Raw genomic sequence first — 287,719 nt, 5'->3', positions numbered from 1 at the left:
GGCAGCGAGGCGCACCGCGGCGTGGAGAGGAGAGGAGAAGAGGAGGAGAGAGGGAGGGAAGGAAGGAGAGAGGGAGTGAAGGAGAGGCAAGGCTTCATGTCTCACTGCCTTACAACCTCATGAGCTGGCAGTGTCAGAGTCACACACACATTACGTTATAGTTGTTTAACAAATGCTCTTAAACCAAGAAGTGCGTATAGGGAAGACTGTGTGTGTGCACCAATATAGAATTGTAAAAGGATGTTACATTAAATGACGTGCCCTTTAATGTAGACCACATGGAGAATTCAATAAATCTGAATCAAGACACAAATTTAAAATGTTGACATGCCCTTCCGTGCACCTTCTGTGACTTCTAGGAAGAATGATACCCACTTAACCCAAACATTTTCCCAAGTTTCCACCGTCATTGTAAAGCCTTAGTTATTTTGTTGCTCTAACAAAGTAATTCTGAAGATTATTATTTATTTCATATGATTAGTGGTTCATTTACGTCTGTCCCTCATTTTAAGGTCAACACTGTTACGTGAACTGAACTTTTAATATGGTGAAATTATTCATTTAAAAAATATATATTTTGATCAAAGGAAACATTGAACAAATCATAGTTTAAAAGTCAAATAGTCAATAGTCAAATCATAGTTTAAAAGTCAAATAGTCAATAGTCAAATCATAGTTTAAAAGCATGTGAGCTGGTTCCACTCCTTTTTGCCATGTTCTGGTGTTTTGTGCTGGAAAACTGAGCGGGTCGGGTAGAACACGTCAACCCTGTTACCCATAGACAGGCTACAAATGTTTTAACAATAATAAAATAAATCAAAATGAAGTTTGCATTCATTTGCCCCTCCCTGTTGCACGCAACAAGCTTCCATTCCCTCTGTCACAAGGGGATTTCTGGCTGATAGAACATGAATTGTTCAACCCTGTTACTTTATTTGACACTTAATAGGCACTTACTATAGTCTTTTTTTTATTTTTTATTTAACCTCTTCAGATGGGAAAATGTTTTTTTTTTAAATTAAGTTGAACATGTGCTCTTTAAGACAAGATTTTCAAATAAAAAAATCGACCAAGTTACACTTCTCAAAAGGCACCGAAGGACCCAGCTACTAACTAGGGTCCTAACCAGGCGCACACCTTGACTTTGGTCATTGTCGGTTTAAGCCATTGCAGCTTTGCGTGTGTGTGAGAGGGTGTGTGTCTGTGTCTCTCTGTGTTTGTGCCTGGATACATGCACCCTCGTGTTACTGCGCTTGACGGGGTCAGGGATGATCCCAGGCGGTGTGTGTGGGTAGGCTTTGTGACACCCCCCCCCAGACTGAGCTGTTCCTCCACAGACACCACCATGGTTGACAGACTTCTGCCTTCCACACTGTGAGTGTGTATGTGTGTGTGTGATCCACAGACACCATGGTTGACTGCCTGACACACTATCGCCCAGGACCGGTAAGAATCCACAGTAAGACCCACCAGAGATTAGGGCAGAGGAGAGAGACTGGAGGACTTGGTGAATAAGAGAATCACTTTGAATCTGAGATAAGTTTTTTGTCTTTCCCTACTTTGGTACAACTCTATTAATCATCCTGTTCCAGTCCAATTTTTGTAATTTAGACAGAGAAAATTGTTGTTCAAATGTACAGTGTAAGAAGTACTGCAAGGAACTTGTGGGTAAAGTGCTGTGGTCTCTCTCTCTTCTCTCTCTCTCTCTCTCTCTCTCTCTCTCTCAACCATTTGTGTCTTTCATAGGTATGTTCTTTGTGTGAGCCTGCATTCCATAGCACTATACATCCTAAATTCAGTGCTCAACACCCCAGTAAAGTGGATATCTGATTAACCTCTTTGGATCCCACCATAACTGAGAGACTCTAGTTTACCCCCACGTAAATGTCAATCAATCAATGCTATTGGACGTAATGTTTCCTACAGTATCATTAAATTGGTCATAAGCTAACTGAGCAGAGAGCAGAGAGCAGTCACACTGACCTGGGGTGATGACCGGTGACCAATGTCCTATTTCAAATTCCCTACATACTGTACTACAGTAGTACACTACTTTTGACCAGGGCCCATAGCACTTTGTAGTGAATCGGGTTCTATTTGGGACGCAGCCATAGAAAACCTCCCCTGCCTCTGCTCACATGAACCCAAACCTCAAAAACACAAAGGTTTGCTTCTAATTAGGCTCTCATACTATGGAATAATGAACATTATGCTAATACAGAGACTTCTTCATTTCCATATTTTTGAATATTCAAATTAATTATGCAGGCGAATAGAGAGAGGGAGATGGGGATACATTAACTTTTAAGAAAGCCTCATAAAGTCCTTATTAAGAGAGGATGGGAGTAATGATGTTAAATACGAGGGCAATCAAACATTTAATGCAAAGGGCCTCCTGCAGGCAAACAGCATTTAAATGAGTCAATTAGACAGCCATTATCCACTGGTCTAGGTGCACTAGAAGCATGCACACACACACACACGCAGACACACACATACACATGCATGCATGCACACGCACACACACGCACGCACACACACACACACACGCAGACACACACATACACATTCACGCACGCACAAAAACACACACACACGCACGCACGCACACACACACGGTCAGATCTGCATAAATGTCTGGAAAAATGGTACTAATGAAATACTAAACTAGTTAACAACTTAGACATGGAAAATGTGCAAATATTGATTGCTAGAGGGCTGGTTAGTTGTTGTCCTCAAATCGGGACGGAAATGTGTAATATCTGCCAGAGATTGTGTCATAAATCTAAATTATTGAGTTAACGGGAACTCTCCTCCCAATTAGCGATGTGCGTATTAAAACGGGAATGAGTGAGGAGGCCAAAAGGGGCCAGATGTACACTCAAAATCATGCCATACCTGTGACATTCTACATGTAGTAAATTATATCTAAATAATAAATCATAACGAAATGAAGCCTTGTCGACCATTATTGCATTATAAACATGTTCTCCCATAATGCATTGAAATACGTCTTCAAATCCAAGAGACAGATGGTTTAATGTACCTATGTGGATATGGTGTCATACCTCTCCCTCTTCTCACCCCCCTTTTCTCTCTCTCTTTCTTTCTCTCTCTCTCTCTCTCTCTCTCTCTCTCTCGCTCTCATTTTCTCTCTCTCCTTTTCTCTCTTTCTCCCTCCTTCCTTCTCTTTCGCTCTGTTGTCTGAGTCCCACTCTGTCAGGCCCTGCACACAATTACAGAGTGTGATTGCTATCAGGCGGGACGGGGAGCCACCTAAATGAGGGCCTAAATAGGATTTCCTACATGGCGAAGCCCACGGTCACCCGGCCCCGGACATGGTAATGAAACACTATACATCACAATCAGGCCCCCGATCCTATTCATACTGAGACACATTACTCTCACCTCTCATAATTACAGAGGAGTGACAGACATGAGGAGGAGGAGGAAGAGGAGGAGAAGGGGGAAGTGGAGGAGGAGTGGGAGTGGGAGGAGGCGTTCGATGTCTGGAAGATGCAGAAGAAGAGAGGGAGGAGGTGAGAGGGAGGAGTGGAAGAGGAGGGGGAGGACAACATTGCTGTCTGGGAGGAGGTGCAGACGAGGAGGAAGAGGTGACGAGGTGTGGGGGAAGCGAGGGCTGTGTCACAATGATTTCAAGTGGCTTCTTTTCCTTGCCTTTTTCCAATCGTTCATATTGGGGTCCACACACACACATACACACACAAACCAATGTGACGAGGACCGGGACGGACTTGCGATCAATAGCTTGGGCAGGAATCAGCGATGGGGAGAATAAGACAAAGGCCTATCAGATTGAGGTTGACTTCTCCATGTGTCCATGGCTGGTCTGCAACAATAGATTGGCAGAGAAATCCGGTGGCGTGCTCCAACAAAAAAGACGGATGAGAAGAGAGATTACTAATGCTCTCCAACCAGACATTTTAGGATGCAACCCAAGTGACACCATATTCCCCATATAGTGCACTCTTTTTGACCTGAGCCCTATCGACCCTGGTTAAAAGTAGTGCACTATATAGGATACAATTTGGGACGCAACCTGACAGAGCAGGGATTTGGTGAAAACCATTATCACACAGGTAGCCCCCGTCCCCGTCCCCTCTTGATAAGAGTACCTTATCTGACTATTGCTGGGGTTATTGAACGAATGCATTGGGTGCAGTTTGTGTGTGTGTGTGTGTGTGTGTGTGCGTGCGTGCGTGTGTGCGTGCGTGTGTGTGTGTGTGTGTGTGCGTGTGTGTGTTCAAGTTTGACTAATAATTGTAAGTACCAGAAGTCCTCACAAGAACAGTAAACCAACTAAAAATCTGACAAGTGAAGACATTCTACCAGTCCTCACTTGTAAAAAGGCTATTTTGGGCTGTGTTTGTGAGTGTGCGTGAGTGCGTGTGTACATGTGTACACGCGTGTGTGTGGGATTGGAGGTTGCGAATGAGATTGTTGAGTATTTCAGATAATCCAGCGTCTGGAAGAGGACCACTTGAACAATATAGTAAGTGATGATAATCAGGAGATAGTGAAACATAACAGGAAGGCAACACAAAAAAAAAGCCAACATGCAAAAAATAGACATTCCACAGTGGATGTCCATAGGAATCATCCACCTTCCCTAACCCTAACCTATCTCTGTGCTCTTAGCTCCAGGCATGGATATATATCCAATTTCATCATCACATATAACCATCCTGATATAGATAAAGACGATTATGTCTGCTGCTACAGGTCGCATATCCATGTCCATTTTAGAGCTGTGTTTATGGACTGACAGGAGAGGGGTTCAGGTGTATGTATGGGCTGGTATAATACACTAGGGGTGGGTGCTCTGCGTGTTTGTTCAAACCATGTGATCTTTTGTAATGGATTGGATTAAAATGAAGGCAAAGTGTGTGTGTGACGTGAGGGGTGTGTCTGTCTGCTCGTAGTGTCCACCGTGGTGTCCCTCTAGTGATCGGGCCAATCCATCAGGCCCTCTCGCTCATGAATCATTACGCACACGGGCGTGTGCACGCGCATTCACTCACGTGCGCACACACACACACACACACACACACACACACACACACACACACACACACACACACACACACACACACACACACACACACACACACACACACACACACACAGTTTCAAGTGGTAAGTTGTCTTATCCTCTAGATCCCCGTGCTGTGGGATCAGGGGAGGTGATGATGAACAGTAAGGTTAGTTTAGTGGAGTGCTCGCTCACACCTGCAGCTCAGACTCGGAGAGAATGATGGGTAGGATGATGTCATAGCCCCTCCTCTTCCTCTTCGACAATCCACTATAACTGAACTGGGCAGCGGGGCTTGGAACCACTGCAGAGGTCCCTTAGAGCCACAGAATGTGCAGGCTTTTGTCCCAGCCCAGCTCTAACCCGCCTCATTCAAATTATGTAATTGCCTAAACTGAAGGCCATGTTTAATTGGTTAATTGAGTCAGTTAGTGCCAGGCTGGGATGAGATATGGACACTGTAGCCCATGTCCTATAGTTGGAACACTGTATGGACACTGTAGCCCATGTTCTATAGTTGGAACACTGTATGGACACTGTAGCCCGTGTCCTATAGTTGGAACAGTGTGTGGACACTGTAGCCCATGTCCTATAGTTGGAACAGTGTATGGACACTGTAGCCCATGTCCTATAGTTGGAACACTGTATGGACACTGTAACCCATGTCCTATAGTTGGAACACTGTATGGACACTGTAGCCCATGTCCTATAGTTGGAACACTGTATGGACACTGTAGCCCATGTCCTATAGTTGGAACACTGTATGGACACTGTAACCCATGTCTATAGTTGGACACACTGTAGTTGGACACTGTGGACACTGTAACCCATGTCCTATAGTTGGAACACTGTATGGACACTGTAACCCATGTCCTATAGTTGGAACACTGTATGGACACTGTAACCCATGTCCTATAGTTGGAACACTGTATGGACACTGTTAACACTGTATGGACATGTCCTATAGTTGGAACACTGTATGGACACTGTAGCCCATGTCCTATAGTTGGAACACTGTATGGACACTGTAGCCCATGTCCTATAGTTGGAACACTGTATGGACACTGTAACCCATGTCCTATAGTTATGGACAACATGTCCTATAGTTGGAACACTGTATGGACACTGTAGCCCATGTCCTATAGTTGGAACACTGTATGGACACTGTAACCCATGTCCTATAGTTGGAACACTGTATGGACACTGTAGCCCATGTCCTATAGTTGGAACACTGTATGGACACTGTAGCCCATGTTCCATAAACCAGTTAAGTAACATATCAATAACGCAGCAGTGGAACAACTCACAGATGCCCAGAGGTCCTTGCTGTTGTCGTTATGCCACTCTGGTGTCTCCTGTAGCAGCGTGAGCCAGAAGGGAGCAGGGATCAGCAGGCCCCGCCACCGACCCCACCACAGAGCCAGTCTACTGGCTAATTCACTATTGATCTCAATGCTGGGCCAGTCTTCTCTTCTGCTTGGTTTGGAACTGAGTATCTGTCACAGTTGGTCTAGCTCCCACAGGGGGCATGGAAAAGAGAGAAACCATATGGTTGTGCCCCAAATGGTACCCTATTCCCTATGGGGGTCATAGGGCTCTGGTCAAAAGGAATGAACTAAATAGGGAATGTGGTGCCATTTGGGATGCAGGCAATGACTGCCTTATAAGTATCAAGGTACACACACACTGTCAACACAGCAAAGAATGTGTGAGAATTAGTTGAGGGATTGAATGAGATGAAGGCGGTTTCTGTTGGACGATGTCGCTAGTGACTCATGATGGATTCCATTTGGAAAAAGAGTAGGAGGGTTCACTTCAGGTAGTGACACAGGTGGCTGTACTTATAGCTCTGAGCTGCACATGTAGCGAAGTCTTATTTATTATATATGAATATTATATGTACCTCACACGTGACCCGTGATAAGACTATGCAATTAATAGGAACTATTCAATTGGATTAAAACGAAATATCTGACCCCATAAAAATGATTTAGCTATGTGCAAGCAGGATTATTGTTGAGTTGAAGGAATAAACTACCAAGAAAGAATTGTCTATCAAAAGCAAAAATGTTTAATATCATTGTAAACTGTATTATTACATTATACAAGGCATAGACATACAGTTGAAGTCGGAAGTTTGCATACACTTAGGTTGGAGTCATTAAAACTCGTTTTTCAACCACTCCACAAATTTCTTGTTAACAAACTACAGTTTTGGCAAGTCGGTTAGGACATCTACTTTGTGCATGACACAAGTCATTTTTCAGACAAATTATTTCACTTATAATTCACTGTATCACAATTCCAGTGAGTTAAAAGTTTACATACACTAAATTGACTGTGCCTTTAAACAGCTTGGAAAATTCCCTAAAATGATGTCATGGCTTTAGAAGCTTCTGATAGGCTAATTGACATCATTTGAATCAATTCGAGGGGTACCTGTGGATGTATTTCAAGGCCTACCATCAAACTCAGTGCCTCTTTGCTTGACATCATGGGAAAATCAAAAGAAATCCGCCAAGACCTCAGAAATAAATTGTAGACCTCCACAAGTCTGGTACATCCTTGGGAGCAATTTCCAAATACCTGAAGGTACCACGTTCATCTGTACAAACAATAGTACGCAAGTATAAACACCATGGGACCACGCAGCCGTCATACCGCTCAGGAAGGAGACACGTTCTGTCTCCTAGAGATGAACGTACTGAGGTGCGAAAAGTGCAAAACAATCCGAGAACAACAGCAAAGGACCTTGTGAAGATGCTGGAGGAAACAGGTATGAAAGTATCTATATCCACAGTAAAACGAGTCCTATATCGACATAACCTGAAAGGCCGCTCAGCAAGGAAGAAGCCACTGCCCCAAAACCACCATATAAAAAGCCAGACTATGGTATGCAACTGCACATGGGGACAAAGATCGTACTTTTTGGAGAAATGTCCTCTGGTCTGATGAAACAAAAATAGAACTGTTTGGCCATAATGACCATCATTATGTTTGGAGGAAAAAGGGGGAGGTTTACAAGCCGAAGAACACCTTCCCAACCGTGAAGCGCGGGCTAACAGCATCATGTTGTGGGGTTGCATTGCTGCAGGAGGAACTGGTGCACTTCACAAAATAGATGGCATCATGAGGGAGGAAAATTATGTAGATATATTGAAGCAACATCTCGAGACATCAGTCAGGAAGTTAAAGCTTGGTCACAAATGGGTCTTCCAAATGGACAATGAACCCAAGCATACTTCCAAAGTTGTGGCATAATGGCTTAAGGACAACAAAGTCAACGTATTGGAGTGGCCATCACAAAGCCCTGACCTCAATCCTATAGAAAATGTGTGGGCAGAACTGAAAAAGCATGTGCGAGCAAGGAGGCCTACAAACCTGACTCAGTTACACCACCTCTGTCAGGAGGAATAGGCAAATATTCACCCAACTTAATGTGGGAAGCTTGTTCCACAAGCTCCAATACGCTATTCGAAACGTTTGACCCAAGTTATATGATTTAATTGCATTGCTACCAAATACTAATTGAGTGTTTGTAAACTTCTGACTCACTGGGAATGTGATGAAAGAAATAAAAGCTGAAATAAATTATTCTCTCTACTATTATTCTGACATTTCACATTCTTAAAATAAAGTGGTGATCCTAACTGACCTAAGACAGGAATATTTACTATGATTAAATGTCAGGAATTGTGAAAAACTGAGTTGAAATGTATTTGGCTAAGGTGTATGTAAACTTCCGACTTCAACTGTAAATTGCAAGGCATTACTGATGTTAAAGTGAAATTTCAAAATGTCTCAATTTCATATTCATAATCTCCAGCACCAACCCAAAATCAACATGCAGTATGTGAAAACGTTGCATTTCTATGTTTTGTAGTAATAAATATAGAGGAAGATAAGGGCTTCCAATGACATCCTCGGTGTGCATCATGTAATTTTAACCAATTATGAGTAGGCATTGCCTACTAAATTCCTACTAATTGTCTACTAATTGGACGATGTTGTCATTGGAAGCACTTATCTTCCTCTGTCTTTTTTACTACAAAATATAGAAATGCAATATTTTTTTACATCTTTTGATGTTGATGTTGAGGTGGTGCTGGAGATGATGAATATGAAGTTGACTTTTTTCTTTTTTTTCTTTTTCATATTATTCACAATCTTGGGATGATCAGAGTGGGCGAGAGAGAAGTCAAGGCCATGCCCCAACAGTCCATGGGAAGGAAAGAGAGGGAGACTGGCCGTGTCCGAAATCTGGCTTGCCTACTACACTGAACAAAAATATAAATGCAATGTAAAGTGTTGGTCCCATGTTTCATGAGCTGAAATAAAAGATCCCAGAAATGTTCCATTCGCACAAAAAGCTTATTTCGCTCAAATTTTGTGCACACATTAGTTTACATCCCTGTTAGTGAACGTTTCTCCTTTGCCAAGATAATCCAACCACCTGACAGGTGTGACATATCAAGAAGCAGATTAAAAGGCATGATTATTACACTGGTGCACCTTGTGATGGGGACAATAAAAGCCCACTCTAAAATGTACAGTTTTGTCACACACCACAATTCCACAGATGTTTCAAGTTGAGTGTTCAAGTGGCATGCTGACTGCAGGAATGTCCACCAGAGCTGTTGCCAGAGCATATAATGTTAATTTCTCGACCATAACGTACAGTAGTTTTAGAGAATTTTGCAGTACCTCCTACCTGCCTCACAACCTCAGATCACGTGTAGCCACTCCAGCCCAGGACTTCTTCATGTGCGGGATTGTCTGAGACCAGCCACCCGGACAGCTGAGCGAGCTCTGGGTTTGCACAACTGAAAAAATTATCTCAGGGAAGCTCATCTGCGTGCTCGTTGTCCTCACCAGAGTCTTGACCTGACTGCAGTTCTGCGTCGTAACCGATTTCAGTGGACAAATACTCACATTCGATGGCCACTGGCACGCTGGAGAAGTGTGCTCTTCACGGATGAATCCCGGTTTTTAACAGTACCGGGCAGATAGCAGACAGCGTGTATGGCATTGTGTGGGCGAGCGGTTTGCTGATGTCAACGTTGTGTATAGAGTGCCACATGGTAGCAATGGAGTTATGGTATGGGCAGGCATAAGCTACGGACAACGAGCACAATTTAATTTTACCGATGGCAATTTGAATGCACCGAGATACCATGGCAAGATCCTGAGGCCCATTGTCATGCCATTCATCCGCCGCCATCACCTCATGTTTCAGCATGATAATGCACGGCCCCATGTTGCAAGGATCTGTACACAGTTCCTGGAAGCTGAAAATGTCCCAGTTCTTCTATGGCCTGCATACTCAAATCAAATCAAATCAAATCAAATTTTATTTGTCACATACACATGGTTAGCAGATGTTAATGCGAGTGTAGCGAAATGCTTGTGCTTCTAGTTCCGACAATGCAGTAATAACCAACGAGTAATCTAGCTAACAATTCCAAAACTACTACCTTATACACACAAGTGTAAAGGGATAAAGAATATGTACATAAAGATATATGAATGAGTGATGGTACAGAGCGGCATAGGCAAGATGCAGTAGATGGTATCGAGTACAGTATATACATATGAGATGAGTATGTAAACAAAGTGGCATAGTTTAAAGTGGCTAGTGATACATGTATTACATAAAGATGCAGTAGATGATATAGAGTACAGTATATACGTATACATATGAGATGAATAATGTAGGGTATGTAAAGATTATATTAAGTAGCATTGTTTAAAGTGGCTAGTGATATATTTTACATCAATTCCCATCAATTCCCATTATTAAAGTGGCTGGAGTTGAGTCAGTGTGTTGGCAGCAGCCACTCAATATTAGTGGTGGCTGTTTAACAGTCTGATAGCCTTGAGATAGAAGTTGTTTTTCAGTCTCTCGGTCCCAGCTTTGATGCACCTGTACTGACCTCGCCTTCTGGATGATAGCGGGGTGAACAGGTAGTGGCTCGGGTGGTTGTTGTCCTTGATGATCTTTATGGCCTTCCTGTGACATTGGGTGGTGTAGGTGTCCTGGAGGGCAGGTAGTTTGCCCCCGGTGATGCATTGTGCAGACCTCACTACCCTCTGGAGAGCCTTACGGTTGTGGGCGGAGCAGTTGCCGTACCAGGCGGTGATACAGCCCGACAGGATGCTCTCGATTGTGCATCTGTAGAAGTTTGTGAGTGCCTTTGGTGACAAGCCAAATTTCTTCAGCCTCCTGAGGTTGAAGAGGCGCTGCTGCGCCTTCTTCACGATGCTGTCTGTGTGGGTGGACCAATTCAGTTTGTCTGTGATGTGTACGCCGAGGAACTTAAAACTTACTACCCTCTTCACTACTGTTCCATCGATGTGGATAGGGTGGTGTTCCCTCTGCTGTTTCCTGTAGTCCACAATCATCTCCTTAGTTTTGTTGACGTTGAGTGTGAGGTTATTTTCCTGACACCACACTCCGAGGGCCCTCACCTCCTCCCTGTAGGCTGTCTCGTCGTTGTTGGTAATCAAGCCTACCACTGTTGTGTTGTCCGCAAACTTGATGATTGAGTTGGAGGCGTGCGTGGCCACGCAGTCGTGGGTGAACAGGGAGTACAGGAGAGGGCTCAGAACGCACCCTTGTGGGGCCCCAGTGTTGTGGATCAGTGGGGTGGAGATGTTGTTACCCACCCTCACCACCTGGGGGTGGCATACTCACCAGACATATCACCCATTGAGCATGTTTGGGATGCTCTAGACCGATGTGTACGACAGCGTGTTCTAGTTCCCGCCAATATCCAGAAACTTCACATAGCCATTGAAGAGGAGTGGGACAACATTCCACAGGCGACAATCAAAAGCCTGATCTCTATGCAAAGCAGATGTGTCGTGCTGTATTAGACAAATGGTGGTCACACCAGATAGTGACTGGTTTTCTGATCCACGTCCCTACTTAAAAAAAACAGTTATCTGCGACTAATGAATGTATTCCCATTGACTCATTTCCTTGTATGAACTGTAACAGTAAAATCTTTGAAATTGTTGCATGTTGCGTTCATATTTGTGTTCAGTGTACTTACTAAAACTGCATACTGTGTACTAATCATATTACATACAAATTAGAACATGCTGTTTAGTAAAAAATGAAAGCAATAAGCAGCAAATATCAGCATACTTGGCTCATCGTACTGAGACTGCGTAATCTAATGCGCAATTGCTTTGATTCCCGCCATTCGTTCGTTTTGGAACAGCGTGTCCCCTCACCTGAATATCAGCTGTTGTCAGTCACACGTGGATCTCGAAAGATGATTCTCTTCCTCAATAGTGTGCAGCAAATTCTACTAGATGAAAAGCCGAAATGACATCCTGGCCTTGAAAGCGTTCTCAATTTTCAAAATTTCACATACTATAAAACGTTCCTTTTCCGCATACCCAAAATGCCTACTACTTAGTGTGTATCTCACCAGAACAGGTCAGGAACAAAAAGAGAAAGAGCAATGCATCTGAGACCCCTCTATAACCACTCAACCATGTTTAGATTCAAAATCTGAGTTGTAACCAATAGCATTTCTGTTGAGTTAACTTCCAATCAGATGTCAAACCTACAGGATCTAAAGACAACAGCACCACTTGCTTCATAGAGACGTGACACGAGGGGGTTGGTGAGGTAATGCAGCATTCCTAAGATGACACAAAGGAACTCTTGCATACAGTATTAATAAAGGAGAGGTCGGGAGTTGGGCCGGCCTACACACAGGACTGTTGATTCTATGGATGAAAAACGTTGTTCAACGCCAATGTGTTATATTATATTTGCTGTTATTGGCTGATTTGAAATGGTATGGAAATAGCTAGCTACCTGGAGTTGTCCATGGTCCTGAAAACCACTGTCCTGAAAAGCTCTCTATCTCCTATCCTCTCCTCCTCCCATCCTCTCACTCTATCTCCACCCTCTCCCTCACTCCATCCCTCCCCCTCTCTCACTCCCCCTCTCTCTCCCTCCCTATCTCCAGTAACAACATTCCCTGGACTAATTGGAATGCTGTCAGCAGGTAAATGCTTTGTGACCAGGCTAGTGACAGTCACGCCATCCTACTCTGACTTTCCCGGGGACCATCAGTGTGACGAGGACAGCTTTGTGCCAGTGTCAGCTCAGGGATGTGGGATGTGGCCTTTGAACAGGAGCAGGGATGGCTGGTTGGTACTGACCTGACACACACACACATCACACAGAGCAGCAAAGGATAGGACAGCCACACAAAGAGAGTGGAATGATGCACTGCTGTGGAGTCTGACAGACCCCACACACCAAGGTTATTATAGTTTTGTGTTTTTGTATTCGTTTTTATTTCTATTAGTTTTAAGATTTAAAAAGAATAACAAGTTCAGTTTTCAGATTTGATTTACTCGTTTTTATTTGGTTTAAGTTTCGTAATAAAAATCGATGTCACTTTTATATTATTTAGTTTAAGTGTTAGGGACAGAATGTAGCCTGTGAGCCATTTTTGTGTTATGTCTTTTTTTTGTGTTTTTGGGGATGTCACTTCTTGCCACTGTGGGGTAGTAATGCATAAGGTGATGGGTCAGGCCATAGGTTAGGTTAGGTTTAAAGGTAGACTCAGCGAGATGATGTAGATGTACACAGTGGACAGTAGTACCGGGTCAATTTCTGAAAGAAAATGTACAATTTAATGTCTAAACATATTATTTTGCAGGCGCTACCGAAGGCTATATCGGTCCCCTATTACAGTATTAGTAAATCATTATTCTTATTTTTTTAGGATTATTCTTTTTTTATTCATATTATTCATGCTGCAGCACCCTCAGCATCCCTACTTCCCGCGGCTATGCAGACGATGGTAGATGATGGTGATGGAGTCTGCTGATGATCTTCTAGAGGGCAAGTCTGGGAACCAGCCTGACTCTTATAGCCACTGGAGTTCTCCTCTTCCACTCGGTGTAGCACCCACTTGGGTGATGCCTCAGCAGCTCTTGGCGCAAAAAAAGCTCCCACACAAAGTTCAGAATAGTAGCCAGTTGTCCTCACTACGAGCTCTCCGTCTCAGCATTGCAGCATTCCTCTATCTCACCTTGCTCTCACACGGCAGGCCACTTCTCAAAGGATGTTCTCAAAAGGTCAGGAATTGGCTGCCAGGTGAAACAAAAAAGCTGGTACTGTGTCCAGATGCATTTTTCAAACGAGGACATTGGCAAGCTAGCTAGCCAAGCCAAAACATATTAACTTGTCAGTCAATCTGCAAATCTGTGTCTCAAAAACACCAGATATATGCAATGGTAGTCAATGTTATCAAAAACAAGAGCTGATTAAAAATCCCGTCGCAAGGATCTGTACACAATTCCTGGAAGCTGAAAATGTCCCAGTTCTTATATGGCCTGCATAATTACCAAACATGTCAACCATTGAGCATGTATGGGGTGCTCTGGATCGACATGTACGACACTTTGTTCCAGTTCCCCACAAAATATCCAGCAACTTCGCACAGCCTTTGAAGATGAGTGGGACAACATTCCACAGGCCACAATCAACAGCCTGATCAACTGTATGCGAAGGAGATGTGTCATGCTGCATGAGGCAAATGGTGATACTGACATTTTTTTAAGGAATCTGTGACCAACTGTATTCTCAGAGTCGTGTGAAATCCATAGATTAGGGACTAATTCCTTCATTTCAATTTACTGATTTCCTTATATGAACTGTAACTCAGTAAAATCTTTGAAAATGTTGCATATTGCATTTATATTTGTTCAGTGTACTTACTTAAACTGCATACTGTGTACTAATCGTATTACATACTATTTAGAACATACTGTTTAGTAAAAACGAAGTGTAATTACGAGTGTAATATCAGTGTAGTTTTTGATTTTCAAACAGGTTTGTTCATTTCTTTTTCAGTTTGCATTTTTTTTTCAGGAATAGTTTTCCTTTTCATTTCATTTGGCTCCTCTCCCTGTTCGGGCGGTGCTCGGCGGTCGTCGTCGCCGGCCCACTAGCTGCCACCGATCCATTTTTCCTTTTCGTTTGTGTCTGTCTCTTTTGTTTACACCTGTGTCCTATTAGTTCATTGCGGTTGGTTTATTAACCTCCACTGCCTGCTAATTCTTTGTGTGGGATTATTTGCTGTTTGTTGCTCTGTTAGTGGTGAGTGTTTGCGCCACAGGTTTTTTTCCCTCACGGTCGTTGTACTGTTTGGATTGTAATTAGGAGTAGAGGTTTCTCCTTCAAGTGTGACGTTATTTCCCTGTGTGTGGGCACTTCGGTGGGTGTGTTTCCCCACCTGTTGTTGTTGTTGGGACTTTCTATAAACGATTGTGCTACTGGGACTTCCTTGCTCTCCTGCTCCTGACTCCTGCACCTTCCTCTTCTTAGGAGGCACCGAACACATGGATACGTTTAGGCTACTTCATGATAATCACATTTGCCTATACCCATCATGAAGTCGGTGCACTGGTGCACAGGTCAGGTTGAGAGATATTTGAGTAATCAAGGTGACAGACATTAACACTTTCAATACCGGCTTGCACAATCTTGCCTGCATCTAGCTGATCTAGGGTGTAATCATTAGTCCAACAGTTGCAAATGAGAGTTTGTATTCGACAAATTCAGGTATGCTTTCGTTTAAGAAACGTTTTTCAACAGAATCGGCGGAATGAATACATCCCTGATCACATGCAAAAGCAGTTCACTTTCTTAGCAGCCAGATCATTGTTTAATTCCTTCTTGCATCTACGCGCTCTCCTCCTCTCACCTTTTCCCTTCACTTGTGGACTTCAGTGCACAACACATCAGCTGTCTGTGACCAGGCAAAAAAAAACTTTCCAAGCCAAACCTTCATATCCTAAACGTTAACCACTACACACAACCTACATCGTTGTCAACCTATTAGCTAATGTCAAGTCAACAACATAGCTACTAGAACTAACATGTTAGTAAACCCACTACAATTATGCAATAAAGTGTACAGTTAGCAAGCAGTTTAGCAGTTACACTGGTGGGCCCGGTGGCTACAAATGTTTTATTTTTAAAACGTTTATTTAACTAGGCAAGTCAGTTAAGGACATATTCTTATTTACAGCCAACACCTGCCAAACCCAGACGACGCTGGGTCGATTGTGAGTCGCCCTATGGGACTGCCTCAAGCACTGAGATGCAGTGTCTTAGACCGCTGCGCCACTCAGAAGCCCAAATTAAGTAAACCAAAAGCTTACCTTGACTTGAAAGAGTTCTAGTGTTGGATAGCCATAGCCAGCTAGGTAACATAGCATTCCTCTCTGTTTGAGCTGGGTGTTTGAGTACACTAAACTAGCTAGCAGGCTGCATTTGCTAGCTAAGTAAGTGAAAGTGAAACAAATATTAAATATAGCTAGCTCTCTATCTATCTCCCCCTCTCTCTCTTTCTCTGTCTCTCTTGCGTCTCCTTCCTTTTTGAATTAATGAATTTGTTCAAAACTGTTCAACTATTGTCTTTCTCTCTTTGAGTTAACTACTCACCACATTTTATGCACTCCAGTGCTAACTAGCTGTAGCTTATGATTTCAGTACTAGATTAATTATCTGATCATTTGATTGGGTGGACAACATGTTAGTTCATGCTGCAAGAGCTCTGATAGGTTGGAGGACATCCTCCGGGTGTTATCATAATTACTGTGTAAGTCAATGGAAGAAGGTGAGAACCACAAGTCTCCTAGGTTTTGCATTGAAGTCAATGTATCCAGAGGACAGAAACTAGCTGTCATCCGCCTACACCGTGGTGCTACCCTACAGAGTGCTGTTGAGGCTATTGTAGACCTTCATTGCAAAACAGTGTGTTTTTATAAATTATTTGGTGACGTGAATATGTTTAGTATAGTTTAATCTAAAAATGATCAGTTTTTTTAACATTTCACTCATTTTTTTTATTCACTGAGGAGGATGGTCCTCCCCTTCTTCCTATGATAAGCCTCCACTGATTCACACACACACGTCCATTATACACTGACATCTCTCAGATTTTGCCCATACACACCTCCATACACACAACATCACACACACACGCACACATGCACCACACACACGCAAACACACACGCACACACGTGCGAGCACACACACACATGTACCACCACACACACCTCCACTTAAAACACATTTCCCCAAGTGTGTACTTGGACAGATGTTCTTTTATCAAACACACTGTGTAAACCGTATACACATTCATCGCCATAACGGCTCTGAATGAACTCCTGCCCATACGTTATGGGGTGGCTAATTAAACCAGGCTGTTGACAGTTGTCATCGTGACCCCTCTGCATTAGCCGTACCATGCTAACGCTAAGTGACGTGTTGACAAGACACAGGCCAGGGTTGTCCTGTCACGCCCTTTGGCATTGGCCACAGGATGTAGTAATGTCAGGTCAGTGCAGAGAGGGGCTGTATGTGCGTGTGTCTTTCTGTGTGTGTGTGTGTGTGTGTGTGTGTGTGTGTGTGTGTGTGTGTGTGTGTGTGTGTGTGTGTGTGTGTGTGTGTGTGTGTGTGTGTGTGTGTGTGTGTGTGTGTGTGTGTGTGTGTGTGTGGAAAAGCAGATTGGCTGTGCTAAAATGCAGATGTCCCTGTCTGTGCCATCACTAAGCAGAAGGAGAGGCAGCTCAAGGGGACGGCTGCTCCCAATGAAGGATCTGGGGATCTCTACAACAGGCTTTAAAAGAGCAGCGGTCTTAAAAAACCTATTTTAGAGGCGTTGAAATAGCAGTGTGTTTCACAAACGCTTAAAAAATGTAGTGGATTTCATGCAGTGAGCAACTTGTTCAATACACTTAAATGTAAAGTAGCCTAGAATAACCTTTTGGGGTTCAAAAGAGTGCCACTGTGGGGGAACCTTCTCAGGTTAAAAAGATACCCACTGGTCACACACTGGTTGAATCAACGTTCTTTCCACGTCATTTCAATGCAATGACGTGAAAAACCAATGTGGAATAGACATTTTATTGACGTCTGTGCCCAGGGGGTTGGTTCAAACAGTAACCTTTTTGTGATGGGAGGGGTTTAATCTTAACCTTTTTAACGAGATATTGTAGCGGCGGCAGCCTATCAGAAGATTGGAGGCGAGGCTTTTTGGAATGCGCGTCTTTCAGATAGTTATTTTTGGCCACCCATGAGAATAAATGTATTTCCGATTCATCATGTTAAGTTTGTACTCTACACGGCAAAAAAATATCCTTAAATATGAATGCATATTACACATTGTAATATAATATTAATAATATTAACATTGTTGATTACATAAGGTAATAAAGTGTTAACTATTCCAACATTGGGATTTGCATAGGCTCTTGAGGAACTCATACTCCTCTATAAGCCTTAATGAAGCTACAAAACTGTGAGTGATCAACCTTAAAATAGTACTCATAAAGGAATGGATAATTATTTACAAATTGCTAGCCATCCCCTAAAGCCATCACCGAAAACCACATATTTTTTACCTTCTTCTGAGTTTGGCACAATAATCAAACTGCGAAATAAATTCAAAGTGCTCCGCATACGCCAGCAAAAAGGTTCCTCCAGGAACCCTTTGTTATATTGACATTACAGGTTCCTCCGAGAACCCCTCAACTAGACAAATGTGCAAATATGAAACCATTGACTGCAATGGTTCCTTGAGGAACTCCAGGGTTCCTCGAGATTCTCCAGGGTTCTTTAAGTTACCCCTAACTCTAAGTGTACACACAACGCTTTCCAGATGTAACAATTATGGTTGTTAGCTACATTTAAAGATTTAGCGAATGAAGGAGTAAAAATGACCTAGATGGAAGAGAAAAAATATTACCTGTCACACTCTCTCTCTCTCTCTCTGGTCTCCAAGGGAAGGTCAAGGACACATGCATATTCATGGATGGGACTGGCACAGAATCGATGGCTTCTAATTGTTTTCTCCTGGTTGGCGGAGGGACGTGCCAGTGTCATATTGATCTGTTTGAACTGAGGGCCCCTCACATATCACCACTGGGAGACCTTTACCTGACTGTGTGTGTGTGTGTGTGTGTGTGTGTGTGTGTGTGTGTGTGTGTGTGTGTGTGTGTGTGTGTGTGTGTGTGTGTGTGTGTGTGTGTGTGTGTGTGTGTGTGTGTGTGTGTGTGTGTGTGTGTGTGTGTGTGTGTGTGTGTGTGCATCTGAAGAATGAGAACCACACCAGAGCCTCATTCCACCATTCATTGAGTGGCCCCCTTTATCCCTTAACATCAAATATGAATGTTAAGCATGTATTAGTGACAGTGCCATATTCCAAGGCTTGAGCTTATCCATTTAAACTCTCTCACCTGCCCTGACTTTAATTCAGCTTTATCGCTTTGGAACTTGATTGGAGTCTTTAAACAATACAAGGTCCCCTCGCTCTCGTTTAAGTCCTTTGTGGCTGGTTGAACTTTCCAATTTGAACAAGCATAGCTTCAAGATTGTGAGAGAAAGGCAGAGTGAAAAGATGGGGAGAGGGGAAATGAGGGTGGGTGATTGAAAGAGAGAGAGAGAGAGAGAGAGAGAGACATTAGAGAGAGAGAGGAGGTCTTGTTGCACAGTGGGAGCAGTCTGGCTTGTCAAATCTCTGCGATGAGAGTGAATAGGCATATCTATTCTGAGCGTGGAGGGGTGTCATGCACTGTGGTTTCATGGTTCAGGATAAGACTGAATAAAGCCACAGCGTAGCTCTTTCTCGCTCTCCCTCTGCTGGCCTGAGCCCAATTAGTACAGTTACCAGTGGTCTATGACAACCTGTGGTAATACTGCTCCGGTTTCAGGTACTCTAACTATAAATTAAGGGATGGGTTCTCCATATGTGCCTGTGACATGGTCCTGAGCCTACCAAGCTATCTTTGGTAAGGCTGAGGCTGCCGAGTCTGAGGATGTCCTAATATTGCCATCTTACATTAATGCTTATCGAATGGGGTATTTGTGGTAGGCCGACTAGATCATGTGTTATTGTGGCCATGTCCGTGTGTGAAGAATAGGTGTCAAATAATGCAACCCCCTTTCTCGTGACTAAAGAGTTGTGTTCACCAGTTTGACAGAAATAGATTCTCGCTCAGATTAAACTTTTGCATTATGTGGTTATTGAGCAGTGAAAACTTTAATATTGTCTGCATCCCAAATTGGTACCCTATTCTGTATGTTGTACACGGGTCCTGGCCAAAGTAGTGCACTACATAGGGAATAGGGTGCCATTTGCGAAGCGGCCTGTTTTTTAGATGGCAGTCAGAGGTTAAGGTACCAATCAGACTATACAGGCCGCAATAAAAGATCTGGGACCAGGCTAGGGGTGTGTTAGGGATTGAATAATGGTATTGAAGAAAGGCTGTCTAAGGTCAGGTGTGCCTGTGTTAGATATTGTAAGAAGAGACCACCAGAGGGGGACAATGATAACAAAAGGCACACCTGACATGTCCGTCTCTAGGAGTGATGATTTTGGATCAGTTCTGCCTTCTATATCACAATGAAAAAAATTACATTTACCTGATTGTAGATCGGCACTTGTAACCTGAAACACTTTATAAATACGGGCCTAGATCCAAACTGCAGGGTTACCCCTTAGAGAAAAGGCGAGAGAGAGAAACAGAGGCAGAGAGAAAAAGAGACAAAACCTACAGCTCCGTGCATATTCTGCTATATCTTCAAGATCTGTTGCTTCCCTTCCGCTCCCTCCTCGGTAATAAGGGTAGGGTCATTTGCCACCTCCCCCCTTCCCCCTACCCTTCATCTCGTGGGCCTGTCCCCTCTGTGGGTCCAGACTAATGACTAGTGACAGTCCACTGAGGGGCGCGAGCTGTTTGCAGTCAGCAGTGCGTTTGTTGCTAATTATTTGAAGGGTGTCACATTAGCGTCAGCCTCTTGGCTGCGAGGGGGAAAAGGGTTTGGCGGATGGGGTGTGGTGGAGGTGGGGTGGGTGTGGAGAGTGTGATGGGTAGGAGGGGGGAGGTGAGGACACAGCCTGTCACCGCTCCACACTGTTAGCCACTTGACTGCCCAACACTGAAAGCAAAAGACTGGTGGATACAGAATGAATGGACAGCATTATCTCTCCGAGATCCTATTTCTTCTCCTATCCGTTGAATGTGACAATTTACCTGCAGAAACAATGTCTTGTTTTCGATACCTTTTAGATACAGATTCAGATTTAGTATTTTCCATTTACACCCTACCTTAAATATATACTCAACACGATATGTTCACGTTCCCCAGCACCGAAGCAAGTTTTACTATCAGATGTGCAACTCAACTGCCAGATGACCGGAGTTAGAGAGTGAGAGTGCTTTGAAAACAGAGGATGCTGGGGCGTGTCAGGGGTTAACCCTTCATATGTTTGGGGGGGTCTGACATCAGCCCCCTGGGAGGAAGCGATCAATGATTGGGACCATAATGCACCTCTCTGTATTCCTCCTCACATTCGCGCTCGCCGGCTGCTTTGGGAGCTGTCACACACACGTACGGACACAGTCGCCGTGAAGACAGCTCATCTCTCTCTCTCTCTCTGCTCACTCTTTGGCAGACTGCTCCAGCTCTGTCTCTCTCTATGTTAATATAGTGGCTAACCTCTCTCTCCATGGCAGTACTAGCTGACTGTCTCTATGTTAATATACTGAGCACCGTAGGACTCAGTCGTACAACTACCCACTACCCAGCTGTCTCTAACATACTGAGCTCTGGCTAGTGTGCGTTTTGGAGTCCCTGTACTACACTGCCAGCCTCTGGTTCTCTCTGTCCAAATGCAACCACTACTTCTCCATCTGTTTCGATATTAAGGTTAGCCTTTTTTACTGTCAGGACTGCTCTGCTAAAACATAGAGGCAACGCTAAATATGGTCACCTTCAAGGTTAGAGGTGTTGTGCTAAATACTTGTATTGCTATAGACCTCCTGGACTCCTGGAGAACTCAAAATCAGCCTTAAATCTTAACTACCTCTAATGAGTATGTGGAGATGACTGCTGTAACTAGGTTTACTATTGGCCCTGAACAAGTAGGAGGAATAGGCTAAGTCCCAAATGGCACCCTATGCCTTATATAGTGAACTACCTTTGACCAGGGCCCAAACAGTAGTGCACTATATAGGGAATAGGGTGTCATTTGGGATGCAGAATTAGTGATTAACTCTCAGTATTTACTCTCTGTTGTACTCCAGCTATCCAATTAGGAAGTAAGAAAGTTAAAAGACTTACTTAATTAAGTTATAGGGTTAATCATCTTCTCTGGCATCATAATAAGGAAGTAGAAATCTCATATCAAACGTTAATTTAATTTACCTCAGTTATCCTATGATTGCTTTTATGAGAAAGATGAATGTATAAATCTGGTTAAAGAAAACGTTTGAAATTAGAATGAACCAAATGAGAGGAAGACAAAAAAAATGAATACATGGATTTAAAAATAACTTAAGGACAGAACATTCAGCATCTCCCTCTCCAATGTTCACCACAGGAATGTGCTTTTGTTTCACAGACATTTTCCCGCCAAAACTAACACGTTCTAAAGCGAATACTTGGAACAATATTTCTAACATAGAACGGGGGTCAGATACGACCTAAAATAACACTGATGTTGGTTTGATTGTTATTTGGTGATGCCATTAAACATGTTATATAGGAAATACTGTAACTTGAAAAGTATTCACACTACATGTATGAAGTTTCCATCCTCTACGTTGTGCATGAAATATAAAAAATTATGAAAGTGTTTTTGTTAAGAGATGGGATGTGATTTTAGAAACTATAAGAGGAAATAGTTTTTATAACTTTGTACAAGTAAGTAGTCACCACGCCCTTAAGTGAGGTCAGACAGGGTATCAGCCTGACGGAACCACCCCTTTTGAACAAACTGTATAAAATGATGGGTTAAGAATAAAAAATATCAGACCAGAGAGACGTGGAGCTGCAGCTCACGTCCAAAGTGGTCCGAACTCTGAATATCAACACGAGGTTGAGACGATAAAGTCACCTCCCGGACAATCACTGGTACGGCTGAATAGCCGTCCTAAGTAAAGTCTCTAGAGAAGTAAACTTAAGTGGGACCATTCTATTACTCTTCTCAAACCACCATAGTACGCTACTCTCATCACCCCACTGGGAACCATCGACACGGCTGGCTATCCTATCTTCAAAGAAGCATCTTCCAGAGTGAATGGAAGTAGAATAAACTCTAGTTCTGTTCAGGACTAAAAAGGTCACTGGATACAGGACAATTGCAGAGGAGAACAACAGTAGAAGAAGGGTGGGGACCCCTTTTGTATAATCAGAGCCTTACAAGCGTGCAGCAAAAAGGCCCAATTCCCTTTCCAAGGCGGCCTGGTTCTGACAGAAATACACAAAGAAACAAGACATTTCACGTAAATACATTCATGATTTCTTACTCAAAGGGCGGTGGTTTGTGTGCAAAGTATATGATTACGGTGAGAGTACTATCTAAATGTACCAAAGTATTATGTCTGTCCCTCTCTCTCTATCTCTCTCACCCTCTCCATGTATTTTGTAACAAGCAGCCATATTGTGTCAGTCCAGGAGGTTTGCAGGTGCAGGAGGTTTCGATTGTTCAGAACAACAATATGATACAAGGTTATGTTAAATAAGTTGACTGTTTATGGATGTGATAGACCTTTAGAGTTTAATTCAGGAGATGGTAACTCTTTAAAGCACCGCTCTCGTGGTGCCCCAAATCCTAATGAGTTAATTGTTACATGATTCATTTAAACGGGTAACAATTGAACATAGTTAGTTGACTGGATAATTAACAGTCTTCAGATTAATGAAAGTAAAGTCATGACAATGCTGTTACTCTATGAGCTGAGTTTAGCGTACAAGCTCATTTTAATTCATATAAATATCAGTTAATACTACAGCAGTTGCTAGGAATATTTACATCATGCAAACTATAAGAGCCATTCAAAATGTAGGCTTATCTAAATTGACGATGCACGTATTGTAAACAAGTATGTGGTCAAACGGATTAAAATGAATGCCTCCAGAAGGGGTGAACATGAGCCAGCCAAATGACTCACAACCTGCCACAAATGAAGACATCCAATCAACATCACATCACATCATTCTCTGCTGCCCGGGCAGCCCTTTAATTGGCTGCTGCTGACTGACCAGTGAGATTCTGTGGCTGGGGGTGACAATTTATTCTTGGCGCCAGTCAGTGCAGTACACCCCCGGCCAATACAGGACAGGCCCTAGCGCCACTGTGCCATAACCTGGCAAAGGCAGGGACATCATTACACTTGAGTGGGCCTGCAGGACACACAAGGCAAGGATCACCACCACCCAGAGCCACAAGTGGTCTGTGAAGGACGGAAGGGCAGAAACAGACTGGCCATAGGGCAGTTCAGGCAAATGCCAGATGGGCTGGTCCATATTTAGCCCAGTGGGTCCTGTCGAGATTGTCGTTGCTTTCTCAGAATAATCATTATTTGTCTAATAATGGGGGCCTCGAGGAAAACAAATTGGCCGGTGCGGGCGCCTGGAGGAAAAATAGGGGCCGGGTGTTACAAATACCCAGGACGATTTCGGGTCCCAGTCCGTCCCTGTGGAAGGGGATAATAGGACGGAGGGGTATAAGCCAGCTGTTAACAGGATGGTGTGTGTCTGTTTGGACGTTCACTAACCAGTCATTTCCAGCCAAGGACAAAATTGGAATTTGGCAGTGCCTTGTAAATTAAATGGTTCATTCAATCACGTAGAACTGTGAGTCTAATGTTAAATTGTCTCTATGTTTTCCAGACTTCCAAAGGTGGTTAGTGCTGGAATGGCCATTTATATATCGGTAAACCCTATTTATCCAGTGGAGTATGGTCGGTGAGTCTAACCCTTAAAAAAATGTCACAGACCAATTCCCTTACTGAAGTAACGACCATCCCAAGTCAGACCCCACATCAAGGCATGTCACATACTGTAGGTCTGGAGGTGAGACAGAGGAGCAGCCAGTCAGACTGATGTCCCCTCTTTATATTCCCGTAAAAGTCCGTCTGCTGTCTACCTCCCTATTTCCCCCCAGAAACTGGGGTGGGCAGCGAAGGGTTTGTGGACTGGAAGAGGTGAGTGAAGAGTTCAACTTTATGATAGTAGACAGCATAGGGTACAGTGGGGATTGAATTTCTGTATAAAATTATAATGGAAAAGCTACCAGTTACGGGGACAGTTTTTAAAGCCAGCATGTGGCAAGGCAATGCATTCTTAGATTTTCTGTCACATGCCAAGTAATGCCACATTGGACCTACCATTCCAAATTTCCGCCAAAAGTAACTTAACCCCCATCTTCTCCTTGATTGTGACATTCCAAAATATTCCCAACCCTCCCATTCCCAGTCTCAGAGGTCTCTCCACAGGGGCTCGCTGGCGCTCAAATGGCTGTTCATTACAGACTGAGACCTGAGGGGAAGCAATAGTCGGACCGTCAGAGACACAAAATTGCATGTCACATTAGATTAGCCCAACGGAACCTCTGGATTGGCTCAGGGGAAGACGGAATTATTTCAATTACATTATTCCCAAAAAGTCTTTAAGCGATACCAATACTGATAAAAACACATTAAGAGTGATTTGTGATTTTCTCGAGTTATGCCATCCAACAGTGTTAAATCAGATGTGTGAATAAAGAGGATACTGGGTTTCTTCTATAATGGCACGCTCAAGTATATCTATTCGGTGTCCCTTCCATGGGACGGTTGAGCTAATGTAGGCTAATGCAACTAGCATGAGGTTGTAAGTGAGGTTGTAAGAAAATTTCCCAGGACATGGATATATCTGATATTGGCAGGAAACTGAAATTCTTGTTCATCTAACTGCACTGACCAATTTACAGTAGCTATTACAGTGATATAATACCATGCTATTGTTCGAGGAGAGAGCACAATTTGGAACATGAAAAGTTATTAATAAACAAATTAGCCATTTTTGGGCAGTCATACAACATACAACATTTTTAACAGAAATGCAATGGTTCATTGGATCAGTCTAAAACTTTGCGCATACACTGATTCCATCTAGTGGACAAAATCTAAATTGCACCTGGGCTGGAATAATACATTATGGCCTTTCTGTACAAAAAAAATACAAAAGAAAGGTTGTTTATTTCTTCGTATTATCTTTTGCCAGATCTATTGTGTTAAATTCTACTACATTCCTTTCACATTTCCATAAAATCAATCAAACACCCAATAAATACAGTATTACATTTTTTTTTTTCATTATAATCCCCTTAAGGATGTTTTGCCAAATCAAAAACACAGGACATGGCAATCAAACTAAGCAGGCCTGTACTGAATAAAGGAAAGGAGACAACTCTATCCTCTCCCCTTCACAGTTTTGTAGAAATGTCCAAATGTTTTCCTTAACATATGAGACAGATCTTTTATACATCTTAGTAAGCCTGGACCTACGACTGTCCAGTGTTGGTCATTTTTAAGGTTAATACCTTTCCTCAGTCCCCAGCCTATACTGTCACGGTTACACTTAAGTAGCCTAGTAGTTCATTATACTGAAATTGACCAAATGTGTCATTTGGGTGCATGGAAAAAAAAGACAAATGTAAAATCTCAAAGGTTATGCATGGTCCTATCCTGCAACTAACTATTCATACAGTGAGACAATATCTGTACCTGAACATGTATGTGTGTTTTGGATCTAAAATATACCGCACAATTAAAATCAGGACTAAAGCATCTTGTTCTAAGGATTTGAATGGTCTTGCATGTGACTTATTTGTTAGCTCTGCCAGAAAGCGGAATTATTTTAAAGACAGTTTGATAACGGTTTAATCACATTTCAGAACATTTTCCAATTGCATGTGGAGGATAGAGGCTAGTAACCTACTGAGGGTAACATTGCACATTCTGAAGGCAGGTCGCAGACCCTCTCGGGAGAGTGATTCGGAGGAGAGAGATAGGCTAGGGTGGGAGAGGAAGAGGGAATCGTCATTCGAAGCGCGGAAAGCCTCTGAGCAGCAGCAGCCGCAGCCGGGTGAGCTTCGCCTCGTCCTCACGTTGTGCCACTTCTTATCTTACAATTCTTACTGGTCTGTCAATGTGAAAAAAAATACTGTAGCCAAGTTTACATTTCACTGCAGATATACTTGGAAATAATCTCGACCTTTTACAAGCGCGTGTTTCTCTTCTGCTCGGACGGAATAAAGTCTCGACCGTCGCTGACATTCTAACTAGGGAAAGTGTTCGTTGTGTGGCTGAAACAACTCCAAGACAGCGTTTAACTAGGTAAGTAGGCTATATGCAACTTTTCCTGTAAAGGTGTTATGGTAGGGCTATTGGGTTAGATTACATTTTGTTGGCTTCTTGTAAGACCTTCATGCAATATCCTATTAATTAGTATAATTTATCATTAGGGCCTATCTGGCTAAGTGTTTGACAAGATCAGAGATTTGCCCTTGAAGACTGCAGTCGTGTTTCACGCAAATTGGGGTTTGCATTTCATTTGAATAGCCTACTTGTCAAGATGTTTGTTGGGCATTCAGTTGTCCAACGTCGTGCGCGGTTCTCAAATCTCTTCCTCGGGGACAGCGGGCCGTTTCACAACTTTGTTGTAGCCCTGAACAGGCTCGGATTCGCCTCAGGGGCTTGCTGCTTAGTTGACAAGTTTAATCAGGTGAGCTAGCTCTGAACAGATCAAATACATGGAACTGCTGTTTGTCCCTGAGGAGGTTCTTTTGCTTGAAATATTTCCAATTTACCCTGGCGTGTTTAAGTCGAAATATATAATACATCAAATAAACGAAAAATGAAATAATTTCTTGAAAGGGGTCTGAGGGATGTTATAACACGCACATGTTGGCATGAGTATGCTAGGAGTTCAAAATTCACCGGGAGCACAAGTCACGAATGCAGTTGACACGCGGGGTACTTCATGTGATTGGAATTGCTTTTCGTTTAACAAAAGTTTAGAATTTTGCACATCCATACAGTGAAAACGTGCCTATCATAAACGAAGTAAACTTGGAGTCACGCGATGTCGTCGTGAAAGCGTGCCGTTTATTAGGCTACAGATTCAACAAAGGATGATGAACTTCGCAGGGTGGTGAAAGTGCCTAGATGATGAGCTTGATGCTCTTTTCCAAATATGGAGGGTCTTAATGCTGGTGACATGATCATCGATGCTTACTGCTCTTTTGTCCGTAAAAAATCTAATCATGTAAGGCCAGGGGTGTTTCAACTCTTACCCTAGGAGGTCCGGGGTCTGCTGGTTTTCTGTTCTGTCTGATAATGAATTGCACTCAGGTCTAAAACAGTCCCTGATAGAAAGGGTACAATGAAAAAACACAGTTGCACTGGCTTCGAGGTCCAGAGTTGAGTTTGAGGGATGTACGTGCGCTCTAGCCAAAAGCGGTATCTGCGCGCTGTTGGCTAGAGCGCACATGCCAGTACAAGATCTGGCACACTCGCTATATAACACACATTTTTGGGGGGGTGAGAAAACCATCAGTATAATACATCATTAGAAGGAAACTAATTACACTTGTATTTTTGATTCTGCATATGGGAGTTTAACCGCAAAAGTTTTTTTATGTGCACTATGTGATCACACACAGTCCTTTATCTGCAACAAGTCAATTAGATAGAAACACATCTCTGGTGGGAAAATGCGCATCTTGTTTTGATGCGGATTTTAGAATATTCGCATGAAAATCTGTCGCCAATTGGATAGAAACCCAGCCACTGTTCAATAAAATGGGAGATTATCACTAACAAAACTATCTCTTTCATAACTAAAGATCGTTTTCAATTAAATAAAACTGCTGTTCAGATATTATTCTTTAGCCTTACAAATGAGTTAATTTCAGAAACTGTAACATCGAACAACATGAATTATTCGTTTCACAATCCTCTTGGACATCTGTACAATTAGATTTTAGAATGATCTTTTGTTAGACACCAATATTGGGATTATTTTATAACGTTTTATGCGGGCCACACCGAAAGCAAATTTAATCCCAAAATCAATCGATAAATTGTAGTGTCAATCACATGGAAATGTAAGAGTATTAAAATGTTTTCTATTGGATTCTTATTTCATTAACTTGTCATAGAATATTAATTTATACAATAAATGCTGTTTCACATATAAATATCATAGAACAAAAGGAAAATAAGTATTCAATTGAGAGCCACATTTTCCTATTTACTGTGATGATCATCATAATCTTTTTTTGATATTTGGCAGATTGCAGACATATATGGACTGATAGGTTATTAATGAGTCATAAACAAATACCCCGTAAACTACACCATCATTTCAAGATTTTATTTACATTATATTAATTATTACAATATGTTCTGCTAAATGTTCTGCTATATTTCATGCTTTTTTTTTAGCTTAACTCTTCATTTAATTAAATATATTCTCAGTTACAAATAAATATATTCTCAGTTACAAATGTTTTTCCAGTGCTATCAAAGTATTTCTTAACAGAATTGTCCAGATTTAAAAAAAAAAAAATCATTTTGCACATGTTTTATTTTAACGTTATTATTCAGCATTTGCATTAGTTCATTGTGAGAGTCATCGTTCTCTATGTGTCTTCCATATCTCTTTCTTAAATACCCCTCGTTGTTGACAATTGTATTTGGATAATCAATGCTCTTCTCTCCTTACATAGCCCTATGAGAATGGACTCACAGTGAAGTTATTCTACATCATCTTCAAATCACACCAACACTCAGCCCCTCCCCCTGACCAGTCCCTCCCTCTATAGGACTAAGGGAGGCGTGGATTGGATGGACCTCCACCGTCCCTCTTTTAAGATGGACAGCTCCTCCTACCTGCCCAGTCCCCTGGCCTCCCCAGCCCTGATGGTGCTGGCCTCCACAGCTGAGGCTGGCCACGATTCCTCCATCCCCTGCCAGGCCCCACGGCCTTTCGGTGTCCCCATCTCTGAGAAGGACCTCCACCTCCCCTTCCCCTCCGGCTCCTACACATTTGCCTCCATGTACCACCGCCAGGGGCCCGTCTCCAGCCATGGCAACTTCCCCGCCAGAGACTTCCCTGCCTCCCTGCTCCACCTCCACCCCCAGTTCCACCCCCCCAATCTGGACTGCTCATCTCTAGAGATGCTCAACCACAGCGGGGTGGGCGCCTTCAGACCCTTCTCCTCCCTGCCCGAGGAGAGGGAGGTCAGGGGTTATCAGTCAGCCTTCACCCCTGCTAAGAGGCTCAAGGGCTGCTATACCGATTCGGAAAGGAAGCAGTATGAGTTTGGAGGAGGGCGTATTCTGTCTGGTTCGCCGTGGTCGCTCAAAGCCGCTGAGGATTCTGGGAGGAAGTTGTTTGCGGTGTCTGGCCTGCTGTCAGACAGTGAGGCCTTGTCTAGTCCTGAGGACCGTAAGGATGGCTGTGAGTATCACCCTATTGTCATGAGTGCTGCTCATCATAGCACATTTATATGTTGTCATATAAGAATTGTGCGCATTGCACTCTTTTAAAAATCCATGGTTTCAATACAGTCGAGCGAATGACAGTTATGGCCTGCATCTTGTCAGTGTATGTGTGTCTTTTTGGAGTGTGCCCTTTTCACTCTTTGACAATCTTAACCAAAGTTTTTTCCTGGTTGTGCAAAGTATGTGACACTTGGCGGAAAACAGCCACCAGTCCATGTTTCTGGTCATTGGTCACAAAATGAACATTAGTACCTACACTGAATATAGTTTTTGTCATTCTGGTTGAACACAGACACAAGTATGTAGAGATGACAAAGGAGGGGAAGTTTGAGCAAGCGACACCCTGTCAGAGATAACGAGGTGACAGAGAGCGAGAGAAGGGGAGCGAGAGACGATGCGATGCTCAGCTCCACAAACGACACCCTTAGCTCAATATGGCCACCCACGCCATTATGAGCCATCTGATTTGTTGACAAATAAGGAGGAGAGGTGTCAATCAGAGCGGCAGGGCGAGAGCCACTCCTTATTATGCTAGAGGATAATTGCCCGACGGTGCGGGGGCACCACAGCGTTCGCCTCCCCTCGCCTCCACCTCCAAAGAGCGGGAAGGAAGGTAGACACGCCACCACAAAGCATGATGGGAAATCAAACCCCCTCACGGCCGTCAAGGTGGCGCCTGACATTGAAATCCCCCGTAGAGAGAGCACCCACAATCCTTAGTAGATCAGAGGAGGGCCATGTTGAAAATAATGACAATGAGTGAGGAGAGAGAGAGAGAGAGAGAGAGAGAGAGAGAGAGAGAGAGAGAGGGAGAGGGAGAGATGGGGGAAGGATGGAGGGATGATGGAGCGGGGAAGAGGGGCAATATCCCCCCGTATCACCTTAAAGAAACGTTTCATCCCACACATCAAGGCCTGGTGCTTGGATGAGTTGTCTTGAGAAAAGTTTGTGTGTGTGTGTGTGTGTGACTGAGAAAACTTATTGGTTTTGACAACATGCTGCTGGTTGAATAACAGGGACAGGGTGGATGCTGCCTGGGAGACAGAGTGGCAGGAATCCCAATAATGAAGCCCCAAATAAGGACAGGATAGGAAAGATGCCAAACAGGGGTGTGTGCGCACACGCGTGGCTGTGTGTGTGTGTGCGTGTGTGTACGCTTGCACTCGTGTGTGTGTGTTCTTAAATTAGTGTTGTAACAATTGTGTGCTATAGCTTGCAAAATAAACAAACGTGACTCTCGGTGACAACCAATGTTCCCTCTAATTCTTTTAGGCACTGAGCAAATTCCAGGTCTGCCGAGCGCAAACTTGAATGTTGTGAAATTTCTGTGCAACATCTGGCGAGAGTGTACTGTGAACACTGAGGCTGTACCTGCTTTCATTTACAGTTATAACAATGGCCAAGTAGGCTACTGTGGCTATTTGATCATAACGTAGGCCTAGCAGAGTGGGCCACTGTAGAAAAACTATGGAGAAAATGCATCCCGTAATGTTTTAACATGGGAATAAGTCTTCTATCATTCAGCCTATAGTAGCAGCCAATGTGTGGTGTTCAATGTAGGCCTGCGTTCCATGAGACTTTTGAAAAAAAAACATGCAGGGGTTGACATTAACCAGTTTATCCACTTGTCCTTCAGACAAGGAGGTGACTGAAAATATTGTGTTGTTTGACGCAAGAAACCACTTTACAAAAAACTATTTATTATTATTCCCACACCATTATTACAGAGAGTCAGACAAATGATGCTACCCTCTGCCTATTGGCTACTTATCTTATTCAAGCCTGTCTCAAAATACAACATTGCCCCTTTAATACAGAAAAAAATATCTTTCCCTGAATTGTTTTTCAAAGATGGCTAGAAATGCACATGTTTTGTGTTCTTGTAGGAAGCAACAACTCCCTCATTGCGGACTAGAAATTAGCTATACCTGGGCTCACTAACTAGCAAAGAACATGAACAAGTGTACACACCTGGCTACGTGCAGCTCTCGCTTTGATCTCAAAACAAGCGCATCAACTCATGACTGCTCATGCTGTAAACACAGTCCAGTTCAAAGTGAATGGCACAGATCCATGTATGGCAATGGTCTATTTGCACACTGCAGCTCTAAGTGGTTATGGTGCACAGGTCTGTGTAGAGTATGGGTCGTGCCTGTTAATGCAATAGAATCCTACTCCAATGTGTTCTGCCTACAAGAAAATGTATGGTATAGTTTGTTTTGTTTAGGTATGTTGCATTGAAAGTGGCTAGTATTACGTTGATTCATTCACAATTTGCACAGTAAAGGGAGACGTTGATACTGTTAACTATAGGGGAAACTAGAAAGTTGAGTGAAGTTCAATTTCATGCTTCTTTGTGCGGGCTGATATTTCTTCTGTGCGGCAGTCCCGGGGCAACTGCACGCCCATGCACAGCTTATAGGGAACATTGGCGACAACATAAAGCAGATTTTTCCAACATTAGGACCGTTTTCCTAAAGATAGTAAGTCTACTTCATGTTTTGTTTCCCTTCCTTCCTTACTTCCTAGAATCGCGATACTGGTATCATGACAAACCTAGTTTATATTACCTCCACACATAGAGGATAATTTGATTAAAGTACAGAGATGGACAGGGGCAGAATAGGGTTTCCCAACCCATAGTGGGTACTATGCAGCTCAAATCAGTTTGGGGGAAATGAATTCTGAGTGATGGAAGCAGCTTTTCCTGCTTTATCCAATTTTATCGAAGCTCAGGCAAACTAAGGGCTTTAATGCAATTGAACTCCCGGGACTTTTCGAAAGGCTGATGTTTCGTTCCTCTTCACTGACTAACAGGCAGCCACTTCAGGACCAAAGTCTTCAGTGTTAAGCTTCAAATCTTCAGGAATGGAACTCTTTGGTTGCTATGTAGACAACCTGGCCCATACATGACAATACATGACACAATACAGTACATGTACATAACATAGCCTACATATGTAAATGCGTGACCCATGCATCACAATGAACACAGAAAACACACAAAGAAAGCAGCACATTTGTTCACAGGCATTCTTTATATACAGGTATCTCTCTCTGTTCTATCATCTTCTATGCGCTTAAGAGAGTCATCCATTCACGTACCCTCTCCAGTGGATGTCTACCTACAGTATCTCACCGTGAATGGGGATATTTTGTGTGAGTGTATCAGTTTAAAACGGTTCTACCTGCTTTGGCCAGACAGGCTTGATGTGGTAATCCTTGCTGGGTTTGCCTGCTGTCTTCTGTATCATTGTGTTGCTTGTTGACGTCTCCTCTAGTATCCAAACCACAACATTACCCTAGGGGCCAAATGTATCAACCGTCTCAGAGTATAATTTAGGATCACTTTTTAGATAACAACGGATGACTGCATGGACGGGGAGGGGGGGACCCGATCCAAGATCAGAAGCAGAGATACATACGGCCCCAGACGTTCTCTGTTTCATCTGAAGATGTTCAGACGAGCAGTGGGATGTGACAGCTGTTCAAACAGCCTCTCTCTTTCAAAGGGCAGATGTCTCCAGCGAGGCGAATCATGCTTATTTTCCTCAGGGAGATGTTTCAAACTTGAGCTGTAACTAAAGGGGTACAAGAACAGAAGTGGGAACAGAGGAAGAGAATGACAAAACACCACGTCCTACCACAGCGTTCAAGTCCCAGACAGACAGTGTTGATCTTCCCGTGATTCCCTGCGTCGTTATCGCACAGTGTGGTGGCGAGCTTCAGTTACTGTAAGGGAGAGTTCGGATAGCTAGACGCAGCTGGAGCGTCTAGCTATATGAATAGTCAACGTAAGCATGTGAGAAAACAGGTTGGTAGAATAATTATGCCATCAGAGAAAGGAGCAGGTGTGTGTGTGTGTGTCTGTCTGTGTCTGAGTGTGTTTGTGTGTGCGTCTATGCGTGTGTATGGGTGCGTGTGTGAGAGGCTACATCTTGGGAATAGAGAGCAGAGCAGATAGATGTGTATGCATGAGCATCGAGCGGTTCCTGTTGATCTCCTCCCCTGGGTTGTCAGCTAGGTGTAAACTGTGTCTTATCTGAGGCTTCACTCAATACACCCTCAGCTGGACAGCTGCACTGGATAACATGCTTCCCAGTTATTGAATGAGGACACACAGCTTTGATAAGAGGCAGTCTACCTTGCACCCGCACCACACACACTGTATGAACACACTCAGCGCGCACACACGCACGCACGCACACACACACACACACACACACACATGCACACGCGCACACACACACACACACACACACACACACACACAGACAGACACACACACACACACACACACACACACACACACGACATATGGAAACTGTGTCTGGAACCAACTAAACCCATAAAGCATCACATGAGAAGTAATCCCTGTGCCAAGTCGAAATCTGTGCCCCCAAAAGCCTTATTCCCTACAAAGTGCATTACTCTGGGAGGCCTATGAGAATAGGGTGTCATTTAGGAAGTTGTCTACGATTAACCTATGTGATATTGATTCTGTACAGGCAGGTTGGTGTTACCTTGAGTCCCGTCACAGGCTTGTATAACATACCGTAAAGGACTCTTGAACACTGAACACATCTGGTGAACCCAGCCCTGGAGTGCAACGCTCAAATGTTTTGCCCACTCCCATTCCGTTAACTTCCTTGGGCCTCGCTTCCCCATCAGTGGAGGATTTAGCAGCTCTCTATCCAGTTATTCCAGTTATCCCATAAAATAATAACTCATTCCCTCAACAGCAGATTCCACCACCCATCCTGATAAGGAAGGCTTCCCACCATATCTGTGTCAAATTCAAGAAACTGGGAGCAGGGCGAATTAATCCGAGATTCCGTCAAGCTGCTGAGTTCCCGAGTCACGGTTTGAGTTTGTGGTCGTACTGTACATCTGCTACAGTGATCTTCCCTCTCCTTGCCACACACAGCGAGGGGGGTCATTAAGATAAGGCAGAGAGAGAATAACCCATCCAAAAATCCCCAAATCTAAAGGTTCTAATGGTACGATCCATTTGACAGCTGTGTTACCATAGATGAAGAGAATGTCTGAGCCCGGTGCTTCACTGCTGCTCTGTGTTGACCGTGTGGGCTGATTTCAGACACATAAGAGAATAAATATTTTAATGTAATGACGACTGTGTTTGATGTTCGAGGGCCGTGGTTGACTATGTTTGACTGTTGCCCTCCTGTTGTGGCAGTAGTTGGTTCCTCTAATGTACTCTTAAGTTGAGGAGCTTTCATCTTAGCAGGGGATGGGGACCTCTGCTATTCTATTTTTATTTACCTTGATCTTTTCTGGACAGGAGAGGCAGTTTGTGGAAGTTATCCATCCACAGCACCCACACACAGTACATTGATACAGTGCCTTCGGAAACTACTCAGACCCTTGGACTTTTTCCAAATTTTGTTACGTTACAGCCTTATTCTAAAATGACAAAGCAAAAACAGATTTTTAGAAAGGTTTGCCAATATATTAAAAATAAAAAACATAAATACCTTATTTACATAAGTATTCAGACCCTTTGCTATGAGACTCGTAATTGAGCTCAGGTGCATCCTGTCTCCATTGATCATCCTTGAGATGTTTCTACAACTTGATTGGTGTCCACCTGCGGTAAATTCAAATGAATGGACATGATTTGGAAAGGCACACACCTGTCTATATAAGGTCCCACAGTTGACAGTGCATGTCAGAGCAAAAAACCAACCCATGAGGTCGAAGGAATTGTCCGTAGAGCTCCGAGACAGGATTGTGTCGAGGCACAGATCTGGAGAAGGGTACCAAAACATGTCAGCAGCATTGAAGATCCCAAAGAATACAGTGACCTCCATCATTCTTAAAATGGAAGAAGTTCGGAACCACGAAGACTCTTCTTAGAGCTGGCTGCCAGCCTTCCTAGAGCTGGCCGCCAGACTGAGCAATCGGGGGTGAGGGCCTTGGTCAGGGAGGTGACCAATAGTCACTTTGACAGAGCTCTAGAGTTCCTCTGTGGAGATGGAAGAAGGATAACCATCTCTGCAGCGCTCTACTAATCGTGCCTTTACGGTAGAGTGGCCCGACGGAAGCCACTCCTCAGTAAAAGGCACATGATAGCTTGCTTGGAGTTTGCCAAAAGGCACCTAAAGACTCTCAGACCATGAGAAACAAGATACATTGGTCTGCTGAAACCAAGATTGAACAGTTTTTCCTGAATGCCAAGCGTCACGTCTGGAGGAAACCTGGCACCATCCCTACGGTGAAGCATGGTGGTGGCAGCATCATGCTGTGGGGATGTTTTTCAGCTGCAGGGACTGGGAGACTAGTCAGGATCGAGGCAAAGTACAGAGAGATCCTTGATGAAAACCTGCTCCAGAGCGCTCAGGACCTCAGACTGGGGCGAAGGTTCACCTTTCAACTGGACAACGACCCTAAGCACATAGTTAAGACCACGCAGGAGTGGCTTCGGGACAAGTCTCTGAATGTCCTTGAGTGGTCCAGCCAGAGCCCATACTTGAACCTGATTGAACATCTTTGGAGAGACCTGAAAACAGCTGTGCAGCAACGCTCCCCATCCAACCTGACAGAGCATGAGAGGATCTGCAGAGAAGAATGGGAGAAACCTCCCAAATACAGGTGTGACAAGTGTCATGTTTGGAGAAGACTCAAGGCTGTAATGTCTGCCAAAGGTGCTTCAACAAAGTACTGAGTCTGAATACTTATGTAAATGTGATATTTCCATTCTTTATTTTTTTCATAAATTAGCAGAAATTTGAAACAACCTGCTTTTTCTTTGTCATTTATGGGGTATTGTGTGTAAATTGATTTTAGAAAAAGGCTGTAACTTAACAAAATGTGGAAAAAGTCAAGGGGCCTGAATACTGTCCGAATGCACTGTATATCACAAGAGGATAAACCCCCATCCCAAACGATCCTTAAAGGGGCAGTGCAGTCAAAAAAGTTACACAGATAATGTGAACATTTTGACATGCATTTTGACAATGCTCTATTGTGTTAGAGCTGTTTTTTTTTAAAATACCTGGAATTTAAACCTGTTCAGGTGGGATGGAGTTTTGTGATGTCATGGCCCAGATCACGACATCACAATCTGATCTGATTATTGTGAACAATAACCAGTCATCTTTTATTTGCATATGTATCCTGCAAATTTAAAAGGGGTAGGCTCTAGAGCAGGGGTCGCAGCCAACCTTCATAGCTCGCCAAACAATTCTGAAAGTACATTCAATTTTCACGTGTTCAACTGCAAACTGTCATAAACAAATCTCAAAAGTATTAGACACCGCAAACTCCTAGCTACTATCTAATCAATGCAACATTGATATTATCCCACCACTATTGGCTTAAAAAGCCAAACCTAAAACAATATATGCCAATTAATTTCCAGCAATATTTCCCCTGCGTGTTTGTCTATCACAACGTGTGTAACCAATTGGTGTGAAATACTTTCCCCCAAACCTTCTCAAATAAATATTAACTGCAAAGTAGGCTTACCTGACAGAATTACAGTACCAGTCAAAAGTTTGGACACACCTACTCATTCAATGGGTTTTCTTTATTTTTACTATTTTCTACATAGTAGAATAATAGTGAAGACATCAAACATATGAAATAAGACATATGGAATTAACCAAAAAAGTGTTAAACAAATTCAAATGTATTTATACTTCAAATTCTTCAAAGTAGCCACCCTTTGCCTTGATGACAGCTTTGCACACTCTTGGCATTCTCTCAACCAGCTTCACCTGGAATTCTTTCCCAACCGTCATATGCTGAGCACTTGTTCAGTGCTTTTCCTTCACTCTGCACTCCAACTGATCCCAAACCATCTCAAATGGGTTGAGGTCAGGTGATTGTGGAGGCCAGGTCATATGATGCAGCACTCCATCACTCTCCTTGTTCAAATAGCCCTTACTGTCACGCCCTGACCTTAGTATTCTTTGTTTTCTTTATTATTTTGGTTAGGTAAGGGTGTGACATGGGTGATTATATGTTTTTGGCCTGTCTAGGGCTTTTGTATGTTTATGGCGTTGTCACCAGTCTAGGGGTTTGTATGTCTATGGTTGCCTAGATTGGTTCTCAATAAGAGGCAGCTGTTTATTGTTGTCTCTGATTGGGAACCATATTTAGGCAGCCATATTCCTTGAGTATTTCGTGGGTGATTATCTATGTCTATGGATGTTGCATGTTTGCACTCTGTGGTGATAGTGGTCACGTTTGTTCAGTGTACTTTGTGTTATTTCGTCTTACATTAAAATAATGAATTCACATCACGCTGCGCTTTGGTCCTCCGATCCTTACTACTCCTCCTCGTAAGAGGAGGAGGACGAAGAGCGTGACACTTACACAGCCTTGAGGTGTGTTTTGGGTCATTGTCCTGTTGAAAAACAAGTGATAGTCCCACTAAGCACAAACCAGATGGGATGGTGTATCGCTGCAGAATGCTTTGGTGGCCATGCTGGTTAAGTGTGCCTTGAATTCTAAATAAATCACTGACAGTGTCACCAGCAAAGCACCCCCATAACATCAAATCAAATCAAAGTTTATTTGTCCCGTGCGCAGAATACAACAGTGAAATGCTTACTTACAGGCTCTAACCAATGTGTGTGTGTGTGTGTGGGTAAAGAAATAAAATAACAGTAAAAAGACATTTGAAAAAAGAGTAGCAAGGCTATATACAGACCCCTGTCAGTCAGGCTTATTGAGGTAGTATGTACATGTAGGTATCGTTAAAGTGACTATGCATATATGATGAACACAGAATAGCAGAAGCGTAAAAAGAGGGGTTGGCGGGTGGTGGGACACAATGCAGATAGCCCGGTTAGCCAATGTGCGGGAGCACTGGTTGGTCGGGCCAATTTAGGTAGTATGTACATGAATGTATAGTTAAAGTGACTATGCATATAAGATAAACAGAAAGTAGCAGCAGCGTAAAAGAGTGGTTGGGGGGGCACACAATGCAAATAGTCCGGGTAACCATTTGGTTACCTGTTCAGGAGTCTTATGGCTTGGGGGTAAAAACTGTTGAGAAGCCTTTTTGTCCTAGACTTGGCACTCCGGTACCGCTTGCCATGCAGTAGTAGAGAGAATTGTCTATGACTGGGGTGGCTGGGGTCTTTGACAATTTTTAGGGCCTTCCTCTGACACTGCCTGGTGTAGAGGTCCTGGATGGCAGGCAGCTTTGCACCAGTGATGTACTGTGCCGTACGCACTACCCTCTGAAGTTCCTTGCGGTCGGAGGCCGAGCAATTGCTGTACCAGGCAGTGATGCTCTCGATGTTGCAGCTGTAGAACCTTCTGAGGATCTCAGGACCCATGCCAAATCTTTTTAGTTTCCTAAGGGGAATAGGCTTTGTCGTGCCCTCTTCACGACTGTCTTGGTGTGTTTGAACCAATCTAGTTTGTTGTTGATGTTGACACCAAGGAATTTGAATCTCTCAACCTGCTCCACTACAGCCCCAATTGATGAGAATGGGGACGTGCTCGGTGCTCCTTTTCCTGTAGTCCACAATCATCTCCTTAGTCTTGGTTACGTTGATGGATAGGTTGTTATTCTGGCACCACCCGGCCAGGTCTCTGACCTCTTCCCTATAGGCTGTCTCGTCATTTTCGGTGATCAGGCCTACCACTGTTGTGTCGTCAGCAAACTTAATGATGGTGTTGGAGTCGTGCCTGGCCATGCAGTCGTGGGTGAACAGGGAGTACAGGAGGGGACTGAGCACACACCCCTGAGGAGCTCCAGTGTTGAGGATCAGCGTGGCAGATGTGTTGCTACCTACCCTCACCACCTGGGGGCGGACTGTCAGGAAGTCCAGGATCCAGTTGCAGAGGGAGGTGTTTAGTCCCAGGATCCCTCGCTTGGTGATAAGCTTTCATGGTGTTGAACGCTGAGCTGTAGTCAATGAACAGCATCACACCTCCTCCATGCTTCACGGTGGGAACCACACTTGCGGAGATCATTCGTTCACCTACTCTGTGTCTCACAAACACACAGCGGTTGGAACAAAAAATCTCAAATTTGGACTCATCAGACCAAAGGCCAGATTTCCACCGGTATAATGTCCATTGCTCTTGTTTCTTGGCCCAAGCAAGTCTCTTCTTCTTATTGGTGGTTTCTTTGCAGCAATTTGACCATGAAGGCCTGATTCACACAGTCTCCTCTGAACAGTTGATATTGAGATGTGTCTGTTACTTGAACTCTCTGACTCATTTATTTGGGCTGCAATCTGAGATGCAGTTAACTCTAATGAACTTACCCTCTGCAGTAGAGGTAACTCTGGGTCTTCCTTTTCTGTGGCGGTCCTCATGAGAGCCAGTTTCATCATAGCGCTTGATGGTTTTTGCGACTGCACTTGAAGAAACTTTCAAAGTTCTTGAAATTTTCAGAAATTACTGACCTTCATGTCTTAAAGTGATGATGGACTGTCATTTCTCTTTGCTTATTTGAGCTGTTCTTGCCATTATATGGACTTGGTATTTTACCAAATAGGGCTTTCTTCTGTGTAGGGCCTTGTCACAACACAACTGATTGAAGGTTTGAATTTGACATTAAGAAGGTTTGTTACTACATGATTCCAATGTAGAAAATAGTAAAAAATAAAGAAAAACAATTGAATGAGTAAGTGTGTCCAAAATGTTGACTGGCACTGTACATGTGGGCCTGCGTACATGCGCACGCGCGCGCGCATTCACGCAAATGCACGCATTTGACCGCATTAAAAAGGTTGGTTACTATGTGATTCCATATGTGTTATTTCATAGTTTTGATGTCTTCACTATTATTCTACAATGTAGAAAATAGTAAAAGATAAAGTAAAATTCTTGAATGAGTAGGTTTGTCCAAACTTTTGACTGGTACAGTATTTCACAAGTAAAGCATATCATTTGTATCTATCATTTGCAAACTTTGCCATGAAATGAACAGCAGCAGTACAGAGCCATCACTAGACTGGCACATTAGATGGCACATTCCTCACTCGCTAGAAGTGAAATTAAAGTGTTCGTTTTCTTCCAGACCTAGATAAAAATGGTTGTGTGATGTGATTTAAGCATTAAAATGGACTCAGAACATCCAACTTCATTGTTTTTCTACGGAAAATTGTAACTTTGAGAGTGAAAAACCCCCCAAAAAATCTAAAGCCAGGAATAATTTAACTGAGAACATCATTTTGGAAAATAGAAAGGGGGGGGGCCCTTTAGAGTTGTTTATTAAACATTATTTTACCAGTTATATTGGCAGAACATAGTGCCCTACTTTCTCTTGCACACTAACATTAAGGAACTTGAAAAGAGTTGTGGGGAAGAGTTTCATGGGAGAAGAGAAGAATGGGCCGATTTAATGTCAGAGAAAAACTTTTGTAGCTCTCGACATTTCATTTTTTAAATAAAATATCTCTCATGCTAGAAAAGGTTGGAGACCCCTGCTCTAGAGTCGATACCAGATCCTGTCCGCCAATCAGGGCTGTGTTGGTAAATATCTTTACATTTGTATCAACACGCCCACACGATCAGACTTTCTATATCAATGGCAAAAGGAGGCTCGGGGAAATAAATGATAAAACATATATATTTAAATGTATTTCTATGAAATGAATACACACAGTGATTTATTAGACATATAGTGATGATATAGACTTATTCCAACCCAATGTATGCCCTAAACTGCCTCATAGTTCTGGACACCCACTCCAGTCCAACCAATCTCTATAGTCCCAGTCCCCTTCACTGTACTGTCATCTATACTGAGTGTACAAAACATTAGGAACACCTTCCTAATGTTAAGTTGCACCCTTTTGCCATCAGAACAGACTCAATTCATCGGGACATGGACTCATTCCACAGGGATGCTGGCCCTTTTTTTGGGGGACTCCGATGCTTCCCACAATTGTGTCAAGTTGGCTGAATGTCCTTTGGGTGACGTGCCATTCTTGATCCACACGGAAACTGTTGAGCGTGAAAAACAGATCGGTGCGCCTGGCACCTACTATCATACCCCGTTCAAAGGCACTTAAAGCTTTTGTCTTGCCCATTCACCCTCTGAATGGGACACATACACAATCCATGTCTCCATTGTCTCAAGGCTTAAAGATCCTTCTTTATCCTGTCTTCTCCCCTTCATCTTACACTGATTGAAGTGGATTTAACAGGTGACATCAATAAGGGACCGTAGCTTTCCGTTGGATTCACCTGGTCAGTCTATGTCATCGAAAGAGTAGGTGTTCTTAATGTTTTGTACATTCAGTGTATAGTGCACTTATTTTCATCCACTCACCGTACACACCCGTTGGTGAGTGTATAGCGACAAGGGGGGGTTGTCTGCCAGTGACATGGAATCCATATGTTCTCATTCTCCAGGTCTAAAAGGAGCCCAGTTACAATGTGTCAGTCGGCCCAGCGCCCCCACAGCCCCATGGCATGGGGCAAGACTGGAGTTATAGGCCTGGCAGCGGATTTCTACAGTAGCAATGGGGAGAGAGAGTGGGTAAACCTGTGTCCCAAATGGCACCACATTCCCAATATAGTGCACTATGTAGGGAAGAGGGCGCCTTTTGGGACTCGTCCAGGGTAACACTGTATGATGCTGGAGGGCGTCCCTATCACAGTGGTCATTGGTGATGACTGGCGACACCTGTTTGGCTGCTCAGTGAACCATCTTTTTTACAGCTGTATTAACTACCATTTGTCTGGAAATGTTTGTCTTCCTTTATCTTTCTGCATTCCCCTCACATTGTCACAAACAGTAATTCGGCAGTCGAACAGGATGCGGGAGGAGAGAGAGAGCGAGAGAGAGAGAGCGAAAGAGAGACAGCTAAATAAATAAATAAAAGAGAGCTAGAACGAGAGAGAGAGCGAAAGTGAGAATGATAACAAGAACGATAGAGAGAGAGAGAGAGAGTGAGAGAGAGAGAGAGAGAGAGAGAGGAGAGAAAGCGGGTCTCATTATGAGAGCGGACCAGGGGTCGTTAAATCAACAGTCTGCTTTAACAGAGCTTCCGTCTCCCTGCACCTGATCGACTTGCTGCATCATGTGATTCCGAACGCTTCTCTCTCTGATCTCACTTCAAAGACCCGTGGAGGAAGAGGTAGTGGGAGAGGGGGAAACCCAGTGGGGAGGAGGAGATGAAGGGTGGAGGGGGCTTTGGGTGGGTGGCTATAGAGAAGGCTACACTCTTAGAAAAAAAAGGTGCTAAGTAGAACCATATAGGGTTCTTCGGTTGGTCCCCACAGGGGAACCCGTTTTTGGGGCTAGGTAGAACCCTTTGCAGATGGTTCTTCATAGAACCCCCTGTTAACGGTTCTACCTAGAGCCCTTTATAAATTCTTCTACAAATAACTCTTTTATCGTCTAATGGTTCTTCCTAGAAACCCTCTATGAATGGTTACACTAGCCTAATTAGCCTTTAAAATGCAACTATTTTTAACAATACGTGTGTGTATTCACAAGGCCTTTCTTTGAGGGCTTTCAAAGTGATGTGTAATTCCTATTGGAATCCAGCCAGAGTGAGGATATCCTTCAATTGTAACTTTTAATCACATACATCGTCTAAACTGGAACAACCATCTCAGTAACCGGCGCAATAAGTATGACTACTATATACTATATGCTATGTACAACTATAATAACTACTGACAGATTGTATTAGTTTTGAAAAATGTATGTTATTTATCTTGTGGATAGCATAAGGTCGATCAACCAATCAATGTACATGCAAAAAATACAGATATTGAAACAAACAATTCTCATAAATCAACCTGCAGTAGAGCATGCTGGGATATATCATAACGATGGGCGTGGTTTTGAGTGTTTTACTCTACACAGAGAAGAAAGTACACAATCGCACTAACCTCAGGTTACTCTGGTTAACGCCAAAACTGGATTTATTTTTACACCACTGAGTGTTGAGTTAATTTAACTTCTGAATCTACAGTAGGTAAAATTGGCCAATTTACTGTATAGCATATAATACACTTTATTTTACCAGGTAAGTTGACTGAGAACATGTTCTCATTTGCAGCAACAATCTAGGGAATAGTTACAGGGGAGAGGAGGGGGACAAATGAGCCAGTTGTAAACTGGGGATTATTAGGTGACCATGATGGTCCAAGGGCCAGATTGGGAATTTAGCCAGGACACTCTTACGATAAGTGCCATGGGAATTTTAAAGACCTCAGAGAGTCAGGACACCTGTTTAACGTCCCATCCGAAAGACAGCACCCTACACAGGGCAGTGTCTCCAATCACTGCCATGCGGCATTGGGACATTTTTTTTTTAGACCAGAGGAAAGAGTGCCTCCTACTGGCCCTCCAACACCACTTCCAGCAGCATCTGGTCCCCCATCCAGGAACTGACCAGGACCAACCCTACTTAGCTTCAGAAGCAAGCCAGCAGTGGTATGCAGGGTGGTATGCTGCTGGCGAGTAAACTGCTGGTTCACTCATGTTCCCTTCGATTTCTCCTACTCTCTGCTCAATAAAATCACAGAAAATACTAATTTGAAAGACAGAAATCTTAGCAAAGATATCAACTAGGTCAGCAATGAATAATTTGAGATAATATGTAAAATGATTAAGGGAATAGCATGCACACATATTCCCATACAGGTACAGTTTGAAACATTCTCACGTTCTCTTTTTAAATGTAGCAGTATCAGATTACTCAAACTCCTGATGTTAAAGTGTAAACACTGAGGTAAACACTAATGCTCAGGCACTATTTAAAAGAAGAAAACGAAACTCACAATAAAAAAGCGTATTCAGATCCAGAAGGATTCTACTGTATGTCCAATCCCTTTTGCCTTCCAAGGAATCCGTCTTGCCTCCCAAAGAAAAAACATTCTTAGGATGTTAAAGGTTCTAGGTAGAACCCTTTGCCTGACAAAGAACCCTCATCTTCCATAAAAGGGATTTTTGAACTCTTGTTTTCCAAAATGGTTTCTTCAGATGAAAATGGTTCTTGGTAAAATAATATCCCTTGGCAAAGAACCCTTTTTTTCCTAAGCGTGTATGGCCGCGTCCCAAATGAAAGGGTGTGTGATGTGGGGGTAAGCAACTAGATTCAGGCGGGGGCCGATTTCTTTCCGAGCGGACGGTCGGGTGACTGAAACATAATTATAATTGTACATTACAAATTGACCTCAACTAAGCCCAAAGAGAGTTCATTTCATACCTTGATTACATTGAGACACAATCACGTCTTTTTATTATCATTTCTTTTTAACTTTGAGGGGCCCCCCAAAAAATTGCGGCTGTTGCCAACCTCTGCCCTATGGGCTCTGGTCAAAAGTAGTGCACTGTATAGGGAATAGGTTGCCATTTTGGACGGAGCCTAGGGCGAAGGGGAATGGGGCCGCGGTTGTCGATCACTGGCTCGGTCAGAAAAGACCACATCCCCTGTTCTGTCCCCGGAGTCTAACAAATCACTCAGGCAGATAGAAAGGGCAGGAAGGGCAAACACACAGGTTAAACAGACACTTACTGAAGATCAGCACACACAAGATGACAGTCTAACTGTGTGTGTGTGTGTGTGTGTGTGTGTGTGTGTGTGTGTGTGTGTGTGTGTGCGTGTGTGTGTGTGTGTGTGTGTGAGTGTATGTGTTTGCTTGTGTGTGTGTGGGCAGGTGGAAGCGAGGGAGGGAGGGAGGGTGTTCGTGTGTGTGTTTGCGTACCTACCTGCGTGCTTGTGTGCGTACCAGCGTGCATGTGTGTGTACGCTGTGCGCTTGTGTTTGTGTGTGCGCGCGTGCGTAGATCCATGCATGTGTGTGTTGCCACAGACCTCAATATACAGCATTAGACTCAGACCTCCTGCTGCGTACCTCTCGCCCAGCTGTGAAGCAGATCTATGAAAGCAGAGGGACCCACAGACCCAGAAAGTGCTGACTCATATGACCTGTGACCTCTGAACCACAGCAACAACACCCATGTTTTCTCACAAAACTCTATGCATCCCAAATGATACCCTACTCCCTATACAGGTGTGCTATCTTAATTTGACCCGATTTTTCGCAGCAATAAAATAATCCTGCACCGACAGGAAATGTTAATTATTATCCTGATCATTTTTTTAGGGGTGGATCCATTTTTCATTGGGGCAAATAAAGTCTTACATTTTTAAAGTGTAAATTATCAACTTTAGAAGCCTTTTTTTAACCCTTGAATACTGGGGTCTGGTCAAAAGTAGAACACTATATGGAGAATAGAGTACAATTTGGGACGGGGTTCTGTTCCCTCAATACAGTTGAAGTAACGATGAACGTCCAGGTAAAAGTGTACAGAGAGTGACCCCTCACCCCCTCCTTACACCCCCAGCTCTGTATGAGGGGTGTAAACTAAACACCTCTCTGTGCACCACTGAGAATACCAGTCCCCTGTGACCTTAAATCACTGATCTGGTAATTGGTAGGAAAACAGAGGTCCAGCAGTATATAACCTTTTATGTGTTGTCTCAGCTATTTATTATGGTGGTAAAGAGTCTGTGTGTGTGTGTCTGTGTGTGTCTGTGTCAGGGGTGATTTGGCAGAGTGCTTGAGGAGGGCTGATGGTGAATGATGCTAATTGTGCTCGTAGACCACACAAGCAGTGCTGGACAGTATAAACCTGGTTAAAGGCAGGCAAATGAAGAGGTCAGTCCATAATTGAATGAGTACCCAATTTCATCAAATAATCCAAATAATTGTAGGAATTTGCGACGGTGTGAAATGTCCCATATCCCGCTTGCCGTAGTGTAAGCTTACTCCTCGGTTAAGCTGTGCGTCTGTCTTGCTAAGATTTTTTTTCTAAAACTCTCAAATAGGGGGGGGGTCGCACATTGTACGCACATTGTAATGCAGAGAATGTTATACAGAATTATACAGTATTGAGTATACAAAATCCCAGGACAGTCAGTGTTATAGCAGTATCATACCACTGGGTCTGGGTGGGCTAGAACCGAGGCCAGATTCTAACTGGCGAAGGTCCAGGCTCATTAGCTCAAGCCACTCTTTTGAAGCTCTGTTCAGTGGAGGAGAGAGGAGATTGAACTTTCAGCTGAAAGTGGCCTGGCTACAGCACCGCGGCATGACTTGGATTGAACAAGAACAGAGAAGCGTGGATCTATATAACTGGGCCGGCGTTGCCAATGGTCTTTGTTCTTCTGTGTTAGCAGACTGGGAGGGAGTATCGCTGGGGGCGTATTGATGAGCGAGGAGCGAGCTCACCAGGGCTACAGACACGTATGCGGTCAAATGCGTGCATTTGCGTGAATGCGCGCGCGCGCGTGCGCATGTACGCAGGCCCACATGTACAGTGCCAGTCAACATTTTGGACACACTTACTCATTCAATTGTTTTTCTTTATTTTTTACTATTTTCTACATTGGAATCATGTAGTAACAAACCTTCTTCATGTGTTTGAGCCAATCAGTTGTGTCATGACAAGGTTGGGGTGGTACAGAGAAGATAACCCTATTTGGTAAAATACCAAGTCCATATAATGGTAAGAACAGTTAAAATAAGCAAAGAGAAATGACAGTCCATCATTATGTGTCCACATCTGCGATTTTTTGTTGTCTTTGTGAGACGCAGAATAGGTGAACGGATGATCTCTGCATGTGTGGTTCCCACCGTGAAGCATGGAGGAGGAGGAGTGATGGTGTGTGGGTGCTTTGCTGGTTACACAGTTTTTCAACAAGAAAATCACCCAAAACACACCTCCAGGCTGTATAAGGGGCTATTTGACCAAGAAGGAGAGTGATGGATGGAGTGCTACATTAGATGACCTGGCCTCCACAATCACCTGACCTCAACCCAATTGAGATGGTTTGGGATGAGTTGGACCACAGAGTGAAGGAAAAGCACTCAACAAGTGCTCAGCATATGTGGGAACTCCTTCAAGGCTGTTGGAAAAGCATTCCAGGTGAAGCTGGATGAGAGAACGCCAAGAGTGTTTCAAAGCTGCCATCAAGGCAAAGGGTGGCTACTTTGAAGAACATCAAATATCAAATATATTTTGATTTATATAACACTTTTTTTGGTTGCGACATGATTCCATATGTGTTATTTCACAGTGTTAATGTCTTCACTCTTATTCTACAATGTAGAAAATAGTCAAAAATAAAGAAAAACCCTTGAATGAGTAGGTGTGTCCAAACCTTTTGACTGGAACTGTACGTGCACACAAACACACAGGCAAATGCACATTCACACACACACACATGCACACACACTGGCACAAAACATCGGCCACTGTGTTTCTCCACTGTGGTGTGAAGGCTCCCTTTATTTGGCTGCCCTTATCCCAGTGATAGTGCTGGGTCGGTGTCTGTGTGTCTTGTCTGACTGACTGTCTTTCCCTGAATAAGTCAACCGCTGCCCTGTTCAACCACACTGGCACACTAAATGAGAACCAACTACTCTGGGGGAGGGGGGTCAGACGTCCAGGCCTACCAGCGATTTTTGCATGTCTCTGTGTGTGTTTAGGCATGTGTCTTCCCACTGGGCACACACACTGGTTGAATCAACGTTGTTTCCACGTCATTTCAATTAAATGACGTTGAAACATTGATTTGACGTTTGTGCCCAGTGGGTTGTATGTATTCCGTAATGAAAGGATCCGTCTCTCAGATACAGAAGCTGACGTTTAGTCGGACAGACAGGCAGACAGACAGATAGACAGACAGACAGACACACAGACACACAGACAGACAGTTGATGTGCCAGGCTGTGTGGGGAAACACAAACACTGGTTGATCAGTGCACCAGGGCCCGTATTCACAAAGCACCTCAGAGTAAGAGTGCTGATCTAGGACCTGTCCATGTGATCCTGGTCATTATGATCCAACAGTTCAAGCTGATCGGCACTTTAGGAATGCTAGCTTTCTCTGCTATGTCTCTCATCCCAGCAGCAGTGGTATGTGACTGTGAGACAGCATCTGATATTATCTGTATGTGGAGAGACAGAAGCCGGATCACTTTGAGGGCTATGTGTGATGTGGTGCTGGTCGCTATTAGTACTGTTTTCCTGTTTCCAACCTCTCACACCTTTGCTGTATGGGGGACAGGTGTGAGTGTGTATGTGTGTGTGTGTCTCTGTGTCTTGGTGTGAGTGTGTGCGAACATACAGTATGTGTGCGTGCTTGCGTGTGTTTGTGTGTCTGCGTGCGTTCATGCATTCGTGCATCCGTGACTCGAGGTCCCCTGCTATCTAGAAGTCCCATTGACTGTGAGTGTTCAGGGTCAAAGTGCTTGATGCAATCAGCTTCGGAGAATGAGCCTTTCATTTTCCCGCATTAAGCACTAATTGACAGGCTGTTGACAGAGGGAGGGAGAGGGAGAGAGGGAGAACGAAAAAGAGAGCGAGATGGGGAGAGAGGGAGAACAAAAAAAGAGAGCAAGAGAGGGGGAACGGGAGAGAACGGAACGGGAGAGAAGGAAATGGAGAGCGGGAGAGAGGGAGCGAGCACGAAAAAAAGAGAGTGAGAGACAGAGGATAAAGGGAGAGAGGGAGAGAGGGAGCGAGCATGAAAAAAAGAGAGCGCGAGACAGAGAGAGGGAGAAAGAGGGAGAGACAGAGAGGGAGAGAGAGCATGATAAAAAGAGAGACAGAGACAGAGAGAGGGAGAGAGAGAGAAAGAAAAGCCCAGGCCAGCAGTGTGTGTTAATCAGTGGGTCGACTAATAGCAATCTGTATTTTAAGGGCCAATCTAATTAGACCTTTAACGAGGGGCTATGATTACTCTATTAGCCCCTTAATGCCTCATTCAGACCCACTCAGGCCACACACACACACACATACACACACACACACACGCTTTATTGACAAGAGAGAAATGTCTCTCTTTCAGGTGGATGGACTGGTGTACTCAGAGTCCAGACAATTCAGATAAGAGAACTAGAGCAGTCCACCAAATGTATAGCCGGATGATAGTGTCATCATGACAGCGGGATCCAACTGTCATTGTAGGGCCCATGCTCAGCCGCTAAAAGTAAATGTTATCTCCCACTTGATTACCAGTGTTCAGCTGATGTCACCTAACCATCACTTAGCCTGTGACAGCTTAGCCTGTGACAGCTGTGACCTCTCAGACGAATAAACTTTGACCGGATTTGATTTTGATTTGTGAACCCAGCTTTATATCATCCCGTCACGAACGCTCCACTTAAAACCTGCAGGCATAAAGCTTTGTAATGTAAGTATGTGTGAGCCTTCATAATGTGTTATAGTAACGTCAAAGCCAGAGGCATTCATATGACACAATGGGAAACTGAAGCGGAGGGGCACTGTTCCTCTACAGGTGTTGGACAGAGAAATCTTACCCCATACATATTGTGTTTGTAGTTCTTGAGGTTTAGATATAGTCCTATCTGTATAATGACCAGCCCCAAGGGCAACCTTAACTTCACCGCAACTCACCACACTCCTTTCACTTTTTTCTTCTTCTTCCAGACCTGTAGATCAGTAGCAAAGATCATTGAGCCATGCATTTCAAAGAGGCGGGATTGATTACAGTCTGAAAAGACTAGAGGCAGAGTTTGCCTTCGGGGTGAACATGGTCTAAGAGGAGAACCTGGTAGTTGAGACATGGCTGCCGAGTCCACTCTCTTTCTTATTTGCGGATAGAAAGAGATGATTGGCCGAGGACATGCACGGCCATGGCCACAGCTGTCGGAACTATGGTGACCTGTAATGGAGGATTGGAGAGGAGAGGAGAGGAGAGGAGAGGAGAGGAGAGGAGGAGAGGAGAGGAGAGGAGAGAAGAGGAGAGAGGAGAGGAGAGGAGAGGAGAGAGAGAGAGAGAGAGAGAGAGAGAGAGAGATAGAGAGAGAGAGAGGGAGACAGAAAGAGACAGAAAGAGACACAGAGAGAAAAAAAGGGAGGTTTGCAATATTGGTTGGAGGTCTTTGTTCTGATTGACCTGTGGTCAAAGGGCCTTGTCATTGATCGGTGGGTCATCAGAGAAGGGCTGTGGGGCTGAGGTGGTTCACAATGAGTCAATTTGAGGTTGAATTCCACTAGGAGTTGAAAGATGGAGCACAGCTGCTCAACTCAATATTTGCCTCCTTTTCTGCATCAATTGGGAGATTTACTCTGATATACTGTTTTAAAAAAAAGTAATAAATATTTTCCTAAGCCTAGAAAAATATACAAGATCAGAGTGAATCTCCCAATAGGTGTTGAAAAGGAGACGAATATACCTATGAGTGTGTTTACATCGCTTTCTTTCATCAATCCATAATATTCTGAACTGTTCTCTCCATATATTCTACTGAGTCTGTCGAGAAAATTATAATTAAAGGTGCACCAATTTTAAAGGGTTGGCTTTAGATAAATGTAGAGAAAACCCTGTTGACAAAGGGAGCTGATCGTGGACTACAGGAAACGGAAGGCCGTGCACACCCCCATTCACATCAACGCGGCTGTAGTGGAGCGGGTCTAGAGCTTCAAGTTTTTTTTGGTGGCACGACAACGCCTCTTCCCCCTCAGGAGGCTGAAAAGAGTTATCAGGGGCCCTCAGATCCTCAAAAAGGTTCTACAGCTGCATTGTTGATAGTTCTTGACTGGCTGCATCACCGTTTGTTATGGCAACGGCCTGGCATCCGACCACAAGGCGCTTCAGAGGGTAGTGCGTACGGCCCAGTACATCACTGGGGCTGAGCTCCCGCGCATACAGAATCTCTATACCAGGCGATGTCAGAGGGAGGCACACACACACACACACACACACACCCTTCTTTGACTCTGTCCCTGTGCTTTGTCCACAGTCCCGCTCACTATCTCTGCACATGACTTTCACACTCTTCACATGAGCTGCTGCTATTCTATTTATTGTGTATCCTGATTGCCTCGTCACTTTAACCCCTACCTACATGTGCATATTACCTCAACTACCTCAACTACCTCGCACCCCTGCACATTGACTCGGTTCCGGTACTTGTTATTGTTGTTTTGTTGTGTTACCATTTTTTTTCTCGTACTTTTTAAACTCTGTGCTCTTGATTTAAGGCTCGTAAGCGTTTCACAGTAAAGTCCACACCTGTTGTATTCGGCGCATGTGACAAATAAAACTTGATAAGGTAGCAAGAGTATTGGAAAGATTGGAAGATTAGAACGCTGTCACGGTCATCCCCCTCTTCAAAGGGGGTGACACTCTAGGCCCAAACTGTTACAGACCTATATCCATCCTGCCTGCCTTTCTAAAGTCTTCCAAAGCCAAGTTAACAAACAGATCACTGACCATTTCGAATCCCACCGTACCTTCTCCGCTGTGCAATCTGGTTTCCGAGCTGGTCACTGGTGCACCTCAGCCACGCTCAAGGTACTAAACGATATCATAACCGCCATCGATAAAAGACAGTACTGTGCAGCCGTCTTCTTCGACCTGGCCAAGGGTTCAGTGTCAGTTCAGTGTGTCAAATCGGAGGGCTTGTTGTCTGGAACAGTCTCTATGGGGATACCACAGGGTTTAATTCTCGGGCCGACTCTTTTCTCTGTATATATCAATGATGTCGCTCTTGCTGCGGGTGAATCCTTGATCTACTTCTACGCAGACGACACCATTCTTTATACATCTGGCCCTTCTTTGGACACTGTGTTAACAAACCTCCAAACGAGCTTCAATGCCATACAACACTCCTTCCGTGGGGTCTCCAACTGCTCTTAAATGCTAGTAAAACTAAATGCATGCTCTTCAACAAATCGCTCCCAGCCCCCGCCCGCCCAACCATCATCACTACTGTGGACGGTTCTGACTTAGAATATGTGGACAACTACAAATCCCTAGGTGTCTGGCTAGACTGTAAACTCTCCTTCCAGACTCATATTAAGCATCTCCAATCCAAAATTAAATCTAGAATTGGCTTCCTATTTCACAACAAAGCCTCCTTCACTCACACTGCCAAACATATCCTTGTAAAACTGACTATCCTACCAATCCTCGATTTGTCATTTACAAAATAGCCTTCAACACTCTACTCAGCAAATTGGATGCAGTCTATCACAGTGCCATCCGTTTTGTCACCAAAGCCCCGTATACCACCCACCACTGCGACCTGTATGCTCTTGTTGGCTGGCACTCACTGCATATTCGCTGCCAGACCCACTGGCTCCAGGTCATCTATAAGTCTTTGCTAGGTAAAGCTCCACCTTATCTCAGCTCACTGGTCACCATAGCAACACCCACCCGTAGCACACGCTCCAGAAGGTATATCTCACTGGTTATCCCCAAAGCCAACACCTCTTTTGGCCGCCTTTCCTTCCAGTTCTCTGCTGACAATGACTGGAACCAATTGTAAAAATCGCTGAAGCTGGAGACTTATATCTCCCTCATTAACTTTTAGCATCAGTTATCTGAGCTGCTTACCATCGTTGCAGCTGTAAACAGCGCATCTGTAAATAGCCCATCCAACTACCTACCTCATCCCCATATTTTTATTTATTTACTTGTTTTGCTCTTTTGCACACCAGTATTTCTACTTGCACATCATCATCTGCATATCTATCACTGTTGGACTGTACGTTTGTTATTCACTGTTATTGACTGTACGTTTGTTTATCCCATGTGTAACTCTGTGTTGTTGTTTGTGTCTCACTGCTTTGCTTTATCTTGGCCAGGTAGCAGTTGTAAATGAGAACTTGTTCTCAACTGGCCTACCTGGTTAAATAAAGGTGAAATAAAAAATAAATAAATATGCATATCCTTGCTTCAGGTCCTGAGCTACAGGCAGTTAGTTTTGGGTCATTTCATTTAGGTGAAAATTGAAAAAAACGGGCTATCCCTAAGAAGTCAACACTTTTTTGGTTATTTCATAGTTTTGATTTCTTCACTATTATTCTGCAATGTAGAAAACAGTAAAAAATGAAAAAGAACCCTGGAATGAGTAGGTGCATCCAATCTTTTGACTGCTATTTTTGTAATTAATATATTTTTAAAATTCAGATTTTTCAGAGGGTGCTGCACCCTCAGAACCCCTACCTCCCGCGGCTATGCTCCACCAATTATACATTTGTCAACTCAATGCTTCTGAAATTCCATTTAAAATGTAACATAATTGCACTGTCATTCAAGCTTTAAAATTCCATTTTTTTCCCTCCCTGCCTCATGACAAATTGTGTACAATAGCAGGATTTTTGCATTAAAGCTGCACCAACAAAACTCTCTTCCCCGTGACAAAATGTGTAGAATTGCAGGAAATTAGCTTGAAAACGACAAAATGCTCCTTCGCAGGTCTCAAGACTCTGTTCGTTCGGCCAAGCACTGCCAAAGTCAAAGTCAAACTTATTGTATCCTATTTATATCTCACTCAAGTTGTTTTCTGATTATGAGGGGGGTCCCTGATGAATTTCCTATTACAAAAGGGTTCCCCCGGCCCCAAAAAGTTCGAGAACCCCTGCCCTACTGGGAATTACAGTGCTGTCCTCCATCTGTACTTCTAATGTACAATGTAGACATAAGACCCATCAACAATGAGTTAATACAGCCCTTATTAGTCAATGACTAATCATTACAGTCCTAATGAGACATTGATTAAAGGCAATGAGGGAGTGGCGGTAAGGATGGTGGTGGTGGTGCGGTATCTTGAAGACATTATACACAATGGATTGGGTGGCGTGAGGTGAAACTGGGAACCATGGCCCTTAGGGCTCTGGTCAAAAGTATTGCACTTAATAGGGAATAGTGTGCCATTTGGGAACCAGAGGATGTGTGTATTACGGTAATTGACCAGTAAAAACTGTTAGACAAGAGTATTTCTCAACATCACATTTGCTTTTATTTTTTATTGTATACCTGGGGAATTCTGGGATGAATAAAAATTATGGAAAAAAAAACCTACCAACCTTTTGAAAACCACAGGAAATGGGAAATGGCTCTCAGCATATGTGTTAGCAGCTACAGTACATGGCCTATTATGTCACTCGTTAAATAGCCTACCTCTCAATAGGCCATTATTTCCCCAATAAAAACAAACGGCAGCCCATTTCCCTCCGCCATTTACTTCAGAGAGCCTTGCGGCATCCCAAATGGCACCCTATTCCCTACATAGTGTACTACGTTTGGCCATGATCCATAGGGACCCATAGGCACTACATAGGGAATAGGGTGCCATTTGGGACGTAGGTAGGAAGTGTGTTCCAGGTAGGAAGAAAAGCGCTGAGTAATATCCTGTAATATTTTTGATGTGATGTTTTTAATGGGAAGCAGGTTATCGTGGGAGACAGGAAGGGGCGGGGCACAGGTGTGGTGGGAGCCAATTACTTTTATGACTCAGGTCTCCTCTGAACGCTTGCCAACTACAGCCCCCACAAGCCTCTGCAATCTACCCACTGATTACACATAATAGAGCCTGTGCTTATTATGACGTTAAAGTGGAAAGGGAAACTAATTGTTTTTGGGTCTGATGATGGTAGTTAGGGCGCGGTGTCAATGTTTTATCATACCAGATAGGCATACAGCTAGCCTTGATTTCCAGCCTTCCTTTCTGAGCTGAGTGATGAACGAGCACGACATCTTGAAACTGGCATACAGCAAGACGTAGGCACACAAATCATCCTCTTTTTTTTGTTCTTTCTGGAGGCTTGCCTGTACCATATCCCAGCCATTCAAAACGATCCAATCTTGACCATTGCCCATGTCTGTCAATCATAGTTATACCACACCTCCAGATTTTGTCACTGCGGGTTATTCTTTACAACATGTCCAAATAGCCTTGTTCATGCCCTGGCCTAATGTCACAGGGTGACATCAAGCCCTGATGACATGTGGCATTCTGTAAAGGTCACGTCAGCCATCTCAGCTACGTGTGTCTCTACGGTAGTGGCACCCGTCATATGGGCGCTGGCATCAGCGATTACCACAGCCCACAGGGTGACTATGGTCTTTTTAGGGATGTGTGGGTGTGTGTTTGGGTGTGTGTGTGTGTGTGTGTGTGTGTGTGTGTGTGTGTGTGTGTGTGTGTGTGTGTGTGTGTGTGTGTGTGTGTGTGTGTGTGTGTGTGTGCGTGCGTGCGTGCGTGCGTGCGTGCGTGCGTGCGTGCGTGCGTGCGTGCGTGCGTGCGTGCGTGCGTGTGTGTATGTGTGTGTGGCTGTCTGATCTCTCTGTGTTGGTGGTGTGGCTATATGGGATAGAATTGATGTCCTATACATACAGCAGGCCTATGACTTTAAGCACTGTGTTTCCAGGATCCTATAACCTGCAATAACAACAGTTCTGTCTGACATCTGTCTGACATCAAATATGATTTCCCTCAAATAGAGCATTAGTGTATTGAAATACATTGTACTTCACGGACCATATGAGGGTTCCTATTCATTGTAATTTAATTGTGAGGGGATTAGACACAAACTCAATGCAGTATTTCTACAGAACATTCCTCTCACAGGTGACTCCTGTGAAAGGCCTTGGAAGATAAGATATAGATTGTATTTATTTTGTGCTGACATGCAGTCATACTGCTCTGTCGTCCATATGATTTCCTCCTGACAACAACAAACCATAACAGAAAGACTATTTCCTGAATCTTGATTGATTTTGAGATTTGAAAATGGGATTACTACTATAGATACAAAAGATGTTACCATAGGAGCCGGGAGAGCATGAAACTCGCAACGCTAGGATAGCGGTTTCGATTCCCGGTACCATCCGTACGTTCAAAAAAAGAATGCACGCATGTCTATAAATCGGTTTCGATTAAAGCGTCTGCTAAATGGCATTATATTATATTACAGGAGTGTTAGGAAGTGACTTGCTGTGAACTGTTGTTCCTTCTGACATTCTCTGTTTTTTGTTGTTGCAACAAACCATTTCCTCTGACAGGCCACAACGTAAGTTAGCGGTACAGTACCTCTACAACTGTATGGATATCATTGTAGAGTCAAAGGCTTCAGAATGTAACCTAGGAGGTAGCCTAACCATGATGCCACCATGCATGTGTTTGCCCTCAGAAACAGAGACAGTGTAGCCTAACCACTGGCCTAACCATCAGCCTCTCTAGTGAGGGATGGGACCACCGCTGAACAAAGAGCAGAACAAATGAGAGTGCTACACATATTTGGCAGCCTGGGGGGGGCAGCTTTCCAGACAGAGAGGGAATCCATCAGCTCCTGTTAAATGGGGAGATAGCTAGCTAGCCACATAGGCTAGTTTACTGCCCCCTTGTTATGTGTCTGAGACCCCCCTCCCAGGCTCAGCAGTGAGGCTGACTGATGCTGACACATTTTTCTGGGAGGGGGAAGGGGGAATGGGAGGGGGTGTAGCCGCAGGAAGATGTTTGGGGTTGGGGGTTCTAAGATTTTTTTCACCTATGATGGTGCACAATTACATTTTTGCCAGCACTACAGATGACTATATCGGTCCAGTAATACAGAACTAGACAAAATATAAAATATATATTTTTTTTTTGTCATATATTTGTTTTAGCTACTTCCCGCAGCTATGGGAGGGAGAGATGTGGGAAAGGAGGGGGAGGAAGCATGTGTACAGGATGGTTGTGATGTTGATGCCACGAATGTGCACGCATGCACACACACACACACACACACACACACACACACACACACACACACACACACACACACACACACACGCGCGCCATAATTAAGTCTTGGTCATTAAAGTGCTTTTTAGGACAGATATAGCTTCAATCAGGGCTGGGAAACCATCCCTAACATGGAGGTTGCCTGGTGCAGACAAGAGTCGACAGGATATGGTGGAGGGAGGATGGGGAGGGAGAGTCTACAAAAACGGGGACAATAAACCACCTGAAAATCAAATCCCATTCCTCTTATCATGGCGCCATTCAGAGACGCTTATCTCACCAGGTAATGTGGTTATAAATTCAATTTCAGCCCCGAGATTTCATTGTTTACTAATGCCTGCGTGTTCCGGGCCGGGGAGCGCTGAAAGCCCGGCAACGCTCGATGCGTGTCGGGAAAACTCATTTAGGCTTCCGCGAGGGATGCAAAAAAGGCGCGAGGAACACAGAATGACCTGTCACTTTCCCAAGGACACTGAGTGTTTTTTTTGTTGCTATTTGCGGCCATGTTTTATTCAGCAACCATTTTTTCCCTATTTGGGTCCTCATTAGGCACTCGTAGCTCAGCTGATGTCAGAGGGGACGCCAACCTGCTCCCAGCATGCCACATGTCATGTATTTTGTCCTTATGAGTGTCGCTGATGTGTTGTGTAATAGGTTCCTGAGGGAAGCAGATAGGTGACTATACATGCTGCAGGCCCCTAATAGGCTCTCGGGTTGAACATCTGTATGGCTCACTTGGTGGAGCATGCCAGGGTTTGTGAGTTCAATTCCCATGGGAGACCAGTATGAAAATGTTTAACCCTCACCACTGTAATTGGCTCCGGATAAGAACCTCTGCTGAATTATGTAAATGTGAAATGGTGATAAGTCGGCCTACTGTATGAGGGCCTTTGTTTTTATTCATGCCGTTGCTATTGACCGTACTGTATATTCCCTCTGTAATGGCTATGTTATGGCCTTCTCCAGTCTGGTTGTGTCGAGGTGTAGAGGGAAATATGATGCAGAGAGATGGCCATACCTTTCTACATGTGATTAATGGCTCTCAGGAGTAAAACACCTCATTTACCTGGTAAAATGTTGATATAGTATAACTCCCTTCCCAGCTGGCTGCTTATGGCCATATACCATCAGTGAAAACCAATGGGCCGGGTGGGCCGGGCTAATGTTCCCATTGACAGCCTATGATGTAGGCTCACTGACAGGGTGAGTGTGTGGGGGGCGGTGTGTGTGTGTGTGTGTGTGTGTGTGTGAGCACTAGCGTTTTTGAGCACGTGTGTGTGTTAAACCTGAATGTGATTTGACACCGAATATTCGAATGACGTACTCTTGCCTCCTCCCTCCGCCTTTCCTCCCCTCTCTGTGTCAGTAGGTAAGGGGAACATCCTGTATGACTCCCAGGCCCCAGTGTGTCCTGTGTGCCATGCTGTGTTACGACCAGGTGAGCTACAGGAGCACATGGAGCAGGAGATGGGCAGACTGACACAGTTACAAATCAGGTAGGCATACAGAAGACTGCACATACGTGTACTCGATTGGTCTTTACTACATACTGTAGTTGATCGTTTTCTTTCTTTTCACCTCCCGTCTTTCTTTCCCGGTGTCTTTCTTTTATTCTTTATCCTCTCTCTCTCTCTCTCTCTCTCTCGTTTAGTGCTTCCAGATGTGGTTGTGATTATTAATATTTACAGATAGCTGGAGGGCCCCTCCATCATATTTCCTGTCTCCTTTGTCACTGGCGTGTAATGTTTACAAGGTGCCTCATTTTTCTCAGCATATTTCATAACGGCCCTCCTGCCCCAGGCGACACTTCCTACAGCTAGGCCAATATAATGCCTCTATAATGCCTGCTCTCAATGCCCATAATCAGCTAACATGCGCACGCACACGCACGCACGCACGCACACACACACACACACACACACACACACACACACACACACACACACACACACACACACACACACACACACACACACACACACACACACTACTTGCTTAGGCCATAAGAACGATTTGTCCAATAAAGACATTACTTGCCAAATCTGCTTAACAACCGTGCTGAGGACAATAATGGCTTCAAATTAAACATGGCCCTTGGGTACTAGGTGTGTGTGCGTGTGTTGTGTGTTGTGTGCGCATGTATGTGAACCTTGGACATTAGATAGGCTATCGGTACCCTGGCATGGAAAATAAGCAACAATAAACAGTGTCAATGTTCAATATTGTAGCATTTGTTTCCTGTCTGGGCACCCTTTAAATGTTCTTTCTATCTTCCTTTTGACAGTATTAATTCAGTGCAGAGGGACAATCCATTAGGGGCTTCAAAGGTAAATACATGCACTTATGGTCACCCCTTGACTTCTTGCACATTTTGTTACGTTACAGTCTTATTCTAAAATTGATTAAATTGTTGTTTTTTCCTCACACATAATACCCCATAACGACAAAGGAAAAACAGGTTTAATTTTTTTTTTTAAATCACATTTACAAAAGTTTTCAGACACTTTAAATAGTACTTCGTTGTAGTATCGTTGGCAGCGATTACAGCCTCAAGTCCTCAAGTCTTCTTGGGTATGACGCTGCAAGCTGTATTTGGGGAGTTTCTCCCATTCTTCTCTGCAGATCCTCTCAAGCTCTGTCAGGTTGGATGGGGAGCGTCGCTGCACAGCTATTTTCAGGTCTCTCCAGAGATGATAGATTGGGTTCAAGTGCGGGTTCTGGCTGTGCCACTTAAGGACATTCAGAGACTTGTCCCGAAGCCACTCCTGCGTTGTCTTGGCTGTGTGCGTTGGGTCATTTTCCTGTTGGTAAGGTGAACCTTCGCCCCCAGTCTGAGGTCCTGAGCATTGTGGAGCAGGTTTTCATCAAGGATCTCACTGTACTTTTCTCCGTTCATCTATCCCTTGATCCTCCCAGTCCCTGATGCTGAAAAATATCCCCACAGCATGATGCTGCCACCACCATGCTTCACCGTGGAGTTGGTGCCAGGTTTCCTCCAGACGTGACGTTTGGCATTCAGGCCAAAGAGTTCAATCTTGGTTTCATCAGACCAGAGAATCTTGTTTCTCATGGTCTGAGAGTCTTTGGTGCCTTTTGGCAAACTCCAAGTGGGCTGTTATGTGCCTTTTACTGAGGAGTGGCTTCCATGTGGTCACTCTACCATAACGGCCTGATTGGCGGAGTGCTACAGAGATGGTTGTCCTTCTGGAAGTTTCTTCCATCTCCACAGAGGAACTCGAGAGCTCTGTCAGAGCTCCTCCCTCACCAAGGCCCTTCTCCCCTGATTGCTCAGTTTCAGTGCTCAGGCCAGGCGACCAGCTCTAGGATGTCTTGGTGGTTCCAAACTTCTTCCATTTAAGAATGATGGAGGCTACTGTGTTCTTGGGGATCTTCATTGCTGCAGAATTGTTTTGGTACCCTTCCCCAGATCTGTGCCTCGAAACAATCCTGTGTCAGAACTCTACAGACAATTCCTGGGTTGATTTTTGCTCTGACATGCAGTGTCAACTGTGGAACCTTACATAGGCAGGTGTGTTCCTTTCTAAATCATGTCCAATCAATTGAATTTACCACAGGTGGACTCCAATCAAGGATGCACATGAGCTCAATTTCGAAGTCTCATAGCAAAGGGTTTGAATACATATTTCAGTATTTCAGTTAAAAAACATGTTATACATTTGCAGAAAAGTCTAAAAACCTGTTTTCGCTTTGGCATTATGGGGTATTGTGTGTAGATTGATGAGGGGAAAAATGATGTAGTCTATTTTAGAATAAGGCTGTAATATAACAAAATATGCAAAAAACGTGCACTGACACGCACACACACACGCGCACACGCACACACACACACACACACACGCACACGCGCACACGTACGCGCGCGCACACACACACACACACACGCGCGCACACGCACACACACATATACACACATACACACACACCTTTCTTTGACTCTGCGCTTTGTCCGCAGTCCCTCTCACTATCTCTGCACATTAAACGTGAGGGGGGATCTCCCGCCTCTCCCCCCTGCCCACCTGAAGACCCCCACTCAGACAGATACCAGGTAGGTGCTTCCCTACACACACACACACTTGACAGTTCTTTTGTGAGTAGATTTATCTTCTCTTCTTATTCCACAGACGTTTCTTCGTGTGAGGACCAACAGACATACAAGACTGAATGGTATGTGGTCAGAAATAATTATGATTTCAAAGAAGAGCTGTTGTTGGTTCAGATGGGTGGGGTAGTTGGGTTACTGCTTTTGCAACGGGGTATTTGGCTGCAAAATTATACTCAAAAGGCCAATCATCGGGTAGGATATATTTATGGAGATTGTTAGAAGAGGCATTGAACTGGGGGCAACTGAGCAACCAGTCTGACTGTACCTACAACTGTCACTAAGAGAACTGTAACTTTTTGACCTAGCACCAACACGAGCAGAGGATCTGTTAACCCCTTGACCTTTCACCTCATGATATGTTAACAGTCGATTACCTCCGCTGGTGCATGTGCTACGCCAAACCCACCCCATTTCATCTCCACAACGAAACTCCCCTAACCCCAGACAGCACACAAACTGGTAAGAGGCATGAGCCACAATATGGCCGACTTTATATCCTAATAATTATATTGAGAACTATTCTCACAGACTAGACTCACAGACTTAAAAAAAAAAAAAAAAAATTAGACATTTTGGGAAACAGACTCGATTTTTCAACCATAAACACATAACATTTTTTAGACAAGAGCAAATTATTTCCACATTGTAGCGTGTAGTCTGCTGATTGTTCGCCATATCTTCGCTGTGCAGTACATGTGTATAAGTAGTTACTTCTGAAACTTAGTTACTTACTTAGTTACTTCTGAAACTAGTTACTTACTTCTTCATGGTTTGTCCAGTATCCAGTAGAGAAACCTACCTTTCCTCTTCCTCTCCAGCGTGAATAGGTCTCAGTTGGCTTTGTTGAGGTCTACTAGCTTTAATGACAGATTATACAGTACAGTATAATGAGTTTCTAAAGAGACGTTAGGGAGAAGATTGGCCTCTTCTAGCTGTTAGTTAATCAGCCTGTCTTTTTTTGTCCGTTTGACAAGAGCTGCGCCCCAAATGGCTCCCAAATGGCACCCTATTCCCTATATAGTGTGCTACTTTTGACCAGATCCTCATTGGCCCTGGTCCAAAGTAGTGCACCATAAAGGGAATAGTTTGCCATTTGGGACACATCCAAGGCCCTCATCTATTACCATCTCCTTAACCCTCATTATCCGGGTGGGTCATGGTTAGTGGCTCTCTGTCCCTGGTGGCTACTGTCATCCTACTGAAATTACACTCTACTAAAAGTTAATGTCCCCATAGGCAATCTGCAGTTAAGAAAACAATAAAAAAAAGGGAGTCCACAGTTGTTGTTCTACTGTGTTATGTTTCTTATTGTGTGTGTCATTGAGTGTGTGGGGGTGGGATAGGGTGTGTGTGTGTGCGTGCGTGTGGTGTGTGGGTGGGTGGGTGGACGTATTTAACTATACTTGTGGGGACCAGAAGTCCCCACAAGAATAGTAAACAAACAAAAATGTTGACCAACTGGGGATATTTTGTTAGTCCCCACTATGTCAAATTCTATTTCTAGGGGGTTTAGAGTTAAGGTTAGAATTAGTGTTAGGGTTAGAATTAGGATTAGGTTTAGGATTAGGGGATAGGGAAAATGGGATTTTGAATGGGGCTGCATTGTGTGTCCCCACAAAGTTAGTTATACAAGACTGTGTGTTGCGTGCTTGTGCATGTATTTGTCTGTATTCCAGTCTATATTTATTATTAGGAGCATCTTTTATGTTTACCCCCATTGTTAGAAAGCAGAAGCAATACCTCTCTACTTTACCTCCTTCATTTGGGTGTTTACTGTACCATGTGTTGCTCATTCACTCCAAATAAGGAGTTGTGCAGCCAATTTCTAATACTTAGCTCTACGGACATATTCTAGTTAACCCTTTCTGCATGTCTGTCTGTGTGGGTGCTCTTTCAGTCAGGATCGGCAAGCTGAAGAGGAGGAAAGCTGACGAAGTTCAGGTATATTCTTAAATAGTAACTGGCATTGTATTGTAGGCGACAGTAGCAAGTAGAAATATATTGTCGTGAGTGTTGTCCTGGATGCAAAACTGAGCAATTTCCCCTTAGATAGGCCAGCTGCAAAGTCAAAATTAGCTATATTGTAAAAATTCATGTTTTTTTGTGTCTTTTGGTAGGGTTAGCCATTAGGGTTAGCAGTGTGGTTAAGGTTAGGGTTTGGTTTTGTAAGGTTGGCATGAATGATTCGGGAGACAGGCGCAGGAATGCGTAATATTTTGGAAAAATTATACCCAAAATTACGGCGTGCCAAAGCACGGGGACGAATACCAGGCAAACACGTAACAAAAAGACAGGGTTGAAACCCAAACAAAAGAGCGAGGTGTACCATGAACAAATAACACACGCGCACAATGATTAACACACGGGATGAGACCGTAATCATCTGCACAATTCACAAGGGCACCAAAGCCCAAAACACACAGCACAGGTACTCACACGCACCAACGGACATTGTAACAATAATCGATAGCCCAATGGAAACCAAAGGGCACATAAACTCAGCAAAAAAAGAAACGTCCTTTTCAGGATGCCTAAGACAGTGCTACAAGGAGACAGGACGGACAGCTGATCATCCTCACAGTGGAAGACCACGTGTAACAACACCTGCACAGGATCATCTGTACATCTGAACATCACATCAGCGGGACAGGTACAGGATGGCAACAACAAATGCCCGAGTTACACCAGGAACGAACTATCCCTCCATCAGTGCTCAGACTGTCCGCAATAGGCTGAGAGAGGCTGGATTGAGGGCTTGTAGGCCTGTTGTAAGGCAGGTCCTCACCAGACATCACCGGCAACAACGTCGCCTATCGGCACAAATCCAGCGATTGGACCAGACAGGACTGGCAAAAAGTGCTGTTCACTGATGAGTCACGGTTTTGTCTCACCAGGGGTGATGGTTGGATTCGCGTTTATCGTCGAATGAATGAGCGTTACACCGGGGCCTGTACTCTGGAGCGGGATCAATTTGGAGGGGGAAGGTCCATCATGGTCTGGGGTGGTGTGTCACAGCATCATCGGACTGAGCTTGTTGTCATTGCAGGCAATCTCAATGCTGTGCGTTACAGGGAAGACATCCTCCTCCCTCATGTGGTACCCTTCCTGCAGGCTCATCCTGACATGACCCCCCAGCATGACAATGCCACCAGTCATACTGCTTCTTCTGTGAGTGATTTCCTGCAAGACAGGAATGTCAGTGTTCTGCCATGGCCAGCGAAGAGCCCGGATCTCAATCCCATTGAGCACGTCTGGGGCCTGTTGGATTGGAGGGTGAGGGCTAGTGCCATTCCCCCCAGAAATGTCCGGGAACTTGCAGGTGTCTTGGTGGAAGAGTGGGGTACCATCTCACAGCAAGAACTGACAAATCTGGTGCAGTTCATGAGGAGATGCACTGCAGTACTTAATGCAGCTGGTGGCCACACCAGATACTGACTGTTACTTTTGATTTTGACACCCCATTTGTTCATGGACACATTATTCCATTTCTGTTAGTCACATGTCTGTGGAACTTGTTCAGTTTATGTCTCAGTTGTTGAATCTTGTTATGTTCATACAAATATTTACACATGTTACGTTTGCTGAAAATAAACGCAGTTGACTGTGAGAGGACGTTTCTTCTTTTGCTGAGTTTGTATACAAATACAATCAGTGGGAATAGGGTCCAGGTGTGCGTAATGAATGTTCCGGGGGGATCTGTGACAGGTTTTAAATCTGATTTTATGACTTTGTGACTGTGCCAGCTAGTGACCACTGCAGAGCTGCCTCCAGAACAAGATTCATGATAAAAATGCTAACCTACGCGACAGCAAGCCTAGCTATTCCTTGGCAGCCGTCATATTGTATACCGTACTGAAAGATTGGTGACGGATAGGGCAGGTGAATTGGTCCTGAAACAGGTTAAAAGAGCGGTGTGCCCATCTGTGCTTAAACCCCTGATATTGTTTACTGCCCACTACCCCTCAGCGTGGCCATGTTTCTGCTGTACCTTAGGTTACCCCTAGGAGATACATCAGTGACATCCAAGGGCTGTGAGATATGCATTTGCGTTAGGCAAAAACAAAACGGTGTGTGTGTGTGTGTGTCTGTGAGTTTGTGTGTATGTGTCTGGCTGCGTGGCTTCATCAATGCATACATGTCCCGTGTGTGTGTGTGTGTGTCTTTCCAGGACATTTTGGTCGACCTGGGAGGAGAGGGGGAGCAGTGGAGGGAGCGGAGGAGGTTACAGATGACCTCCATGCTGGGGGGGTTTAAAGGTAACTGGGTGACCCTCTGACTGGGTCTTGGGTCTGGTACAGTGGGGTGGATCATGTGACTGGGTGGCGTTGAGAAAGACACTGGACCTTTCAGTCCAGATTATGCTGCAGTATCTATAAGGCTGAATTTGTGCTCCCTTATCTAAGAGAGCTCTAACCTGAGCATATGGGTTGCAGATAGGGTTCCAACATTTCCAGGTATTCCAGAAATCATATTCCCCTCCTAATTCCAGGACTCTTCCAACCAGGATGTCTGGAAAACCATGGAATTTTGGGAACGTTCCCGGAATTCTTGGACCCTTGTTGCAGAAAAGGGGAGATACTGTAGGTGACATGGAGAAATGTTATGAAACACTCCACCCATTTTGAAGTTTTCATAATTTACTCCTGAAAATGGGGTTTTCAAGTGTCACCTTTCAATGGCCTTAGACAGGCAAAAACGTCTCACCTCTCATTGGCCCTGAACATCTGCTCTTAGCACTCAATAGTCAACATGACACTGTCTACCGTGTGAGAATGTGCTAGGTGAAAGTGAGGATGCCAGAGAGGGTATGTCCCAAATGGCACCCGGTTCCCTTTACAGTGCAAAAGTAGTGCGCCATATAGGAAATAGAGTGCCATTTGGGATGGAGATAATAATGAGGCTCTCCTCAGGGTCGGTATTTGTGAGCAGCAGCACATCTAATGAGGGCCGTGGTGACAGTGATGCTGACCTGGACGTTGATGGAGACGACACCGTGGACTACGGAAGAGCACAGTATCCTTCTAATTGACCAATCCCCCGAAATCCCACACGATCGACGAGAGTGTGGCAGCATTGAAGAAGTTAACATTGTTGCACACAGAACAAACAATTCAACAAGGGAACAAATGTGCCTTTGTTGAATGCAGCAGAACAGTCAGACATAGAAAGAAGAAATAAACCTACGGTGAGAAATGCAGGACACCACATAAAGAGTTCATATTCCCCTCAGTCGGAACATCCATTCGACCATGTATATTTCTGTTGTTCCCACTGCATGTTTATGTTTCCTTAGCCTGGTGATCCAGATATACAGAGGCAGACATCATCCCCTGTTCACAACGGGAGCCCAGGGAGGTGGAGGAGAGGAAAGCACCGAGGGGGGCTGTTTTAAAGTACGCACCGCCACGGGCGGTACTTCCATGGCCTGTTTCTATGTTCCCATCGTCACACAACAATGCCTCGTTTTTTTGTGTTGTTATTATTATTATCTGCATGAACTGTCTTGTTAGTTCTAAATACGATCCGACTTTTGTTTCTCAGTGTTGGAACTCTGGACCATTCAAAATGGACAAATGAGGGTGAGAACAGCTACGGTATCCGTACATGTGGTGTTTCGAATGAGCTCATGTGTAGTACTTCATTAGTTGGATAATACACTTTTTTCTCAGTAGTGTACAAGCAATTTTTGGATCTGTGTTGAAATGTATCGAAAGCCGAACAGCAATGATCAAATGCTCAAATACATTTACACAACTTTTGATCATTTTCTTGCCTTGGTTCCCCGACTTGCATATCTTAGACCACCTTTTGCAAACCATTAAATACAAAATGTCAGCAGTGAATGCAAAATTCGCCGTTAGAGCTACAATGTGTACGTTTTTGGGGCGGCCCGACCAAATTCACATAGAAGCGAGAGTTATAGATCTCTCATTGTCATTGAAAGCAAGTCTAAGAAGCGTGTTCAATGTTCAATGTTCGCTATTTCTATGCGTCCCGTTCTTTAGTTCACATTTTTTGACTTTCAAATAGCTAAAAAATACAATATTTCTTGGTTTAGATGGGACGATTATACTCTATACAATGACTGCTTGTTTTGTCACATAACCAGAAATTAGGCGAACTATTAGAATTTTAGCAACCAGGAAGCAACCGGGTCGATTCCTGCATATAAAAGGAGTGTAATTGCCCATAATCATGCACCTTTGGATAGTTTTACTTCTGTCTATGAGGATTTGCTGACTGCCCGGGAAATGTGTTGATCTACTGGGATTTCTAAATCACAGACTACCTTTCTGTTTCCTCTGCTTGGACTCGAGAGTTAAAGTAGCTATGGATGCGGTAATATTTTTTTTAGCAGGCAGTCGTGTTCTTTTGATGAATGCGCTTGCAATGTTGATGGTAGAATTTCGTTTTGATCAATGTGTTTCTGTTTTGAGAAGGCAACCACATTTATAAAATGCTTTTACTGTTTCGCAAAAGGCCACAGAGTTCTGTGTCTTTGTGGACTCTGTTTTGAATATCAACAGCGTTGTTCAAAAAAATATGCTTGTACGTGATTGAGAAAAACTGTAATGATTGGCGATGTCCCAATTTAAAATGATAGTCCTCTTTTGCTACAGGATGTCCATCCACCAGCAACGGAGAGCGCAACAAACTGGACAACAGCATTACCTCCGTACACAGGACCTGTAAAAACTGTGACATAGAGATGTAAGTTCTGAAAATTAAATTGTGAAAATGTTCCACATTACCATTAACTACGTGGTGCTGTAAACCGTCCCAAAAATCCCAACCTAAACTTTGTCTTTTCCCTAAGCTCATCTATAAATCAAGCTCAACTCATAGAGAAAGACTGGTGGTGACTGAGTGTGTATGAATGTGAGTTTGCCTGTGTGTGGTACTTGCCCTCCCTCTCTCTCAGCACTGCTTTCTCTTCCCATGATAAATGAGACAGTGAATGCTGGCAATGTGACTGCTCCTAAAATTCATGCTCTGTGTACATGTATACCAGCTAATCATTTCATCCGTCTTCGATTTATAAATGACTCTGGCCTCTTCTTCTCCTGTCCCCCTCACTCCCTTCCTCTCTCTCACTGAATATGTGTGTGTGTGTGTGTGTGTGTGTGTGTGTGTGTGTGTGTGTGTGTGTGTGTGTGTGTGTGTGTGTGTGTGTGTGTGTGTGTGTGTGTGTGTGTGTGTGTGTTCAGGGTCTCTGAGGATTCGGCACTCACGACGCTCGATGCACTAAAAACCCGGATACGAGACCTAGAGAAGCAGATGTCCAGAGGAGACAGATACAAATGTCTCATCTGTATGGTGAGTGTATGGCCTGAATCCCAGCCTGTTTGTGCTGTCATGCCAACTCCTTGTTACTCATTATCATTGTTTATCTTGACAATGAACAATTGAGTTGGATAAGAGCACAAAGGCGTCTGGGACCAGACTAGTTTAGGATAGCAGCACTGGGAGGAATCTAGTTCAACAGAAGCACTGACTTGTATCCTGATAACCTTCCGTTGAACTAATTAAACACACTATGAGACCCAAAGTAAGCACATTCCAATTGAACAATTGATTTAATCCGGACTTTTGAGGAAGGTATCACAGCTACAGTGCATAAGTATTCAGACCCCTGACTTTTTCTACATTTTGTTACATTACAGATTTATTCTAAAATGGATTCACCAATCTATACACAAGACCCCATAATGATGAAGCGAAAACAGGTTATTTGATATTTTTGCAAATATATATATATTTTCTTACCTTATATTACGTAAGTATTCAGACCCTTTGCTATGCGACTCGAAATTGAGCTCCGGTGCATTCTGTTTCCATTGATCATCCTTGAGATGTTTATACAAATTGATTGGAGTACACCTGTGGTAAATTCAATTGATTGGAAAGGCACACACCTATCTATATAAGGTCCCAAAGTTGACAATGCATGTCAGAGCAAAAGCCAAGCCATGAGGTCAAAGGAATTGTCCGTAGAGCTCCGACACAGGATTGTGTCGAGGCACAGGTCTGGGGAAGGGTTGTGAAAATGTTCTGCAGCATTGAAGGTTCCCAAGAACACAGTGGCCTCCATCATTCTTAAATGGAAGAAGTTTGGAACCACCAAGACTCTTCCTAGAACTGGCCGCCCGGCCAACCTGAGCAATCGGGGGAGATGGGCCTTGATCAGGTAGGTGACCAAGAACCCGGTGGTCACTCTGACAGAGCTCCAGAGTTCTTCTGTGGAGATGGGAGAACCATCGAGAAGGACAACCATCTCTGCAGCTCTCCACCTATCAGGCATTTATGGTAGAGTGACCAGATGGAAGCCACTCCTCAGTAAAAGGCACATGACAGCCTACTTGGAGTTTGACAAAATGCACCTAAAGGACTCTCAGACCATGAGAAACAAGATTCTCTGGTCTGATGAAACCAAGATTGAACTCTTTGTCCTGAATGCCAAGCGTCACGTCTGGAGAAGACTTGGCATCATCCCTACTGTGAAGCATGGTGGTGGCAGCATCATGCTGTGGCGATGTTTTTCAGCATCAGGGACTGGGAGACTAGTCGGGATCTAGGGAAAGATGAATGGAGCAAAGTACAGAGAGATCCTTGATGAAAACCTTACTCTACAGTGCTCAGGACCTCAGACTGGGGCGAAGGTTCACCTTCCAACAGGACAACAAACCTAAGCACACAGCCAAGAAAACGCAGGACTGGCTCAGGACAAGTCTCTGAATGTCTTTGAGTAGCCCAGCCAGAGCCTGCACTTGAACGCGATCGAACATCTCTGGAGAGACCTGAAAGTAGCTGTGTAGCAACGCTCCCCCATCCAATCTGACAGAGATTGAGAGGATCTGCAGTGAATGGGAGAAACTCCCCAAATACAGGCGTGCCAAGGTTGTAGCGTCATACCCAAGAACACTTGAGGCTGTAATCGCTGCCAAATGCACTTCAACAAAGTATTGAGTAAAGGTCTGAATATGTGATGTTGTTTCATTTTTTATACATTTTAAACAAATCTAAAACCCAGTTTTTGCTTTGTCGTTATGGGGTATTGTGTGTAGATTGATGACGGGAGGGAAAACTATTTAATTCATTTTCATTTTAGAATAAGGCTGTAACGTAACAACGTGCAAAAAGTCAAGGGGTAGCTGTTTCATCCATCCTAGCCACTTAACTCATCCATCCACTCATCCATCCTCTCAAGCGGCACTAATAGAGCAGATACAGACACTTAGCGCCATCTAGTGACAGCTGTCTCCCATTTAATCAGAGCGGGAACAGGACAGAATGTGGAATGTGTAGCACTGTGTAGCACTGTAATCCAATACTGTCTGTCTGTCTGTCTGTCTGTCTGTCTGTCTGTCTGTCTGTCTGTCTGTCTGTCTGTCTGTCTGTCTGTCTGTCTGTCTGTCTGTCTGTCTGTCTGTCTGTCTGTCTGTCTGTCTGTCTGTCTGTCTGTCTGTCTGTCTGTCTGTCTGTCTGTCTGTCTGTCTGTCTCTATAGGACACATATTCTACACCCCTCACCTCCATCCAGTGCTGGCACGTCCACTGTGAGGAGTGCTGGCTCCGCACACTGGTAAGAATAAAGAAAAACGTGAAGAAATCCTGTCAGATAACGCTAAAGCTAAAGAGCATGGTATTTCTGTCAAGCAGTCACGCATGGCTGTGTTTTGTCTTCTAGGGGGCTAAGAAGCTTTGTCCACAGTGTAACACCATAACTTCACCTGGGGACCTGAGACGGGTGTATCTGTAGCCCGGCGGGGCCGGGGAAGCACAGACCTTTGAGGGGGACATAAAGGGCAGCTGGCCTGTCAGAGATCACCTTGTCTTTGCACCTTAACCCCCACCCACCCACCCACCCCCCCCCACACACACACACACACACACACACACACCTTCCGAACTGAGTAGGGGCGCACCTCATGAATAGATTGTACCCATGACTGGGTATTGCACAACGATCAGTCCTCATGTCCTTTTGACGTTTTAGGTTTGACATTTCACCTTTGGTTCGCCCAGCTGGATGGTGTTCGTTTGAACCCTGCTCGCCTCCACCTTTAGTGAGCCAGGACAGTTCTAAGAGGAGGACTCTGTGCTCAATCCGTTAATCCCCGTAAGGTATATAGATGAAATAAATGACAAGAACTGAAGTATTCTCAGCGCTCAGGCACTGAAAGAAAGCTTTCAGGTGGATGTAGATCACTCTGGACTATTATTATATGCTGTATACTCTTTTTAGAAATAATAATTGTCTGTTTTTATCAAGATAAAGCACATGTAAATAGTTTTGTGTATGTTTTCAATTGTGTATGTGAAAAAAAGATTAACACTCCCGTTGTGTTCACGGTCATGTTCCTATAAAGTCATGTTTTTTGGGTTAGTTCGGGGGGGAGGAAAGTGTGAACAAAACAATTGTCATATTTTGAGATTCATTATTTTGTGTTTTTGTCGTTTAGGTTGTGTTTCTTTGTACAGGAGTACAAAGTGTAATTAATCAATGTTACAAAAAAACAATGTGTCTTTAAAAAAGATGGTTATTGCATAAATAAATATCTACACTACAACGATATCATTGAAAAACATTTATTCCACCGATTTTTGATTTAGGCCCAGATTCAATCTGATCGAGGGTTATAGGCAACGTGTTCACATAGATCCCATTCACGGTAAGGCTGCATGTGTCGGCTCAAATAGGAAATGGACTTTTCAAAGCTGCGATGCCTATAACCCACGATCGGATTGAATCCCGGCCTTAGAGTCAATGTGTGTACAACGTTATAGATCAAAACCATAATCTTGCTTACACTTTATAATAACTGTCATGAAATACCGGTAAACAATTAGAAATGCTTATTACATGCTTAAATGCTTTGTAAATTATTATTGTTACGTTTATGAATTGTACTTTTACAACAACAAAAAAATGAAATACTTATTTAGTTCATAAATAGTTCCTTAATTCTTATTCGTGAAAGGTTTTTAGAAAGTTTTACCCAAGTCTCTTGATCTAAATGATGTTCACAGTTCGACGAATTAGTCCTGACCTGTTGCCCTTTTATCTATGGTGTGATTTGTTCCATCATAAAAAAGCCAAGCAGCTCCTTGCATGTTGATCTGTCCAGTCCGGAGCCTTGATATACTGTATGTCTATGCAATTGTCCTTTAAGAAACAAATGGGTTACTTCAGGATTAGTCCAGCCCAGGCCAGGTCAGGTCAAGAGTAAGCCATTCAATCCTACTATTCTTGAGCTTTTTTTCAGGTTCTGACCGCCCACTGTTCCTGCCAAGACGAAGGATATGAGCTAAGGAGTGTGACCTGGTAGGGCAGTAGGGTGGGATGGACAGAGAGAGAATGAAGCCAGAGGGGGGGACTATTTCCATGGGCTGAGCAAAGAGTAAAAGGGGAGTCTTCACAATGACGCATCAGTAGCGTCAGGACCCATCCTCTGTATGCCAGGGGTGTCCAACTCAATTCCCGGGAAAAGCTATTTGTCTACTCGTTGTTATCACCTAGACCTAGATAACCAGGAGAGGTGAGTTACTAACCTATCAATTCCTTAATTAATTAATGAACTACAAGGGAGGAGCGAAAACAAAACCCGCAGACTCTCTGCCCTCCGGGAATTGAGTTAGATGCCAGTGTCACATGTAATAACACATGTCATACCATCAGCTCACCTAAGATGGGTGCGGGACCCGAGGGGAAGGAGCATCTGGACTGGGACTGTTACGGTGACCATTTACCAGCGGTCACGACTCGCGAGCGCAGTCAAATTCCACGTGACCGTTTATTCACGGTAACTAGGCTTCTCCAAGATCAGTCGGACGGGTGACAATATTAGCCTATCACTTGTGAATGATGTATTTTCACTTGTGAATGATGTAGTATCACTTGGAAACAATGCCCTGCTTGTGTACAGTAAGGCAAGAAACAGCTCATGCCTTTTTTTGAGGGACTTTTTCAAATCATAGTTGCACATCTCACGTAGCCTAGACCGTAGGCCTGTATGTTTTGAATAAGGTTTGTATCACAATTAAAGTGACCAAATAACATCTTAAAATGAAGCACATTAATCCGCTTTACAACCAGTGTAGAGCCTAACTGGCATACATAGGCGGTGAGTTTGGGGGTGATCATTTTCACCACAAAAAAAATGCACCTTTATAATAAAGCATTACATGCATAACCGCATTTGAGGTCCCTTTTGAGAATGGTGTTCTCCCGCTAGTTGATAGCATTTTGGAACATTCGCGCTGATAGCCTTCTGACTTGTGCACATTGCTGCGTTAGTAATGTGACGAAATAGCTCTAACAGCTCATCAACACCTTCCAACATCTTCAATATGCACCCCGGAATTTGCAGTTGCTTCCCCAATGTTTGTCTTCATTTGTAGACTGTGAGAAGGACCTGATCACGTGACGGGCATTGGCCAATAGGAATTGAGATATCTGAGAGAGCATGCAGTCGGGAGAAGGGAATTATAATGATTATATTCACCCACCGGCCGGAAAAGGCATAGATTGTTTTTTTGCGGGCATTTAACAGCCACACAAAGGGGATGCCGTCGGGAAATTCTAGGAATGATCAAGTGCTTTGTCAAATTGTGAATGAGAGACTGATGAAGTGGGTGCAAGCAAAGCAGTGTTCACGGCTTTCATACTTTTTTTTTTCAAATGATCATTAGAGTCGCATCCATGCAGCCTTAGAATGTATTCAAAATCTAAACATATAGCCCAACTTTGTATCACAGCTAAAGTTGCAGACATAACTCTAAATCAAGTATATAGGAGGACCTGTTTCTTTGTTAGCTGCTCAACACTGAACAGTTGCACGTGCGCACTCCCTCGACTCGTTTGGAGAAAATGTCCTTTGTGTTTCATTCGGGCTATGTTCAATTGTATTCTTCATACTATAATATAATGCCATGGAATTCGAAGCAAATCTTTTCTGCTAAATGAAGTAGTGTAGCCCACAGCCATACTGTATGTGTCACACCCTGAACTGTTTCACCTGTCTTGTGACTAACCCCCAACAGTTGTCTCCCATGTACTTATACCTGCGTTTTCTGTTTGTCTGTTTGTCTGTTGCCAGTTTGCCAACCAGCGTGATCCCGTGTTTCCTGTGCTCTAGTTTTTGCTTTTTTCTAGTCTTCCCTGTTCTGACCTTTCTGCCTGTCCTGACCCTGCCTGCCGTCCTGTACCTGCCTGACTCTGATTTGGATTACGACTCTTTGTCTGCCTTGACCTAACGATTGCCTGCCCCTTGTAATAAACTCTGAGACTTGTACTATCCGCCTCCTGTGTCTGCATCTGGGTCTTAGCCTGTTCCTCACCTCCCCTGGTCCCATATATCATTGGACTTCGTCACAGGTCTCCCTCCGTCAGATGGCAAAACCACCATCCTTACGGTGGTGGATAGGTTTTCCAAAGCCGCCCATTTGATCCCCCTTCCTAAGTTGCCCTCAGCTAAGGAGACGGCCCAACTCATGGTGCAGGATGTCTACCGGATCCATGGACTTCTGGATGACATGGTCTCCGATCGCGGCCCTCAGTTCACATCCTGGATCTGGAAGGCGTTCTGCACCCTTATTGGGTCGTCAGCCAGCCTGTCCTCTGGTTTTGATCTCCAGTCTAACGGCCAGTCAGATCGAGCCAATCAGGACCTGGTAACGACTCTTTGTTTCCTCGTCTCCACCAATCCCACTGCCTCAAGCCAGCAACTCATGTGGATGGAATATTACCGCAACACCCTTCTCTGTTCTGCTACTGGTCTCACCTTTTGAGTGTTCCCTGCGATATCAGCCCCCACTCTTCCAGGAGCAAGAGGAAGAGATCAGCATTACCTTCTGCCCAGATGTTCGTCCCGTCGCCGTACCTGGAAGATAGCCCGGGCCGCTCTTCTCAAGAACATCTCCAGGTATCAACGACAAGTGGACCGCCACTGGACCCCTGCTCCCCGCTACCGTCTTGGGCAGAGTGTATGGCTTTCCACTCTGGATCTGCCCCTCCGGGTGGAGTCCCACAACCTTTCCCCCTGTTTTATAGGCCCTTTCCCCATTTCTAAGGTCCTTAGCCCCTCTGCTGTTTGCCTTCTGTTGCCCCGCACCCTTCGTATACATCCCACTTTCCATGTATCTAGGATTAAACCCCTGTCTCACAGCCCTTTGTCTCCTGTTTCCGGGCTCACCCCTCTCCCCCCGTCTCATCGACGGCCATCCGGCATGCAGAGTGAGGCGCCTCCTGAGTGTTCTACCTCGAAGCAGGGGATTCCAGTACCTGGTTGACTGGGAGGGTTATGGCCCGGAGGAGAGGTGTTGGGTCCCCGTCAGGAATATCCTGGACCCAGCCCTCATCGCGGACTTCTGCTGTCAACACCCCAGTCAACCATGTCCCAGGGTAAGATGCCAAGTTGCAGGGGGGTACAGTCACTTCTTGATCTGTTTCACCGGCCTTGTGATTGATCTGTTTTCACCTGCCCTGTGATTATTATACCTGCATTTTCTGTTTGTCTGTTGCCAGTTCGCCTCGTCCCGTCCATCCCTACCAGCGTGTTCCTGTGTTTCCTGTGCTCTAGTTTTTGCTTCTTCTTGTCTTCCAAGTTCTGACCTTTCTGCTTGTCCTGACCCTGCCTGCCGTCCTGTACCTGCCTGACTTTGATTTGGATTACGACCCTTTGCCTGCCTTAACCTACTGATTGCCTGCCTTGTACTGTAATAAACTCTGAGACTCATACTATCCGCCTCCTGTGTCTGCATCTGGGTCTTAGCCTGAGCTGTGATAATATGGCATAGCCAGACCAGGGCTAACATAAAGACATCCCAAGAGTGTGCAATTCTGTTCTTCTGAAATAGACTACATTTTCTTCATGTCATGTTTCTTTATCATGGATTTATTGTGAAGGTGTAGGCTATATTACATGGATTTATTGTGAAGGTGTAGGCTATATTACATGGATTTATTGTGAAGGTGTAGGCTATATTACATGGATTTATTGTGAAGGTGTAGGCTATATTACATGGATTTATTGTGAAGGTGTAGTCTATATTACATGGATTTATTGTGAAGGTGTAGGCTATATTACATGGATTTATTGTTAAGGTGTAGGCTATATTACATGGATTTATTGTGAAGGTGTAGTCTATATTAAATGGATTTATTGTGAAGGTGTAGGCTATATTACATGGATTTATTGTGAAGGTGTAGGCTATATTACATGGATTTATTATACTTTTTCAAAATGTACCGGCAGTTATTTGCTTGACAATCACCCGACTGACAAAATGTCAAGACCGCCACAACCGTAATCTGGACCCATCCTCTATGTGAGACCAGTGTTGCATGTAACACCAACCATGCCAGGGCAGCCACCTCTCACTTACAGACTGCAAATCTACTAGATCAAACAAGCTCTATCTCCCTCGACTGTGTCTGTGTATACTAAAGTGAATGATGGTGTGGCCTTTTGTTCCCCTTAATCACATTTCCTCCTTCATTAAGAAGTTTATCATTAAAACAGGGTTTGTTAGCCAAGAGCTGAGGACGACAACCTGATTGACCAGTGATACATTGTGACAAATCAGAAAAAAACGGAGCCGAGAAGCCAACAGGGCCAGTCCTGTCACATGACTTGAAGTAATTAAGGCGCTACCTGTTTGGACGGCTCAGATAAACAAGGCCAGCATGCCAGCATGCGATTGGCTGATGAGCTGAAGGGAGGAGGTGGTAATTGAGGCTGTCAGTAAGCTGTCTATGTCAATCAGTCTGACACACACCTACCAACAACTCACAAACACACACCCAGGTAAAGCTCTCTCCTCCGTCTCAATCGCTCCGAGACATCTTCTCTACAGCCACACAGTACAGCCACTGAGATAAGGTAAGACAAACATGCAACTTTAAAGATGTAAGAAAGTCAGAGCTAATATACAGTAGGACAGAGCTAATATACAGTAGGAAAGAGCTAATATACAGTAGGACAGAGCTAATATACAGTAGGACAGAGCTAATATACAGTAGGACAGAGCTAATATACAGTAGGACAGAGCTAATATACAGTAGGACAGAGCTAATATACAGTAGGAAAGAGCTAATATACAGTAGGACAGAGCTAATATACAGTAGGACAGAGCTAATATACAGTAGGAAAGAGCTAATATACAGTAGGACAGAGCTAATATACAGTAGGACAGAGCTAATATACAGTAGGACAGAGCTAATATACAGTAGGACAGAGCTAATATACAGTAGGAAAGAGCTAATATACAGTAGGACAGAGCTAATATACAGTAGGACAGAGCTAATATACAGTAGGACAGAGCTAATATACAGTAGGAAAGAGCTAATATACAGTACATCAAGTTGAAACTGAGGTCTGTCTTCAGTAATCAATGTAACCTGGCAATTACATACTGTACAACTAATTGCTTTTTATGGACTCCACATCGACATTTGGAAATCATTCACAAGTGTGTAGTCCTTGAATGTTCTTGCCGTGCTTGGAGATCTCAGCTGTACACGCTAGTAGGATTCCCCTGAATTATTGACAACGTATATTTGAAAAGGTTATACAATGCTTAGATATAATAACAGTAACAGCTACGGTATGTTGTCTTTGTGAAGTTGAGTCATCTTAAGGGGTTAGGCAATAGACCCTTAACTCATTTATTCAATTATGGCCAGTCTGGTCTGTTGTTTTCATGAAATGCCCAACTAAGGTCAGCAGACAGGGATCTGGGTTGTGATGGTTCAATGATCTACGGCTCTCTTCGAGTTAAGTCTGGTACACACTCCAATGAAACAAGTAAAGAGTTTGACAGCCTGGAGTGTGTTTTCCCAGGAAACATCCTTGAAGGGTCACGACCTCATTGATATAGGGAGTCAAACAGGACTCGAAATAGGTCAGATGGGCTGATTAGCCACTGAGTCTAAAGTCAGCAAGAACATCCTTTCACCAATAGGATGAAGAGCTTCAGACATTACCTCCAGTGTTTTGCCACCACTACTGACTGACTTGAAACGCACCTATTTGAACACAGTGTATATCTGGGAATATCCTTATTGTCCGAGTCACAGTAGACAAGCCAATATGCCTTTCTTCTGGCAGATACACTGTAAGTGTGTTGACCCAGCTCTGTACCTGATGTTCCTCTTGGACCCGTTCCCATGCAATCTTCCTCATTGACCTGGATTGACTTAACGAAAAGGCCTTTTTAAACGCACCTTCAGAGCATGGCATCTGTTTTGGTGTGGACCGTGGAATATGGGCCTTGGCCAAATCCCGCTTACAAGGTCCTATCATCCAGCCTGCTCCATCAAATCACATGTCTACCCAATTTGTATAATGTTGAGTTGGGCTATCGCTGACGTGATGAATTTGTTGTGGAACCTAATGTTGGTTTCGTGGAAGAATTGTGTTACTGGAATAGCTGCACATCTATGATCTAAATTAAAGTAGTGATTATGACCACCTAGCTAGATTAAACACTCAGGGGTAGAAAATGCAATTTTCTCTTAAGGTTTTTGTGGGGTTTTGTGTTTAACCCTTTAAAACCTCTTGACACTCGTCGTGTGGTCCTAATGTGCAGTCACATGGCTCCCCCCCTCCCCCACCCCCCCCATGTCTGATTGTGGCGTAGCCATTAAATCATAGTGGCTTATTCACTGGATCAGTGGATTAGACGTTAGCATCTGAGCCTAAGGCCAGAGGAAGAACTGCTTAGCTATAGGCTCGCTAGCTGGTTAGCTTCCAAGCACTCTATGCAGATTGGCTCCTATGAGTGGAGTTAGTCAGGGCCTGACTTAATCATTTTGAAGGTTACAGAATAAATCTCGAGTGTGCTTCATTCCATTATTGTTTGTGTATATCTGGTCATGGTAGTGGCAGGCTAGACAGTGGTGGGCTGCTGAATAGTGAAAGGCTACGCCAGTCATCACTACTTTGCATAGAAGGTCACTATTGTCACACAACCGTGCACAGACTTCGACTACCCTATAAGTAGTCTTTGTACAAAGAGAGACAACAATCCATGCTTTGGTTTTGGTTTACCTGGCTGGTGCCACCAAATACTAACTGAAGCATTTTTGTCCAAAAGTTAGTATGTTTTCATTTCATGCCCAAATTATCCCAAAGTGTCTAAAACGGATTGCGTGGCTCAATTAAATTAGTTTAAGATTATTTGTGTAGCAAATGCATTGGTTTTGTAAAAAAAAAAATCTAAATGTACATAATTTTACAGTACAAACTGTTTTTTTCACTGTATCTTTCATTGTATTTCCTCTCTCCCTCTCTAGTGTTATGGAAGGACCCAGGCCTGTTGTTCTGAGCGGCCCCTCGGGGGCAGGGAAGAGCACTCTTATGAAGATGCTGCTGAGGGATTACGATGGAGTCTTTGGCTTCAGCGTGTCACGTACGTTTGTGCTTCACCCGCCATTTGACTCCTATCCCAATATCCTGTCTGGGAGGAAGTGGGACAGCAGTAGGCCCCATCTGTCCTTACTGTCTCAGCCTTCTCTACCTCTAGGCCACGTTTGTCATAGGACTTTGGTCTGGGTTATTGTATCCCTCTTTGTATCCAAGCATAGGCTGTTTGTCATTGGACTTGGGGTGGGATATTCCCGTATACCATCCATGTCCAGTTTAGTTATGGTTGTGCGGATCTGTGTGACACAGGGATGTCCTCTATCTCCATTCCTCTTCTTGCTGGCTGCAAGGAAGACCACTGAAAACAAAAGAACCGGCATACAGTTAGGGTTGTCTGGCATGTCTTTGAATGCACATAAGGTTAAGGTTGTGGATGGCATTCCGTATGACTGGATGTTGATGACGGATGTTGAAAATTAATGCTCATTGAATGTGTCCTTACAGATACAACAAGGAGCCCACGTCCAGGAGAGGTAGACGGCAAAGGTACAGTAGCATTCTCTCACTCTTAAACACAGATCATGTCTGTGAACCCATCTCAGTCATGTTAGTAATCCCAGATGGATATCAGTGATGCTCTCCAGGCTTTTAATCAAGTTTGGGTTTGTAACTTCTGGTTTTCACTTCTGATTTTGTAACTTAAATGCTGGCGTCAGCAATTAACGGCATAATTTCCTCTCCGCTCTATTTGAAGATTACCACTTCTCCAACAGGGAGGCTATGCAGGAGGATATTGACGATGGGACGTACATTGAGAATGCAGAGTTCTCCGGGAACCTGTATGGAACAAGGTAGAGTACATTTTGATAACTTTCTGTTGACATCAAAATGAGTTGCAAAATTCCGGTGACTTCTCAGGTTTTCCAGAAATCTATCCTCTAGCCTAGTCATACTGGAGCATGTGAGGAATAGTCACTGGTGTGAGGTGTCACTCTTACGCTGTCCATATTTATTGTTTAAAAGCCCCCATGTTGTAAACCTACTGTGCAAAACCAGGTGGAAAGATGCATATGTTCTTGTTTCTGCTGTTCAATGGAATTGTGAAACAATGAATGAACATAACTTGTATTTCCTGTTTTCTACATAGCAAGTCTTCTGTAGATGAAGTGCGGGCCAATGGTCTCATCTGCATTCTGGATGTGGACATCCAGGGAGTGAGGAACATCAAGCAAACTGACCTGGACCCTATCTATGTCTCTATCCAGCCCCCCTCTATAGAGATCCTGGTAATTCCCAATTCAGAGTTCAGAGCCACAATAGTCAGCATGGCCCATTATGAAACATTTAAGAGCCTCATGGAGTATATCAAATGAGGCTCTTAAATGTCACAATGGAACGCAGACTATCATGGCTGAGCAACTGTAAACTCAACGCAAAGGGTACTACTGTCTATTTTGGCATTCCTCAATGTTCTGTGCTTGGACCGCTATTTTTGGATAAAAGTAAAGACTCAGAGCTACGAAATGGCATATCATACACTGCAGATGAGGAAGAATGGGAACGTTATTCTGCTTTGAAATTTGATAAACTTGCTACTCCATATTTGAGAAAATGTCCCTTGAATGTTTTGGTACACCTACAATAGCAGCGAGCTCTTCTTTGTCTACACTTATTCAGGATCGTTCGCACCGCACCCTCTTAAACCTTAGCCCCAACCATCTCTTTAAGGAAAATAACCAAAGATTTCAAGACTAAAAGTGGTGAAAGTAGTAGCCTACAATAAGGTAAAACTCCAGGTAAAAATACACTTTATCTAGTCCTTGGCCTATATCCTAATCTGACTTTCAAAGTGTCCAGATAAAAATATAATATAAATATTTTTTTATTATTAGATTATGCTTACCCAGAAACGTGTCTAAATTGATGGGTCATAAGAATGAAATGCTATAATCATCCCCCAGCCACATCTAGCTAAGTGGATGGGTCATTATTGTCTACACATGTACACATATTCATGAAATATAATCGATGGCTGTAATCTCCCCCAGATACGCCTGGCTAACTTGATGGGTCATGTAATCATTCACTTGCGAAGTGAAGTCTTTTGTTCAGACATGTAGCTAGCTAGCTAGCTAGCTAATAAATGAACTATATTCCCAACCCATAGCTACAGTACAAACAATTGGCATAGCTAGCTACCACCCATGAAATGCTTGAGTATGAATTTGCAGGTAGCTAAAGCTAACCAACTAGGTTCAATGTTAGCTAGCTAGCTAACATTAGGCTATAACTAGCAATGCAAATATATTTCTGAGATACGAATAATATTACTACACATATCATACACGAGTCAGCAAGCTAACATTCGCTAGTACGCTTTAACTTGCAATGAAAACGACTTTCTGACCAGGAACGTATAAAGAACATAGAAATGTATAAATTCTGAAAATGTAGCTAGACTCTTACCCGTATATATGGATGAATGCTTCACAGAAGCGTGTATTTTCCATTTGGTTTGTAGCTAGCTATAGCTTGTTTGGCCCGTTATTGTGTCAAGTCAGCAGGGTAGCCTAGTTGGGGCAGCAGGGTAGCCTAGTTGTTAGAGTGTTGGACTAGTAACCAGAAGGTTGCAAGTTCAAAACCCGAGCTGACAAGGTACAAATCTGTCATTCTGCCCCTGAACAGGCAGTTAACCCCCTGTTCCTAGGCGGTCATTGAAAATAAGAATTTGTTCTTAACTGACTTGCCTAGTTAAATAAAGGTAAAATAAAGTCACTCCAGTCAACTGTGTGCAGAAAGTAACGTCAGTCCATCACAACCTTTTCCCACTGATCTTTGTCGATAGCGTATGCTAAATTCGGGGCAACAATGTTGTTGAGGAGTAGCCACACTTTTGCAGTTCTCTATGGCTAACGTTGTCTTTCAAAAAAGCCAGGATGATCTACTACACATACTGAGCAGCTCATGTTATAGACAGAAGTGGGCTACATGGCAAACCAATCCGAACTCCTCTCTCAGCATTTCCAACCCATCCATTATCTGAACCAATCATGGCAAGTGGGAAGGTTCCTTTCTTTTTCAGTGGCTAAACCAACTAGGCTTGTAATTGAAAATGTTTATTAGTATTTACAGATGGCATACACATTTGTTATTAAAGCACATGAAAGTTCACATGTTCAAGAAGGTATTTCTGCCTCTGTATTTCTGTTCAGCCTTTTGATTAAAAAAAACAACAACATTGAAATGCCTCTTCTGCAAAGTAGTGACGTGCGACATCATGAAACGGATCACATATGCTAGCCCTTGGAAATGTCATCCTTGAGTTAGTGACATGAGTCTCTTGAAATGTATGAATGTACTCTTGAAATGTAGATATTGTAATAGCTTTAGGGACAATTGATGTGTACAGGAAAAGCGTCTGAGGGACAGAAATACGGAGACAGAGGAGAGTCTGCAGAAGCGTCTGGAGGCAGCACGGGTTGACATGGAGCTCAGTAGGCCCCCCTTACTTTCCCATATAGACATAGCTGTACTGCAAATCTTTGGAAAATATGGATGGAACCACTAATAATACATGCTATGACTTATCACTTTCCTATTTTAGGCAACGAGCCTGGAGTGTTTGACATGCTTATTGTCAATGATGACTTAGAGGAGGCTTATGAGAAGTTGCAAAGTGTTCTTATTGAGGTAAGTCTGAAGAGAGGATGACTGTCTACATTTAGAATAGGGACAAAGTAGAATTCTCTAAATTTGAGTCTGTCGGTAGTGGTCTCACACAATTTTCTCACATGTTTGTCTCTACAGGAAATTACTAAAGTTCAGTCAACCAAGAAAGAAAGATGCAATTCGTAAGAAGAAGAATTTTGTTATTATGCATATCATAGCCACACATGTCCTATAACAAAATCTTTCATTGTATTCAATCCCTCTCTCCCTTTGCGTCAGTATTATGTCAGGACCCAGGCCTGTTGTAATAAGTGGCCCCTCAGGGGCAGGGAAGAGCACTCTGCTGAAGAAGCTGCTGAAGGACTACAAGGGAGTTTTCGGCTTCAGCGTATCACGTACGTATTGTGTCACCCAACATGTAGTTTCCAGTGGTAGCGGAGCAGGATCTATCCCACTGTCTCAGCCTTATCTAACTACAGGCCGTTTGTCATAGTACTTGGAGTGTGATATTTCTGTAGACCACTCATATTCAAACAATTTTTTAACAGTTTAGTTATGGCTGTACTGATTGGTGCGAGACAGGGATATCCACTGTCACCATTTCACTTCTTGATGGCTATCGACTGGATCACGAGGAAGACCACTGAGCACAAAAGAAACGGCATACAGTTAGGGTTGTCTGGCATATCTTTGAATGCTCATCATTGGTTGAGGTTATTGATATCATTCTGTATCATTTATGACATGTATGCTCACAGAATAAGATGGGTGTTACATTTATGCTCACTAAATGTGTCCTTACAGATACAACAAGGGACCCACGTCCAGGAGAGGTAGATGGCAAAGGTACGGTATCATTCTCTTACTCATAAACACAGATCATGTCTGTAAACCCAGAAGGATATTGGTGGTGCTCTCCAGGCCAAGAATGGTGCTGGCCTTCTTACTGTATCTTTAGTAAGAATTTCCTACTGTATGAACGCCAGGCCTCAAACTTAATGTGTGTTGCAGTGCCATGAATGTTGAGTGAGGTGGCAGTTACAGTGCCTTCAGAAAGTATTCACATCCCTTGACTTTTTCCACATTTTACAAAGTGGGATTAAAATTGTCTGACAACAATCTACACGAAATACCCTGTAATGTCAAAATGGAAGAATTTTTTTTTTTAAACAAAAAAAATATGTATATATTGATAAGTACTCAACCCCCCTGAGTCAATAGATGGTTCAATCACCTTTGGCAGCGATTACAGCTGTGAGTCTTTCTGGATAAGTCTCTAAGAGCTTTGCACAGCTGGATTGTGCAATATTTGCACATTATTCTTTAAAAAAGTATTGTCAAGTTCATTGTTGATCATTGTTAGACAGCGATTTTCAAGTCTTGCCATAGATTTTTAAGCAGATTTAAGTCAAAACTGTAACTAGGTCACCCAAAAACATTAAACATTGTCTTGGTAAGGCACCCCAGTGTATATTTGTCCTTGTGTTTTAGATTATAGTCCTGCTGAAAGGTGAATTTGACTCGCAGTGTCTGTTGGAAAGCGGACTGAACCAGGTTTTCCTCTCGGATTTTGCCTGTGTTTAGCTCTATTCTGTTTCTTCTTATCCTTAACTCCCTAGTCCTTGCTGATGACAAGTATAACCATAACATGATGGAGCCACCACCATGCCTGAAAATATGATATAAGAGTGGTACTCAGTGATGTGCAGTGTTGGAAAGTTCCTTCTTTGCCACATTTTTTGCAGTTTTACTTTAATGCATTATTGCAAACAGAAAGCATGTTTTGGAATATATTTATTCTGTACAGGCTTCCTTCTTTTCACTCTGCGATTTAGGTTAGTATTTTGGAGTAACTGCAACATTGTTGATCCATCCACAGCCATTAAACTCTGTAACTGTTTTAAAGTCACCAATGGCCTCATGGTGAAATCCTTGAGCTGATTCCTTCCTCTCCGGCAACTAGTTAGGAAGGACGCCTGTATCTTTGTATTGACTGGGTGTATTGATACATTCCAATGTGTAATTAATAAGTTCACCATGCTCAAAGGGGTATTCAATGTCTGTTTTTTTTTAAATCTGCAAATAGGTGCCCTAATTTGTGAGGCATTGGAAATCCTCCCTGGTCTTTCTGGTTGAATCTGTGTTTGACATTTACTGCTAGACTGAGGGACCTTGTGTTGGATACAGAGATGAGGTAGTCAATAACAAAAATTAATTTGCCATAACAAAAGAGTTGAATACCTATTGACATTTCAGCTTTTCATTTTTCATTAATTTGTTAAAATATTTAAAAATATGATTCCACTTTGACATTATGGGGTATTGTGTGTAGTCCAGTGATACAAAATATCAATGTCATTTTCAATTCAGGCTGTTTCACAACAAAACAATCCAAGGGGTTGAATACTTTCTGAAGGCTCTGTATCTGCACACAATTGTTATATTTCTGCATAGACTATTAGTGTTCGGACAGCTTGCTGAAAAGCCAAAAGTGGCCTCCCGGGTGGTGCAGGGGTCTAGGGCACTGCATCGCAGTGCTAGCTGTGCCACCAGAGACTCTGGGTTCGAGCCCAGGCTCTGTTGCAGCCAGCCTGAGTCCGGGAGCTCCATGGGGTGACGCACAATTGGCCTAGCATTGTCCGGGTTAGGGAGGGTTTGGCCGATATCCTTGTCTCATCACGCACTAGTGACTCCTGTGGCGTGCTGGGTGCTAACAAGGTCGCCAGGTGCATGGTGTTTCCTCCAACACATTGGTGCGGCTGGCATCCGGGTTGGATGCGCGCTGTGTTAAGAAGCAGTACGGCTTGGTTGGGTTGTGTTTCGGAGGACGCATGGCTTTTGACCTTCGTCTCTCCCAATCCCGTATGGGAGTTGTAGCGATGAGACAAGATAGTAACTACTAACAATTGGATACCACGAAATTGGGGAGAAAAGGGGGTAAAATAAAAAAAATAAAAGCCAAAAATGATGTTTTCCATCATACATAAGTATAACTAAAGACAGAAAACAGTAGAATGACATAAACTCAGCAAAAAAGAAATGTCCTCTCACTGTCAATTGCGTTAATTTTTAGAAAACTTAACATGTGAACATGTGAAATATTTGTATGAAAATAAGATTCAACAACTGAGACATAAACTGAACAAGTTCCACAGACATGTGACTAACAGAAATGGAATAATGTGTCCCTGAACAAAGTGTGTGTTTGGGGGTGAGTCAAATTCAAAAGTAACAGTCAGTATCTAGTGTGGCCACCAGCTGCATTAAAAGTACTGCAATCTCCTCCTCATGGACAGCACCAGATTTGCCAGTTCTTGCTGTGAGATGTTACCCCACTCTTCCACCAAGACACCTGCAAGTTCCCGGACATTTCTGGGGGGAATGGCCCAAGCCCTCACCCTCCGATCTAACAGGTCTCAGACGTGCTCAATGGGATTGAGATCTGGGCTCTGCGCTGGCCATGGCAGAACACTGACAATCCTGTCTTGCAGGAAATCACACACAGTACGAGCAGTATGACTGGTGGCATTGTCATGCTGGAGGGTCATGTCAGGATGAGCCTGCAGGAAGGATACCACATGAGGGAGGAGAAAGGCTTCCCTGTAACACACAGCGTTGAGATTTGCCTGCAATGACAACAATCTCAGTCCGATGCTGTGACACACCGCCCCAGACCATAACGGACACTCCACCTCCAAATCGATTCCGCTCCAGAGTACAGGCCTCGGTGTAACGCTCATTCCTTTGACGATAAACCCGAATCCGACCATTACCCCTGGTGAGACAAAACCACGACTTGTCAGTGAAGAGATATTTTTTTTGGTCCAGTGATGGTGGGTTTGTGCCCACAGGCAACATTGTTGCCGGTGATGTCTGGTGAGGACCTGCCTTACAACAGGCCTACAAGCCCCCAGTCCAGCCTCTCTCAGACTATTGCGGACAGTCTGAGCACTGATGGAGGGATTGTGCGTTCCTGGTGTAACTCGGGCAGTTGTTGTTGCCATTCTGTACCTGTCCTGCTGATGTGATGTTCGGATGTACCGATTCTGTGCAGGTCTTGTTACATGTGGTCTGCCACTGCGAGGACAATCAGCTGCCCTTCCTGTCTCCCTGTAGCGCTGTCTTAGGCGTCTCACAGTACGGACATTGCAATTTATTTCTCTGGCCACATCTGCAGTCCTCATGCCGCCATGCAGCATGCCTAAAGCACGTTCACGCAGATGAGCAGGGATCCTGGGCATCTTCTTTTGGTGTTTTTCAAGGTCAGTAGAAAGGCCTCTTTAGTGTCCTAAGTTTTCATAACCTTAATTGCCCACCGTCTGTAAGCTGTTAGTGTCTTAACGACCGTTCCACTGGCGCATGTTCATTAATTGTTTATGGTTCTTTGAACAAGCAAGGGAAACAGTATTTTAAACCCTTTACAGTGAAGTTATTTGGATTTTTATCAATTATCTTTGAAAGACAGGGTGCTTTTTTGCTGAGTTTATATCAGAGATATATTACTAGACACTTAAGGCTCTTGAGTCATTTTTTATCATGTTATATTCATAGGACATTTATAAGACATTTAGCCTAATTGTAAACAACTATCATATCAAATTGCCCACAAACTGTCAAGTATATACAGTACCAGTCAAACATTTGGACACACCTACTCATTCAAGGGTTTTTCTTTATTTCTACTATTTTATACATTGTAGAACAATAGTGAATACATCAAAACTATGAAATAACACCTATGGAATCTTTTAGTAACCAAAAAGTGTTAAACAAATCAAAATATATTTTAGATTCTTCAAAGTAGCCACCCTTTGCCTTGATGACAGCCTTGCACACTCTTGGAATTCTCTCAACCAGCTTTATGAGGAATGCTTTTCCAACAGACTTGAAGGAGTTCCCACATATGCTGAGCACTTATTGGCTGCTTCTCCTTCACACTGTGGTCAAACTCATCCCAAAACCATCTCAATTGGGTTGAGGTCGGGTGATTGTGGAGGCCAGGTCATCTGATTCAGAAGAATGGCGCCGAAGGAGATGGCTGCCGTTTTACGCTCCCGTAACCAATTGTGCTATTTTGTATGTTTTTTTTGCATTATTTGCAACTTATTTTGTACGTAATGTTTCTGCCACCGTGTCTTATGACCGAAAAGATTGTCAAGACATCAGGATATTACTCACCCTGTACTGGAGGAATAGTTTTTATTCAATGAGTCAGATGGGAAGGATTTACTTCAAACGCCCGACAAGGCCCTCATCCCCGTCATTCGCAGGAGAAAGAATCAGAGGTATCGAGGACGAAGGTCCGGGTGCCTTGTAAGGATCTGTCGCCGAGAGGGTAATCTACCTTTTACCATCGGTCCTATTAGCCAATGTATAACCAATCGACAATAAAATAGACTAACTACAATCATGTATATCCTACCAAAGGGACATCAAAAACTGTAAAACGTATGTTTTGTCGTGGCTGAACGACGAAATGAATAACATACAGCTGGCGGGGTTTAAGGTTTTTCAGCAGGATAGAACAGCAGCCTCTGGTAAGACAAGGGGTGACGGTCTATGTATATTTGTAAACAACAGCTGGTGCATGAAATCTAAGGAAGTCTTGAGGTTTTGCTCGCCTATGGTAGATAAGCTGTAGACCACACTATTTACCAAGAGAGTTTATCTATATTTTTCATGGCTGCCTATATACCACCACAAACTGATGCTGGCACTAAGACAGCACTCAATGAGCTGTATAAGTCCATAAGCAAACAGGAAAATGTTCATTCAGAGGTGGCACTACTAGTGGCCGGGGACTTTAATACAGGGAAACTCAAATCTGTTTGACCCAATTTCTACCATCATGTTAAATGTGCAACCAGAGGGAAAACAAATCTAGACCACCTTTACTCCACACACAGAGATGTGTACAAAGCTCTCCCTCGCCATCCATTTGGCAAATCTGACCATAATTCAATCCTCCTGATTCCTGCTTACAAGAAAAAAATAAAGCAGGAAGCACCAATGACTAAGATTGGTGGGGCCTCAAGCTTAATGATTAGCTTATAAGGTAACTATGGGGTTGAATGCTGAGCTATAGTAATTGAACAGCATTCTTACATAGGTATTCCTCTTGTCCAGATGGGATAAGGCAGTGTGCAGTGTGATGGCGATTGTATCATCTGTGAATCAATTAGGGCGGAAAACAAATTGATGTGAGTCTAGGGTGACCGGTAAGGTGGAGGTGATCTGAACCTTGACTAGTCTCTCAAAGCACTTCATGATTACAGAAGTGAGTGCTACGTCATTTACTTCAGTTACCTTTGCATTCTTGGGTTCAGGAACAATGGTGGCCATCTTGAAGCATGTGGGGACAGCAGACTGGGATAAGGAGAGACTGAATATGTCCGTAAACACACCAGCCAGCTGGTCTGCACATGCTTGAGAAGGCAGCTAGAGATGCCGTATGGGCCTGCAGTCTTGCGAGGGTTAACACGCTTAAATGTCTTACTTATGTCAGCCACAGAGAAGGAGAGCCCTCAGTTCTCGGTAGTTGGCCTCGTCGGGGATGCTGTGTTATCCTCAAAGCAAGAGAAGAACGTGTTTAGCTTGTCTGGCATTAAGACGTTGGTGTCCGCGTGTGGGGGCACCGGTTAGTCAAGGTAATTGAGGTAATATGTACATGTAGGTAGAGTTATAGTGACTATGCATAGATAACACACAGAGTAGAAGCAACGTAAAAGAGGGGCCTGATTCATGCTGTCTCCTCTGAACAGTTGATGTTGATATGTGTCTGTCACTTGAACTCTGAAGCATTTATTTGGTCTGCAATTTCTGAGGCTGGTAACTCTAATGAACTTATCCTCTGCAGCAGAGGAAACTCTTTTCCTGTAGCGGTCCTCATGAGAGCTTGATGGTTTTTGCGACTGCACTTGAAGAAACTTTCAAAGTTCTTGACATTTTCCGCATTGACTGTCGTTTCTCTTTGCTTATTTCAGCTGTTCTTTCCATGATATGGACTTGGCTTTTACCAAATAGGGCTATCTTCTGTATACCAGCTCTAATTTTTATCACACAAATGTCACCATTCCGATTTTTTTTTTTGTGCGGACGCCCTGTGCCGCACCCGGACAAGATGCCGCCCTGGGCAGCTGCTCATGTCGTCTATACCTAAATCCGTCACCGCAGGTGAATATCTCATGAAGCTGGATGCAAGAATGCCAGGAGTGTGCAAAGTTGTCATCAAGGCAAAGGGTGGCAATCTTTTGAACACTTTTTTTCTTACTACATGATTCAGTGTGTTATTTCATAGTTTTGATGTCTTCTACAATGTATAAAAGAATACAAATAAAGAAAAACCCTTGAATGAGTAGGTGTGCCCAAACTTTTGACTGGTACTGTATATATATATGAAAAAAATCTTAAACCTACTACTTCCAGGTTTTTCGGGAGTCCCATAGGGCGGCGCACAATTGGCCCAGTGCGGGTTAGGGGAGGGTTTGGGGAGTCCGGGTTAGGGGAGGGTTTGTCCGGGGTAGGCCGTCAATGTAAAATAAGAATTTGTTCTTAACTGACTTGCTAAGTTAAATAAAAGGTTAAAATAATTGGACTCTTCCACTCTTTCAATACCCTTTTTGCCCTTTTTGTGCCTACACACCCCCTCTTCTCCCACTCTACTACTGACACTGAAGCTCCAATGCTTCTTACTCCCAAGCGAACTGCACCAGTGGCTCTCCCAAGTATCCCCCTGTAAGATACAGGGATATACATCTTTGTTTATGCTTTTTTTTTCTTCTCCGTAGGCCTGTTCGGTCTGCCTATGCTTCTGGGGGCTATGTTACTGCCCGTAGCAGACGTCCTATCTTCTGTTTCGTCCGCAGGTGTAGCTATCCTCCTAATTTAGGCTTCTATTGAACCACACCTAAACGTGATTCATAAAAACATTACCAAGAGAGAGTGATGGGGGTTACTTTCATATTTCAAGTACAGAGTGACCAAACACCAAGGGCTTAATAGTCATGGAAAGTACTCAGTCTATTATTCAAAGGAATACAAATGCCAGTTTGCACTTTGGAGTAAAAAGCATTTGAAATTAGCCCCCTGTAATTCCTCAGTAGTGGATCCCCTCTCCAGACCCAAAGAGAGAAGTCTTCACACCCATAAAATGTCTGTTTTGTACACATCATTAGCATTGCAACATTTTGTTGAAATTGATAGGCTTCATAGTACAGACGTTTTTTTAATATAGCTCCAGTTCAGTAATATCAATTTATAGTATGGATCATAGCTGCTAGTAAGGTCTGGTCCTGTTGTAAAGGCAAATATCCTTGATATTATTTATATTTCTTTGATCAATATACCTTTGTGTTTTCTTACGAAAAATGACACAGAAACTGCACCACCATGACAGTGAGCTTGTTGGAATCAGTCTGTGATAGTTTACTTCCCCCCCTATACGTTCATTGTCTATTTTTCATTAATCATTTAAATCATTTTCACCTTCATCCATTGAAATCCTCTATCCATCTACCTTTTACCTGGACACATTGTAATGTGATGGGATTCATTCTGAACAAACCTGTAATGTTGTGATGCTATATGTGTATGTTTTGACGTCAGTGGCTCTAGGTTCAATATGAGTGTTGTTGTCCCTGTAAATGTGATCGTGACAAGGTTGTCCTGTGTTACCTACAGAGTTCTCCCCACTGTGTTAGATCCACTGTGATGTTGTGGAGGAATAAGATAATCACAATGGTAGGGACACAGTAATGTGTAGTGATGTGAATGCTAATTTCCCTGTCTACCCATACTTGTCCTTGCATTCTTTCTATAAAACATTTTCTAGTGCCTGATTACTAATCAATATAAATGTATTGTACCCTGTGAACTTACCCACAGTTGTTTTGAGAGAACTCCATCCAGGCTGACTGATGACTAACCTCGTCTTCTTTTCTCCTGTCTGTTTCAAGATTACCACTTCACAAACAGGGAGGCTATGCAGGAGGATATTGACAAGGGAGAATTCATTGAGACTGATGAGTTTTCGGGCAACCTGTATGGAACAAGGTAGAGTATATTTTCGGGAACTTTCTGTTAGCATCGAAATGTCTTATAGTATGAATCAGTGATAGTTGTGGAAAGATATATCATTTCTAGTTTGTTTAGTGTAATCGTGGATGCAATGAAGAAACATAGCTATTTTATTTGTTTTCTCCACAGTAAGAGTGCTGTACAGGACGTGAGGGCCAAGGGCCTCATTTGTATCTTGGACGTGGATATCGCAGGAGTGAGGCACATCAAGGAGACTAACCTGGACCCAATCTACATCTCTATCCAGCCCCCCTCTATTGAGGTCCTGGTAAGAGTCCACAACCATACATTCCACATTCCAATCCTGTTCCCTAGTATTCCTATGAATAAATTGATAAATATGTGATTATGAAATTATGTTATTGTGAAATACATAATACCTTTGAGCTTATTTGTGGTCTGTTTGTAGTGTACAAATGATTATGTTCTGGCCCACTGACCATTCACTCAGAAAGGAAGCAGCCCACGTCTGAATCTAGTTGCCTACCTCTCTGCTACTGTATAAACTGTCATTGTTTTTGGGGACCATTGATATGGACAGGAAGAACGTCTGAGGGGTAGAGCGACGGAGACAGAGGAGAAAATACAGAGCCGCCTGGAAGAAGCCCGGACTGACATGGAGGAGTGTAGGTCCCCCATACTATCCTGTGTTAACTGGTTTTAAGACAACACATGCTTAAGGGATAGGAATTGAACTAAGGATAGTCCATTGCATGATTTGAATAGTGTTTCCATAATTGTTTCTTCACTATTTTAGGCAACGAGCCTGGATTGTTTGACATTGTCATTGTCAACAGCGACTTGGATGAGGCCTATGAGAAGTTGCAAAGTGTTCTTAAGGAGGTGAGTCTGAAAAGTGGATGATTGTCTAAAGAGTAGATGGAGGAGTTGTTGATGACGCAATGTCCACGTTGGACAAGAATCATTTTTGTACTGAGGTTCTGTAAACACACTTTATATTCTCATATCTGTCTCAACAGGAAATGTCGGATGTGATTCTGATGAAGGCCTTTCAAGGCCAAACCTGCTATTTAATTTCATTTTAATAGTGTTTATTGGTAATTACACAATTGGAACAAGGACTTTGTAATTACAAATGCACTCGCTGAAGGTAATTCCACACAAATCCACTCGCTGAATGAAGGCAATTCCACGTGTGTAGTGACTCATAATCTATTTTATGTAGTTATTTTATTACACAACGTCCTTGATCCAGTATGCAACTAATATGTTTTGTAATGATCCTTTTGGAAGTCACCTGTGTATTACCATGTCAAGAACTCCAACCCCAAATGTGTAAATGAGGCGACATTAGGCATAACCCTTTTGGTTACTTTGTACTATGTCACAACATTTGACAACCAACTTTGTAATTGCAATGTTGTTATAAAGGATATACACATGTATTTACAATGTATTTACCCAAGAGCAAGCAACTTAATATGTAGTTACCGTTTTTGGAAAAGGTAAGACCTGCTTTGATTTTGTTAACCTGGCCACTATCTCCTCATGATAACTTTTTAGAGCTTATGGCATACAACCAATTCAAAATATTCATAAAGGAACTTTTTAGATGCACAATTGAAGACACAGATTTGTACATTGTTTACAATGTTTGTTTTTGACAATGTAATGTAGCTACAGGCCTAGCTACTCGTCTACAGCATTGTATTAAATGAGATTGGTTTTGAATATGAATCTTTATTAAATCCATTAAAGGCCCAGTGCAGTCAAACTTCTGTTTTTTTCCTGTGTTTTGTATCATTTTGCACAGCTGATGAAACTAACACTGTAAAAAGTTTGAAAAAAATGTGATCAGTGTTATGTCCCGGTAGCTGCTGGTTGAAAATACAACGTATACAGGATCTTCTATTCGGCAGGTTTTGCATGGATGGAATTCTTTGGCCTGCCACATGAGATCACAAGGCAAAATACTTTAATAGACCTATAACAAAGAGACTTTGTAACTATATAGTAATTCAAAAAGGTTACTTCACTCTACCTTAAGTTGCTTGCTCTTGGGTAAGCACATTGTAAATACATGTGCAACCTTTGTGACAACATTCTTCTAACCGTAACATTTGATCAGTGGGCATCTGTGAGAAAAAGCCTTCAGAAAAGGTCTAAGGATGTGTAAAATGATGTGTTCTTTTTTTAAATTTAAATTTAATTTTTTTTTTTTTTTTTCAATCATTTAAATTATATTCTGATTTCACCTCTTCAGTTTGTGTTGGAAAGGGAAGGGTTAAACACGGAAGAGAAAAAAAGGTCCAGTCGGGATTTTTCTTTGGTGGTCTCTGGGGAGACAAATCTAGCTAGACAAATCAGCCCTTGGCGAGGCCCTCAGACACTAGACCGCATGTTAATTAATTCAATCTTTATTTAACTAGGAAAGTCAGTTAAGAACAAATTCTTATTTACAATGACGGCCTACCCTGGCCAAACCCTAACCCAGATGACGCTGGGCCAATTGTGTGCCGCCCTATGGGACTCCCAATCACAGCCGGTTGTGATACATCATGGAATCGAACCAGAGTCTGTAGTAACTCCAATAGCACTGAGTTGCAGTGCCTTAGACCGCTGCGACACTCGGGAGCCCCTATATATGAATGACAAAGCAATCATCACGTGACACCATTACTTCCTATGTGAAGACTTAATAGCGCATTGAAACCAATTGAAGCAGTTTGAGCTACTCCAGGAAGTGGAGTTGCAGGCTAGCTCAGTGCTGCACCCTCTCATTGAGTAACTTAAGTTGAAGGCCTACTGTTTTCAAATGATCCTCATTTGGTGAGTGGCACTGTCTCTATCAGCTCGCTTGTGGTTAGCTGTCTCGCTGAAAATAATGCCTGCAAAACATTGTTGCGTTTAAATTTTAGATCACCAGTTATTTTGTGTGCTGAACGTGATAAAATATGTCTGCAATGGGAAGTAATAGTTGTGCATTTCGAAGGAATGGGTTGATTTTAACAGTAGGCTGTGTGTAAATGCTCTCTTTCTTTATGCCATGTGTATGTGTTTTCCAAAAATGTCTCTCTCCTATTTGATGTGTCACTGTTGTCACCACTAGGCTATTGGTGATAGTGAGATAGTGATGGTGTTAGGCTACCACAGGTTGTTTTAAGCGGTTGTTGTTGCTGGTCGCATTATTCCATGCCGAGCGTGTGAGTGACAGCCCGATGCTGGCTCAGGCTTGTTTGGTTGATTAATGATGTCATCAAGAAGTATTGCTACTCCTACATTAGAGCTAGATGTAATGTTGTGGGCATTAAGGGCCTGATCCCAGGAATGTACGGTATTCCTTTCCTAAGCACTTCTCAGTATTTGGTATACAAGCTTACCTTTTTTCAGTCGCCTAACTTGCTCTGAATACATTTCATTCAACCACCGAACACCATCCCACTTACTGGCAAACAGATTTTCTCGTGGAGTTTTCATTCAATGGGGGTTTCAGTACATTTATCTCAAGTCATCTGTTTAAATACTCTATACCTTTCGTTTGAATTCTGTCGACAGACTCAAGTGACCAAATATATCGAGAGAGCAGGTTCAGAATATAGGGATCAATGGAAGAAAAATGCCATTCATCTGTTTCAGGACCAACTGGTAGATTTAAAAATAGTCGGATATTGTAGATTATTTAGGCAATTTTTTAAAATGAAAGTAGGTAGACTGAATAAAATACTGACTGTGTCTCCAGATAGTGGCAAATATTTAACATGATACACATTTTAAAATAAAATGGAGAAAAGCCTGGGCATATGATCAAAACATTCTAAAGTGAAGTCATCAACCCGCCAGGTTCAGCCCTACAGAAGCCTATACATAGCTTGGGTCTCCAAATGTAATTCATGCAAATTATGAGGGCATTCAATTATAATTCTGAATAACGGGGCTGCAGTACATGCCATGTTGATATGATGTTCAGTTTACTTCCATATGGCTGTGTTCACATTCATCTCCAGGCATCATAGTGAAAAATCATCAAAAAAAATTGCTATGTGTATTTACAATCCACTTCTCCGTTTACCTAACTCTTATCAATAGCTCTTATCAATGTATAAATTAAAGGTGCATGGAGAAGGCTTTTATTTGTATCTTGGAACCAGCAGGTTCGCTCTACCTTATTCCTAGTTTCCTTGTGAATCACAAATGACTTGCTAATGTTAGCTAGGCTAGGGGTTAGGGTTAGGGCTAAGTTTATGAGTTAGGTTAAAGGGTTAGGATTAGGGTCAGGTAAAGGGTTAGCTAAGATGCTAAGTAGTTGCAAAGTAGCTAAAAAGTGTAGTAAGTGGTTGAAAAGTTGCTAAAATGCTAAAGTTGTCCGTGATGAGATTCAAAAACTTTGGGTTGCTAGATGTTCGCTTTATACACTTTTTTTTGCCTTAAGTAACCATCTGTCTTACAGCATGTAACCATACGACATGTAACATATACTAAATAGATTGTCGTCTCGGATTTACATACAGAATAGTATGAAATGCCTTGAGACCAGGTTGTTATTTGAACTCCACCTCAAACCAATAGTGGGTGAATAGCAAGATATTCTCATGCTTAAATTCAAGGCCAGAATGTTCATAGAGAAGGAAAAGCTGGATAAAAAGGGAATAATGTTCTATTTACACGCTCTAAACTCCGGTAGGAATCGGGGCCTAAGTGATGAAGTTAGTTATTTTTCTTGATTTTTAAGTTTGAGATTTTGAAAGATTACCAGGTCATAGTCTACTAAGATCCACATATTATCAAGACCATGTCAACCCCTGAGACTACCTGGTGATTTGGTTTTACTGACCCTTTGTAGTTACATGTAGCAATGTTACCCGTTTGGATTGGAGTTCATAACATGGTAATACACAGGTGACTTCCAAAGTGTAACTACAAAACATATTAGTTACACACTGGGACAAAGAAATGTGTAATAACATCAAATACAACACGGGTAATTACACAACATATGTTGATTTACCTTCAACAGGTAAATGACAGTCTGTGTTCCAGTTGTGTAATAACCTATACTGATAAACTCTTACTATGTTATTACATCACACGTCGTATGTAACTACAATGTTTTTTCTACAGTTATTGCTTTGTAGTTACATATTTATAGGGGCATCTTAAATTATGGTACAGTGTAACCCAAGTTGGCAATTGTGTGCGAGAGTTGTGCCTTTTCCTTCCTAAGGCCATACAGATTTTATTAAATGTTTTACAGATGATATTTTTTGAAAATTGAGGCAAAAAGCGAATTGAAAAGCAAGTGTGCCTTTAAAAAAAAAATACTATAGCGACCTTAGCCCAACACTTACCGACCCAATCAAGCCTCTTGGTGAGGCTAACCTCTTGGTGAGGCTAAAAGAGGCATAGTTCAGCCATAATCTGAGAGGAAGCTGTGTATCTCTTTACTGAAAGATTGAGGACATTATTTTTGCTATAATCTTGCAATTTTTCCTGTACAATTTTTACATTTTTCAGATTTGTATTTTATTTTTGAGATAAGTAAAGAGGGTAATCACATTTAATTACATTTGCATGGCCTAATGCTCATCATTTTTCCATAATTCTACTCCTCTCCTCAACAGGAAATAACAAAAGTTCAGGAGGTCATCAAGTCATAAGGAGCTACAGTAACAGTGTCCCAGTCTTCCTCTCGTCTGGTACTTTACAGGAGATATGAGGACTTTTACTCCAGCATGAACAACACCATCTATGATACTGCATCAACACTGAAACACAATAAGATCCACTCCCCTGAGACATCAGCTGATTTAGCCACATAAAGAACTGTTCTGAGCGTTGCAGAGAAACATACAATATGCATCTAAGACCAGGGGTTGGAACTGGTTCGAGAAACAGAATCAGAACTAAAGTGATCTGTACTGTTCCAGAACAGAACCATTATTTTAAAAGCAAGGAAACTACTTTAAAAAACGGTAAACCGGTTAATAATGTTATTTAACATTTCTGACATTTTTATAATAATGGTTCTGTTCAGAACGAAACAATTGAAAAACAATTTTGCTTCCAACACCTGCCTAGGACTCAAGAAGATTGTCTTACATTCTTAGAGTCAATAGATCATGAGAAATGGGTAAGGGAATGGGACATTTGATAGGTACAGTTGAAGTCGGAAGTTTACATACACTTAGGTTGGAGTCATTAAAACTAGTTTTTCAACCACTCCCCAATTTTTTGTTAACAAACTATAGTTTTGGCAAGTCGGTTAGGACATCTACTTTGTGCATGACAAGTAATCTTTCCAACAATTGTTTACCGACAGATTATTTCACTTAAAACTCCCTGTATCACAATTCCAGTGGGTCAGAAGTTTAAATGCACTAAGTTGACTGTGCCTTTAAACAGCTAGGACAATTCCAGAAAATGATCTCTTTAGAAGCTTCTGATAGGCTAATTGACATCATTTAAGTCAATTAGAGTCTATGGATGTATTTCAAGGCCTACCGTCAAGCTCAGTGCCTCTTTGCTTGACATCATGGGGAAATCAAAAGAAATCAGCCAAGAACTCAGAAACAAATTGTAGACCTCCACAAGTCTGGTTCATCCTTGGGAACAATTTCCAAATGTCTGAAGGTACCACGTTCATCTGTACAAACAATAGTACGCAAGTATAAACACCATGGGACCACGCAGCCGCCATACTGCTCAGGAAGGAGACGCGTTCTGTCTCCTAGAGATGAATGTACTTTGGTGTGAAAAGTGCAAATCAATCCCAGAACAACAGCAAAGGACCTTGGGAAGATGCTGGAGGAAACAGGTACAAAAGTATATCAACATAACCTAAAAGGCCGCTCAGCAAGGAAGAAGCCACGGCTCCAAAACTGCCATAAAAAAGCCAGACTACGGTTTGCAACTGCACATGGGGACAAAGATCAGACTTTTTGGAGAAATGTCCTCTGGTCTGATGAAACAAAAGTAGAACTGTTTGGCCATAATGACCATCATTATGTTTGGAGGAAAAAGGGGGAGGTTTACAAGCAGAAGAACACCATCCCAACCGTGAAGCACGGCGGTGGCAGCATCATGTTGTGGGGGTGCATTGCTGCAGGAGGGACTGGTGTACTTCACAAAATAGATGGCATCATGAGAAGGGAAATTATGTGGTTATATTGAAGCAACATCTCAAGACATCAGTCAGGAAGTTAAAGCTTGGTCCCAAATGGGTCTTCCAAATGGACATTGACCCCAAGTATACTTCCAAAGTTGTGGCAAAATGGCTTAAGGACAACAAAATCAAGGTATTGGAGTGGCCATCACAAAGCCCTGACCTCAATCATATAGAATATTTGTGGGCAGAACTGAAAAAGCGTGTGCGAGCAAGGAGGCCTACGAACCTGACTCAGTTACACCAGCTCTGTCAACTTATTGTGGGAAGATTGTGGAAGGCTAACCGAAACGTTTGACTCAAGTTAAACAGTTTAAAGGCAATGCTACCAAATACTAATTGAGTGTATGTAAACTTCTGACCCACTGGGAATGCGATGAAAGAAATAAAAGCTCAAATATATAATCATCTCTACTATTATACTGACATTTCACATTCTTAAAATAAAGTGCTGATCCTAATTTTTACTAGGATTAAATGTCAGGAATTGTGAAAAACAGAGTTTATATGTATTTGACTGAGGTATGTAAACTTCTGACTTCAACAGTACGTGTCGAGTATATAGTAGATGCTAGTAAATGTCTACTTCCTGTAGATAAATAGAAACTACTGCCAAAGCCACTAGACCTTCCCCTAAAACTTCATTGTCAAGGTTCGACATTATACTTAACATGCCCCTGACTTAACATGTGTGATGACCATCCAACATATCATGGACAAACAACCCGAGAAGTAGTACAACTATAAAACTGTCTTAGCTGTGAAATGTCACATTAGTGGAATACCTTTGAGGTAAACACTACACTGTCTTTTAATCTAAACCGTTTTTTTGGTCCAATAGTAAGAAACCATTTTGTATCCTGTAGTCTAATTTTCTCTCTTGGTTTTAATCAATGATAAAGTTCTTGAGTAATGTTACACAAAAAAAGGGAGGGATGTGTGTTGTTGAGTGTATTTGTGGATGAACATGCAACTGGCTGGGTAAGGACCCAAGCACTCAACACACAGGTCTGTCCTGAGGTCACAGGTCAGTCCTGAGGTGGTCAGTTTAACTCTCAGGTTACTTGCTGTAGCCTTCCAGCAGAAAGGAAAACGTGTGTGTCTTGGTGTGTCTGTTTTTGCATGCAACTGAGCTAGATGAATAAAAAGCAGGTCAAACTTGACACTGACATACTGTTTAATTAGCCTTTCAGGTACATCCGTCACCCGTCACAAGGTATACGCCATGAAATCAAACAAAGGATCATCAGAAATATGCTTAGTTTACTCGTGATCTTAAGACAGTTGAGAACATTGCAGTAGTGTAAATATCTATCGATATTTATATATAAATATTTCAATGTTCCTCCCTTTGTGAGACAAAGCTGTATTCTGGTAGGGGCCCTTGAGACAAAGCTGTATTCTGGTAGGGGCCCTTGAGACAAAGCTGTATTCTGGTAGGGGCCCTTGCTATGCTTTGGGCACATGAATCCTCCTCTGATCTTTCCCTTTGGCTAATGAACCACAAACATATTGTTAAGATTCACACAAAAAAACACAAACATTGTCTGAATGGCGAGATGCAACAGCCTTTGTTATTACAAACGTCTAACTGTAAGTCGCTCTGGATGAGAGCGTCTGCTAAATGACTAAAATGTAAATGTCAAATGTGTTTAATGTCCAATGCTGCAAACTCAAAGGGATGATGCATTTTACACATCAATATCATCATGTTTTCAAACTCATGCAACAGCATTTGCAGGAAGCATTTAACTAAACATTTCCCTGATACCATGGCGCTGTCATTCAACCAAAGCCAAAGTCCAAGTCCTTCAGACAAACTTTTAACAAAACTCTAGGCAGCCATTGATACGCACACATTTGACCACTCTCCATTTTAGGTCAACATTTGTAAGAGGTCACATATTTTGTGATCAGGATCTGGGCTGTGAAGAGACGTCATCCAGCGCCAGTTCATGTGTAAGTCCTTACAAGCCCTACTCTAAACATCAGAGAGAAGTATAATTACTGGAAGAACGGTCCTTGCAGCTTGGTGCGGACCTGGTCTCGTTTCACCTCTCTCTCCGTGAGGAAAGCCTGCAGCTTGTCAGTGGAGAAACACAAGATGGAGTCTCTGTGTTTGGAGGGGGCCCGCTCGCCCCGTACCCACGGGTTCTGGAGGCACTCAGCCGCCGAGGGTCTCTCCCTGAAGAAACGCATCAGATGAAACACATCAGGAACATTCTGAAATGGGTTGTTAACACTATCTATCAATTACCCCTCAATGAAACAACTGTGGGTGTGCTTGGCTATCTCAAATAGGCAATGGGTACTGTATAGGTCCTGGTCAGATGTGGTCAATGGACTCACCAGGCCTTGATGCTCAGTGTGTTCTTTATGAAGTTGATTGCTCCCTCTGACAAGCCAGGGTAGCAGCGGCCAAACTGGATCTTCCCCTTCCGGATGTTTCTGTCCCTCTCCCAGTTGAGGTCTGAATGGAACGGGCTATCTGCACTCAACCTAGGTGGTGAGAGGGAGGACATATTTGTTTATTTGGATCTTTATTTGGATCTTTTGCAGAAGCACCAGCTACTATTCCTGGGGTCCACAAAAAACACAAAACATGACGAGTAACAAAACACTGATAGATGAGGCCAGTCAACACAAATTTAAAATCCAACGATACTATAATAGTAATACAAGCAATACAATAACAAAAATAATGTGTGTGTTAGAGTGTGTGTGTGTGTGTGTGTCCTCGCAGTCCCCTCATATCAGTGGAGAAACAGAAGAATAAATGGCAGTATGGCTGTATAGCGGGGTGTCAAACATACGGATCCGGTCCGCGAGCCGCTCAGTTTCCACCACAAAACACCAGAAAATGGCCAAAACGAGTAGAACCAGCTCACCTGCTTTTACACTGGGGTTTGACTACTTAAAAAGGAAAAAGTTTCACCATATTCAAATTTGAGTTCAGTTCACTTAACAGGGTCAGATTAAATAAATAATAGCAGCCAGAAATGACTTTGTCAAAACAACATAATAATTAGGGCTTTACAATGACGGTGAAAACATGTTCAGGTTAAAATAGGTTAATATATTCCTAGAAGTCACAGAAGGAACACAGAGGGATATGTCAAAATGCTCAATTTTGGCACTTCAGCAAGTCAGATATATTGAATCGTCTATGTGTTCTTCATTTAATGTAACTGGCTTTTAAAATGCAACACTTGTGCACAATTTCTACTTAAAATATTAAAAGGGAGACAAAAGGCACTCATTTCGTGGAACAACCCTTCTTACTTACATTATAAAAGCCAAAACCCCAATAGCCCAGATGTCGGTCTCAGGTCCGACTCCTTGTCCGTCGAGGATTTCTGGAGCTTTAGGAAGGACAATGTAAACTGACAAAACATGACAGATCGAGAGGGCATTCTTCATAAGAGTTTTACATTCCATTGTTTCCATTAGTACGTGCCAGTGAATTGAAGTCAATCTTTCAAGGACGAACGTTTATATTCCAGCGGCAGAACACACAGGTCGAAATGAATTAAGGTTATGGTTAAAGGTTAGGTTTAGGAAAAATAGTTAGGTTAATTAAGGTTTGGCATTTTTTCAGTGCGGTTAGGGTAAGGGTTAGGAAAGGCATAACAGTTAACATTGGGTTAGCGTACCCCCATCTGCCATTCTGTTTCTGCCCGTTGTCTGTGGAGAGGCGCTCGATGGAGTCTCTGTGTGAAATGGGAAGACGGATGTAACTGTTCTTCAAGAGCAAAGTTGAGTGATGAAGTTAGGCAAGCTTTTGTTCAGCCTATCATCCCTATCCACCCATCCTCCCCGCTCATCCTTTCCAGTCGTTCTCTTGATGTACCTTTCTCTTGTCCCGGAATGTCCTCTATGTTGAGTGTCTGTCCGGGTGTGAAAGACTGAGCGGAGCCCAGGTCTACGATCTTCAGCACGCTGCGGTCCGTCACCAGCATGTTGTCCGACTTGAGGTCCAGGTGGACGACGCGGCGGCTGTGCAGATAGTCCACAGCACTCAGGATCTGAGCCAGCAGCTCTGCCACATGGAGTTCAGCATAAAGATCTCTGTTTGGGGTAAAAAAGGAGGGAGGGGGAACATGGTATATCTAAAACCCATCTTCTGCATCTTTACCAAGTACAGTAAATAACACATTTTGCATCCACACTCTGGAAATTGCAAAGCCCATTAGCCAGGCAACAGTACAAAACTAACACACCCCCAAAACACTACTAAGTAATGTTGCAGTGTAAAGCAGGCAGCTGTGTCTTTCTGACCTCTCAGTCAGGTTGTAGAGCAGCTCTTTGCCAGCACACAGCTCCTGGATGAGCACCAGGCAGTGGGGGGTAATGTAGGCCGTGTGCAGCTGCACCAGGTGGGGGTGGTTGAGCTTCTTAAGCAGCTGGTACTCCCTGAGCACCAGAGCCCTATTTTCTGGCCTGTAAGGGGTGATCTTGGCAGCAAACAGCTGCTGGCTCTGGCCGTCCTGACACTGGGTCACCACGCTGAAACGACCCCTGACATGGACAACACGGCGAGAGAGAGACGGTGAGAGAGATTGCACACACATCTGTGCTTTACAGGTAGGAAGGACAGATGTGCAGTAAAGAAATGCTCAATGAGTACACATTCGCGTCGCGTAGGAAAAAAATGGCAACTTTCCTAACCCAGTGTTGATCGTCCAGTACCTGTTGATCTCTGCGAGGAAGCTGTAGGTCTTGTGGCTAGGTTGACCTGTTGACCCACTGCCCTTTGATCCTGGGTACTCGGTCTGGATGAGGGGAATGTGGGTCTCTGTAGATGAAAGGAGAACTGTTACGTCTGGCCACAGACTCAAAAAGGGACACATAGAGCACAAAAACAAACTTTCATCAATTAACACTAATTGCCTTTAGGATGGGTTGCCATAACAACAGGGGGCGAAGGGTCGCTGAAAGGTCCTGCCCCCTTCTTGGTGATGCAGCCCACCCTGAATACGTATCCTGCTCCTCTGAGTAATTCCTTCACTACGTAGCAACTGTCTGTCACCTCCTCGCACAGTAGCTTCCACTCCCCACCTGTGGCAGTAGAGGGTATGAGAATGTTTTATAATTATAATATTTCATGTGCAACAGGTGCATCATCATCATCATCATCATCATCGTCAACATCCGGTAGACAGTGTTAAACTTGTTCAATTTAGTGTCGCTTCACTTCACTGCACATACACCAAAGGCGGCTGGTGGTACGGCGACTCATGGTACTAAATTGGGGTGGACGGGCAGATGGTAATGGCTGAAACGGCACAAACGGAATGATATCACACACATCGGACACAGTTTCCATGTGCTTGATACCATTCCATTTACTCCATTCCAGCCATTATTATGAGCCATCGTCCCCTCACCAGCCTCCGGTGACATACACATTTCTGTGGAAAATCAATATGCAAATCTGTGTGATCTGTAAGCAGTGTTTTTCGTACCGTCTGTGCTGTACTGAACACAGTAAACCACTGGGTTGCTGGACTGCACTGGTCTCCATACCAGCAGAAATCCACCTGCCTCCAACTGGTGCACATCAGGCCTGGTCAGATGGATGAGCATCTCTGGAGAGAAAACAGAAAGATAAACATTAGACTTGCAAAGAGACACACAAAGCCTCTCTGCTGCTGAGTAGATTGCAAATTGAGTCCAAATATACTTCACCTTTGTTCTTCTTGAATGCAGGTATTTTAGGTATTTTAAATGAAAATAATGTGGACTTCTTTTTAGCACTCTCCAAGACAGCGCTCGCCTTATGCTCAGGTGGAGCAGGAGAGGAACCCTTTACAATCGGCCCTGCATCACACCAAGAAACATAAAGGGTGGACATTCTGATTTTTCCCACTACATGAGAGGGATCCCATTCGGAAAAAGTGTACGAAACTAAAAGTGCATGGTAACTCACCTCCCTTCGTTAAGTCCTCCTTGCTGGACGATTTGGTGAACAGCTTGGTGAGGCTAGAGGCTGATGCCCTCATCTTTTTCCTGAGTGACATGGTGGGGGTTTTGGGCTCCAATTCCCCTAGCGTGGGTCCCTGCTCCGTGCCCTCCAGTTGTGAGTAGGAATGCCCCGCCCAGGACTGCCTACGTAACAGATTCATCAACCCAACCTTGGGTGACATCCTGGGAGACTTCCCCGAGGGCGGTTTGGCCTGGAGGGCCGGGGTGGACGCGTGCCTCTGGAGACGTGCCTCTGTGTCGCTGGCCCTCGAGGGTCTCTCTGGGGCCTTGAAGGACAGGCTGGGGCTGGGTTTCACCGGCAGGATCGTCTTCTCTACCTTACCATTATTTCTGGCCGTTGAGTTCTGGTTGGGGTGGGTTGTCCTTCTCGGTGGGATCTGAAGTTGGCCGCTCCGGCACTGGGGCTCCTTATTAGCTTCCACAGCCTCAGACCCCTGGAGCAGGGAGCAGGGGGACGTTGTGATCAGGGGCTCCTCCTGGTCATCATACTCATCCCCTGCTCTCCCTCTATGTGTGGCTGCAGGGTAGCCGTGGGACAGCTCCTCACAAGAGTCCGGCCTGCTGGAGCCCTCAGAGCCATGCTCCAGGATGAGGGACTCAGCCAGGGAGTACTGAGAGCCAGTCAGGTTCCCCGCCTCCTCCTCTGGCCTGAGACTCTTCTCTGGACCAGCATGGGGCGATTTTGCACACAGTTCCTGAAGCCTGGCCGTAAGCTGTTTGGGAGCCACTGCCACTGAACCTCTTCTACCTCTCACTTGGAGAGGGGAAACATCCAAGCTCTTCTCCTCTTCCTCCTTGTCAGTGAAATCCTCCTTAAGATTCAAAGCACTCTCCTCTTCTCTACATTTGGCGGATCCTGGTGAGCGTCGGGAGTACTCGTCCAACGACTTGCTCCTCCTCTGTGGTGGTGCATTGTGCGAGAGGCTGACCCCACTGTCAAAGGAGCAGGACTTGAGCATGGACGACTGCAAAGACCCTCGCCTTTGCCCGTGATTGATCTCGCCTTCGTCCTCCACATACTCAATGAGAGGCTCGTTGAGGCGGCTAGAGAGGCTTCTGCGGAGCGGCTTGCGGCCCCTCTCCTGCTTCTTGGCCTGGAACTTGTCCCTGAGGGTCATGTGGCGAGCGGACATGGGCGAGAGCTGCGCGGAGCTGTTGTAGAAAGTGCTGCGGATCAGGCTGCTCCTGGCGATGCAGCCTCCTTCACTCCCGGACGCGGAGCCATCATCCCCCTCGGAGAGGTATAGGGACGGGCTGCTTTCTCGGCTGACCCTCCTCTCCCTCTGGGGGGTCGGCTGCTGTGACGCATCCGAGGACCCTATAGACTGCCTGCTTAGGCTCCTCTCCAGCACTCTCATCTGTCCTCCCATCTCCTCCTCCTCCTCCTCGTCCTCCTCCTCCATGGTCCCCTCCTCCTCTTCCTCCAATTTCAGTTTGGCAAATGACTCAGGGATCCTGGCTCTCTCCATGAGGGGGTCAAATTCTTCCTCCTCCTCGTCTTCATCCTCGTCAGCTGTGGTGCAATGGTGGAAGAAGTCCCAGGCATCAGCCTCGTCGTACTCAGAGGAGGAGCCGCTGCTCATGGAGGTGCTGCTGGGCTCATGGGGGTCCCGAGGGGCTGTGATGGAGGTCTCCCGAAGAGGGGCATCCAGCAGCTCTGGGATGGGCTTCAGGATTAGCACCGAGCCCAGGCAGGTCAGAGAACGCTGGGTAGAGAGGGGAGAGAATGCAGGTGAGAGAGAAGACAGAGCATTCATACAGAGCTGGGAAAAGACAGTTCAGAAAACACTTGACATAAACAGAGAGAAGAGACAAGAAAACACTGGACAGAGTTAAAAGACTGAAGGCTCTATTTTATCGGCTGGCGCTAAGGAGGCTTATGTTTCAAACGCAGGGTGTTTGCAATTTTGTCATGTTAAAACTGCCGCACTGGCATTTTCCAGCCCTAAAGCCAGGTTCCGCGATTTACCTGTCTAACATCAGCTCGCTTGCGCTGAGGTGGGAGGGGAGGCAAAATTTGAGGTGTGCAAGTTTTAAGACCCACAAAAAGCACGTCTTAAAGGAAGTAGTTGATAATGGAATGGATTTTGAGACTGGAAGCGCAGCCTATCTAGCCATGACGCACAGTCACCATGGAAGGAGAGATGTGCCTTTTTTGAATTTATGAACATAAAAAAATTGGTTTCCCCATTTCGATTTGATTAAAAACCAATCATAGCCTACTTTTCCCTTAATCAAGGCTGGTTTAGCAGCATCGCATACAGTATGTGTGTCTTTTTATCCTGGCCATTAGCCAAAAGTAGCCTATGAATAAAGGGGTTTTAAATGGTTGACTGAGCTTTGAAATATTTGAGGATTTTGCCCTCATGCTTTTTTCAATATTCACAATTCACATACTTACATTTTGCTTGTTCAAGTAGGCTATCCATTCCAATTTTCAAAGAGCGCCCCTCGTCCAAATACCAAAGACACGTTCCTCCAAAGAATTCAGTCGTCCTATAATGCCATATCAACAACAATTTATTTTATCTGACTCGTACATAAGCAACGATACAATCTTGATGGCAAGATGGCGCCGACAGACATGGCAGCTCTGCTTCTAGCTCTTAAGCAACTTTGCAGTATTTCTTACATTATTAGCCCAGAACGTTTTTTTTTTTCGTTATTACATACAGCCGGAAATAACTTTTGGATATCAGAGCGACGGGAACTCACCAGCATTACGACCAGGAATACAACTTTCCTGAATTGAATCCTTTGTTCGTACTCCCCAGGGCAATTTATCTTATCCCTGAGGCTGCTCCAAGACGAAGCCGGCGGAGAAGAGCTATTCATAGTGGACTTCTTTCTCTCGTACAAGATTAACATCTTCTTCACCCGCTTTAAGAATAACACAGGGCCACCGGCGCGGCCCGCTCCCATGGACTGTGGGCTCTCGTTCTCCGTGGCTGAAGTGAGTAAGACAGTAAGTGTTAACCCTCGCAAGGCTGCCGGCCCTAGCCATGTCCTCAGAGCGTGCGCAGATCAGCTGGCTGGAGTGTTTATGTACATATTCAATCTCTCCTTATCCCAGTCTGCTGTTCCCACTTGCTTCAAGATGTCAACTGAACTCCATGACTGCATTGAGAGGCACTCTAGACCCACTTCAATTTGCTTACCGCCCCAATAGATCCACAGTCAACGCAATTCCCATCGCACTGCACACTGGAATACCTATGTAAGAATGCTGTTAATTGACTATAGCTCAGCCTTCAACATCATAGTACCCTCCAAGCTCATCAGGGCCCTGGGTCTGAACCCCACCCTGTGCAACTGGGTCCTGGACTTCCTGACGGGCCAACCCCAGATGGTGAAGGTAGGAAACATCACCTCCACTTCGCTGATCCTCAACACAGTGCTCCGCCCCTCCTGTACTCCCTGTTCACCCATGACTGCGTGGCCACGCACACCTCCAACTCAATCATCAAGTTTGCAGACGACACAACAGTAGTACGCCTGATTACCAACAATGGCGAGACAGCCTACAGGGAGAAGGTGAGGGCCCTGGCGGGGTGGTACCAGGAAAATAACCTCTCCCTCAACATCAACAAAACGAAGGACCTGATCGTGGAAGTCAGGAAACAGCAGAGGGAGCACGCCTCTTTCGACATCGACGGGACCGCAGTGGAGAAGGTGGAAAGCTTCAAGTTCCTCTGCATACACATAACTGACAATCTGAAATGGTCCACCCACAAAGACAGTGTGGTGAAGAAGGTGCAACAGCGCCTCTTCAACCTCGGGAGGCTGAAGAAATTTGTCTTGGCGCCTAAAACCGTCACAAACTTTTACAGATGCACAATTGAGAGCATCCTGTCGGGCTGTATCACCGCCTGGTATGGCAACTGCACCATCCGCAACCGCAGGGCTCTCCAGAGGGTGTTGCGGTTTGCCCAACACATCATCGGGGGACCACTGCCTGCCCTCCAGGAGACGTACAGCACCCGATGTCACTAATACTGGAAAATCAAAATCAAAGTCCAAGTAAACAGATTTGACGATATTCTTGCAGAAAAATGGTATGTGAATGTCTCCTTCACGATTTGCCCAAATTGCCCACACTAAAAGTCATGTAGTTTGCTCATACTTCAAGTTGTCTGAAACTTTGCACATCCGATAGTGTCCACAAGATGGCAGCAGTGTAATTACCAGAGTGATGGCTAGATTTGGGGCCTTTCTGTTGCATTTCAAAGATGTCGTTTTTTTTAAAGTAGTTTTTTTCTTTGTATTTTCTTCTACCAGATCTATTGTGTTATATTCTCCTCCTCATTAACTTCACATTTCCACAAACGTCATAGTGTTTCCTTTCAAATGATACCAAGAATATGCATATCCTTGCTTCAGGGCCTGAGCTACAGGCATATTTGGGTATGTCATTTTAGGCGAACATTTTAAAAAAGGGGGCTATCCCTAAAAAGTTTTAAGTACATTTAAAACCAGATACTTTTAGACTTTTACTCAAGTGGTATTTTTCTGGGTGGCTTACTCTATTTCCGGCTGGTGCTACGGCGGAATTTAATTTGATTAAAAGCTAAACTTAGGATGATTCACCATCCTGGCTTTATGATGAGAACGTCCAGCTGGCATGAAATGTAATTTAGGAGCCGTCTGCTATTTCTGAAGAAATGTGAATACGATCTGTAAGATGGTTCCATTATGTTTATCAAACAGTATAACGGTGAGGGGACATTCTTTTTTTAAAATATATACAGTGGGGCAAAAAAGTATTTAGTCAGCCACCAATTGTGCAAGTTCTCCCACTTAAAAAGATGAGAGAGGCCTGTAATTTTCATCATAGGTACACTTCAACTATGACAGAGGAAATTAGAAAAAAAATCCAGAAAATCACATTGTAGGATTTTTAATGAATTTATTAGCAAATTATGGTGGAAAATAAGTATTTGGTCACCTGCAAACAAGTAAGCAAGTCAGCTTGTCGAGAAGGGAAAAGAATGCTGTGGGAACAGGGATAGGGAGAGATTGAAACAAATATAGAAATCTGGGCAGGACATTAATTTTAATTACATTTATTCTACCCAGTAGAGTGAGAGGCAAGTCCATCCATTTACAAAGGTTACCCTCCACCTTTTGCAACAAGCTGGCAAGATTGAGTTTATAGAGGTTGTTCAGGTGACCATCCACCATTAGGCCCAAATATGTGAAGCCCATAGGAGACCATCTAAAAGGAAACTTGTGCTTGATGGTATGGTGGTCAAAGACAGACAATGGTAAGATTTCATTTTTATCAAAATTGACCTTATATCCAGAGAAAGAACACTGTAGTAGGATCTGCAAGTGATAGAGGGAATGTTCTGGCTTCGTTAGAAATAAGATAAGGTCATCCGCAAAGGGGCGGCAGGGTAACCTAGTGGTTAGAGCATTGGACTAGCAACCGAAAGTTTGCAAGTTCAAATCCCGAGCTGACAAGGTACAAAATCTGTCGTTCTGCCCCTAAACAGTCAGTTAACCCACTGTTCCTAGGCCGTCATTGAAAATAAGAATTTGTTCTTAACTGACTTGCCTAGTAAAATAAAGGTTAAAAAAAAGAAAAAAAAAGAAAAAAAGAGTGATAACTTATGGGTATGGGGGCCCACCTCAAAGCCATGTATGTCAGGGCACATTCTAACAGCCTCAGCCAACGGTTCAATGGCGAGGGCAAAGAGGTCGGGGCTAATTGGGCAACCTTGTCTGTTCCCCCTAAAGAGAGGGAAAGAGGGGGAAGTAATCCCATTGTTAGCAATCCTAACTTTAGGAGATTTGTAGAGGGATTTGATCAAATTTACAAACACGGTACCTAAACCAAACTTTTTCAAGACGCGAAAGAGGTATGGCCATTCAACCCCTTTAAAGGCATTTTCAGTGTCGAGGGAGACTGCGACACTAGGTATTTTGTTTTTGTTAGCGAGATGAATTATATCAAAGAACCTTCTGACATTACTGGAGGACAATCTATTAATTATAATGCCATTCTGATCTGGGTTGACCAACAGGGGAAGACAGTCTCTTAGAATGCATCTTGGTGACCAGTTTACAATCTGTGTTAAGGAGAGCGGTTGGTCTATAGGAGGCCCACTTTAGTGTGTTTTTTTCCCTTTCTTGTAGATCACAGTAATCACTGCTTGAGAGAAAGACTCTGGAAAGCAGTTGTCTTTCCCGGATTTTTTAAGTACCTCCATAAGGTAGGGGACCAACAGCTCCCTATATTCTTTATAGAACTCTGGAGGGAAGCCATCCTCCCCAGGAGATTTATTAGAAGGTAAGGATTTAATGGCCTCCAACAATTCAGGAACTGAGAAGTGTTCACTCAGGCGCTCTCTGTCATCCTCTGACAGGCATGGGAGGTTGAGAGAGGAGAGAAAGGAGTCGATCTCTGATAGATCATCGCTTGATTGGGAAGTGTAGAGGTCTTCTTAGTATTTCTTAAACGTGTCATTAATTTTATTAGGGTCTAAATATATCTCAGTAGTAAGAGTTTCTATAGCATTAATTGTCCTCTTACTTTCCTCTGCTTTCAGTTGCCATGCCAATACTTTGTGAGCTTTCTCTCCAAGCTCGTAATAACGCTGTTTTGATTTAGTGATGGCCCTCTCAGCTTGATATGTGTTCAGAATATTATATTTCAGTTTTTTATTTACCTGTATAGATCTTTAGTCGGGCCTCTTTGGGAGGTTTTCTCTAGCTCAGAGATTTCAGATTCAAGGGCATTCAGTTCCGCACCGTGTTTTCTCTTCAACCCTTTAGTATAGGGAATGATCTGTCCCCTCAGATGGGCTTTCAATGTGTCCCAAAGAATGAAACTGTCAGGAGCAGAAGGTTTGTTTGTTTGTCAAAGTAAAAATATTGATCTGCTCTTTGATGAATGCACAAAATTCAGGTTGCTTTAGGAGTGTAGAATTTAGTCTCCATCTATATGCTCCATTTACCTTGGTAAGAATGGAGATTGATAATACCAGAGGAGAATGGTCACTAAACAATCTGGGGTGGTACTCGATATCTAACACTCTATGAAACAGTTGGGTCGATAGTAAAAAGCTATCTATGCGTGTGCGTGTGTGTTGTGTGGGTGTGAATTAAAAGAGTAGTCCCTATCCTGTGGGTGCAACTGTCTCCAGATGTCTAGTAAATTGAGATCTTTCATGAATGACATGGTGAGCTTGCCGGCTTTGGTAAGAAGTGAGGGTTTATCAGAGTACCTATCAAGAACTGTGGTGCTTGAGCAACCTGAAGTAAGACATTCTGAATAAACATATGGTCATCGAAGTCAGGAGCATAAATATTCAATAGGGTTCAAGACTCCGAAAACATATTCCCCTGCACCAAAACAAACCTGCCCGAGGGATCAGAGATGGTGTTGTTGACTCCGAAGACATATTCCCCTGCACCAAAACAAACCTGCCCGAGGGATCAGAGATGGTGTTGTTGACTCCGAAAACATATTCCCCTGCACCAAAACAAACCTGCCAGAGGGATCCGAAATGGTGTTGATGACGCAGAAGGGGATGTGTCTAGTTATCAAAATTGCAGTTCCTCTTGCTTTGGAGTTAAAAGAGGACGCAAAAACTTGTCCTACCCATTCCCTCTTCAATTTCTTGTGTTCACTGGCTGTAAGATGTGTTTCTGACCGGAGTTTCGGCGCTGATGTTCTGTGGGCGCGTTCGATTTCCAGCGGCTTGGTGAAGTTGATTATGCCTAGGACCTCCTGGATCCATTGAGTGAAGAAACGGACTGGGTCACGGCCCTCGCTGTCCTCTTTCAATCCCACCACACGGATATTACTACGTCTACTCTGGTTCTCCATCTGATCTACCTTGTTTTTGAGGTAGGCATTGTCCTTCTGCAGTTGTATCAAGACCTGGTCATGTCGAGCGATGGTATCTTCAACTGTGCTAATGCAGAACTCAGCCTCAGTCGTTCTCAAAAGGAAATCATTCGGGAGGATTTCAGGTCATCAATGGAAGAATGGAGTTCAGCCGATTTCTTGTCAATTTTCAGAGAAAGGCCTTTGTTACCATCCTGACTTCCCTGGAGGAGAGTAGCCAGCATGTCAGCAGGCTCTCAAGAGGCTGCCGAGAGCAACAGTCTGGAACTGTCGTCTGAGTTATGAGGGCTAATGCTAATCTTGCTAGCTGTAGCGTTATCGTTATCTTGGGAATCAACAACATTTTGGTCGTCCCTCTTGCCTCTCGGTCGGAGGGCCATGGCTCTTTATCAGCCGATGTTAGAATATTGTTTCAACGTTGTTATTTAGGTAATAATGGAATAACTTTGAAGAGCTCGGTTTGTCAACGTCTGCTCAGCTCCGCGGCATCACGTGCTTCGAGTGGACATTCTCTATATATTGTATCTTTGTCCATCTTCTGTGAAAAGTTTGGATGTGCATAAAACCCTCTATTGTCTGCGTTGCCTTGATATTATATGCCCACAGGAAGCAATTATGGTGCCTGTAACTATATTTAGACATACTGTACCCTATTTAAAACTAGTTTTTGTTTCATTTAGATTCTAATTTGATTAGAATTATTCACTCTTTTTAGGCCTTATCAATAGTGAATTTAATCCGTGAATGTCCATGAATCAGCCATAAAGCAATTTACAGTAGGCCTAGCCTCCAGTGTGAATGCTATGTTTAACAATATGCAATTACTTAGAACAATGTGGACTGAAAACATGTTCAACATATTTTTGGTTTCTGTAGGCTATTTAACAAACTAGGCTATGTTTCTGTAGGTTATTTAACAAACTAGGCTATAACGGACTAACACTGAAATTGGAGTTGATGACAAGGCAATACATAAAGGGAATACATCAAAGATTGTAAATACACAACTTGAAGCAACCAAATATTTAGCCATGGAGCATGGATTGGTCAGTGAGGCTTAAAGCCTCCAATTTGTTTAGTCATCAAAACCCAGCCCTTTCGCACCAACGCCAGCTACTGCGCCCATAATTCCGTTTGTAAAAATAGCACAAATATTTCCGACACACCCCCGAACCTGTAATACTACCACTTTATCATTGCATTAGGTTTGTTAAAATAGAGCCCTGCATGTCATTATTGTACCTGCCATTTTCTCCTTGAGATGAAGACTTTCAGAGCCCTTGTATTGATATCATCAGTCTCATCCTCATGTTCACCCTGATAACATAATCAACAAGAGAGAATGTGTTAGACAAGATTCATTGTTTTCCTCCATTTTATTTGTCTCCACCAACCCGGCTGAGACAGAAACAAACTGTGTATGTAATTCTTACCTGGAACCATTCGTGCCCCAGACACTCAAATGCAGTTGGACGCTTTCTAAGGAGAGAACCAAATCATTTAGAGTTATATCCATATAAGAAATGATAATATCTTCATTCATGTCGATGGTTGTGTATCTTACACTGGGTCTGGCTGCAGGACCGTGCGGAGGAAGCCCTGGGCACCGGTGCTCCTGTAGGTGAGGTCGGGTGCGTCCCAGTTCAGTGTCCCCTCCCCCACCCTCATCAGAGTGGCCCGGTCCGTCTCCCCCATGAACGGACAGCGGCACATCAGACTGACAGAACACAGCATGATTTCAACACTTAACACTCCATGTACTATATGATGAGACTCAAATATTGTATTTAAAAAAAAAAATCATAAATCATACAGTACTTGCCATAAATAGGCCACAACACCAATGGACCTGACAAAGAAGAGAGAAAATATTTCTGTCACGATAAATCGTCACATTTTCCCCTTCATATGATTGGAATGTCACATACAGTGGCACAGATGTACTGAAACAGATAATACGTTTCGCTTACCAGATGTCACTTGCTATAGTGACGGGGTCTTGATGTATGATCTCAGGGGCCACAAACTCAGGAGTGCCAAACTGGCTGTACTGGTGTCTGGAAGTGTCCATCTCCTGACAGAAGCCAAAGTCACAGATCTTGATCTCCTCTCTGGGTGGAAACACCATCAGGATATTGTCCGGCTGTGTGATTGAATTCCAGTGGCAGATGGTGGGTGAGGGAACTTACCATGTCACGGACTAAGCTGTCCGTCAAACTATCGACCAGGGTGCATTGTTTCAAGGTGCACAAAACGAAAGTGAATGCATGAACAACCAAACGAAACATGCAAACTTACTTTGATGTCCAGATGTAGGATGTTCATGCTGTGGATGTGACCAACTCCCTCCAGGATTTGCTGAATGTACATCTGAACCTGGTACCATGAATGCAGTTTATAAACATCATAGGGGCAGTCATAATAGCCTTAGCATCCAGGCAAAACAGGGGTCAACTCTAAACACCGTTCAACAAGATTGGGTTTTACAGTCAAAAGAGCGAAGGTTTTACCTCTCTCTCGCTGACTGATCCCTTCAACAGCAAATGATCAAGGAGACCGCGAGAAGAGCAGCTACGTTATGGTATTAAGAACGATGTGCCGTGTTAAACATGGATCAAATTGAGCACTACATCTCCACCCTTAGGTCTTCATCGGTGAAGTGGCTAAAAGCGCCATGGGGAAGGATACGCTTCGGTGACCAGGACCAGGGTCCTCCGTGTAGAGAAGAAGTCCAACAGACAGGCCACCCTGGGGTGGGCCAGCCGGGAGAGCAGGTCCCTCTCTTGGAACGCCCTGGTCCTCGTACTGCTCCTCAGGGGCAGGAACTTGGCGGCAAAGCCCTCACCCGTCCTCCTGTGGGTAACCCGCTTTACCACCCCATACGTGCCTCTACAGACACGGGGAGAAGAGGAAAAGGACGGAACCCATTTTAGTTTATTGGAACGCAGCCAAAGGGAACGTCACCTCCACAGTTGCAGCTTGACCGATTGCTGCAGTGCGAAATATGACACCCAACTAAATGTGTACTTACCTCCCAATCTCCTCATGGACGTCATACACAGACAGCAGCTTCCTCCTCTTCCCAAGCTCCACCTCTCTCTCCTGCGACTCCAGTGGACCTACAGAAAAGAGGACCAGGACCATGCAGTCACATGTAGTCAGCCAGAGAGCATCACATTTGTGGTGTTTCAGCTGCATTCGGGGATTAGGATGCTCATCTTCTAGGCATTTTGTATTGTCATAGGTTTGGCTTCGGCTAGTTTGAATGACAGTAAAAAAAAATAAGGACAGTGAACGGAAAGACACATGGCTCAGGTGAAAAGTAGTGCGCTGCTGTACAAGGGGGATTCATTTTTTATTAATTTGACAGACACCATAGGTGTGTACTGAGGTCTTACCCTCCTCCACTGTCAGCCGAGCCTGACAGGAGGTGTGTCCTAAGTCGTTATAGGCCCAGCAGGTGTAGATGCCACCGTCCTCACTCTCCGGGCACAGCACAGTCAGAGAGCAGCGGGCACCATTCTGGACCACCTCCACATTCTCAGTGGCCAACAGCTCCTCTCCATCCTCCAATCATATGAGAGAGACACTACTAAGACACAGCTTCTACGACAGCACAGGGGCCAAGCCGTGGAGGAGAACACCAACAATTACCATGCTCGTACTACTCAGTTGATGAATAGTTTTGGTTAGTTATGTCCGGTGGTGTCAGCTATGCTTAAATGTATTGGGGAATGTCATAACGATGGTTTGGATTAAGTGAATTATAACAGTGAATGAGATGATGGTGGTCTTAGATTGAGGAATTTTGAAGCGTCCCAACCTTGTACCACTGAATCTCGGGGGTGGGCCTTCCTGTGATGATGATGGTGAAGGTAGCTGATTGACCAGGCTCCACACACAGGTCCTCCACCGGCACCTGGATGGAGGGAGGAGCTGAGGAGACAGGAAGTGAGGTCATTTCATGAGATGATTCATGTCTTAGGCACAGTGGCCACCTCTTTTAGAAAATAAGGAACTACAGTGCGTATGTACAATTGCAAAGTACAGTACCTGTTGGCATTTCCTCTATGGCCTCAGGAACATAAAGTTCCTCCTCAACCTCAGGTCTCTCCTCAAGCTCAGTGGGGAACTGTGGAACCTCCACGTGTCCTCTGGCGGTAGGGTCACTTTCCTCTTGGCTACCCTCGGCTCTGTAGAGAAAATATATATTGGGATAAAAATAGAGATAGTGCAGTAGGATGATGAATGTATCACAGTTCTGGCAGGCAGACTCACGGCTGAGGGTATCCAGGCTGGAAGAGCATTTTGACAACAGAGGTGGGGTGGAAGTCTGTCTGCAGCCATTGCTTCACCATGGCAGTGGACCAGCCCTCTGAGTCGGAGTCTAGAAGCACAATGACACCTCTCTCATACTGATGCTCTTAGGTGCTGTTCGGGTCTAATAGTCCAAAATCATTCATTCATATTATTAACTGGCCTTTACAATGAATATTGTTTTTGAAGCCATGCTAATTTGTCACCGAGGCAAAGCGTGTCGAGACATCAGCAACTGTCTATTTAAAAATGTAGAATGAATGAGAAATATGATAAAAGCTAATGTTAGGAACGTACAGTACCCTTACCTCCAGACTCACAGGAACACAATAACCAGTGCACGTCTTACCTCCAGACTTGAAGTACACCCAATAGTTTGTAAATCAGCCCATGAACAGGACATGGACACATGCCCACTCCCCAGGGGGAATAAGGGGTGCCTGATGCCCAGCACATGACCATCTTGTATGGGTAGGAGTGGAGAGTTAACTGGGCATGCGTTGGAGAGGAGAGAGGACCCATCCACATGCACTGGGTCCATGATACTGTGAACATGATGAAGGCTCTGTGAGGTACTTCCTGTTCGAGGACTACAGAAGATGGAGAGCAGGAGGGTTACAGAGAATGGATTGACTCACATGATCAACTGGTGTCCAAAAGCCAAAGGGAAAACTACTTAGAGGTGGAATCATAGCTCATGAAGGAAAGTGATTGATAGATACAGCAATGCCAGTATTCTAATTGTATTATTTGTTTTTAAATGACAAAATATGCAATTGTCAGATATATGTATATAGCAAGGATTACTGCTGTGTCGTAATCAATCGACTTTTCGGGGTCCTGATATGGACTCTGAGGGGCCGTTATCGGGCACAGATTAAGCCTAGTCCTGGACTAAAAAGTAAATTCAAAGGAGAGTGTCTATTGAAAGAGTTTTACTCCAGGACTACTGTAGGTTCAAATCTGTGTCCGGGAAACACCCTGAGATGTAAATGAGCTATGGCCCCTTATTTATCCTGTTTGGAAAAGCTTTTGGAAATCCATCAAGATCAGTCAAATGGGAGGAAAGGACCCGGTCCTTTCCAATGCTTGTCATTTCTGAAAGATGGAAACATGATGAAAACACGAGCAAAAACATCCAATACTAAAGTGTATCAATGTCTTTCATGAATATGCACAACTAGCCAGGATATGATATCTATGTTGATTGCTAATGTCGGTGACTGGAAGTGTTTATGGTTTCACGGGTGTTTGGAATGAAATGGGATAGAAAGGGTAACCTGGGTAATGAGACAATCCAAATTGAACACGAGGAATGGCAATGACGACTGACAGCATGAAAACAGAGATAAAGTGAAGTGAAGTAAAGTGATCTGAGGTAAAGTAGGTGAACGTGAGGTGAGGTGAAACTAAGTAAGGACCATGGCATGTGCTTTTCTGATCCCTCTTCAGTTAACACTGAGCTTGTATTGTCCACAGAATAAAACTGGGATAAAAACAATACTTTCCCTTGTCTCTCATTAGATATCAGAAAAGAGTTAGACCTATGGGGTCCTTGTCCTAGATTGTATTAGACTGTCATCATGTCTTATAGTGTAGAACATGTGGACACTAAAGATGAACATCTCTACTGTAGCCTTCTTCTCAAAACCTGTGACCTGACTCCGAGATGGACATTTACCTTGATTTGGTGGAGGGAACTCTCCTACTGTACCTTGGATCAAGATGGCCTGTGGTTGGTCAGGCTCACTGTCCATCACTTGTGCAAAGGCGGAGCACATCTCTGCTTTACTCTTGGCACTGCCCAACTTGTTCCACAGCTAAAACATGACAGGATTTCACATTTTAAAACGGCACTGTTTTATAACAGTGCACAAAAGCTCAAAGAATGCATTGCTATAAAGAACAGCAACAGTATATTGTACCTTCAATGTTATACCTGTACTGTGCACCATGGGGGACCGGCCATTCAGCGCCACTGCCCCCAAGCTCTGGAACTCTCTCACCCCAGCCACCCGCAACTCTGACTACATCACCACTTTCAAAGCCCGAACTCAAACCTACCTTTTCCCTCAGCTTAGCTCGCCCCCTTACTCAGCCCTAGTTTAAGATAAGTAACTTTTGTTTCATTTGAATTGTTTTATCCCCGTTTTGTTTTTTCCACTCTTTGCTGTACGGTGTCCTTGTTCTTTTTTTTATAGGGTGTTATTACTATTACCTGTATGTTAGGAACAATTATTGCATATGAAGTACAGGGTTTCATACATGTACTGTAGGCCTACCTCACACTTATACTGTCCCAGGTCTGTCTCTCCAGGGTTCATGATGGTGAGCGTGAGGATCCCACTGCGGGCATCACTCTCTATGTGGTACTTCCTCTGGTCTGTCAGCTCTCTGCCATCCTTAAACCAACTGTCATAAACATGCCAGGGAACACAACCAAATAACAACACGTGGGACGATCTTAATGGGAATCAAGCAGGTACTAGGCAGGTTCCCATGACATTGTAGGGGGATACAGTAAATCCTGTCCAGTTTACTGTACCATACCTGATTCGGGGTAAAGGAGTACTGTGTGTGGAACAGCTAAACTTGATGTCCTCTCCCTCCAGCAGACATACACTCTGCAGCCTGGTAAGGAATCTGGGGGGTGCTGTAGGACAGGAAATAATGAGTTCATTCACTCTACGCATTACCTTTGCACAATATGCCATGGAGTATACCGTAACATATGGCTATGTTTGTTGTATTTTAGTGTTCTTTAGCCCTAATATTCATTAACATGAAATGAGTGAGGGAGACCAATGCTCTGTTATCCCGGACTGTGGTTGTTTAGTTCAGCACCAGAGCTACTGTAAGTGAACGTGGACTCACCATCCACCACTATCTTGGCCAGTGTGCTAGCATGGCCCACAGAGCTGGAAGCGTAGCACAAGTACTGTCCAGAGTCCTCAGGAGTGACCCCATCCATGATGAGACAGCAGGTGCCTGCCCGGTCTGCAGTGATGATGTGGTGGGGGCCATCCTCTAGGGCCAGGCCATCTAGGGAGTTGATGTCATATCAGAGCGTCAGAGATCGTACTGCTGTTAAAGAACAGGACATACCTCATTCTGCTTGCTAAATTTGGTACACAAGGTTGTACTCCCTGAACTTCCACACTACTCCCGAATGGCTGGCTAACTAGTCTAAATCTATATGGTTCAACTATTTGCTATAAACAACTAAAAAAGAACAAACCCTATGCAAGCCATCTGGTTTGTATACCTTGGAACCAGCTGACCACAGGTTTGGGTGTTCCTGTGACTTTGCAGGCCAGCTTGATTGTCTGCCCGATCTTTGTGGTGCAGTCAGACAGGAGAACTTCAAACTCTGGTGGACCTACAGAAACACACACATGACTACTGTATTAATGGGAAGAGATGAGGAAAAATATATCTAGTGCTGCCCAAATCCAACATTGGATAGAGTTCATGCTGGACAGAGTTAACAGAAGATAAAGCCAGTGTTCATACACTCTTAGAAAAAAAGGTGTTATCTAGAACCTGAGAGGGTTCTTCGGCTCTCCCCAAGTAGAACCATGTAGAACCCTTTCCCCAGAGGGTTCTACACAGAACCCAAAATGGTTTACCTGGAACCAAAACGTTTTTTTTAACCTTGAACCAATAAGTGTTCTCCTATGGAGACAGCTGAAGAAACCCTCTTGGAGTGTGTATTAGACAAACTTAACAATGGACCGTGCCAAAAGACAGCCATAGAGGAACTCACTGCTGACAGTCAGGCTGGAGCGTTGCTGCAGCTCTCTCAGGTCTTTGAGCCAGGACAGCTTGAGCACGGCGGAGCGGCCCTGCAGTGTGTACCTCCTCACTGAGCCCCGGTGCTCGTGCCACAGCCCCCAGGACTTCTCCTCTCCCCCCACCGTCTCCTTCACCTCCACATCATTCAGCTGGGGAAGGGGAGTTAGTAAGTTAATATTACAAGGAAGGCACTCTGTGTGTCGTGGAGATGGTTCGGAGAAACCATACTAAATGTGGTGAATAGTCTTGACTTACCACGTGTGTTATCTCCCCAAGCTAACGCATAAGTTTTTGTCTCCAAGAGATAACACAATCTTGTGGCTCACAGGAGACCTGGGTTCGAACCCAGGTTGGTAACATAAGCTTGGCACAAAGGATTGGGACTATGCATTTACATTGACTGGGGCAAAGGTCAAGGGGCAGGTTTTCACCTTCATCTTGTTCTTGAAGGCGTAGGTGTCAGAGTTCATGCCAGGGTCTCTCTTGAGCTTACACAGCAAGATACAGTCCTTGAAGAGGAACACCTGCCTCTGGTGGCCCCTGGAGGACGTCTTGATCTCAGGAGACTCCTCCCACACAGTGAAAGGACCCTGGGAGGAGGAGAGATGTGGGATGAAAGCTTCAGGAGGAACTGGATTATTGATGAGGAAAACATGAGTGAGCTAATTTCTGAACCAATGCGAGATCAAGATGGCACATTTTAAGCTATGTCCTTGACATTCAACTTCCAATGATGCTGTATCCCCATCAGCATCTGAGAAACTTCCACTGTTTGTTACAGTACAGCTCAGGTAGTTTAGGCATGTTGGCATATTCTAAACCAGGGCTGTTCAATTCTGGTCCTGGCGGGACAAAAAAACGTCTTTTTGTTTCGACCTGGTAATTAAAGAGATTATCCTTTACTTTTATATACTTTTTAGCCAGTAGTTCTGAAAGTAGAGCTCGCGAGCCAAAAGGTGCCCCCCGTACTGCATCACATATATTGGCACCCTTGCAATTTTCTTAAATAATTCCATACTTCTCCTAAAATAAACATTGTTTCCACACTTTGTTATTGGATTTTCAACATTACGGAACAAATTGTATTTTGGTTGTTATTTTCTTTGAACACTTCCTTTGGTCGTTGGTAAACATAGGAAGACCCCACTGCTAAAGGGGCCACAAGAAAGGCTGACTGAACTTCTCAAAACCCCCACCTAAACAAGCATACATCCTGGGGGAAATGTTCTGTGGACCAGCGAAACAAAATTACAGCTCTTTGGCAATACAGATCAGCGCTGTGTTTACTGATGGCCAAATGAAGCATTCAATGTAAACAACACCCTCCCTACAAACAAACATGGGGGAGATTTGATAATGCTGGGGTGTTGCTTTGCTGCCTCTGGTACTGGGGGCCAAGAAAGTGTGCAAGGCATCATGAAATCAGCAGATTACCAAGTGTTTTGGAGTCCAATGTTGAACCCAGTGTTCAAAAACTGGGACTCCATTGAAGTGTGTGGTTCTTCCAGCAGGACAACAACTAAAAAAAACATAATAAAACACCCAGGAACAGTTAAGAGATACTGGACTGTTCTGGAGTGGCCAGCAAAGAGTCTAGATCTGAAACACATTCAAACCTATGGCGAGATCTGAAAACAGCAGTTGGTGGAGAGCACCCCTCAAACATTAAGAAATTACAGCAGTTTGCTGCTGAAAGGTGGGCCAAATTGTCCGTGGAAAGGTGCAGCAAGCTCATTGACGGCTGCAAGAAGTGTTTGCCAAAGGCTGTGCAACCAAGTACTAGCTCCAGGTTGCCAATAATTTTGTCTATGAGATTTGTCTTTATTTTCTAAATTAAAATGTACATTGAAGTTTACACAAATTAAATTGGTTCTGCAATGTTAAAAGTCCTATTACAAGGTGTGGTGACCAAAACTTTTTTTGGACATTTCAATTTATTTGAGAAGAAATGTGCAAGGGTGCCCATGTATAGTATTTGGCCACAACTGAGATGTGTAGATGTGCACCACATCATTGCTTTCTCTCTCGCTCTGCTGTGTGTGTATCTTGCTAGCTGTCACTCAAATGGTGAGGGGCTGAAGCTCTTTGGCTACAACATCGAATTGCTAGATGTAAAACAGAAATTCTGGTCATATATTTTGCATGTATGAACGACATATTGATACATCCAGCCCAAAGTGGGAGGGTTAAAAAATACTTAGTAGTCACCAAAGTTCCGGAGCATGTCTTTAACTGCACTCACCTGGTGAATCAGGGCTGAATTAGTACCTTATTAGAAGGAGAGGATGAAAACTAGGAACTGTTTCAGCCTTTCAGGACTGACATTCTATGGAGATAAACTAGGGGTTCAGGAAGGGTGAGTTACCTGGCGGACAGGTTCTCCTAGTGCAGTGAGTGGGGCAGGGTAGTTCTCAATTAGAGACACCTGGTGTAGGTTGTCAGAGCGCCAGGGCAGACAGGACACCATGGAGAAGGCATCTTCCAGTAGAAGACAGCTTTTCGCACACTTAGCCTTGTTCTTGATCAGTTCCTGTCAACACAAACAGAGGGAGAAATACATGGCCTAAGGCTTCAGAAAGGTGTCAACATGGACACTTAGAATCAGATGATGAGCACTAACCTTGAGCAAGGCCTGGTAGGTCTGAATCCTCTCCACTGGTCTCTGTAAGAAGGTGATGACATCCAGGACTGTAGTTTCCAGGTGCTCAGGGTGTGTTTCCGTGTTTTGCTGGAACACGAAGTTCCATACGCGTGAATGTGAGTATGGAAAACTGGGAGCATGTGAGTGAAAAGTTTTTCTTGTGGGATTGGGGGGTCGATTTTTGTGCATTATGGGTAAATTATTGGATTGCATACCTTGAAGTACTGCTGGATGGTCTTGTCAGTGACACAGGCCTCTGCCTGTGATTGGCCCACCATGTACTGCAGATACTTCTCAAAGTCCACTGCATGTTTGACCAGATGTATGGCCACGTCATCGTCAGTAGAACACTCACTCAGACTGGGCAGAATAGATCTGAGTATGGGGTAGGAAAATAAGGACAGTATTTATTTAAAAAAAAATTCTAACATTTCATTTACACGAGTAAAAAACGTCAGCACTAAAACCAGCTCTCCCTCTCAACAAAGAGAACAGGTGCGACCTCTCGTGTAAAGCCATGATGTCCTTTATATTGCGGAAGATGGTTTCTTTCTGGTTGATGATGTTGATAGGGACATGAGGGCTGGTGTCTAAGTGGTGCAGGTGGTGGGACATGAATTCCTTCATCTCCTTCACAAACTCTTCCTCCCCATCAATCAGCCCCTGGATTAATTGGCTAAAGACAGAAGGGAATGTAGACAGTTGTCTTTAAGAAACGATGTGAATTAAATATTTCGGAACACACTGTGTAATCAAGTCATATTTGTTCACTCACCTTAGGGTTCTCCTGTAGTTCTCCCCTGTAGACCCTGGTACATCAAGCTCCTGTTGTGGTGTTCTCATTTGTGGGAATGTCTCCTTTACAACAACAACAAAAAACAATGAACGCTTGAATTAATGCACGGTGAAATATTATCATCACCTCTGCCGAATCCTGTTTACGTGACGAAACACAAAATGTGGTTGTTTGCACGGTCAAAACATGTCGACGCTGTCCATTTTACGCCCATCCTTTATGCCCAACCAGGACATACTGATGACCTCATACCTTTCTCTTTTTCTCCAGGTATGCAGGAGAGACCCATCCTTGGCGTGAGGAGGTGGTCTTGGAGGGCTTGGTGCGGACCAGCCACTTCTCCGGGTGGACAGAGTCCAAGACCTCCACGTACTGACCCTCCTTCAACACAAAGCTCTCCTTGTTGCCACCTTGTTGAGGACTGCAGTTAGCTCTGGCCACGTATACATCAAATGTCTATGGAAAAGAGGTTGGTAAAAAAAACTGCTTGTCCAAGCAAATGTTAGTGTATAAGGACCTGTATTCATTAGTGAGATTTTAAAAAAAGTATACTTTTTGTCTCAATGAAAATATTATCAGAACAAATTGTTTGAAAGAGGGCTCCACGTTCAAACCATACTGTACCTCTATTCTATCCTCGTCACAATCTGACTCTGAGCCAGAGCCTGTAAGAGCAGCAGGTGTGTGGGCATGATAGTGTTTGGGGGATGTAGTCCTCAACATGGCATCAGGTACTGATGGGACGTTCAGAAGTGGTGAGAGAAGTGTGCAAAGGTTAGCACCGTAATCTTTCCCTAGGTTATGAAATACTGTAGATAGCTTTCGACATACCAGAGATATTACATTTGTACTTTTGCCACTCTTACTTTGAATGAGCAGAGTGATTATAGATTGGACTGGGTCAATTAGGTCCCTTTTTAGGGATTATTCAAAAAATCTAATCAAATACAACAGGTAACATGAAATGCTTACTTACCAGCTATGCAGTTAAGAAAATAGAGTTAAGCAAATATTTACTGAATAAACTTTAGTAAAGAAAAGTTACACAATAAAATAACAATAACGAGGCGGTCAATGCAAATAGTCCGGGTTGCCATTTGGTTAATTGTTCAGCAGTCGTATAGGGGTTGAAGCTGTTAAGGAGCCTTTTGGACCTAGGCTTGGCGCTCCGGTACCGCTTGGCCCCAGTGATGTACTGAGCCGTACGCACTACCTTGTGTACCGCCATACCAGGCGGTGATGTAACTGGTCAGGATGCTCTCGATGGTGCAGCTATATAACTTTTTTAGGATCTGGGGACCCATGCCAAATCATTTCAGTCACCTGAGGAGGATTACAATAGTTTGTTGGTGATGTGGACACCAAAGAACTTGAAACTCTAGAACCGCTGTTGGAATCGTGGGTGAACAGGGAGTACATGGGGGGACTAAGCACGCACCCCTTGGTGGCCCCCGTGTTGAGGATCAGCGTGGCAGATGTGTTGTGCCTAACCTTACCACCTGGGGGCGGCCCATCAGGAAGTCAAGGATCCAGTTGCAGAGGGAGGTGTTTAGTCCCAGGGTTCTTAGATTAGTGATGAGCTTTGTGGGCGCTGTTGAACGCTGAGCTGTAGTCAATGAACAGCGTTCTCATATGGGTATTCCTTTTGTCCAGGTGGGTCTAGGGTTTCTGGGATGATGGTGTTTCTTAATAAACGTTCTACTTGTTTTATTGTCTTGTTATTTTACCATGCATTATGGTGTATAATTTGTCAAATCAATACGAATCCGCATCTGTCATCTGAGTTTTGCGGAGCTGTTATAAGAAAATATGACGATCAAAAATGTGTAAAATGGTTTGGTCCATCGCCCATGAACGTTGTCAATTTCACTTTCTCTTGTCTTCAGCTCTATTAGAGAAGGTATTTTGTATGCACTGCTAAAACGTTGAACTATATTTCCATTTACAATTGGGAAATATATTCCTTGTAAATATTATTCATAAAGGAACATTGAGTCGGAATTATGTTTGTCTAGAATGTTATTCTTGTACACAAGCTCAATGGAATGTTCTTGAGCAGGAGCTGCTAGCTCTCGGTGTTGTTTTAGCATTTTATGCTAGCTGCGCAGCCTAACATTTGAGTCTTTTTTTTCCTTTGGTGAAACGAATTGTATTCTCACTGGTCACGCACTGAAAGTGATATTGCTTTACTATCCAATAGGCACCGATGCAGTTAAGACACACATTGAACTGATGCCTATTTCTATAACTCAGTGCAGGTTACCCTTATCTGTTTGAGAATTACAATGGGATGTATCATTTTTTTATTCTTCATATTATAATGTATTATATGTTGTATGATACAGTGACGTGTAGTCTACTCTTCCGGCGCCGACAGAGATGGCCGCCTCGCTTCGCGTTCCTAGGAAACTATGCATTTTTTTGTTTTTTTACGTGTTATTTCTTACACTAGTACCCCAGGTCATCTTAGGTTTCATTACATACAGCCGAGAAGAACTACTGAATATAAGATCAGCGTCAACTCACCATCAGTACGACCAAGAATATGTTTTTCGCGATGCGGATCCTGTGTTCTGCCTTACAACCAGTGCAACGGAGTGGATTACATGCAGCGACCCAAAAAAACGACTCAGAAAAAGAGGGAAACGAAGCGGTCTTCTGGTCAGACTCCGGAGACGGGCACACCGTGCACCACTCCCTAGCATTCTTCTTGCCAATGTCCAGTCTCTTGACAACAAGGTTGATGAAATCCGAGCAAGGGTAGCATTCCAGAGGGACATCAGAGACTGTAACGTTCTCTGCTTCACGGAAACATGGCTAACTGGAGAGACGCTATCCGAAGCGGTGCAGCCAGCGGGTTTCTCCACGCATCGCGCCGACAGAAACAAACATCTTTCTGGTAAGAAGAGGGGCGGGGGCGTATGCCTTATGACTAACGTGGCATGGTGTGATGAAAGAAACATACAGGAACTCAAATCCTTCTGTTCACCTGATTTAGAATTCCTCACAATCAAATGTAGACCGCATTATCTACCAAGAGAATTCTCTTCGATTATAATCACAGCCGTATATATCCCCCCCCAAGCAGACACATCGATGGCTCTGAACGAACTTTATTTAACTCTCTGCAAACTGGAAACGATTTATCCGGAGGCTGCATTCATTGTAGCTGGGGATTTTAACAAGGCTAATCTGAAAACAAGACTCCCTACATTTTATCAGCATATCGATTGCGCAACCAGGGGTGGAAAGACCCTGGATCATTGTTACTCTAACTTCCGCGACGCATATAAGGCCCTGCCCCGCCCCCCTTTCGGAAAAGCTGACCACGACTCCATTTTGTTGATCCCTGCCTACAGACAGAAACTAAAACAAGAAGCTCCCACGCTGAGGTCTGTCCAACGCTGGTCTGACCAAGCTGACTCCACACTCCAAGACTGCTTCCATCACGTGGACTGGGAGATGTTTCGTATTGCGTCAGACAACAACATTGACGAATACGCTGATTCGGTGTGCGAGTTCATTAGAACGTGTGTTGAAGATGTCGTTCCCATAGCAACGATTAAAACATTCCCTAACCAGAAACCGTGGATTGATGGCAGCATTCGTGTGAAACTGAAGGCGCGAACCACTGCTTTTAATCAGGGCAAGGTGTCTGGTAACATGACTGAATACAAACAGTGCAGCTATTCCCTCCGCAAGGCTATCAAACAAGCTAAGCGCCAGTACAGAGACAAAGTAGAATCTCAATTCAACGGCTCAGACACAAGAGGCATGTGGCAGGGTCTACAGTCAATCACGGACTACAGGAAGAAACCCAGCCCAGTCACGGACCAGGATGTCTTGCTCCAAGGCAGACTAAATAACTTTTTGCCCGCTTTGAGGACAATACAGTGCCACTGACACGGCCTGCAACGAAAACATGCGGTCTCTCCTTCACTGCAGCCGAAGTGAGTAAGACATTTAAACGTGTTAACCCTCGCAAGGCTGCAGGCCCAGACGGCATCCCCAGCCGCGCCCTCAGAGCATGCGCAGACCAGCTGGCCGGTGTGTTTATGGACATATTCAATCAATCCCTATACCAGTCTGCTGTTCCCACATGCTTCAAGAGGGCCACCATTGTTCCTGTTCCCAAGAAAGCTAAGGTAACTGAGCTAAACGACTACCGCCCGTAGCACTCACATCCGTCATCATGAAGTGCTTTGAGAGACTAGTCACCATATCACCTCCACCCTACCTGACACCCTAGACCCACCCCAATTTGCTTACCGCCCAAATAGGTCCACAGACGATGCAATCTCAACCACACTGCACACTGCCCTAACCCATCTGGACAAGAGGAATACCTATGTGAGAATGCTGTTCATCGACTACAGCTCGGCATTCAACACCATAGTACCCTCCAAGCTCGTCATCAAGCTCGAGACCCTGGGTCTCGACCCCGCCCTGTGCAACTGGGTACTGGACTTCCTGACGGGCCGCCCCCAGGTGGTGAGGGTAGGCAACAACATCTCCTCCCCGCTGATCCCCAACACTGGGGCCCCACAAGGGTGCGTTCTGAGCCCTCTCCTGTACTCCCTGTTCACCCACGACTGCGTGGCCACGCACGCCTCCAACTCAATCATCAAGTTTGCGGACGACACAACAGTGGTAGGCTTGATTACCAACAACGACGAGACGGCCTACAGGGAGGAGGTGAGGGCCCTCGGAGTGTGGTGTCAGGAAAATAACCTCACACTCAACGTCAACAAAACTAAGGAGATGATTGTGGACTTCAGGAAACAGCAGAGGGAACACCCCCATCCACATCGATGGAACAGTAGTGGAGAGGGTAGCAAGTTTTAAGTTCCTCGGCATACACATCACAGACAAACTGAATTGGTCCACTCACACAGACAGCATCGTGAGGAAGGCGCAGCAGCGCCTCTTCAACCTCAGGAGGCTGAAGAAATTTGGCTTGTCACCAAAAGCACTCACAAACTTCTACAGATGCACAATCGAGAGCATCCTGGCGGGCTGTATCACCGCCTGGTATGGCAACTGCACCGCCCTCAACCGTAAGGCTCTCCAGAGGGTAGTGAGGTCTGCACAACGCATCACCGGGGGCAAACTACCTGCCCTCCAGGACACCTACACCACCCGATGCTACAGGAAGGCCATAAAGATCATCAAGGACATCAACCACCCGAGCCACTGCCTGTTCACCCCGCTGTCATCCAGAAGGCGAGGTCAGTACAGGTGCATCAAAGCTGGGACCGAGAGACTGAAAAACAGCTTCTATCTCAAGGCCATCAGACTGTTAAACAGCCACCACTAACATTGAGTGGCTACTGCCAACACACTGTCAATGACACTGACTCTACTCCAGCCACTTTAATAATGGGAATTGATGGGAAATGATGTAAATATATCACTAGCCACTTTAAACAATGCTACCTTATATAATGTTACTTACCCTACATTATTCATCTCATATGCATACGTAGATACTGTACTCTATATCATCGACTGCATCCTTATGTAATACATGTATCACTAGCCACTTTAACTATGCCACTTGGTTTACATACTCATCTCATATGTATATACTGTACTCGATATCATCTACTGTATCTTGCCTATGCTGCTCTGTACCATCACTCATTCATATATCCTTATGTACATATTCTTTATCCCCTTACACTGTGTATAAGACAGTAGTTTTTTGGAATTGTTAGTTAGATTACTTGTTCGTTATTACTGCATTGTCGGAACTAGAAGCACAAGCATTTCGCTACACTCGCATTAACATCTGCTAACCATGTGTATGTGACAAATACAATTTGATTTGATTTGATTTGATTTAGTCCGGGTAGGCAGTGATTACCTTGTGAAAATCTAATAATATAATACCAACTTTTTTGATAAGCTAAATACAAGAAAAAATATATATGATTTTTGGTAACACTTTATTTGGATAGTCCATCTGTAGATGCTCTACAGACTATCAGTAAGATATCAACTATCCACTAACCCTAACCCTAACATTAACCCTTATCCTAATCCCTAAACTTAACTCTTACCTTAAGGCTAAGGGATAAGGGTTAGCCCAAATCTTAACCGTTACCCTAACCCTAGTCTTACCCTAACCCTTATTCTAAACCTAACCGTAAACTTAGCAAGCAGTTGCTTATCAACAGATAGTTAAACATACATATTTAACTCTTATTTTACCAGGTAAGTTGATAAAATAAGGGTTAAATTACATTTAAATAATTGGTTAAAAATAGTTTGTTGATAGTATGACCATCTGTAGAGGTAGGTAACCTAGCGGTTAGTGTTGGACCAGTAACTGAAAAGTTGCTGGTTCGAATCCCCGAGCTGACAAGGTGAAAAAATCTGTTGATGTGCCCTTTAGCAAGGCACTTAACCATAATTGCTCCTCTAAGTCGCTGTGGATAACAGCGTCTGCTAAATTACTCAACTTTAAAAAAAAAATGACTATCAGAACTATCCAAATAACATGTGACGTTTTTTGTTATCTAATGTTTTTTTCTCAATGATTCTGGTGCTTTTTATGCTCAATCTCAACATTTGCTACAACTGCCTCAACCTTCTTTCCATACATTCAAAGCCATTAAAAGCCTTGATGCTAGCAACCATCTGACTCCAGTCACTGTTAGTGGAAAGGGTCAGCATAGGCATAGCTGCTTTGCCTAGCTTGAAATAGCTACATTCAAGCCGTTTCCATATTTTGAGCATGTACATTGCCTAATCATGTTGTGTGGCTATTGCTGGGGTAAGCTGTGCACAGGCAAACACCGTGACACCCTCTACTTCACTGCTAGAAGTCGGGCACGTGAACAGAGTGAGAACTGGATGGTCCACTTGTCTAACGTCTGAGATTTTGACGCATATCTTGGACATTTATTTTTGCTTTGTAGATGTAAGGAATGGGAATGACTTTGTCTTACCTGAAAAGGTAAGACATAGCTAATATCTTGCTAGATATAAAGTGATACAGTGCATTCGGGAAAGTATTCAGACCCCTTCACTTTTTCCACATTTTGTTACATTACAGCCTTATTCTAAAAATTATTAAATCATTTTTTCCCTCATCAATCTACACACAATACCCCACAAGGACAAAGCGAAAACAGGTTTTAGAAAATGTTGCTAATTTATTTCAAATAAAAAACAAAAATACCTTATTTACATACGTATTCAGACCCTTTGCTATGAGACTTGAAATTGAGCTCAGGTGCATCCAGCTTCCATTGATCATCCTTGAGATGTTTCTACAACTGGATTGGTCCAGCTATGGTAAATTCAATTGATTGGACATGATTTGCAAAGGCACACACCTATCTACAGTTGAAGTCGTAAGTTTACATACACTTAGGATGGAGTCAAAATAACTCATTTTTCAACCACTCCATAAATGTCTTGTTAACAAACTATAGTTTTGGCAAGTTGGTTAGGACCTCAACGTTGTGCATTGACACAATTCATTTTTCCAACAATTGTTTACAGATTATTTCACTGTATCACAATTCCAGTGGGTCAGAAGTTTACATGAACTAAAATGACTGTGCCTTTAAACAGCTTGGAAATTTCCAGAAAAATATGTCATGGCTTTAGAAGCTTCTGATAGGCTAATTGACATCATTTGAGTCAATTGGAGGTGTACCTGTGGATGTATTTCAAGGCCTACCTTCAAACTCAGTGCCTCTTTGCTTGACATCATGGGAAAATCTAAACAAATCAGCAAAGACCTCAGAAGAAAAACATTGTAGACCTCCACAAGTCTGGTTCATCCTTGGGAGCAATTTCCAAAAGCCTGAAGGTAGCACGTTCATCTGTACAAACAATAGTACGCAAGTATAAACACCATGGGACCACGCAGCCGTCACACGACTCAGGAAGGAGACGCATTCTGTCTCCTAGAAATGAACGTACTTTGGTGCGAAAAGTGCAAATCAATCCCAGAACAGCAGCAAAGGACCTTGTGAAGATGCTGGAGGAAACAAGAACAAAAGTATCTATATCCACAGTAAAACGAGTCTTATGTCAACATAACCTGAAAGGCCGCTCAGCAAGGAAGAAGTCACTGCTCCAAAACTGCCATAAAAAAAGCCAGACTATGGTTTGCAACTGCACATGGGGACAAAGATCGTACTTTTTGTAGAAATGTCCTCTGGTCTCTTGAAACAAAAATAGAACTGTTTGGCCATAATGACCATTATTATGTTTGGAGGAAAAAGGGGGAGGCTTGCAAGCTGAAGAACACCATCCCAACCGTGAAGCACGAGGGTGGCAGCATCATGTTGTGGGGGTGTTTTGTTGCAGGAGGGACTGGTGCACTTCACAAAATAGATGGCACCATGAGGGAGGAAGAGTATGTGGATATAATGAAGCAACCTCTCAAGACATCAGTAAGGAAGTTAAAGCTTGGTCGCAAATGGGTCTTCCAAATGAACATTGACTCCAAGCATACTTCTAAAGTTGTGGCAAAATGGCTTAAGGACAACAAAGTCAAGGTATTGGAGTGACCGACACAAAGCCCTGACCTCAATCCTATAGAAAATTCTGGGCAGAACTGACAAAGTGTGGGCGAGCAAGGAGGCCTAAAAACCTGACTCAGTTACACCAGCTCTGTCAGGAGGAATGGGCCAAAATTCACCCAACTTATTGTGGGAAGCTTGTGGAAGGCTACCCGAAATGTTTGACCCAAGTTAAACAATTTAAAGGCAATGCTACCAAATACTAATTGAGTGTATGTACACTTCTGACCCACTGGGAATGTGATGAAAGGAATAAAAGCTGAAATAAATCAGTCTCTACTATTATTCTGCCATTTCACATTCTTAAAATAAAGTGGTGATCCTAACTGACCTAAAACAGGGACTTTTTACTTGGATTAAATGTCAGGAATTTTGAAAAACTGAGTTTAAATGTATTTGGCTGAGGTGTATGTAAACTTCCAACTTCAACTGTAAGGTCCCACAGTTGACAGTGCATGTCAGAGCAAAAACCAAGCCATAAGGTCAAAGGAATTATAGCTCCGAGACAGGATTGTGTCGAGGCACAGATCTGGAGAAGGGTACCAAAACATTTCTGCAGCATTAAAGATCCCCAAGAACACAGTGGCCTCCATCATTCTTAAATGGAAGAAGTTTGGAACCACCAGGACTCTTCCTAGAGCTGGCCGCCCGGCTAAACGGAGCAATTGGGGGAGAAGGGCCTTGGTCAGATAGGTGACTAAGAACCTGATGGTCACTCTGACAGAGCTCCAGTTCCTCTGTGGAGATGGGAGAACCTTCCAGAAGGACAACCATCTCTGCAGCACTCCACCAATCAGGCATTTATGGTAGAGTGGCCAGATGGAAGACACTCCTCAGTAAAAAGGCACATGACAGCCCGCTTGGAGTTTGCCAAAAGGCACCTAAATGACTCTCAGACCATGAGAAACAAGATTCTCTGGTTTGATGAAACCAAGATTGAACTCTTTGGCCTGTATGCCAAGCACCACATCTGGAGGAAACTTGAGACCATCCCTACGGTGAAGCATGGTGGTGGCAGCATTATGCTGTGGGGATGTTTTTCAGCAGGAGGGACTAGGAGACTATACAGGATTGAGGGAATGAGATATCCGTGATGAAAACCTGCTTCAGACCTCAGACTGGGCGGAGGTTCACCTTCCAACAGGACAACGACCCTAAGCACACAGCCAAGACAACAGTCTCTGAATGTCCTTGCGTGGCCCAGCCAGAACCCGGACTTGAAGCCGATCAAACATCTTTGGAGAGACCTGAAAACAGCTGTGTTGTGATGTTCCCTATCCAACCTGACAGAGCTTGAGAGGATCTGCAGAGAAGAATAGAAGAAACTCCCCAAATACAGGTGTGCCAAGCCTGTTGCCTCATACCCAAGAAGACTCTAGGCTGTAATTGCTGCCAAAGGTGCTTCAACAAAGTACTTAGTAAAGGGTCTGAATATTTATGTAAATGTGATATTTCAATTGTTTGTTTTCATTTAGCAAAAATGTCTCAAAACCTTTTTTTTTCATTTGGGGTTATTGTGTGTAGATTGAAAAGAAAAAGAAACTATTTTTAATAAGGATGTTATGTAACAAAATGTGGAAAAGGTGAAGGGGTCTGAATACATTGTGAATAAACTGTATGTCGCATTTGCTATTTCGTTGTAAATATGTTTGCGAGTGTAAAAACTACAATGGATTACTTGTTTTGATTGTTGTTTCCAAGCAGCTAGCTAGTTAGTGTAGCAGGCTTGTTAGCTAGCTGACTGCGTCATGCATTGGTTAGTTTTATTTTAATATAAAATGTTGCTTCGCTATTCAGTTGTAACTAGCTATAACTTTATGTATCCTTGACATTGTGTTATATTTCTGATCTCTGTGATCAGAAAGCCACACATTTGATTAGCTAGCCAGCTAGCTAGCCAGCTACTTCACTTCACACTAGTGGCACGGAGTAGCCATGATCATTGGAAGAATTGTAAATCCATTGTGAAAGGTTTTGGAGTTTGACTGGTGAATTATTCGGATGAAATGTGTCCATATATCGGTATTTTAGTACCACCTATCAGCTGTAGCTGTGGATGCTACATCGTTTTATGGCTAAACTCAGTTGAGCAGTGTGTTTTTGTCAGATGATAGCAATGAAATAGGTCGCTATCAGAGGCTATTGCTTGTTGTTTCGTGGCTACATTGGTATTTACATTTTATGAAAATTGCTTGTCAATTTTGGTTAATAGCCTATGTAACTCTGGTTATTGGAGCTATCTATTGTATGGTGAATTTGGGCTCCACCAATGTTTATTTGTGAGTACTGTAGGTGTTTATCCAGCCACCGACCTCACTGCACGTCACTGGTATGCAAATTCTGGTGCCACATGCAATGCATAGGTCTAAGCATGACTGTGTCTTCTCTTATTGGAGAAGGTGCAGATGCAGTTAAGAGGCATTGAACTAATGCCTGTTATTTTCTATTTATATAACTCTGTCTCAACTCTACACAACGCAATGCAGAGTGCAACCCATTATATGTGCATGATATTACATTACAGCCATTAGTGTTCAAGTGAATGGATTCAGTACAACATGTGAAATACCATCACCACAAAAGGTAACAACTCACTATTTAGATCTAACAACACAACAGAATATGGCTGACCTTTAGCCTTAAAATGCCTGGGTGGTTGAGACGTGACTTTCTGTTCTTCATCCTCCTTATTGGATAACTGGTCCTGTGACTTAATGGCTTCCTTTTCCCTGTGGGAAAATATTTTCTTATTAACAAACGATAATGCCATAGAACAGGAGGATATAGTTACATGTTAAATTATGATTTTGAATGGCTTACCTGGGGTGATCTTTGGGGATTATGTCAGCAGGCTCTATGAAATCTGGAGCTGTATCGTAGTCAGAGGGACTAGACACTGGGGAAACAGAGAAAAATAAATGATAATTGTCAGTTAAAGGGGCAATCTGCAATTCAACAATAACAAAGTGGCCACCCCGCTACTGCTTTGGTGAACATCTGAGGGATGGGACTGGAGAAATGTAAGTACAATCAAATTTATTGACAGAGCTATGGATGCAAGGAATGACCATCGATGAGATCAAAATGATAGTTTTAACCATGTTTTGAGGGTATACAGCAGAGGTGGCATGCCCATAGATGGCACAGGGGCACGTGCCCCCTCAGATTTGTTCTGTATTTTTGTTTTTATATAAAATAAGATATATATTTTTTCCACTCTGTAATGCCACTAGCCACTTAACAATTGTATGAAGTTGGTTTTAGCTAGCCCAGATAGGTTCCCAATCTCCCAACCTCATAAGTAGCTTGTCTAACCATTTTAGCTGGCATGCCTGCTGGCAAGATTGGTAGACTTAGAAAAGCAAGCAATAAACTAAATGTACTGAATAAGACTCACATTTCTTTCAATATTTTACCCAGATTTTAGCAGAGATACCATATTTAGTTAAAGGGGCAATCTGCAATTCAACAATAACAAAGCGGCCACCCCGCTACTGCTTTGGTGAACATCTGAGGGATGGGACTGGAGAAATGTAAGTACAATCAAATTTATTGACAGAGCTATGGATGCAAGGAATGACCATCGATGAGATCAAAATGATAGTTTTAACCATGTTTTGAGGGTATACAGCAGAGGTGGCATGCCCATAGATGGCACAGGGGCATGTGCCCCCTCAGATTTGTTCTGTATTTTTGTTTTTATATAAAATAAGTTTTTTTTTTTCCTCTCTGTAATACCACTAGCCACTTAACAATTGTATGAAGTTGGTTTTAGCTAGCCCAGATAGGTTCCCAATCTCCCAACCTCATAAGTAGCTTGTCTAACCATTTTAGCTGGCATGCCTGCTGGCAAGATTGGTAGACTTAGAAAAGCAAGCAATAAACTAAATGTACTGAATAAGACTCACATTTCTTTCAATATTTTACCCAGATTTTAGCAGAGATACCATATTTAGTTTCTTTAAAAAAAGAAACACCGGTCAGGAGGACACAGACAGTTTAAAAGATATGCAGAATAATGACAATATTTTTTACATAGAATTACGCTTAATGATTTTGGCTCTAGATTGCAGGAAAAAGCTGTTTCTGAATTCTCCAACTTACGGACCGGAGACATAGCCCCTCTACGGACCGCCCCCCCCAGTCATCCTCACGTACTTTGTGCCCCCTCAGACTTATGGGGTGCATGATGCTCCTGTATACAGTGTTTTCTTTTCAATTGCATTGTTTACAAAATGGAGTAAAAAAAGCTTATATTTTGGGATCTGATGGGCTACGACAGTTGAATGAAGCTCGTGAGTCATTTACACATTACATTCTTCAAGAATCAATGGGAATATATAATTAATTTAGGCCAAAAAGGGGATGTACAAATGGCCCCTTTAATAAGACAAAGATGAATATCAGTCTATCAAACAAACAGCTACAACTCACTCCTAGCAAATGCAGACACAATTACTGCATATGACCCAGGTCACGTATTAAGGACATGTTTCTAACTTGACTTACTAGAGCTGGCAGCAATAAGGGAGGCCCTCCTCCTCTCCTGCAGGGTCATGCGGGGATCCTCCTTGGTTAGATTGTAGGTCTGCCATAGGGAGATCCCCTCGCACTCCACAGAATCCACAGTCTCCTTCCCAGGAGTAGAGGTCTGGACTGGCTGGAGAGGGCCGGTGGAGGCCAGGACTGGATGCACAGAAGGGGTGGAGGGCTGGGATGGGGCTGCGGGCCTCTGGGTAGAAGATGGAGGCATTTGAGGTTCACCCACAGTAATGTTACCATTATATGAGGACACACCAAACGTGTTAACCACCTCACAGGTATAGACCCCAGTGTCTATGGCAGACATGTTGATGATCACCAGTGTGCAGACGCCATCCTCTGAGGTGTTCATGCGGTGGCGTTGGTCTCCTATGACCTCCTGGCTGTTCTTCAGCCAGCGTACTGCGTTGAGCTTCCCTTCCACCTTACACTCCAGCTGGATGGTACCATTGGTCTCAGCACTCTGGTTCTTAAACACCTGCTTGAAGATGGGCCGCATGTCTTTGCGGGTCTTGTATCCCTTGAAAGCTGCCTGGATCTTGATGGCAGCTTCCAACATCTCATGTTCGTCCTCGACACTGTCAAGTGCAATCTCGTCAACTTGCTGGGTCATCTGTAGCCCCTTGGGAACTCCAGCAACAGCGACTACAGGCTTGCTGGTCTTCTGGTTGACTGTTACCTGGGTGTGGGCCTCTGTGAAGGACTCATCCTCTGAGATATGGAGTTGGTTATCATCCTCCACCATCTTGGGTTTTTCAGTCTCCTGCACTGTAGACCTTACTGGCTGTTGATCCCTCTGTTCTATCTCTGTCTCCTTCACCATAGACTTCACTGGCTGTTTCTCTTGATGGTCTATTTCTATATCCATCTTCTTTTTAGATCTAGCTATCTGATCTACCCCAGCATCGGACAGTATAGATGATCGTCTCGCTGGTGGCACTGGCTGTTTCACAACTTGGTCTATACCAGCATCCGAAACTACAGACGCTCGTCTCACTGGTGGAACTGGCTGTTTGCTCACCTTGTCTACCCCAGCATCCAAAACTGAAACTACAGATGCTCGCCCCACTGCTGGAACTGGCCGTTTCCTCACCTCATCTACCCCAGCATCCGACACTACAGATGCTTGTCTCACTGGTGGAACTGGTTGTTTCACCACTTGCTCTATCCCATCATCCGACACTACAGACGCTCGTCTCACTGGTGGAACTGGCTGTTTTCTTACCTCATCTACCCCAGCATCCGAAACTGAAACTACAGACGCTCGTCTGACTGGTGGAACTGGCTGTTTGCTCACCTCGTCTACCCCAGTATCCGAAACTGAAACTACAGACGCTTGTCTCGCTGCTGGAACTGGCTGTTTCATCATCTCTTCTACCTTAACATCTGACACTATAGATGTTCGTCTCACTGGTGGAACTGGCAGTTTCCTCACCTCATCTAACCCAGCATCTGACACTACAGATGCTCGCCTCACTGGTGGAACTGGCGGTTTCCTCACCTCGTCTAACCCAGCATCTGACACTACAGATGCTCGCCTCACTGGTGGAACTGGCGGTTTCCTCACCTCGTCTAACCCAACATCTGACACTATAGATGCTCGTCTCACTGGTGGAACTGGCGGTTTCCTCACCTCGTCTAACCCAACATCTGACACTATAGATGCTCGTCTCACTGGTGGAACTGGCTGTATCCTCACCTCGTCTAACCCAGCATCTGACACTATAGATGCTCGTCCCACTGGTGGAACTGGCTGTTTCCTCACCTCGTCTATCCCAGCATCTGACACTATAGATGCTTGTCTCACTGGTGGAACTGGCTGTTTCCTCACCACTTGGTCTATCCCAGCATCCGACACTACAGATGCACGTCTCACTGGTGGAACTGGCTGTTTTTTTACCTCATCTACCCCAGTATCTGAAACTGAAACTACAGATGCTCGTCTCGCTGGTGGAACTGGTTGTTTCCTCACCACTTGCTCTATCCCAGCATCCGACACTACAGATGCTCGTCTCACTGGTGGAACTGGCTGTTTTCTTACCTCATTTACCCCAGTATCTGAAACTGAAACTACAGATGCTCGTCTCGCTGGTGGAACTGGTTGTTTCACCACTTGCTCTATCCCAGCATCTGACACTACAGATGCTTGTCTCACTGGTGGAACTGGCTGTTTCCTCACCTCATCTACCCCAACATCCGACACTATAGATGCTCGTCTCACTGGTGGAACTGGCTGTTTTCTTACCTCATCTACCCCAGTATCTGAAACTGAAACTACAGATGCTCGTCTCGCTGGTGGAACTGGTTGTTTCCTCACCACTTGCTCTATCCCAGCATCTGACACTATAGATGCTCGTCTCACTGGTGGAACTGGCTGTTTCCTCACCTCGTCTACCCCAGTATCTGAAACTGAAACTACAGACGCTCGTCTGACTGGTGGAACTGGCTGTTTGCTCACCTCATCTACCCCAGTATCCGAAACTGAAACTACAGACGCTCGTCTCGCTGGTGGAACTGGTTGTTTCACCACTTGCTCTATCCCAGCATCTGACACTACTGATGCTTGTCTCACTGGTGGAACTGGCTGTTTCCTAACCTCATCTACCACAACATCTGACACTATAGATGCTCGTCTCACTGGTGGAACTGGTTGTTTCACCACTTGGTCTATTTCAGTATCTGACATTATAGATGCTTGTCTCACTAGTGGAACTGGTTGTTTCACCACTTGGTCTATTCCAGTATCTGACATTATAGATGCTCGTCTCGCTGGGGGCACTGGCTGTTTCACCATGTGGTCTACTTCAATCTCTTTAACCATAGATTTCAATGGCTTTTTTTCCTCTGTGTCCCTCACCATAGCTCTTACTGTCTGTTTGACTTGCTGTTTTTCCTGCTTGTCTACCTTAGTCTCCTTACCTATAGACCTTACTGACTGTTTCTCATGTAGGTCTACCACTGTCTCTGCCTCAGGCTCCAGGTCTTTCTCTGACCCCACAATTGATGTCCAGATCATGCCCTGTTTCTTTGGCCCTGGTGGAGGTGTGGGAGAGGCAGCCTTCGTGGGAGCCTTTGTGGGAGGCATTGTCTTGGGAGGTTCTGTCTTGGCTGGGAGAGGCTTTACTGCTACAGAGGCTGTGGTCTTCACACCACCTCCCTGGCACGTGTAGCTGCCACTGTCCTCGGGCTTCAGCTCCAGGATGTGTAGCTGAAACACACAGCCGTCCTGCTTCAGCTGGTACTTCCTGTTGGGCCTGAGAGGCAGCCGGCCCTTCCTCCACTGGACTGGGACTCCAAGCTTAGACAGTTCACAGGACAGGCAGGCTGTGCCCCCTTCCTCTACCTCCACAGCCTGCAGCTCTTCTTCAAAGTATGGAGGCAGCTCTGGAGAGACGGAACAATTAGGGAATTCAAAATCAATGTTACATTTGACCAATATTAGGGTGAGTAATGCAAAGAGAGAATTCAGAATACTGTAACCCCCTGAGATAAACCTGAGTTCCTGGTTATGTTACTTCTCTGTAGATGATGGGAAATCCTTACCTGTGACAGTTAGATTGACGCTGCTCTGCATGTCTCCAGTATCACAGGAGTATATCCCAGAGTCATCTGGGTCCACATTGTGGATGAGAAGCAGGTTGAGCTTGCCCTCCTTACGGTTCTCATACTTGTCTCCGTTCAGTAGGGGCATGTTGTTGCGTCTCCATGTGACAGGGGTAGTGAGGTCAGAGGTCGTACAGGATAAGGTGGCCGTCTCTCCTTCCATGATGACGGTGTCCCGGGGCTTCTTCTCAATGAGTACTTTAACTGAACACAGAGGAGAGTCAACTCTCAAAATGTGCACACATATATTAGTGTTTATACTTTATACTTCTTTGAGTTTTGTTGCACTGAATATGACTGTAATGAGGTGTGATTCCTCTACATGCAGCAGGTGTGTGCTATTACACAACCAATCACACACATACCTTTCACAGACACAGAGGCGGTGGTCTCCACGCCATCTGCCTGGCATGTGTAGCTGCCACTGTCGTCGGACTTCAGCTCCAGGATGTATAGCTGAAACACACAGCCGTCCTGCTTCATCTGGTACTTCCTGTTGGGCCTGAGAGGCAGCCGGCCCTTCCTCCACTGGACTGGGACTCCAGGCTTAGACAGTTCACAGGACAGGAAGGCCATTTCCCCTTCCTCAGCCTCCACAGCCTGGAGCTCCTCCTCAAAGTATAGAGGCAGCTCTGGAGAGATAATACGGAATTCCAAATCTATGTTCCATTTGACCAATGTCAGGCTGAGTAATACAAAGACAGTAATATAATTCCAAATATTTTATTGTAATGTTGTAATTATGTGGATACATTTATCTGTGAATTCTGAAAAGCTATTCAAGGATTGTTCAATAAGGTTGTGTTTTTAGGGAGTGGTATTGGTTCTTGTAAAACACCTTTAATTTTATTCCATATTATAGTATTCTTAACAATTACATTGTTTATGTTCTTAGCTTTAACCTTTGAAATTAGACACTTAAAACGATTCTGGGGATAAGCATGCACATCTTCAATATGTTCCCATTGTTCCTCTTCAGTGCATTTAACTATGTCGCAAGCAAAGGTATTGGGTAGCAAGTTGATTAAAACCACCCTCAGACTTATGTACAGTAGATGTAAAACTTTCCTTTTTATTTTTTGAATGTCTTCTGTGGGGTAATTGGTATTACTGAAAATAGATACAAAAACGTTGGAAGCAATGCCATTCTAAAGAGGTTTTTCTACCTCTAAGATTTATGGGAAGATTATTCCATTTAATTAGATCTACTTTCATATTATTGAGTAATGGAATAAAATTATCTTTATGTATTTTTTGTGTTTTGTGACTTATTAAGCATCCTAAGTATTTAATCTTTTTTTGTGGTCCACCTAAAGGATTGCTGTAGATTATGAGTTATTCTTTTTCCTATCAACATTATTTCATTTTCTCCAAGTTAATTTTATATCCTTAGAATTTAGAGTATTCTGAAAATATTTTTGGCAAAGGGGGCATTGAGTTTTCAATATTGGTCAGGTATATCAGGAGATCTGCAAATAAGTTTAGTTTATATTAATGTTTACATTGGGGTCTTGTCTAATTATTTCTGCAAGCGGTTCAATTGCCAGTACAAACAGGAAGGGGGAGAGGGGACATCCCTGTCTTGTGCCCCCTGCCTTTGGACATTTATACATTATTTTCATAAAATGTATTTTTTCAGCTGGAATGCTGAAAGCTTTCAAAGTTTTTAATAGGAAAAGGTTATTCGAAACACAGCTGATTCAAATAATCTAAGCTTGATGATGAGTTGGTTATTTGAATAGTGCTAGGGCAAACATGTACAAAAGGAGGAGCACCAGGACCGAGTTTGGGAAACCCTGTCCTAATGTACGCCTTAAAGGAATCACAAATTATATCAGGGGTCAGCTTTTCCCTGTCCTCTCTGTCATTTGTAATGGTAAAGGTTTTAGTCTTTCGTTTACATATTTAACGCATTTCGGGTCTATAAGATGCGCGCTGTTCATTCTCCAAATTCTGTCGCTAAGTGCATTTTCTATTGGTGTAATTAAGCATGATACCGGAGAATGATCCAGTATCACTATATCATGATTTTTCTTTATCCAGTAAATTGCTGAGTGCATTTTTAGAGAAAGAAAATGTAGTCAATTCTTGAATAGCGTTTCTCTTGAGAAAAAAATGAATTGTCTTTTGTAGGTGGGAATAGTCATCTGCAGGTGTCCTGTAAGGTATTTGTAGAGATAACATTTTTCAGCCTCTTTGGAGGCTCCCTTTTTATTACTACATCAGTCAATCTTATCAAATGCATGATTTAGGTCACATGCTAAAATAATAGTTCCTGTCTGGATTTGATCTAATATAGTATGAATTACATCTAAAAAACACCAGATTTGCCACTGGTGGGATATACTATGAAATCAATGTGTATTTTTCACCATGTAAAGTACAAGTATCTCAATTTTAGAAAATGGTTGGTCTTTACTTGTATAGAATATGTCAAAATGACATATGAAGGCAGCGGGCATTCCATAGAAGGGGAGGATCACAGTATAAAACAGTTATTTTATACATTACATACAGTAACAGTCAAAGGTTTGGACACCCCTACTCATTCAAGGGTTTTTCTTTATTTGTACTATTTTCTACTTTGTAGAATAATAGCAAAGACATCAAAACTATGAAATAACACATATGGAATCATGTAGTAAGCAAAAAAGTGTTAAACAAATACAAATACACTACCGTTCAAAAGTTTGGGGTCACTTAGAAGTGTCCTTATTTTGAAAGAAAAGCACATTTTTTCCATTAAAAGAACATCTAATTCATTAGAAATACAGTGTAGACATTGTTAATGATGTAAATGACTATAATAGCTGGAAACAGCTGATTTTTTAAATGGAATATCTACATAGGCGTACAGAGGCCCATTATCAGCAACCATCACTCCTGTGTTTCAATGTCACGTTGTGTTAGCTAATCCAAGTTTATCATTTTAAAAGGCAAAAAAAAAGGCTAAAACCCTTTTGCAATTAGAGTGTCTAGTTTGAGAAACAGACACGTCACAAGTCCTCAACTGGCAGCTTCATTATCTGCAAAACACCAGTCTCAATGTCAACAGTGAAGAAGTGACTCCGGGATGCTGGCCTTCTGGGCAGAGTTGCAAAGAAAAAGCCATATCTCAGATTGGCCAATAAAAAGAAAAGATTAATATGGGCAAAATAACACAGACACTGGATAGGGGAAATCTGCCTAGAAGGCCAGCATCCCAGAGTTGCCTCTTCACTGTTGACATTGAGACTGGTGTTTTGCAGATAATGAAGCTGCCAGTTGAGGACTTGTGACGTGTCTGTTTCTCAAACTAGACACTCTAATTGCAAAAGGGTTTTACTGTTGACATTGAGACTGGTGTTTTGCGGGTACTATGTAATGAAGCTGCCAGTTGAGGACTTGTGAGGCATCTATTTCTCATACTAGACTCTCTAATGTACTTGTCCTCTTGCTCAGTTGTGCACCAGGGCCTCCCACCCCTCTTTCTATTCTGGTAAGAGCCCGTTTGCGCTGTTCTGTGAATGGAGTAGTGCACAGTGGCAAACAGTTTCTTGGCACTTTCTCGCAATCGAATATCCTTAATTTCTCAGAACAATAGACTGATGAGTTTCAGAAGAAAGTTCTTTGTTTCTGGCCATTTTGAGCCAGTAATGGAACCCACAAATGCTGATGCTCCAGATACTCAACTAGTCTAAAGAAGGCCAGTTTTATTACTTCTTTAATCAGAACAACCGTTTTCAGCTATGCTAACATAATTGCAAAAGGGTTTTCTAATGATCAATTAGCCTTTTAAAACGATAAACTTGGATTAGCTAACACTACGTGCCATTGGAACACAGGAGTGATGGTTGCTGATAATGGGCCTCTCTACACCTATGTAGATATTCCATTAAAAATCTGCCGTTTCCAGCTACAATAGTAATTTACAACATTAACAATGTCTACACTGTATTTCTGTGTCACGCCCTGGCCATAGAGAGGCTTTTATTCTCTATTTTGGTTAGGCCAGGGTGTGACTAGGGTGGGCATTCTAGTTTCTTTATTTCTATGTTTTCTATTTCTTTGTGTTTGGCCGTGTGTGGTCCTCAATCAGAGGCAGCTGTCTATCGTTGTCTCTGATTGAGAATCATACTTAGGTAGCCTTTTTCCCACCTGGGTTTGTGGGTGGTTGTTTTCTGTATAGTTTTAGTTACCTTACAGAACTGTTCGTTTCTCGCTTAGTTTTTTTTGTTCTAGCGTTCAGATTTTAATACATATCATGAACACGTACCACGCTGCGCTTTGGGCCACTCCTTCTTCATCAGACGAGCGTTACATTCTGATCAATTTGAAGTTATTTTAATGGACAATTTCTTTTTGCTTTTCTTTCAAAAACAAGGACATTTCTAAGTGACCCCAAACTTTTGAACGATAGTGTATATTTTAGATTCTTCAAAGTAGCCACCCTTTGCCTTGATGATAGCTTTGCACACTATTGACATTCTCTCAACCAGCTTCATGAGGTAGTCACCTGGAATGCTTTTCAATTAACAGGTGTGCCTTGTTAAAAGTTACTTTGTGGAATTTCATTCCATCTTAATGCGTTTGAGCCAATCAGTTGTGCCAATCAGTTGAGCCAATCAGTAGGGGTGATATACAGAATACAGCCCTATTTGATAAAAGACCAAGTCTATATTATGACAATAACAGCTCAAATAATCAAATAGAAATGACAATCCATCATTACTTTAAGACATGAAGGTCAGTCAATCCGGAAAATGTAAATAACTTTGAAAGTTACTTCAAGTGCAGTCGCAAAAACCATCAAGTGCTATGATGAAACTGGCTCTCATGAGGACTGCCACAGGAAATGAAGACCCAGCATAACTCTGACTTGTGTGATTTGGTTGTCTCTCCTCGTTTGATAATAAAGGAATTAACCACGACATTTGGAGACGGGGATGTGAATCTTCACTTGGTGACCGCTCCTGACGACCTGGGTAAATCGTGCACAAGGGATCCCTCAAACTTGCAATCTCAGGGAGACCACACTTCGGGAACGGAGCAGATGGACCTGCCTAAGATCTGAGAGGAAGCGAGCCGAGTGGATACCACATCCCGAAAATAGTTTTTTTTTGTTTAAATAGGTGAGCGAACCACACAAAGTCAAGTTTTTAAGAAAAGCCTCTGTTACGTAGGCTCTGAGTGTGGTCCTGTGTGAGGGGACACCGTAGAGACGTAAACAGCGCCGAGTCAGTGGAGGATGATCGGAGCATTAGTAGACTCAAAGACACATATCATTGGTCATTTGCTGGGCTACAATATCCGGACACCTTCTACTGCCGGTACGGGGCACGGAACCCCACCGATCCTCTACGACTCGAATACCGACATAACCTGCCCAAGGATTCCAACAGGCCCCTCAGGCGCGACGCCCGCTGAAGGCCCATTCTGCTAACCTGCTAGCTACTTAGAACCCTACTAACTCCACGACTGGTCTGTCGACGTCACCGCACGACGAGGCAAAAACAGACTTACCCCCATCGTGACGTCCCCCAAAGGCTAACTTGCTAGCCCCGGTCTACTAACTGCAAGCTTGCCTGCACCAGTCTGCTAACTGCTAGCCCCTGGTAACTGCTTGCTTGCTCACCCGGTCTGCTAACTGCTAGCTTGTTTAGCCCCGGCCTACTAACTGTTGGCGTGTTAGCATCGGCCTGCTAACTGTCTGAATCGCCGTGGACCCATATGTTCACTTGGCTACACATGCCTCTCTCTAATATTAATATGCCTCGTCCATTACTGTCCTGGTTAGTGATTACTGTTTTATTTCACTGTAGAGCCTCTAGCCCTGCTCAATATGCCTTAACCAACCATGTTATCCCACCTCCTACATATGCGATGACATCACCTAGTTTAAACATCTCTAGAGACTATATCTCTCTTATTCAATGCCTGGGTTTACCTCCAATGTAGTCACATCCTACCTTACCTTTGTCTGTACACTATGCCTTGAATCTATGCTATCGTGCCCAGAAATCTGCTCCTTTTACTCTCTGTTCCGAACGTGCTAGAGGGCCAGTTTGAATAGCTTTTAGCCGTACCCTTATCCTACTTCTCCTCTGTTCCTCTGGTGATGTAGAGGTTACTCCAGGCCCTGCAGAGCCTAGCTCCACTCCCACTCCCCAGGTGCTCTCATTTGTTGACTTCTGTAACCGTAAAAGCCTTGGTTACATGCATGTTTAACATTAGAAGCCTACTCCCTAAGTTTGTTTTACTCACTGCTTTTGCACACTCTGATAACCCGGATCTCTTAGCCGTGTCTGAATCCTGGTTTAGGAAAACCACCAAAAACCTTCATCTCCATTGCTAACTATAACATTTTCCGCCAAGATAGAACTGCCAAAGGGGGCGGTGTTGCAATCTACTGCAAGATAGCCTGCAGAGTTCTGTATTACAATCCAAGTCTGTACCCAAACAATTCGAGCTTCTACTTCAAAAAATTCACCTTTCCAGAAACAAGTTTCTCACTGTTGCAGCTTGCTATAGACCTCCCTCTGCCCCCAGCTGTGCCCTCGATACCATATGTGAATTGATTGCCCCCCATCTATCTTCTGAGCTCGTGCTACTAGGTGACCTAAACTGGGACATGCTTAACACCCATCCTACAATCCAAGCTTGATGCCCTCAATCTCACACAAATTATCAATGAACCTACCAGGTACAACTCAAAATCCGTAAACACGGGCACCCTCATAGATGTCATCCTAACTAACTCGCCCTCCAAATACACCTCTGTTTTTTTCAATCAAGATCTCAGCGATCACTGCCTCATTGCCTGCATCCGTAATGGGTCTGCGACCAAACGATCACCCCTCATCACTGTCAAACGCTCCCTAAAACACTTCTGCGAGCAGGCCATTCAAATTGACCTGGCCGGGGTATCCTGACATTGACCTCATCCCGTCAGTAGATGATGCCTGGCTATTCTTTAAAAGTGCCTTCCTCACCATCTTAAATAAGCATGCCCCATTCCAAAAAAATAGAACTAGGAATAGAAATAGTCCTTGGTTCACTCCAGACCTGTCTGCCCTTGACCAGCACAAAATCGTCCTGTGGCGTTCTGCATTAGCATCGAATAGCCCCCGTGATATGCAACTTCTCAGGGAAGTTAGGAACAAATATACACAGGCAGTTAGGAAAGCTAAGGCTAGCTTTTTCAAACAGAAATTTGCATCCTGTAGTACTAACTCAAAAAAGTTCTGGGACACTGTAAAGTCCATGGAGAATAAGGGCTCCTCCCCCACTTCAAAGGGGATGACACTCTAGACTCAAACTGCTACAGACCTATATCTATCCTACCCTGTCTTTCTAAGGTCTTCGAAAGCCAAGTTAACAAACAGATTACCGACCATTTCGAATCCCACTGTACCTTCTCCACTATGCAATCTGGTTTCAGAGCTGGTCATGGGTGCACCTCAGCCACGCTGAAGGTCCTAAATGACATCATAACCGCCATCAATAAGAGACATTACTGTGCAACCATATTCATCGACCTGGCCAAGGCTTTCGACTCTGTCAATCACCACATTCTTATTGGCAGACTCGACAGCCTTGGTTTCTCAAATGATTGCCTCGCCTGGTTTACCAACTACTTCTCTGATAGAGTTCAGTGTGTCAAATCGGAGGGCCTGTTGTCTGGACCTCTGGCAGTCTTTATGGGGGTGCCACAGGGTTCAATCCTCGGGCCGACTCTCTTCTCTGTATACATCAATGATGTTGCTCATGCTGCTGGTGATTCTCTGGTACACCTCTACGCAGACGACACCATTCTGTATACTTCTGGCCCCTCTTTGGACACTGTGTTATAACTAACCTCCAGACAAGCTTCAATGCCATACAACTCTCCTTCCATGGCCTCCAACTGCTCGGAAGCGCGGGGAAAACTAAATGCATGCTATTCAACGGATCCCTGCCCGCACCTGCTAACCCATCCAGCATCACTACTCTGGATGGCTCTGACTTAGAATACGTGGACAACTACAAACTGAATGCAGTCTATCACAGTGCCATCCGTTTTGTCACCAAAGCCCCATACACTACCCACCATTGCGACCTGTACGCTCTCGTTGGTTGGCCCTCGCTTCGTACTCGTCGCCAAACCCACTGGCTACAGGTTATCTACAAGTCTCTGCTAGGTAAAGCCCCACCTTATCTCAGCTCACTGGTCACCATAGCAGCACCCACTCGTAGCACGCGCTCCAGCTGGTATATCTCACTGGTCACCCCCAAAGCCAATTCCTCCTTTGGTCGTCTTTCCTTCCAGTTCTCTGCTGCCAATGACTGGACGAACTGCAAAAATCTCTGACACTGGAGACTCATATCTCCCTCACTAGCTTTAAGCACCAGCTGTCAGAGCAGCTCACAGATCACTGCACCTGTACATAGCCCATCTGTAAACAGCCCATCTATCTACCTACCTCATCCCCATACAGTATTTATTTATTTATCTTGCTCCTTTGCAACCCAGTATCTCTACTTGCACATCCATCTTCTGCACATCTACCATTCCAGTGTTTAAATTGCTATTGTCACGCCCTGGTCAAAGTATTTTGTGTTCATCTTTATGTATTTGGTCAGGCCAGGGTGTGGCATGGGGTTTTTGTAATTGTGGTGTGTTTGTCTTGGGGTTTTGGTGGTGGTATTGGGATTGTAGCTTAGTGGGTTGTCTAGCAAAGTCTATGGCTGTCTGGAGTGGTTCTCAATCAGAGGCAGATGCTTATCGTTGTCTCTGATTGGGAACCATATTTAGGCAGCCATATTCTTTGAGTTTGTCGTGGGTGATTGTCCTTAGTGTCCTATGTGTACTCGTTGTTAGTTTGCACCAGATAGGCTGTTTCGGTTTCGTTTATTGTTTTTTGTAAGTTCGTGTTTTTTTGTTATATTAAACATGGATCGCAATCGACACGCTGCAGTTTGGTCCGACTCTCTTTCCTCACCACTAGAAAACCGTTACAGAATCACCCACCACCAACGGACCAAGCGGCGTGTCAACAGGCAGGAGCAGCCGAAAAAGGAGATGCTCACCAAGGATTTCTGGTCATGGGAGGAGATCTTCGACGGGAGAGGACCCTGGGCTAAACCAGGGGAGTGTAGCCGCCCAAAGGAGCAACAGGAGAAGAGGCAACAGAGGCAGCAGCAGCAGGAGCAGCAGCAGCTACAGTGGGAGAGGTTGCACCACCTGGAGTTATGGACATGGGAGGAGGAATTGGACGGTAAAGGACCCTGGAATGAGCCTGGAGATTATTGTCGCCCCAAAGCCGAGCTGGAGGCAGCAAAAGCAGAGAGGCGGCATTATGAGGAGCTAGCACGGCAGAGCGGATGGAAGCCCGAGAGTCAGCCCCAAAAATTTCTTGGGGGCTTACAGGGAGTATGGCTATGCCAGGTAGGAGACCTGCGCAAACTCCCTGTGCTTACCGGGGGCTGGAGAGACCGGGCAGGCACCGTGTTATGCTGTGGAGCGCACGGTGTCTCCAGTGCGGGTGCACAGCCCGGTTCGGTATATTCCAGCTCCGCGTATCGGCCGGGCTAGATTGAGCGTCGAGCCAAATGCCATGAAGCCGGCTCTACGCATCTGGTCCCCAGTGCGTCTCCTTGGGCCGGCTTACATGGCACCAGCCTTGCGCTCGGTGTCTCCGGTTCGCCTGCATAGCCCAGTGCAGGCTATTCCACCTCGCCGCACTGGCAGGGCAACCGGGAGCATTCAACCAGGTAAGGTTGGGCAGGCTCGGTGCTCAAGAGCTCCAGTGCGCCTGCACGGTCCGGTCTATCCAGTACCACCTCCACACCCCAGCCCTCCGGTAGCAGCTCCCCGCACCAGGCTTCCTGTGCGTGTCCTCGGTCCAGTACCACCAGTACCAGCACCACGCATCAGGCCTACAGTGCGCCTCGCCTCTCCAGCGCTGTCGGAGCCTTTCTCCTCTCCTGCGCTGCCGAAGTCTCCCGCCTATCTAGCGCTGTCGGAGCTTTCCTCATCTCCAGCGCTGCCGGAGTCTCCCGCCTGTTCAGCGCAGCCAGAGCTGCCAGTCTGCATGAAGCAGCCAGAGCTGTCAGTCTACATGAAGCAGCCCGCGCTGCCAGTCTGCATGAAGCAGCCAGTCTACATGGAGCAGCCAGAGCTGTCAGTCTGCATGGAGCAGCCAGAGCTGTCAGTCCGCATGGAGCAGCCAGAGCTGTCAGTCCGCATGGAGCAGCCAGAGCTGTCAGTCCGCATGGAGCAGCCAGAGCTGTCAGTCCGCATGGAGCAGCCAGAGCTGTCAGTCCGCATGGAGCAGCCAGAGCTGTCAGTCTACATGAAGCAGCCCGAGCTGCCAGTCTGCATGAAGCAGTCAGTCTACATGGAGCAGCCAGAGCTGTCAGTCCGCATGGAGCAGCCAGAGCTGTCAGTCTACATGAAGCAGCCCGAGCTGCCAGTCTGCATGAAGCAGCCAGTCTACATGGAGCAGCCAGAGCTGTCAGTCTGCATGAAGCAGCCAGAGATGTCAGTCTGCATAGAGCAGCCAGTCTGCATGGAGCAGCCAGTCTGCATGGAGCTGCCAGTCTGCATGGAGCTGCCAGTCTGCACGGAGCTGCCAGTCTGCACGGAGCTGTCAGTCTGCACGGAGCTGTCAGTCTGCACGGAGCTGTCAGTCTGTAAGGAGCTGCCAGTCTGCAAGGAGCTGCCAGTCAGCACGGAGCCGCCAGAGCGGTCAGTCTGTAAGAAGCCGCCAGAGCTGTCAGCCTATATGGGGCAGCTAGTGCCGCCAGTCTGCCCAGCGCCGCCAGTGCCCCCAGTCTGCCCAGCGCCGCCAGTCTGTCCAGCGTCGCCAGTCTGCCCAGCGTCGCCAGTCTGCCCAGCGTCGCCAGTCTGCCCAGCGTCGCCAGTCTGCCCAGCACCGCCAGTCTGCCCAGCACCGCCAGTCTGCCCAGCGCCGCCAGTCTGCCCAGCGTCGTCAGTCTGCCCAGCGCCGCCAGTCTGCCCAGCGCCGCCAGTCTGCCCAGCGCCGCCAGTCTGCCCAGCATCGCCAGTCTGCCCAGCGCCGCCAGTCTGCCCAGCGCCGCCAGATCTGCCAGTCTGCCCAGCGCCGCCAGATCTGCCAGTCAGCCAGACTCTTCCAGATCTGCCAGTCAACCAGACTCTTCCAGATCTGCCAGTCAGCCAGACTCTTCCAGATCTGCCAGTCAGCCAGACTCTTCCAGATCTGCCAGTCAACCAGACTCTTCCAGATCTGCCAGTCAACCAGACTCTTCCAGATCTGCCAGTCAACCAGACTCTTCCAGATCTGCCAGTCAGCCAGGATCTGCCAGTCAGCCAGGATCTGCCAGTCAGCCAGGATCTGCTGAGACCACCAGCCAGCCAGGAGCTGGTAGATCTATTTCGGCCTGAGCTTCCTCTCACTCCTGAGCTTCCTCTCACTCCTGAGCTTCCTCTCACTCCTGAGCTTCCTCTCACTCCTGAGCTTCCTCTCACTCCTGAGCTTCCTCTCACTCCTGAGCTTTCTCTCACTCCTGAGCTTTCTCTCACTCCTGAGCTTTCTCTCACTCCCGAGCTTCCCCTCAGTCCCGAGCTGCCTCGGTCCCGAGCTGTCCTTCAGTCCCGATCTGCTCCTCAGTCCAGTGGGGTTCTGGGTGAGGACTACTAGGCCATGGTCGGCGGCGAGGGGTGGACTATCCAGGGACGAAGGGAGAGGGGACTAAGACATTAAAGGAGTGGGGTCCACGCCCCGCGCCGGAGCCGCCACCATGGACAGACGCCCACCCGGACCCTCCCTATTGTTTTGAGGTGCGTTCGGGAGTCCGCACCTTAGGGGGGTTCTGTCACGCCCTGGTCAAAGTATTTTGTGTTCATCTTTATGTATTTGGTCAGGCCAGGGTGTGGCATGGGGTTTTTGTAATTGTGGTGTGTTTGTCTTGGGGTTTTGGTGGTGGTATTGGGATTGTAGCTTAGTGGGTTGTCTAGCAAAGTCTATGGCTGTCTGGAGTGGTTCTCAATCAGAGGCAGATGCTTATCGTTGTCTCTGATTGGGAACCATATTTAGGCAGCCATATTCTTTGAGTTTGTCGTGGGTGATTGTCCTTAGTGTCCTATGTGTACTCGTTGTTAGTTTGCACCAGATAGGCTGTTTCGGTTTCGTTTATTGTTTTTGTAAGTTCGTGTTTTTTTTGTTATATTAAACATGGATCGCAATCGACACGCTGCAGTTTGGTCCGACTCTCTTTCCTCACCACTAGAAAACCGTTACAGCTATATTGTATTTACTTCGCCACCATGGCCTATTTATTGCCTCAACTCCCTTACCTTACCTTATTTACACTCAATGTACATAGACTTTTTTGTACATAGACATAGACTGTTTTCTTTTGTTCTGCTGTATTATTGACTATGTTTTGTTTATTCCATGTGTAACTCTGTGTTGTTGTATGTGTCGAATTGCAATGCTTTATCTTGGCCAGGTTGCAGTTGCAAATGAGAACTTGTTCTCAACTAAATAAAGGTGAAATAAATCAAAAATCCTGTGGCTCTGCGATGAAGTTGACAATGTGATGGAGAGTGTCAGCCAATTTGAAAACAATAGTTCAACAGAATGTGTTGTTATTCTCTTTGACATGTGTTTAGAGATTTGTATTAAGAATAATTGGGAAAAGTCCTAATTTGTCTGGATTTCCTGAATCAGAAATTAACTGTCTCTCTCTCTCTCTCTCTCTCTCTCTCTCTCTCTCTCTCTCTCTCTCTCTCTCTCTCTCTCTCTCTCTCTCTCTCTCTCTCTCTCTCTCTCTCTCTCTCTCTCTCTCTCTCTCTCTCTCTCTCTCTCTCTCTCTCTCTCTCTCTCTCTCTCTCTCTCTCTCTCTCTCTCTCTCTCTCTCTCTCTCTCTCTCTCTCTCTCTCTCTCTCTCTCTCTCTCTCTCTCTCTCTCTCTCTCTCTCTCTCTCTCTCTCTCTCTCTCTCTCTCTCATATATATATATATATATGAAAGGTGCGGTCACTTGGTGTCTTGATGCATGGCAGCGATAATTCGGCCGAGAACAGTGTGAACCTCAAAACTCCCTCTAACCGGCTGAAGAAGAGCGACAAAGGCGTTCAATACGGCCCTGTCCGCACCATTTCTACCGAGAGACCTGAGTCCGAGCCTGCAACCGGTGTACAGCATCCAATCGGTGCTATCAACTGTTTTTTTCTCTCATGCCTTTTCCCTCAGTAGTGTGATAGGAGTCCGCATGGAGAGAGATCTGTTCCAAACGTCTCTCATGTCGCTGGTACACTGGTTGGCAAGTGGTCGAGATATAATGGGTGGTAAAGGTGATGGCAGCTCAGGTGAGACATTGAAATTGGGACATTATCATGGGCCTTCAACTTTGAACTATGAAGCAATCTGAAGAGGAACCAATGAAAAAACGGCAGAAGAAACCGTGCCTGAAGGGGGGGATTGGTCACCTGTGCCCATAATTGATTTAGGCTTGTCTAAAAAATAAAAAATATATATATATTTTGGGTCATCTACACACTGCAAAATGTACAGTCATTTAGATTCAGAATGCATTAAGATAATGATCTGTAATTATAATTGCGATAATAAACGTAACACTAGAATTGTAGGATAATTATACTGTACGTTAATATACATGTACACTTTGCCAATGTTGATGTGTGTTATATTGAGGGTTTTAACTTTGAGTGTTAGGACCAATGTGAATCCATAAACATTGTCATTCTAAATTTGGGTTGGATAATTAGTTGGGTTTTGATTACGATTTGGAAACGGAATGATTTTTAAAACTGACTGATTGATTTGAGTTTAGTACGTTAATAACCATATGAGTGAAGCAATTCATGTATTACGGATTGATTGATTGTTTTGATTGTTGTTGTGTATTAAAGATGTTGACACTATTCTCAGCATGTCCTGGTGAATGGAGAGGGTGAACTCTGATCCTGAGAATGAAAATTATCCTAATCTATGTGATCTATAGGAGTAGCCTTATAAATAGTGGAATCATGATGCTTGTCCTGGGTTATGTTCATTACGCACCAGCACAATAAACCGGGATTCACTACTTTGATTTGTCCAATAAGATATGCTCATTTTAGTTTCTGGGATGGAAATAGTTATTTCCACCATGCTGACCTAGGGGAGTATGCTTAGCATCAACATGATGATTTGTTTCGTACTGATGAAAAATGTACTTCGATTTAAACTGCAGATCAATTGTTTGACGATGTTTCAATGTTTACATCATTCCCAATGAAGGATAATTTTATGTTAAGGTTAAAGGCTCAATGAACCAACGTATGGTCATTTACAACGGTTGTATACAAGTGCAAGGGAGTTTTTTTCCTGTATGTTTGAGTCAAAAGTTGTTTGCTGCTCTATTTGTTTTCTAAAAAAAATACAACATTATGTTATAATACTGTTATTGCATCAAATGGTTGCAACAGAATAGTGGGTTCTTAGAAGTATATTGTGTCTGTGTGAACTGAGCGTTCCTCTGGGGCTTAATGCTGACAGTGGATTTACCATGCGTTTGGTGATAAAGCATGAGTTGATGTTTGTGTGCCGGGAGGTACCAGGGTGGAGATGGCTCGGTTATGGATAATGATGAGGGGAAGCTTGTTTTGGGGGCCAGACCCTAATTTCCACACAATGAGACCAGTCTTTACAGCAGATACCTTCTGCTGTGAATGATTCATTTCTTTCATACAAATCCCAACCTTGTGACCCATTCCACACATCTGTTGTTTGTCATGTAGACTAAGGGGGTGTATCTTTGCTATAAAAGATCTTTGTATACTTTGTTTCGGGGCTCTCGATGACTCATCTAAGGGTGGTTCGTCGACCAGCCATCGTTATTGTAGGGCACACACATCATTCACTTGTGAGTGAATGCGTTCCTTATTAATAAGTGAATAATGATTTAGTTTAAGTATAACTCTGACTTGTGTGATAAGTTTGTGTCTCCTCATTTGATAATAAATGAAATAACCACAAGATAAGTCCCTGGATATGTTAGTTCTCTGATAGGAAATCCTTACCTGTGACAGTCAGATTGGCGCTGCTCTGAATGTCTCCAGTATCACAGGAGTATATCCCAGAGTCATCTGGGTCCACATTGTGAATGAGAAGGAGGTTGAGCTTGCCCTCCTTACGGTTCTCATACTTGTCTCCGTTCAGTAGGGGAACGTTATTGCGTCTCCATGTGACAGGGGTAGTGAGGTCAGAGGTCGTACAGGACAAGGTCGCCGTCTCTCCTTCCATGATGACGGTATCATGGGGCTTCTTCTCAATGAGTACTTTAACTGGACACAAAGTAGAGTCAACTCTCAAAATGTGTACACATATTAGTGTTTATACTTCTTGGAGATTTGTTGTACTGAATATGACTGTAATGAGGTGTGAGTCCTCTACTTGCAGCAGGTGTGTGCTATTACACAACCAATCACACACATACCTTTCACAGACACAGAGGCGGTGGTCTCCACACAGCCTGCCTGGCACGAGTAGCTGCCACTGTCCTCGGACTTCAGCTCCAGGATGTGTAGCTGAAACACACAGCCGTCCTGCTTCATCTGGTACTTCCTGTTGGGCCTGAGAGGCAGTCGGCCCTTACTCCACTGGACTGGGACTCCGGGCTTAGACAGCTCACAGGAAAGGAAGGCCGTGCCTCCTTCCTCAGCCTCCACAGCCTGCAGCTTTTCTTCAAAGCATGGAGCCAGCTCTAGGTAGTTGGAAGACAATAAGGAAATTCCAAATCTATGTTCCATTTGACCAATGTTAGGGTGAGTAATAGAAAGAGATTATTCAAAATATTGTACTGTAATATTGTAAGATGTGGATCAATTTATCAGTGAATTCTGAAAAGCTATCCAAAGGATTGTTCAATAAGGTTGTGTTTTTAGGGAGAGATATTGGTTCTTCAAATCAAATCAAATCAAATTTTATTTGTCACACATACACATGGTTAGCAGATGTTAATGCGAGTGTAGCGAAATGCTTGTGCTTCTAGTTCCGACAATGCAGTAATAACGAGCAAGTAATCTAACTAACAATTCCAAAAAAAAAACTACTGTCATACACAGTGTAAGGGGATAAAGAATATGTACATAAGGATATATGAATGAGTGATGGTACAGAGCAGCATAGGCAAGATACAGTAGATGATATCGAGTACAGTATATACATATGAGATAAGTATGTAAACCAAGTGGCATAGTTAAAGTGGCTAGTGATACATGTATTACATAAGGATGCAGTCGATGATATAGAGTACAGTATCAACGTATGCATATGAGATGAACAATGTAGGGTAAGTAACATTATATAAGGTAGCATTGTTTAAAGTGGCTAGTGATATATTTACATCATTTCCCATCAATTCCCATGATTAAAGTGGCTGGAGTAGAGTCAGTGTCATTGACAGTGTGTTGGCAGTAGCCACTCAATGTTAGTGGTGGCTGTTTAACAGTCTAATGGCCTTGAGATAGAAGCTGTTTTTCAGTCTCTCGGTCCCAGCTTTGATGCACCTGTACTGACCTCGCCTTCTGGATGGCAGCGGGGTGAACAGGCAGTGGCTCGGGTGGTTGATGTCCTTGATGATCTTTATGGCCTTCCTGTAGCATCGGGTGGTGTAGGTGTCCTGGAGGGCAGGTAGTTTGCCCCGGTGATGCGTTGTGCAGACCTCACTACCCTCTGGAGAGCCTTACGGTTGAGGGCGGTGCAGTTGCCATACCAGGCGGTGATACAGCCCGCCAGGATGCTCTCGATTGTGCATCTGTAGAAGTTTGTGAGTGCTTTTGGTGACAAGCCGAATTTCTTCAGCCTCCTGAGGTTGAAGAGGCGCTGCTGCGCCTTCCTCACGATGCTGTCTGTGTGAGTGGACCAATTCAGTTTGTCTGTGATGTGTATGCCGAGGAACTTAAAACTTGCTACCCTCTCCACTACTGTTCCATCGATGTGGATGGGGGTGTTCCCTCTGCTGTTTCCTGAAGTCCACAATCATCTCCTTAGTTTTGTTGACGTTGAGTGTGAGGTTATTTTCCTGACACCACACTCCGAGGGCCCTCACCTCCTCCCTGTAGGCCGTCTCGTCGTTGTTGGTAATCAAGCCTACCACGGTTGTGTCGTCCGCAAACTTGATGATTGAGTTGGAGGCGTGCATGGCCACGCAGTCGTGGGTGAACAGGGAGTACAGGAGAGGGCTCAGAACGCACCCTTGTGGGGCCCCAGTGTTGAGGATCAGCGGGGAGGAGATGTTGTTGCCTACCCTCACCACCTGGGGCGGCCCGTCAGGAAGTCCAGTACCCAGTTGCACAGGGCGGGGTCGAGACCCAGGGTCTCGAGCTTGATGACGAGCTTGGAGGGTACTATGGTGTTGAATGCCGAGCTGTAGTCGATGAACAGCATTCTCACATAGGTATTCCTCTTGTCCAGATGGGTTAGGGCAGTGTGCAGTGTGGTTGAGATTGCATCGTCTGTGGACCTATTTGGGCGGTAAGCAAATTGGAGTGGGTCAAGGGTGTCAGGTAGGGTGGAGGTGATATGGTCCTTGACTAGTCTCTCAAAGCACTTCATGATGACGGATGTGAGTGCTACGGGCGGTAGTCGTTTAGCTCAGTTACCTTAGCTTTCTTGGGAACAGGAACAATGGTGGCCCTCTTGAAGCATGTGGGAACAGCAGACTGGTATAGGTATTGATTGAATATGTCCGTAAACACACCGGCCAGCTGGTCTGCGCATGCTCTGAGGGCGCGGCTGGGGATGCCGTCTGGGCCTGCAGCCTTGCGAGGGTTAACACGTTTAAATGTCTTACTCACTTCGGCTGCAGTGAAGGAGAGACCGCATGTTTCCGTTGCAGGCCGTGTCAGTGGCACTGTATTGTCCTCAAAGCGGGCAAAAAAGTTATTTAGTCTGCCTGGGAGCAAGACATCCTGGTCCGTGACTGGGCTGGGTTTCTTCCTGTAGTCTGTGATTGACTGTAGACCCTGCCACATACCTCTTGTGTCTGAGCCGTTGAATTGAGATTCTACTTTGTCTCTGTACTGGCGCTTAGCTTGTTTGATAGCCTTGCGGAGGGAATAGCTGCACTGTTTGTATTCAGTCATGTTACCAGACACCTTGCCCTGATTAAAAGCAGTGGTTCGTGCCTTCAGTTTCACACGAATGCTGCCATCAATCCACGGTTTCTGGTTAGGGAATGTTTTAATCGTTGCTATGGGAACGACATCTTCAACGCACGTTCTAATGAACTCGCACACCGTATCAGCGTATTCGTCAATGTTGTTGTCTGACGCAATACGAAACATCTCCCAGTCCACGTGATGGAAGCAGTCTTGGAGTGTGGAGTCAGCTTGGTCGGACCAGCGTTGGACAGACCTCAGCGTGGGAGCTTCTTGTTTTAGTTTCTGTCTGTAGGCAGGGATCAACAAAATGGAGTCGTGGTCAGCTTTTCCGAAAGGGGGCGGGGCAGGGCCTTATATGCGTCGCGGAAGTTAGAGTAACAATGATCCAGGGTCTTTCCACCCCTGGTTGCGCAATCGATATGCTGATAAAATTTTAGGAGTCTTGTTTTCAGATTAGCCTTGTTAAAATCCCCAGCTACAATGAATGCAGCCTCCGGATAAATCGTTTCCAGTTTGCAGAGAGTTAAATAAAGTTCGTTCAGAGCCATCGATGTGTCTGCTTGGGGGGGGATCTTGCAGAGTACATACATTTTTACACCATATTGTTATAGTGTTCTTAAAATATAAAGTTATTTATGTTCTTAGCTTTATCCTTTGAAAATAGACACGTGAAATGATTCTGGGGATGAGCATGCACATCTTCAGTATGTACGCATTGATCCTCTTTAGAGCATTTAACTATATGTAGCAAGTCAAATTATTGGGTAGTGAGTTGATACAATTCCAAGTCTGGAAGGTTAAAACCAGCCTCAGACTTAGGAAGATGAAAATAAATGCAAAAACTTTGGGAGTCATGCCAGTCTAAAGAAATGTAATCTACCTGTAAGGTTTATGGGAAGATTATTCCATTTTATTAGATCATATTTCATACTGTTGAGTAATGAAATAATGTTATCTTTATATATTTGTTTTTTGTTGTCACTTATTAAGCATCCTAAGTATTTCATATGTTTTGTTATCCACTTAAAGGATTGCTGTATGTCATGAGGTATTATTATTTTTTTTCCATTATTTAGTCTTTTCCACGATAATTTTATATCCTGAGATTTTAGTGACTCTGAATATATTTTTAGCAAAGAGGGCATTGAGTTTTCAAAATTGGTCAGGTATATCAGGAGATCACCTGCAAATATGTTTATTTTATATTCATGTTTACTAATACCGATCGATACCTGTTATATTTGGGTCCTGTCTAATTCTTAGTATTATTATGTTCTTCCTTCTCTGTCTCCCAAACCAAAAACATCCCACTCCACAACCCTGTCCCAGTTCTCCCCTATTTACTCCACCCAATTCAAGCTTGTCCCACCCTCCCATTGTTGCCCTTTCTTACACATCTATGTTCCATTTGACCAATGTTAGGGTGAGTAATACACAGAAAGAATTCTGAATATTGTGACCCCCTGAGATAAACCTGAGTTCCTGGTTATGTTGCTTCTCTGTAGATGATGGGAAATCCTTACCTGTGACAATCAGTTTGGCGCTGCTCTGCATGTCTCCAGTATCACAGGAGTATAGCCCAGAGTCATCTGGGTCCACATTGTGGATGAGAAGCAGGTTGAGCTTGCCCTCCTTACGGTTCGCATACTTGTCTCCGTTCAGTAGGGGCATGTTGTTGCGTCTCCATGTGACAGGGGTAGTGAGGTCAGACGTCGTACAGGATAAGGTCGCCGTCTCCCGTTCCATGACGACGGTGTCCCGGGGCTTCTTCTCAATGAGTACTTTAACTGGACACAGAGGAAAGTCAACTCTCAAAATGTGTACAGTACAAATATATTTGTGTTTATAGTTTATAATTCTTGGAGTTTTGTTGCACTGAATATGACCGTGATGAGCTGTTGTACAGCTGCACCATCGAGAGCATCCTGACTGGTTGCATCACTGCCTGGTACGACAACTGCTCGGCCTCCGACCGCAATGCACTGCAGAGGGTGGTGCGAACGGCCCAGTACATCATTGGGGCCAAGCTTCCTGCCATCCAAGACCTCTATACCAGGCAGTGTCAGAAGAAGGCCCTAAAAATTGTCAAAGACTCCAGCCACACTAGTCATAGACTGTCCTCTCTGCTACCAAACGGCAAGTGGTACAGGAGAGCCAAGTCTAGGTCGAAGAGGCTTTTAAACAGCATCTACCCCCAAGCCATAAGACTCCTGAACATCTAGTCAAATGGCTACCCAGAATATTTGCAGTGCCCCCCCAACCCTTCTCACTCCCTCTTTACACCACTGCTACTCTCTGTTGTCATCTATGCATAGTCACTTTAATAACTCTACCTACATGTACATACTACCTCAAATATCCAGTGTCCCCCGCACATTGTATCTGTACCACCCTGTATTTAGTCTCGATATTGTTATTTCACTGCTGCTATTCAATCTACCTGTAAATCTACCTGTAATCTACTTGTTACTTTTATCTCTTGATCTTATCTGTATTTTTTTAAACTGCATTGTTGGTTAGGGGCTCGTAATAAAGCATTTCACTGTTGTATTCGGCGCATGAGACGAATACAAGTTGATTTGATTTGATGAGGTGTGAGTCCTCTACATGCAGCAGGTGTGTGCCATTACACAACCAATCACACACATACCTTTCACAGACACAGAGGCGGTGGTCTCCACACAGCCTGCCTGGCACGAGTAGCTGCCACTGTCCTCGGACTTCAGCTCCAGGATGTGTAGCTGAAACACACATCCGTCCTGTTTCATCCGGTACTTCCTGTTGGGCCTGAGAGGCAGCCGGCCCTTACTCCACTGGACTGGGACTCCAGGCTTAGACAGCTCACAGGAAAGGAAGGCCGTGCCTCCTTCCTCAGCCTCCACAGCCTGCAGCTCTTCTTCAAAGCATGGAGCCAGCTCTGGGTAGTTGGAAGACAATAAGGGAATTCCAAATCTATGTTCCATTGTGTTAGGGTGAGTAATAGAAAGAGATTATTCAAAATATTGTACTGTAATATTGTAAGATGTGGATCAATTTATCAGTGAATTCTGAAAAGCTATCCAAAGGATTGTTCAATAAGGTTGTGTTTTTAGGGAGAGATATTGGTTCTTGCAGAGTACATACATTTTTACACCATATTGTTATAGTGTTCTTAAAATATAAAGTTATTTATGTTCTTAGCTTTATCCTTTGAAAATAGACACGTGAAAAGATTCTGGGGATGAGCTTGCACATCTTCAATATGTACCCATTGTTCCTCTTTAGTGCATTTACCTATATGTAGCAAGTAAAAGTCTTGGGTAGTGAGTTGATACAATTCCAAGTCTGGAAGGTTAAAACCAGCCTCAGACTTAGGAAGATGTAAAACTTTCCTTTTTATTCGATGGATTTTATGACGAGTATACTTTTTTAAAGAACGTCTTCAGTGGGGTAATTGTTATTACCGAAAATAAATGCAAAAACTTTGGGAGTCATGCCAGTCTAAAGAAATGTAATCTACCTGTAAGGTTTATGGGAAGATTATTCCATTTTATTAGATCATATTTCATACTGTTGAGTAATGGAATAAAGTTATCTTTATATATTTGTTGTTTGTTGTCACTTATTAAGCATCCTAAGTATATCATTTGTTTTGTTATCCACTTAAAGGATTGCTGTATGTCATGAGGTATTATTTTTTTCCCATTATTTAGTTTTTTCCACAATAATTTTATATCCTGAGATTTTAGTATATTCTGAAAATATTTTTAGCAAAGAGGGCATTGAGTTTTCAATATTGGTCAGGTATATCAGGAGATCATCTGCAAATAAGTTTAGTTCATATTAATGTTTATCAATGTCTTGTCTAATTCTTAGTATTATTATGTTCTCCCTTCTCTGTCTCCCAAACCAAAAACATCGCTCTCCACAACCCCGTCCCAGTTCTCCCCTATTTACTCCACCCAATTCAAGCTTGTCCCACCCTCTCATTGTTGCCCTCTCTTACACATCTATGTTCCATTTGACCAATGTTAGGGTGAGTAAAACACAGAGAGAATTCTGAATATTGTGACCCCCTGAGATAAACCTGAGTTGCTGGTTATGTTGCTTCTCTCTAGATGGTGGGAAATCCTTACCTGTGACAGTCAGATTGGCGCTGCTCTGCATGTCTCCAGTATCACAGGAGTATATCCCAGAGTCATCTGGGTCCACATTTTGGATGAGAAGCAGGTTGAGCTTGCCCTCCTTACGGTTCTCATACTTGTCTCCGTTAAGTAGGGGCATGTTGTTGCATCTCCATGTGACAGGGGTAGTGAGGTCAGACGTCGTACAGGATAAGGTCGCCGTCTCCCCTTCCATGACGACGGTGTCCCGGAGCTTCTTCTCAATGAGTACTTTAACTGGACACAGAGGAAAGTCAACTCTCAAAATGTGTACAGTACATATATATTTGTGTTTATAGTTTATACTTCTTGGAGTTTTGTTGCACTGAATATGACCGTGATGAGCTGTTGTACAGCTGCACCATCGAGAGCATCCTGACTGGTTGCATCACTGCCTGGTACGGCAACTGCTCGGCCTCCGACCGCAATGCACTGCAGAGGGTGGTGCGAACGGCCCAGTACATCACTGGGGCCAAGCTTCCTGCCATCCAAGACCTCTATACCAGGCGGTGTCAGAAGAAGGCCCTAAAAATTGTCAAAGACTCCAGCCACCCTAGTCATAGACTGTCCTCTCTGCTACCGCACGGCAAGTGGTACAGGAGAGCCAAGTCTAGGTCGAAGAGGCTTTTAAACAGCTTCTACCCCCAAGCCATAAGACTCCTGAACATCTAGTCAAATGGCTACCCAGAATATTTGCAGTGCCCCCCCAACCCTTCTCACTCCCTCTTTACACCACTGCTACTCTCTGTTGTCATCTATGCATAGTCACTTTAATAACTCTACCTACATGTACATACTACCTCAAATATCCAGTGTCCCCCGCACATTGTATCTGTACCACCCTGTATATAGTCTCGCTATTGTTATTTCACTGCTGTTATTCAATTACTTGTTATATCCTGAGATTTTAGTGTATTCTGACCATCTGGATCATCATCTGGATCATCCAGATGGTCATTGGCAAACTTCAGACGGGCCTGGACATGCGCTGGCTTGAGCAGAGGGACCTTGCGTGCGCTGCAGGATTTTAATCCATGACGGCGTAGTGTGTTACTAATGGTTTTCTTTGACACTGTGGTCCCAGCTCTCTTCAGGTGATTGACCAGGTCCTGCCGTGTAGTTCTGGGCTGATCCCTCACCTTCCTCATGATCATTGATGCCTCCCGAGGTGAGATCTTGCATGGAGCCCCAGACCGAGGGTGATTGACCGTCATCTTGAACTTCTTCCATTTTCTGTTGTCATCTATGCATAGTCACTTTAATAACTCTACCTACATGTACATACTACCTCAAATAACCAGTGCCCCTGCAGATTGACTCTGTATCTGTACCACCCTGTATATAGTCTCGATATTGTTATTTCACTGCTGCTATTCAATCTACCTGTAAATCTACCTGTAATCTACTTGTTACTTTTATCTCTTGATCTTATCTGTATTTTTTTAAACTGCATTGTTGGTTAGGGGCTCGTAATAAAGCATTTCACTGTTGTATTCGGCGCATGAGACGAATACAAGTTGATTTGATTTGATGAGGTGTGAGTCCTCTACATGCAGCAGGTGTGTGCTATTACACAACCAATCACACACATACCTTTCACAGACACAGAGGCGGTGGTCTCCACACAGCCTGCCTGGCACGAGTAGCTGCCACTGTCCTCGGACTTCAGCTCCAGGATGTGTAGCTGAAACACACATCCGTCCTGCTTCATCTGGTACTTCCTGTTGGGCCTGAGAGGCAGCCGGCCCTTACTCCACTGGACTGGGACTCCGGGCTTAGACAGCTCACAGGAAAGGAAGGCCGTGCCTCCTTCCTCAGCCTCCACAGCCTGCAGCTCTTCTTCAAAGCATGGAGCCAGCTCTGGGTAGTTGGAAGACAATAAGGGAATTCCAAATCTTTGTTCTATTTGACCAATGTTAGGGTGAGTAATAGAAAGAGATTATTCAAAATATTGTACTGTAATATTGTAAGATGTGGATCAATTTATCAGTGAATTCTGAAAAGCTATCCAAAGGATTGTTCAATAAGGTTGTGTTTTTAAGGAGAGATATTGGTTCTTGCAGAGTACATACATTTTTACACCATATTGTTATAGTGTCCTTATTAAAACATAAAGTTATTTATGTTCTTAGCTTTATCCTTTGAAAATAGACACGTGAAAAGATTCTGGGGATGCGCATGCACATCTTCAATATGTACGCATTGATCCTCTTTAGTGCATTTAACTATAAGTAGCAAGTAAAATTATTGGGTAGTGAGTTGATACAATTCCAAGTCTGGAAGGTTAAAACCAGCCTCAGACTTAGGAAGATGTAAAACTTTCCTTTTTATTCGATGGATTTTATAACGAGTATACTTTTTTAAAGAACGTCTTCAGTGGGGTAATTGTTATTTCCGAAAATAAATGCAAAAACTTTGGGAGTCATGCCAGTCTAAAGAAATGTAATCTACCTGTAAGGTTTATGGGAAGATTATTCCATTTTATTAGATCATATTTCATACTGTTGAGTAATGGAATAAAGTTATCTTTATATATTTGTTGTTTGTTGTCACTTATTAAGCATCCTAAGTATATCATTTGTTTTGTTATCCACTTAAAGGATTGCTGTATGTCATGAGGTATTATTTTTTTCCCATTATTTAGTTTTTTCCACAATAATTTTATATCCTGAGATTTTAGTATATTCTGAAAATATTTTTAGCAGAGGGCATTGAGTTTTCAATATTGGTCAGGTATATCAGGAGATCATCTGCAAATAAGTTTAGTTCATATTAATGTTTATCAATGTCTTGTCTAATTCTTAGTATTATTATGTTCTTCCTTCTCTGTCTCCCAAACCAAAAACATCGCTCTCCACAACCCCGTCCCAGTTCTCCCCTATTTACTCCACCCAATTCAAACATGTCCCACCCTCTCATTGTTGCCCTCTCTTACACATCTGTTCCATTTGACCAATGTTAGGGTGAGTAATACACAGAAAGAATTCTGAATATTGTGACCCCCTGAGATAAACCTGAGTTCCTGGTTATGTTGCTTCTCTCTAGATGGTGGGAAATCCTTACCTGTGACAGTCAGATTGGCGCTGCTCTGCATGTCTCCAGTACCACAGGAGTATATCCCAGAGTCATCTGGGTCCACATTGTGGATGAGAAGCAGGTTGAGCTTGCCTTCCTTACGGTTCTCATACTTGTCTCCGTTAAGTAGGGGCATGTTGTTGCATCTCCATGTGACAGGGGTAGTGAGGTCAGACGTCGTACAGGATAAGGTCGCCGTCTCCCCTTCCATGACGACGGTGTCCCGGGGCTTCTTCTCAATGAGTACTTTAACTGAACACAGAGGAAAGTCAACTCTCAAAATGTGTACAGTACATATATATGTGTTTATAGTTTATACTTCTTGGAGTTTTGTTGCACTGAATATGACCGTGATGAGCTGTTGTACAGCTGCACCATCGAGAGCATCCTGACTGGTTGCATCACTGCCTGGTACGACAACTGCTTGGCCTCCGACCGCAATGCACTGCAGAGGGTGGTGCGAACGGCCCAGTACATCATTGGGGCCAAGCTTCCTGCCATCCAAGACCTCTATACCAGGCGGTGTCAGAAGAAGGCCCTAAAAATTGTCAAAGACTCCAGCCACACTAGTCATAGACTGTCCTCTCTGCTACCAAACGGCAAGTGGTACAGGAGAGCCAAGTCTAGGTCGAAGAGGCTTTTAAACAGCATCTACCCCCAAGCCATAAGACTCCTGAACATCTAGTCAAATGGCTACCCAGAATATTTGCAGTGCCCCCCCAACCCTTCTCACTCCCTCTTTACACCACTGCTACTCTCTGTTGTCATCTATGCATAGTCACTTTAATAACTCTACCTACATGTACATACTACCTCAAATATCCAGTGTCCCCCACACATTGTATCTGTACCACCCTGTATTTAGTCTCGATATTGTTATTTCACTGCTGCTATTCAATCTACCTGTAAATCTACCTGTAATCTACTTGTTACTTTTATCTCTTGTTCTTAACTGTATTTTTTTAAACTGCATTGTTGGTTAGGGGCTCGTAATAAAGCATTTCACTGTTGTATTCAGCGCATGAGACGAATTTGATGATTTGTTGATTTGATTTGATGAGGTGTGAGTCCTCTACATGCAGCAGGTGTGTGCCATTACACAACCAATCACACACATACCTTTCACAGACACAGAGGCGGTGGTCTCCACACAGCCTGCCTGGCACGAGTAGCTGCCACTGTCCTCGGACTTCAGCTCCAGGATGTGTAGCTGAAACACACATCCGTCCTGTTTCATCTGGTACTTCCTGTTGGGCCTGAGAGGCAGCCGGCCCTTACTCCACTGGACTGGGACTCCAGGCTTAGACAGCTCACAGGAAAGGAAGGCCGTGCCTCCTTCCTCAGCCTCCACAGCCTGCAGCTCTTCTTCAAAGCATGGAGCCAGCTCTGGGTAGTTGGAAGACAATAAGGGAATTCCAAATCTATGATCCATTTGACCAATGTTAGGGTGAGTAATAGAAAGAGATTATTCAAAATATTGTACTGTAATATTGTAAGATGTGGATCAATTTATCAGTGAATTCTGAAAAGCTATCCAAAGGATTGTTCAATAAGGTTGTGTTTTTAGGGAGAGATATTGGTTCTTGCAGAGTACATACATTTTTACACCATATTGTTATAGTGTTCTTAAAATATAAAGTTATTTATGTTCTTAGCTTTATCCTTTGAAAATAGACACGTGAAATGATTCTGGGGATGAGCATGCACATCTTCAGTATGTACGCATTGATCCTCTTTAGAGCATTTAACTATATGTAGCAAGTCAAATTATTGGGTAGTGAGTTGATACAATTCCAAGTCTGGAAGGTTAAAACCAGCCTCAGACTTAGGAAGATGTAAAACTTCCCTTTTTATTCGATGGATTTTATAACGAGTATACTTTTTTAAAGAACGTCTTCAATGGGGTAATTGTTATTACTGAAAATAAATGCAAAAACTTTGGGAGTCATGCCAGTCTAAAGAAATGTAATCTACCTGTAAGGTTTATGGGAAGATTATTCCATTTTATTAGATCATATTTCATACTGTTGACTAATGGAATAATGTTATCTTTATATATGTGTTTTTTGTTGTCACTTATTAAGCATCCTAAGTATTTCATATGTTTTGTTATCCACTTAAAGGATTGCTGTATGTCATGAGGTATTATTATTTTTTTTCCATTATTTAGTCTTTTCCACGATAATTGTATATCCTGAGATTTTAGTGATTCTGAAAATATTTTTAGCAAAGAGGGCATTGAGTTTTCAAAATTGGTCAGGTATATCAGGAGATCACCTGCAAATATGTTTATTTTATATTCATGTTTCCTAATACCGATCGATACCTGTTATATTTGGGTCCTGTCTAATTCTTAGTATTATTATGTTCTTCCTTCTCTGTCTCCCAAACCAAAAATATCCCACTCCACAACCCTGTCCCAGTTCTCCCCTATTTACTCCACCCAATTCAAGCTTGTCCCACCTTCCCATTGTTGCCCTCTCTTACACATCTATGTTCCATTTGACCAATGTTAGGGTGAGTAATACACAGAAAGAATTCTGAATATTGTGACCCCCTGAGATAAACCTGAGTTCCTGGTTATGTTGCTTCTCTCTAGATGGTGGGAAATCCTTACCTGTGACAGTCAGATTGGCGCTGCTCTGCATGTCTCCAGTATCACAGGAGTATATGCCAGAGTCATCTGGGTCCACATTGTGGATGCGAAGCAGGTTGAGCTTGCCCTCCTTACGGTTCTCATACTTGTCTCCGTTAAGTAGGGGCATGTTGTTGCATCTCCATGTGACAGGGGTAGTGAGGTCAGACGTCGTACAGGATAAGGTCGCCGTCTCTCCTTCCATGACGACGGTGTCCCGGGGCTTCTTCTCAATGAGTACTTTAACTGAACACAGAGGAAAGTCAACTCTCAAAATGTGTACAGTACAAATATATTTGTGTTTATAGTTTATACTTCTTGGAGTTTTGTTGCACTGAATATGACCGTGATGAGCTGTTGTACAGCTGCACCATCGAGAGCATCCTGACTGGTTGCATCACTGCCTGGTATGGCAACTGCTCGGCCTCCGACCGCAATGCACTGCAGAGGTTGGTGCGAACGGCCCAGTACATCACTGGGGCCAAGCTTCCTGCCATCCAAGACCTCTATACCAGGCGGTGTCAGAAGAAGGCCTTAAAAATTGTCAAAGACTCCAGCCACACTAGTCATAGACTGTCCTCTCTGCTACCGCACGGAAAATGGTACCGGAGGCTTTTAAACAGCTTCTACCCCTAAGCCATAAAACTCCTGAACATCGAGTCAAATGGCTACCCAGACTATTTGCAGTGCCCCCCAACCCTTCTCACTCCCTCTTTACACCACTGCTACTCTCTGTTGTCATCTTTGCATAGTCACTTTAATAACTCTACCTACATGTACATACTACCTCAAATATCCAGTGCCCCCCGCACATTGACTCTGTATCGGTACCCCCCTGTATATAGTCTCGCTATTGTTATTTCACTGCTGCTATTCAATTACTTGTTACTTTTATCTCTTGTTCTTATCTGTATTTTTTAAACTGCATTGTTGGTTAGGGGCTCGTAATAAAGCATTTCACTGTTGTATTCGGCGCATGAGACAAATACAAGTTGATTTGATTTGATGAGGTGTGAGTCCTCTACATGCAGCAGGTGTGTGCCATTACACAACCAATCACACACATACCTTTCACAGACACAGAGGCGGTGGTCTCCACACAGCCTGCCTGGCACGAGTAGCTGCCACTGTCCTCTGACTTCAGCTCCAGGATGTGTAGCTGAAACACGCAGCCGTCCTGTTTCATCTGGTACTTCCTGTTGGGCCTGAGAGGCAGCCGGCCTTTCCTCCACTGGACTGGGACTCCGGGCTTAGACAGCTCACAAAACAGAAAGGCTGTGCCCCCTTCCTCAGCCTCCACAGCCTGCAGCTCCTCCTCGAAGTACGGTGGTAGCTCTGGGTAGATGGAAGAAAGTTTCACCCACATGTTCATAAAATACATCTTAAGGTGAGTATTGCACTTACAGAACATCCCCATAGAATGGCCCACGAGGATAAGTCAAAGAATAACGTACTCTAACTAAGGTACAGAAAAACAGTGTTGCTTTATGTCTTTACCATTGACCGTCAGATTGGCATCGCTCTGCATGTCTCCAGTGTCACAGGAGTATATCCCAGAATCCTCTGGTTCCGTCTCATGGATGAGCAGGAGGTTGAGCTTGCCCTTCTTACGTGTCTCATACTTGTCTCCGTTCAGGAGGGGCATGCTGTTCCTTCTCCATGTGACAGGGGTAATGAGGTCAGAGGTCGTACAGGATAAGGTGGCTGTCTCCCCTTCCATGATGTTAATGTCCTGGGGCTTCTTCTCAATGTGTACTGGCAGAGACAGGAAACAGATTAAACTAAGTAAATGCGGCCTAATTGCATACACATACTGTATGAGTGGTTAACGATAATAATTTTGCATTGTACTGTCCATAAACAAATTAAAAGAGGCAGCACACCTTTGGGTTTGGGGACAACTAGCAGTTGGGCAGAGGTTCTCTCCTCCCCAACCACGAAGGCCACGGTCCCGGTCTCCTCCGGGGTGGTCATGGTCAAGACCAGGCAGTGTTGATGGCCCTCAAAGCTCATCTGGTTCATTTCATTCTTCTGCAGTGGGCTGGAGCCCAGCCACCACTCGCCTTCACTCACCTCGGCGTGGGACAGCTCACACACAAACACTGCGTCCTGCCCGGCTGAGACTTTCATGTCCTTCAGTCCGGACAATATTTTCACACGCTCTGTAGAGAAAGAGTTAGACTCCGGAGCATTTTTAATAGGTTAATGTAGCAAGCCATACAGAGATGAGATGACCTATGCAAAAAAATGCAATTAAGGCATCTTATCTGGTTGATGGTCTACCACCATCCCTTATATTTGTGGAAAGATATAAGCTATCCTCTACCCACATTAATCACATACCAAAACAGGATGAAACAAAGACTCATTGTGCTCCTATAATTTTGTAAGTTTAAAGAGGATATGCAGTACTGTAGATTTACTTCAGCCCCCACTAAGATTGGGTTAGGCCTACCTTTCACAACCAGCATGGCTGTGGTCTTCTTTCCCCTAGTGATGCAGCTGTACTCCCCGGCATCCTCCAGACTTAGCTTCTCGATCTCCAGGGTGTGAACGGGACCTTTCTTTTTTACAATGAACCTCTCCCCATCTGTGACCAGGCAGGCGTCCTTCTTCCAGGTGACGGGGACAGTGGCACTGGATACCTCACAGGAGAGGACCACGGACTTCCCCTCCATCACCACATTGCTCTCCAGCTCCTTCTCAAAGAACACTGAGGCAGCAGCTGTATGGACCAGAGAGCGACATCATCAGAAAATGCCTTGTCCTTTGGGGCCATTGCACGACACAGAGTATATACGATACTGTGTAGGCTACGATTTGCCTGTCATGGCAAAACATTGTTCTAGAATATATTGAATATGTATTGTTTTATTCCTAGAGAGAGCAATTGCATTGACCTCTTGCTTATTGCGTATTGTAGAACACTTTGGTACAGTTGCTGGGGAGGCCCATACATCAACACTTTGTTTCCTGGTAAATGAGCATGTCATGTCCAACAAACACAAAATGACAGCCAGACAACAGTAACGTACCTCTCACGTTGACTTCAGCAGTGGTTTTCTGATCTCCGAATATACAGCTGTACTCCCCCACGTCCTCTGGCTGGATGTTTTTAATGTGCAACTCTGCTATCTTTCCCTCCAGCTTCATCTGGTACCTTCCTCCAGGGCTCACCTCCTCCTCCCCTTTCCACCACTCCACCGGGACCCCAGCTTTAGACAGCTCACAGCGCAAGGTCACGATGCCCCCCTCTGAGGCCTCCTGGTTTTTAAGACCCATCTTGAAGGTGACAGGAATGGCTGAGGACATGAGATCCAAACCAACCATTTGTAGTGCTTTGCAAATATGTCATTAAGTGCTTAAAGGGATATTTTACTCAAAAATAATATTTTAATATTTTGTTTATTGTTTATTTTATTTTATATAAATTCACTGTTAATACAATCCCCATAAATGTTGCATGTCAGCTGTTGCGTTTTCAAGATTTAAGAGCACTTTCAGTACAGAGCAAAAACGGCGATTGTTATGCAAATTATATGCAAATGATCATTTTTCAATAAAATATCCCTTTAACGGGAACCAGGCTTAACAGAGGGAAGCCTTCACCCATAAAGTTAAATAAAGTTATAGCAAACCAAGAGCAACTCCTCTTACGGGTGATGTTGACAGTGGCGGTGGTTTTGGCTTCTGCGTAAACACAGCTGTAGAATCCGGTGTCCTCGAGCACTGCATTCCTTATTGTCAGTTCCATCGTTGCCTCTCTCTTCTTTATCTGGTACTTTACTCCGTTCTTCAGCAGCTCCTCTCCTTTTCTCCACTCTGCCGTCAGTCCTGGTTTAGAGAGCTCGCAGAATAACGTCACACTGTTCTCCTCCTCGACTTCCTGGTTCTTCAACTTCACCTTGAACGTGACGGGAGGAGCTGGGGACAACGAGCAAAAGTAAATCGTAAAACTCATATAAAGTCCTCACAGCGGAAAAGTGTCAAACTCAGTTACTGCACGGACCCATGAAATATCAGAAACTACAAGCAGATACAGTAACAAATACAAAGGGCATGTACAAGGCCTATGTCTTCGAGGGTTTATACAGTATATTTTTGTTGCATACTTATTAACAACATATAACTAAGTGTATACTCAAAGTGTATCAATATAACCAGTCTGACTCACCTGTCACAGTCAGTTCAGCAGTTGACTGGGCATCTCGACTCTTACAGGTGTATTTCCCAGCATCCCTCTCCTCCACGTTATGGATGAGCAGTTTAGTGATGCGTCCCTCCTGCCTCATCTCATATTTGTCTCCAGACTTCAGGATGACTCTGCCCCTCCTCCAGTCCACTGGGTCACCAGGCTTGGAGAGCTCACACCAGAACTCCCCACTGTCCCCCTCTTTGATCACCACGTTCTGGACCTCTTGTGTGAATATTACAGGGAGAGCTGACAAGAACACATATTTAAGACCGTGAGAAACATCATTTGGCTCAACTGCTTTGATCCATCAGTGGCATGTTATTTGACAAGCAGGGTCAATATCATGTGTATCCCCATCCCTCCTTATGGAAAATTCACTTAATCCAAACACGACATTTAAAGACATTGACATTTTCAGAAGCACATCAAAATATTAGTGTTGAGCAGGCCTGAACGTCAGTTTTGGAACATACCCCTAACTTTGATATCAGCTGTCGTCTTGACGTTGCAGGCTGTGACACAGCTGTACTCCCCAGCATCCTGAAGGACCGCATTCCTGATGACCATCTCCACGGTCCTGCCCTCCTGCTTCATCTGGTGCCGCTCACCTTCCCTCAGCAGCTCCTCTCCCTTCAGCCACACCACAGGGACCCCCGATTTAGACAGCTCACAGCGCAGCGTCACGCTGCCCTCTTCTAGAGCCTCTTGGTTTTTCAACGTCTGTTTGAAAGTGGCTGGGATGGCTGAAGAATGATACAAACCCATAACATCAACCGTGTGTGGGATTGAAGGGTACACCGTGAATTTTGAATGTCAAGAAGACACATTTTTCGACAACAGCAACAAAAAGTGTTCCTCCTACCAGTGATAATGATGGTGGCGAAGGTTTGCTGGTCTTCCAACACGCAGCTGTAGACACCACTGTCATCGGGCAAGGTTTTCCTGATGACCAGCTCCAACGTTGCATCTTTCTGCTTCATCTGGTACTTCTCTCCGTTCTGCAGAAGAGCTGTTCCTCTCCTCCATTCAACCGACATCCCTGGTTTGGAGAGCTCGCAGCGCAACGTCACAGTGTTGCCCTCCTCAACCTGAACGTTCCTCAACTCTTCTATAAATGTGACTGGGCGAGCTGAAAGACACCATAGGAGAGGGTAGTCAAAACCTACATTTCCCTTTGTTTATGTAAGCGACTGGGATTGAATACAAAACGTGTGTCCTATTGATTAAATCTGCAGTCCATTTTCCCAATTAAACATTCAAGCTTTCTCCAACATCTCCGTAAGACATCAAACAACTCATGACATCTGCACTTAACATGACCAAAATATACCCACCCTTTATTGTAACAGTTGCTGTGGTCTTTTGTTCGCCACAAATACAGGCGTAAACCCCACTGTCCTCCAGATTCGCGTCGATAATCTTCAATTCCACCAGTAAATCTTTCTTCCTCATCTGGTACTTGGCTACATTCGTCAACAGCTTTGCTCCCCTCTTCCACTCAACTGAGGCTGCTGCTTTAGACAGTTCACAGTGTAGCGTCACAGTCTTACCCTCCTCAACTTCCACATTCCTCAGCTGTTCTTTGAAAGTGGGGGGTGGGCCTGAGGAAAACCAGGAACAGTAGTGAGTGGTAGTACAACTTGCACGTGGAAAGGACAACGGGCTAGTCCATGTCATGCTTTATGCTTGTGCTTCTGTCACAGAGACAATTCACTAATCCAGAGGAGCTTTTGGATTTCCTGGGGTGGAATGAAAGCTGAAATACAGTACTCTTCTTCACAATGACGAGACATATTTTTTTTGATGCAGCATCCGGTTTATTCTTTCACTTTCAGAGCAGCGCTGCGAGACAATGTTATTATTGGTTCTCAGGCACATTGGTACAGGCAACAGGGCATTTTACTGGCTCGTTGCTCATTGAAGAATCAGTGATGAACATGCACGGTCTCCTTAGCAACGTCCCATTCATTTTACACTGTTTTTTGTTGACTAAATGGAGAGTTAAATGTGGTATGCCTAGGGCTGGCGGTCACAAGTTATGAAGGCAGTCAAATTCCACGTGGCCGTTTAGTCACGGTAATTAGGCTTCTCCAAGCTATGATGCTTCTGATGGTTATTAGTAGCCTACCAAACTTGCTAACTGCCTGGTACTCGGCACTATTGCCCCACTAATCACTCTGGCATCAATGCAAATGTTATCAAAAATCGAATCAAACACTTCATGAGAGCCCATGAGAGCTCATGTTGTGCAACATTTCTATAGGCTATGCAATTGCGCGAGAAAACAGAGTGATGGCCTCTACTAAAAGAGGAGGATTACATCAGCTTTCTATAGGCTAGGCCTTCTAGATTTATTTCTCAACTTTCCTAATATTAAGCACATTGTTTATATTTACAATAGGAGTATAGCCTACCTGGCTTGCATGAAAATGAACCGTATGAAAAGCGTCCTCCATTCACTATTAAAATGCATAGATTACATATTTTTTCTTGTTGTCCCTGTTTTGATACAAGTGCATGATAATGGTCCATTCTAAATCAAAACAAATTTCACACATATTATTTAGTAAATGTAAAGGCAAGATTAAATCAAGAATAGTCTGATGGGTGACAATATTAGCCTATCTCTTGTGAATGATATATTATCAGGGAGGGAGTTTTTCCTAGCCACCGTGCTTCTACACCTGCATTGCTTGCTGTTTTGGGGTTTTAGGCTGGCTTTCTGTACAGCACTTTGAAATATCAGCTGATGTAAAAAGGGCTTCATAAATAAATTTGATTTGAATGATGCCCCACATAAAAAACAACACATTTTTTCCCCGATTTCTTCTAATCATAGTCGCACACCTCATGTAGGCTAGCCCATAGGCCTATATGTTTTGATAAGGTTTGTATCACAACTAAAGTGGCCAAATAACTTCTTAAAATTAAACACATTAGTCCACTTTACAAGGGGTGTAAAGCCTAACTGGCATACATAAGCAATGTGTGAGTTTCAAGTTAGGGAAAGATAACTTTCACCATAAAAAATCCCCTTTTTAATAAAAGCATTACATGCATAATTGAGTTTGGGTCACTTTTGATAATGGTGTTTTCCGCTAATGAAACATTTGCGCTTACTGCCTACTACCATGTGCGCATTGCTGCGCTTATAATGTGAAGAAATAGCCTAATAGTTTATCAACATTTTAAGCTGAACGTTCTGATCTGTTGCATCAGCCACATTGCGTAAAAAAGGTTTTTGATGCTAGTGGTTGTATTAATTTGGGATCTATTGCACCCCACAACTGTCCCAGACGATGTTTGGAATATTTATTTCTCACACAGAATAGGTCGACTTTTGTACTATGGGGGATAGTAGATTGACATAGGCTAGTGCTTTTGCTGTTCGTTAGGCCTACTCATCTTGTTGGCTGACGAAAAGTAAATATGGACAGTTCTTCCAATATCTTCAAAACGCACCTCGGAATTGGATAAGGGCGCGCGCAGTTGAGTCCCCGATGTGTCTGTCTTCACTTGTAGCCTGTGAGAAAGACCCGATCACTTGATGGAGAGCCATGTGAGTGAGAGGTGATTCGGAGCGCTCAGCACTCAGGGAGAGAGGTACAATGGCCACTGGCACAAAAGGCATGGATTTTATTACGGTGCAGTACGCCACACAAAGGGGATGCTGCCGTTAAATTCTGTTAAATTCTAGGCATTATCAAGTGCTTGTCAAATTGTGAATAAGTGGCTGATGTAGTGTGTGTAGCCTGCGCAAAAAAAACAAAGCAGAGCTCATGCCTTTCAAGCAACTTTTTTCAAATGATCATTAGAGTTGCATAAAAATCTAAATATATAGCCCAACGTTTGTAGAACAACTAAAGTTACATTAATAACTCTAAGTTAAGCATATAGGAATACCGCTCAACACAGAACAGCCATATTTGCTCACTCCCTCAAATTGTTTGGAGAAAATATCCTTTCTATTTTATTCAGCTTTGTTCAACTGTATTATTCATACTATAAAATAATGCCAAGGAATTCTAAGCAAATCTTGTCTGCTAAATGAACAAGTGTTGCCCACAGTCATTTGGTATAACCAGATCAGGACCTAACATCAGAGAATGCTATTCTGTTCTTCTGAAATAGACTACATTTTCTTCATATCATGCTTCTTTAGACCTGTTTAAAATAAAGAATGGATTTATTGTGAAGGTGTAGGCTATATTACATGGGTCTATTAGACTTTTTAAAATGTAGATTTTTATTTATTCCTTTATTTAACTAGATGCTCCAAAGGTCTGCATCGGGGGCTTGTGGGCTATGTGCGGAAGCCAGGAGATGCTACATGTGTTTGCGTTAATTAGCGGTCAATTACCGTGGAACCGACAGTTATTTGCATGACAATCACCAGCTAATGACATTTCATAACCGCCACAGCCCTGGGTATGCCTACTTATTGCACTTGTGTGCCCCAGACATACGATTACTAGGCAGCCTCTTTGGATCACTGAAAAGCTTGAGCAGGAGGATAACGACCACAGCGATCCATTTTCTGCACGCTTCACAACTTACACACAGACAGCAACCACAAAAAGACTCGCAGTAACACTGATCTGAGGATTTGTTTTCTGCACACAGTGGTTTCAAGTGGTTTGCAGTAATCCCAGTCCTAAATGTCCTGTAAAGGATTAAATCATATAGAGCATTCTGGTCCTTGAACTTGCCTGATAACGTTCATATTCAAGGACTCTGATCTATTAACCCTTTACAGGACAATAAGCAGGTAACCAAACAGTTACAAGTAAGGGACAAAGCTCTTTCAGTGCTGAGTACTTAAATCATGGGTACACAGGAAGATATAGAACTGTCATGACGTTGGCCTGGGGGGTAAGTTTATAACAGTCATAAATACCTCTTCCCCCCCTTTTTCCTCTCTCTACCCTACTGAGGTTACATTTGCAAAACCCTTGGTTAAAATAGAGATTCTGGGAACATCAGTAGGTGGGGGGAAATGAACTATATTCTGGTAATCCGAACAATTGAACATATGCGGTGGTACTTAATGAGTATGATGTCAGTTCGGTTGTCATCTGAGACATTCTCATCAATGATAAGATGACATAAACTCTACAGTGGAAAGTCTATACATCAGAGTTATCGGATTCACATGGAATTGTTGTTCAATTTAAATGTTTGAATATGAAATTATTTGTGATGGGATGAAATGTGATTTTAGCTTCTAAAATGTGAGATGTGGGTTTTCATAAGATAGGGCTGCTCAATCAGTGTCCCGCCCTGTGACGGGACATGGGCTATAAAACTTTTCAAACACGCCCTCCTCTCCCTTCCTATATAAGCCCTTGACGACAATAGAACTTCCTGTTCCGGGGATGTAGGACGACGGTCCTATGTCAGAATGGTTCAGATAATAACTACAGAACGAAGCCAACATCAGCGTGAGCTTTGGTTGCGAATGGTATGAACTTTGAACTCTTATTCACTACAGAAGTGATACCTCCTAGCCGTTAAGATAGCAACAGCCGCTGCAAATGAGGGTTAGGAAGGAACAGACAGAGCCCGTCTATCACACAACGACGTTACTACAACGTATCCAATTGACCACCAGAGACATTCTTCAAAGGACAAAGGACTTGGTTTGGCAACATGGCCTTCCATCTACCACCAACCTAGCGAAGCGCAGCTCAGAGTAAATATTTATTGCATTTTCCTTTTCCAAATGGGCGGTAATTTAGAATGCATAAGATACTGTATTTACGATAGCCCAGCTTCTTCCCTTTGTTCCTCAGTCTTCCCACTCCTTCACTCAACCAAGCCCCTTTTCTTTTGTGTAACAAGCTGTCATATCTGTTCCGCCCGCTAGGGACTTTTTCCTTTATGACGTCATTTGTAATCAAGTTATGATTTAATTATGTGTATGTGTAATTCTGTGTGATTAGTTAGGTATTTAGTAAATAAATCATTAAACCCAATGTTGTATTACTGATTCAAAATGATAGCCAGGGTTTGTGCAGATAACCAAGAATTTACAACTAATGAAGTCATGGTTAATCAAAAATCTAGCCATGTTCACAGACCACACATTAAAAGAAAAATGTCTGAGAGTGCATTCATAGGTTTGGTCTGACTCACCCGTTACGGTCAGTTCAGCAGTAGACTTGGCATCTCGACTCTTACAGGTGTATTTCCCAGCATCTCTCTCCTCCACGTTATGGATGAGCAGTTTAGTGATGCGTCCCTCCTGCCTCATCTCATATTTGTCTCCAGACTTCAGCAGGACTCTGCCCCTCCTCCAGTCCACTGGGTCACCAGGCTTGGAGAGCTCACACCAGAACTCCCCACTGTCCCCTTCTTTGATCACCACGTTCTGGACCTCTTGTGTGAACATTACAGGGAGAGCTGTGGAAACATTAACATTGGTTCATATTGTATGAGCGCAAGAAGTACAAATAGAAACAAACTATTTTTATGGTCTCAAAGCGGGAGTCACTCAACCCTTCCACCTCTAACCTAAAGAAGTAAATTAGCTTATTTAGAAGGAAAAGCATTGATGTCAAATGTTCTTACCCTGCACTTTAACTTCAGCGGTGGTCTTCTGGTCTCCAGTGACACAGCTGTACTTCCCTATGTCCTCCGGTTGCACATTGGTAATGGTCATCTCGGCTATTTTCCCCTCCAGTTTCATCTGGTACTTTCCTCCAGACAGGTCTTGGGACAGTTCTGTCTCCCCCCTCCACCACTCCACTGAGACCCCAGCCTTAGACAGCTCACAGTGCAGGATTATGCTGCCCTCCTCTGGGGCCTCCTGGTTCTTCAGACCGACTTTGAAGGTGGCAGGTACAGCTTGGGGAGAAAAAACAATTTCATCATAGAGTGAACATTGAATGTACTGAAAGCTAGAACAGCCTTGAGAAACCTTTCCCTTCGGTAGATAAGATGAAGGCCATTGAATGAACCCTCTAGTCGACTCTAGTTTAACCAAGTTTATATGCCATTAACACCAGTGACAGTTGTTTCATTAGAGCACAGAGCATCCCCCCCCTACCAATGACTTTGACAGTGGCCTTGGTCTTCTTGTCTCGACACACACAGCTGTAGACTCCACTGTCCTCTGGCAGAGCCTCCCTGATGAGGAGTTCCAGTGTTGAGTCTGTCTGCTTGATCTGGTATTTGTCTCCATTCTGCAGTATCCTCTCTCCTCCCAATCTCCACTCCACTGGCACCCCTGCTTTAGACAGCTCACAGTGCAGGGAGATGGTGTTCCCTTCCTCAGTCTGCAGGTTCCTCAGCTTTTGCTTGAAAGTGATGGGAATTGCTGGAAGACACCATGGCAATGAGAGACATGGAATGCCTTATATTCACTTAAAGGACTGTGATTTCATGCTGATGCACTGCATACAATTTTGTTCACATTGGATATGAATTCAATGTGAATTTAAATATTTTCTCAGTTGTCTCAAACCCTTACCTGTGACTGTAACACCGGCTGTGGTTTCCACATTGCCACAAACACAGGTGTAGATATTGCTGTCTTCAGGTTTGGCATCTATTATCTTCAGTTCATTCACCAACTCTCTCTGTCTTATCTGAAACCGTTCTCCGTTGTTCAGCAGCTCCTCTCCTCCCCTCATCCATTCTACAGGGACTCCTGGTTTAGAGAGCTCGCAGTGTAACACCAAATTGTTCCCCTCTTCAACATGCACGTTCCTCAGCTTTTGTTTGAAGGTAACAGGCAGGGCTGAATAAACATGAAGAAAGAAAATATGAGAATAGAGAATTAAAAAAAAAAAAAATGTTTTATTGCCTTCATGTAAATGTCCGAAATGTACATTTATAAAATGTAACTTCAGGAAAGATTAGCTCTACATAAAAACATAATAAGGCTGAGAAACTTCCTACCGCTGATTTTGACGGTGGCTGTGGTCTTTTGGTCCGCACACTCACAGCTGAAGACTCCACTGTCTTCAGGCACAGTTTTCCATATCTGAACCTCCGATATGGTCTCTCTCTTCCTTATCTGAAACTTCACTCCATTCTTTAACAGCTCCTCCCCTTTCCTCCACTCCACAGGGACTCCTGGTTTAGAAAGCTCACAGCGCAACGTTAAACTGTTGCCCTCCTCGGCCTGAACATTTTTCAACTGTTGTGTGAAGGAGATGGGGATTGCTGTGGAGTAAATAGCCATATTTTGGTATTAACCACCAACAGGCATGAAGACTGAATGACACTGGAAAATGTCTATGAAAAATAGTTATATTAATCTTCATATAGATTGGGTTTAATTTGTGGGTGTGATAATGCAAAAAAAATTTTTTAACTCCATATGATGCATTGAATTGAAATGAAAAGCAAGGATGGCGTTTACCGTGGACTGTGAGGCTGGCTGTGGTTCTGTGGTCTCGGCACTGACAGGTGTAATCTCCTGAGTCCTGAGGCTTCGGGCCAGTGATGGTCAAAGAGATGAAGGACCTCTTCTGCTTCATCAGGTACCTCTCTCCAGCTCTGAGGGTCTCCAAGCCCCTCCTCCAGTGGAACGCAACCCCTGGCAGGGAGAACTCACAGGAAAGGGTCACATCCTCCCCCTCCTTTACCTCCATGCTCTGCAGCGGCTGGGTGAACTCAGCTGGAATGGCTGGAACAGAAAGAAGGACAGCATCTCCACAATGAGTAATACTGTACATTGTACTGTGACAAGAATACTCTAGGGGGAGCTGTAAAGCAAACAGGTAAAGAAGGAATCCTGTTTTGTCTTTTGAAATAATTATTATCATATTTGGCTATGACCACTATCCCATAGCTTACTACTTTACATGTGATGCCAAATGCACAGTAAGGAGGACAACAACATGATCAAATGAAGGAAAAAAGGTCCTGTTCTCACCTTTTACAGTGACGACAGCCTTGGTGCTGACCGACCCAGCGCTGCACTCGTACACCCCAGCATCGCTGTTACTGACCTCCCTGATGGTCAGCCTGGCCTCGTTACCTGAGCGACTGACGTGGTACCTCGAGGAAATCCACATTAGGCAGCCATCTTTGTACCACAGGATGTGGCATGGCTTGGAGGTGATACACACCAGCACCAAACCGCCTCCCTCAATGGCCTCACAGTCCTCCAATGCTTTGGTGATGGTGGGACGTCTCTCTTTACCACGGGAAGGGTAGATTACATAGACAACATGTAAAATACATATGCTCTGGACAAAAATGATTGACACATCATTTACATGTTGTGAATAGTTGTTGTAATAGTACAGTGTGTTAATAGATGTTCATTAAACAGAACAACTTTACGCTGACGTTACCTCTAACAAGCAGCGAGGCGTAGGACCTCTTGTCGCCTGCCTCAAAGGAGATGGTGCCCGAGTCTTTACGAGCCAGTTGTTTGAACGTGAGGCTGTGGTAGCCCCCCGGGATCACTTGGATCTCATTCAGCTCATTGGTGTACAGTAAGGTCTCATCCAGGTACCACTTGACCCCAACATAATCGCTGGGACAGATACGACACCTGAACATCACCGTGTCATTCTCCAGACACTCAACATCCTCCAGCTCGTCCATGATCAACACCTTCTGACCTGCAGAGATCCCACACACAGGGATTTAACATGAAACGGCGCAAGCTGCATAGAAAGGGTATACTCAAAATGCCTGCCATTCCACCTATCACTGACTGCTGACTTGAATGGGAAAGAGCGTTCTATTCATTCTATTTCTATGGCCTTACCATGCACGGTCAGTAGCGCCCGGCTCTGCATGGTGCCAACATCGCAGGTGTACACGTCGGTGTCAACCTTCTCCAGGCAGCTGATGGTGAGGTAGAGGACCACGCCCTTCTGCTTCATCACATACTTCCTGCCCGCCCGGAGCTCTGCCATGCCCTTCAGCCAGGTCACCCGCTTGGCCGGCAGTCTCGTCTCGCACTCCAGCATCACCTTGCTCTTCTCCTCGGCCCGTGTGTCCCGCAGCTCCCGAGCAAATGTGTGCTGCAGCTCTGCAGGGGTGGGAGGGGTTAAATGCACTTCCTGTGTGCTACACCCGAGCAGGTGTGTGGAGCGACAACAAGGTACAAAAGCAGTACAAATAAACTGTCCAGAACATTTTAAAAGAAGTCGTTCAAGTCATCAGTCTCAAGTCAAAGTCGAGTCCTGAGTCTTGAGGCTTCGAGTCAAAGTTTAGTCACAATTAATCTAATGTGCATGTGACACAAATCCACAACTTTGCTAAACAGCACCATACCGTTACAGAAATACTGTAGTACCACCCAGTACTTGCCTCTGACCTCCAGCTTGGCCCGGGTGGCAATGCCGTCAGCCTCACAGCAGTACTCCCCAGAGTCTCTGATGCAGGTGTTCGTGATAACCAGCCGTACTAGGTGGTCCTCCACACTGATCTCGTACTTGGGGGGGCTGTGCCTGATCTGATGGCCATTCTTCAGCCAGCGGATGAAGGCCTCAGGCTTGGTGATCTCACAGCTCAGCTCAGCGTTCTCCCCTGGGGCGGCTTTAACGCTCATCATGTCCCTGAACACATGCACTGGCTTCTCTATAGGAGTAGGGTTACATATTACATCAGATTTTCTCTAGGGACACATATGTTTACAGCAGGCACATGGGAGGCACATCAGAGACACAGACATATGTCGCTATAGGTTCTCTTTAGAAACAAACACACATTATAGAATAATTCATATTACTTGAGTGCAATACTCTTTTTGCTTTTCGGGAGATTAGGTCATGACTGGCCATGATGACACCCAGCTTCGTATACATTTCAGACACTCACCTTTGACAAACAGCATGGTCCTGCAGCTGAGGTCTTTGACGAAGAAGATTACGTCCCCGGCTTCAGTCACAGTTGCGTCTCTGATGGTCATCTTGTATTTGCGACCCTTGTTTCCGATCTGGATGCGGCTGTTGCTGATCACAAGTTGACCGTTCAGAGTCCAGGAGGGCTCGTCGATGACATCGTGAGAGAGGATGCACTCGAAACTGCAGCTCTCGCCCTCCAGAACAGAGACGGTCTTCATACGCTGGGCGATGGTGATGTGAATGTCTGTGGAGGGAGATTTCAGTGTGATCAGATAGACAATTGATTGACGATCAGATGGATCAGATGGATTTCTGGTCCAATAATTTCTGAACCAGACCTCACTGATGATCTGGACCATACATACCATGTACAGTGACCTTGGCCTTGGTCTGGCTGGTGCCCAAGTCACAGCTGTAGTGGCCTGCATCATCCTTACTCAGACTATGGATGATGAGTGTTAAGGACTTCCCAAACATGAGCAGCTCATATTTGTCACTGCTGTCCAGGACCGTACCATCCTTCCTCCAGACGGGGGTGGCCATTTCCTTAGAGGTCTCACACTGCAGACACACCTTCCCCTCCTCCTCCCCTGACATGTCTTCTAGAGATCTGAGGAACACTGCTGGCTTTTCTGGAGGAGACAAAAAAACAGTACGAACACATTAGCTACTGATCTAATCCAAATCTCTTACGTTCTTCCATGCATCAGTAGCTGATAGATATCTTGCTCATTCAGAGTTACTTAAGGAGATCATTTTAATCATCTTCAGATCTCAGACATACAAGTATACTATATTTGCTTAATTTTCCAATTAGATCTCCAGATTGGGGAGAAACAAACTCTGCACTGACTAGGAACATACAACCACTAGAATTACATTAGTTTCTCAATTACTCTTGCAGTGGCAGCTCACAAGTGAAAAGTGACAACTGTACAAGGCATACCTTTGACCTTGAGGGAGGTGGACTCTGTGAGAAGGCCAGCCTTGAAGGTCACCCTGCTCTCCTGTGGGCGGAGATTTTTGATGGTGAGGCTGTGAATGGTGCCCATGTTCTGAATCCTGGTAACAGTGTTGGCGTTGAGGTGGTTGTCGTTCAGAAGCCACTGTACATTGGCTACCACGTAATTGAGTTCACATGTGAATGTGGCGTTGCTATCCTCTTCCACCTTCACGTGCTCCAGGTGCCTTACGATCTTCAGCCTTCGCACTGAAAAAAGTATTTATAGTTCATATCCATGGTGTAAGGGTTTTCTTGTCGTTAATATCTAACTTTTATACAAGGGGTGGGTCTAATCCTGAATGCTGATTAGTTATAACCACATTTCAGCCTGAGGTTTTTCCACAAGTTACCACCGGCTAAATCTCTGATGTTTAAATGCCTATTTACTCTGTTCCATCTGACTGCGCAATCCACTGTCTCATCAGCCCAGCCAGGCAATTTATAAACTTGATCTCCACTATAAAAAGCATCTAGACATTATCTCACATTTCTTTTAGACTAACATTTTGGTTTTCAACAGCGGAGAATTAGTTTAAACCTTACTGTCTGTCTCTCCGACATTTGCAACATTGTCTTATTATTCAAATTCGATCTCCAGTTGTCGCATAGTAATGAACGAATCTCGAGTCGGAATGAGACAGACAGGCAGGCAGCTTTTCTCAGCCAGTCGAAATCATGAATCAGCATCATTTCTATGGATACATACAAATAAATATCAATAGAAAACAGGTAAAACGAAAGAAAGTGCAGCTAATTTGCAGTATTTCCAGCTTCAGTTTGAAGTGATTGTTGTAGCTGTGTTGTTGGCTAGCTCCTTTGAACAACAAAACCAGGCAAGAGAGCACATTATTTATGCCAGGTGAAATCACACATCATTAGCTCATTGTATTGGATCTATCCAAATAAATGTCACTAGAAAACAGCTTAACCAAATGAAAATGCAGGTACAGTTGTTATTCAGTCTGCACTGTTTGATGTGACTGTAAGTTAGCCGTAGTTGGCTAGCTAGCAAGCAAGGGATAAGAACGTTGCCAGCCAGTATGGCAATAGAACATTTAGACCGAACGACTGGGTCACATCCATAGATACAGAACAAAAATACTTAATGACTGGGTCGCGTCTCTGGCAACCGAACGAATAGAATGAACGACCAGCCGGCTTGGGTAGCAACCAAAGATTTGTGTCGTGACAATATCTTGTGGAAGGAGGAAATAGTATGAATACATTCATCGAAGTAAAGTTTTTAATGAAAATATGTAAATCATTATTTGAATATGTTGGTAACCTGTTGTATAAAAGGAACACCTATGTGAGAATGCTATTCACTGACTACAGCTTAGCGTTCAACACCATAGTGTCCTCAAAGCTAAGGACACTGGGAATAAAAACCTCCCTCTGCAACTGGATCCTGAACTTCCTGATGGGCCACCGCCAGGTAGTATTTTTAAATGTTTTTATTTAACCTTTATTTAACTAGACAAGGCAGTTAAAAACAAATTCTTATTTACAATGACAGCCTACACCGTCCAAACCCAGACGACGCTGGTCCAAATGTGCGCTGCCCTATGGGACACCCTACAGCCAGATGTGATTCAGCCTGGATTCGAACCAGGGACTGTAGTGACGCCTCTTGCACTGAGATGCAGTGCCTTAGACTGCTGCGCCACTCGGGAGGTAATGTTAGGTAACGACACATCTGCCATGCTGATCCTCAACACGGGGGCCCCTCAGTGGTGTGTGCTCAGTCCAATACTGTACTCCCTGTTCACTCATGACTGCATGGCCAGGCACGACTCCAACACCATCATTAAGTTTGCAGATGACACAACAGTGTCACTGACAACGATGAGACAGCCTATATTGAGGAGGTCAGAGACCTGGCCGTATGGTGCCAGGACAATAACCTCTCCCTCAACGTGATCAAAACAAAGGAGATGATTGTGAACTACAGGAAAAGGAGGACTGAGCACACACCTATTCTCATTGACAAGGCTATAATGGAGCAGGTTGAGAGCTTCAAGGACCTTGGTGCCCACATCACCAACAAACTAACATGTCCCAAACACACTAAGACAGTTGTGAATAGGGCACAACAAAACCTATTCCCCCTCAGGAGATTCAGCATGGGTCCTCAGATCCTCAAAAGATTCTACAGGTGCACCATTGAGAGCATCCTGACTAGTTGTATCACTGCCTGGTATGGCAACTGCTCGGCCTCCGACCGCAAGGCACTACAGAGGGTAGTTTTACTTTTAAACTCAGACAAAACAGAGATGCCAGTTCTAGGTCCCAAGAAACAAAGTGATCTTTTGTTGGATCTGGGCAATTAATCTTGATGGTTGTACAGCTGGATCAAATAAAACTGAAGGACCTCAGCGCTACTCTGGACTCTGATCTCTCTTTTGAGGAACATATCAAGACTGTTTCAAGGACAGCTGTTAACTATCTACGTAACATTGCAAAAATCTGAAACTTTTTGTCCAAAAATGATGCAGGAAAATGTATCCGTGCATTTGACACTTCTAGATTAGACTATTCGAATGCTCTACTTTCCTCCTACCTGGATGAAGCACTAAGTAAACTTCAGTTAGTGCTAAACACGGCTGCCAGAATCTTGACTAGAACCAAAAATGTGATCATATTACTCCAGTGCTAGCCTCTCTACGCTGGCTTCCTGTTAAGGCTAGGGCTGATTTCAAGGTTTTACAGCTAACCTACAAAGCATTACATGGGCTTACTCCTACCTATCTTTCCGATTTGGTCCTGCCATACATACCTACACGTACGCTATGGTCACAAGATGCAGGTCTCCTTATTGTCCCTAGAATTTCTAAGCAAACAGCTGGAGGTAGGGCTTTCTCTTATAGAGCTCCATTTTTATGGAATGGTCTGCCTAACCATGTGAGAGACGCAGACTCGGTCTCAACCTTTAAGTCTTTATTGAAGACTCATCTGTTCAGTGGGTCCTGTCCGTGTTGGCGCCCCCCTCGGGTTTGTGCTATGGGGGAGATCTTTGTGGACTATACTCGGCCTTGTCTCAGGGTAGTAAGTTAGTGATTGAAGATATCCCTCTAGTGGTGTGGTGCCTGTGCTTTGGCAAAGTGGGTGGTGTTATATCTGCCTGGTTGACCCTGTCCAGGGGTTATCGTGGACAGGGCCAGTGTCTCCCTACCCCTCCTGTCTCAGCCTCCATATTTATGCTGCAATGGATTATGTGTTGGGGGGGCTAGGGTCAGTCTATTATATCTGGAGTATTTCTCCTGTCTTTTCTGGTGTCCTGTGTGAATTTAAGTATGCTCCCTCTAATTCTCTTTCTCTCTTTTTTCCTCTCTCTCTCGCTTTCTCTCGGAGGACCCGAGCCCTAGGACCGTGCCTCAGGACTACCTGGCCTGATGACTCCTTGCTGTCCCCAGTCCACCTGGTCATGCTGCTCCATTTTCAACTGTTCTGCCTGCGCCCTTGAAACCCTGACCTGTTCACCGGACGTGCTACCTTGTCCCGGACCTGCTGTATCCTACTCTATCTCTCTACCACACCTGCTGTCTCTAACTCAGAATAATTGGCTATGAAAGGCCAACTGACATTTACTCCTGAGGTGCTGACCTGTTGCACCCTCTACAACCATTGTGATTATTATTATTTGACCCTGCTGGTCATCTGTGAACGTTTCAACATTTTAGCCATGTCCTGTTATAATCTCCACCCGGCACAGCCAGAAGAGGACTGGGCCCCCCACAGAGCCTGGTTCCTCTCTAGGTTTCTTCCTAGGTTCCTGCCTTTCTAGGGAATTTTTTCCTAGCCACCGTGCTTCTACATCTGCATTGCTTGCTGTTTGGGGTTTTAGGACGGGTTTCTGGATAGAACTTTTGTGACATGGGCTGATGTAAAAAAAGGGCTTTATAAATACATTTCATTGATTGATTGTGCGTACGGCCCAGTACATCACTGGGGCAAGCTTCCTGCCATCCAGGACCTCTATACCAGTCGGTATCAGAGGAAGGCCATAAAATTGTCAAAGACTCCAGCCACCCTAGTCATAGACTGCTCTCTCTGCAAACTGCACGGCAAGCTGTACCGGAACGCCAAGTCTAGGTCTAAAAGGCTGTTTAACAGCTTCTACCCCCAAGCCATACGACCCCTGAACAGTTAATCAAAGGGCCCTCTAATATGCTGCAGCTACTCTCTGTTTATTATCTATGCATAGTTATTTTATTGGTGCTGTTTAATTGCGTTACTCTATTTCTTATTTACATAATTTTACTTAACACTTATTTTTCTTAACTTCTTAAAGCATTGTTGGTTAAGGGCTCGTAAGTAAAGATTTCACTGTAAGGTTGTTGTATTCGGCACATGTGACAAATAACATTTTATTTGATAATGTCCTCTAAGCCGGTGTTTGGAGGATATATTGGCACGGTTTGCCGGCCCTCGACTTCGTCTCTGGTGTAACCACACCCATGCCAATGTATCCTCCAAACACCGGCTTATCTGGCATTATCACTGAAGCTGCACAGTATAGGTGAAGCAGTGTAGATTACATTTTATACAAAGAGTTTCACTTCATCAAGCATGAAGCTGATTTCCGTGATCAACCATCTGAACGTTGAAGCTTTGTCCCTGAAAAAGATTTGTTGTTCTCTTTAATACTGTATGATCAACAGCATCCTCACCATCGACCTTGGCTGTGCTCTTTGACCCTCCAGCCACGCAGCTGTACTGGCCAGTGTCGGTCTCCTTGAGGCCCAAGATGGTCAGCTCTGCCTGGCTCTTCTCCGTCCTCATGCTGTACTTGCTGGATGTCTGCAGGGCAGTGCGGCCCCTGTACCAGCGCACCACCCTGGGGGAGGGGGCAAACTGACACCTCAGTGTGACCGAGCTGTTCTCTTTAGCCTCCACGTCTGGCATGGGCTGGACCACTTTCAGAGGGCGTTCTGGAAAGGCACAGGGATGGATAATGATATAATACTGTATCTTAGTCTGTTTAAGGGATTAAAAAGCAAAGTATGAACCCAACGGGAAACACCTCTCACAATACAGTACTTTACCCTAGAGCCTGGAGGGTCATTGTCAACAGTAAGCAGGGCATCGTTCCAACTTCCACTTGGTGACAATCAACCTTACCCTTCACGGTGAGCTGTGCGGTGGAGCGGCTCTTCCCGGCGTTGAACTGCACAGGGCCGGTCATAGAGCTGTCCGTGCTGATGAAGCAGAGGGTGTGCACTGTGCCCTGCCGGTCTATGCTCAGTTCAGGCCCGTCCATCAGGACCTCTCCGTCCAGGGTCCACTTTGGGGGCCTCCCTGCCCTCAGGCTGGTCTCCACCTGGAACATGGCCTCCCTGGGCTCGGTCACCTCCACAGACCTCAGCCCCTGCACTATGCTGATCGCCTGCTCTGCATGCACAGGGAGCACACGTTGGATCAGCATCATCACTTAGAGCTACTTCAAAGGAAAGTGTACACCCAGGAATTGAGTAATGTAGATAGTTGGGTTATCAGTGTGAACATACACTACATGGCCAAAAGTGTGTGGACACCTACTCATCTCATTCCAAAATCATGGGCATTAATATGGAGTTGGTCCCCCCTTTGCTGCTATAACAGCCTCCACTCTTCTGGGAAGGCTTTCCACTAGAGTTTGGAACATTGCTCCAGGGACTTGCTTCCATTCAGCCACAAGAGCATTGATGCTGGGAGATTAGGCCTGCTTCGCAGCCGGCGTTCCAATTCATCCCAAAAGTGTTTAATGGGGTTGAGGTCAGGGCTCTGTGCATGCCAGTCAAGTTCTTACACCCCAATGTCGACAAACCATTTCTGTATGGACCTCGCTTTGTGCACAGGGGCATTGTCATTCTGAAACAGGAAAGGGACTTCCCCAAACTGTTGCCACAAAGTTGGAAACACAGACTTGTCTAGAATGTACCTTTAAGATTTCCCTTCAATGGAAATAAGGGGCCTAGCCCAAACCATGAAAAGCAGACCCAGACCATTATTCCTCCTCCACCAAACTTTATAGTTGGCACTATGCATTCGGACAGGGTAGCGTTCTCCTGGCATCCGCCAAACCCAGGTTCGTCCATTGGATTGCTAGATGGAGAAGCGTGATTCATCACTCCAGGGAATGCTTTTCCACTACTCCAGAGTCCAATGGCGGCGAGCTTTACACCACTCCAGCCGACGCTTGGCATTGTGTATGGTGATCTTAGGCTTGTATGCAGCTGCTCAGCCATGGAAACCCATTTCATGAAGCTCCCAATGAACAGTTTTTGTGCTGACGTTGCTTCCAGTGGCAGTTTGGAAATCGGTAGTGAGTGTTGCAAACGAAGACAGATGATTTTTACGTGCTAAGCCCTTCAGCACTCGTCGGTCCCGTTCTGTGAGCTTGTGTGGCCTACCACTTCGTGGCTGAGCCTAGATGTTTCCACTTCACAATAACAGCACCTACAGTTAACCGGGGCAGCTCTAGCAGGGCAGAAATTTTACGAACTGACTTGTTGGAAAGGTGGCATCCTATGGCGGTGCCACGTTAAAAGTCACTGAGCTCTTCTGTACGGGCCATTCTACTGCCAATGTTTGTCTATGGAGATTGCATGGCTGTCTGCTCAATTTTATACACTTGTCAGCAACAGGTGTGACTGAAATAGCCGAATCCACTAATGAAGGGGTGTTCACATACTTTTAGCCATGTAGTATGTTTAGTTGAATGATGTATTTTGGTGACTTACGGGTAAGTATGAGGGTGTAACACTTTATATGAAGGTCTGCTTGTAAACTGCTTATGAACATTCAGCATAAAAATATACCTAACATTGGAACTAGTATGTTAAGCTGACCAGACAATAAGTCAGAATGAATTACATTGAGCATCTCACCCTCCACTAGTAGTTGGCAGGAGGTCTTGTCATCGCCAGCATCACAGGTGTAGGTGTCCTCGTCTGACGAGGCCACGTCATCAATGTGCAGCTGCCTGTAGACATCGTCGCTAACAATCTGGTGCTTCTTGCTGGGTTGGATCTCACTCCTGTTCTTGAACCACCTGACCAGGGCGTTGGCCCTGGACACCTGGCACTCCAGCAGTCCTTTGTGTTTGTACATAGCAATCTTCACTCTCAGAGGCTTCACTATCTGCACAGGCAGCTCTGTGGAAATAGGGGTAACACTGAACCAATGTTTATTAAAGCTTCACCTGATGAGGCCACTTAGGCCAGATTACAGTTTTTTTTTGTCATTGACGAACATAGATGTTGTTCACCTTTTACCGTGAGAGTTGCATAGCAGGAGACCCTGTCTGCAGTGAATTTGATCTCCCCAGCATTTGCTGGCCTTACAGACTTGAAGCACATGGTGTGAGTTTTACCTGTATTCAGATGGAAATAGGTGTTTCATTAGTCATTTTCAATTGTGTGTATAACCCCTGGATTGCTGATGCTATTTAATGGCCAATGAGAGGCTTTGAAGCCACCGGCCGCCATATTGGCACTCCCCAGTAGGAGCAGTCCTCCATAGGAATGAATGGAATCCTACTGTACTTTAATCAAATGTTTCAACGACAAAATTGCATGTATTTAAGTATGTGTTTGTTGTAATGGGGAGAGTAACATTAATGGGGACAGTAAAAAAATATGGTAACACTTTCTAGGAAGAACATATGCGTAATGCATTATACATGTACTCATAATGCACTACGATAGAGTAATAATGCCCTATAAGCATAGTTATACACTCACATAAAGACTTAAATAGACTCATAATTCCATGTACCAATACTCCTAGTGCATCATATGTATAATTAGAATTAAGCAATAAGGCCCGAGGGGGTGTGGTATATGGCCAATATACCACGGCAAGGGGCTGTTCTTACACATGACGCAACACGGTGTGCCTGGATACTGCCCTTAGCTGTGGTATATTGGCCATATACCACAAACCCCAGAGGATCCTTATTGCTATTATAAACTGGTTACCAACGTAATTAGAAGAGTAAAAATAAATGTTTTGACATACCCGTGGTATACGGTCTGATACGCTACGGCTTTCAGCCAATCAGCATTCAGGGCTCGAACCACCCAGTTTATAGCCACTTATAATAATATAATAATACAGCAACATAGCGCTGGTCAGTTTTTCCTCAAGGATCATACAGTATTATGACCATCAGTGTGATGATTCTAATGTATTGTTTTTGTCAATGAGCAGCACATCATTATTACTACATCATAACCTCTGTTATGGTGTGTTATAGCATACTTATAAGCCACTATGAAGTCATCGTTGATTGCTTCAGGTAAAGTGATGAAATGCCCAAGGCAGACAGATATAATACACCTGTTAAAGCTGTTACTATACAATTATAAAAAGTGTTCATTGTCAACTTTTAGTAAGGTAAAACTTTCTCTGCATTTCAACAGCGCCGCCTGTCAGTCATCTAGGGTTAATACATATCATCGGAAGTATACGGAGCTATAAACACATTGTGGCTCAGTTGTGGCCCATGCTCACCCTCGTGCCTGATCTTGACGTTGTCTCCGTGTTTGATCCTGGTGTTGTCGCTGTACCAACGCCCGTCCACGTCCTCACAGTTGACCTCGCACAGGAAGGTCACGCTCTGCCTCTCAGTCACTTCCTCATCTTCCAACTCCTTCACAATCTGTATGTCTCTGGCTGGCAGACAACCACAGGGAGACGAACACAGACAGATAGGCCCGACATTACCTAGAGATCCAGTATGCGATTCGATCAAATTATGTGCTATGATGTATTGTGGTCTGTACTGGGATTTACAGTGCCTTGTGAAAGTATTCGGCCCCCTTGAACTTTGCGACCTTTTGCCACATTTCAGGCTTCAAACATAAAGATATAAAACTGTATTTTTTTGTGAAGAATCAACAAGTGGGAGACAATCATGAAGTGGAACGACATTTATTGGATATTTCAAACTTTTTTAACAAATCAAAAACTGAAAAATTGGGCGTGCAAAATTATTCAGCCCCCTTAAGTTAATACTTTGTAGCGCCACCTTTTGCTGCGATTACAGCTGTAAGTCGCTTGGGGTATGTCTCTATCAGTTTTGCACATCGAGAGACTGAAATTTTTTCCCATTCCTCCTTGCAAAACAGCTCGAGGTCAGTGAGGTTGGATGGAGAGCATTTGTGAACAGCAGTTTTCAGTTCTTTCCACAGATTATCGATTGGATTCAGGTCTGGACTTTGACTTGGCCATTCTAACACCTGGATATGTTTATTTTTGAACCATTCCATTGTAGATTTTGCTTTATGTTTTGGATCATTGTCTTGTTGGAAGACAAATCTCCGTCCCAGTCTCAGGTCTTTTGCAGACTCCATCAGGTTTTCTTCCAGAATGGTCCTGTATTTGGCTCCATCCATCTTCCCATCAATTGTAACCATCTTCCCTGTCCCTGCTGAAGAAAAGCAGGCCCAAACCATGATGCTGCCACCACCATGTTTGACAGTGGGGATGGTGTGTTCAGGGTGATGAGCTGTGTTGCTTTTACGCCAAACATAACGTTTTGCATTGTTGCCAAAAAGTTCCATTTTGGTTTCATCTGACCAGAGCACCTTCTTCCACATGTTTGGTGTGTCTCCCAGGTGGCTTGTGGCAAACTTTAAACGACACTTTTTATGGATATCTTTAAGAAATGGCTTTCTTCTTGACACTCTTCCATAAAGGCCAGATTTGTGCAATATACGACTTATTGTTGTCCTATGGACAGAGTCTCCCACCTCAGCTGTAGATCTCTGCAGTTCATCCAGAGTGATCATGGGCCTCTTGGCTGCATCTCTGATCAGTCTTCTCCTTGTATGAGCTGAAAGTTTAGAGGGACGGCCAGGTCTTGGTAGATTTGCAGTGGTCTGATACTCCTTCCATTTCAATATTATCGCTTGCACAGTGCTCCTTGGGATGTTTAAAGCTTGGGAAATCTTTTTGTATCCAAATCCGGCTTTAAACTTCTTCACAACAGTATCTCGGACCTGCCTGGTGTGTTCCTTGTACTTCATGATGCTCTCTGCGCTTTTAACGGACCTCTGAGACTATCACAGTGCAGGTGCATTTATACGGAGACTTAATTACACACAGGTGGATTGTATTTATCATCATTAGTCATTTAGGTCAACATTGGATCATTCAGAGATCCTCACTGAACTTCTGGAGAGAGTTTGCTGCACTGAAAGTAAAGGGGCTGAATAATTTTGCAAACCCAATTTTTCAGTTTTTGATTAGTTAAAAAAGTTTGAAATATCCAATAAATGTTGTTCCACTTCATGATTGTGTCCCACTTGTTGTTGATTCTTCACAAAAAAATACAGTTTTATATCTTTATGTTTGAAGCCTGAAATGTGGCAAAAGGTCGCAAAGTTCAAGGGGGCCGAATACTTTCGCAAGGCACTGTATCTGTGATTTTACATGTATTTTTCGCCAAGCCATTAGTCTGGATGATAAGTCAGTGAGAAAATATCGGGCTAACATAGAAACAGATAGGCAATAAGACTTCCAGCTATTACAGAAACGCTAGACTGAGGGAGGGTCATACAATTGTCCCCGTTGCATTGTTCCTCTCAACTGTTGTGTTCTGTCATGCTGTTACCTATGACAGTGAGTTGGCCTGAGGTTTGGATCCAGTTTTGGCTCCCGTCAGTCTGGAAGGAGTACAGGCCAGTGTCTCCTACGGTGACCCGGGTAAAGGTGAGAGTGTGTTTATTCTTATGGGCAGCGATGTGACAGGTGGGCTTGGCTTGTAGCCTGACCCCGTCCTTGGTCCACGTGCCCGCTATGTAGGACAGGTTGAGGGTCACCTCGAACGTGCAGCCCTCCCTCTCACGCACATCCACATCCTCCAGCCCCTTCACTACCCGGAGATGGATCTGGTTCTCTGTAGACAGAGAGTAAGATATGTTCCAACAAGTGTGGGGGGGGGGGGGTCATTGAATATTGAATAAATTAGAGCGGAAAAACAAAGTCAAAAGAAAAGTAACAGCATAGAATGTGGCCTTACTTGCAGCAGCTACTTTGCTCCCAGACTTGTCTCCCATGGTTCTTCAGGAGGGGTGGCTTCAACCACTTCTGATAGTGGTTGGCTTTCCGTCCGTATCTAGGTTGTCCCTAGGGCTAAAACGGCACAGTTTGATACAGAATTTTTTTTTTAAACATGCTATAAGTCAAGGAAACCTTCCTATTGACTTGTAAATAACCCCTCCACTCTCTCACTCTCGCAGACATTTTTCAAAATGAAGGACCAACGTGGACTCGAGAGCGACACTTTAACATGGCTATACTGTGATGTGGAATGGCTGGCTGGCACCCGACATCATGAAGATGACAAGTCATCTCTGTCACCTGACATGGCTGAGCTCAGCATCACTAATTTAGCGTCAGCTGTGCTGCCCCCTCCAGCAGTCTACATGTATAGTATGTATGTTAGGAGACTCCATTCACCTCGAAATGTGTTAAACAAACGAAAGGTGTCAATCAGTATGACTGACTGACATAGAATACAAAAACATAACCAATCGATGGTTTGAAAGGTTATTAAGACTCCACCCACTCGGAGGGGCATGAAGCTTGATAATGGCGGAGGGCCATCCAAGGACAAGACCTCATCAAATGACTTGCCACGTCACATCGGTTTTACTCACGTGGTGCCGTGTGCGCAATACAGAAATACAAAACACATTCTCAATCTCAGACAACATTGTCTCACAGACCTAATGCCACGAAACCCAATAAGGTTATCGACAAAGGAGGTCAGCCAAAGTCACTTCACATATTTATATATCCAAACAGTTGTGGAGAGAGTATATGATTAACCGTCATGCATCTCCCACTTGGGACTGTGTCATTTTCCATGTATCCATTTCCACGGAAGTTAAAAATCTAAACGACTGGATCACATTAACATTGGCCAAATGGGCAACTGGCTAGTGTGAGCACGTAGTACGATATTCAGTGTACACTACTAACTGATGGATGACATACTCACAACTTGTCACTGCAGGAACATAGAGCAGAACATCAGATAGATACAACGCCAAGCAGCTTTGAAGTTATACTAAATGTTCACGTGAATACCTGCCTGTAATATTATAATTCTCAGACCAACGAGCATTATGGTCCCCAATCATTATCAATTTCCTGACGCATATAAATAAGCGCCAGAAAATGGTCAATGGCAGTGATTTCTTTTGATACAATAACATACAGTATCAGAAATAGAACTCTGACCACCTACGGTGGTGTACCCACCTTAAGCCTGCTCAGCTGTATTCTGGGAAAATCTCTTTCCTCACATGCCCTCTCAGTATCCTTACAAAAATACCACTTTCAGCTGGACAAAAAAGCTGCCAAAACTGTCCGCCTGTCATGAAAGGTATGTCCGATCCTTGTCTTCATTCACCCCAAATCCCTCAAGATTAACAACAAAGGTTTGGCGAGGAGAGAGAATGCCCAGGTTGGAGGGCTAGCCTACCATACGGTCTCCAGAGCCGATGGTCAGCCAGTGCCCCTTTCTCTTTTTTTTCTACTTTGGTAAAGCCTAATGCTGAACAGCTGACATATCTCTCCTGTCAGCCTCTCCTCCAAAATAGACCAGTGTTATTACACACGCTAAGATAGCTTTGGCTTTACTGCAGTGAGGCAAGCCTTGCCCGGCATCAGTAGTGTAGATATACCCACGCAAGTTCATAAATCACCAGACAATTATATAATGAACATGCTATGATGGTTTTCCCATTTGTGCTTATGTCATATTGGATGGGAAGCTCTCCTCTGACCAACAAATTCGTTTTGTGCCTGTTCCGGCAAATTCCTTGGATTGTAAATCATGGTCGAAACATATTGATTCAACGGTTGAAAAGCTAGGTCTGTCCATGATCAAGAGATTCTTTTCTTTTTTGACACCAAACTCCACAAAGCAAGTCCGTCAGGTTCTAGTTTTATCTTGTCTTGATTATTACCTAGTCATATGGTCAGGTGCTACAAAGAAGGACATAGAAAAACTGCAGATGGCCCAGAACAGAGCAGCACATCTTGCTCTTCATTGTAATCAGAGGGCTAAATTCAATACCATGTATGCCAGTCTCTCTTGGCTAAAAGTTGAGGAGAGACTGATTGCATTACTTCTTCTTTTTATAAGAAACATTGTGTGCATAGTCAACTTACACACAGCTCTGACACACGCACTTATCCCACCAGACATGCCATCAGGGGTCTTTTCACAGTCTCCTAAACCATAACAAATTCAATAAAACATACAGTATTATTGTCACGACTTCCACCGAAGTCAGGTCCTCTCCTTGTTCGGGCGGCGCTCGGTGGTCGACGTCGTCGGTCTTCTAGCCATAGTCGATCCACTTTTCATTTTCCATTTGTTTTGTCTTGTTTTTCCACACACCTGGTTTCAATTCCCTCATTTACTTGTTGTGTATTTAACCCTCTGTTCCCCCCATGTCTTTGTGTGGGATTGTTTATTGTAGTGCTTGTGCACGTTCCCCATGAGTGCACGGCGGGTTATTTTTGTGCCCATTTATCTTGTTGTTCTGGATGCCATTGGTTTTGCTTAATAAATCTCCGGTTACTACCCAGTTCTGCTCTCCTGCGCCTGACTTCTCTGCTGCCTATTACGCACCCCGCTACAATTATACAGTATAGAGCCATGGTTGCATGGAACTCCCATCTCAGATTGCTCAGTTGAACAGTAAATCTGGTTTGAAAAAACAGATAAAGCAACCCCTCACGGTACAACGGCTCTCCCCTATTTGACCTAGATATTTTGTTTCTCTGTACATATACAGTAGGCAGGCTATGTGTGTCGTTTTAAATATACAGTGCCTTCGGAAAGTATTCAGACCCCTTGACTTTTTCCAAATGTTATGTTACAGCCTTATTCTTAAATTGATTACATTAAACCTTTCCTCAGCAATCTACACACAATAACCCATAATGACAAAGTGAAAACAGGTTTACACATTTTTGCAAATGTATTAAAAATGAAAAATTTAAAAACCTTATTTACTTAAGTATCCAGACCTTTTGCTATGAGACTCAAAATTGAGCTCAGGTGCATCCTGTTCCCAATGATCATCCTTGAGATGTTTCTACAACTTCATTGGAGTCCACCTATTGTAAATTCAATTGATTGGACATGATTTGGAAAGGTAGACACCTGTCTGTACACGGTCCCACAGTTGAAGGTGCAAAAACCAAGCCATGAGGTCGAAGGAATTGTCTGTAGAGTTCCAAGACAGGATCGTGTCGAGGCACAGATCTGGGGAAGAGTACCAAAAAATAGCTGCAGCATTGAAGAACAAAGTGGCCTACATCATTCTTAAATGGAAGAAGTTTGGAACCACCAAGACTCTTCCTAGAGCAGGCCGCCCGGCCAAACTGAGCAATCGGGGGAGAAGGGCCATGGTCAGGGAGGTGACAAAGAACCTTATGGTCACTCTGACAGAGCACCAGAGTTCCTTTGTGGAGATGGGATAATCTTCCAGAAGGACAAACATCTCCGCAGCACTCCACCAATCAGGTCTTTATGGGAGAGTGGCCAGACGGAAGCCACTCCTCAGTAAAAGGCACATGACAGCCCGCTTGGAGTTAAAAAGACTCAGACGATGAGAAACAAGATTCTCTGGTCAGATTAAACCAAGATTGAACTCTTTGGCCTGTATGACAAGCGTCACGTCTGGAAGAAACCTTGCACCATCCCTACGGTGAAGCATGATGGTGGCAACATCATGCTGCAGGGATGTTTTCAGTGGCAGGGACTGGGAGACTATTCAGGATTGAGGGAAAGATGAACAGAGCAAAGTACAGAGAGATCTGTGCTGAAACCTGCTCCAGAGCACTTAGGACCTCAGACTGGGGTGAAGGTTCACCTTCCAACAGCACAATGACCCTAAGCACACAGCCAAGACAGTCCAGGAGTGGCTTCAGGACAAGACGGTGATGTCTTCCTAGCAGCAGACAGTTGCAGCAAACTCAAAGTAATATTGAAAAACAACCTAATGTGTGAACAAAATGATGTAACTGGCCAAGAAACACAAGGGGAGTCACACTTTAGCAATCTTTGCAGTGTTTTGTATTCATGGATGCCAAGGGAAGCCAGGCTTCCCCAAATATTTGACCAATAAAATATACACTGCTCAAAAAAGTAAAGGGAACACTTAAACAACACAATGTAACTCTAAGTCAATCACACTTCTATGAAATCAAACTGTCCACTTAGGAAGCAACACTGATTGACAATACATTGGAAATTATAGGCAATTAGCAAGACACCCCCAATAAAGGAGTGGTTCTGCAAGTGGTAACCACAGACACTTCTCAGTTCCTATGCTTCCTGGCTGATGTTTTGGTCACTTTTGAATGCTGGCGGTGCTTTCACTCTAGCGGTAGCATGAGACGGAGTCTACAACCCACACAAGTGGCTCAGTTAGTGCAGCTCATCCAGCATGGCACATCAATGCGAGCTGTGGCAAGAAGGTTTGCTGTGTCTGTCAGCGTAGTGTCCAGAGCATGGAGGCGCTACCAGGAGACAGGCCAGTACATCAGGAGATGTGGAGGAGGCCGTAGGAGGGCAACAACCCAGCAGCAGGACCGCTACCTCCGCCTTTGTGCAAAGAGGAGCAGGAGGAGCACTGCCAGAGCCCTGCAAAATTACCTCCAGCAGGCCACAAATGTGCATGTGTCTGCTCAAACGGTCAGAAACAGACTCCATGAGGGTGATATGAGGGCCCAACGTCCACAGGTGGGGGTTGTGCTTACAGCCCAACACCGTGCCGGACATTTGGCATTTGCCAGTGAACACCAAGATTGGCAAATTCGCCACTGGCGCACAGTGCTCTTCACAGATGAAAGCAGGTTCACACTGAGCACGTGACAGACGTGACAGAGTTTGGAGACGCCGTGGAGAACGTTCTGCTGCCAGCATGACCGGTTTGGCGGTGGGTCAGTCATGGTGTGGGGTGGCATTTCTTTGGGGGGCCGCACAGCCCTCCATGTCCTCGCCAGAGGTAGCCTGACTGCCATTAGGTACCGAGATGAGATCCTCAGACCCCTTGTGAGACCATATGCTGGTGCGGTTGGCCCTGGGTTCCTCCTAATGCAAGACAATGCTTGACCTCATGTGGCTGGAGTGTGTCAGCAGTTCCTGCAAGAAGAAGGCATTGATGCTATGGATTGGCCCGCCCGTTCCCCTGACCTGAATCCAATTGAGCACATCTGGGACATCATGTCTCGCTCCATCCACCAACCAGTTGCACCACAGACTGTCCAGGAGTTGGCGGATGCTTTAGTCCAGGTCTGGGAGGAGATCCCTCAGGAGACCATCCGCCACCTCATCAGGAGCATGCCCAGGCGTTGTAGGGATGTCATACAGGCACGTGGAGGCCACACACACTACTGAACCTCATTTTGACTTGTTTTAAGGACATTACATCAAAGTTGGATCAGCCTGTAGTGTGGTTTTTCACTTTAATTTTGAGTGTCACTCCAAATCCAGACCTCCGTGGGTTGATAAATTTGATTTCCATTGATAATTTTTGTGTGATTTTGTTGTCAGCACATTCAACTATGTAAAGAAAAAAGTATTTAATAAGAATATTTCATTCATTCAGATCTAGGATGTGTTATTTTAGTGTTTATTTTTTTAGTGTTTATTTATTTATTTTTATTTTATTTTTTTGAGCAGTGTATCTGCTACCGTTCAAAAGTTTGGGGCCACTTAGAAATGTCCTTGTTTTTGAAAGAAAAGCACATTTTTTGTCTATTAGGAGGTCCGTGGGGCAATGCACAATTGGCCTAGCGTCGTCCGGGTTAGGGAGGGTTTGGCCGGTAGGGATATCCTTCAGAAATTATTCCCAACCCTTGACTTTTTCCATATTTTGCTGTTACAGCCTGAATTTAAAATGTATTACATTTAGATTTTTTTGGAGCGCTGGCCCAGAATACCTCATATTGTAAAAGTAGAATTATCTTTTTCAAAACTTTAACAAATTAATAAAAAATGAAAAGCTGAAATGTCATGAGTAAGTATTCAACCCATTTGTTATGGCAAACCTAAATAAGTGCGGGGGTAAAAATGTGCTTAACAAGTCACATAATAAGTTGCATGGACTCACTCTTTGTGCAATAGTAGTGCTTACCATGATATTTGAATGACTACTTCATCTCTGTACACCACACATACAATTAGTTGAGCAGTGAATTTCAAACACAGATTCAACCACAAAGACCAAGGAGGTTTTCCAATGCCCCTGTAAAAAGATTGGTAGATGGGTAAAAAAACGCAGACATTGAATATGGTGAAGTTATTAATTACACTTTGGATTACACTCAAGATTACAAATATATAGGCATCCTTCCTAACTCAGTTGCCCTAGAGGAAGGAAACCGTGCAGAGATGTATATTTATACTCCAGACTCTGACATTTCTCATCCTAATATTTCTATATTTCTTAATTAAACTATTTTACATTTGTGTGTATTGTTAGATATTGCTGCTATGTTGTAGCTAGGAACACAAGCATTTCACTACACCCGCAATAACATCTGCTAAAAATGTGTATGCGACCAATAAAATTTGATTTGACTTTAAACCAGTTACAGAGTTTAATGGCTGTGATAGGAGAAAACTGAGGATGGATCAACAACATTGTAGTTACTCCACAATACTAACCTAATTGACAGACTGAAAAGAAGGAAGCCTGTACAGAATACAAATATTCCAAAACACATATCCTGCAAAACACATTACTGAGTACCATTCTCCATATTTTCAAGCACAGTATTGGCTGCATCACGTTATGGGTATGCTAGTATTCGTTAAGGACCAGGGAGTGTTTTTTAGGATAAAAAATAAACGGAATGGAGCTAAGCACAGGCAAAATCCTAGAGGAAAACCTGGTTCAGTCTGCTTTCCACCAGACAGTGGAAGATTAGTTCACTTTTCAGTAGGACAACAACCTAAAACACCAGGCCGCATTTATCTTTGGGATCCTGAATGGCGCAGCGGTCTAAGGCACTGCATCGCAGTCACTACAGACCAGGGTTCGATCCTGGGCTGTATCACAACCAGTCATGATTGGGAGTCCCATAGGGCGGAGCACAATTGGCCCAGAGTCATCGGGTTAGGGGAGGGTTTGGTCGGGGTAGGCCGTCATTGTAAATAATAATTTGTTATTTACTGACTTGCCTAGTTAAAAAAAAAAAAGCTACACTGGAGTTGCTTTTAGGAAGACAGTGAATGTTCCTGAGTGGCCAAGTTAAAGTTTTGACTTAAATCTGCTTGAAAAATATATGGCAAGACTTGAAAATGGTTGTCTAACAATGATCAACAACCAATTTGACAGAGGTTGAAGAATTGATTTAAGAATAATGGGTAAATATTGTACAATCCAATTGTGCAAAGCTCTTAGAGACTTACCCAGAAAGACACAGTTGTAAATGCTTCCAAAGGTGATTCTAAAATGTACTGATTCAGGAATGTGAATGCTTATGTAAAATAGATATTTCTGTATTTAAATTTCAATACATTTCTAAAAACATGTTTTTAGAGATTTCTAAAAACATGATTTCACTTTGTCATTATGGGGTATTGTATGTAGATGGGTGTGAGAATAATTTAAAAAAAATCAATGTTGAATTCAGGCTAACAATAAAATGTTGAATAAGTCAAGGCACTGTACTTAGATGCCCAAGGGCTTGATGAGTCCCGCACTCACTCCTCCATCACACACCTAGCTCCTTCCACCACTCGCCGGCATGGCAAACATGTCCAAATAACATTTATAAGTTTGCCAATCCATGTGGTATTTATCTGTGGGGTTTCCTAGCCTAAACAGGTCCAGACAGCTACACAAAGCAGGTGCCATCTCTTCAGTACCGCTTTCTTCCTCACTTTGACGGACAGAACCATGTGTCCCAGAGCCCCACTAAGTCCGATGAAACTCTAGCGACAGGATAATCTCCATGCCATCCTGCTGTGGTAGAAAAACAGCCCATTTCCCAACTTGACTGTCTGGATCAGAGAGTAGAGGCAGGCAGTGATTTCTGATGCAACACTCTCACCGCTCAGATCTTTCAATTTTTTGATAAAACGATCAAAAGAATTCTGGGAGATATTGGTCTCTTTCAATCTGTAGTGATAGAGAAAAAGGCTACCATGTCCCTATAAAGAGTGATATATTGAAGGGAGGGGGATCTACTGTATAAACTAGCTAACCGTTTGCTAAAAAGGTCACAGGTCAGAAAGACATCAGGTGAAACAGCTAAATACTTTGCCGTCTCTAGAACAGATCATTTTCAAGGTGCTGCTCCTGAAGTAACTTCACTTGCGGAGGATATTATAGATGGTGCATGGAAGTTAAATATAGCCGGATGCTAAGGGGAACCAAGGCAATGTGAGGATGTGCTGAGTGAATTATGAACTCGACAAAACAGCTGAACGCTTCACCTAAGCCTCTGAGTCCACGTCTGGAACCCGCTCTCTGTGTGTCTCACATTTTCCTTGGTTCGGATTCTCCTCCCTCCCAACACGGCAGTCTTAGCAGGGAGTCTAAGACCCATGAATCTGCTCACAGCTCAGTTCAAACATGTCACTGCCTAGTTTTAGGGTTGTAAAGCTCAGTGAATGTAACGCAGGTAGTTGGGGGTTTAGTAGTTCCAGAGTGGTTTATGGCCAAGTTAAAAGAAAACTATATTTTCCCAACTCTCAAGGCTAGGTGCTGTTTAGCCAAGGTATTTTGGGGGAGTTAGTGGGGGAACACTCTGGACCAGAGCTAGAAGCTGTCCACTTGTTGGTCACTAAGGAGTCTGGAAAACGACTGAGCTTCATCCTAGACCAGCCTCAGCTCTACTGGAATAACTGGGAGCTGCACTTGCTGCCGCTGAAATCCCCTCCTTGTATTAGATGCCCTTGACTGGAGTGAGTGGAACACACAGTCTTCACACCTCTATGTATGGCCTTGTAGCTGACAACTGCACACTGAGGGGGGATGCCCTCGTGGCTACTGTTGGATAGTTTTTGGCATGGCTACAGATCTAGAAATGGGCTACCAGTACTCCACTTTCTCCTCTCCCTTTGCTGTATGGCTAGATAGCTAGCCACCGTGTGCTACGCACAGGGTAACATTAGCTGCTTAGCTAGGTGGTTTACCTTGTACCCTTACGTTCAATGTTGGCTGACTTACTAACTCATTTGTTACAAGTACATATCTATCACCACCTTCTACAAGCAAGATCTTTCATTTTCGAAAATGAATGCTAAGAAGCTACAACAAGCAAGTGTCAGCTGATGCAGTCAACAATTACTTAGGCTATTCAATGAATGTGTTATTCTAGCCTGGGCGTCAAAAGGGCAATGATTAGGACCGAATACAACACCACACACACACACACACACACTCACACACACACACACACACACACACAACAGTTCTGCCAAGCAACAGGAGAATAACTGGCATAACAACGAAATTGGAAAATGTCCAAAATACTTCATAACTATGCTATAGCAGCTCCACAAAAAGCAGCCACGATAGAAGTCTTGAGGGCCTCAAAACAGGAACAATAGCTAGGTCGCTAAAGTTAGCTAGCTTGGCTAGTTAAATAACCAACTTCAGCAGATCGGTCATTTATGATATTTTATAGAAATCCTCCCGTTTGGCATCTCCTGTGGGTTACTAGGGGATAATAAGCCCCCCCTAAAAACAATGTCTAATTGCTGACACAAAAAAGCAACATTTGGAAAAATGTTTTTACTTAGATGAAGGTTATGCTTAGGCAAATTAACTATAAAGGCAAATAAATGGCTACAGTTTACACTTTTTATATTTATGGCATAGGGTTTCACACATTCATAACCATAAAGGGGTAACACACTCATCCAATTACCCAAAAATTATCTAAATTTTTCTCTCTAAATGAGTGGATTATTTATCTTAAGGCTTTCTGTCACGTCTACGTGTCACGTTTATCTAGCACTCTGTGAAAATTGATCAAAAGTTGATACATTTTAGCAACTAGCACAACATTTTTTGTTGAAATATCTCCAAAAGTTGTGATGACACATAATAATGTTTTCGTTATTCTGGCAGTGGCAGCCAAGGAAAGTGTTGGGGAAATAATTGTCACATCTTGTGGCGTTAATGTGAATTACAGGGGGGGTTCGTTACCCCCTAGTACCCTGTGCCCTAGCTAGATATCCTCATTTTCCTCATTTCTGCCACCTATGCTTACAAAATGTGCTACACTTGGGTGAAGCAAAATTTGTTATACAATGTATCAACAGCACTCATTTAACATGATAGAAATGTAATTATTTATTACCTTTATTTAACTAGGCAAGTCAGTTAACCCAATTTCAACTTCCTGCTACTCATGCCAAGAATATAAGATATGCATATTATTAGTAGATTTGGATAGAAAACACTTTGAAGTTTCTAAAACTGTTTGAATCATGTCTGTGAGTATAACAGAACTTATGTAGCAGGGAAAACCTGGACTAACCGTTCAGATTCTTTTTGAGGTCTCTGTCTGTTCACTGGGTTCTCATTGGCAAACAATATTTCTTAGGAACTTGTTTTGAGTTCCTACCGCTTCCACTGGATGTCCCCAGTCTTTGGAATTTGGTTGAGGTTATTCATTTGTGCAATGAAGAAGTAGGGCCAACTACGAACTGCGTAACACTGTTGAGAGTTGGAAAAGTAGCTTGGTTTGTTGTGTTCCTGTATTGAACACAGATAGACCCGTCTTCAATTTGATCGATTATTAACGTTTAAAAATACTTTAAGTTGTATTACAAAAGTAGTTTGAAATATTTTGGCAAAGTTTATAGGCAACTTTTGAAATATTTTGTAGTGACGTTGCGCATTTTGGAAGCTGTTTTTTTCTGGATCAAACGGGCCAAATAAATTGACATTTTGGATATATATGGACGGAATTAATTGAACAAAAGGACCAAGTGTGATGTTTATGGGACATATTGGAGTGCCAACAAACGAAGCGCGTCAAAGGTAAGGCATGTTTTATATTTTATTTATGTGTTTTGTGTAGCGCCTGCAGGGTTGAAATATGCTACCCTCTTTGTTTACTGTTGTGCTGTCATCAGATAATAGCTTCTTATGCTTTCGCCAAAAAGCCTTTTTAAAATCTGACATGTTGGCTGGATTCACAACGAGTGTAGCTTTAATTGAATATCTTACATAGGTGATGTAATGAAAGTTTGATTTTTATATCAATTTATTTGAATTTGCCGCTCTGCATTTTCCCTGGTTTTTGGCAAGCATCCCCTATACCATAAGAAGTTAAGAACAAATTCTGATTTTCAATGACGGCCTAGGAACAGTGGGTTAACTGCCTTGTCCAGGGGCAGAATGACACATTTGTACCTTGTCAGCTCAGGGATTTGATCTTGCAACCTTTCGGTAAATGTAACGCCCATGGCGTGCAGTACACTAAAATGATGTCACATTCCTGATTAGACTCAGTTAGGATGTCGGTAGGCCAGCTCAATATCTTATTGTGAACAAACGTCAGGGAAAAGTTTCAACTAGAAATATGAAGGTCAGGTCGACTCATCGGGTGTCCAGACTTATTTGTCCTATATTTTCAGACTTTTTATGAGAATTGATAGGCTATTAATTGCATACCAACCCGTCTTTTTTTACAGTCACGTTTATGGTTGCCCAATCAGATTGGGCTTGATATGAGCTGTTATGTGATTCAGCGATGTAAAACACCCAGTCATTGTGACATCTGATACTCTGCAAGGAATTTATAAGATGAGAGGCCAATGTGTCATATCGTCAACTAATAGAACAGATTGTTTTGTTTTGTTTTTAATTTGAGGCCTATATAGACATATGCCTTTTGGCAAAATAGAAGATAATAATGGGCAATTCTGCAACTACGGGAACTTCTATGTCCTCAGGGTCAATTTTGGGGATTTTATTTAAAAAAAAAAGTTTTTATTCTTTATTAAGTTCACACTATAAATCACCCCATTTTTTTCAATACCTCTCTATCAAGTATTTTAGCTACTTTTCAGATGCATTTTACACCTCGATTTCACTGTTCTGCCCTTGTCCCTGACCCAGACTTTTGAGCTTCTACTATGTTTTCCTATGAGAACGCATGATGTAATGTTATCTTCTAGAGAAGGAATCAATTAAATAAATCTATATCAATATTTATTGTGAGTATGCCCTTTATATTGTTATTTACACAAAATATACCTGTCCTTTGGTAGTGGTGTCATTTCTACCACTGAGGGCAAATTCCTCGTTAATAAAGTTTTGTCAAGAGAATGTTAACTAAGTTATTATGGAAACATATTGTGACACTGAAGCACATGGCTGTAGAGGACAGTTGTTCCAGTTGTGACGTCCAGAAGTCGAAGAAAAACCGAGGTAAATATTGTTTGTGTGGAGAATATTTTTATTGTCAGTCATTTCCAAACAGCCAACAATTTCTATCATTTGTGGTAGAATTTAGATTTAAAAAAATATATATATTTGATGTATTTAGTGTAAACCATATGCTAGCTGTAATACTGGCCAAAGCATGCTAAGCAGTCTGTCGTGTATCTCCAAAAACAGCAGAAGCGTCATTTCCATCACAGTCATTTCCATCACAAACTTAACTGTGATGGAAAGGACAGAACGTGGTGGAAATGACAAAAATCCATTATGTTATTACTTTTTAATTTAGGCTTATTTAATCATGTTTAAAATTACTTTAATCTAGAAAATGCTCCACGGTGTGCACAATTGGAAAACTTAACTTGTATTTCTTTGTTTTTAGAATATGCCACATAAAACAGCACAGAGGTCAGAGACAGAAACAAAATAAAAAACGATCCTATATGATACCAGGAACATCTGCAAAAAGACAGGGAGAGATACTGAAAGAAAAAAGAGAAGGGAGAAGTGATATCCATCTTTTAAGCTTACAAAGCGAGAACAAAGAAGCAAGAGATGGCAATGGAAATGCAACCAACAGAATAGATGACAGACTTTAAAGAAAACAGTTGCAATGCAGACCTACCTATCAGGTAACACACAACACCTTAGTCACTAGATGACCTGCAGCCAGAACATGAGGCCATCATACCTGCCCCTAACTCACCTGCCCTGATGCATGCCCTTATTATACCCCTTCCTCATCATCTGTGTTATGTTCCCCAGTTTTTGTGTTGTTTTGGGTTTGTATGTGCTTGTATGTGTGTATTTCAGGAAATGGCTTCCTGGATTCTAAGCAGCCGATTGGTCAGCCCCATTCACGATTGGAGCTCTGAACCCTCCCTCTCGTCAGGGGAAACAGCTGTTTTCAATTACAAACTCCTTCTGCAGCTTGAAAAGCCAGTGTTCCTTTGAGGAAGAGAGAGCTTCTTTGTATTTCCTGTGTTTTGTTGTGGGGTCTGTATAATTTGTTGTAAAGTGTTTTGTAGCCGGTCCTGCAGAGGAATGTGTATGTCAAAAGGACTGTTTTTGATTATTGAAATTGCTCACTTTATGTTAGTAATGTTGTTAGTTTTTTTTTTTTTAAGTGCATTGCCAAAGGACAAACAAGTGGCTTAAAAATGCTCAGAGGCAACATCCTGAGAAAGTATGGCCTGGTCAAAGCCGCAAACAGAGAATTTAGATTTTCAGCAAAAGCATTGAGGGCAAATGAAAACAGGCCAACAAGACAATACTACAGGAAAAAGCAGGGTAACACAATTAGAACAGCCACAGAGGAGAAAATCACTCGATTCTATGAACAACAGTTCAACAACTGGGGGAAAAGGACACTAATGAGGAAAAGGGGAGGGGGACACGAATGAGGAAAAGGGGGGCAGAAGTGCTTCTTGAATGGCACAATTCAGGATTTTAAGAGGGAATATTCAGAGATGTCCTACTATGAATTCTTTAAAAGACATCTTTTTGGGTTGTCAAGCCAAACGGTCCAGGATAGGGACCCATGCCAAAACCCACGCCAACCTCCAGTTCATGGGGGACAAACTACAGCATCGCAAAGCGATCAGCTGTAGCAACAATGGGAACCTTATTGAGTCTTTGTGCTGGGAGAACCCGAAGAAAGAGTGCATGTCGACAGAGTTCTCCCTTTGCCAAACCAAAGAGCTTCGAAATCGGACTTTGATGCTGGTGAGCAGACATGGTAGTTTGAGTGGAAAAACAAAGCTGAAGAGAGAGAGAGAGAGAAGGAAAAACAAAGAGGGAAACATGGAGTAAATCACTGAACATTTGACATTTGTGTGGCACACTGCATATTCTGCTGGAGGACTTCTCCAAAGGATTGAAAGAGAAGTTGGGGAAACGTACAACATTCGACACCAATACTCCAGACGAAGAGAATCTGCGGAAAGAGATCATCGTGCATGTTGACTTTGCAGAGAACTCAGGGGTGTAACTTTCACAGCATTTTTGTCCCCTTGAATGTGATACAAAATGGGGCAACGGTGTGCTTTAGGACCATGCACAGATTAAACAAATTATAATAATTATTTCTCCCCCCCCCACGTCTAAAACCAAAGTTGTGCCACTGAGAGAACTATCTGTGCAAATACACCAGTAAAATCCAGGCAGTTCACTTTGGTGATTCTCACACACAGGTGACCCTCCACACCTGTGTTGGACATTCCACAAATTAGGTAAATTAGTATATTGTGTATAATTTACATTGATTTGTTTTAGATAGGGAAATCATATGGTTGTTATCATAATCTCACAAAAAGGTTAGGTGGAAATATCTTTTTTTATGATAAATATTTTCAGCTGTCACAAAGGCAAGTTTTACATTCAGGCATTGTGTTGAATTATTCATTTTAGGAAAACCTTAAAAAGCACTTAAAATAATATTCAATGCAAGTTAATGTACAAACGTATAAGAAATGTGTTAATTTTTAAAAATATTTCATTTTCAACTAAAATGGATGTTTAATGATGTGATGGAAATGACATGTCTATGGCTGTCTGAGAAAAATTACAAGTATATCACTTCCTGAATAGTACGATCGCAGACATCAGATATAATTTCTAGACAAATCAAAGACCGATTATAAAACTGGTAAAATGGTGTTTCAATACATTTTAATTTCTGAAAGCTTGCCGGGCCAAAGTGCCCGAAGTTGCAGAATCACCCGGCTACAGAGCTACCAACTCTCATGCATTTGCCGTGAGACAAATGCATTTGACTCTCTTCTCACGCTCTCACGGCACACCTCTTATATCTCACATATTGAAAAGAAGGCCAGCATCCCAGAGTCGCCTCTTCACTGTTGACGTTGAGACTGGTATTTTGCGGGTACTATTTAATGAAGCTGCCAGTTGAGGACTTGTGAGACGTCTGTTTCTCAAACTAGACACTAATGTACTTGTCCCCTTGCTCAGTTGTTGCCCCGGGGCCTCCCACTCCTCTTTCTATTCTGGTTAGAGCCAGTTTGCTCTGTTCTGTGCCAGATCTTCAGTTTCTTGGCAATTTCTCACATGGAATAGCCTTCATTTCTCAGAACAATAATAGACTGACAAGTTTCAGATCAAAGTTATTTGTTTCTGGACATTTTCAGCCTGTAATCGAACCCACAAATGCTGATGCTCCAGATACTCAACTAGTCTAAAGGCCAGTTTTATTGCTTCTTTAATCAACACAACCTTTTTCAGCTGTGCTAACTTAATTGCAAAATGGTTTTCTAATGATCAATTAACCTTTTAAAATTATAGACTTTGTATTAGCTAATCCATGTGCCATTGGAACACAGATGTGATGGTTTCTGATAATAGGCCTCTACGCCTGTGTAGATATTCCATTAAAAATCATCTGTTTCCAGCTACAATGGTCATTTACAACATTAACAATGTCTACACTGTATTTCTGATCAATTTGATGTTATTTTAATGGACCAAAAAAAATGAGCTTTTTGTTCAAAAACAAGGACATTTCTAAGTGGCCCCAAACTTTTGAACCATAGTTGTTACGGTTTTCTAGGTGTGAAGGAGAGTCGGACCAAAATGCAGCGTGTAGATTGCGATCCATGTTTATTCAACAAACGTAAACACGAATCTAAATACAAACACTATAAAAACAAATAACGTAACGAAAACCGAAACAGCCTATACTTGCGTAAACTAACACAGAGACAGGACCAAATACACTAAGGACAATCACCCACGACAAACTCAAAGAATATGGCTGCCCAAATATGGTTCCCAATCAGAGACAACGATAAACACCTGCCTCTGATTGAGAACCACTCCAGACAGCCATAGACTTTGCTAGATAACCCCACTAGCTACAATCCCAATACAAACACACCAGAACCCCAAGACAAAACACACCACAATACAAAAACCCCATGCCACACCCTGGCCTGACCCAATACATGAAGAAAAACACAAAATACTTAGACCAGGGCGTGACAGAACCCCCCCCTAAGGTGCGGACTCCCGAACGCACCTCAAAACAATAGGGAGGGTCCGGGTGGGCGTCTGTCCATGGTGGTGGCTCCGGCGCGGGACGTGGAACCCACTCAGTTAATGTCTTAGTCCCCTCTCCTCGCGTCCCTGGATAGTCCACCCTCGCCGCCGACCATGGCCTAGTAGTCCTCACCCAGAAACCCACTGAAAGCTCAGGAGTGAGAGAAAGCTCAGGAGTGAGAGAAAGCTCAGGCAGGTAGGTAGATCTACCAGATCCTGGCTGGCTGGTGGTTTCAGCAGATCCTGGCTGACTGGCAGATCCTGGCCGACTGGCAGATCCTGGCCGACTGGCAGTTCTGGAAGAGTCTGGTTGACTGGCAGATCTGGAAGAGTCTGGTTGACTGGCAGATCTAGGAGAGTCTGGTTGACTGGCAGATCTAGGAGAGTCTGGTTGACTGGCAGATCTAGGAGAGTCTGGTTGACTGGCAGATCTAGGAGAGTCTGGTTGACTGGCAGATCTAGGAGAGTCTGGTTGACTGGCAGATCTGGAAGAGTCTGGTTGACTGGCAGATCTGGAAGAGTCTGGTTGACTGGCAGATCTGGAAGAGTCTGGTTGACTGGCAGATCTGGAAGAGTCTGGTTGACTGGCAGATCTGGAAGAGTCTGGTTGACTGGCAGATCTGGAAGAGTCTGGTTGACTGGCAGATCTGGAAGAGTCTGGTTGACTGGCAGATCTGGAAGAGTCTGGTTGACTAGCGGATCTGGAAGGGTCTGGCTGACTGGCGGATCTGGAAGAGTCTGGTTGACGGGCAGATCTGGAAGAGTCTGGTTGACTGGCAGATCTGGAAGAGTCTGGTTGACTGGCAGATCTGGAAGAGTCTGGTTGACTGGCAGATCTGGAAGAGTCTGGCTGACTGGCGGATCCTGGCAGACTGAAAGATCTGGCTGCTCCACGCTGACTGGCGGCTCTGGCTGCTCCATGTAGGCTGACAGCTCTGGCGGCTTCTTACAGACTGGCAGCTCTGGCGGCTCCGTGCAGACTGGCAGCTCCTTACAGACTGGCAGCTCCGTGCAGACTGGCAGCTCCGTGCAGACTGGCAGCTCCGTGCAGACTGGCAGCTCCGTGCAGACTGGCAGCTCCGTGCAGACTGGCAGCTCCGTGCAGACTGGCAGCTCCGTGCAGACTGGCAGCTCCGTGCAGACTGGCAGCTCCGTGCAGACTGGCAGCTCCTTGCAGACTGGCAGCTCTGGCTGCGCTGAACAGGCGGGAGACTCCGGCAGCGCTGGAGATGAGGAAAGCTCTAACAGCGCTAGATAGGCGGGAGACTCCGACAGCGCTGGAGAGGCGAGGCGCACTGTAGGCCTGATGCGTGGTGCTGGTACTGGTGGTACTGGACCGAGGACACGCACAGGAAGCCTGGTGCGGGGAGCTGCTACCGGAGGGCTGGGGTGTGGAGGTGGTACTGGATAGACCGGACCGTGCAGGCGCACTGGAGCTCTTGAGCACCGAGCCTGCCCAACCTTACCTGGCTCGATGCCCACTCTAGCCCGGCCGATACAAGGAGCTGGAATATACCGCACCGGGCTATGCACCCGCACTGGGGACACCGTGCGCACCACTGCATAACACGGTGCCTGCCCGGTCTCTCTAGCCCCCCGGTAACCACAGGAAGTTTGCACAGGTCTCCTACCTGGCATAACCATACTCCCTGTGAGCCCCCCCCCAAGAAATTTTTGGGGCTGACTCTCGGGCTTCCGTCCGCGCCGCCGTGCTTGCTTCGCCAACCTCATTCTCCGATAACCTTCCGCGCACTGCTCCATCGAATCCCAGGCGGGCTCCGGCACTCTCCCTGGGTCGACCGCCCACCTGTCTATCTCCTCCCAAGAAGTATAGTCCATACTGTACTCCTCTTTGGGCTGCTCCTGTTGCCTCCTCTCCTGCTGCACCTGTTGCCTCTCCTGCTGCTCCTGCCTGTTGACACGCTGCTTGGTCCGTTGGTGGTGGGTGATTCTGTTACGGTTTTTTAGGTGTGAAGGAGAGTCGGACCAAAATGCAGCGTGTAGATTGCGATCCATGTTTATTCAACAAACGTAAACACGAATCTAAATACAAACACTATAAAAACAAATAACGTAACGAAAACCGAAACAGCCTATACTTACGTAAACTAACACAGAGACAGGACCAAATACACTAAGGACAATCACCCACGACAAACTCAAAGAATATGGCTGCCTAAATATGGTTCCCAATCAGAGACAACGATAAACACCTGCCTCTGATTGAGAACCACTCCAGACAGCCATAGACTTTGCTAGATAACCCCACTAGCTACAATCCCAATACAAACACACCAGAACCCCAAGACAAAACACACCACAATACAAAAACCCCATGCCACACCCTGGCCTGACCCAATACATGAAGAAAAACACAAAATACTTAGACCAGGGCGTGACAGTAGTGTACATATAAGAATAATTTGTCTAGTTAGGGTGTAGGTGCAAATTTATCCCATCTTGTCTTCAAGATATCTTTTTATCCATGTAGTTTATTTGGTCTGATCAGTGGAACAATTCTCATTCTTAACAATGGGCTAAAATATAGAAACTACTGTGCTTGTCAGCAAGAATACTACTGTTATTCCCTGAATATATTTTATTATTCCACTTCTTCCCAATTTTGCCAGTGTAATCACATATTTGAAAATCTGATATGCCTACTTGTGTTTTTGAAAATGAATGAATGTATTTTTTGCAGCCATTCACAGAGAATTTTGAATGTCATGCACACTAGCATTGGATATTAAAATGCTCCAGGAATCAAATCAAATTGTTGACATTTTAGTATTGTGCCCATGCTAAGCAGAGATGGTAGGGGGACTCACAACTCATAAAGGCATCATATTTTGTCTATGTTGAGTAAGATGATGGCAAGGATCTTCAACTAGTAGACATAAACCACCTGAATGTTGATATTCATTATATTTTTCTTGAAGGTTGAGAAATGAATTGTTAGAACAATAACATTTTCAAACACCCAGTACAAAAATCAGGGGTGGCCAACCCTCCTGGAGAGCAAGCAGGATTTTCTTCCAGCCCGATTTCTTAAGAGATAGTTCACCCAAATTCCCAAAATGTTTATGTCCTTACCTTGAAAGCAGCCTTTGGACAAGGAGACTGCAATTTCTGATTTGGTTACCCTCTGCCATCAACCATTAATATAATAAAAAATCCTATGCAGAGTCTTGCTGTAGTGGTTACACCAACTTTCACATACAACTTTCTATCTGAGAACAGGGATCAATCCCTGATTCCAACCTTCCCACTGTTTCTAGCATTTGCCTGTCTCCCTATCTCATTTCATTACCGTCTGAATGAAGTGTCAAACCACCTAAAAATAAATCAATAATAATAATAGTTTACCAGCATGCTTGGTTTAGGCCTGGTCATAGTCCTAAACCATGTCAAAATACATAAAATTGCAGGAAATGGGCTTCAAAAAAGTACAATTGTCCTAGTCCCCCTTCTAGGGATTGTGCTAGGGGGGCAATGAAATTCACATAGAAAATCTCACTCCAAGCTCCAAGCTTTCTTCAAAAGTTGTCAGCCCTGCGGCTATGACCTTTTCATATGTTACAACAGACATCCAAAAGACGCAATGACAAGGAAAAAATGAACTGTGGCAATAAGGAGACAGGAAGGATCAAGATGCACCACAATCTAGTTAGCTTTAGATTTAATAGCATTGATAAGAGATTCAACACTGCATAACATTGCCTGTGTTCATAAAAAATAGACATCTTAAAAAAAACATTTGACTAATCTTAAAAAAATGTATTGCCAATTATCAGACTATTTGCTGAAAATGTTTGATGTTTTTCCCCGAGTAAAATACATATTTTCGAAATCTACAGTTGAAGTCGGAAGTTTACATACACCTTAGCCAAATACATTTAAACTCAGTTTTTCACAGTTCCTGATATTTAATCCAAGTAAAAATTCCCTGTCTTAGGTCAGTTAGGATCACCACTTTATTTTAAGAATGTGAAATGTCAGAATAATAGTAGAAGAGAAGGATTTATTTCAACTTTTATTTATTTCATCACATTCCCAGTGGATCATAAGTTTACATACACTCAATTAGTATTTGGTAGCATTGCATTTAAATTATTTAACTAGGGTCAAACGTTTCTGGTAGCCTTCCACAAGCTTCCCACAATAAGTTCTGTGAAAATTGGCCCATTCCTCCTGACAGAGCTGGTGTAACTGAGTCCGTTTTGTAGGCGTCCTTGCTCACACATGCTTTTTCAGTTCTGCCTACACATTTTCTATAGGATTGAGGTCAGGGCTTTGTGATGGCCACTCCAATACCTTGACTTTGTTGTCCTTAAGCCATGTTGCCACAACTTTGGAAGTATGCTTGGGGTCATTGTCCATTTGGAAGACCCATTTGCGACCAAGCTTTAACTTCCTGACTGATGTTGCTTCAATATATCTACATAATTTTCCTCCCTCATGATGCCATATATTTTCTGAAGTGCACCAGTCCCTCCTGGAGCAAAGCACCACCACAACATGATGCTGCCACCCCTGTGTTTCACGGTTGGGATGGTGTTCTTTGGCTTGCAAGCAACCCCCTTTTTCCTTCAAACATAACGATGGTCATTATGGCCAAACAGTTCTATTTTTGTTTCATCAGACCAGAGGACATTTATCCAAAAAGTATGATCTTTGTCCCCATGTGCAGTTGCAAACCGTAGTCTGGCTTTTTTAATGGTGGTTTTGGAGCAATGGCTTCTTCTTCCTTGCTGAGTGGCCTTTCAGGTTAAGTCAATATAGGACTCGTTTTACTGTGGATATAGGTACTTTTGTACCGGTTTGCTCCAGCGTCTTCACAAGGTCCTTTGCTGTTGTTCTGGAATTGATTTGCACTTTTCGCACCAAAGTACATTCTTCTCTAGGAGACAGAACGTGTCTCCTTCCTGAGCGGTATAGCGGCTGCGTGGTCCCAAGGTTTTTATACTTGCGTACTATTGTTTGTACAGATGAGCATGGTACCTTCAGTCGTTTGGAAATTGCTCGCAAGGATGAACCAGACTTGTGGAGGTCTACAATTTTTTTCTGAGGTCTTGGTTGATTTCTTTTGATTGTCCCATGATGTCAAGCAAAGAGCCACTGAGTTTGAAGGTAGGCCTTGAAATACATCCACAGGTACACCTCCAATTGACTCAAATGATGACAATTAGCCTAACAGAAGCTTCTAAAACCATGACATAATTTTCTGGAATTTTCCATGCTGTTTAAAGGCACAGTCAACTTAGTGTGTATAAACTTCTGACCCACTGAAATTGTGATACAGTGAATTATAAGTGAAATAATCCGTCTGTAAACTATTGTTGGAAAAATGACTTGTGTTATGCCCAAAATAGATGTCCTAACCGACTTGCAAAAACTATAGTTTGTAAACAAGAAATTTGTGGAGTGATTGAAAAACGAGTTTTAATGACTCCAACCTAAGTGTATGTAAACTTCCGACTTCAACTGTATGACATATTATTTTGTTTTTGGGCTTCTTGATGGATTAGTTTTGGTAATTGTGAGGGGAGGCTGATGAGAGCCTGATACACCCCAACCTGGTCTTTATGTTATAGACCACAGGAAGTTGGTGGCACCTTAATTGGGGAGGATGGGCATGCTGGAGTAGAATAGGTGGAAAGGTATCAACAAGATCAAACACATGGTTTCCATGTGTTTGATGCCATTCCATTCGCTCCGTTCCAGCCATTATTATGAGCAGTCCTCCCCTCAGCAGCCTCCACTGGTATATACAGTTTTGCTTGCTCCTAGGCATTTCTTTTTCATTTAAGTTTATTGACAACTTTGTGCATCTATTTTTGTATATCTAAATATTATCAATAGCATTCGTGGACCTCAACGTCATCTGTAAATAAAAAAACAACTTCTGCGCCTGAATGTGACATTAATGTTGTTATTATAGGAAAATGTAAGAAGAGATATACAGTGCCTTGCGAAAGTATTCGGCCCCCTTGAACTTTGCGACCTTTTGCCAGGCTTCAAACATAAAGATATAAAACTGTATTTTTTTTGTGAAGAATCAACAACAAGTGGGACACAATCATGAAGTGGAACAACATTTATTGGATATTTCAACCTTTTTTAACAAATCAAAAACTGAAAAATTGGGCGTGCAAAATTATTCAGCCCCTTTACTTTCAGTGCAGCAAACTCTCTCCAGAAGTTCAGTGAGGATCTCTGAATGATCCAATGTTGACCTAAATGACTAATGATGATAAATACAATCCACCTGTGTGTAATCAAGTCTCCGTACAAATGCACCTGCACTGTGATAGTCTCAGAGGTCCGTTAAAAGCGCAGAGAGCATCATGAAGAACAAGGAACACACCAGGCAGGTCCGAGATACTGTTGTGAAGACGTTTAAAGCCGGATTTGGATACAAAAAGATTTCCCAAGCTTTAAACATCCCAAGGAGCACTGTGCAAGCGATAATATTGAAATGGAAGGAGTATCAGACCACTGCAAATCTACCAAGACCTGGCCGTCCCTCTAAACTTTCAGCTCATACAAGGAGAAGACTGATCAGAGATGCAGCCAAGAGGCCCATGATCACTCTGGATGAACTGCAGAGATCTACAGCTGAGGTGGGAGACTCTGTCCATAGGACAACAATCAGTCGTATATTGCACAAATCTGGCCTTTATGGAAGAGTGGCAAGAAGAAAACCATTTCTTAAAGATATTCATAAAAAGTGTCGTTTAAAGTTTGCCACAAGCCACCTGGGAGACACACCAAACATGTGGAAGAAGGTGCTCTGGTCAGATGAAACCAAAATTGAACTTTTTGGCAACAATGCAAAACGTTATGTTTGGCGTAAAAGCAACACAGCTCATCACCCTGAACCCACCATCCCCATTGTCAAACATGGTGGTGGCAGCATCATGGTTTGGGCCTGCTTTTCTTCAGCAGGGACAGGGAAGATGGTTACAATTGATGGGAAGATGGATGGAGCCAAATACAGGACCATTCTGGAAGAAAACCTGATGGAGTCTGCAAAAGACCTGAGACTGGGACGGAGATTTGTCTTCCAACAAGACAATGATCCAAAACATAAAGCAAAATCTACAATGGAATGGTTCAAAAATAAACATATCCAGGTGTTAGAATGGCCAAGTCAAAGTCCAGACCTGAATCCAATCGAGAATCTGTGGAAAGAACTGAAAACTGCTGTTCACAAATGCTCTCCATCCAACCTCACTGACCTCGAGCTGTTTTGCAAGGAGGAATGGGAAAAAATTTCAGTCTCTCGATGTGCAAAACTGATAGAGACATACCCCAAGCGACTTACAGCTGTAATCGCAGCAAAAGGTGGCGCTACAAAGTATTAACTTAAGGGGGCTGAATAATTTTGCACGCCCAATTTTTCAGTTTTTGATTTGTTAAAAAAGTTTGAAATATCCAATAAATGTCGTTCCACTTCATGATTGTGTCCCACTTGTTGTTGATTCTTCACAAAAAAATACAGTTTTATATCTTTATGTTTGAAGCCTGAAATGTGGCAAAAGGTTGCAAAGTTCAAGGGGGCCGAATACTTTCGCAAGGCACTGTAAATAGGTATATACAGACCCATCAAAAAGTATTCATACCCCTTGACTTATTCCACATTTTCTTGTGTGACCGCCTGAATTCAAAATGGATTAAATAGATGATTTATCTCACCCATCTACACAAAATATTACGGAGGGCAGCCCCCGAAGTGACTCTTCTTATCAACTGTATGCAAGAATTTCCTGTGTTGTCTTAGGAATTCAGATTCTCTGTATTATCTCTCTAACCCCAATTGTCTCACCTCTGAGAAGCCGAGGTTACATCACGTACAGTGCATTCGGAAAGTATTCAGGCCCGTTGACTTTTTCCACATTTTGTTACGTTACAGCCTTATTCTAAAATGTATTAAATCGTTTTTACTCCCCTCATCAATCTACACACCATACCCCACAATGACAAAGCAAAAGCAGGCTTTTAGAAATGTTTGCAAATGTATATAAACAAAAAAAAGGAAATATCACATTTACTTAAGTATTCATACCCTTTACTTAGTACTTTGTTGAATAACTTTTGGCAGCAATTACAGCCTCGAGTCTTCTTGGATATGACACTACAAGCTTGGCACACCTGTATTTGGGGAGTTTCTCCCATTCTTCTCTGCAGACCCTCTTAAGATCTGTCAGGTTGGATGGGGAGCGTTGCTGCACAGCAATTGTCAGGTCTCTCCAGAGGTGTTCAATCGGGTTCAAGTCAGGGCTCTGGCTGGGAGACTCAAAGACATTCAGAGACTTGTCCAAAAGACACTCCTGCGCTGTCTTGGCTGTGTGCTTAGGGTTGTTGACCTATTGGAAGGTGAACCTTCGCACCAGTCTGAGGTCCTGAGCACACTGGAGCAAGTTTTCATCAAGGAACTCTCTGTACTTTGCTCTGTTCATCTTTCATTCGATCCTGAATAGTCTCCCAGATCCTGTCGCTAAAAAGCACCCTCACAGCATGATGCTGCCACCACCATGCTTCACCGTAGGGATGGTGCCAAGTTTCCTCCAGACGTGACGCTTGGCATTCAGGCCAAAGAGTTCAATCTTGGTTTCATCAGATCAGAGTCCTTTAGGTGCCTTTTGGTAAAGCGGGCTGTCATGTGCTTTTACTAAGGAGTGGCTTCCATCTGGTCACTCTACCATAAAGGCCTGATTGGTGGATTGCTGCAGAGATGGTTGTCCTTCTGGAAGGTTCTCCCATCTCCACAAAGGAACACTGGAGTTATGTCAGTGACCCTCGGGTTCTTGCTCAGTTTGGCCAGGCGGCCACCTCTAGGGAGAGTCTTGGTAGTTCTAAACTACTTCCATTTAAGAATGATGGAGGCCACGGTGTTCTTGGGGACATTCAATGCTGCAGAAATGTTTTGGTACCCTTCCCCAGATCTGTGCCTTGACACAATCCTGTCTCGGAGCTCTACAGACAATGCCTTCCACCTCATTGCTTGTTTTTTTGCTCTGCCATGCACTGTCTACTGTGGGACCTTATATAGACAGGTGTGTGCCTTTCCAAATCATGTCCAATCAATTGAATTTACCACACGTGAGCTGACATTTTTGGGGTGTTGTGTGTAGATTGATGAGGAAAATTATTAATTTAATCAATTTTAGAACAAGGCTGTAGCATAACACAAAATGTGGAAAAAGGGAGTGTGAATACTTTACAAATGCATATTAGGTCTGATACTTGATTGAAGGTTAACTTCACAGTAATAATATTGATCAACAACTTATATTTTGAAACCAAACAACTCAGATGCTTATAAAAGGGTCTTAGATTCATTGTTCTTTATCTTTTTTTGTTCCTGAACTGCTGTGGTGAGATTCTCTCTTTCTTTCTTTCTCTGGACTTTTGTGGCATGGCCTTTCAAGCTATAATTTTGTCATGCACCAAATACCATAACCAACAATGTTTTAAGAAAGGTACGTGTTAATCAAGTTTTTTTTTTACAAATAAAAGAGCAACAATAAAACAACAGTGTCGAGGCTATATACAGGAGGTACCGATACAGAGTCAATGTGCAGGGGCACATGTTAGTCGAGGTAATTGAGGTAATATGTAGGCAAGGTAAAGTGGCTATGCATAGATAATAAACAGAGTAGCAGCAGTATAAATATGGGGGTGGGGGGGAATGTAAATAGTCCAGGTATCCATTTGATTAGCTGTTCAGGAGTCTTATGACTTGGATGTAGAAGCTGTTTAGAAGCCTTTTGGACCTAGACTTGGCACTCCGGTACTGCTTGCAGTGCGGAAGCAGAGAGAATGACTGGGGTGGCTTTTTGGCCATTTTTAGGGCCTTCCTCTGACACTGCCTGGTATAGAGGTCCTGGATGGCAGGAAGCTTGGCCCCAGTGATGTACTGGGCCGTACGCACTACCCTCTGCGTATGGCGGTGATGCAACCATGCTCTCGATGGTGTAGCTGTAGAACCGTTTGAGGATCGGAGGACCCATGCCAAATCTTTTCAGTCTCCTGAGGGGGAATAAGCATTGTCATGCCCTCTTTACGACTGTCTTGGTGTGTTTGGAACATGATAGTTCTTTGGGGATGTGGACACTAAGGAACAGACCGTGCGTGGTCCTCAGTTATCGTCCCGGTTCTGGAAGTCGTTCTGCACACTCATTGGGTCGTCGGCCAGCCTGTCCTCCTGGTTTCACCCCTAGTCTAACGGCCAGTCCGAACGAGCCCATCTGGACCTGGAGACGACTCTTCGCTGACTCGTCTTCGCCAACCTCACCACCTGGAGCCAGCAACTCGTGTGGGTGGAATACGCCCGCAACACCCTTCCCTGCTCAGCCACTGGTCTCTCACCTTTTGAGTGTTTGATGGGTTATCAGCCCCCACTCTAGCCTGAGCGAGAGGAATAGGATATGGCTGTCCCCTCGGGATCTGCCCCTCCAGGTGGAGTACCAGAAACTTTCCCCCATTTTATCGGCCCTTTCCCCATCTCTAAGATTCTTAACCCTCTCTGCTGTTCGTCTTCTGTTGCCCTGCACCATCCATATACATCCCACTTTTCATGTATCAATAATTAAACCTTTGTCTCACAGCCCTCTGTCTCCTCTGCATCTGGATCTTGAGGTCTGATAGACAGGTTGAAAATGTCAGTGAAGACATTTGCCAGTTGGTCAGCACATGCTCGGAGTACACGTCCTGGTAATCCGTCTGGCCCAGCGGCCTTGTGAAAGTCGACCTGTTTAAAGGTCTTACTCACATCAGCTATGGAGTGTGATCACACAGTCGTCCGGAACAGCTGCTGCTCTCATGCATGTTTCAGTGTTGCTTGCCTCGAAGCGAGCATAGAAGTAATTTAGCTCGTCTGGTAGGCTTGTGTCACTGGGCAGCTTGCGGCTGTGCTTCCCTTTGTAGTCCGTAATAGTTTAGAAGTTTAGAAGCCCTGCCACATCCAACGAGTGTCGTAACTGGTGTAGTACGATTCAATCTTAGTCCTGTATTGGCGCTTTGCCTGTTTGATGGTTCGTCAAAGGGCATAGCGGGATTTCTTATAAGTGTCCGGGTTAGAGTCCCAGTCCTTGAAAGCAGCAGCTCTACCCTTTAGCTCAGTTTTACCTTTTCCAGGGGGCCGATGCAGCCTAGCCCTTTTCCCGAGCCGATGCAGCCTAGCACTTTTCCCGAGCCGATGCAGCACGGCAGGGCTAGGCTGTCTCCAGCCGAACACGTACGCAGACTTAACACCCAGAGTTGTCTGTATTGCGGTACTGCAGGTCATTATGTCTACCTGTCCCTTCAAGAGACCTAGCTCATTTGTAGGAATGAGTACTCTGGTGGGTCTTAAGGACAATTTTGCTTCTCCCCCTACTTGCCCCCCTCTCCATGCCACCCTGCTGTGGGGTGACCAGTCTAAGTCTCTCCAGATACTTATCGGAGATACTTATCGGCTCGGGGGCCAATGTGAGTCTTATGGACGTTACCCTGGCGTCCGAGCTGGGCATCCCCACTCAACCCCTCTCCATTCCCTTGAATGTGAGCGCTGGATGGGCGCTCTATAGGCCGGGTCACCCACAACACCACCCCCATCAACCTACGATTTTCGAGGAACCACAGCGAGACGATCCAATTCCTGCTAATTGAGTCTCCACAGGTTCCTGGAGTATTGGGATTCTCTTGGCTCCAGCAACACAATCCCTCGATTGACTGGTCTACTGGTGCCATCATGGGCTGGAGCCCGTTCTGCCACACTCATTGCCTGAAATCATCTCTGCCTGCCACGGGACGTCTTCCTGGGGGCTTGGAAATTGCAGGGGATTCCAGTACCTGGTTGACTGGGAGGGTTATGGCCCGGAGGAGAGGTGCTAGGTCTCCTAGAGGGGGTACTGTCACACCCTGATCTGTTTCACCTGTCCTTGTGCTCATCTCCACCCCCCTCCAGGTGTCACCCATCTTCCCCGTTATCCCCTGGGTACTTATACCTGTGTTCTGTTTGTCTGTTGCCAGTTCGTCTTGTTTGTCTAGTCAACCAGCGTTTTGTCTCAGCTCCTGCTTTTCCCGTCTCTCTTTTTCTTGCCCTTCTGGTTTTGACCCTTGCCTGTCCTGACTCTGAGCCCGCCTGCCTGCCCCTGACCCTGCCTGCTGTCCTGTACTGTTGCCCACTACTCTGGATTATCGACCCCTGCCTGCCTTGACCTGTCGTTTGTCTGCCCCTGTTGCTGTAATAAACATTGTTACTTCAACACAGTCTGCATTTGGGTCTTACCTGTAACCTGATAGTATTTAAAATTCCATTCTCAGGCATTTCTTGATTGCCTATTCGTAACTCAACGATAGTGTTCTTGCATATTGTTAAATCCTCTTTATGGAGTCAGATAAACATTTGAATAGGCTTATTACTTAGTGTTACTATGAGTCGCATGTGAGGTATTTATAATATCATACTGTATATACTATATACACATGACAAATATCACTACCCACTACAGGATGCCCCTGACTTTCTGCTTTAAGCAACCCTCCAATAGCAGTTTGGCCCATGTGACATATTCATGAACAGAAAATGACAGTGCATGAAGAGAAAATGAAATAAATTATACAGATTCATTTAAAATACAATAACTTCAAGGAAACTGGTGCGCAAATGTTATTGGTGTCCACCTCAGTTTCTTTCAGTGTTGCGTTCAGTTAAGGTAAGACGTTGTTTGATTTACTTCTTCCCTTTCTTCTTGGCATCTTTGCCTCCCTTTGTCGGTGCCTCCTCCTCTCCCTCCTTTCCTGAGGCAGCCTTGGCTCGCTTCTTACCCAGAGGAGTTTTAGCATACCAATTCTGTAAACAAATGTTCATCATCAAAGTCTTTATGTCAAACACCTTTCATGTGGAGAAAATGCATTCATCATCAACAAACATTTCATAATTTACCTTCAGGGCCTCCTCCTCGTCCTGAAACACAGGGTCGATCTTGGCCAGCGGGGCCACAAACTCGGCGGCGCCCAGGGGTCTCTTGGCCAGCTGCTGGACGCGGCGCTCCGTCAGTATGCTTTGCACCACCTGCACCATATGACCCTGCGTGTAGCCATCAGAGATCTTGGCCAAGGAGCTCAGGTCCAGGGCAGCCGTCACCTGTCCTCCGTTCTTCTTGATCAACTGCCTCCACATTACTAAGGGAAGAGCATAGATTTGACCATTAGCACTTGAAGGGTGCCTACAATAAGACTTCATAACACATTCATAAGCATGCATGCATAACACATTCACAGGCAGTACATACATAAGCAGTTCATTAATGCTTATGTCAACAACTGGGAGATACATTCTTACCATATCGTGAGGCGTAGTCAGGACGTGGAATGAGGATAATTTTGCTGTACACCTTGCATAGTGATTTGAGGTCGGCATTGAACGGATCATGAGTCGTTCCCACGACTAGAACACGATCTTCCCCTTTGATCGATTTGAGGATCTTGGGCAAGTCTTTCTTCAAGCGTTTTGGATCTAACTGTACATGAGAACATTGTTTGGACTTAAGAATTGAGATATCTTCTCTTACCCTAGCATTATAGAAAATGGTATAACCTAAGCTAGTAACTCATAGGTATGAATGAATACCTCTTTTTCCTCCTTCGGTACTTTCTTGTAAAACATTTTCTCTGTATCTCCAATCCACACCACTGATGGCTGCAACAGTCTGGCAACCTACAAACAGAATGAATGAACGAATGAATGAATGATCGAGTGACCAAACAAATGACTGGACATCTACCTCAGAACCATCAGTCAATTGAAAATGTCAACATAATCAACAAATCAAAACTCTCAAAATGGGGTACTTTTTCATTACATCGTGTGTTACCTTGAACACCATGTGGAGCATCATGGCCAGGCCACTCTTGCCGGGGTATTTCCCTGCCAGGTTCAGAGGTGACAGATCAAATAGGTTGGCGCCCGTCTCCTGGCAGATGGCATGGACCAGCATCTTCTTGCCTACGCCCGCGGGCCCTGCCAGCAGGATGGCCTTCACCAGAGGAGCCTTCTCATGGACCACCTGAGAACCTACAAGCAACATTCAGAACTTACTGTAGCTGGAACCTTTAGAAACTTCCAGAATAATTGTCTAGCTGAAAACGGCCGGTATATTCTAAACAAAAACAATCTAGCAAGTTTAAATCAATCACAAGACGAATACAATTGTATTGGTATTAAGGATTAACGTCTCTGATTCTGTGAGACTCTTATCATCTGAGGACAACTCCAGATGTTCCAAACGTACCTAAAGGTAAGACGGCGTACAGAGCTATAACTTGTCTCACGTCAGATAGTGAAGGCATGGGCTCAATGTCAGTTTGCCTTAACGTTGTCCCCAGATAGCTATAGTCGCCTGGGACACAGGAGAGAGAAGCTGTCAGTCAGGCTGATCAAATCTGGGGAGAGCATTTCGAAAAGATGAACGTAAACCAGTGACATTTACCATCTTGATTCATGAATATGGGATTTCCCTAAAATATGCATTAGTTTGTCCTCAATATTATTTTGCCAAGCACTAGCCAGGTGAGGGCAGTATTTGCACACTTATCGAGCTGTCCTTTTTGTCTACAATACATAACAGCACTTATATTATGATTAATGGCAGTCTGTACAAAATGATGTGTGCACAAAATGATTTAGCACATTTTAAAGTGGTTTCAGAGGAGAAAGGAGAGGTTAGAAAATAGACCTTAACCTGAAGGTAATTGGTAAAGGTAGTGCGTATCTACAGACGGCACACAGGAGGGACCAAACAGTAATGCTTACCTAAATAATCCTGTAGTTTAACGTTATCTGATTGTTTCAACAAGCCCTGTTCCACCAGTTCCTGATACAGAGACTCAATATTCCTATAGGATGCAAATATTGACATATTTCAAAAATTGCTTTTTTTTTCAGATCTAAAGCATTGTTGTATTCTGTGCCATTCAAATTCTAAAGCCCCTATCATGTACATTCCATGGGTAAAAGTAAATGGTAAAAAGCTCAAATGGCCTATCCCTCTGGGAGAAGTGTAGATGAGTCTGGTCTCACCTATCAGCTGTCAGATCTTTGTCTTTCTTTTTCTTCTTTCCACTTTTCGACCCTTTCTTTTTCTAAGCAGCAAAATAAATGCCATCAGCACACTTCTCAAGTCAACAGATACCAAACATAAAGGTATTATTGAAATATCGTCATAGATAAATGTTCCCTCCTGTTTGTTACCTTTGCGCCTCCCTTGGCTTTGCCACCCTTATCTTTATCCACGGCCAGTTTCCAGTTAGCCAGCTCCTGCCTCATCAGCTCATCCACCTGTGTCAAGCACAACAGCTCACTCAGTAGCCTATATGTTTACCTTATAAACAACATTAAAGGGATAGTTCAGGATTTGGGCAATGAAGCCCCTTATCTACTTCCCCAGAGTCAGATAAAATCATGGATACCATTTTTATCTCTCTGCATCCAGTATGAAGGAAGTTAGAGGTAGTTTTGCAATTCAATGCTAACTAGCGTTAGCGCAATGCATGGAAGTCTATGGTATCTACTAGCATGCTGGCAGTTGCCATAGACTTCCAGTCATTGCGCTAACGCTCATTAGCAACTTCCTTCAAACTGCACGCAGAGACATACAAATGGTATCTACAAGTTAAGTAGGCAAAAATCTTGAAGTATCCCTATAATATTTACCTTACTTTTATCCACTCAGTGCAGTGGTAAGAGCAAGGCTACCTGGCCTGCCTTACTTCTCAGAGTGACAGAATAATTTATCTCACCTGCAACCTGATCTCCACCTCAATCTCCTTCCTCTTCTCCTCCTTGATCAGCTCAGCCTCGTGCCTCTGGCTGAAGTTCTTGGACTCGGTACGATTCTGCCACACCTCTGTCAGTCATACAAACATTGACTTTCAATGTACTGTAGACTATTGATACATAAGAAAACACACTGCATCAATAAGGTCCTTGTCTGCCAGAGAATAAGAATAAACTCCAAAACATTGCGATGCTTTGGATGCCGTTATCCGTTTCTCTTACCACCAAAGGTCTTGTGTCCTACTTCCAGTTCTCCTAGGAAAGCAGACGGCAACATCTTTAGCCCAGATTCCTCCTCCTGCGTTTCAACAAAGCTACAGTCATTGATCGGCCAGAGTAAAAGCATCTCGTTGACCATGGTTATCTATTCCAGTCTTTCACGTACCTCATCTCCTCCCTTTCCCTTGTCTTTCTTCCCTTTGTCCTTCTTCTCCTCCTTCCCTTTCGTGCTTTTGTTGGCGTCCTCCTCATCTTTCGCTGCTAGTTCCTCCATTAACTTAAAGACAGCAGACCCGCTTACTGTAAGTCAATCTGTGTGTATTACTACCATCTCACACCAGAAGATGGATTCATTGATGAATACCTGTTGAGGTGTTTTCTCCGCAAAGATGAGAGTCGAGCCTCCATCCTCCTCCTCTGGGTAGTCAGGGAAAGTTCCTGTTGCATCACTAACATCCAAACATATTACCATCAGCTGCATATTGTCATGTACAGTATGCATTTCACTGCTATGACAATGTCACCCCATTATTTCCATCTAATATGGAATTATATAATGACTGTGTGAACAAACATTCTCCTAAGATAATCACTGTCATGATTCACAGCCATCTCCCTGTAATAAACTCACTGGCATTCGATGAACCACTGTCTGATCTGGTCCTTCATAGTCTCCCTCATGTCGGGCCCCTCCACCTCTCTTAGTTTGTCTGTGATGGCCACAATGGACTTCTGGTAGTCCTCCTCATGCTCCTCCTGCTTGCCTCTCCGACGGGCCTCGTTGGCCAGGGCAGCTGTTATGGCAGGACAGGGCTGGGTGTGTCTGGGCTCCATGGCCTGAGGGTACAGGAGGAAAAGGTGAGACCACTGCTGTGGTGGATGAGGCTGTCACCAAGCGGAGTAGGGTGATGGTGCCCCTAGACACTGATCTTGGGTTTCCCAAGAGTCCCAAGATTTCCCCCACTGATGTGGCATTTCCCCCACTGATGGTTAAGGTTAGGATTGGGGGGAGCAGTATCTGATCCTAGATCTGTACATAGGGAAAACTTCTCCCCAGAGCATCATAAAGGAATCCTACGCCTCCATCTGCTGGTAGCCTACAATACGCACTACACTATAGAAACGTTACAGATAGAGCTTATCAAACCGACTCACCATGCCCAAAAATATCATCTCTTCCTCTCGCTCCCTCTTTGTTCTTTTCCTCTGCACATAACCCTTCCACACCTGGAAAAGAGAAAAGTAGCACCTTTGTTCAACTATTGTATGGTGTCTTTAATGACTGACACTCACAGAGCATTCATACAAAAGGCTAGCAATAACAATAACTACAGCAGGCTAGATAAAGACCTCTGATTTCAGAGTATTCTCCCAATATGCTCCACATCATCACTTGGCTATACCAGTGACGTATAGTCTGGACTAAGCAGCCTCATTTACCTAGCGAGTGTGAGACCTATGGTCTTGGACTGATTGAACGTACAGTATCTGACTTTGACAGGCTTGACCATACCTTCTGGATGCGGACCACCGCCGTGTCGATGGCCGCTGCCCCCAGGTCCCTGTCCTTGGCCCTCCTCTGCCTTTCCTCATCGCGCTGGATCTCCCTCATGAACTTGGCCCTCAGGCGACCCTGACGGGCCCTCTCTGACACCTGGATGATCTTTATGGCTTCCTCCAGGTTCAGTGCACGCACTCCTACAGGCTAGGGGCCCAACACAACATGGGGTATTAAAGGTGGTCCTGTGTGGCTCAGTAGGTAAGTATGTAGCAATGCCAGAGTCGTGGGTTCGATTCCCGCAGGGTTCACATACTTTCATGTACGCACTCACTATACTGTGAGTCGCTTTGGACCAAAGTATCTGCTAACTGGCATTGAATTATTATATTGAAAGGAAGTTTCTCAAATCAAATCCAATGTTATTGGTCACATACACATGGTTCTGTGATAAACTGAAGATAATATCTTAGCTAGTTACTGTGTAGCTATGTGTAATTGCTGTGTAGTTGCATGTAATAACACCAAGTCTAATGTTACGTGGTATAGAAAAACTCACTTTGGGTCGCTCTACTACCTCGATGAGGTTGAGGATGTTGGAGAGCATATTCCGTCTCTCCTGCAACACCTTGCTGCGTTCACTGAGGAAATATCGAGGGATGGGGATCTCAATGTCCTCCTGTGATGAGGCATGAGATGCATTATGTCCAAAAAAGATACCGTGACATTTTATTACAGTAAATGAAACATGGGCTACATACCAAAACGGCACCCTGTTCCCTACATAGGCCACAACTTTTGACCATAGCCCAAAAGCAGAGCACCATATTGGGAATAGCTATTCTAGAGACCTTAACAAAGGCTTCCAAACTGGCAGCGACTTCAGGGAAAAACTGACCAAAAGGACATAGCAAAACGCTCAACTATTTAAGGTTTAAGACTCCAATCTGTCCCCATACATTTAAATTGATGAGGCACTATAACCACATTAGAGTTCAATTAGTATAGCCTTCTCACTCACGGGTGCAACAAATATAGCTTCTTGCAAGGCACACCTCAAAATATGTTAATGAGTCAGAAAAACAATGCCACTTGTACATTGTAAAAAAAAATCCTGTTGTTTGTATGGTACCTTACTAGCATCCAGTTACCTGCAATTTACTGTAAAAAAAAGTTACAGTATGTTACCATACACTATAAAGAAACTTTGGTTTAACAGTACATTACTGTTAACTTTTCAGTAATGTACTGTTGAACCAAAGTTTCTTTGTAATTTACAGTAACATTCTGTACCTATTTTTGTTACAGTGTGGTCAAAAGGTTTTGGGCACTCCAAAGATATGGTTCGGTACTGTATTCTGTTGGGTGTAATTACAATACCATTCAAAATACAACAATTTTCCCACAATCCACCATAATTTACAGTTAAACATTTTAGAGTTATTTGTACTGTTGAAAATACTAAAATTACCATATAAATTACCGCTTTCAGTTACAGTCTATCTGAAATATGAAAATGATCAATCAAATTGCCAGGTAGCCTATTATTGTTCTGGCAAAGATGCCTCCATAGTAGATTTTTTAAACTGTATTTTATATGGGTATATATTGTCAGGCAAAACAAGAGAAAATTAAGCAAGAAAATCTGGATATGTGTGCTAGTCTTTGTGCGCCAAAGCTGATGACTTGTCATTGGTCAACAATCAAGACATGCAACTTTTTGGTTCTGAAGCACAGATGAGATGTTTTTGAGACAACCATTTGGTGCAATATATGTAGCCTATTTAAATATCTATGAAAAATATGTAATTGTCCTATTCACACTTGCAACCCCTAAAAACATTTTTGGGACCCCCAGTTTGAGAACCCCTGCTGTAGGAGACTTCTTATCAACTTTCATTAACAAAAAGGGGGAAGGGGGGGTGAACTTACAGGCGTGAGCTTCAAGTCCTGGATGACATCGTCCATGTAATGGTACTCAGAGAACTCTTTCTCCACCATCTCATTCTTGAGTTCCAGCACCCGCCCCATCACGCCATCCAGGACCTCCCGGATCACTTTCCTCTTCTGGGGATGAACCACCTGGTCATAGGCCTCCTCCAGCTGCCTGAAGATCTGCACATAGCGCACGTAGAGGGTGGCCAGGCGTTGGAAGAACACCACTCGGTCCTTCTCTGGGCGAGGAGGCTGAGCAGGGAACTCCTGAGTCAGAAGGGAGTTCAACTCGACCTGGGCATCAGCCCACAGTTTGTTGTATGTACTGGAAGAGAGACAGTCATTGGAAGGATATTTAGCATGACAATTAAATCAGTTGAATTTGCTTGCACTTCGGAAATGAGTAAAAACTAAGAATTCCCAACTGAAAACTGAGTGTTTGCCATCATTAGTATGATCATGTCCATAACATTGATAAAAGGCTTACATTAGGTCTATCACATTGATATTTGTCTATTAAGAAAATTATGGTATGCAAAATCTGCTCCTAGCTAGTTTGATAGACAGGTGGTTTGTTAATTGGCAGAAGTTCAGGCAACATAAAGTAAACATAGCTAGCTAAATTAATAGCTAAAGTTAGCCAGCTAGCCAGCTAACTGAAGTCAATTAACGTTACTAACCTGTGAGACATGATGCAACTATCTCTATGTAGCCAATGACGCCTTTTGAATTCAATGTTTGCTAACTAATACAAAAAAAATCCTGGCAGTTAGCAGTTTGTACAAACATCGTTAGCTACATAGCTAGCTTGATAAACTCAAGGCATTCTACAACTTTTTTATTTGTGTCCCGTTTGTTCCCATAGCAACTGACGAGCTCCGGAAGCAGCCCACGTGGGATCTTTGACGCGGATGAACCTGTTGCCTCACTGTCACAATTTTGAAGAAATGGCAAACGGTTTCAAATTAATTATGTGTGAATAGCATTGTAACAATAGCAGGATGAGTGTAAGTAAAGTGACATTTTTGACGAGTGAAGGTGAGTATTTTGGCGATTATTGATTATAGAAAATTGTAATGTATTTTGTAGCCTATACTAAATTATCCAAAAGATATTTAAAATTTGTAGTCTATTTTGGGGGCTTTTCACCATTTTCAGGCCCCATCTGAGAGTGTAGTCTAGCCCTAGCTGGCTACTGACTGAGCCAGGCTGAGCCTCGAGGGCTGCAACGTAATTATCAGGCCACCAGATGACATTATTTCTCTGAAAGCTATGTGCGATTTTAAAGACTACTTTGACTAATGATGTTCAACATTCTTTTAACTTTAAAATATATTTTTATTTTTATGTTTTATTAGGCTTTAAGGCTATGCATTATAACAACCTGGTATGAAACATGTTTTGAAGTAGGTGTTTCGTTACTGTACTGCATTATAAAATGACAATGCAGTTTTCTCTATTGTTATGAGGGCTACACATTTTGAGGAGAGAATATGAAGCTGAGCTCATCATCAGCATCATGATCCGCATAATGGCCCTAGTAGTGCATGATATTTTGAGAGGATCAGATTTGAATGGATATGATGTGAAAGACAGTTTGCATTTTGATGTCTGTATGCCATATTTCAACTGATGCCCTGTGCTGACGCATGATTCATAGATATAGCCTATATATTCCTAGCATTATGGATTGCTTTCCATTGCAATGTAATTTACACCCAGTCACAACTATGACTCATAAGCCTATACATTGGATCAATGCAAAGCCATACATGAGAGATGAAGGTATAGCACTATCAAATATGTCACTATCATAACACCGAGGGAGAACATAAATATTAGGCTATCGCATAGTTTACATTTTCCTGGCAGCATATCATGACACGCATGTGTACAAAAATCACTCAATAAATATTCGATTCGTCATCATTACTCCATTTGGGCCTACTCTGTAACAAATTCATAAAAAATAGGCGGCATGTATCAACACTCTCTTAATTGTCCAAGACCACCAAACCACCTGATTTTCTTACTTTAAAAACAGTCCATACGAGAGGAAAAAAAATGAGATCTTGAACTCAAGTGCTCGAAACAGTCCGAGGGCTGTTCTTGAAAGCGCATTCTCTGCTGCGCTTAGGCAGTCACAAGACCTGGACATCCATGAACAAAAACAAAGACACGACAATTAGCCGACATAGGTCAGGGTCAAGCCCATATGCCACTAAACAACTCTGCATTGAACAGGTCTTGCCATTTTGGAAACTTATTTCACCCGCCGTTGCGCGCTTCGGATGATATTTTCCCCAATGGAAATCTCAGCATTAATCCTTCCCATCCAAACTTGACATTGCAACATTGTTTTACCTAAGCAGGAATAAGAAGTGAAGTGGTGTTCTTAGCCCACTTTCAGTGATGGGTTTGGACGTAAAGGAGGGGCGCATGCCAAAGGTAGCGACCACCATGGAATAAATTAAACCAAAGATATCAACAGTTGCCTACCACCCACTCGAAATCGATTGTATTAGAAGCTCGCTGAACGTATAAAACGGGACGTATGATTTCAAGACCGGCTGCAGACAACGGAATCTTCGCTCAATAAGCTACACAACCGACAACGCCTAGAGAGATTTGATACAGACAACTCGTGTCCACTTTTCAGGACATAAGGATCCTTTAGTAACTTAAAGTAAGTTTGACTTTGTTATCCAAGTAAGTTTGAGATTGATTTCTATGTCCATGTTATTAATTTGCTTTGTATAAGTAGACTACTGTCATCATCACTTGACAGTTACTATTCATCAAAGGGCAATGGAATTACGCAGAGACTCAGATTTTTCACTTTGAAATGTATGCCAAGAGAGTTGTATGGTATGCTAAACTTTGAAATAAATGTTTTTTGTTTGGTATACATTTTAAAGTGAAACATCTTGAGTTTTTAGCATAATTCCATTATCATGGAATTGCCCCAAAGCAAATGTTCTCACACCTGTTTGAATTGAAGACACCACACCTTGTTTTATTATATTAGATCAATATATCAGCATTACTGTGGCTTTGTATAGTAGTATGACAAACACCATGTTGAGGAATTTGCAATTGTTTTGTTGGCTACATTTTTATTCCCTCTAAATGAGATTATTCGAAGTAACAAAATATCTTACTCATAGTTGCATTTATTACCGTTAATGTCATTCAGAGTACATGTTCACTTGTATGCTTCATTTAATAGACTACTTCACACTGTTTCCACCACTATTAATGTTATGCCCATCCTTTTGGGGGTGATAGAAGTATGCAGTCACTTTGCACTTACTCACACCTTGTGATTGGACACCATTTGTTTCTTTCCAGCACTGTATCTAACTTGATTTGTGTTTGCTCGTTTACCCAGTCAGAAAAGCCATGCAGGCAGAAAGGAAATGGCACATACTTTTGAGTATAATCCTTATGCTGATCACCTCGAGCCAGTGCATGGACAGCAAGGAAGTGAAGCAGAAAGGGAGAAGGACCCTGCTGGACCTTATTTTACAGGTTATCGGAGACAGCCAATCAGGGGACAAGCCTTCAGTCTCCAGGCGCTATAACAGTGGCCTCTTCCCTACAGCCCAAGAGATGAGGTTCTCCTCTCGAGAAAAGCCTTTATATGTTCCTAGGCTGGATAACAGTAGACCCATAGGTAAGCTGATAAGATTTATTTTTAGGCCATGATGAAACTGTAATCCCTATTTCACTGGGGTGTGACAGCTGCCTCTGGTCTGTATCAATATGTCTGCTACTGTTGCCTTTTGTTCATGATTACTTGTCCTTTTCCATGTAGGAAATGGCACACTTTATGATTTGAAGAGGTGAGAGCTGTCAATAAATTATGACTATTTTACAAACAAACAGTTTTTACAAATGCAATCGATGCTAGTATGCTATGTATTTATTTGGGGATGTGACAATATCAGCAATTGATTCAACAGGCTCTACATTACAATTCATTATCTGTATTTCTGTCTCTGATGTGATAGTCTATGAATTGTGAATCTATATTGCAGTTCCCTATTGGCACCCTGAAAGAGCCACAATCCATCCTCTCACTTGGCTAGTGAGGTATCGTATCACCGCATCATAACAAAAGATTATCAATGGCATCACCAACCAAGTTGCCCAGGGGCGGAGGCTCATTAGCATACTAAACTTGTGAATGATTCATTCAGTTCAGGACACATTGCGGAATCTCAAACCACGAATGATCCGCCTCCTCCAGCTTCTTGGACAGCCAGTGGTGAGCGTCACAGGGATGCATCACAGGTGACGTGAGACCAGGACACTCACGTGGCACACAGTTTAGTCAGCTGTGATCACACAGCCATTTTCACCACATTCACTGACTTCATTTCACGTGTAAGATGGAAAGACTATGTTAATGTGAAAGCCTTTTTTGCTCAAGTGGAACAATAGAATCCATGTGATTTGTGTTGGGCTTTTGGAATGTGGTCAGAAGTACTGAACGGGAAGTCTTTCATACATTTAGAGCCAATTGATTCAATTTGTCATTCTGTGCCTGGTAGAAGCATTACTCATTGCCTTTGAAAGAAATGTGCACGGCTTTGATATATCTTTGAAGTCATTGTGAGAGGAAGGGTGGTGTTACAGTGCCTTTTAAGACATTACAAAATAGCATATGCTAACTGAAACTGAGCCATACGAGTAATTCCTTAATAATAATCTGTACAATTGGGTGAGCAATGCTACACATTCCCTCAGACTGTCTGTTACCATCCAAAATATTATTATTATTTTTTTTTTTAGAAATGCTGCGTTGTTATTCTGGTCAAATGTCGCGTCGAGGGTTAGTCAGAGGCTTTATTGGGACATCCCCGCCCAATGTTGTCAAAGCAGCGTCACAGACCAACTGTGTAACAGGCAAGAGAACTACACAGGCTGCTGGCCAGACAGAGAGTACCTTGTGAGGAAGTCAAAAGGCTGCACATTAGCAAGTGGTGCGTGCGCCATTCCTTAAGACCCACAGTCACACTAGATTGTCCATGTTTTGCACGCAAGGAAGGAAAGGGAAATACCTCCTGCACACAGTTTCCGTTCTCTTTGCCAAGGTGCACTAGGTATCTCTCTTTCCTGACCATCAGGTAATTCAGACATCTCCAGCATCTCCAAGGCAATATTATTGGACTTAGGCAATAAGTTTGATGTCCTACCGGTTAGTGTTAGCATTTACCGGCCATTTGAACACTTACACAACTCACATCTGATCTGGATTGGAGCCAGGTTAAGGTTTCAGGACCCTTATTCCCCTTACGTAAATACCTATAGCCTGTTCATCTTTTTATATTGGAGTGATGAGTCGTTGTTTTCCATAGTGCCCAGTGGTATGTCGGGACTTCAAACGCATTGCCTAAGCTTACTGTAGTGGTTCGTAATTGAACCGATCATCTTCTGTGATTTCTGCATCAGAGAGTACTGTTCATTCCTCAGTCCAGTCTGGTAAAATTAGCACCGCAACTAGCTGCACGGAATTATTCTTATGACATTGATAAGCATTAGAACTGCCGGGCTATAATCTCCTTGCACTGTTAGCCTGAATGTGTCTGACACCTGTGTGCTTTGCATGTTTGGAGAGAGGATGGGCTTGGCTGAGCTACAGAATGTGTGCAATGAGCCTCCAAGCCTGTTGGCTTGTCTTCAGTTGTGAGGAAATCGGTGTATGGGTAATTCCACAGTAACAGAATGACGCTGAGGCTCCAATTTTCACTTTAAAATGTACGCCAAACAAAAACCATTGCTTGCAAAGTTAAACAAACCATCTATGCACAAGGACTGCTTCTAACCATTTCCATTGAACATTTTACAAAAACACATTTATTCAAAGAAAAGTACAGATGTAAAGCATTGCACAGTGGAATTCTGTACAGCAGAGTAGAGAATTGTTCATTTCAGTACAGTAAAGTACAGAAGGGGACAACAGAGGTCAGTACAGTACAATACAGTAAATTACACTGTACTCTACTATAGTGTCCTCTACTGTACTGTGCTATACTAAACTCTACTGTACAGTACTGTATTGTACTGACCTATACTCTACTTTTCTTTACTGTTCTGTACTCTACTGTATTGTACTGAGACAGGTTAAAGAAGGATTTATACGACCTTGAGACAATTGAGACATGGATTGTGTGTGTGTGCCATTCAGAGGGTGAATGGGCAAGACAAAAGTGCCTTTGAACGGGGTATGGTAGTAGGTGCCAGGCGCACTGGTTTGTATCAAGAACTGCACCGCTGCTGGGTTTTTCACGCTCAACAGTTTCCTGTGTATATCAACGATGGTCCACTACCCAAAGGACATCCAGCCAATTTGACACATTGGAGCATTGGAGTCAACATGGGCCAGCATCCCTGTGGAATGCTTTTGACACCTTGTATAGTCCATGCCCCAACGAATTAAGGCTGTTCTGAGGGCAACTCAATATTAGGAAGGTGTTCCTAATGTTTGGTATACTCAGTGTAAATAAAAAATCTAATCAAAATACTTAAGAACTCATAGTTGTTTTAGTCCATCAGCTCTCATCCAAGCTAGAACATGTATAGGCCTATTACTTCATAATATAAGCACAGGTGTGATGGGTCTTTGATGGTATTTACATGGCCTTACTTTAAATGTTGTAATATTTAAACATTTACCTATTACTAAAAGGTTATCTTAAAGCTGAAATCCATATAGGGGGAAACAGCACCACTATTCCCCCCTCTGCGCCATTTTAGTTTTGTTTTAGTTTTGTTGATGAAATGGAAGACAGGAGCGTCCGGCAGTGTGGTAAAAAAAACTCATCATCATGTGGTCGGTGACACTTTGCTTCTTGAAAGTCCAATATCTTGGAAAACTTTACTGCTGACATGCAAAACATTTTGGGACTGTATCAACAGTGGGACTGACGGAGAAAAGAAGAAAACAAATACATCAAACTTGTGTCTGAGTGGATTCTCCTTTTAATGCTAAGAGGTTTCACAGATGGGTTACTTTTATTTTCTTCTTCTTCTTTTTTTGTAGATATTGTCCCAAGAGATGTAAACCTGAAAGACAAGTTCATAAAGCATTTCACAGGTAAGAAAACTGATATCAAAAAAATGTTCCGTCAACATTCAATTTTGACCATTTTGTTTCTGGATCAATCTCACCTTACATCTGTGGCCATATGTTTCAAGCCTCTTCGATTTAGGAGTCTAGGATCAGGTCCCCTCTGTCCATGTACTGTCATTGGGATCTAAGAGGCCAAACTGATCCTATATCGGCACTTCTACTCTGAGAGCCTTGATACATACAGCCCTGCACACATTAGATCAGCTACAAATATTATAAATCCATGTAAAGCTATTTAGTTTGGCAGGGGAAGACTCTCGGCTCTGTGAGCTGAATCCACATTACCCCTCATTCCTGCCTCCTTAATGCCTAATCAAGTAGCTTTCCAAAGTCCAATCATGGTGTCAGAGACCCTAATTCAATGTTATCCCTAGAACTATGTTATTGCACGGGATGGGCCTCACAGATTTGCTGGAGAAGGTTGCCATTAAATGAATTTCTGATGGCCATAGGGGAGAGAAGTGAGCACATTACTCCGACAGAAACAGCCAGGGTAAAGTTGAAGGCAATGTAATGTTAAGCGGATTATTTGTCGCAGGACCTCAAAACAGACTTCAGGAATTGGTGTGAAAATCTGTTAGCCGGAGGCTTGCTAAAGGCCCAGAAGTACTTAGGAGTGATCATTAAGTCTATTGTCTGAGTCCTTTTTTTTTTACCTTTATTTAACCAGGCAAGTCAGTTAAGAACAAATTCTTATTTTCAATGACAGCCTAGGAACAGTGGGTTAACTGCCTGTTCAGGGGCAGAACGACAGATTTGTACCTTGTCAGCTTAGGGATTTGAACTTGCAACCTTCCGGTTACTAGCCCAACGCTCTAACCACTAGGCTACACTAAGATGTCATGGACCAGTAGAACAATGATTCTTGAGTCTGAGCAGAGCTATGTTTAGATTTATTTGAACATCTTGGTATATCTGCAGAAACATACATAAAATGTGATGTCATACAATTTAAAACATAAGTGAAATATATAATCAGCCTAACTAAACTCAGCAAAAAAAGAAACGTCCCTTTTTCAGGACCCTGTCTTTCAAAGATAATTCGTAAAAATCCAAATAACTTCACAGATCTTCATTGTAAAGGGTTTAAACACTGTTTCCCATGCTTTTTCAATTAACCATAAACAATTAATGAACATGCACCTGTGGAACGGTCGTTAAGACACTAAGAGCTTACAGACGGTATGCAATTAAGGTCACAGTTATGAAAACTTAGGACACTAAAGAGGCCTTTCTACTGACTCTGAAAAACATCAAAATATAGATGCCCAGGGTCCCTGCTCATCTGCGTGAATGTGCCTTAGGCATTCTGCAAGGAGGCATGAGGATTGCAGATGTGGCCAGGGCAATAAATTGCAATGTCCGTACTGTGAGATGCCTAAGACAGCGCTTACAGGGAGGCAGGACGGACAGCTGATCGTCCTCGCAGTGGCAGACCACGTGTAACAACACCTGCACAGGATTGGTACATCTGAACATCACACCTACGGGACAGGTACAGGATGGCAACAACTACCTGAGTTACACCAGGAACGCACAATCCCTCCATCAGTCCTCAGACTGTCCGCAGTAGGCTGAGAGAGGCTGGACTGAGGGCTTGTAGGCCTGTTGTAAGGCAGGTCCTCACCAGACATTACAAGCAACAACGTCACCTATGGGCACAAACCCACGGTCGCTGGAACAGACAGGACTGGCAAAAAGTGCTCTTCACTGACGAGTCGCGGTTTTGTCACACCAGGGGTGATGGTCAGATTCGCGTTAATCGTGAAAGGAATGAGCGTTACACCTGGCCCCGGATCTCTGGAGCGGGGTCTTTTTGGAGGTGGAGAGTCCGTCATGGTCTTGGGCGGTGTGTCACTGCATCATCGGACTGAGCTTGTTGTCATTGCAGGCAATCTCAACGCTGTGCATTACAGGGAAGACATCCTCCTCCCTCATGTGGTACCCTTCCTGCAGGCTCATCCTGACATGACCCTCCAGCATGACAATGCCACCAGCCATACTGCTTGTTCTGTGTGTGATTTCCTGCAAGACAGGAATGTCAGTGCTCTGTCATGGCCAGCGAAGAACCCGGATCTCAATCCCATTGATCATGTCTGGGACCTGTTGGATCGGAGGGTGAGGGCTAGGGCCATTCCCCCCAGAAATGTCCGGGAACTTGCAGATGCCTTGGTGGAAGAGTGGGGTAACATCTCACAGCAAGAACTGGCAAATCTGGTGCAGTCCATGAAGAGGAGATGCACTGTAGTACTTAATGCAGCTGGTGGCCACACCAGATACTGACTGTTACTTTTGATTTTGACCCCCCCCTCCTTTGTTCAGGGACACATTATTCAATTTCTGTTAGTCACATGTCTGTGGAACTTGTTCAGTTTATGTCTCAGTTGTTGAATCTTGTTATGTTCATTCAAATATTTACACATGTTAAGTTTGCTGAAAATAAACACAGTTGACAGTGAGAGGATGTTTCTTTTATATGGACAGTGCATCATAAATAAGTCATAAACAACGAATTGGCATACCCCTAAATCAGTAAATATGCATATCAATGTAGTTAGTGAGAGAGAGCGTCGTTTGTAATTAGCATAGTTGGAGCTCTGCCTTGGTGAAAAAAGGATATCTTGACTGCTAGATAATGCTTTGCATGCTTGTCCAAAAACATTGTTTTTCTTTTGATGACGTTGCTAATAGAAAATTAACTTCAGTTCTGTTAATAAAATGTAAAAAAATGAGGAAATGAAATGGAACACATTCATTTTTTTTTTGTTTGTTCCCTGATAAGAACCTTTCTTTTTAAGCAGGACCAGTCAAGTTCTCATCGGAATGTAGAACACATTTTCATCGACTCTATCACAACACAAGGGATTGTTCAAAACCAGCATGTATGTATTCATTTTTGATATCATAATACTGTGTGTATCTATATTTGTGATCAGTAACGTTGGGTTTCTGATAGTCATGTATACCATGTTTCTGGCTGCCTTACGACACTTTATTGTAGCCTGGTCCCAGATCTGTTTGAGCTAGAACCCAAATACTCATTATGACTGAATTGAATGCCTTGGTGACATAACATGGTGTCTTGCCCTAACGTTAGCCAAACTCTCTTCAATGACCTCACATTCACCGTTTTTTACACAAACTGAACAATAGATTCACTTGTCTTTGAACAGAAGCAATAAGTGGACACTTGAATCAAAGCCTATAACATGTCAGTGTTCCACAGCATGTGCCATTTATATAAATATCAATTTAGCGGATCTACTGAACAATCATGTTGTCATTGTAGTTTTCTTGGAAAAGGGACAGATGACATCAGATAGTAAGTAGCGAATGGCCTCAGATAGTATGTTCCCAGATTGTATGTTAGTTTCTCAGATGGCTGCCTGAACTGAACTGTCTGAGCAGCAGCCCTGCCACCATTGTGGACCAGTGAGTTAGAGCATTGAGTTTTGCTCTCTTCTTTTTTGTTTTTGTCAATAAAGCAAACCACAACAGCCTCTTAGACTACTGAAACTCAGTTTAGTGAAACACTGGTCGTACGTTACAGTGTGTTGGCTTTGCTCACCAACAACCCCTTTCCTATTGAAAAAAAAGACACATGTATCATAGAAGGCCCTCTCTCTTTAGCCTCCCTATTCCCCTGGTCTCCAGGGTGGTGCTTAGGCCAGGGAGGGAGAAATTGTGAAATACTCTCTCTTGGATGATTTTAAAACGTTGACTGGCTAGACTTGAATGTCCTTCTGATTTTTAAAATGGCATGTTTTTGTTGTTGCATATATTCGGAACAGCTGTAAAAACATATTATATTCAAAATGAAGATAAAACAGTATTGTCGCATAGGCTGGTCTAGTGGTTAATGCTACCACCTCTGGCACACATGTCGACTGTGTATGCTAGGATTCAAATCCCGAACCCCACTGCAACGCTGGCGCACACTTCTACTCTCTGAACTCCAGGCGGTGCTATGGTCAAATGACATGGAAATATAGCTCTTTGGCCACGCACACCAGTGGTGGGTTTGGCATTGAAAAAAAGAAGCAAATGCAGAAAAGTACCTCATACCTATGGTAAAAAAGTAGTGGTGCATCTTTGATGATATAGGGCTATTTTGCTTCCACTGGTCCTGTGACCCTTTTTAAGTTCAAGAGCATTATGAACTTTACCAAGTGCCAGGACATTTTAGCCAACAACCTGGTTGCCTCTGCCAGGAGGTTGACACTTGTCCGCAAATGGATCTTCTAGCAAGACAGTAACCCCAAGCACTTATCAAAATCCACAAAGAAATGGTTAATTGACAACTAAATCAACATTTTGCAATGGCCATCTCAGTAGACCCAGGTTTGATTCCAGGATGTATCACAACCGGCCATGATTGGGAGTCCCATAGGGCGGCGCACAATTGGCCCAGCGTCGTTAGGTTTTGGCCGGGGTAGGCCGTCATTGTAAATAACAATTTTGTTCTTTAACTGACTTGCCTAGTTAAATAAAGGTGAAATAAAATAAATGAATTAAAGTCTCTGGATTTGAAACCCATTGAAAACTTGTGGTTTGAATCGAGGAGTGCAGTCCATAAGTGCAGTCGAAGGACATCAAGGATCTTGAAAGATTCTGTATGGAGGAATGGTCTAAGATCACCTCCCAATGTCTTCTCCAATCTCTTTTTTTTAAGGTTCAGTGTTGTTTTCCTTGCAAGGATAGAGTGCTGGAGTACTGAAAACGGGTGGCAGTAATTTTGAACCCCTTTTGGGGATTTTTTAAATATTAAATTTTGAATTGTAAAAAATAAAAATATTTCTCTGAGCAATTGTATTAGTATAAAATAATAGAATTTCCCAATTTCTTTGAGCATACAATATAGCTCAGTATTTGTATTATTTTTATTTTTTAAAGTGATTAACTGCTTTCTTTATCATTTTACAGACTACAAAAGATGTGCAAGATTGCTAACACGGCTAGCAATGAGTCCACTCTGCACACAATTGTAGACATTGCATGTGAGTATACTTTCTTTTTAGGCGTTAAACTGTCACAGGGGTTAGATTTGCATATTTAGGCTTTATGTTGATTAGTACACTTGGTCGAGCATTGTATGACTCCTTGCTCAACAAGTAAAGATACATATAAATGATTGACATTATCTTATTTATATTGTGAATATTTAACTGTAAAGATTGACAAGGAACAATCCGGTAATACTTTCCTCGTAACTAAAAAGGGTTCCAAACGGGTTCTGTAGCTGTCCACTTAGAAGAAGAACCCTTTTTTGGTTCTAGATACACACACACAACAAAAAGGTGCTATGTATTGAAAATACATGTGTAGTGTGGATGGAGATTCACATGCTGTACAGCTCCACCAGAGTATAGTTGTTATTTGTGATACTAATCACAGGAAGAGAGAGAGAGCTATGTTGTTGCTGTGTCAACATTATTCTAATTTGTGTCTGTAACATCTGCAAGTGATCTGTAAGGCTTGAAAAAAAAACTCATGTTCACATAATCAGATCCATGTGTTGCCGGAGTTTCTGTCCGACATTCATATATTCTTAAAGATAAAGCTATTGGACCCTTTTGTCATTCCAACGGTATTCCATCGAAGAAGAGGTCCTAATGTAATATACGTTCGGCAAAATACATTTATGCTTCATTATTTATAGTCTGGCTTATTCTTTTGGAAAACTCAAAGATGAGAGCAAGTATTTGTCGAGCTGAAATCATTTTACGTTGAAGGTCATGACAAAGTTACATGTGAGCGATTAAGTTAGGGCCCGCGTATGTACAATGAGCATTGTCCTAGATGAAAAAAAGTTCAACCGTAAAAAGAGGATCATTTTGAAACGCGACCAAGTGTCTTAACAAGCTGTCAGTCACACAATGTAAGCTACTCACCACTTGGTCAGACAATGAAAAGGGAAGGACCTGGTTGTCTTGGTCCAGCTAATATGCTAGATCGTCATTGTGGTTAAGTTGATAACCCTTTGTTACACTTGTCTATTGCCTCCACCTGACGAGGCTGACGACAGCAGGGATGAGGATATCTGTGGCCTACATTTGTGGTCAGGCTCACTTAGAACTGACTCCATGTCAGTTGATGGAATCTAACGGCCTTTAAATGGTCTAACATGAATGAAGCACCCATTACAAGCACCACTTTAGTTGGAGTGTCATTGGAATTCATTTGATTGGAAAATTGAGGGGGCTGGCACATAGCAGTTTTTCCGTCTCTCCAGTCATTCAGAGAATGTGTTCTAGTCAGAACCATAATGAGAGGCCTACTGCCACTGGGGTGTCATGAGGGACTTATTAGGTGAATCATCGATTGATTCATCCAGCTCTTTAGGAAATAAGTCATGAAGTGCCCTTTAACATTTAGTCCCTAATAATCTTCATATTCTACCTCATTAAAAAAAACTATTTATTTATATATTTATATATATATATATATATATATATATTTATATATATATTATATATATATATATTATATATATATATATATATATATATATATATATTATATATATATATTATATATATATATTTATATATATATTCATAGGATCATAGGACCAGAATGTCACAGGACACGGATTGTGTCTTTCTGCTAGACGGGAGATCGTGTTGCCTATTTTATAAACTGAGAATGCAAAGAATTTAAAATTACATTCGAAAAATATGTACATGTTTGTAATTTGATTTTGCTGTGTGTTTCAGGTTCAAAATATTGAGAGGGGTCTATGTTTTGCCAAGGAAGTGCCTTCAATTTGCAGCAGTCACATTAAGAACATAGTATTGTAATTGTTTATAGTATTTTTGTTGTTGATACTGTATGTATATGAAAATGTTAACAGATTTTATTGGTTTTATGAAATAGATTAGCATTTTATTTTCATGCATCATGTATTTTTAAGAAAACCTTAATTTAATATTGAATACACCTATTTATTGAAATGTATATAATTATTCACAATAATTCTGAAATATTCAATTATTTTTCTTAAAGTTCTCATCTGATGAAGTGTGTGAATTCATCTCACTAAATATTATTTGCTTTGTCAATATTACATTTTTGAGACGGTCCCACAATGGTCGTTTCTATATGTCTTTCACTGTCATTGTCTACATTGCATTTAATTTGGCACTTGAGCGATTTCACACAATGAAAACATATTGAAGGATGACGATGGTAATAATGCACTGCAAGTACTGAACAATAAAAAAATATTCAAGCACAGCATATTTGCAATTATTATGGAAGAGCATGTTGAGGGAACAATTTCTGAGGTTTCTGCTGTTAGGACACTCAATAAGGAAGCTTCAAGCAGGGCTGTATCCCAAATGGCATCCTATTCCCTATAGTCTACTACTTTTGACCAGAACCCCATGGGCCCTGGTCAAAAGTAGAGTACGACAAAGGAAAATGTCCACCAATAGGATGATACACCATAATCCAAACATCAGCATGTGACACACACACAACTATATTTCACTCAAGAGTATGCTGTTGGGAAGACCATGAGGATTGAGAAAAGCAATCGTTCAGAGGGTTATTCCAATTCCGTCTGCACCTCATAACCCCTACATTTTCGGAAAAACAACACAAGTTTTAGGCAAAAGAGTGCATGCAAAATCCTTTCCTCAATGTCTTAGCAAAGCCTATATTGAATTTCCCAATCTGTAGCTGACTTGGTTTCAAAATCGCTGGCAAACTAAGTTTGTCCCTTGAGAACCCAAACGCATTCCAATCTTGGACTGTTGGACAACAAAGTGAAGCAATTCAAACTCGACAAAACCAAATGGACTGGAAAAGAGTCTCCTTTTTGATCCTGTTCTGTTTCAAATTGTAGGGTTCTTGACAGAATTGTTTACTTGGTCTTTGGGCCAGGATGCATCTGACCTTTATTTGAGCGTGCCTTTCACATTGACCTGCATTCACCTGGTATTAAACCTCCAGTGATATGTCTGGCAGTTACAATAACTTGACAAGTGAGATCGGTGAACAACAACAAAAAAACGTTATATTATTATGGCTCAGGAATCCATAAGTTCAGTTATCAGTAGAAAGATGGAACACCCCTCCCTTTTGGTGCATTGTGGACAATGACATGATCACTGGTATAACATGCTCTTGCAGTTGCCTGCTCAGACATCACAAGAACATTAGAAAGAACATTAGTGTTTATTTTCTTGTGTTATCCAGGATGTGGCCTCTGTAAAGGTCCTAAATGTTGGTATTGTTATTTAGGACTCTTGCACAAGAACGACAAAACAACAACAAATGAAAGGAATAGCTTGAGACTTTAGCAATTGAAGAAAAAAGAAGCTGAGACTTGTTGTCATTGGAATTTTGAATATAAATACATCTAGAAATTAAAGGGACATTGCGCCCCAAAACCAAGTTTGTCTGGTATTGCCGAGAAATTAAAACCTATTTATAGCATCTATAACAGGAATGTCCTTACAAAATAAACAGTATGATAACTTTTTTATATATTCCTATTGCTATCTTCTCCTATCGTCTCGTTCAGACACGCCTGGGGAATAGTTGATCGTCCATTGTTTTTATTAACGCTACAGCATACAATTACATTCTAGATGATTCTGTACTTCCAACGTTGTGGCAACAGTTTGAGGAAGTCCTTTTCCTGTTTCAGCATGACAATATCCCTATGCACAAAGCAAGGTCCATACAGAAATTGTTTGTCGAGATCGGTATGGAAGAACTTGACTGGCCTGCATAGAGCCCTGACCTCAACCTCATCGAACACCTTTGGAATGAATTGAATCGCTGACTGAGAGCTAGGCCTAATCGCCAAACATCAGTGCTCAAACTCACTATTGCTCTTGTGGCTGAATGGAAGCAAGTCCCCACAGAAATGTTTCAACATCTAGTGGAAAGCCTTCCCATACGAGTGGAGGCTGTTATAGCAGAAAAGGGGGGACCAACTCCATATTAATGCCCATGATTTTGGAATGAGATGTTCGACTAGCAGGTGTCCACATACTTTTGGTCATGTAGTGTATTAAAAGCTATCTATGAAAAGCTGAGAACGAACACGCACATGTAACATGTTTGGGTCTATGATGCTCACAAGCTACACAAGTCATTAGAGGGTAAAGGGTTCTTCTACATAAAGATCATAGGAAATCCCAAGACATAGTGTCTATTGTACTGTATTAAGCTCACATAGTTGCTGTCACAAACTCCAAATTCCACACAATTGGATTTTCATTTCTCAGTGAGCAAATCATTTCTCAACTTACAGGATTCATACTTAATTTGTTTGCTCTGGCCGACCTTATTTTGTTATTAACATTTGTCAATAAAACACATGAATGCAACTGTTTATGTCAAATCGTTTTGTGTTCTACTTGTAGCCCTGGTTGTCCTGAAAAGAAAATGGTGAAATACTTAATTGTGAGGCTAAATATAAGGGCTAGACATGCAGATAAATGGAAGTCAGATACATGAAAAGCCATTTTTGCTGGAATCTCGGGACCGATAGGATTAAACAAACATTTACTTGGCCAAAGATTACAACACTACAGTTCTCACGCCAGCATGTCTCTATAGACTGTTTATAATGATTCGGAACATCAGCTGGAGCATCTTAACCAAGACTAATCACTAGGCTCTCTTATGAGCAATCTCCCCTTTTTCACTATTAGATAAAGAGATATCAAACCTCTCCATCAATGACAGACGTGAAAAGAAGCCATTCTTCCACTTCATCGTAGTTTCACAACAATGAATGTGTTATACATCATCATGTGATATAGCTCATGTTTCCTGACTGCGTTTACACCCCACTTTGAAAGCTGGCCTCCACTTCTACAGCTTTGAAAGTGGAGAACAATGCGACCACTGCAACGTAGATCAGAATGTAGCAATACTTTTAGGACCACATTTCATACAGACACATTTCCTGTTCTCCATCGTACAATATTTACAAGTCCATATAAAATGGATGTCATTTTCATCGGTCCTGAGGGCTCATAAGCCTCCGTCATACCACTGCCTTTTCACAAATCACACCCCCATCACGAAACACACCGTCAATACACACTCTTTGGAAAAAAGGAGACAAAAAACAAACTATGGAAATTATGCTTCCACACAGTTTATCATCAGAGCTCTTTATATATATATATATATATATATATTTTAATCATAAATGGCACTATCGATCATAATGATCTTTATATGGCTCCTCATCACTGTACCATGATTACCCGGGACAATTAACACAGGAGTGGTCTGGTGTTTTTTCCAACTCTATAAAGGGATTAGGGTGCTATAAATAAGGGGTCCGTCCTCACGGGGGTAAGGTGGGGGATCCCTTTCTCAGCGGGTGGGTGGGCAGAGACACTGGATCCTTATATGAGGAGGATATCACATCTGGAGACAAACCGTGCAGATTAAGGAAAGAGACAGAAGATGCACTGGGGACGGAGTGTGGGAGGGCCCTAACACAATTACACACAACCCTACTGAATGCCCCAGCGCCTCTTCTAAGAGGCACTGAGATAAATAGAGCCAAAGCCAGGTCATTTCCCATACATCTGAAGAGCCAGAAGCAGCAGTCAGCTGAGAGACAGTGGCGGCATCCCAAATGATGCCCTATTCCCTACATGGAGCACTACTTTTGACCAGAGCCCTTATGGGCAGTGATCAAAAGTAATGCACTATATAAGGAATAGGGTGCCATTTGGGACACAGGCACAGACACAAGGCCCAATAGGTTTATGATGCTGCCTCAAAGTCTTTATGATTCTATTTGTGATGGCTTTCCATTCAATTGGTCTGTATAGTACCCCAGTAATGGTATGGTCAGTAATGATATAGAATAGTAAAAACGCACTTTATTAGTCCCTGCGAAGACAGAGATCATTTAAAAATTCTCAGCAGGGACTGATAAAGTCCTCTTCCTCTGGGTTGCCATTTTCAAGCCTGGTCTCATAGAATAGACATAGTAAATGTAAATCCGGGACATTCAAATTAGTATGATATGCTACGGTTGGTATGGTTACATAAGACAGAAGGTAACTTAAGGCAAAAAGTAAAGTAGCATGGTTGGTCAGGGTGGATGGGTTGTCGTATAACACAAACGTCTAGCAACCCAAAGGTTGCTTGTTCAAATCTCATTAGGGACAACGTTAGCTAATTAGCAACTTTGCAATTACTTACAACTTTTAGCTACTTTATATCTTTATATTTATATCTAGCATGTTAGCTAACCCTTCACCTAACCCTTTAACCTAACTCCTAACCCTAAACTTAACCCTAACCCCCAACCCCTAGCTTAACATCAGCAACCAAGCTAACGTTAGCATTAGCCCACTAGCTAATGTTAGCCAAATTGGAAATTCATAACATATTGTATGAATTGCAAATTCGTAACATTTCATACAAATTGTAATTTGTAAAATATCATACGAAATTGATGATGGACATCCAGAAATTAATATCAAACTAATTGGGGTGTCACAAATTTACATTTTTACCATGTTAAGTCTACCCCTGAGTCCAGGTTGCATTTTCTGTATCAAACCTATGGCAATGGTGATACAGAATGGAGAAACTGACACAACATATATTCTGTAAGAGATTTTAAATAACTCAAAACATGGCTCCATGTGACGTGCAGTAGAAACCAGCCAAAAGGATTTTTTTTTGCATCAAAAGTAAACACTTTAATCCAATTAAATCATCCTTGTGTAAGCAAACTACCTTTATTTATAGCTAATGCTATAATTATGTAGATGGCTGCATGACATTCTCTTACTGAGGTGCCCACACACGTTTCTGTAATAGAGGGCTCTCAATTCATTTTGTGTGGCCTTATGATTAATTCATGGCTCTCCTATCTCGTTTTGTGAATGCACACATCCCTACATGACGATGACTAGTACGTCAAGCATTATCAGTAGAACCTACATCAAATTCCTTGAGAAAGATTTGTAAACCTTGGTTCCTCACAGTATGTCTTTGTTTTTTTCTAACGGAGAGTGGAATAACTGTCACATTCTGACCTTAGTTCTTTTGTTATGTCTTTGTTCTAGTATGGTCAGGGGCGTGAGTTGGGTGGGTTGTCTATGTTCCTTTTTCTATGTTGTGTTTTGCGTTTGGCCTGGTATGGTTCTCAATCAGAGGCAGGTGTCGTTAGTTGTCTCTGATTGAGAATCATACTTAGGTAGCCTTTTCCCACTTGTGTTTCATGGGTGATTATTTTCTGTTATGTGTCTGTCACCTTTTAGAACTGTTTCGTTTCTCCTTTGTTATTTTGTTTAGTGTTCTCGGTTTAATAAATATATGATGAACACTTACCACGCTGCTCATTGGTCCTCCGATCCTTCCTACTACTCCTCGTCAGAAGAGGAAGAAACCCGTCACAGAATCACCCACCAACCAAGGACCAAGCAGTGTGGTAATGGGCAGCGGCCGTAATCGCAAGACTCCTGGACATGGGAGGAGATTTTGGACGGCAAGGGACCCTGGGCACAGGCTGGAGATTATCGCCACCCCAAGGCAGAACTGGAGGCAGCAAAAGCCGAGAGGCGGTGGTATGACGAGGCAGCGCGGCTGGAAGCCCGAGAGGTAGCCCCAAAAATGTATTGGGCGGAGGCACACGGGGAGTGTGGCTAAGTCAGGTAGGAGACCTGAGCCAACTCCCTGTGCTTACCGTGGAGAGAGGTGGACCGGGCAGGCACCGTGTTATGCCGTGGGGTGCACGGTGTCCCCGGTGCGCAGGCATAGCCTGGTGCTCTACATAGCAGCGCCTCGTATCGGCCGGGCTAGAGTGGGCATCGAGCCAGGTGCCATGAAGCCAGCTCAGCGCATCTGGTCTCCAGTGCGTCTCCTCGGGCCCTGCGCATGGTGTCCCTGGTTCACCAGCACAGCCCAGTGCGGTCTATTCCACCTCGCCGCACTGGCCTGGCTACGGGGAGCATCCAGCCAGGTAGGGGTGTACAGACCTCCAGTGCGCCTCCACGGTCCGGTCTATCCGGTGCCTCCTCCACGCACCAGGCTGTCTCTCCGTCTCCTCCCTACAGGTGCTCCCGCTTGCTCAGCGCTGCCAGAGTCTCCCCTCTGTCCTGAGCTGCCAGAGTCTCCCGTCTGTCCTGAGCTGCCAGAGTCTCCCGTCTGTCCTGAGCTGCCAGAGTCTCCCGTCTGTCCAGCACTGCCAGAGTCTCCCTCCTGTCCAGCGCTGCCAGAGCCGCCCGTCTATCCTGAGCTGCCAGAGCCGCCCGTCTGTCCTGAGCTGCCAGAGCCGCCCGTCTGTCCTGAGCTGCCAGAGCCGCCCGTCTGTCCTGAGCTGCCAGAGCCGCCTGTCTGTCAGGAGCTGCCAGAGCCGTCCGTCAGTCAAGAGCTGCCAGAGCCACCCGTCAGTCAAGAGCTGCCAGAGCCACCCGTCAGTCAGGAGCTGCCAGAGCCGCCCGTCAGTCAGTAGCTGCCAGAGCCGCCCGTCAGTCAGGAGCTGCCAGAGCCACCGGTCAGTCAGGAGCTGCCAGAGCCGTTCGTTACTTCGGTGCTACCGGAATCGCCCGTCACTCCGGCGCTGCCGGAATCACCCTTCACTCCGGCGCTGCCGGAATCACCCTTCACTCCGGCGCTGCCGGAATCGCCCTTCACTCCGGAGCTGCCGGAGTCTCCCGCCTGTCCTGTGCGGCCGGAATCTCCTGTCCATTCGGGACCCGTGGCTAGAGTCCCCAGTCCGAGGTCGGCGGCGAGGGTTGCCGCTCTAAAGAGGCCACGGAGGCAGGTTAGGAGGCGGACAAAGACTATGGTGGAGTGGGGTCCACGTCCCGCGCCAGAGCCGCCACCGCGGACAGACACCCAACCAGACCCTCCCCTATAGGTTCAGGTTTTGCGGCCAAAGTCCGCACCTTTGGGAGGGGTACTGTCACGTCCTGACCTTAGTTCTTTTGTTATGTCTTTGTTTTAGTATGGTTAGGGCGTGAGTTGTCTATGTTCCTTTTTCTATGTTGTGTTTGGCCTGGTATGGTTCTCAATCAGAGGCAGATGTCGTCAGTTGTCTCTGATTGAGAATCATACCTAGGTAGCCTTTTCCCACTTGTGTTTCGTGGGTGATTATTTTCTGTTATGTGTATGTCACCTTTTAGAACTGTTTCGTTTCTCCTTTGTTATTTTGTTTAGTGTTCTCGGTTTAATAAATATATGATGAACACTTACCACGCTGCTCATTGGTCCTCCGATCCTTCCTACTACTCCTCGTCAGAGGAGGAAGAAACCCGTCACAATACCACTCTATCTTTAGTATTGTTATGCTTTTTAGGGATTGAACCCTGGTGCTTGTACAGTGCCTTCAGAAAGTATTCACACCCCTTGACTTTTTCCACATTTTGTTGTGTTACAGCTGGAATTTAAAATGGATTACATTGAGATTTTGTGTCACTGGCCAACACACAATACCCCTTAATGTCAAAGTGGAATTATGAGATTGTTTTTGTTGTTGTTGATTTTGACTAATTAATTAAAAATGAAAAGCTGAAATGTCTTGAGTCAATAAGTACTCAACCCCTTTGTTATGGCAAGCTTGAATAAGTTTGGGAGTAAAAAATGTCCTTAACAAGTCAAATAATAACTTGCATGGACTCACTCTGTGTGCAATAAGAATTGAACATGCTTTTTTAATGACTACCTCATCTCTGTACCCCACACATACCATGACAAAGTATTTCAGATTTTTTTTCTTCTTTATTTTTGCATATTTTTTATACTGAATGTTATCAGATTTTCAACCAAAACCTAATATTAGATAAAGGGAACCTGAGTTCACAAATAACATAAAAATATAAATACTTATTTTATTTAACAAAGTTAGCCAAATGCTTCCTGTAGTTGATCAGTCTCTCACATCACTGTGGAAGAATTTTGGCTGACTCTTTCATGCAGAACTGCTTTAACTCGGCAACATTTGTGGGTTTTCAAGAATGAACTGCTCGTTTCAAGTCCTGCCACAACATCTCAATTGGGATTAGGTCTGGACTTTGACTAGGCCATTGCAAAACTTCAAGTTGTTTGCTTTTTTATAATTTTCATTTAGACTTGATTGTGTGTTTTGGATTACTGTCTTGTTGCATGACCCGGCTGCGTTTCAGCTTCAGTTCACAGACGGATGGCCTGACATTCTCCCGTAGAACTCTCTGACACAGAGCAGAATGCATGGTTCTTTCTATTAAGGCAAGTCGTCCAGGTCCTGAGGCAGCAAAGCATCCCCAAACCATCACACTAGCACCACCATGCTTGACCATTGGTATGAGGTTCTTACTGTGGAATGCAGCGTTTGGTTTTTGCCAGACATAATGTGACACATCTTGTCCAAAACGTGGACTCAAGTTTGAAAAAAGCACCTGGAAGCACCTGGAAGATCATCAAGACTCTTTAAAGAATGTTCTATGGACAGATGAGTCAGTGCATTCCAACCAAACAGTGCATTCCACAGTTGGAACCTTATACCAACGATCAAGCATGGTGGTGGTAGTGTGATGGTTTGGGGATGCTTTGCTTGCCATTGACATGGTGATCTGAGACTTGTGTGCGTCTGCTCGACCATTGAAACCCATTTAATGAAACTCCCGACGAACAGTTCTTGTGCTGACGTTCCTCCCAGAGGCAGTTTGGAACGAGGTAGTGAGTGTTGCAACCGAGGACAGGCGATTTTTAAGCCCTACACGCTTCAGCAATCCGCGGTCCCGTTCAGTGATCTTGTGTGGCCTACGCAACCCAGTCGTTCAGTCTTTTTGTTCTGTATCTACGGACACGACCCAGTCGTTCGTTCTAAATGTTCCATTGCCATACTGTCTGGCAACATTCTTAACGCTTGCTAGCTAGCCAACTACGGCTAACTTAAAGTCACATCAAAAACTGCAGCAAGAATAAAAGCAAAGTAGCTGCATTTGCATAAGCTGTTTTCTAATGACATTCATTTGGATACATCCATAACAATGAGCTAATGAGGCACGATTTCGCCTGGCATAGAAAATGTGCTCATTCGTCAGGACACTGTTGTTCAGAGGAGCTAGCCAACAACACGGCTAAAACAATCACATCAAATGTAAGCTGGAAAGACTGAAAACTAGTGGTGGCTGCATCATGGTGATTTTTTTAGGATAAAAATAAATGTAATAGAGCTAAGCAAAGGCAAAATCCTAGAGGAATACTTGGTTCGTTCTGTGGGAGACAAATTCACCTGTCAGCAGGGCAATAACCTAAAACACAAGGACAAATCTACACTAGAGTTGCTTACCAAGATGACATTGAATGTTCTTGAGTGGCCTAGTTACAGTTTTGACTTAAATCGGCTTGAGAATCTATGGCAAGACTTGAAAATAGCTGTCTAGCAATGATCAACAACTAACTTGACAAAGCTTGAAGAATTTAAATATTGTACAATCCAGGTGTGCACAGCTTTTAGACACTTACGCAGAAAGACTCATAGCTGTAATCTCTGCCAAAGGTGATTATAACATGTGTTGACTCAGGGGTTTGAATACTTACACTTCCAGTCAAAAGTTTTAGAACACCTACTCATTCAAGGGTTTTTCTTTATTTTTACTATTTGCTACATTGTAGAATAATAGTGAAGACATCACAACTGTGAAATAACACATATGGAATCATGTAGTAACCAAAAAAGTGTTAAACAAATCAAAATATATTTTATATTTGAGATTCTTCAAAGTAGCCACCCTTTGCCTTGATGACAGCTTTGCACACTCTTGGCATTCTCTCAACCAGCTTCATGAGGTAGCCACCTGGAATGCATTTCAATTAAAAGGTGTGCCTTCTTAAAAGTTAATTTGTGGAATTTATTTCCTTCTTAATGCGTTTGAGCCAAACAGTTGTGTTGTGACATGGTAGTGGGGATATACAGAAGATAGCCCAATTTGGTAAAAGACCAAGTCCATATTATGTCAAGAACAGCTCAAATAAACAAAGAGAAATGACTGTCCATCATTACTTTAAGACATGAAGGTCTGTCAATACGGAAAATGTCAAGAACTTTAAACGTTTCTTCAAGTGCAGTCGCAAAAACCATCCAACCGATGTGTCTTTGTGAGACACGATGTGGGTGAACGGATGATCTCCGCACGTGTATTTCCCACTGTAAAGCATGGAGGAGGAGGTGTGATGGTGTGGGGGTGCTTTGCTGCTGACACTTTCTGTGATTTATTTAGAATTCAAGGCACACTTAACCAGCATGGCTACCACAGCATTCTGCAGTGATACGCCATCCCATCTGGTTTGGGCTGAAAATAGTAAAACGATGAGAAAAACCCTTGAATGAGTATTGTATGTAAATTAGATATTTCTGTATTTCATTTTCAATAATTGTGCAAACATTTCAAAAAACATGTTTTCACTTTGTCATTATGGGGTATTGTGTGAAGATTGGTAAGAAAAATTTAAGCAGAATTCAGGCTGAAACATAACAAAATATGGAATATGTCAAGGTGTATGAATAGTTTCTGAAGGCACTGTATACAGTGAGGCAAAAAAGTATTTAGTCAGCCACCAATTGTGCAGGTTCTCCCACTTAAAAAGATAACAAGTTCAAACAGGTGCCATTAATACAGGTAACGAGTGGAGGACAGAGGAGCCTCTTAAAGAAGAAGTTACATGTTTGTAGGTGACCAAATACTTATTTTCCACCATAATTTGCAAATAAATTCATAAAAAATCCTACAATGTGATTTTCTGGAGAGAAAAAAATCTAATTTTGTCTGTCATAGTTGAAGTGTACCTATGATGAAAATTACAGGCCACCCTCAGCTTTTTAAGTGGGAGATCTTGCACAATTGGTGGCTGACTAAATACTTTTTGCCCCACTGTATATGTGCTGGCCAGGAGTTTTAACCACTCGACCACGGCTCTGCACACAGTAGGTCTTTCTATATACCAGCTGTAAGTGAACAGAGAGGTAAAATGACTACATTTCAGAGAGTTAAAATCAGATACTTAATACTTTGACTGACATAGTTGTTCTACCCACTTCCATTGCAAAGAGTGTTTTGGTCCGGTATTGACCCTTCCACTCAAAATGGCTACTCTGATAACACAACGGTCTGTTGGGTTCTTAAAGGACAGGAGCCCAGGGATGCAGCATGATACAGTTGAAGTCGGAAGTTTACATAAACAAGTTTTAATGACTCCAACCTAAGTGTTTCAACCACTCCACAAATTTCTTGTTTACAAACTATAGTTTTGGCAAGTCGGTTAGGACATCAACTTTGTGCATGACACAAGTAATTTTTCTAACAATTGTTTACAGACAGATTAGTTCACATATTACTCACTGTATCACAATTCCAGTGGGTCAGAAGTTTACTTACACTAAGTTGACTGTGTCTTTAAACAACTTGGAAAATTCCAGAAAATGATGTAATGGCTTTAGAAGCTTCTGATAGGCTAATTGACATAATTTGAATCAATTGGGGGTGTATCTGTGGATATATTTCAAAGCCTACCTTCAAACTCATTGTCTCTTTGCTTGACATCACGGGAAAATCAAAAGAAATCAGCCAAGACCTCAGAAAAAAAAATTGTAGACCTCCACAGGTCTGGTTCATCCTTGGTAGCAATTTCCAAACGCCTGAACGTACCACGTTTACAAACATTAGTATGCAAGTATAAACACCATGGGACCACGCCATTATCATACCACTCAGGAACGAGAAGCATTCTGTCTCCTAGAGATGATCGTACTTTGGTGCGAAAAGTGCAAATGAATCCCACAACAACAGCAGCGGACCTTGTGAAGATGCTGGAGGAAACAGGTACAAAAGTATCTATATCCACAGCAAAATGAGTCCTATATCGACATAACCTGAAGGAGGGACTGGTGCACTTCACAAAAGATGGCAGCATGAGTGAGGAAAATTATGTGGATATATTGAAGCAACATCTCAGTCAGGAAGTTAAAGCTTGGTCGCAAATGGGTCTTCCAAATGTACAATGACCCCAAGCATACTTCCAAAGTTGTGGCAAAATGGCTTGAAGACAAAGTCAAGGTATTGGAGTGGCCGTCACAAAGCCCTGACCTCAATCCTATAGAAAATTTGTGGGCAGAACTGAAAAAGCGTGTGCGAGCAAGGAGGCCTACAAACCTGACTCAGTTACTCCAGCTCTGTCAGGAGGAATGGGCCAAAATTCACCCAACTTATTGTGGGAAGGTTGTGGAAAGCTACCTGAAACATTTGACCCAAGTTAAACAATTTAAAGCCAAAGCTACCAAATACTAATGGAGTGTATGTAAACTTCTGACCCACTGGGAATGTGATGAAAGAAATAAAATCTGAAATAAATCCCTCTTGTTAAGGTTTTCTTCCATCGAAAGAGAGGAGGACCAAAATGCAGCATGGTTATTTCGATTCATGTTTAATAAAAAGATAAACGTAAAAACCTAAACAGCCTTATCTGATGCAAACAAACACTGAGACAGGAACAATCACCCAAGAAACACTTAAAGAATATGGCTGCCTAAATATGGTTCCCAATCAGAGACAACGATAAACACCTGCCTCTGATTGAGAACCACTTCAGGCAACCATAGACCTTTCTAGATAACCCCACTATACCACAATCCCAATACCTACAAAAAAAAAACAAGACAAAAACACACCACATAATTAACCTATGTCACACCCTGGCCTGACCAAAATAATAAAGAAAACACAAAATACTAAGACCAGGGCGTGACATCTCTCTACTATTATTCTGACATTTCACATTCTTAAAATAAAGTGGTGATCCGAACAGACCTAAAACAGGGAATTGTTACTGGGATTAAATGTCAGGAATTGTGAAAAACCGAGTTTAAATGTATTCGGCTAAGGTGTATGTAAACTTCCGACTTCAACTGACTGTAGATATAAGTGGGTCTCACAGTAAATGAAGACGACATCGCTCTCTATCTCAGTGCCAGTTGCAGTGTCTTTGATCCTTGGTGCTTGAGGTGTTGGCATAGGGATCCTTCTTGCCACCCCCTCCCTGCCTGCATTACATCCCAGAACTATGAACCCTAAAACAACTAAAAAGAGCAATGGATGATGTGATGCAATAAAAAAGTATGTTATTTAAAGAAGAGAAATAGATACGTTTGAAGATAAATCACTAAATACAATTGACATGTTACTGTGATAAACATTATTTGAAGGAATTGAAAATGTCAAAGAAATGCCAAAAATACAAAGTCATCACTCTCACATTTGCAATTCAATGACACATATTTTATCGGTGTGTGATATTGCTATGACCTTAAGTTGAGGAGACATCTACTCCAGCCAAAAGAATGAAATAAACTATTTGGCCCCGGCTAGAGGCCCATGCTCATATATTGTGTGACGTTATCATGAGTGGGTGGAGATGTTTCTGCAATCACTCAAGCTTCAAATACATACAATATGGCCACTAATAAACTGACCGGGCTCCACCTTTGAGTATAGTTCTTGCGAAATGGAGAAAGAAGTACCAACGTTCATAAATATTGTTGCATTTCTTTGAAGTGCCACTATTTACTCAAATTCTCTACATAAACTACATAGATACATTATAGGTGTTACACAAATTCACTGACGTCTGACTTATTTAAAGTTTAAAAAAAACACTATTGTTGTAAATATCCTGGAAAAATAAACATTTCACATAGCTTCTCTTCTCTTCTGTCACTGGAACCAAGAATGAGTAGAGTTGACTGCGTTCATGATTAATTTACAACTCAACAGCGGCAGCGTGAGGACAATCAAGGCATTGCATGTGTCCCATGCGCAGTAGTCCACAGAAGACAAAAGGCAAGGTACAGGTGAGCCACAACTTTTATTTTAATAAAACAGATTACTCTGACCAGTCATATAAAATATTTACAGTCAAAAATACACACCACATATCATAATACATTATGGATAGTGTAATACATTAAGACTAATGGTCTTGAAAGCTGCGTGTCATAGGCTATGACAAATCCAAGGCACTCCTATTTATCTTGGGCATGTCCATGTAAGATACCATGAGGTAATGACTCGTTTTAAGGCGTATGCATCAACACTCCCTGCATCACTCAACACATTACCTATAACATCTTCATAAACAATGAGGGAAATTGATGTGGATATATTGACGCAACATCTCAAGACATCAGTGACATGGACAAAATGGCCTCCATGATCGTGTCGATACGTGTGGTTGTTGATAAAAGACAATACTATTTATACAATACAAATAATATACTTTATACAATACAAATATATACTTGGAAGTACATCTATTTAATAACAAAGCCGTATATTTTGTCTCCAGCCACGGGGGAAGCCTAATCTCATCGACTGTCATCACCTTCTATCCACCAGCCAATCAAAGTATGGGCTTGGTGTCGTTCCAATCGACAATGGCATCTTTCTATATAGGAAAACAAAACACAATAAACTTAGTCAAAGAGCAGACTATAGTAAATGTTAACATTTTCATTATTATACTTCACTTAGTCCTGCATGTTGGAGCTCGAAGCCTAAGAGTTTCACTGTACCCTTCAATCACACCTGCAACCCTGTACATGTGACTATTAAACACTCAATCGGAATCGGATTACTGTTACATAAAAATGTTGTACAACAAATGTTGTTCAAAGTATCACTTGAAATATCAATAGGCAGCATCATAAATCCTTCAATAATAACACATTTGTATTTGACAGGCGCCTTTCAAGACCTCCCACGGACACATTAAAAGTACATAATAATCTAAGTGGAAGTCAATTGAAATCCTAGTGCAATTCAAATAAACCAAACAGACCAAATTGAAAAACAGGACAGATTGCATAGGGGATAGTGGTGAAGGCACACAAGTGGGAGTAGAACAGAGTCAATCAGAGTTCATAGGCTCACTGAAAGGTGTGTTTAAAGGCCTTTTTTAACAAGGAAAATGAGTTCACTCACTTTGTCCGTATACAGTGTTCAAGAGGAGGAATGAGGTCAGTGTTGATATCTTGGCAGCCGGCAGATATTCCTGTGCCAGCTACAGCTGGAAATAAACACAATACAAACTCTTCATTAACTTGATATGCTTTATGCTTAGCACCACATTCATTCGTGACATGTGAAGAATGAATGGGGCTGATCATTTCACATCAATAACCAAATCAAGAAGCGAACAGCTACATACAAACGGGACGCATCGGTGCCTAGTTCTCTAGCAGGTCAAACCAACCCATCATCAGTGTTCTATACGTACCGTGAGGCAGATTCCCTCCTGCTGATTGGCTCAGCCATCAGCAGGAGCCCACACTGAGCCCACACTGGTCACTCAACAGCTGCTCCTGTGCACCGAAGGGCACGCTGAAATGGCTCTTGCTGCCCATCGCCCAGATAGGGAACTTGGGAGTCTTCAGGTTGGAATTCAGCCTTCAAAACATATCAAACCATACATGATCATAAAAGCAAAAGGTATCTGGAAATGGAGCATCTTGGTTGACGAGAGTAGACACGGGCATTGATTAAGTCAAAAAGAGTGGACTAAAAACAAAAACTTATTTGGTTGTTAGTGTTGCTCTATGCGGAAGGTGTTATTAACTAATTAGTTGTGATTTTAAAATAGTGCAGAAGGATTGAGTAGAGGTAGACTCAGCGAGGTGACGTTGCAACGAGCAGCATGGCAGATATTGAGATGAGTGTGTTGCAAGACTTTGCTCTCACACAGTCACACAGAGTATCTGCACATGTGCACTGGGCCGCTTCACGCTACTACAATGTGGCAACTACAGGACCAAAAACAAAGGAGAAGTTTAGCTTCACGCCTTAAGCCTCTTAGTTGTTGCGCTAATTGACCCACCGTGTGTTTACTTTGTGCATGCAACATCATCTCGTTGAGTCTACCTTTAAAGGCGCAATCTGTAGAATGTACAGTAGATCTATGGCAATTTCAACAGCAGAAGATGTGTCATGTAACCACGTGTTTTTACCTTGCAGATATTATAACGTTCTAAATAAAGACGGCATTTTAATGTCACTGCGACCTCTTGTTCCCTTGAGAAGGTTCAGGTTTCCAGTGCCTGAATCGAGCTCCTTGTGGTTGTTGAAGACATTCAATACAAGCCCGTCCAAAACCACAATAAATTGACAAGCTCCTATGGAACGATGACAACCAAAATAAATGTCACGGTTAATCATGTTTAAATTATTACACTGAACATATAACGTAATATAATATTCCCCTTGCGCAACAACAAAAAAATTGTCCAAGCTTAATACAACAACACAGCCATTGGATCTCAGCAGTGGCCAACGTGAGGCCCCGTGTTCTCATAGTACCGGAGGGTCTTAATCTCCTGGTGACAAAATGCCATGTGAAGTCAAGACGGAATTAAATACTGGAATTTACAGAACGTTCTATGACTTAATACTCACTGATGTAAATCAAGAAAGCACTCCTATATGTTAATTAATGGTTGGTGAAGAACATTTAATTCACCATAATAAGTACTACGTCCCTAAAAGCACCCTATTCCCTATATAGTGCACTACTTTTGACATATAGCCCCTGGTCAAAAGTAGTGCACTATATAGGGAATATGGTGACATTTGGGATGCACATCGGTCTGATTGATGTGTTATCTCTATGCAGGGTGGTATAACTATACCATTACAAAGGTGATCCAATCCTACCTTCTTCTGTACAATCCCATATCTCAGATATGGTGTATCTGAGAATGTGAAACTCTGACTCCTCCACTCGGCACTGCAAGAAACTGCTGCTAGATCCAAGAATGCGCCATTTCAGGGTAGAAAACACAGAAAGACATTATCACTAAACATCACAGCATTTGAACTCAAATCAGGACAAATATTTGAGCTCCTGTCCAGTAATCATATACGAGCCCAAATAGAACCCTATTTCCTATTTAGCGCACTACCTTTGATCAGAGCCCATAGGGCTCTGGTCAAAAGTAGTGACCTATGTAAGGAATAGGGTGACATTTGGGATGCAAACCATGGGTTGACTATCAGAACTGGGCTGAGGCAAACTGGAGGAGTGGAAGGACACTCTGGAGAGCTCACTCAACTCGTCCTCATCATCATCAATGTCTGCAATCAAATATATGGTCCACGTCATCCAATACTGCAACAGAAGTGTCATAATGATAACAATGGACATTGAATGAATGTTGCATTCAGCTTGATAAAATTGTATAATTACCCAAAATCTTCTCGGACATGTGCAGATCATCATTTTGATTGGTCATTGATTTTGTTTTTGAAAATAAATACACTGCTCAAAAAAATAAAGGGAACACTAAAATAACACATCCTAGATCTGAATGAATGAAATATTCTTATTAAATACTTTTTTCTTTACATAGTTGAATGTGCTGACACAACAGACACCCTCATGGAGTCTGTTTCTCACCGTTTGAGCAGACACATGCACATTTGTGGCCTGCTGGAGGTCATTTTGCAGGGCTCTGGCAGTGCTCCTCCTGCTCCTCCTTGCACCAAGACGGCCTCCTCCACGTCTCCTGATGTACTGGCCTGTCTCCTGGTAGCGCCTCCATGCTCTGGAGACTACGCTGACAGACACAGCAAACCTTCTTGCCACAGCTCGCATTGATGTGCCATCCTGGATGAGCTGCACTACCTGAGCCACTTGTGTGGGTTGTAGACTCCGTCTCATGCTACCACTAGAGTGAAAGCACCGCCAGCATTCAAAAGTGACCAAAACATCAGCCAGGAAGCATAGGAACTGAGAGGTGGTCTGTGGTCACCACCTGCAGATCCACTCCTTTATTGGGGGTGTCTTGCTAATTGCCTATAATTTCCACCTGTTGTCTATTCCATTTGCACAACAGCATATGAAATTTATTGTCAATCAGTGTTGCTTCCTAAGTGGACAGTTTGATTTCACAGAAGTGTGATTGACTTGGAGTTACATTGTGTTGTTTAAGTGTTCCCTTTATTTTTTTGAGCAGTGTAAATCCAAATATATTAAATAGGCAACAGTAAGAAATCTGAAATTCTCTGATCATGAAAACAGTTGAAGGAAACTCAAAGCTCCTTACTTGTTTTTTTCCTACTCTCTCAAACCCATATTCATCTTCATCACTTCCTTTACCCGGTGTGCTACGTGGCTGTTGGCTTTCTCTCAGCAGGGGAGAGCTCGGTCAGCCCCGTAACCATTCTCTGTGACTGGACAATCAATGGAGGCCCATCTTTGCTGTTTTTGCTGTCTTCATCATTTACCAGAAGAAGATTAGGGTGTCGAGTCTGGCATTATCTATTGGATTCCTTAGAGAAAACACAATTCAAATCACCAAATAAGGGAATAGTGAGCTTTCATCAGTTGTATGTATCACAAGTGTCAGTTCAGTGAAGATGCTGTATCCATGATTATGAATATACAAATCCCTTATACCAATACAGGGTTGTATTCACAAGGCACCAAACTGGAGAAAACAGTCAAACAGGGAGGGACTGAACTTCTCCAATAAAAAACCCTCCTTTTTGTTTTCCGTTGTGAAGCGTTTTACTACAGTGTGCACTAATGAATACTACCCAGGTTTCATTTAGTCAAACACTGTACCTGGGTAGAACTAGCTATGGGGACCTGCAATCATGCCTTGTCTGGGGCGGCTTGTTTTCTTCTTATGAGTACTCTCTGAGGTGACAACAGTATTTTTGTTTGAAAAGGATTCCCTCTTAGTGGAGATGTCATTATCTAGGAAGGAATGTACAGGCTGTCAGTCCTGCTGGCTCTGGCTACGTTTATGGCTCCAGATACTTCTCTGGGTAGTTGTGGGGTGAGTATCTGATGCTTCCAATGATGATAATGTACAATGTGATGGACAGACAACCTCTGTAAGCAACCTGTGACAGAAACAAATCACAAAGAAGACATCAACACAGAACCCTTGCAAATAATCTAACTAACATGTTGCCTAGTTCCTCATGACAGCTGAGATCTAGTTCTGGTTGCTGAGAGGATCTAGTAAAATGCCTTTAGTTTATGATGAATACCTTGACATTTCAGTTTTGTTGAAAATAAATTCAGTAGTGTTCTCTTCTGTGCTGAGGTTGTCATCATACACTGTTTGTGTCACTGTTGGAAACTTTATCAATAACTTCTGTATAACGTTAGTTGATTTGGTCTGGATGGCATCGCTGTTGAAGCCTGTCCTGTCATCTTTATGTCTAATATGATGTCTTACAATGATTTCCAACATTGATTTCAAGGGACAGTCTTTATCATTGAATAAAATATTACAATCAGCATATTAGTTAATACATAGTTATGTTCCATTTTCACTCTCAATAAATTCAAACGCATCATTGTTTTATTAGCTAGCTTGCTAGCTAGATTACCTTGTTTTTCTTAGACTGATCAGGTAAAACATCTGTCGCAGGTCGGGCCTATTGCTGATGCTGGCATCTGATACGCTTGACTTTATCCATGCAAGCAATCGTTTGCTCCCCGTAATTTAGTGTGTGCAGGTAAACAAACATGGACTGAGCGTGTTGTTAGCTAGCACAACTGTAACGTTACCCGTTCAAATTATGGCTAATAATGCTAGCTACGTTCTCTAACTGTCTAGCTACATTCTTTAATATTATCTGTTTGTAAACACACTTTTCACAAATCCAGATTATATGGTGGTGTTGTTTTACGTTCGACGGGCTAAACGCGTTAGCCAGCTGAGAGATAACTAAGCGTTTGCATTTGATTCCTATTTCAAATGTGCACATATCTCCACCTACCTTCCGACAGAGAAATTCCCGCACAAGCGATGCAACAATTTGTTCAACCCGTACACACATAATTTGTCAAGGATTACAAATTCCTAAACGAAAATTTTGCTAGCTAACCAGCTACACTAAACAACTATCTGTTTCTATGGTAACGGGCCATGAGTGATGCTGGCTGGGCCAAATGAGGTTGGCTTTGCCATAGTCCTTATAACTTTCTTGATAGAATGGTTAAATACAGCAACGTTTATGTTGTGTCAAAAGCAGCTGTTTTTTGTAGTTTTTATTTTTTTTTACAACAAAAACAACTTGAATGGAATTATTTTCGTCTCCATAGTAGAATACATCGAGAAATGTGAGGAATATAACACTTTAGTTCATTTGGAGTGGTAAATTCCCCAGCAAGAAAACCAAATAATGTCGCTCAAACAGAAAGGGGAGCTAACAAAAAGTCACTGACAACAACCAAAACGAAACAGGTGGGGTTTTCGGGGGGGTTCTGAAAGACACTCATGGGATGTCCACTGAAAGTTGTCTAGCAACAACTGGGACCTAAAAGACAACCACCACGAGCACCCACTAAATTTGTCCAAGAACAGGAAAACAAAATAAAATCCTAGGATTTTAAATAAAGATTGTGGAATTAATTGTCACTTTTTTGTCAACGATCTACACAAAATAGATGGGCTGGCGACCTACACAAAATACTCTGTAATGTCAAAGTGGAAGAAAAATGTGAACATGTATTAAAAAGATCCTGAAAAATAAAACACTAATCACATAAGGCTGAAATGAAATATAATAAAAACCGTTTGACATACAGTAGAAAAACAGGATTTTTAGCTGCTTTAAAAATAATCATGTTTATGGAAAATATTAATAACATACCACTTATGAGGTCACTACGTTGTTTGACTGCAGGAAAGGGTTACGGAAATATTTACTCCTGAATATATATATTTTTTTAAATGTTTAACTTTTGTCATCGGAGGTAACTAATGAAAGCGAGATACCTAGTCAGTTGTACAACTGAATGCCTGAAATGTGTCTTCTGCATTTAACCTTGCATCTAGCCTTAATCAACATCCATGTCTTGGCACCCGGGGAACAGTGCCTTGCTCAGTAGCAGAACAACAGATATTTACCTTGTCAGCTCGGGGATTGGACCCAGCAACCTTTCGGTTACTGGCCCAGCGCTCTAACCAGTCTAACCACGAGCTACCTAAACAACAACACTTAGGCTTCCACTTACAGCTTATACATACTATATATGTTTTTTACGGACACAATCTATTTTAAATAGTTATCTTTTGTTTGTTTTACTCCGATTCTTCCACCACCATCAACCCCTCCCATTTATTTCTGAAGACCATCCAGTTTGATTTCTATTTGCCATATATTTTCAACTGTGTTGCTTCATAAAAGTTCGGAACCTACAGTATATACATTTTACGGACACAGTATATCTTACATTAGTTATCTTGTTGTTATTAGTTACACCCTTCAGCTCCACTCAACACCTCCCATCTATCTCATAACACCATTCCTATTGGATTTCTATTTTCCGTATATTTTTCAACTGTGCTGTGATGTTTCACAAAAGTCCTGAACCTTTCTAAATTAAAGATGAACATTTTTGTTAAAAGTATTATTACATTGTTGATTGATTGACTATGACTTTTCAAATCACCCAGTAGTGCCATCTGCAGAGTTAGCTCCAGGCAAATGTTGCAATTCTTCAGCCATTCCTGGACCTGTGACCAAAAACACGCTCCATGTGGACAGTACCAAAACAAATGATCTAATGATTCTTTCTCTCTTCACAGCCAAATCTGCATGGTTGTATCCCCCCATATATATAACATTATATTGGTTGCAAGAATTCTGTATAATAATAGAAATGGAAAAATTCAAAGTTTTGAATCCGGCGTCGTTTTGAGTATAAGTTCATAAACCATGTGGCATGGAATCAGTACATTGAATCTCTTCATTTCCACAATTAAGGAAGGATTACCATTAAAAAAATTACATTTTTGGCAAGCAATTGTTATTTTAGCAAACAATTATTGTGATTCATCCTATATTGTCCCTAACGTCATTACCCCATAGCAACAGATGTGGGATACATACACACACACACACACACACACACACACACACACACATACTCATACACACATACACACCCCACTCTTCCCTCACAAACAACCGCAAGCTCAGATGTTCAACAGTTGTTCCATCCCCGAGCCCAACTCCAGAAAGGACTTGATGTGAGAATGTCTATACAGTTGCAGCTGTTTGAGAAGGCATGCAAGATGTAGGAAAAATGGGGAGATTTGATTAACCAATTTCAAGTCCTAGCTGAAGGAAATCAGATACACCTCCTTTCCCTGAAACACACACACACACTTGTGACCATTTTCCCAAGCATAATTTGCCTCCTCTCTGATTGTCTGAGTGTGACCACCTCCCCATGGGTTACTGCAGCTAGTGTTGCCAGTACTGGATGGGGGCACCCCACCGGAATCCCCACCGGCTAGGTAAAAGGTCGTCAAGGTTCTCCTTAACAGCTTTGAGAAATTCCTTGTATATTATTCTCACCCATCAGGGGGACATCACCGGATTCCTGCCGCTCTGGATCATTACACCAGATCATCGCAGCTACCTAGCTGCAAACGAGTGGCTACTGTTAGCTAACACCTCTGCCCCGAAGCAAGCACCAGCTAGCCTTGAGCTAGCCTCGAGCTAGGCCCACCAGCTAATTCTAGGGCTACAATACCTCCTCTGCCAATTGGCCTGGACCCTTTATTGTCAACACGGAGCCCCACCGATCTATCACGACTGGACCACCAACGTGATCGCCCGATGTGGTCTCAACAGGCTATTCTGTTACGATGTCACCGAAGAACCATCTACTAGCTTTTCTGAATGCTGTGTCCCCTGCTCGCCTAGCGTAGTAGTGACTACCGAATGGCACCCTGATTCACCTGTTACTGCTCTTTTGACCCTATGATCACTCGGCTACACAGCTGATGCCCCCTGGACTGTTTGAATAACACGGTACCTAATTTTGTTCACCTGTCGGCCCCAGCCTCGAACTCAGGTCCTGCATGTACCTAACTGACCCGCTCTGCCCATTCATCGCCATTTACCCGTTGTTGTCTTAGCTCTCCTGATCAACACCTGTGATTGCTTTATGCCGCTCTCGAATGTCAATATGCCTTGTCTTATATATGCTGTCTTGGCTAGTTCATATTGTTTTATTTCACTGTAGAGCCAGCAGTCCCACCCAAAATGCCCTCTTTTGTCCCACCACACACACATGCAGAGACCTCACCTGGCTTAACTTGTGCCTCCAGAGATGAAACCTCTCTCATCATCACTCAACGCCTAGGTTTACCTCCACTGTATTCACATCCTACCATACCATTGTCTGTACATTATGCCCTGAATCTATTTTACCACACCCAGAAATCTGTTCCTTTTATTCTCTGTCCCCAACGCACTAGACAACCAGTTCTTATAGCCTTTAGCCGTATCCTTATCCTACTCCTCCTGGTTAACCCAGGCCCTGTAGCCCCCAGTTCCACTCCTACTCCCCAGGCGCTATCATTTGTTGCCTTCTGTAACCGTAAAAGCCTTGGTTTCATGCATGTTAACATCAGAAGCCTCCTTCTTAAGTTTGTTTTATTCACTGCTTTAGCACACTCTGCCAACCCTGATGTCCTAGCCGTGTCTGAATCCTGGCTTAGGAAGGCCACCAATAATTCAGAAATTTCCATCCCCAACTACAACATTTTCCACCAAGATAGAACTGCCAAAGGGGGTGGAGTTGCAATCTACTGCAGAGAGTTGCAGAGTTGCACAGTTCTGTAATGCAATCCATGTCTGTGCCCAAACAGTTCAAGCTTCTACTTTTAAAAATCCACCTTTCCAGAAATAAGTCTCTCACTGTTGCCACTTGTTATAGATCCCCCTCAGCCCCCAGCTGTGCCCTGGACACCATATGTGAAGTAATTGCCCCCCATTTATCTTTAGAGTTTGTACTGTTAGGTGACCTAAACTGGGATATGCTTAACACCCCGGCCGTCCTACAATCTAAGATAGATGCCCTCAATCTCACACAAATTATCAAGAAACCTACCAGGTACAACCCTAAATCCAAAAACACGGGCACCCTCATAGATATTCCTGACCAACCTGCCCTCTAAATACACCTCTGATGTCTTCAACCAGGATCTCAGCGATCACTGCCTCATTGCCTGCATCCGTAATGGGTCTGCGGTCAAACGACCACCCCTCATCACTGTCAAACGCTCCATAAAACACTTCAATGAGCAGGCCTTTCTAATCTACCTTGCCCAGGTATCCTGGAAGGACCTCATTCCGTCAGTAGAGGATGCCTGGTTATTCATTAAAAGTGCTTTCCTCAACATCTTAAATAAGCATGCCCCATTCAAAAAATGTAGAACTAAGAACAGATATAGCCCTAGGTTCACTCCAGACTTGACTGCCCTTGACCAGCACAAAAACATCCAGTGGCGTACATCTGTAAATAGCCCACATCTTTCCATTGTGTTATTGATTGTACGTTTGTTTATCCCATGTGTAACTCTGTGTTGTGTGTGTCGGACTGCTTTGCTTTATCTTGGCCAGGTCGCAGTTGTAAATGAGAACTTGTTCTCAACTGGCATACCTGGTTAAATAAAGGTGAAATAAAATAAATATATAAATGTAAGAATGCTGTTCATTGACTACAGCACAGCATTCAACACCATAGTACGCTCTAAGCTCATTATCAAGCTGGAGGCCCTGGGTCTCAACCCTGCCCTGTGCAATTGGGTCCTGGGCTTTCTGACAGGCCGCCCCCAGTTGGTGAAGGTCGGAACCAACATCTCCACTTCGCTGACCCTCAACACTGGAGCCCCACAAGGGTGCATGCTCAGCCCCCTCCTGTACTCCCTGTTCACCCACGACTGCGTGGCTATGCACGCCTCCAACTCAATCATCAAGTTTTCAGATGACACAACAGTAGTGGACTTGATTACCAACAACGACGACACAGCCTATAGGGAGGAGGTGAGGGCCCTCGGAGTGTGGTGTCAGGAAAACAACCTCTCACTCAACGTCAACAAAACAAAGAAGATAGTGGACTTCAGGAACAGCAGAGGGAGCACCCCCCTATCCACATCGAAGGAACAGCAGTGGAGAAGGTGGAAAGTTTTAATTTCCTAGGCGTACTCATCACAGACAAACTGAAATGGTCCACCTACACAGACAGTGTGGTAAAGAAGGTGTAACAGCTCCTCTTCAACCTCAGGAGGCTGAAGAAATTTGACTTGTCACCCAAAATCCTGACAAACTTTTACATATGCACAATCGAGAGCATCCTGTCGGGCTGTATCACAGCCTGGTACGGCAACTGTGCCGCCCTCAACCGCAAGGCTCTCCAGAGGGTGGTGCGGACTGCACAATGCATCACCGGGGGCAAACTACCTGCCCTCCATGAAACCTACAGCACCCGATGTCACAGGAAGGCCAAAAAGATCATCAAGGACATCAACCACCTGAGCCACTGCCTGGTCACACCGCTACCATCCAGAAGCCGAGATCAGTACAGGTGCATCAAAGCTGGGACCGAGAGACTGAAAAACAGCTTCTATCTCAAGGCCATCAGACTGCTAAACAGCAATCACTAACACAGAGAGGCTGCTGCCTACATTGAGACCCAATCACTGGCCACTTTAATAAATGGATCACAAGTCACTTTATACAATGCACTTGAAAAATGTTTCCATATCTTACATTACTCATACCACATGTATATACTGTATTTTATACCATATATTGCACCTTGCCTATGCCGCTCGGCCATCGCTCATCCATATACTTATATGTACATATTCTCATTCACCCCTTTAGATTTGTGTGTAGTAGGTTGTTGTTGGGGAATCGTTACTGTTACTGTAGGATACTACTGCACTGTCGAAAATAGAAGCAAAAGAATCTCGCTACACTCGCATTAACATCTGCTAACCATATGTATGTGACAAATAACATTTGATTTGAAAATGGAATACAGAAATATCTCATTTACATAAGTCTCCACAACCCTCAGTCAATACAAGTTAGAATTACAGCAGTCTTTCTGGCTACATCTCTAAGAGCTTTGCACACATTGATTGTACAATATATATACTGTACACTACCGTTCAAAAGTTTGTCACTTAGAAATGTCCTTGTTTTTGAAAGAAAATCACATTTTTTGTCCATTAAAATAACATAAAATTAATCAGAAATACAGTGTGCAGTGTTAATGTTGTAAATGACGATTGTAGCTGGAAACGGCTGATTTTTAATGGAATATCTACATAGGCCCATTATCAGCAACCATCACTCCTGTGTTCCAATGGTACGTTGTGTTAGCTAATCCAAGTCTATCATTTTAAAAGGCTAATTGATCATTAGAAAACCCTTTTGAAAACCCTTATGTTAGCACAGCTGAAAACGGTTGTGCTGATTAAAGAAGCAATACAACTGGCTTTCTTTAGACTAGTTGGGTATCTGGAGCATTAGCATTTGTGGGTGCGATTACAGGCTCAAAATGGCCAGAAACAAATACATTTCTTCTGAAACTTGTCAGTCTATTCTTGTTCTGAGAAATGAAGGCTATTCCATGCTAGAAATTGACAAGAAACTGAAGATCTCGTACAACGCTGTGTACTACTCCCTTCACAGAACAGCGCAAACTGGCCCTAACCTGAATAGAAAGAGGAGTGGGAGGACCCGGTGTCTAGTTTGAGAAACAGAAACCTCACAAGTCCTCAACTGGCAGATTTGTTAAATAGTACCCGCAAAACACCAGTCTCAACGTCAGCAGTGAAGCGACGACTCTGGGATGCTAGCCTTCTAGGCAGAGTTGCAAAGAAAAAGCCATATCTCAGACTGGCCATTAAAAATAAAAGATTAAGATGGGCAAAAGAATACAGACACTGGACAGAGGAAGTCTGCTTAGAAAGCCAGCATCCCGGAGTCGCCTGACGTCGCCTCACCTTGACGTTGAGACGGGTGTTTTGCTGGTACTATTTAAATGAAGCTGCTAGTAGAGGACTTGTGAGGCATCTCTTTCTCAAACTATTGTTTCAAAAACAAGGACATTTCTAATTGACCCCAAACTTTTGAACGGTAGTGTATATTTTTCATATATATATATATCATACTTACGTAGCTTTTGATCAATGTACATCAAAATCTATGCACATTGATAAAGGTGCAACTGAAAATAGTATATGTCTTACAACATTGTAATAAACTACAAATGCCCTAGAATAGAATAGAATCGAATGGAATAAGTAGAAACCCTCCTCTCCATCCCTCCCTCCCTCCCTCCCTCCCTCCATCCATCCCTCCATCCATGCATTTACATTACTGTAATTCATGTTAAAATAAATGATACAACAGTTGCACAGAGACTGGTATTTAGCAAATTTTATTAAAACTTTAAATAAACGTATCACAAATATTTAGGCTAGCATAAAACCAATTGTGTCATTATATTTCAAACCATACAACTATATAATGCATATATCATGTAGAGTTGTATTTTAGCTCAACATGAAGAAAAAAACTTTTGGGATATGAAAAATCTTTGTGTACCTTTTAGATTAACAAAATATTAAAAAAGAAAAGAAACAAAAATCCTAAATAGATCTTTTTATTAGTAACCAATGTTTCAGATAGATTGTGCATACTGCTGTATCTATTTCACAGGGAAATCAAAAGGCTTTAAATTGGGTTGCACCATATTCTCAAGTGAAACTTTATGAAATTTGACCTTTGAAGGGACATTTTCTCAGATGCACAGGCGTTGTCATCTATGATATGATCACAAAATCAATCTGAACGTCATTCATGGCAGCAATCACTCATGGGACCAATATGTGATTTGGCACAGATTTCATCCTAAACATAATAATGAAAGGGATGAATGATGAGCAATACGTAAACAACATGATCTTGCACTTTTCATTTTGTGTGTATCCCTAGAAGGAATGGCTAGCATAATGCTGTTTCCTCCTCTTTTTGGCTCTAACATGAGATATTACGTTATACAAAAAGAGTGAGAGAGACAGGGAAAGTTCCAGAAAAAGGAAAGCATCAGTAGTCCTCAGCTGGAAGAGAGAAACAGAAAAGGGAGGTGTTACCCATAGATGAACCAGCTGAACCAAGCCAATGAGGAAGAGGAACATGCGATCCCATCCAATCATAGAAAGGGGAGCATGCGATCCCATCCAATCATAGGAAGATCAGAAAACTAAAACAGGAAGTGGTATCATGCAGGCATGCAGTGGCAGTCAGACGGACGATTGCTTACTTTCTATCGTTAGGATACAGGTGCTGGCAGCAGTGCCTCTGCTGTTGACAGCTTTGCACATGTACTCTCCCTCGTCCTCTGGGAAGGTCTCTGGTAGGTAGAGGCAGAATGTCTCCCCCCTCTCTATGTACTGATAGTCCTCACAGTCCTGGAGCATATTCCCCTCAAACCACCAGGTCACCTCCGGCTTGGGCTCCCCGGTGATCTTCACCGTGAACCGCACTGGCTCGGCATCCACCACCGATTGGTTCTTCAGGGGCTTCTTAAACCACGGAGCCCCCGACCTGGCGTGGTCCTCCTCATCCTCATAGGCTGCCGAGCCATTGATGATGCTTCCCTCTTCCTCCTCCTCATCTTCCCTTTTCTGCCAAAGACATGACACGTGATATCACATTTTAGATTTGTGGAACAACTCCCCCCTCTCACATTACCACTTCGGGCTGAACTGAGCTGTCATGCGTTTTTAGAATGTCATGCGTGTCAAGGATGCCCACAGTTTAACAACGAGAAACCCGATGATTGAACCCGATGAAAGAGGGATTTACTTTTTGGAGAGCGGCGTCAATCTCTTGCTGCTCGAACTGCATCCTCTGCAGCTTCTGTTCCTCCACCCTTTTCCTCTCCTCCCCCTCTCTGGCTTTGGCCATTTGTTCGAACCGTGCGCGCATGTCCACCTTCTGTCTGAACGGAGCCTCCTCAGCCCCCTTCTCTGTGTCCTTTTTGCCTTCATCATCCTCCTGAAAAAAACAGCCCTCACAGTAAGTGATTTCAGAAGAACATGATACAGACCAACACGTTGGCGTTCCTAAGCGATTCTGAAGGACCATGCTCAAATATATACCTCCTGGACCCGCTCTTCTTCCCTCTCTTTGATTTCCTCGTCTACGGCCTTTCTCTTTGCTCTCACGTCCTCAATCGTTTTCTGGATCTCCTCGTCTTTCAACTGCTTGATCTTCTCAAACTTGGACTTGAGGTTCTTGGCCTGGATGGAGCCGGTCCTCTTGAGTTTCTTCAGCTCCTCATACTCCTTACTCACTGTATCAGAGCTCTCATTCACTTCATCCTTTGGAAAGAAGCACATTGAACTGATGAGTGATGAGGATACGATCACAATCGAAGCATACAGTGATCTCCAAAAGTATTGGGACAGTGACATCTTTTTGTTGTTGTATTGGCTCTGTAGTCCAGCACTTTGGATTTGAAATGGTACAATTGACTACGAGGTTAGTGCAGACTGTCTTTAATTTGAGGGTATTTTTCATCCGTATCGGTTGAACCATTTACAAATTACAGCACTTTAAAAAAAATGTTTTACATACAGCAAATATGTGTATTAAAGTAGTCAAAACTTTAGTACTTGGTCCCATATTCCTAGCGCACAATGATGACATTAAGCTTTGACTCTACGAACTTGTTGGATTCATTTGCTGTTTTGTTTAGGTTGTATTTCAGATTATTTTCTGCCCAATTGAAATGGTCAATAATGTATTGTGTAATTTTGGAATTTATTAAACTTTTATTGTTAATAAGAATAGAATATGTTTCTAAACACTTCAAAAGCTTGTGGTAATCATTGCTGCTAGGAATATGGCACCAAATACTCAACTTTTGACTACTTTAATACACATATAAGTGAATTTGTCCAAATAGTTTTGGTCCCTAAAATTGGGACTGCGTACAAAAAGTGCTGTACTTTCTAAACAGTTCACCCGGTATGGATAAGAATACCCTCAAATGAAACAGTCTGCACTTTAACCTGATTGTATCATTTCAAATCCAAAGTGCTGGAGTACAGAGCCAAAACAACAAAACAATTGCCACTGTCTCAATACTTTTGGAGCTCACTGTAGGTCTCATGGTTTAAACTGGAGTCGTATGTATCAAGCGTCTCATAGTAGGAGGGCTGATCTAGGATCAGGTCCCACCTGTCCATGTAATCTTGGGATTGTGATCTAAAAGGCAAAACTGATCATAAATCAGCACTCCTACTCCGAGACGCTTGATAAATACAGTCTCCTCGTCTTGTCATCAGTTGGAAGTTCCATGCCAATATCCATGAGACTTCCCATGTGGGTTTTAGTTAACAGCATTGTGAGACTGATACCATGTTGATGACTGACCTCTCCCATCTCTTGTCTGAGCTGCTCAAACTCCAGTTTCTCCTGCTCCATTTTCTTTTTGCGCGCCTCCACCTTGCGCTTCCTATCGGCTTCCTCCTTCTGCTTCAGCAGCTCCTCGAAGTTCATCTCTAGTTTCCCAGGGTGCAATGCTTCCTGGGACTCGCTCTTGAACATCCCTTCCTCTTCCTCGTCTAGCACCTGGCGGAATACAAACACAGAGCATGGTGTCATTTGACATTTCACTATAAACCAATCAGAATCAAACAGCACAAATAATCTTTAATCACAAATCAATCATCATATCAGCTTCCAATAGCAATTTAATCCACCGGTTTAACCCTCCCAGAATGATTCACAAACAGTGAAGCACCCAATGAAAAGCAAAGCTAAGCAACATAGTCACATTGAACAGCAAAGCTAAGAGAACCAAATCACATTGATCTTCTCACCAGATACTGTAAAAAGCCCTAGAATGAGATGAAGATTTTTAATCTCGTTCTAGTAAGTCTTTCAACATCATTGTAGAATCAGTCCAAGTAACCAGGACACACTATTACACACTGATGGGGAGCCACTTTTAAAGGAAGCCAGCAGTGTTAGTATGCCTACTGAATATCCCATTCATACAGACCATTCACATCCATGCATATGACCTTTGACTTACAATAAGAACTTACAGTATTAGCAGTTCATGGGAAACACTGTGTTATTTCTTCTTAGTCAGTGTACAAGTACAATTGTCATTTGAAAGTGAAAATATCTTACTTCTCCATCTTGATATGAAGTCTTAGATTTTTCCCGATCCAGGGGGCTCTTTAAGAAGATAATTTGAAAGTAGGAACAGCAATTGCAAGTGTAGTGTTTCAGTAACGTTACATCATCATGTAGGATTAATCCATGTCCAATTATAGACCAATTAGAGATTGAGTTCTTATATTAAATATAGACTTCCTCAAATGTTAATATTGGAGTTAGTTTTCAGTAGATTATAGCAACATTGGTCCCACTTTAAACAGACTATAACTTTAAATGAACTATAAGAACTATGGAGTCATAATAAGGCCTTCGTAAGGCCTACACAAATAATTTATAAGCAAATGTCATTTGCAGTTTGTTTAAAGTGTGAGCATTACATTGGATATGAGCTCAGATGACACATCTGGATCAAGCCGAGTTCAAAATAGCGCACAGCGTGAGAAACTGAAGGTATTCATCTGTGACATACACACGCAAAACAAGTTACAAAAAGTAACTCACTGTGGCTCTAATCATGATGAAAAAACAGGAATAAATTATTCATCAAAATAATTTTAATCTTTTCACATGCTCCTTCTGAATGTAGCCTACTATAACCTACATGTTAGCGCAGGGCTTCATAAGCAACATGCTGGTGCTGCCTGCAGAGGTGTGTTCATAGAGATCCTATGATTCACAAATGTTTCTAAAATCAATTTTTTTTCCTGGCAAGATGGCAGATTTTTTTATCATGATGCTAAGATACCAAATTCCACTAGTGAATTGTAGGATCTTTATGGGTATGTTACCCAGTCCTACCATATTCTTGCGGGCCTCTGCAAAGAGCCTCTTCTCCTCCTCCAGCCTCCTCTTGGCCTCCTCCTCTGCTTTCTTCTCCTCCGCCTCTCTCCTCTGACGCTCCTTGTCCTCGAAGCTGATGCACAGCTTCCCTGGCTTGCTGCCCTCCAGGTTCAGCATGGCCAGGAACACCTCATCGTCATCATCCACTATCTGGAGAAGGAGGACAACAACGAAAGAGCTCAAACTAGTGTCTGACATCTCTGGGTGGGATCAGTATGAAAAAGGAACTCTAAACCATCTCCTATGACATGGCAATGACCATAGGAGATGGCAAGACAGCACAAACAGATCTGGGGACCAGGTGTAGTGACCATTATATTACTCTCACTGACCATGCTTTTCCTGGCCTCGGCGAAAGCCCTCCTCTCCTCTTCCATTCGTCTCTTGTACTCTGCCTCTGCTGCCTTGCGCTCATTCTCTACCCTCTGTTTCTCAAGCTCCTCGAAGCTCAGCCTTAGTTTACCAGGCTGGATCACCTCTCTCTCGCCCTGAGCTCCTTGTGAGTCCTCCTCATCGTCGCCCTGCAAACACATCAACTTCCAAAATTTCACAAGGCACAAGGCTGGGAAGTATAGCTCAGTTGGTTAGAACGCAGCGCTAACAACAACAACAGCGCAGGTTCAATCCGGGAAGAGCCTCAAAGCACCTTATCGAAGCTTGATTGTACGTAGTGCTAAGTAAATGCTACTGTTAAGAATGCATTGACTGTTTAATACAGGGTTTTTTTCCCGGGGGGTTTTCTTGTTCAGAAAAGATGGATCGTTTTAGGCCTCATCCCATGTTTACGAGATTATGTTCACCTTTATAACTACATTATACACACCAACATGCAAGCTCTGACAGATTGAGATTGCTTCTTTAAAAGTCTCATCAAGACCTAAAGATGCCACAAGTCAACTTGACACTTCAAAAGCACAAGAGAAAAGATCTGCAGGATGTATGAAGGGGATATGCAGGGTTGGTACAGAATGGCCACGCTGATAATTTACCCCCAAGGTTTACAGTATCTAGCAAGTCGGAAATATCTCAGCTATCACAAGGAAAGTACAGGCCATTACAGGCCACGTAATATGCTAATAAGGAATGAGCTAATAGTGTTTTATAAGATCTGTCACCATTTCCAGCTTGGCCACTTCGAAGGCTTTCTTCTCCTCTTGCAGACGTCGTTTAGCTTCCCTCTCAGCCTGCTTCCTCAGCCTTTCCTGCCTCTCCTTCTCCGCCTCCTCAAACGTCATCTTCAGCTTCCCAGGAGTCACCTGTTCCTTCTCCGTGGGTTGCTCCTCATCCTCATCCTGCGTTGACCAAGACAGTCTACCTTAGAGACCACCATATCCACATGAAGTAGTGACACAGAATGGCTGTCATGAAAGATGAGATTTTCCTAGTTTCCTATAAACACCTACAGTGCCTTGCAAAAGTATACATCTCCCTTGGCGTTTTTCCTATTTTGTTGCATTACAACCTGTAACTTAAATGGATTTTTATTTGGATTCCATTTAATGGACATGCACAAAATAGTCTAAATTGGTGAAGTGAAATGAAAAAAATTACAAACAGAAAAGTGGTGCGTGCATATGTATTCACCCCCTTTGCTATGAAGCCCCTAAATAAGATCTGGCGCAACCAATTACCTTCAGAAGTCACATAATTAGTTGAATAAAGTCCACCTGTGTGCAATATAAGTGATCTGTCACATGATCTCAGTGTATATATACATCTGTTCTGTAAGGCCCCAGAGTCTGCAACACCACTAAGCAAGGGGCACCACCAAGCAAGCGGCACAATGAAGACCAAGGAGCTCTCCTAACAGGTCAGGAACAAAGTTGTGGAGAAGTACAGATCAAAAATATTGGAAACTTTGAACATCCCACGGAGCACCATTAAATACACTATTAAACAATTGAAATAATGGCACCACAACAAACCTGCCAAGAGAGGGCCCCCCTCCAAAACTCATGGACCAGGCAAGGAGGGCAATAATCAGAGAGGCAACAACGAGACCAAAGATAACCCTGAAGGAGCTGCAAAGCTCCACAGCGGAGATTGGAGTATCTGTCCATAGGACCATTTTAAGCCGTACACTCCACAGAGCTGGGATTTACGGAAGAGTGGTCAGAAAGAGCCATTGTTTAAAGAAGAAAATAACAAAACACGTTTGGTGTTCGCCAAAAGGCATGTGGGAGACTCCCCAAACATATGGAAGAAGGTACTCTGGTCAGATGAAACTGAAATTGAGCTTTTGGCCATCAAGGAAAACACTATGTCTGGCACAAACCCAACATCTCTCATCACCCCGAGAACGCCATCCCCACAGTGAAGCATGGTGGTGGCAGCATCATGCTGTGAGGATGTTTTTCATCGGCAGGGACTGGGAAACTGGTCAGAATTTAAGGAATGATGGATGGTGCTAAATACAGGGAAATTCTTGAGGGAAACCTGTTTCAGTCTTCCAGAGATTTGAGACTGGGACGGAGGTTCACCTTCCAGCAGGACAATGACCCGAAGCATACTGCTACAGCAACACTTGAGTGGTTTAAGGGGAAACATTTAAATGTCTTGGAATGGCCTAGTCAAAGCCCAGACCTCAATCCAATTGAGAATCTGTAGTATGACTTAAAGATTACTGTACACCAGCGGAACCCATCCAACTTGAAGGAGCTGGAGAATAATGGGCAAAAATCCCAGTGGCTAGATGTGCCAAGATTATAGAGACATTCCCCAAGAGACTTGCACCTGTAATTGCTGCAAAAGGTGGCGCTACAAAGTATTGACCTTGGGGGGATGAAAAGTTACGCACGCTAAATTTTTCTGTTTTTTTGTGTTATTTCTTGTTTGTTTCACAATAAAATATATTTTGTATCTTCAAAGTGGTAGGCATGTTGTGTAAATCAAATAATACAAACCCCCCAAAAATCAATTTTAATACCAGGTTGTAAGGCAATAAAAATAGGAAAAATGCCAAGGGGGTGAATACTTTCGCACGCCACTGTAAGCTGTTCCTTTGTCCTACCAAAACTACTTCTCTGTGGGCTGCTCCTCATCCTGCTTTGATATAAATAATCTACACTTAGACCCCCATTTTACCACAAGGTATTGACACAGACAGAATAGATTTCATTAAGGATTTTCCTTGAAACACTTACCGTAAGCTCTTTCTTTGTCCTGTGGGCTGACATAAACAATCTACACCTAGACCACCATATTCCCACGAAGTATTGTATTGAAGTATTGACACAGACACATTGATATAATGGCTTTCATGAAATATTTGATTTTCCAAGATTTCCTCCTAAAACAGTTACGCTGCCAAAGCCTATTGGAAAGGTCCTCCTCAGCTCACCTGTACAACCGAGCGCCGCTTGGCCTCGCGGAAGGACTGCTTGTTCTCGTCGTAGCGCTTCTTCTTCTCCTCCTCAGTCCTCTTCTTCAGCTCTTCCTCACGGTTCTTTTCCAGGTCCTCAAAGTTCATCTTGATCCTGCCTGGAGGTCGCGACGGCTTCGATGGCACCACACAGACCAGGATGCTGTCATCTCCCTCCTGACATAAGTGGAGCCATTGTGAGAAAAGGAAATGACATTCAACATGAGATAAGATATGATAAGACAGTACTTTATTGATTCCCAAAGGGGGTTTAGCACATAAAACATCAGCAACACAAACCATTTCCTGGTTTGTGAACTTGACAAGTGCTAAAGTGGTTGTGTTTAACCAAGTAATGGACTAAAGCTATGTTATACATTATGAAATTACTAGTTGATACCTGCCTATGTTATGACAAAATAAAGAGAAAAATCCCCACTAACAAAACACACAGAGAGAGAGAGAGAGAGAGAGAGAGAAGCTAACAGCCCATAAAAGAGAACATTCTTTCGGCCTAATGGCCACCATTTTCAATGGGTCAGTCTGTGAATGTCAGCCCTAAAATAGGAGGGGCTAATTTAGTCAGTGGTGTGGGAAACAGTTGCCAGTCACATGTTGTCTACACCTGACAGTGTATGTGGCTCAAGCAGCAGCAGAACTTGTAAGCACAGTGGCCCAATTGTTTATAGCTCAATCGGTCAGTACTGGCTCAGGTTAAAGCTACCGCCCACCCTCAATAAAGACTTCCCCAAGTTTTGTCTCACTACTATACAGTCAAGGTACATGCAGTAGGTTGCAGTGAAAGGAGACAATGGAGATTGAAGTCCATATAGCTTTCACCTTGTTCAAGAAACAAATAGATCACTGGAGTAGAACGAAGATCAACAACGTGTGTACAGTGAGCACTGAATACAAGCACTAGGCATAATGCTTCCTAGTACTTCCTAGTGTGTGTTGTCACTTACTGAAATCTACCACCTTATCGTATCTAGGTCAACATAAATTTGGAGAACTGGCTTCGGTCCAGTTTGGCATGGTTATAGCTACAGCATTGCAACTAGCGCTGAATGCCTTTCGAAAGCAGCAATTTAGTTTGTGATCCATTCTAAGGATACTAAAGCCCCTACGCGATGACAAGTGAGGAAAAACTTGTTCAACTTGACAGATACACCCAAAATTCATAGCATATGACCTGAATGTGTGTTCTCAGAGCTGCTGTGGCATGCAGCCCCACTGGACTCCACTGCAGGATTTCCCTCCAACCTGCACCAACTGTTAGCCTTTCAAATGGCACTTAAAATAACTCATCTGGGCAGCAGCTGAGGATTACCTGACTGATTACACATAGATGGAGGCCAGTCCCTCAGTAGAGGCAGCGACTGAGCAATCCAGCCCCACTGTCCCACTTCCCCTATAGGCTACACTACAGTATACCTGGAAGTAATCCCGCATGTTTACCTCTGCGGCTTTCTTGGCCAGCTCCTTCTGCATCTTCGCTTTCTCCATGATGTCCTGGGTGGCGCGCTTCTTCCTCTCCTCCTCCATCCTCTTCCTCTCCTCCTCCTGTCTCTGCTTCTCCATCTCGGCAAACTTCCCCTTCACGCTACCTGTAGAGTGTAGAACCCACACGTAGATGATGGTGAAGATGAGGCCACAGCACAAACAACAGGGTCGTGTTCGTTAGGCATGCAACGTTTTAAAACGTTTTGCAGCTGGAATTGAAAATGAGCGCTCCTTATTGGATGAGTCCAGGTAGTCCCTCCCTGTTTCAGTCCGTATCCTTTCAGTTTGTTGCCAAATGAATTTGCCCCATGGGTTGAGCTGAGAATTAGAACAGAGCCCTCTTCCTCAGTCCTCTCCCACAGCCCACCTGCCCTCCTCTACACCCTCAACAATACCCCCATTTCCTACCTGTGATCTTGGGGACGTAGGATTTCTCTACCTTGGCTGGCTTCACCTCCTCCTCCTCATCACTGGAGGCAAGTAGTTCTTTTATCTGTGGTGGATCAGAGGGAGAGCTTTGCTGAGAGGTTACCAGTTTATCTGGGATCATCTGCTTTGCACGCTCAGGAGCCATGCTGGTCCCAGCAAGTTCTCAAGCCCCTAATCCTGTGTAATTGCACATGCATGTGACCTGCAGGGGGGCCTCTGATTGGATCATGTGGTTGTGACATGGGGGGAGATCAGCATGAAGGCATCCCGTCTCAGAGAGTTGACTACGAAAGTACAGGGCATTCCCCCCTTTCTGAGTATCAATGTGTTAATCCCTCGTATCGGTCACTGTTTGTTTTACCACGCTGCAACCTGTGATACAGCTTGTGATAAAGGACAACATGCATAAAATGCACAGTTGATTTAGTATGTTATCAGTAATTATCAGTAAAAAAATGTTTAGAATAATCACCCTAGATGGATAAAAGCACAACCCAAACACAATTATAAGGTACTTAAATTAAATGAAAAATTTGTAATTTTTCTGCACAAAATGATGTGATGATGTTCTCCAGTACACCCACACTGTGGTTGTTGAGGCTAGTGCTCCATACCATGCAGGTCACAGTTAGTTGGGGTTATCTCTGTCTTGTTTGACCTCCGACCTGTTGCTTCCTGCGGTTGTATTCCCTCTCCTTGACATACTGCTCCTTCCTCTTCTGGTGCTCCTCCTGGCTCCTCCTACTGTTGCGCTCCTCCCTGGCCTTCTGCATGGCCTCAAACTTGTTCTTCACGTCAGCCTTACCAATCTGGGGCACGTAGCTCCTGGCCACTGGCTTTTTGAAGCGCAGGAGTCTCTGGAGAAAGATGAAGATACACGTGTCAATGTAACATTCTTTTGTAAAGGATTGGGAGTGTGCTAAGGGAAAGATTCATAGGAGTGAGATCCATAGGGCTGAGAGTCTCAGAACTCAAACACGTTTTGAATAGTGCCATTCAGTTGAACGCTGCAGACACCTTATGAGAGATCTACAGGCACACTCCCTGATGTAACACCAGTAATTGTCTCGACAACCGACTATATTTCATGTTGAACATGTCCAGAAGTAAACCTTACTATTCAGTAAGCTAATACGTCAACTCCAACAGGATAAACTCACAGATATGGCCGTGCCTCACCTCTTGTTTCAGTGCCACTTCAGATATGTTCTGTAACTGGTCTTTCTCTTCTTCCTCTTTTTCATTGTCCATGTCGTGAGCCACACCATTTTGTGCCTCATCCTTCTTGTCCTTCCTCGATCTTGACCTTTGCATCGGCTTGTCCTTTGCCGTGCCATTTTCCCTGTGCTCCGCCTCACTCATGTCGTGTGCCTCATCTTCCTCGTCCTCCTCAGGCTCTGTGTGAACCTCGTCCTCTTCGGTGTGAACCTCTTCCTCATTCTCGCTAAGTGCCTCGTCATGCTTGTCAGGTGGGGCATCGTCCTCTTTGTGTCCCCCGAGACCGTGCCACTCGGTCGCGACGTCGCCATGCGCGTTCTCATTCGTATCGGGTGCCGCGTCACTCGTGTCGCGTGCCACATCGTTCAGGCCGTGTGCCACATCAGTCATGTCGTATGCGACATCCGCAACATTCTGTGCCACCTCAGTCATGTCTGCGCCACTCTGACAAATTGACAAGGTCCTCTTCAAATGTTACCTGTCAAAAAAAGAAAGGTAACATTACGGTATCGTACATATAGCAAACAATTAATCTTCACATAATCACTTTATTATTTACTGTGCATATCGCTTTAACAGTTTTATTAAGCTCCTCTTTCCCATATCAAACTTACTCAACCAAAAAATGCTAACTAAATGTAGTCTCATTCATCTCAACCATCATCAAAGATGTAATGGCCTGACAGATCTACCAATGATGGACTTCAGATTGAGCTGACTGAACGAACTATATTGAATAGGCGACCATTTTACAGGTAAACATTACAAATTGCCCTTTCTGAAATGCGGTGTGGTAAATGACTAGCCTATATGGACTTCAAAAATGTGTGTAACTTTGAACATCTGTCATTGTTTTACTACCCTACATATTACACTGTAAAGCACTTTGTGACAACTACTGTAAAAGGGCTCGATAAAATACATTAGATTGATTAATTAATACCCTGCCTACACAATATCACATTATAAATAAACACCATTGCTGAGCATCTGAAGTCTTGCGAGTGTCTGTTTGGGGAGGCAGGCACCTCAAGGCTGCTGCAGTTTAGGGGAGGAAAGTGTTGCTCCTCCTCCTCCCCCTCCTCCTCCCCAGTGCAGGGTCAGAACGCTAAGTATAGCCCACTTGTGTGTCCAGGCCATGTGATCATGGCTATTTCTGACGAGTGATATGCGGTGGGATAGAGCTAGCAGCCACATGTCACCCAACAGACCCTTGACCAAACGGACAGACTTAGTCCCAGACAATCGGATGAGCAAGAGATGTTTGGGCCATAGAGTCATCAGACACTAAAAAGGTTACTGTTGATCCGTGTGTTAGAAATCTAAGCTTGGCATCTGGCATGGCTATACATTTTGAATATGTTCTCATCAATTCACTTGGCAATAATACTGACGTAAACAGTCAGGGGTTTGGGGTGAACAAAGTGCAGTGCAAAGTACAGCTAGACATGTGCATGTGACCAATACAATTTGATTTGAATTTTTAAAAAGATAGGCCAACAAATACAATGTCATTGATTTGACTGATTGATGGATTGAATGCTTGAAAGGTAGGCCTAAATGTACCCAATGTTGGCCAAATGTTGATTATATGGGCCTACTTAACAGAGTACGACACACACAACTTTTTGTCAAAAGGACCACCTGTTGCAAATTTGACTTTGAGTTCAAGTTCAGATCGATTTCCTATTACACACCTGATAGACAGCTGTGTTGGCACATATCACATCAACTACTGTGAGTACGACAGCTACTGTGACGTTGATGGTATGGATTACCAGTCTGAGAGTAACAGGTAATTAACTGGATTCTAACAATATATGAATAACCCAAGGCTTCTTTCTAAAAAAAAATGGTATCTCAACCAATGCACTATTAGACTGGGATCAGTACATCTGTTACAGCTGTGGATTTGGTC

General features: G+C 43.4%; 5 protein-coding genes and 2 long non-coding RNA genes across 15 annotated transcripts in view; 3 read left to right on the top strand and 4 right to left on the bottom strand.

Annotated features, from left to right (window-relative positions):
• Positions 1-26,988: 26,988 nt before the first annotated feature.
• On the top strand, positions 26,989-71,931 carry LOC112251536 (E3 ubiquitin-protein ligase RNF220-like). 2 transcript variants are annotated; one of them, XM_042321964.1, is made up of 16 exons: positions 26,989-27,267; positions 29,664-30,397; positions 59,311-59,437; positions 60,226-60,268; positions 61,915-62,007; positions 62,084-62,126; positions 62,431-62,523; positions 63,962-64,005; positions 66,233-66,320; positions 66,975-67,077; positions 67,371-67,457; positions 67,606-67,643; positions 68,685-68,775; positions 69,273-69,381; positions 71,572-71,646; positions 71,752-71,931. In XM_042321964.1, exons 2-16 carry the CDS (start codon positions 29,782-29,784, stop codon positions 71,821-71,823), a joined length of 1,722 nt encoding a protein of 573 aa, XP_042177898.1. In that variant the 5' UTR covers positions 26,989-27,267; positions 29,664-29,781; the 3' UTR covers positions 71,824-71,931. The 2 variants fall into 2 exon arrangements, with proteins under 2 accessions (XP_042177898.1, XP_042177899.1); XM_042321965.1 differs by lacking the exon at positions 62,431-62,523.
• A 5,889-nt stretch (positions 71,932-77,820) lies between these two features.
• Positions 77,821-99,360, top strand: LOC112250640 (guanylate kinase-like). Of its 4 annotated transcripts, none has more exons than XM_024420959.2 (16): positions 77,821-77,947; positions 80,362-80,477; positions 80,936-80,977; positions 81,186-81,282; positions 81,579-81,717; positions 83,841-83,925; positions 84,036-84,121; positions 84,239-84,282; positions 84,380-84,495; positions 84,905-84,946; positions 91,888-91,965; positions 93,055-93,151; positions 93,305-93,443; positions 93,717-93,801; positions 93,933-94,018; positions 98,755-99,360. In XM_024420959.2, exons 2-16 carry the CDS (start codon positions 80,366-80,368, stop codon positions 98,788-98,790), a joined length of 1,284 nt encoding a protein of 427 aa, XP_024276727.1. In that variant the 5' UTR covers positions 77,821-77,947; positions 80,362-80,365; the 3' UTR covers positions 98,791-99,360. The 4 variants fall into 4 exon arrangements, with proteins under 4 accessions (XP_024276727.1, XP_024276726.1, XP_024276729.1 ...); XM_024420958.2 differs by lacking the exon at positions 98,755-99,360 and adding an exon at positions 94,156-94,908; XM_024420961.2 differs by lacking the exon at positions 91,888-91,965.
• Positions 99,361-101,458: 2,098 nt separating this feature from the next.
• On the bottom strand, positions 101,459-198,846 carry obscna (obscurin, cytoskeletal calmodulin and titin-interacting RhoGEF a). Its single transcript, XM_042322701.1, has 84 exons — positions 198,605-198,846; positions 197,358-197,470; positions 196,950-197,234; positions 194,846-195,007; positions 193,599-193,703; positions 193,219-193,485; positions 191,471-191,740; positions 191,020-191,280; positions 186,293-186,556; positions 185,712-185,978; positions 185,321-185,590; positions 184,811-185,080; positions 184,263-184,529; positions 183,841-184,113; positions 183,417-183,680; positions 182,901-183,167; positions 182,435-182,701; positions 182,004-182,273; positions 181,581-181,850; positions 181,103-181,378; positions 180,668-180,934; positions 175,867-176,133; positions 175,395-175,661; positions 175,006-175,275; positions 174,512-174,778; positions 173,995-174,261; positions 173,373-173,639; positions 172,793-173,062; positions 172,221-172,499; positions 171,835-172,092; positions 171,406-171,672; positions 170,320-170,583; positions 168,822-169,088; positions 167,691-167,954; positions 166,221-166,487; positions 164,601-164,864; positions 163,136-163,402; positions 162,009-162,272; positions 157,818-158,084; positions 157,402-157,665; positions 142,738-143,004; positions 142,313-142,576; positions 138,737-142,153; positions 137,048-137,123; positions 136,859-136,956; positions 126,309-126,418; positions 125,937-126,140; positions 125,664-125,746; positions 125,391-125,564; positions 125,104-125,263; positions 124,868-124,975; positions 124,613-124,777; positions 122,679-122,837; positions 122,219-122,396; positions 121,718-121,831; positions 121,327-121,494; positions 121,003-121,105; positions 120,735-120,864; positions 119,999-120,272; positions 118,866-119,042; positions 118,414-118,558; positions 118,189-118,328; positions 117,959-118,071; positions 117,534-117,702; positions 117,167-117,254; positions 116,824-117,024; positions 116,646-116,706; positions 116,434-116,511; positions 116,106-116,278; positions 115,958-115,984; positions 115,700-115,852; positions 115,569-115,614; positions 115,378-115,452; positions 106,225-107,986; positions 105,984-106,115; positions 105,761-105,883; positions 105,186-105,353; positions 104,985-105,090; positions 104,574-104,813; positions 104,146-104,363; positions 103,949-104,005; positions 103,582-103,678; positions 102,645-102,794; positions 101,459-102,480 (listed from the first exon to the last, which is right to left on the bottom strand). The coding sequence occupies exons 2-84, from the start codon at positions 197,392-197,394 to the stop codon at positions 102,300-102,302; spliced, it is 21,078 nt and encodes a 7,025-aa protein (XP_042178635.1). The 5' UTR covers positions 197,395-197,470; positions 198,605-198,846; the 3' UTR covers positions 101,459-102,299.
• A 27,317-nt stretch (positions 198,847-226,163) lies between these two features.
• zgc:153738 (uncharacterized protein LOC558115 homolog) lies at positions 226,164-234,543 on the bottom strand. Its single transcript, XM_024422718.2, has 19 exons — positions 233,990-234,543; positions 233,307-233,634; positions 231,934-232,053; positions 231,390-231,581; positions 231,032-231,103; positions 230,508-230,713; positions 230,241-230,325; positions 230,043-230,153; positions 229,880-229,955; positions 229,621-229,727; positions 229,073-229,159; positions 228,902-228,963; positions 228,635-228,717; positions 228,114-228,221; positions 227,697-227,896; positions 227,453-227,539; positions 227,165-227,342; positions 226,766-227,004; positions 226,164-226,672 (listed from the first exon to the last, which is right to left on the bottom strand). The coding sequence occupies exons 1-19, from the start codon at positions 233,998-234,000 to the stop codon at positions 226,553-226,555; spliced, it is 2,472 nt and encodes an 823-aa protein (XP_024278486.1). The 5' UTR covers positions 234,001-234,543; the 3' UTR covers positions 226,164-226,552.
• Positions 234,544-235,363: 820 nt separating this feature from the next.
• Positions 235,364-247,683, top strand: LOC112250639. 3 transcript variants are annotated; one of them, XR_002953553.2, is made up of 7 exons: positions 235,364-235,995; positions 236,701-236,985; positions 237,127-237,154; positions 240,358-240,411; positions 243,249-243,329; positions 245,371-245,444; positions 247,164-247,683. It is a non-coding gene; the product is annotated as an uncharacterized LOC112250639 (long non-coding RNA). The 3 variants fall into 3 exon arrangements; XR_002953554.2 differs by lacking the exon at positions 237,127-237,154 and having other exon boundaries at positions 235,365-235,995; positions 243,246-243,329; XR_002953552.2 differs by lacking the exon at positions 237,127-237,154 and having other exon boundaries at positions 235,371-235,995.
• A 13,586-nt stretch (positions 247,684-261,269) lies between these two features.
• Positions 261,270-267,402, bottom strand: LOC112251777. 2 transcript variants are annotated; one of them, XR_006083427.1, is made up of 9 exons: positions 267,213-267,402; positions 266,041-266,324; positions 265,520-265,745; positions 264,454-264,582; positions 264,129-264,214; positions 263,426-263,590; positions 262,699-262,868; positions 262,404-262,488; positions 261,270-261,867 (listed from the first exon to the last, which is right to left on the bottom strand). It is a non-coding gene; the product is annotated as an uncharacterized LOC112251777 (long non-coding RNA). The 2 variants fall into 2 exon arrangements; XR_002953712.2 differs by having other exon boundaries at positions 264,129-264,582.
• Positions 267,403-274,673: 7,271 nt separating this feature from the next.
• Positions 274,674-287,719, bottom strand: part of nexn (nexilin (F actin binding protein)) — a 14,275-nt gene continuing 1,229 nt past the window's right edge. The window contains exons 2-15 of one of the 2 annotated variants that reach the window (XM_024420955.2): positions 285,763-286,279; positions 285,249-285,440; positions 284,563-284,647; positions 284,110-284,258; positions 282,631-282,828; positions 280,406-280,582; positions 279,623-279,811; positions 279,249-279,440; positions 278,460-278,507; positions 277,695-277,892; positions 276,416-276,637; positions 276,120-276,311; positions 275,575-275,938; positions 274,674-275,371 (exon numbers count right to left, since the gene is read on the bottom strand). In XM_024420955.2, the coding sequence (XP_024276723.1) occupies positions 275,358-275,371; positions 275,575-275,938; positions 276,120-276,311; positions 276,416-276,637; positions 277,695-277,892; positions 278,460-278,507; positions 279,249-279,440; positions 279,623-279,811; positions 280,406-280,582; positions 282,631-282,828; positions 284,110-284,258; positions 284,563-284,647; positions 285,249-285,440; positions 285,763-286,233 (2,691 nt within the window). In that variant the 5' untranslated portion in view covers positions 286,234-286,279 and the 3' untranslated portion in view covers positions 274,674-275,357. Of the gene's footprint in view, positions 275,372-275,539; positions 275,939-276,119; positions 276,312-276,415; positions 276,638-277,694; positions 277,893-278,459; positions 278,508-279,248; positions 279,441-279,622; positions 279,812-280,405; positions 280,583-282,630; positions 282,829-284,109; positions 284,259-284,562; positions 284,648-285,248; positions 285,441-285,762; positions 286,280-287,719 lie in introns of those variants that run through there. The other variant, XM_024420956.2, reaches the window with a different exon arrangement.

The sequence above is a fragment of the Oncorhynchus tshawytscha genome, linkage group LG05, assembly GCF_018296145.1.
Source record: "Oncorhynchus tshawytscha isolate Ot180627B linkage group LG05, Otsh_v2.0, whole genome shotgun sequence".
Classification (NCBI taxonomy): Eukaryota; Metazoa; Chordata; class Actinopteri; order Salmoniformes; family Salmonidae; genus Oncorhynchus; species Oncorhynchus tshawytscha.
Note: the sequence above shows the minus strand (reverse complement) of the source record. Positions and strands in the feature narration are given on the sequence as shown.

What these genes read in the sequence shown, in the direction of transcription:
- obscna (XM_042322701.1), bottom strand. Translation starts at nt 197,394, where the DNA reads ATGGGAGACAAGTCTGGGAGCAAAGTAGCTGCTGCAA. An exon ending in TGCCAATCTGACGGTCAATG is followed by an intron (nt 171,673 to 171,834) that starts GTAAAGACATAA and finishes CCATCTACCCAG; the next exon opens with AGCTACCACCGTACTTCGAG. An exon ending in TGGGACAGTATAAGTGTGAG is followed by an intron (nt 120,273 to 120,734) that starts GTAGGCCTACAG and finishes GTCATGTTTTAG; the next exon opens with CTGTGGAACAAGTTGGGCAG.
- zgc:153738 (XM_024422718.2), bottom strand. An exon ending in AGGGAAAGGGAGGAGATGAG is followed by an intron (nt 229,956 to 230,042) that starts GTACGTGAAAGA and finishes GTTGAAACGCAG; the next exon opens with GAGGAGGAATCTGGGCTAAA. An exon ending in AGGTGGAGATCAGGTTGCAG is followed by an intron (nt 229,160 to 229,620) that starts GTGAGATAAATT and finishes TGCTTGACACAG; the next exon opens with GTGGATGAGCTGATGAGGCA.
- LOC112250640 (XM_024420958.2), top strand. Translation starts at nt 80,366, where the DNA reads ATGGAAGGACCCAGGCCTGTTGTTCTGAGCGGCCCCTCGGGGGCAGGG. An exon ending in GGCAACCTGTATGGAACAAG is followed by an intron (nt 93,152 to 93,304) that starts GTAGAGTATATT and finishes TTTTCTCCACAG; the next exon opens with TAAGAGTGCTGTACAGGACG. An exon ending in CCGGACTGACATGGAGGAGT is followed by an intron (nt 93,802 to 93,932) that starts GTAGGTCCCCCA and finishes TCACTATTTTAG; the next exon opens with GCAACGAGCCTGGATTGTTT.
- LOC112251536 (XM_042321964.1), top strand. Translation starts at nt 29,782, where the DNA reads ATGGACCTCCACCGTCCCTCTTTTAAGATGGACAGCTCCTCCTACCTG. An exon ending in TGAGGACCGTAAGGATGGCT is followed by an intron (nt 30,398 to 59,310) that starts GTGAGTATCACC and finishes CTGTGTCAGTAG; the next exon opens with GTAAGGGGAACATCCTGTAT. An exon ending in TTCAAAATGGACAAATGAGG is followed by an intron (nt 67,644 to 68,684) that starts GTGAGAACAGCT and finishes CTTTTGCTACAG; the next exon opens with GATGTCCATCCACCAGCAAC.